At 37.9% G+C, this 288,358-nt stretch overlaps 4 protein-coding genes and 1 long non-coding RNA gene across 7 annotated transcripts; 2 read left to right on the top strand and 3 right to left on the bottom strand.

Annotated features, from left to right (window-relative positions):
* Window positions 1–122,350: 122,350 nt before the first annotated feature.
* On the bottom strand, window positions 122,351–137,045 carry LOC120515793 (heat shock 70 kDa protein 12A-like). The gene is made up of 4 exons (XM_039737104.1): window positions 136,667–137,045; window positions 131,168–131,389; window positions 126,247–126,418; window positions 122,351–124,856 (listed from the first exon to the last, which is right to left on the bottom strand). The coding sequence occupies exons 1-4, from the start codon at window positions 136,943–136,945 to the stop codon at window positions 123,799–123,801; spliced, it is 1,731 nt and encodes a 576-aa protein (XP_039593038.1). The 5' UTR covers window positions 136,946–137,045; the 3' UTR covers window positions 122,351–123,798.
* LOC120515794 lies at window positions 129,996–131,161 on the bottom strand. Its single transcript, XR_005630707.1, has 2 exons — window positions 130,894–131,161; window positions 129,996–130,123 (listed from the first exon to the last, which is right to left on the bottom strand). It is a non-coding gene; the product is annotated as an uncharacterized LOC120515794 (long non-coding RNA).
* A 2,519-nt stretch (window positions 137,046–139,564) lies between the features above and the next one.
* On the top strand, window positions 139,565–183,929 carry si:dkey-61p9.7 (uncharacterized protein LOC559161 homolog). The gene is made up of 12 exons (XM_039736573.1): window positions 139,565–139,698; window positions 159,238–159,471; window positions 162,284–162,346; window positions 163,590–163,664; window positions 166,503–166,586; window positions 168,042–168,125; window positions 170,776–170,901; window positions 175,353–175,457; window positions 179,718–179,913; window positions 181,171–181,278; window positions 181,910–181,984; window positions 182,807–183,929. The coding sequence occupies exons 1-12, from the start codon at window positions 139,565–139,567 to the stop codon at window positions 183,044–183,046; spliced, it is 1,524 nt and encodes a 507-aa protein (XP_039592507.1). The 3' UTR covers window positions 183,047–183,929.
* A 6,551-nt stretch (window positions 183,930–190,480) lies between these two features.
* Window positions 190,481–234,470, top strand: LOC120515631. 3 transcript variants are annotated; one of them, XM_039736775.1, is made up of 9 exons: window positions 190,481–190,680; window positions 194,043–194,099; window positions 195,492–195,504; window positions 204,664–204,762; window positions 205,496–205,579; window positions 206,802–207,000; window positions 216,227–216,334; window positions 216,876–216,950; window positions 232,585–234,470. In XM_039736775.1, the coding sequence occupies exons 1-9, from the start codon at window positions 190,653–190,655 to the stop codon at window positions 232,852–232,854; spliced, it is 933 nt and encodes a 310-aa protein (XP_039592709.1). In that variant the 5' UTR covers window positions 190,481–190,652; the 3' UTR covers window positions 232,855–234,470. The 3 variants fall into 3 exon arrangements, with proteins under 3 accessions (XP_039592709.1, XP_039592708.1, XP_039592710.1); XM_039736774.1 differs by having other exon boundaries at window positions 190,619–190,680; window positions 195,487–195,504; XM_039736776.1 differs by lacking the exons at window positions 190,481–190,680; window positions 194,043–194,099; window positions 195,492–195,504 and adding an exon at window positions 202,032–203,089.
* Window positions 234,471–236,685: 2,215 nt separating this feature from the next.
* Window positions 236,686–256,349, bottom strand: LOC120516046 (heat shock 70 kDa protein 12A-like). Its single transcript, XM_039737481.1, has 4 exons — window positions 255,946–256,349; window positions 248,175–248,399; window positions 245,266–245,452; window positions 236,686–237,949 (listed from the first exon to the last, which is right to left on the bottom strand). Exons 1-4 carry the CDS (start codon window positions 256,222–256,224, stop codon window positions 236,910–236,912), a joined length of 1,731 nt encoding a protein of 576 aa, XP_039593415.1. The 5' UTR covers window positions 256,225–256,349; the 3' UTR covers window positions 236,686–236,909.
* Between the last annotated feature and the right edge of the window lie 32,009 nt (window positions 256,350–288,358).

Here is a 288,358-nt window from a genome sequence, read left to right as displayed (position 1 = left end):
TTTCTACAGGTTAACTGTGATAAAGCTGAGGCTGTTATAGCTTATGGCACCTAGTTACACAAGCTGAGAGACGGTGGTCAACATATGACTGGGAATTGTTTGCCACTGTGTGGTCAATCTGCCATTTCCATCAATATCTGTCAGGCCATCCTTTTAAAATTATAACAGATCATAAACTTGACCTCACAGGCTTGAGAAAGATGGCCTGTGATGGTGACCCAACAGGATGACGAGCAAGATGGGCTCTGGATATTGAACATTATAGCAGGTCTGTTGAATTACAGAGAAGGAAACATCCACAGCAATCCTAACTCTCTTTTATGTTTCTTTTCAGAGGCTCCAGGGACAGTCAAATATGTCAGTCAGTCAGTCATATTCCAACCTGCTATATCCTAACACAGGGTCACGGGGTTCTGCTGGAGCCAGTCCCAGCCAACACAAGGCGCAAGGCAGGAGCAAACCCTGGGCAGGGCGCCAGCCCACCACAGGGCGCACACACACACACCCACAAACCAAGCATGGAGCACTCAGAGGAAACCCACATCAGACACGGGGAGAACATGCAAACTCCACGCAGGGAGGACTCGGGAAGCAAACCCAGGTCTCCTTACTGCAAGACAGCAGTGCTAGCACTGCACCGCCGTGCCGCCCCAGTTAAATATGTTATATGTCTAAATCTGTCCAGATGGACATCGAAGAACTCCCCAAACAAAACCAAATGCATTTAATACATCATCAGTCAGACAAAGGCAACTACAACTAGGTACTGTACATTCTAAATTTAGCACTTTGGCAGACCAGGCTCTTCTGGCTCTTGGTAGAGAAACTCGTCTCCCCACTGATGCTTTCCTTGGAGATGTTCCTGTATTGTCAAATGCCACACCTGGAAGCCCTGCTGATTATGTCAATTCACTTGGTGTAGTGTCTTAAAATACTTCTGCCGCTGGAGCCCAGGCAAAAGTTTTATTATAACCACCAGACCCAGCACACTCCATATGAATCTTGTGATCTTAAGTGGATAGATCTTCCAGTACAATCACAAAATAAACTTTCTTCTAGATGGAAGGGCCCATTTAACATTCTGAAGCACCTGGATGGCACCAAAGGAGAACCTGGAGTAAATTACCAAATAGTAAATCAGATAGGTCCCCTGGGCAAAGCCTGAAATTATTCACTACAATTGGCTAATGTGGTATATTTCAGTGTGGACAACTACTCTCAACCCTACTTCAGATGTGACCCCTTCTTTACTTGGAACTAAAGTGGACCCTCCACAGCTCATTTCCCTATCTACTTCAAGGCCTTATTGTCTTCAGGAAACTTAATCTACAGAGCCATATGAAACTCTTTCACTACAAGCTTCTGCTTCTGCAACAGAAAAAAGCAATTTGAAGCTTGGCGGGTGAAAGCTACAGAGGTGCCTACTGCAGAGCTGAGAACAAGCTACAACTCCTGGGACTGTGTTACTGAATTTAGCAGAGTACATTCAGCTCATCAACATGAATTTACAATCCATCCATCCATTATCCAACCGGCTATATCCTAACTATAGGGTCACAGGGGTCTGCTGGAGCCAATTCCAGCCAAAACAGAGCGCAAGTCAGGAAACAAAGCCTGGGCAGGGGGCCAGCCCATCGCAGGACACACACACACACATTCACAACACACTAGGGACAATTTAGGATCAGTGCACCTAACCTGCATGTTTTTGGACTGTGGGAGGAAACCGGAGTACCAATTCCCGGATTTATTCCGATTTTTTCAGCTAGGAGAAGGAATAATGTGATCAAATATTAGCCAATGGAAATGTATTTGGTGGACACTTATACAGTAACTGCATCTGCTTAAATCATATGCCAAGCAAATACACGTGCAGGCTGACAAACTGACAGTTTCCTGGTGTCACGCATGGGCATCAGAGGACTCCTCTAAGGGCCGGGAAAGGTACACAATAGCCCACTGAGACGAGGGGGAGGGGTTACTGCTCACCTTGTCCTGTTCTTCCTCTTCCCCCACAGCTCCGAGAAGCCGCCTAGCAAGGGCACTTAACCCTGCCCGTTCCGGAAATACCGCTATAAAGGAAGGACCAGCAAAGAGAAAGATGGCTTCTGCTGGGATACTGGAACGAGCCACACGCCGGAGCCCGTGACTTTTGAAAGGACTGATTGTTGTGAAAGAAGTCCCTGTACGGGACAGTGTTGAAGTGCTATTTGCATTACTTTTGTTTCTTTTGTCTGTTAGTCTCGCAACGATTAAACGAGACAACCCAGTTGGTGTCCCAACATTTCGAATGTTTCTAGTCTATTCTTCCACCGCCCGATGACATTGGTTATCACTTTACATAGCCACATAATCTGATTATTTGCAGAGAAATCTACTTTTGTTAAATATGTTTTTCAGACGCCAATAACAGAATTTCTCTCATTTGAAATTGACAAAGAAATTCAGATTTATGAAAATTAGATTGGCCATATAAGGGAGAATGATGACTGGAGTATGTGTTCGCCCTGCCATGGCAACCTATTCAAAGTGTATTCCTGTCTTGTGCCCCATCCACCTGGGATAGACTTCAGAAGACCCCATAACCCTGTTCATAAATAAGTGAGTTAGAGAAAGACTGATTAATTGATTATAGCACATATACTGTGTGATAAGTTTCACTTACTGGAGGTAATACTACGGTGTTGTACTGTGTTAGCCATTATGGAGTGATTATATCTTGCCTGAAGAAGGAGCCTGAGTTACCTTGAAAGCTTGCATAATGTAATCTTTTTAGTTAGTTTGCTTGACTTCTCATTATTAACCGGAGGGGATTTTTTTATTTGTTCAGTGTAATTGACTGAAACTTTATTTGCATTTTATCTTTCAACTCTGTACTCTGTTATTGATTCTATAGTTCATTTGCCTCCTGCTACATTCATAGACAGTAGGGTGAACGTCCATTATCTTGAGATCTCACTGATATCTAATAATTATCTAATCAAACTGTGTAATAAATCTACACATGATAAAGACCAGAGTAAATAAAGATTAGCAATATGTACTGACAGCAGTACTGAGTGGTAGAGGAGTTGAACTTTGAGGAACAAGGATCACATTTAAATTATTCCACTGAGTGACTGTGTGATTAAGAACGAGTTGCTTTACTTTTGGGAAATCCAGCTGCCAAACTTGTTGCATTTTTTCAAGCTCTCCACTTATCTGCATAGGATTTCTTCCCTCATCCCAAACACAACTAGTGAATTAGGCCCATTGACTCACACTGGCCTAGTGTGTGTCAATGTGCCTAATGATGCACTGCCCACCATCTTGACAGTACCCCCTCTGGTGTAGGTGGGAGTACAGTATGCCTTCTGCTTCCTGATGTCTATTCCCACTTGTCTGATTTTAATGAGTTTAAACATGAGGTATTGCCCTTTGCCCAGTAAACCTCTTCTCTATCTCATCATTGTTGGAGATCAGGTGTATGAAAGTGGTCTCATTGTCGATTGAATGATAGAGCTGGAGCTGTGGTTGGCTACACAGTCAAAGGTGAACTAGGACTACAGAAGGGGACCCAAGACACTAATGAATGATCACAATGAACAGGCCTAAATGATAACATTTAAATTAAAATGAAAGAAAATAAGGAAAGGGTTAAACAAGAAATAAAATAAAACTGACAAAATATCGCAAAAACTTAAAAAGTAAAGTTAAAATGTACAAGTTGTATCTAATGGAAACTGCTGACTTCTTGAGCATGCAGACAGTAGATTTTCGTGCAAGCAGTACTTACAAATAAAAACAGTATACCTGAATAAAAACACCTTTTCAGTCATTTATTTAACAAAAAATAGCAATATATGTAATGGTCATTGGAGTAAAAGTTAGTACACCCATGGCCTCAGAAGCTGTTATTTGCACCTTTAGCAGAAATGTCTTTTTTTTTGTGTTTTGCCCACCAGTCTCAGATATTGAAATCATCAGTGAAATTTCTGACGACTTCTCCAGGCAACATTTCTTCAAATGCAAGATATCTGTGGGATTCCTTGCAAGTACTTTCTTTTGAAATCCCTCTACAACATTTCAATGGGATTCATAATTGGGGTTTGAGTAAGCCAGTCCATAACCCTCTATTTCATCTTCTTTATCCATTCCTTGTTGGAGTTGCTAGTGTGCTTACTTTTACCATGTGAAAAATCTGGATTTTTGTTCATTTAGATCAGGGGTCCTCAATCACAGTCCTGGAGGTCCGCAGTGGTGCAGGTTTTTGTTCTAACCCGGTTGCTTAATTAGAAAGCAATTCTTGCCAATAATTTAATTTCATGGCTTATTAGTGCTTTAACTCTGCTATATCACGTCATTCTGATATCCTAGATTTTTTCCCTTTTCTAACGATATCATCCAAATGATTTGAAGGCTAAGATGGAGGAGTAATTCTCAATCCTTCACTTTTTTCTCTTCACTTTCCTTCCAAGTATTTAATTAATCCCAATAGTGCATGATAAATACACACAGGTGTAAATGGTAACAAGCTAAATGGAGAAACGCTGGTCTCTTTTGTCATTTGCATGTTATTGCTAATTAGGAGCAATTAAAAACTTAGAATACTGCTGTTTAAGACTAAAATAAGCAATAAGGGTTTAAAATCATAAAGAGCGAGACAACTAAAGTGAAGCAGAAGTGTTACTTGAGCAATAAGTGCTTCTCATTAAGCAATTGGGTTGGAGCAAAAACCTGCAGCCACTGCTGCCCTCCAGGACTGTGATTGAGGACCCCTGATTAAGATTATGAGATTATGATAATGAATCCTCCATATCAATTTTATGCACCATTTGTTCCACTATACTCTCTAATCTTCTGATTATTTAAAAGAAAGACACTCTAGAGATCTAACTAGATGGATTTAAAACCATTCGCTAAAGAAATAATTGCTGAAAGTAATAAAGTTTATATTGTAGATAGACTTGCAGTTTGTACAGGTATTTACAAAATGAGATGTTGGAAAGAGGTTGTGGCAAATAGATTTTTAGAAAAACTCAAAAAATTCCAGGAGGTTCATCTCACAGGTTTAGTGCTATCACTTTTTCTATTATATAATATCGACTAGGGGCTCAAGTAAACTTTCACGGGAGCTTCAAGGTATCTGAAAAGGATGGCAGCAAAATATTAATTCATTTAAAATGAAGCTACGGCAGTACTGCCAAACCTAAGGCCCCCTGGCTTCGTTTTAAAGAGGCTAACGTCATCCCTATTTAAAACATGTAACACATGACTCACAATAACTGTTAATTTTCTCAAAGACCACTATAGAAGTGTGTTTCATATGCAGATTGTAGCAATATATAACTTTCCTGGACAATATGTACCTGTCATTAAAATATATTACCAGTGTCAGAAATGTATAGGATGGACTCCCCACAAACACAGAGCAAATCAGGGATTATTGGTCAGTCATGTTTATCTGCACAGCACAGCAACTATTCTGTAGTTGGAAAGGGAATAGTCTGCTCATAATGACCCAACAAGAAAAAGTGAAAAGAAGGTGACATTCCACACTGGTATAAAGAACTTCAATGTCTTTGCAAGATGTGAAAGATATTACGGTTTCAGGAAGGGAATGGTAGGTTGAGTTCAGACATGTCACTGCACTCACTTTTTAAAGTCATGGCTGGTTACCAGTCTCTGGCTTACGCTAGTGCTCTCATCACCATACCTGATTCTTTTGTTTTTTCTGCTGACTTGATTATTGTTTGTGGAGAGAAATCATTTTTTCACTTCTACTCATATTAAATATTGTTGATGGAAACAATACAATCAAGTCAAGTCTGTCAAGTCACATTATTATCACATCACTTAACATGAATGTACAAGTGGGTAAAAATCCCATGTACATAGTCTCCAGCAGCAATAGTACATACACATAATAAATAATTTAAATATCAATTCACAAATCACATAGTTTGCAAAAATAAATACATTATATAAGTAAACTCAGACATGGCAACATTTGGCCCACAATAATATGCACTCTAATAAAATCAAACAATTGTGGTGAAATGGAATGTAGAGATGAGGGAACAGCGGCATGAAGGTAGAGGGTTGAACAGGGGGGTGATAAGGATTGGCACCTGTCATTATGCAGAATTCTGTATTCTAACTGCTTGAATGAAGAAGCTGTTTTGGCGTCTGCTGGTCCAGGACCTGATGCCATGGTATTGTCTGCCTGACTGTAATGATGTGAACAGTTAGTTCATGATTCAGAAATTCTCTAGAGTTTTGCTAAATGTGATGTTGTTGACACATCCATACATATATCATCATGTCCTTTACGTTGCATTTGAGATTGGGTAATCTTGTGTAAGGGCCAGCCCTGACACAGACAGGCATAGTACCTCCAGGTGGCACTCCTGGATTCCAACAGGGCTGTAACCAACTCCAACTACCATGAAGCCCTGTGGAAGTCCGAGGCACCACTGCAACCCAGTTGGGCAGCCTTCTAGCAGTGTGGGGCAGGTAATATTCTAGATAGGTTGGCTTCCCCAGTCCTCCAAGCGTGGAGGTGTCTCAGCTGAACAAGGGTCTCAGCCATCCATCACACTTGTTAAAAATACTTGTGATTGTTTGTTAGCACTTTTCTGGTTTAAGACTTATTTTTCTGTACTCCCGCCTTTAATTCTTGTTTCATCTTTGGTCTTCTCTGGTTTACAGTTTTTTTCCCAGTCCTTCATAAAAAATCCCCTACCTGCGTGTTAGACAGAGCACCGCCTCTTGGGCTACAACTAGCAAAGCAAAAGGAAAATGAGACAATTGAAATAACAAAAAAATACTAAATACACAAAAAAAAAACTTAAGCCAAGACAATAACCTCTGCTAAACCATAACAGCAGTAAGTTTCTAAGCTTGATCTAACAAATGGCCTAATCATATTCCTGAAGAGCTCCATCTCACTGAAGATGTGCAACTGGAATGTCCACTTATGAGGAAGTTGTCCTGTGTTGCGGTAGACTCATACTGCCTGCTTCTCAGGTGAATAAAGAAATGGGAACAGAGCATGAAACACACCAAGGAGAACTAAGAAGTATTTAAGATGTGCAATTACTGGCTTCCATGACCAACAGCCTGCCCAGGCCCTGCTGGGCATTCATTCGCATATAAATACAATATACCAAAAAAGAGTCAGCCAGTGCAGACGTCTTCAGGAACAGCCCCTCAGTTTTGTTCTTCCTTCAGTTAGCCTCAGAGAAGTGTGTCCAGAGACGTGGTGGCACAGGGCTGCCCCTGGATACCAAGAAGAGAAAACAAACATTGCCTGGGTATCTGCTCTGGTAGTTTTTAATTGTCATTATTAAGATACAATGAAAGGAGCAATCTGCACAGATAAAGGTAAAAATAGAATGAAATCTACAAAAGAGAGTTAAGATTTTAAATCTATAGCAAAAATAGAAATATTTCTAAATGTCTTATCAATATGAAAATTATGCTGCTGTGCTTTTCTGAATGTACTGTAGAATAAGAGAAGAGGAAACACAATACCAGCTAATTAAATAAGAGCAGGGTTATCAGTTATTGTCACTGATTATGAATCTGGCTGGAACAAATACCTGCAGCCAGAGTGGGTCCCCTGGATCGAGTTTGAAAACCCCTTGGATTAAAGCACACATTACAAAACTATCCAAAGCATGTTCTTCCATCTATAAAAATAAATATGTTTTCTAAATATGTAGCATACCGATAAATTAATTTGTGCATTGATTTGTGGTACGATTGACTACTGCAATGTTGTGTTCAATGGCTGCTCATATTGTTCTTTATACAGCTTTAAGTTAATTTGAAATGCGGCTGTAAGAATTATTACAAAGCAAGAAAGTGCAGACACTTAACTCCAGCTCTTAAATCCTTACACTGGTGTCCGGTTAGGTTTAGAACAATTTTCCAAATTCTCTTTTTAACATATAAAGCCTTAAATAGCCAAGGCTGTGCTTACTTAACTGAACTTATCATCACTTACAAAATGAATGTACATTAAGATCTCAAGATGTTGGTCTGCTTATGATTCCAAGGATTAATAAAAAAAAACAGTGAAAGGTCGAGCTTTTAGTTACAGGGCCTCAAAACTATGGAATGGTAGGCCTGCTACTATAAGAGATGACCCTTCACTCTCAGTTTTTAAATCCTGGCTAAAGACTCATAACTTCAGTTAAGCATACCCTGACTACAGTAGAGCTGCTGATAAGCTGTGTATACTGCAACTCTGTCGTTAGTTGTTAGAACCAAAATATAAGTAAAACAATATGTATACATTGTTACTAACCCTCCCCTGTTTTGTTTCTCTTCTCAGTATTCACATGTGGCACTTGGTGCCACTGCTCTCTTCTCTGCCATGGAAAAGTCATGTCATTTAAAGAAGCACTGGAATCATCAGGTAGAAGGGTTCTTTCATCAGATTTTTAAGCTCTGGTGATGCTTAAAGAGACTGAGCATGTGGTGAACTATAGATGAGTGAGAAATACAGTAAGTAAGTGGCATTAATGAGAAAATTCTGCAGGCAAATAAAAACCAGCCTGTTTTCCCAGAGTTATTCTTCACATTTCAGTGATAGACTATATATTTTTATGAGGCTGACAGAATGGTCTGTCTGTGTCATATGGAAAATGAAAGAATAAAACAGCATACATCAAATCAGCTGTGTTTACTGATCTTATCTCAGTTCTTGACACACACTTCTTATGTCACTGATTGCCATGTATTATCCTAATAAACATTTCTACTTAATTTAACCACAGCTGATGTTTAAAGGTTCTCTGTCCTGCTGATTAAGCACATGCTATGCCCTTAGTGTGTGGAGAGGGTGTGGCATTTCTTGACAAGAGTGAGATATCAGAGTATTACGTAGGGATTCCTCCTTTACTCCATTCACACTTCGTAATTAATTTGGGTTTGCTATCTTTTCATACTTCTGAATAGAAAAACAAAAACAGGTTACATGCTTATCAAACTGATGGTCACCATTCACTAAAGGCTTCATCAGCAGTTTTGACTGCAAGGAGGACCACAGCTTGAATGGACCTCAAGTTCAAATTTAAGGAGTCAGTGAAAAATCTCCTGTAATGAGAAGCAAGAATTAGGGCACAGCAGATAGATATACTAGTTTATTTTGTGAATTTAGCAAATTGTTCATCCTGATGGATAAGGAGTTGGGCCTGAACCAAAAAGCCATAGGTTCAATGCTCACTCTTGCTTTACTTGCTGACTTTAAATAAGACACTTGACATGACAATGATTAAAATGTTGGCATTATCGCACAGGTGCACATTGGAGACAGATTAATTGCTCTTTTGGTAGCACTTCCTTGCCGATTGGCATAGTGGCGTGGTTTACGAATGCCTCTTCTCTTCCTCCCTCTGCAGAGTGGATGACTCACAGCTCTAACACCTATGACATCAATTCTGGTGTCCGTCCCCCTAGACCCACCTCCTCATTCCTGGTCTATACCATCTTTGGGCAGTCACTTCAAAATGTGCATCTATGAAGAACTTTTTTCTTTTTCTTGATGTCAAAAGGTCAAATGAAGAATCTTTATTTGTAAAATAAGCTCCAAACAGCACAAAAGGCACAGAAGGAGTAACGTTTGTAGTCCAGTAGCAAGCAAGTCCCAAGATGGATCTCAAAAGAATGGTCAAAAATAGAGCTAAAAGGTTAAAAGATTCAGGAAAACAATACATTAAATTGCACAGTAAGACAGAACTCACCAATACCACAAAGCACATTCAATGAACAGCAAAGGATTGCTTGGTTCCCCAACCTTTTTATGGATAAGGCAGTCCATATAAAGGTGGTCCCACTTCTTAGAGGAACACCCACAAAATATATGGAACATAGCAGGATAAGAAGAGGCACATACACTCACCTAAAGGATTATTAGGAACACCATACTAATACGGTGTTTGACCCCCTTTCGCCTTCAGAACTGCCTTAATTCTACGTGGCATTGATTCAACAAGGTGCTGAAAGCATTCTTTAGAAATGTTGGCCCATATTGATAGGATAGCATCTTGCAGTTGATGGAGATTTGTGGGATGCACATCCAGGGCACGAAGCTCCCGTTCCACCACATCCCAAAGATGCTCTATTGGCTTGAGATCTGGTGACTGTGGGGGCCATTTTAGTACAGTGAACTCATTGTCATGTTCAAGAAACCAATTTGAAATGATTCGAGCTTTGTGACATGGTGCATTATCCTGCTGGAAGTAGCCATCAGAGGATGGGTACATGGTGGTCATGAAGGGATGGACATGGTCAGAAACAATGCTCAGGTAGCCCATGGCATTTAAACGATGCCCAATTGGCACTAAGGGGCCTAAAGTGTGCCAAGAAAACATCCCCCACACCATTACACCACCACCACCACCAGCCTGCACAGTGGTAACAAGGCATGATGGATCCATGTTCTCATTCTGTTTACGCCAAATTCTGGCTCTACCATTTGAATGTCTCAACAGAAATCGAGACTCATCAGACCAGGCAACATTTTTCCAGTCTTCAACTGTCCAATTTTGGTGAGCTTGTGCAAATTGTAGCCTCTTTTTCCTATTTGTAGTGGAGATGAGTGGTACCCGGTGGGGTCTTCTGCTGTTGTAGCCCATCCGCCTCAAGGTTGTGCGTGTTGTGGCTTCACAAATGCTTTGCTGCATACCTCGGTTGTAACGAGTGGTTATTTCAGTCAAAGTTGCTCTTCTATCAGCTTGAATCAGTCGGCCCATTCTCCTCTGACCTCTAGCATCAACAAGGCATTTTCGCCCACAGGACTGCCGCATACTGGATGTTTTTCCCTTTTCACACCATTCTTTGTAAACCCTAGAAATGGTTGTGCGTGAAAATCCCAGTAACTGAGCAGATTGTGAAATACTCAGACCGGACGCTCAAAATTGCTTAAATCACCTTTCTTTCCCATTCTGACATTCAGTTTGGAGTGCAGGAGATTGTCTTGACCAGGACCACACTTCTAAATGCATTGAAGCAACTGCCATGTGATTGGTTGATTAGATAATTGCATTAATGAGAAATTGAACAGGTGTTCCTAATAATCCTTTAGGTGAGTGTAGAAACTAAATAATATGAAACACTGATAAATAAATAATTACATACATAAAAAAACAAGTAAGAAACTGACATATAAATCAAAAATCACATAAGCAAGTGATTTAGACACAAGTTGAGGAAGATACCCTTGCAGTAACAGAAATAGTCCAAATAAAATATACACAATTTAAACTATAAGTTGTACCAAAAAAAAAAAAAAACTAGAGCTTCCATTGATCCAAATGCATAACACCAAAAAGTACTAACTAGTTCATTCATAAAATTAACAAAAAAAAAAAAAAAATTGTGGTCAAGGGGCAAGAAGGATAACAAAATTTAATTATAAAATATAGACTCTGGCAAGTCTAAAATAAAAATTAGATATGGATGTAATTAAGTGGATACTCTCCAGGATGTCTGAAACAAAGTACGATTATCTGCCCAAAACTGCAAAATAAAAGTAAAGGCAATTCTTTAAAAAATACCAAAAAACACAAAATGTGCTTAGTTGACAATACAAACTGACACTGTAGCCAAGTGTGATTCTTTTACTTTCATGACTGTGTCACAATCAGTTAAATTAATTAATGGAATGATATAGATCAGTAATGGTGCCAGAATTCAAACAATTTCCAGAGGATAGAGTGAAAAACTGTCTGGTTAGTGAGGGCACCAAGAAGGAAAGTGACCAAGAGAAACATGCAGTCAGAAACAGTCAGAGATCTAAAACCAGGAAATCATACCAACCAAATCATCAAAATACAGATCACAAGATGGGAATCAAAAATTTACAAATGAAAGTACAAAGTTAAATACTGGGAGATCAAAAATAAGTAAATCGCAGGGAAAAAAAACACAGACAGAGTTTTGGGATTCAAAAGTCAGATGCCATGGCATGATTTTAGGTGACCTTTAAATCTATTACCAATTCAGATGTCAGCAGTGGCACTTCTCCTGCTGAATATACTCATTTTGATTCAAGGTAGCATTGCGGTAAACAAAAAATAATAAATAACTATCATAACAACAAGCAAGAACTGGCCGGTATGCTAGAAGGAGTATTGATCAGTAAGGTAGAAAACATCAAAGCAAAAAGAAACCATCTTAGTGAGCAGAAAAGTTACTATACAAAGGTAGCAGCCAAGGAAACAGTCACACAAAATGGCAGACCCCTTGGATAAACAGACACAAAAAATAGCTACTTGAAGGGGTATGTGAAAAAATGATAAAAAATATAAATAATTAAAAATCAAAAATCAACCAAATAAAAGTAAACGATATTTATCAGACTGAATCAGTCAAAATAACAAACAAATGTGCTGCTGGGTCTCCTGGTTTTATAGATATGCAGAGACAAAGCACAGAGAGTTAAATGAGGTACAGAAAGTCCAGAAATTCCCTTTCACTAACATGAATAAAGGAGTTAATGATAAAGGCAGATTCACAAGGCTTTGCTTCTCTCATCTGTCCTAAAAAAACAAAATTAATGCCTGTCTGTTATTAAGTAGCTGCTAAAAAGGACACAATAATATAGCACAACTGGAAATTTTTCAGACAAAGCAAAAAGTGGAAAACAATTCATTTTCCCACAATTTAAAGCAAAATAATGTGTAAGTAAAACAACATAATGATAAACAACTTGATAAACAATTCCAAGAAAATTGATATAGCTGGCAGTCATTACATGGTTCCAGTCCACTGTTCATTTCTGAAATGCATATCTTGAAATGAAAGAATACCTGTCAAAAACACAAAATGAATAAGAAACAAATAACAAAAATCATAAAATCAGTATTAGTCTTTGAAAGTGGATTAAAGAACTCAAAGGTAAGACACAGCTGATTGAATAAGATGATAAAGACATGATGCTTTCTTCACAGCATAAATAATCAATAAAAAAACAAAATTAGAACATTTTTAATGATGCATTTCTTTAAATTCAATGAATGATCATAATAGAAAATAAAGATGTAAAGCTCAGTCCCCATAGAGTTAAACATAAAATCAACACATCTTTGAATCTATTTTTGGAAAACACACATTCATATTCCATGTTAGAGAGAATGTTATGAGTATTTAGCAGAAACCAAACCAATGCAGAATACCAGCCTGCTACAAGGGGTCATAAATGGATCCCTATGGATGAATTTACCAATGGCACTCACAGACAAGTAAAACTTTGGCACCAGTCATCTTTGTAATAATTAAAAGTGTCCTTTTTGCCTCATCTGACTATGAGCTTCACCATGCACTCCAGCATTTTGCTGTCAAGTGTGAAGAAGCTGAGATTAGAATCAGCACCTTTAAGTCAGATGTCATGGTTTTCTCTTTGAAAAGAATCAATTGCTTTGTCCAGGTGATGGGGGGAACAACTTCCCTTAGTGGAGAAGTTCTTGTCATATCTTGACTGAAAAAGAGAAAATGAGATCGACAAGTGGATTATATAGTCTGTGTTGGTGAAGCAGGACCAGAGTCCAAAGACGAAACTTTCAGTTTAAAACTCAGTCTATGTACTTGTTCTCACTTATGGTCATGAACTGTGGTTAAGGAGATCACAAGTACAATCAGCAGAAACAATATTTCTTAGCAGGGTGGTTGGTCTGAAACTAAATGATAGGGCGAGAGGCTCAGCTATCTGAGTGAGCCTGAGATTGAGTCTACTGCTCTTCCAGATTGAGAGCAGCCAGTTTAGGTTGTTTGTGCATATCACAAGGATGCCCAATGGGTGGCTCCCCTAAGAGCTGCTCCAGGCACCAGGCGGACAATGAGGCAGAATCAGGACACGCTGGGGGGATTATATGTCTTAGCTGGCATGGGAATGCCTTATGCCTGAGAATTCCCCAGGTGGGACTGGAATGTGTAGCCAGGGACATGGAAATCTGGAAGCGGTGGAGAAGATGAGATGAGATGTCATTAGAGAAATTATTCTGATGATAGTGGGCAGAGAACAGACTGATTGTTCTCATTATATCCAGTTTCTTAGAGAATTTTCCCCTGAATCCTATAAAAAAAGGCAGAACCCTAAAACTATTTTAACAGTTTATATTGTGAATGTGGAATATTCACAAATTTTTTGCCAATAATGTGGCAAGTGGAATTTTAAGTTAAAAATGGTTTGAGTAGACTTAAAAACAACATTCTCAGGTATCAGAAATCCCTAAGAGTCATAGAAGTGAACAATAAAATCTGTCAAGAAATTCTAAAACAATGCTTAAAGACAGAATGTCTAAAGGGAGAATATCTGGCAATCCTTTGATCTTGACGGAGAAGAAGTAAAGAAGTATGCTTATTCTCAGCTAAATAGGTTTTGTTAGATGTAATTTTGGCTTGAACATTTTTCAAAGACTAGAGCTTGTTTTTGGTTTAGGGGCATGCTGAACAGCAGATGAATGTAGTGTCACACACGTGCGCATGGGAGGCAGCTAGAGGGCTTGAGTAAGGGCAATTCCAAATCAGACCGGGATGTGGCAGAGTGCACTGACACTTTTTCTCCCTTTCCTGCAGACCATTCATGGGAGATTCCACCTGGCCCTGTTGACGTCACTTCAATGTCCGAGCCTATGGAAGAAGACCTTGCCGGCTCAAGCCCCTGTGATGTCACATCTGGGCTCGAGCCTATGGCTGAAGACCCTTATGAGCCTGACCCCTTTGATCTCACTTCTTGTCTTCCCCTTTAAAAGTCTCCACCTTTTTCCTATTCCCTCAGTTCTGTTTCTGCACATCAGTGCTGTGTAACATTTTTACAATCTTGCAGCCAGGATACCAATTATACGGGTGGCTGCCCCAAACCTTGCTATGACTTGTGGTCAAGTTTGTGACAGTGGTATGTTAGTGATTAATTATTGAATACCTCAATTAACTGTAACAGACTGGGTGTATCTTGCACCCTAAACCCCAGACAAAGCTAAGCAGGACTCAAGTTTAAGCACTCTTTTCATTCTTCCTCCTCTCCAGGTGAGTGTTGTTCTCAACAATGTTTGTGTAGGAGCTTATAAAATTAACCTTGAGGTACAGAGGGCATATTTTTTTAATACCAAGAGTTACTAATAATATTAAAACATGCACATGAGTACTAGAAAGCCATATGAATCATGCATTTATTTTTCAATGATAGCCTTTCCTTTACTTTGACTTTTCATTCATTCTTTTTTTATTTTTTGAACATGATGAAGAAACTCTTTTTCTTCTTGCCCAGGCATTCATGAGTTCTTTATTGATTGAGCCACAGTGATCAAACTATGTAATACGGAATTTGTGTATGTACTGTACATAATAAAATAAATGGACATATGGTATGTTCTGTTAAGCTATGAATCATAATCTGAGTTTTGGTTGTTAAAAATGTTTCACTGTACATCCTGGATGGTGAAGAGGCTTCAGTGAGATGGTGGTTGTGCAAACATGGGTGTGTCAAAATTGGACTTATACAGAACATGTAATGTATTTTCACTTTCTGAACTATGACCTGAAATTGCTGCATTTTCAAGACCTGAACTAAGCAGATAAAAGTAGAGGAAATTAGTCTTTAGTAAGATATGGACTATATTCCTTAGACTAAAGGTTGTGAGCCAACATTCAACTAAGTGAAACTAAAATTGATTGAAGCATTAAGTTTGTTATCAACAATTGCATGTCATAAGGAAAAAGCTGAAATTCCATAGACTGATGGAACATAAATGATTAGACATACAGAGAGGAATTTAACTCTCACAAATGTAGAACTGATTATATGTATTCTTCCTGTCAGTTTTCTTGAATATAGTGGATTCTCAAGCCTGGCTTAACAAAAGAATGACCAAGTCAAAAGGAGAACTTGTTTTTAATAGCTCATTTCTATTCACTTCAGTCTGATTTTCCTGGTGAGAGTCATGGTTGGCAACATGTCCAGCTGGATAAAGAAGGCTACCCTATCCAGAGCAACAGTCTCTATGTTGTTGTAGGAAATTTCCAGATGCTTAAACGCCAGCCAAAAGGTGTACTCCCTTCAGGGTGTCCTAAGTCTTTTCTCAGTGGACCATGTCTGGGCCACAGCTTCAATTCCATATCACATGCCCTTCATAACAGGTAATCCACCTGAAGTTAAGCATGTTTGGGACCAACCAAAACATGGATGAGAGGTCAACCAGGAACCAGCTTGGGATGCTGCTGAAAGAGGTTATGGGGCCAGTAGGGGACACTTACCCTGTGGTCTGTGTGTAGATCCCAATGCCCCATGCAGTGATGGATACACTGTGCGTAAAAAAAGGTGCATTTCTCTGGAGGAGATGTAAAACTGAGCTCCTGACTCTCTGTGGCAATGAAAGGTCTCTGAACATCTTTCAAAAGGAAAAGGATGTTCCCCAGTGTCAGGGCTAAATTGTCCATCATGGCCTCATCCAGTCTGGCTCTTGATCATTCCTTTATTGGCCAACTATGTCTCTCACTCCAGCACCACCTAATAGCTAATGTGTGGTGAGTGTACTGGGGCAACAACAGCTTCCATCACATCATTCAGCTGGATGCTGCACTTTGGTGATGGTTGAAGTTGTTGCCCACTGTCTATGTAAAAGTACTTTGAGTACCAAGACTCTTCATATTTTTGACTATACTTTTCTTTCTTCAGTTTTTCCTGTTTGGATCATTTCCTCCAGTTCTTTGAGAGACTTAAATAAACTTTGCTTTAATGTGTGCATACCTGTGAAATGTTAATACTCTCTTGTTTATGACTTATTTTGAGTTCAGTTTCCTTGGTTTTAATACTGTCTTGGTTATGATATCCAAGTTATGAGTTACAATGTTTAAAGGGTACCTGATGAACAATGATAGTCACAGATTATATTTTTATACAATAAATGTCAGTTTAGAAAGTCAAATTTAGGAAAAGACAGGTGAAAGATGATATATCAATGAGTTTGAATGGAAATTAAACACAATGGAAATGAACTACGCCTGATGGAAAAATGGCAATTGTCTTGAAAAGAATAGTTTAGGGAATGGACTGTAAGACAAAAGTACAAGAGGCTAGACTAAAGAATATTCAAAAAGCAAGCCACGTTCAAGCCCAAAAGTTACTGCGCTAACAAAACCAAGCACAATTTGGAATTTGGCATTTACAAATAGACTAGCCAAACTTGTGAACTTTTACTGAAACTGAGTATTCCTTACTTAAAAATCACTAACCACAATGGCAGAGAATGTGTCTAAGTACACTGCCATTGAGAATAGTAATAATGATTTTATGATTTTCAATCATGCTAATTTCAATTAATACAATATTTATGTGTTTTGAAGTCATTCTGAATTTGTGATGCCATTTTGGATGTTGTTTTATGCATTGCTGTGGTTAACAATGGCTTCTGCAATGTATGTGCTGGTTGAAGCTGTGTTGCTCGATGTCAGAAAGACAATATTATTTAAAATGGTGTTGTGTTTCCTAGTTTATGAATTATGACAAAAAATTGTGCAGCAGCAAGAGATCAAATCATTTCAGACAGCTGGGACTTTGTTGTGTGTTTTTTACTTGATTCTTGATTTACGTATAAATATAATCACCATAATAACAAGTAAGCTTGCTCTAATCTAGATCTAGGAGAAACTAAAAGTCTTGCAAACAGCTCAGAACTGGTGCCACAAGGCCACTTCATATACATTATAATTGTTATAAATATAAAGAATGAGGAAACATTGACTGATACAATTAAATAGTTTTATTTGAATAAGTACATGGACTGATTTGTTTCATGAAAGAAAAATTACAAAATCATACTTTTAATTTTAAGAAGCTTTCAAGAATAGTGTAAAAATATTTTAATTATTTATGTTACTTTAACTATGTCACAGTCAATTTGTACACACAGTAAGGATTTAAACTTTGCAATAATAATCTTACATTTTAATACCGTCCATCATTTATATGTTTCATCAAACTATATTAACTACAAAAGTATACTATCTCTGAAACTACATTTATTTTTCAAAACTTTGTATATACTTTTTCATGCTTTCTTATTTTATGTTGTGTTCTTGTTTGCTTTGTAAGTTGTCTTATTATGCTTGCTGTAAAAGAGGAAATATAAATTACATAAACTTGATAGTTTGCACTGTAAGTAATTTGGGGCTAAATGCTTTTTCTCATCTTTTTTCTACTGTGATTAAACAGAGATTTGCTGGCTCCACAGGAAACAATGTGGCTTACAGTAGGTGAGTCCATTTGAAGAAGATCCTGATACATCATCTGGCATTTTATCTATTTAACATTACTATATGATATAGTGATTTACTTTATTTTCTAACGCTTAAGTTGTATGAAACAATCTCAGGGGGGCACACAATTTGTTTTTTATTTGTAATTGCTGGGAAAATTACCATTTCTTCTTCTAAGCCTGTGATAAAATTGAAGCCATCGACTTCAGTCTCCCAGGATGGCAGCAGCTCTGGACTGTGCAGACACATTAGTGCACTCACTCTGAAGCATTCAGCTGCAAATTCTTGGAAAAGAGAAAATTCCTTCTCACCCAACTTTTGAGACTGGCAAATATCCTGCAAAAAATTATACATATCAAGCTTTATTGGGCAAAATTCTACCTCTACCAATGCACTTGACTATATTGATTATTTAGCAAAATTCATACATACAATTATATACAAGCCTTGATATTAATAGGATCAACTGGTGTTTTTCCTTACAAGGCTTAAAATAGTTAACATTTATTGCTTACTAGAAAAGGCATTAGTGATATACAAAGAATGACAATAAAAACACTTTTAAAATCAGACTATAGAGTTTCATATATTATTCCTCATAGTACTGAATAATTTTACAATGACATGTTTGACAGTCAGAGTCTCAAACGTCAAATATTAAAAAATGGGTTGCCAAATATTATATCTAGAAAACAAATTTATCAGCAAATAATGCTCTCTTTCTAAGTAAATACAACCTCCGCCTACATTACACTGGGTGACCTGACATGAATATCAAATTGCTTGATACACAGATACAAAGAGACAATAAAAACAACCGGCAAATTAAAAAAATGGAACATAAAGTTAACAGGGAAATCCCCATTTAAGTTCCATGTCGAAAACAATTGGACAAAATTAAAGTCAAGGATCTTCAAAAAAAAAAAAATAAATAAATTTCAAAGCCTGTTAATTAGCACCTCAAGCAAACTTTGTGTTCTCTGGTTCACAGCTGCTGTTTCTGACTATCTGACATGGTGGTGTTTGCTCAGATAATAAAGTGAAAGCAAAACAAAGGAACATAATTTAAACACATAGCATTCATTTTTGAATCCTTGTTGCTTTATATTCAACACTGTTTACTTTCACTTTCCCAGTAAAAATAGGTCTCAAATAGGTCTTCATGATTGGAAGTCATACTAAAGTCATAAAAAAAAAAAAGTTTTTTTGATAGTGAAAAATAAGCAATATTGCTAATCTAAAGCCTTTTCTGCAGCTGTGTAAAACATATAATTCGTAGCACACCTGTCAAATCAATTCTATTTCTGTCTTTCATTTACATGACTGTGGAGGCGTGGAGTATGTTTTACAATAATAAGACAGGCTGCATACATTAATACCTCACTCACATCAGTGATTGGCTCCAAAATGGACGACTTAAGTCAAAAAAAGACTTAACATGAAAACCCCCCATAAAATGATTTAGACCCCCTATAAACACTAAATAAGCATTTTCCTTAAATGTATAAACTTTATTAATGCTAAATCTATACTAATAAAAGGCAAAGCCCTCACTGACTGACTTACTCACTCACTCACTCACTGACTCATCACTAATTCTCCAACTTCCTGTGTAGGTAGAAGGCTGAAATTTGGCAGGCTCATTCCTTACAGCTTACTTACAAAAGTTAGGCAGGTTTCATTTCGAAATTCTACGCGTAACGGTCATAACTGGAACCTACTTATATACATATACGTATACGGCCATAGCCTGCAGCTCGGTCGCCATGTGAGGTGGAGTTGCGTTCCTCATCGTCACGTGTCCCACGTAATTGAGTGCCTGCCCATATAAGGCTGACGTCAGCGGCAATCCAATAGAAACACTCTGCTGCTAAATATTCGCGGGTGAAGGACTGTGCTTATGCAAACGAAGATGAGATGGTCAGGGTGGTGACCATCTAACATGCTAACATTAAATAAAGCCGTGGACATCGCACGAGATAGCACAAGCACAGCTGAGAACCTTCGATGCATGTACTCCGAGCGGCTCACGTGAACTGACTGTGAACGTAGTACACAGAGAACAAGGAAGAGCTCCAAAGAGCTCTGAACAAAAAACGCATTACACAATTGAGAAGGTAGCAAAAGAATATGAAGCGAGTGACACATACAAGCATATTCAGAAGTGCAGCTACTGTGGAAACAAATCACGTTGTAAACCGTAAGTTTAAATTAAGTTTATACACACGCTGCCGCTGGCGTTTGTCATGCCTATGATGAATACGATATTTGCAAGATACAAGTTTAATGAGAAGACGCGGGGTATAAACGAGACTTTGGATCACTTTGTAACGAATTTAAAATTGCTGTAACGGAATTAAACTTGCTGGTGAAGGACTGTGCTTATGCAAACGAATTGGAAAGCAAGGTGTAAAGCTTAACTTTAAATAAAATTCATAGACATGCTGCCACTGGCGTTTGTCATGCCTAAGACGAATACGATATTTGCGGGATATAAGTTTAATGAGAGGACGTGTTTGGCACAAACTCAGCAAAAGTGCGACAGAAACTTTTAAGTGCCGGGTCTGAGCTAACATTAAATAATTGCTGGTGGAGGACTGTGCTTATGCAAAAGAATAGAAAGCAAATGTTACGTTATTTTTAAAATGTTTCCTTTTCTTTTTCATAACTTCTTTAACACACTTCTTCTCCGCTGCGAAGCGCGGGTATTTTGCTAGTTAAAGAATAAATAGAAAAAAAAATTCCAAAAAATTCTATGTGAGTGATGTTGCTCACTGGGGATGACATGGAAGTTGGAGAAGGTGGTTACATTGAAGATGCTGACTGCTGATTCTTATCAGTAGCAGACGATTGAGGTTGAGCGCCGACGTGCTGCAAAAACTGGTCCAGAGTGCCCTGAATTCTCTTACTCATCTTTTCAACTAGGATGAGCCTATATGGAGCCAAAACATTGTGACATCCAACAATAATCATTGAAAAGCGCAGAATATTGGGATCCATCTTTTCAAAGAATGCAAGACCTTTCTCAATGTGTACAAAGTCCTGCTGCATTTTCTTGATGGTTAAGCAACGTGGCTCTACCTCTTTTCTTCTTCTTACCGCTGTTGCTCGTGAAGCTCCATCAACTTGTCATTCATCAAGGGATGCTTGTCTGCCTGAAATAATTAAATGAAATCATTCTCCTTCAACTCCATTTGTAGCTGAGTGCTCAATGTCACCAAGTCCTTGTTAATCTCGTCAAACCCTTGAAAATGATAACAAATTGAGGGCACAGCTTCATTCAAATGCTGCTCATACTTGTGCTTGGAAATTCATTCCAAGTGGCGTTTATGTTCATTGTAATGTCGTAAGCCTTCTTAGAAGTCACGGAGTGCAACATTGTCATCTAGTTGTGTTGCAGTTACAACCTGGCGTAGTGTACATCTCACATAGTAACGCTTGAATATGGCAGTTATTCTGTGATCCTTCGTGTTGCAGAAGAGAAGTGGTGTTGGGAGGGAGGTAAATAATGGGGACATTGGGATGAAAGTCTACAATGTTTGTTGGGTGGCCAGGAGCAGTGTCTACAATAAGAAAGATCTTAAATGGGATTCACATCTCCTTACAATATTTCTCCACTACTGGTAAAAAGTGGTTGAAGAATCAATCCTCAAACATTTTACAAGTCACCCAAGCCTGCTGATTTGACTTTCATATTAATGGAAGAGATGCCCTCGGAATGTTCTTTAGCTCTCGGGGATTCTGGGCGTGACACACTAGTAGTGACTAGAAACCTTGAAGCCTGGCATAACCTTCTCATCCTTGGTCTCATCTATGTTGAATATCTGTTCTGGAACAAATCTGTTTTCTTAAATAAGTTTAGTCAGTGTAGCAGGGAATTCAGGTGCTCCTGTTTCATCAGCTTACACACTTTTACCTTGGATCCTGACTTTGTGAAGACCCTATTGCTGCTTAAACATCATAAACTATCCTGCACATGCTTCAAACTCTGTGTCATTCTCATCAGGAAACCTTTTCTTGAGGTCTGGATATAAAGACAATGCTTTCTCCTAAATCAATAACTGTCTTATGGGAATACACTGAGGAGTCTTCTGTTCAATCCACAGGGAGAGAAGTTTTTTCATTTCTTCATAAATCTTGTCTCTCCTGTTGTTGATCATAATGTTCTTTAAAAATTTCATCCTTAACAGGAGCTAAAATAAGTTCCTTGTCATGCACAATTGTCAATACCGTTGCTCAACTGAAACCAAAAGCATGAGCAATGCCATCAACCTTTTCACCCCTTTCATGATGTTTAATCATGCTAATCTTACCTTCTAATGATAGAGCATGAAGCTTCAGGTTAGCACTAGCACTAAGACCGTTCTTCATAGTCATGGGTCAAATACAAAGATCACAATTGCAATACCAACGAGACACTGCAAATGCAACAGAAACGAGACACTACGAATAGCACAAACACAAGTTTGAATTGAACTGGCGTGAATAAACAACACCGATCGACAACATCACCACACAGCGGAACTCAAAGTTATCGGCACCAAACACCAGGTAAATAAGACAATATGAGGTATTACTGTATTTTCCACACAAAATTGCACCTTAATGCACATTAATATTTTCTTCACAGGAAAACTCAATACACATAAAGTTGCTACTGCCAAATACCTCATTCTGTTTATTTAGTAACTGCTTGATCTTAGTTGAGGATATGCACACTTCCGGTGATTCCTTTATATAATAATAATAATAATAATAATAATAATAATAATAATAATAATAATAATAATAATAATAATAAATGTATGTAAGAACTAAACAGAAGCATGCAGAATTTGAAAAGAAGAGTAACGTGCAATTAACGCATTATACATTTCTGCAATTAAATTTCATAAATTTAATCTGGTCAATTTGACCACACTTCCCATTTATTGAAAAAGCATCAAATGAATCCAAGTCTAGTAATGGCACCTGATTGTTTCCTTTGTTGTTCCATGATAATGGTTTTCATCCATGCACACCAGTGTAGTCCACATTCATCCCTTTTAATACAGGAATGTCAGGTACAAAGTACTGTACTGAATCAGTAAGGGACATGATTGACCTATATTTTCATAAATGTCATTTCCTATATACAATAGATCTTTAAAGTCCAGAGAATAACATGAAAACAATTGAAAAAAAACAGTTATATGAGCGGAGTAAATGAGTTTCATTTTTGTGCTGATCTAACGTTTCAGTCTTTACCATTATGCTGCTTTCATATATTGACGGTTAAAAAAAAAGTCACATTGAATAGTATAGTGGGTTATCCAGAATGAGATTGTACATGCAGTGATATCTGCTAATACAAGTTCACCCTTGAAATTTGAGGGGAGTGTGAGACAGAATGTCAGTGGGTTAGCCCTGCCCCTGGTGATGAAAATGTTTGCCATGGTGCTTTTTTGGTTGCCCATGAAGGGATATCTGACCTGAAACAGCATGGCGCAGGTGTTACCCATGTTTGAGCAGCAGATGACACAGAGTAGAATCCTTATGCCTCACTCAAACTTCCCCCAAAGCAGACATGGTTATGCTGTTTTACTTAATTAATTGTACCTAACCTATGGTAGCCTAAATTATAACCTACATTAGTCCATTTTATGCTGAAACCAATATAATCACTGCTAATGAATCATGCTAATATTTCCTTTCATCTGGACTGAAGATTAGGATATTTAGAATTATTTTACAATTCATAAATAATAAATTTTTGGACATTGTGCACTATTATCCCTATCAGATATATATTTAGAATGTTTTTTCAGTCTATTCTTTGCTATTTCAAAGGTTAACCTATACATATTTTCAATCTAATTACTGAGTTCTCCTCTCCAGATAAGAGCTGTGGAGTGCTGATTACAAACAAAAACTGAACCAGGATTTTATTACTTTATTTTTTTAATATGTTGTTGTTTGTGTAATTGACAGTGCTTTTGGTATGTTGTCTTGCAACATAGCAGTCTAAACCATATATGTTCATTTTCCCAAATATTATAGCAACCCCCAGAAGGTGAGTATGTTGCAGTTGTTGGCCGTTATTTATGTTTCAAAAAACTGTTCAGTAAACTTAATGAAATAATTTACTTTGCATGGACAAGTGATCATTAACTGTCTTTTTTCTTAGATATTAATCACTGAGTTATTTCCACTTTAAAGAAATTAAATAGTATGCTGGAAGGAAATATGATAAATTGCAATCAATATGCAATTTTGATTACAAATCTTAATCATTCGATTAATCGTGAGTGTATTTTTTAATTGAACAGCAACCCAAATGAAAACACTTCCAGACAGGAAGAAATTTTTTTTTTTAAAAAAAAACTCACCTTAACTGATTCCATCAAGAAATTCATGTTGCAGTTCAATACTTTCATTTGTAGAAATTTTTGGTTTACAAGGACCTAAATATAAGATAGAATCATTAAATTTTAGTCTGATTTGATACAAATGCAGGTAACACATGAGAAAGCTGCCTTCACTATTCAATTTGTCTAATAAATCTGGATTTTATTTGAAATGTGCAAACAGGATAAATATGTAACTGTTTTAATGCTGAACTGTCAACATTTCTTTTTTCAGCTACTCTTCTTTCTCCAAATATTTAACTGTTTGGTGACTTTAATATTAACATTGACCCTTCAGGGAGTTCTTTTGTTGCTGACTTGATTGTTTTTAGAGTGTGATGATATTACTGCTAATTGTAAAGGACACACACTTGATCTGGTGTGCTCCTCTCTGTCAACTCCCTCTAATTCTATTGCTCTTGATTTTCCTATCTCTGATCATAAAGCTGTTACTTTTAATCTTGACTCAATTATCAAATCATCCATCCAACCATCCATAATCCGACCCACTATATCCTAACTACAGGGTCATGGAGGTCTGCTGGATCCAATCCCAGCCAACAGAGGCATAGCGCCTGCCCACCACAGGGCACACACACACAAAGCACACACTAGGGACAATTTAGAATCGCCAACGCACCTAATCTGCATGTCTTTGGACTGTGGGAGGAAACTGAAGTACCCAGAAGAAAACCACGCAGACACGGGGAGAACATGCAAACGCTTCACCACCGTGCCACCTATCAAATCATACTTGTATTATTTCTTTTCATGATCTAAAAAAATCATCAACCATCTGTTCTTAGTCCTCTGATTTGTAAGAATTCTTTCCCTGACTCTCATTCTTTTACCATTGAATTAAACTTATTATAATCAAAAATGAATACAGAACATATAAAAATAATACATAATACATTAAATACATGCGTTTATATTTAGCCGACTAGATTACTGCAATGCTGTCTTGTCAGGACTACCTAAAAAGGACATAAATTGGCTAAAACTTATTCAGAATACAGCAGCAAGAATTTTAACCAAAAGGAAAAAATATGAACATATATCTCCAATACAAATATCTTTAGATTGTCCTTTATAATCAATTTTAAAATACTTCTACTTGTATATAAGTCTTTAAACAATCTTGCCACTACCCACATCTCAAAATGCTTGTTTCCATTTATACCAAATCACAATCTTAGATCTGCAAATTTTGGCTTGCTTGTTATTCTTAGATTTAAGCATAAAAGAACTAGTGAGGGAGCTGCACCTACAATTTGGAATTATTTACCAAAATAAATATGCCAGACTAAATCTGTGGAATATTTCAAAAAACTTCTAAAAACCCTTTCTTAATCAGGCTATCCAGTAATTATGTCATAATATAGTGACCTGATTATAAGTTTAGCACTTTGATGTGTCAATAAGTACCCAGCACTAATCCATTGCTTGTCTATGTTTTTTCTCTCCCATCCTGTGTGTTGCCGCTATGCGCCACCCACACCTGCTCAAAATGCTCCATTCTGCAGTCACCTGGGGTACTGGAGTAAATGAGGAGGACTTGGAAATCTTATTATCGACTCTAGTAAAACGGTATCAACTGTGCCCAGGGGAGGGTGGGTGACCAGCTGGCCTAGGTCATTCTGACTTTCATGATGCAGAAACCGATTACCATCACATCTAACTTTTTGATTTGCTCGTTTCTGTCTTCTGACCGTGGCCCTCAAGAGGTTCACTTTTCTCCTACGGTCATTGTAGGAATTTTTAGTTTTTCTCTCCTCTGTGTCAGCTGGTCCAAACAATCACATTTAGCAATCAAGAACTTCACATACGTTCTAAATCAACTGAAACCACTATGGACTGTTTTATTGTGTTTTGTATCTTTTTATTAACTTTAATAATATCAAATGGTGGTTGCCATATTTATTTTTATATATAATGATTAGATTTGGTTGTTATCATACTTAAAGTTTAAATATTTTAAGTAGGAAAACATTTTCTGATTAGACTGAAGGTTTGTTTTGCACTTTAGTGGTTAAATGTTGCTTAAATATACCTGGTTGATTTTGTATTTAGTATACTTGTATTTGTTGGAAATTATCAGAATATTCATTACTGATAATAATCCATGTAAATGTGGTATATCTTTGCTTTTGTTGATATATCTGTGGAAAGCACCTTGAGTTGCATGTAAATATATGATAGGGTGCTATCTAAATAATGTTATTCTAATTGATGTTATTATTATTATTATTATTTTTGATCACAGTGTTTAGATAATCTAGCTCCTGTTAAAACATGGAGAGTTTCCTTTAAACATAGTGCACCTTGATATGCCTCTGAGCTGCGTCTTAAGAAAAAATCTGGGTCCAAAAGAACTGGCCTGACTGTACATGCTTAAGCAAATGCAAAAAATTTTATTAAATATAAAGAGGCACAATAAGCTGCTGGTTATGCGTATTATTCTACTATCATTAGTACTTGTCAAGGAAATCACAAGGTTCTTCGTTCAATAGTTAATATGCTTCAAAATTCTTATTGTATTTCTTCCTTTTAGAGTTTCTTCAGAACTTTGTTGTTCTTTTTTATTTTTTTTTCCAATATAAACTTAATTCCATTCTTCATTAACTAAGCACTACATTTGGAAAAAGATGATTCGTTGTGGCATCCCCTAATGGGAGTAGCTGAAAGAAGAAGAAGAAGAAGAAGATCAACTTAGCACTACACTAACTTCATTTCCATCCTGGAAGAGACCTGGCTCACCTGTCATAACTTGTTTTTCAGATTCCTCTCCAGTATATTATTATTATAATATTATGATATTAGTGATGGTCCGTAAATCTAATTCATCAACATGTCAACTGTGCCCTATTCCCATCGTCTTAATCAAACCTTGTTTATTTCCCCTCATTCCTATTTAGACTGTTGTTAATTATTTGTTTTTCTCTGGTGAAGGCTGTCTTAAAATTGCTGCTTTCATCCCAGTTATCAAGCATGCTGGTAGTAATCCCAACAATTTCAGTAATCATCGTCCAATTTCCAAGCTCTCCTCTCTTGCCAAAATTCAGGAACGTATTGCTGTCTCCTAATTACAAGACCATTTGAACATTAGTAAATACTTTAAACCTTTTCATTCTGGTGTCTGTTCTAAACATAACATAGAAACAGCCTTGGTTAGACTAATAAATTATCTGTTTCTCTTCTGATTCCGGATAACTGAGTATTTTTATCCTTCTTGATCTTAGTTGGGCATGTGACACTATGTCTCAGATATTACTATTGGAATGCCTGTCTTCTATGAGTATAACTGGTACTGCTTATTCATTGTTTCAGTCTTACTTAGCTAATAGATTTCAGTTTATTCAACTGAATAACTATTTCTCACATTTCACTTGTTATCCATGGTTTGCCACAGGGCTCAATACTGGGCCTCTTACTTTTTATTGCTTACCTCCACTGGCTTGGCTCAGTTATGCGTCGTCATGGTATTCAGCTTTATATTTCTACTAAACCTCCTCAGGTTTGTTTTATATCCTCTTGGGTAAGTTGCTGCCATTATATTAAAATTTGGATGGTGCATGTCTTGCTAAAGCTTAACAGTACCAAGTCTGAAATCCTTCTTGTGGGCTGTAAAACTGCCCTTTCAAAATGTGGAAATGTTAACAACTGTATCAATGACAGGCCTATTCCAAACCCCCAAAACTCCCCCAAAGTCCAGGCCTCACAATGCCTTTTCCTTCTTCAGGCCGCCTCTGTTCCTCTCTTCCCGAGCTTTGTCCATCTACACTCCCGACTCCAGCCATTATATAAAGAGAGGTGGCCCCTTTTATCTCCACCCAGATGTGCTCCAGGTGCCTCCAAATTAACTTCTGCCGACACTAACCAGTGTGGCAGAAGTACCGGCTGTGCACCCAGAAGCATTCCGGTTGTCCCTGGTCTTCGTCCCCCCAGCACTTGTGGTGGAAGTGCTGAGGGCCAGGGATCCTCAGGCATTTGGGCTCCCCCTGGCGGTGACCATAGGCCCCTATTGGGTTGAGATTCCAAGCTCAGGTTCCGTGGTCTCCAAAACCACCAGGGCGGTTGCCCCCTCGTGATCTGGAGGAGGCACAAGCCCTCCTCCAGTCCTCTTGGGCGTCCTGGCTGGGTAGCAGCCCCAGCCACTTGCCACACATTATATACCATGCTACTTTTTATCACCTTCATAATACATCAAGTCTTTGTTCCCTCACTTTCCTACTCTACAGTCAAGATACTAATTCATGCATTTGTCAAATCAAGTCTGGGTTACTGCAATGTGTTATTGTCTTGAATCCTGAAAAATCTTCAGGATTAATTTTTAGTCAAATTTTTTGTTCAAAATTCTTCTGCATACTTATTGAGTCAAACTAAAGTTAATGACCATTTTACACTTAATTCTATACAAACATCATTGGCTTCACACTTTTTAAAGAGATCTTCTTAAAGATGATTCACTGACCCACTCACTGCACTTTTCTACTTCTGGCCTTTTTCTTATTTTTATATCTTCCATGGAAGGTTGCACTTTCAGTAATATGTCACCTCGGATCTGGAGCTCTTTCCCTCATTATATCCGGACTCTTCATTCTGTTTCTTTATTTAAAAAAAACATCTTCAAACCTGTCTTTATAGAATTGTCTTCTCAGTTCCACAGATTGTATCTTTCTAAATTGTTCTGATTACTTGCTGTTTTAAAGTATTCTTTTATAGATGTTTGTTTTATTCTTTGGTTTATTTATGTAATTGTACTATTTTATGGTTATATCTTGCAATGTGTCCTTGAGTGTTTAGAAAGGTGCAATTAAATAAAGTATATTACTATTATTACTTGTTATTATATGTAAAAAAAAAGTCTGCAATTCTGAGGCGGGAACTGTAGGATTCACTCTATTGAGTGTGGACATTCTTCTACCATTTCCATTTACCTTCTGTCGAGATACAATTGTTATATTGACTGTCACTAACTTACCTTTTCAAGAACACCTCTTGCTTCAGATTCTTCTGATTCCTTACTGTAGTGCAAAACAACGGAAGCCATGATGTTCTCCATTCTTTTCTTCATAACATTTTGTGACTTTTCAAAAGAGTTCTGATGAAAAAGAGAAAATCATTTCGAATGAGACATTGAATTATACTGTGTTATAATCTTGTTTCTTTTTATAAAGTTATATAGTGCAAAACAAGGGAAGCCATGATGTTCTTCATTGTTTCCCTTATAACATTTTATGAATTTTCAAAAGAGTTCTGATGAAAAAGAGAAAATCATTTTGAATGAGACAACAAATTATACTGTATTATAATCTTGTTTCTTTTAACAAAGTTCCATGTAATGGTGCTTTCACTTTACAGAATAAAAACTGATATATTTTATTATTGAGAATGTAAAGTTATGTCAGTACTAATCAAGAAATTCTGGCTATATTTCCCTTTACTGAATATGCTAAAACTTGGGGCCATTTTTTGAACATGGTGTCTTGGACCTGTGAGGCAATACAGTCCCTTACAAATAAAGTGCTAGTTTTAAAAGAGTGATTCTACACAAAGATAAATACCGTCTTTTAATTCAGACAAAAATGTGATATTGGATTTGAGTGTTTTGGATGCCTAGTTAAATCCAAAACATCTCTCATGGTACTTTCTCACTAATAATAATGGCAACAAAACATCCTTGACATGTGTACCCCACTCTACAGAACACCTCAACCACTAGACCATACCTAAGCCAATACAGAACTTTAATGTAAAGGTCACCCACAGAGGGCTCAGTTTTGTGGTAGATCGCATATAATGCATCATAATACCTCAACTCTGGAAATGAACAAGTCCTTTTGAATTTGGTTAAAGTACATGCATAGTGGGAAGCAGCCTGGACAAAGACAGACGGACATCATTTCAAGTCCAACACACGTTTATTTACACCGAAGATAAAGTGCACAACACAGTGCTGCAGCACCAATCACCACAACAGTCCAGGCCAAAACCACAGTAGGCCTATGCCTTTTTTTCAGACCTCTTCCTTCTCACTCCTTCCAGACCTCATCCTCTTCCACCCAACTCCAGCCCTGAATGAAGGGAGGCGGCCCCTTTTATATCCGCTTCGGCAATCTTCCACCGACAAGCCCCAGTGTGGTGGAAGTGCAGGCTGTATCCCCGGAAGCACTCCTGGTGTCCCTGCTCCTCTTCCCCCCAGCACTTCCTGTTGTGGCAGAAGTGCTGAGGTCCAGGGCTCTCCAGGTATTGGGGTTCCCTCTGGCGGTGACCACAGGCCCCTACAGGGTTGAGCTTCAAAGCTCTGCACCCGTGGCCCTCAAAGCAACCAGGGCGGTCACCCCCTCATGGTCTGTAGGAGGCACAAGCCCTCCTCCGGTCCTCCTGGGCATCCCGGCTGGGTACCACCCCCAGCCGCTTGCCACAGCATACATATCTTAGTGTACCTCAGCATTTTACAGAGGAGATACATTGGAAGAAATACTTTAATTGTTCATTGCATATGTCAAGGAGAGGTGGTGTTTCCCTCCATCACTTCTCTGACAAAAGAGTCCTGTATATATGTTAATTGGCCAGTGGATATAATTGTTAACACTAAAACTCTGTGAGACTGTTGACAGGAATTTATGTTAACTGCATTAGTAGACTGGATGTGTGATGATCATTATACTGATGAACCAGAGCTTAAAATTTATATTGATTAACTTTGATAAGATGAATTTGGCATATTGGCAATGTATGTTAAACACTCATATTTACCTGTAAAGCACTTAAAAAGATTGGGTGTATATAGGTGTATAGGGTCATTATTGTTATGTGGGTTGAGTACAATGAAATTCTTACCTGAATGTGCTAATCAACATGGTGCTGAAGGGTTGCTACTCTATAATGCAATGATTAGTGATCGATAACTACATTACCTCAAAATTTACCCACCTGATCAATCTCGGAACATGTTGGTAATCTGTATATTCTAGTAATGTTAATTCTTGGACAAATAATGTTAATTCTTGTAAGATAGAGCCACTATTTAATAGACGCTTATTGTGATCTATGCACTAGAAGTTCTGTGGTTGTTTATTTTTACTAATAAGAAGCACGACTCTTTAAATTGAGTTTTCTGTGTTGATATTGCCTGTGCTCTTAATTTCACATTGTCAGACTCTTAACTCCATTCAGTACCATAGTAACAGATTGCTGTATCTAAACCAGATGTTATTAGTTGAACAAATCAAAACCAGTGCCTAACAGAGATATGATTTTTACACTAGCACAAACTAAGGTTGGCCAAAAATCAAGCAAAAAAGATCCCAAAAATCTTGAATTTAAAAAGTGAAAAATAAGACAGCATAATGAACTGTTCAAGACAAACTTCATTCATATGTCAGACTCACTTGGACACTTCATGATTGCTTACAATAGAAAGCACAAAAACATACATCAGATATATCACTTAAGTCAAAGAACATTACCTGCTGAAAAGCCTAGGGCAGTGCAATCTATCCAAAATTAAGAACAGCAATGTGAATTTAATCTTAAAGTAAAAAGTGATAAATGAAGAAGAATTTCAATAGCCAGATTAATTTTGACTTAATATGAAGTCTTCTAATAAAAAGTGGTAACCTGTGTTTTTATGTATGTACAGAATACATCAGCTCTTTTTTATAATATCTTTTTTTTATATTTTTGAATCAAATACACTCCTCATTTCATGAATATTGATATATTTTTAACTTCACCCTAAAACCCAAATATCTAGTCTCCTGGAGATATCAGCTTTTCCTGCCATTCCTGTATCACCATGCCAGTCTTAGAAAGTCTAAAATTATAAGTAAAATATTTTTATCATTAGTGTACATGCCGAAATTGGTCAAATTATGTTAATAAGTGAAGATTTCCAAAAAATTATATAGATACAAATATTCAGTCTTTTATAATTAACCAATTAAATGCTAAATCTGTTTAGAGAAACTAAAAGCTCCAAACTGACCTTCATAATTGTAGCACCCAGTCTATTGATCTCCACTGATTTCCTTTCCTTAAACTGTAAAACTCCATCTTTCAGGTGGAGCCAGCTCTCCTTCTTCAGCCTTTGGTACATATTTAGGAGCTCTGACTCTTGGTAAGGATCAAAAATGTTTTCTGCAAGATGTCCACCTTGTTTCATGTTTTCAGAAACTGCCTTTTTCAACCTGTAGAAATTGTTATTTTTAAAAAAGTTTGCTCTATTTGTTATTTCCTTATAGGCTATGAATTTTTCAAGCATGTAAGAAACATTATAAAATTACGTTAAGAAGAGACATTCACATATTGAATTATGTAGGTAAAGCAACTCAAACCAAGTCAGATTTATTATAAAAGCACATTTATAAATGACAGAAGTTGTAACAAAGTGCTGTACAAATGATACAAGACTACCATAAAGCAAACAATTGTGTAAAAAAGTTGAATGAATATTTAATTTCCATCCCCCCGCTCTCGATGACTTTACCCACAGTGAAAGGTGGAAGAAAAAATGTGTGCTTTTAACTGAGTCTTAAAAACCGCAATAGAAGGAGAAGATTTGCTGTGGAATGGCAGATCGTTCCAAAGCCTAGGAGCAACAACTGAAAAAGCCCTGACACCCTTAGACTTCAGCTGAGATCTTGGGACTGCAAGAAGTAGCTGAGCAGATGACCTCAAAGCCCTAATTGCTGAGAGGAGATGAAGGAGATTGCAGATGTGTTTTGAGGTGAAGCCATGCAAGACCTTAAAAACAAACAATAAAATTTAAAATTAATCCGAAATCTCTCTGGTAGCCAGTGGAGAGAGGCCAGTACAGGTGATATATGCTCTCTTTTTCTAGTACCTCGAAAGCTTGCATATTGTAATCTTTTTAGTTAGCCAATAAAAGGTGTCATTTTGCTTGGCTTTTCTCTACATTCATAATGGCTAACACGGTACAACAACCTAGTACTACTAGTACTGGTTAGAAATCTAGCTGCTGCATTTTGAACCAGTTGAACACACAATATGGCAGATTTGGGCAATCCCACATATAGAGAATTGCAATAATCTAGCCGAGATGTAATACAAGCATGAATCACTATTTCCAAATTCTTCTGTGAAAGAAATGATTTTAATTTTGAGACTTCCTTCAGTTAGTAAAAGCTGGATCCAATCCTATCTGCAAACCAATAAAGAGGGTGACCGATGTCTACAGAGGAGTGATAAAGGTGGGGCATTTGGTGAACTTGTTGCCTCACTTTTCATGACTGACCAGGAGATATCTCAGGTTGATCTTTGTCCAAAGGAATAGTGACATGGCTAAATAAAAATATTTGTCATCTGAAACTAATGAATCTGTAGTGTTACATATTACATTTACTGTATATTTATAGGTCTGACTTTTGTTAACTTTGTCTTAATGTCTCTTGTGCGGCCACATGTACAGATATGAGGGACTGAGAGGAAGAACAAAATGAAACATTGCCTGCAGTTTTTTCCCTTATAAAAATGGGGAATTTATGTAAAATGTTACAGTGTGGATTTGCATAGTATACAAACACACACATAATCACACATTTGGCTTTTATACTAGATTTGATAAAAACAGCACAAGTTAAACTCCCCTGTTTTTCCATTGTTATGCTCAATTAATGAATAATTTTTACTAAAAGCAACATTTCTTCATGTCTCATGAAGTTTGGTAGTGTATAGCTGCACAGTTAAGAGCTTGGAGTTTTGTCATGTTGCTGTATTACTCAAGACAACACACCACTGTTGAAATTCCTGACTAATTCTTCATTTTCCAAAGACTCATTTTAAGATTTAAGTGATAGGTAAAATGAAAAAACCCAGTTTCAATGGACAACATGCTCAGAGCCTTGGACAAGAAGTCAGGAGAGGAGCTATAAGCAGAAATATGTAATGAAAAATCAATAACCCAAGCATACATTCAAGAAGGCAGTAGGTAAAAAACACACAAGGCAGGCAAATGTATTCAAATGGTAGGTGGGTATGAGAGACATCATAGTCAAAAAAAACAAAATGGCACTTAAGTTAATGCCTGAGCAAAGAAGTAAAACCCAGCAACACCTTTTTTTTTCTCTTGACCCTCTCATCCTTTGACTGCAGACCAATTATCATTACAAAGCAAATGAAAAATGAGGGTGAGGAAAATCTGAATATGAAAATAAGAGACAGGGAAGAGTCCAGTCCCAAACGTTACACCAAACTGCACTCCTTCCACCTTCAATAACACTAAAAATGTCTTCAATAGGAACTTGAAATTACTTTTTTAAACATCAACAGGGCATGTACCACAATAGGTGCTGTAAATGTATAAAATGCTTGAAACTGCATGCCTGTCTGCTAAACTTTGATATCCTGACTTTGTTTGTATCAGAACATTTATAAAAATACATGATCTCATAAAACATTAAGTTTTTATTTTGTTTTCTACTTATACTATGAACCAGATATTTATAAAAACTTTTAATGATTACAAATTTTGGGATCTTTGGATGTTTTTTTATGGCACAGGAATGTTGCATGAATATACCTTTATTTGCATGTAGATTGGTGTAATTGAAATGCTTTCTAGATATGTTAAGTAGTTTTCTTTAGCCTGCCATTTTGTACTGAACAAGAGCACATGAAGACTTCACTACTTTGTGCAAGAAAAAGATGTCCATCTTGAATTTGTCTTTCAGTAGAGACTCACAACTCGTCTTTATGAACTGAGTATTTTCAGCAACTGCACCACTGAACTTTGGTTTGATTCCTGTTTTTCAGTCAAGTCACAGAAAATAATGTAATTTGAGTTTTGTACCCTTTCAGTTTCATTTGCTTTATGTACTCTAATATAATGTTTTTATATTATTTTTTCCAAAATCACAATACATAACATGAAAATGCTGCAAATATAAATATAAAACTAGTAGCATGTAAAAAACTAAAACGCAAAATGCCAAATTCATACAAAAAAAATACTAAAATGTTCTTCTAATTATAAATAAAAAAATTGCTAAAAACATATCCAAAAACTAAAGGAACAAACTTGTGTCAGACTTGAGCACCTAGGGGTTCACAGCAAGGCTTGAAAAAAGATAATAGCACTTCTGAGCGAGAGAGGTATCACCTGCTCCTGTTTTATGTCCAGGACTGATCACCAACAACAGCACTGATGCCAGTTCCTACCCTGAAGTCCCGCCTCTTCCTCCCAAGACAAATAACAAAGAGCCTCATCACCAGAAGTCAGCAATCAATAATGAGACCCACATCTGTGTGTGATACATCAGGCACCAGACCTAATCTGATTAATAACCTGTGTGGGTTATAATTTTGCACACAGCTGTTCACTGCTTGGGCGGCACGGTGGCGCAGTGTTAGCGCTGCTGCCTCGCAATTAGGAGACTCGGGTTCGCTTCCCGGGTCCTCCCTGCGTGGAGTTTGCATGTTCTCCCCGTGTCTGCGTGGGTTTCCTCCGGGCACTCCGGTTTCCTCCCACAATCCAAAGACATGAAGGTTAGGTGGATTGGCGATTCTAAATTGGCCCTAGTGTGTGCTTGGTGTGTGGGTGTGTTTGTGTGTGTCCTGCGGTGGGTTGGCACCCTGCCCAGGATTGGTTCCTGCCTTGTGCCCTGTGTTGGCTGGGATTGGCTCCAGCAGACCCCCGTGACCCTGTATTCGGATTCAGCGGGTTAGACAATGGATGGATGTTCACTGCTTATTATATTTTTCATTATATGTGGCATACCTTCAGTAACCACAACTCTTTTTTGTGTCTCTTCATATTTCATCACACTGGATTTCCTTAAGAATGTCCCAGTCTCAAAACAGAGAATTGTAAAACAAATAAAAAATTGAAGTATAGGAATATTTAATGGGCAGGAAAATCTGCCAAGACACTTGAATAAATGGCAGCTCTTTATAAGGCTGTGCTGATTAATGAAGTTAGAGTCTGCAATAAATTTATGATTGTCTAATGGATCAGTAATGACAAGGGGACTTGCAAGATGTAAACAAGTAGAGCAGCATCATTATGATCCAAGACATAACTCAATGAAGTCCTGTAGAATCGTGTTGGATACTTTCTGCAGAGTGCAGATTTAGATCAACTGTTGATGCTAATTTGTTGCTTTTAACTCTGACTTGCATAGTCAGAGTTAAAAGCTACAAATCGACACCTTGATGCATTTAAACATTTGATGTCACTTTTAGCTGCCTGGAAAGACAATTTTTTATTTTGAATGAATTTTTAGCACAACAAATTACAGAACCATACCTACAAAATTCATTCTGTACTACAAGATCTAGTGAAGTTCCATACATATCAGATTTTACTTTTATATGCAGGATACTCTCTGCTGATACTCAATGTTTCATCTTTGTTGCATATTTTCATTCAGTGAAAACAAGAGTTTTAAGCATCCATTCTTTTATTTTATTTATATAGATTAAAAAAAACAACTACGAGTTGACTTTGAAAATTAACGAAAGGACTTTGTGTCTGAAAGGGACATGAATTATTTTTTTTTTTAGATTTACAATAAAATCATGTTAAAATAATATTAGAATCAGTAAATCTTTTACAATACACATAATTTACCATTTAGCCTCTACAAAAAGGGATTAAATAATCCTGTTAATGGCCTATTAAAATGGATATATGTTGTTAATTAGTGGGCCTGAAGCTTTTAGTTAAGAGTTGGATAAGTCATTTTCATTTCAGACTATATATTTCTTTGCCCTGATGTACAAAGACCTTCTTTTATTTTTTTTAACTTTCATGAAAGGAGCAAAGGCCATGTTACTTTTCATCTCTCATAATTAGGAACTGTAATACTATTTTTTTTTTTTTTTGAGGGAAATGAAGAAAGTTTTCTTGTTTCTTCTTCTCACAATCTAAACATGTGCCACAGGGCTAATGGGGCAAGATTATCACTCAAGATGCACTACATACTGTACATTAGGACATTCTTCTTCTATCTATTCATTTATTTATTTAACATCACCTTATCATCTTAATTAATTTATATATGTTTCTGCATCCAAGTTTTTCAGTGTGCTCTTGCAGTATATGACACAATAAAAATTTAATCTAATCTTATCTAAGGTATTGCAATTTTATCTCTTTATGGTTGTTGAATTAAACTAACCCTATGGCATATTCACTCTTTTAAAAACAGCATTTCAAATTCATCAACATACACATATGGGTAATGTGAGCAATCAGGCAGAATATACTGATTTTATAGATGCAGCTATGCTTTGCGCAAATCTCATATCTCATGGTAACAGAAAGCTTTACTGCTGGGTATTGCCAATAGATGCAGTTCACTCCATGGCTGTCTTTTCTCTCTTACAGACTTGTGCTTGTGGCCACAGACCCTCTGCAGCTCGATAACACTGAGGAAGACGCCTTAGAATTCTTTTAACTTCTGTAAGAGACGACTGCTCTGTGCCTTTAAAAGACTTCAGTATTTTTTCTTTCAAGTTCAAGCAAAGTGTGTTTAAAAGGACTTTTCTTTTTGTGCAGCTCTAATTCCAATACATGACACTAAGATCACTGCCTGATACACAATACCTGGTCACAGTACCGCACTTCCATTTCTGTGCGTGTTTTTTTGAAGGTACTGTATACTTTATATCACTGGCAATGGCTTCTAAATGACTACAGAGCACCCCAAAAAGTGGACTAGGATCTACTGTACATGCTATGAGGTAACAAAATATTTGCTCTTCCAGTCAAGGAACTGCATTAATAAAACAAACCATCCATCCTGCTGAATCTGAACATAGGGTCACAGGGGTCTGCTGGAGCCAATCCCAGCAACCAATCCTGGGCAGGACACACACAAACACCAGGTCCAATTTAGAATCGCCAATCCACCTAACCTGCATGTCTTTGGATTGTGGGAGGAAACCCACACAGACACAGGGAGAACATGCAAACTCCACGCAGGGAGGATCCGGGAAGCGAACCCGTGTCTCCTAACTGCGAGTCAGCAGTGCTACCACTGCACCACCGTGCTGCCCTAATAAAACAAACCTGTGAGAAAATTTAATATTATTAAGAAGGAAATTAAGAGTAATAAAGCAGAGGAGTATTAGAAGTAAGACAGATTATTCCTTAAAATTCATATTTTAAATTTATATTCATATTCATTTTTTTCACGTACAGGGTGCTAATTAGAACATTAAGATGGTCTAATTCTAAGCTCATATTAAAAAGACATAATTTATAAATAAAAAAAAGATCTACTTATATTCTAAAAACATAGATGGTAACAATTAAGGAAAAACAAGTTAATAGCAAATTGAAGGAAAGGGACATGCTTAATCAAGAAAGCTTTAATCTGTCATTTAAGAGACTTTTTACAAATGTATACTTTCATTTAATTTTCATGAAATTACTGTCTTTAAGTGTTGCGTACCTTTTCTCTTGTATTTCAAGTTTTTGCTTCAGTTCATCTCTTTCCAGCATCAATTTTTGTAGCTTATTCTGGTGGTCTTTCTGGAGTTGCTTGTTGAGGTCTTGACTAATTATGAAAGAAAATGTATCCAGTGAACAAAAGTGTATTTACAATTTCATGTCTTGCTTATAGCATTGTAAAGAAAAGCAAGTTTAATTTACACATAAAACACCTTTAATGCAATAACATAGTATATTAATCGTACAGCTCCAATAATAATAGAGGATTAAATAAGCACATCCATCAATTTGTTTACTTCAGCCACTAAATTCAGTCCAAAGATGTGTGATGCTGGGCCTATACAGACAGCATCAAGTTCAAGGCAAGAACTACATGTGGATGAGGCACCATTCCATCACTGGGCAACCACCACCTGAACACTAACTTACATTGTATACATTGAATTTTAATGTTAACTTAACACAGACATCTTGTACATCAAAGTGGAAATGTGGAGTAGAAGAAACATCCATTGTCAATGGGGACAGTGAGAGAACATGGAGACTCCATACAGAACTTGATCCTCCTAACTTCTACTTAAACACTGATTGATTATTTGTACCAAAATAGTTATTATGTTAAACTTATAAAAAGTATGACCATATGTTAGCAATTAAGACCCCATAACATCTTTGTCTCATCAACCCACTGGCACATCAAAAACGCTGATCTGCTAAATCCTGAGGCTATTAAATTGTAGCCTGCTGTAATGAGCAGTTCTCCAAATGTCTGCCATCTCTGATAGCATCAGAAGAATAACTGAAAGCACCTCAGCTAACTGCTGCATCCATTTCGGTTAACATTTATTGGGACCACCTGGCGGACCTGGGTGTGTTGTTGTTTTGCTTACCATTGTGGCTCTGATGTGGCACTGAAAGTGGAAGAACCTTTCCACAGTGCAATTCTGAGTACTGAACATGGTCCATCTGAGGAAATAATGCTTCCTGTTAGACACATATGGTCTTCATTATTGGAAATACAGTTATACTGTTTAATATAATTATACAAATGAATAAATTTAAAAATTGATCAAAAGTGTACTATGTTGGTAAATAAGGGTTGGGTTTATTTGAGGACGATATTCTTGAAGTACTAATACAGTGCTGAACATCTTCTGTCTTCTATACCTGCTTATGCAGAGCAGTATTGCAGGGAGGCTAGAGGGAGCAAGAAAGTGGGTGAAGGAAGGAACATTCTTTGGACAGGTTGTTAGCCAAATGCAGGGTGAACATTCACACACCCATTAGTGGTTAATTTAGAAATGCAAATCCACCTAACCTGAAGGTTTTTGGTCTGCTGTAAGTAAATTCAAACAGATGCAGATAAATCATAGAAACTTCCACATAGGGAGCACCCAGGACATGAATTCTGATCTCCTTGTTGTAAAACAGCAGCGTTATACCACTGTGCCACAATCCTGCCCCATACTGAACTACTATTCTGTAAATAAATAAATACAGTACTTTATTGTATTCCTGATTGAGATTTTTTTTAATTTGTCAAATCAAATCCACAAACTTTACTTAGATACTCAACAGATAATGTTGAGTCACACACGAGAACTTTGGAAACACCTTCAAAGGCCTTGTGAAGTTCAAGAGGGGCGTTGTTTCTAACTTCTCTTTTTCCCACAAACACAGCTCCTGAGTACTCAAGGTGGCCCCGCCTCTTCTGGGGGCGGCCACTATATATTTGATCAAGTCAACAGAGTTGACTTCTCATTTTGGGACCTGTATGTAAGAAACAGAGCGCTTCTGTACTCTAGACAAGCACAACTACCTTATTATTCAGGGCAGTGGCCATTTCTTTACTATTTTCTTCAGCTTCCCAATCAGCATTAAAATGGAGCTCACCAAGGAGGTTCTCTACAGTTTATGACAATTGTTTTTGTTCAAATTGGACATGTGGAGATAACACAATTTATAGAACATAATACATTTATGTAACTTATTCTTAATGACACTCCTAAATAATTAAAAATTCAAATTACTTCTCACTTACCTCTTTTTGAAAATATCTAGATTTCTCACGCATTCATCTCTTTCTTGCCTCATGTTTTGAAGTTCTTTCTTGTATTTCTCACAATCTTCTATTAAATTAAGTTCTCTTTGTTAGAAAAAAAGTTATATTCAATATTAAAAATTGATTATAATCCACAATACAGTAGTAATTGTATTCTGCTGCTTTAAGTACTGGTTTGTATAAGCACTAAAGCAGTTTTTAAATATTTCGCCAAAGAGCCAGATGGTATTAACATTTAAGAATACAGAGAATGAAAAAATAACCTTAATACCAGTAATTAATAATTTAAACTGTATATGTTAAAGTTGGCATCTTTTAGAAAAATATCAGTTTTCAAACTCTCAAGGTGTCTTTTCTCAATTTTGATTTCAAGTTCTATATTTTTTTAAATTTCTGGACACTAGAATCTGACGTTTTCATGAGTACAATTTAACAAATCTGGTAAATATCTTAAATAACATTTGAGAAAGCTTTAAATAATAACTTGAGGCAAAAATCTAGTGGAAAAGTACTACTATATTGGATTTTTTTTCACTGACACAGTGGTGGACCTATAGGATTGCGGCCCTCAAACTTGAACTGTTATGAAGGGTCCTTTACAACCAGCAGCTAGGTCTGAGTGACCATTGTTATCTTTAGTGTGGTTTGAGCTACTGTTTGTATGAAAATGTGCTATATAAATAAATGTTGTTGTTGTTGTTGTTGTTGTTTTCCACGACAGATCACCACACATTTCTTGCAAATTTAACCAGTGCATGTAGAGGATTTAAAATCCCTTTCTCATACAGTAGACACCCAAAGTTTTAAGCAATGTGGACTAAAATCACTGGAAAAATCCCTGAAAGGATGGGTTGTTGTGTTTACATAGTGCAATTCCCAGTAATAAGCATAGTCGATCTGAGGAGCTAATACTCCCTGACGTACACATATGGTCTTCTCTTTATTGGGAAATAATGTTAAGCAGTTTAATATAATTATACAAAAGAATGAATTACTCCATTTAAACTTATTCAAAAGTGTACTACAGTGATAAATGTGTTTGGGCCTATTTGAGGACCTTTTTCTTCTAAAACTAATATACTTCTGAACCTCCTCTTCATCTTCTATAACTGCTTATGCAGAGTAGGGTTGTATCCCAGCAAGCAATTGGGAGAAGGCAGGGACAATCCATTAAGAGGGTTTTTGCCACTTGCAGTGTAATCATACATATGCCCATTTGGGGTGAATATAGAAATACAAATACAACTAAGCTACAGTATATACCTTGGACTGTGGGAATAAAAACTCATATGAACAAGGGAAGAACATTGAAATTTGAAACAGGGAGCACCAAGGACATGAATTCTGGTCTCCTTCTTGTAAAGCTGTAGTGCTACCACTGTGCCACCATGCTGCCCAGTACTGAACTACTATTCTATATATAAATATAAATATATATATAAATTGTATATCTGATTGAGAATAATTTTTTTAATTGTCAAATCATATACACAAAGTTTACTCAAATAGTCAACAGATAATGTTATGTCACACACAAGCATTTAGGAGACTCTTTCAAGTCTTGTGAGTTACAAGAGGGGGTGCTGTTGCTAACTTCTCTTTTTCCTTCATACACAGCTCTGAAGAGCAGCACAAGGGATGTGCCAAACCACACCTCCTGAGTACTCACTATATTCAATCAAGTCACTGGAAGTGACCGTTCATTTTGGGAATTGTATGCAAGAGAGATACCGCTTCTGTACTCCTTGCAAGCACAACTACTGTACCTTTTTATTCAGAACAGTGGACATTTCTTTATTATTTTCTTTAATTTTCCAAACAACAGTAAAATAGGGATTATCAAGGAGGTGCCCTGACCCTTGATCAGTGGTCTTTCCAGTTTGTGACAATTGTTATTGTGCAAATGGCACAAGTGGAGTTATCACAATCTACAGAAAATAATATTTTTGTAAGTTATTCTTAATAAAACTCCAAAATACAATTTAAAATTCAAGCTAGTTCACACTCACCTCATCCTAAGAAAATCTATCCATCCATCCATTATCCAACCTGCTATATCCTAACTACAGGGTTACAGGAATCTGCTGGAGCCAATCCCAGCCATCACAGGATGCAAGGCAAGAAACAAACCCCGGGCAGGGCGCCAACCCACCGCAGGAGAAAATCTATATTTCTCATAATTTCATCTCTTTCTTGCTTTATGTTTTGAAGTTCTTTTTTTGCATTTCTCACAATTTTCTATGACATTAAGTTCTCTTTGTTAGAAAAAAAAAATATATTGGATGTTTAAAATTGACTATCAGCCACAAAAAAGTACTAATTGTATTGCTTTAAGTAAATATTTGTCTAAGCACTAATGCAGTACTGAAATAATTCTCCAAAGAGCCTGAAGATATTGATTCTAAAAATACAGAATGACAAAATAACAGAATTTAAACTTGTCACACATGTGCTCTTGGGGGAAAAACTTAAGGCAGGGGTGTCCAACTCTGTTCCTGGTGGGCCACAGTGGCTACAGGTTTTCATTCTAACCCTTTTCTTAATCAACGAGCAGTTTTTACTGCTAATTAACTCCTTTTCCCTTCATCTTAATAGCCCTGTTTTTATGGAATCAGTCCTCTGAATTGATTTGTTTCTTCATTAAATGGCAGCCAAACAGAAATGAGACGTGAAACAAGCCAACAGATGACCAGCTACAGTAAATTGTGTCATTCCAACCAGTTTCTTAATGAGAAGCCAATTGTTGATATTATTTAAAGCTGTTATTAAATATCATGATTTCTTGCTGCTCTTATTCTGCCACAGCAGACCATTGATTTTCTGTGTTTTCTAAGACCCTGTTGCCTCACTTTTCAAGACTGACCAGCAGATATCACAGGTTGTTTTTTGTCCAAAGGAATAATGATGTGGCTAAATAAAAATATTTGCCATCTGAAAGTAATGAATTTATAGTTTTACATATTACATGTTTATTTATAGATCTGATTTTTTTTTACTTTCTCTTAATGTCTCTTGTGCAGCCACATGTACAGATATGGGAGACTGAGAGGGGGAACAAAATGAAATATTGTCTGCAGTTTTTTCCCTTATACAAATCGGGAATCTATGCCAATTGTATTGGTGTGGATTTGCATACTATACAAACACACACACAAAAACACATTTGGCTTTTAAACTAGTTTTGATACAAAAGGAAATAGCACAAGTTAAACTCCCCAAGGGTCAGTACACACACATATATATAAATTAAAAAACACTCTGTGTCTCTCCTTAAACTGTTTTTCCAATGTTATGCTGACGACATTTCTATTTCTGAATTTGGTTGGAGGTCTCATGAAGTTTGGTAGTGTATAGCTGCACAATTAAGAGCTTGGAGTTTTGTCAGGTTGCTGTATTACTCAAGACAACACACCACTTTGAAGTTGCAGACTAATTCTAAATTTTCTCCAAGACTCATTTTAAGATTTTAGTGATAGGTAAAATGAAAAAATACAGTTTCAAGCTACACCTTTAAATGGACAACATACTCAAGACTTTGGACAAGAAGTCAAGAGAGGAGCTATAAACAGAAATATGTAATGAAAAATCAATAACCCAAGCATACGTTCAAGAGGCAGTAAGGACTTTTTACAATGTGCATCATACATACCAATCTCACTACTGAATAACGATGTTAAGATACTCTCCAAAGTCCTTGCCAGTAGGATTGAGAAAGATTTCCTTCGATAATATCACAAGACCACACTGGATTTATTAAAAGCAGACATTTAGCTTCCAATGTTCGTCACCCACAAAGTCTAACACCCTGTAGATATTATTATCATTGGATGCAGAAAAAGCATTCAATATGGTTGAATGGAGCCACCTTTTCACCATATTGGAGAAATTTGGTTTGGCCCGAACATATGTGAAGGGATTAAACTGTTGTATACAAGTCCAGAAGCTTCAGTTTGTATTAAAAATATTATTTCAGACTACTTCAAACTACAAAGTGGTACTAGACAAGGATGACCCTTATCACCACTGTTTTTTGCAGTCACCATACAGCCACTGGCAGTTCACTGTCAAAATGCTTATGAGATAAAGGGGATCAGAGAAGGACTTGAACAGAAAATTTCACTATAAGCAGATGATATGGTACTATATATATAGTGCCTGCAGTCCTAACAGCACTAACAGAATTTCAAAAGATTTCTGGTCTCAGAATTAATTTGAATAAAAGTGTGCTCTCTACAGTGAACTCTCCAGCACATAATATTAGATTGGACACCTTCCCTTTTATAATCACAGATCAGTTCAAATACCTAGGTGTAAACATCAAAAGTAAACATTAAGCTCTTTTTCAACAAAATTGTTCCGTCTGTTTGGAAAAACTTAAGTAAGACTTGCATAGATGGTCTACCCTTCATCTCACTTTAGCTGGACGAATTAACATTGTCAAGAAAAATGTCCTTCCTAAGCTACTTTTTCTATTTCAAAGCATTCCAATATACATCACCAAATCATTTTAAGAAGTTAGATCAATCATAACCTTATTTATCTAGAATTCAAAACATGCAGGCATCCAAAGGGCGACCCCACAAAGACCTAAGACAAAAGGTGGCATGGCTCTACCTAACTTTCAGTTTTATTACTGGGCAAGAAATATACAAGCTATAAAAACCTGGACATTGACACAAATGGATGAATATACACAGGCCTGGTCCGCAATAGCAATAAAATCCTGCAGCACATCTTTATATTCCTTTCTTTGTACCCCAGTAAATACAAGCTGTCGCCAATTTCCTAATAACCCAATTGTGCTTCATTCACTCAGAATATGGAATGAATACAGGAAGTACTTTAAGATAGAGAAGCTTTTATTTGTGGCACCTTTGCACGATAACCACCTTTTTCCTCCCTCTCAAATGTACACAGCTTTCAATGTCTGGAAAACATTCAGGATTAAATCACTTAGAGATCTGTACATAGACAATGTCTTCACATCCGATGAACAATTACACTCCAAATTTAACCTTCCAGCAACACATTTCTTTCACTACATCCAAATTAGAAACTTTGTTAAACAAAACCAGCCTGACTTTCTTCTCCAACCACCTACTTCTATTCCGGAAAAAATATTGATCAGACTTGAGGACTCAGACAGAATTTCTCTAACATAAAAAACATTTTAAAGTCCCCCTCCCTTTTAAAGATCCCATAGTACATTGGGAAAAGCATCTCTCACTAAACATTTTGGAAAAAGATAGGAAGGCAGCAATGCACAGAATTCACTCTAGATCCATTTGTGCAAAGCCATACAATTATTCAACTTAACATCTTAACATCTGTCTCGTTTAAAATTAATTAATTAATTAATGTTACAATCAAGTTCCAGCCTCATTGGGATATATGTTTTGGGTGTGCACCAAATTAACATAATTTTGGACCAAAATCTTTAAATGCCTTTCAGACAGCCTGGGTGTCACAATCCCTAATAACCCATTAACAGCTGTGTTTGGTTTACCTCCAGATGGGCTTAAAGGGGAGAAGGACAAACAAACTGTAATTGCCTTTACTTCGCTATTGGCACGTAGACTTATCTTACTGAACTGAAAGAATCCTAACTCCCCTCTTTTCAGTCATTAGTTAACTGATGTTATATACTACTTGAAATTGGAAAAAATTAAATACTTACTTAGCAGATCTATGCAAAACTTTTTTTAAACCTGGCAGGATCTAATTAATAATATTTTAGAATAAGCATTTAAATTGAAGAAGCAGATTCTCTTCCCCTTTTTATTCTGTTTATTTACTTACTTATTTTTTCTACTATTAAAAGTTGTCTATGTTGGCCTTGACCTCTTTCTCATGGGTGGGCCTTGATTTCTTGTAAGTTTGACTTGCTTGTATGGAATGTTGTTTGATTTTAATTAATTCAATAAAATATTAGAAAAAAAAAATAATTTTCTTTATCTTCCCAAGACTCATTTTAAAATTTTACTGATAGGTAAAATGTAAAAACCAAGTTTGAAGCTACACCTTTAAATGGACAACATGCTCAGAGTTTTGGACAAAAAGTCAGAAGAGGAGATATAAGCAGAAATATGTAATGAAAATCAACAACCCAAGCATACTTTCAGAAGGCAGTAGGTAAAAACACACAAGGCAGGCAAATGTATTCAAATGGTAGATGAGTATGACAGACATCATAGTCAAAAAAAACCCAAAGTGGCACTAGGGTTAATGCCTGAACAAAAAAATAAAACCCATCTACCCCTTTTACTTTTCCTGACCCTCTCATCATATGACTGCAGACCAATTATTATTGCAAAGCAATAGGTTACCATAGAAAATAGGAAAATCTGAATATGAATATAGGAGATATGGAAAAGTCCAGTCCCAAACCTTACACCAAACTGCACTCCTTCCACCTGCAACAACACTAAAAATGTCTTCGATAGAAACTTGAAATTACTTTTTTTAAACATCAACAGGGCATGTACCACAATAAGTGCTGTAAAGAAAAATATGCTTGAAACTGCAAGCCTGTCTGTTAAACTGAGATATCCTGACTTGTATCAAAACATTTCCAAATATACATGATCTCATAAAACATTTTAACTTTTTATTTTGTTCTCTACTTATAAGAAGTCTTATACTATGAAGCAGATATTTACAAAAACTTTTAATGATTCAAAATTTTGGGATCTTTGGATGGTTCTTTATGGCACAGGAATGCTGCAAGAATATACCTTTATTTGCATGTAGATTGGTGTAATTGAAATGCTTTCTAGATATGTTAAGTATTTTTCTTCAGCCTGCCATTTTGTACTGAACAAGAGCACACAAAGGCTCCACTACTTTGTGCAATAAAAAGATGTCCATCTTGAGTTTGACTTTCAGTAGAGACTCACAACTCGTCTTTATGAACTGAGTATTTTCAGCAACTGCACCACGGAACTTTGGGTTGATTCCTGTGTTTCACTCAAGTTACAGAAAATAATGGAATTTTAGTTTTGTACCCCTTCAGTTTCATTTGATTTACTATAATATAATGTTTTTATATTATTTTTTCCAAAATCACAATACATGACATGAAAATGCTACAAATATAAATATAAAACTAGTAGCATGTAGAAAACTAAAACACAAAATGCCAAATTCATACAAAAAACAATAAAAAGTTCTTCTAATTACAAATAAAGAAATAGCTACAAAAGTATCCAAAAACTAAAGGAATAAACTTGTGTCAGACTTGAGCACCTAGGGGTTCACAGCAAGGCTTGAAAAAAGATAATAGCACATCTGAGCGAAAGAGGTATCACCTGCTCCTGTTTTATGTCCAGGACTGATCACCAACAACATCACTGATACCAGTTCCTTCCCTGGAAACCCTGAAGTCCCACCTCTTCCTCCCAAGACAATATATAAACAGCGTCATCACCAGAAGTCAGCAATCAATAATGGGACCCACATCTGTGTGTTACATCAGGCACCAGCAATGACCTAAGCTGATTAATGACCTGTGTGGGTTATAATTTTGCACACAGCTGTTCACTGTTTATTATATTTTTCATTATATGTGGCATACCTTCAGTAACCACAACTCTTTTCCGTATCTCTTCATATTTCTTCACACTGGATTTCCTTTAGAATGTCCCAGTCTCCAAACAGAGAATTTTTAAACAAATTAAAAATCTGCCAAGACACTTGAATACATGGTAGCTCTTTACAAGGCTATGCTGATTAAAGAAGTCTGCAATAAGTTTATGATTGTCTAATGGATCAGTAATGAAAAGGGGACTTGCAAGATGTAAACAAGTAGAGCAGCATCATTATGATCCAAGACATAATTCAATGAAGCCCTGTAGAATTGTTATTTTAAAACTTTAAGAATCATGTTGGATACTTTCTGCAGAATTCAGATTTAGATCAACTGTTGATACTATGCAAGTCAGAGTTAAAAGCTACAAATTGACAACTTGAAGCATTTAAACATTTGATGTCACTTTCATCTGCCTGTAAAGACAGTTTTTTATTTTTTATTATTTTTTAGGATTAAACAAGTGACACGTTTTCTGTTATGAGCACATACATGTGTTTTTCAACAATTTATCTACTGACTTTGTCAGTTATTGATACATTTAATTGGCTGGCCAACGACAGTAGGAGGGCAGTGGTGACCAATGGCTTTCTCTCTCTCTCCTAGCAATGAATTTTTAGCACAACAGCAAATTACAGAACCATACCTACAAAATCCATTCTGTACTACAAGACCTAGTGAAGTTCCATACATATAAGATTTTACTTTTATATGCAGATAGACATAATTGATAAATAAAAAGAAGATCTACTTATATTCTAAAAACAAAGATGGTAACAATTAAGGAATTGCAGTTAATAGCATATTTAAGCAAAGGGACAAACTTAATCAAGAAAGTTCCAATCTGTCACTTAAGAGACTTTTTACTAATGCATATTTTCATTTATTTTTCATGAAATTACTATCTTTAATTCTTGCGTACCTTTTTTCTTGTATTTCAAGTTTTCGCTTCAGGTCATCTCTTTCCAGCATCAATTTTTGCAGCTTATTCTGGTGGTCTTTCTGGAGTTGCTTGTTGAGGTCTTGACTTATTATGAAAGAAAATGTATCAAATCCTATATAATTTCATATCTTGCTTATAGCATTGTAAAGAAAAGCAATTTTTATTTAGTCATAAAACACCTTTAATCCAATAATATAGTATATTAATAGTACAGCTCCAAGAGTAATAGAGGATTAAATAAACACATCTATCAATTTGTTTACGTCAGCCACTAAATTCAGTTCAAAGTTGTGGGATGCTGGGCCTATACTAGCAGCATCAAGTTCAAGGCAAGAACATGTGTTTGAAGCACCATTCCATCACTGAGCAACCCTCACCTGAACACCATCTTACATTGTATACATTGAATTTTAATGTTAATTTAATACAGACATCTTGTGCATCAAAGTGGAAATGTGGTGTAGCAGAAATATTCCCTGTCAATGGAGATAGTGAGAGAACATGCAGACTCCATACAGAACTTGATCCTCCTGGAGCGGTGTGGCAACTGTACCAATTGTGTAATCTCCCAAAAGAAAAAACAACACATGCTTCTGTATACCATTTAATCATAATTGTTTATTTGCTATGTAAATATTGACTCTAAATAGCACGTCTGTACTTTTATGGCAACAATAAACTTTTAAAGAATAAGTTTGGTATATTTCAGTCAAAGTATGTAGTAGTTTGCCACATAACATTGTGTTCTAAAGTGAAGCAAATGCTATCAATTACAAAAAATAACTAGCTTGTTCTTGTTCTTTCATACTAGAGGCCTGCTCAGCAGACAATATCTGCAACAATAATACATTAGCTTCTGTATAATAAACGGACATAAGTGGATCATAAGTGTGACTTTTTAAGTTATTATTGCCTAATTGTCTACTGAACAGAGGCAGGAATTCATGTTTGAGCATCAGCATTCAATAATGTCAGTAGTGGCTCTTGCTGATGACTTTCTGAGATGAATCAACAGTATATCCTTTGAATTGAAAGAGTGCCACGGATGAAGGAGGAACAGCAGTTGATAAGGTGAAATGCACTTTCAGTCTCCTTTTAAAATGGATGAATCTCACAAAAATTATTATTATTTTTTTTTTGTTTTTTTATTTTCTTAAAACAACATGGATATGCTGTTTTGCAATAGATTTGCAATCTAAAGGCACACTTCAATATTCAATAACATTTCTGGTTTGAAAAATTGAGTTTTAAGGTATTTTTCTAAAGTGGTACCTACAAGCTCTATTATAAAATCCAAAACATTTATTTGTATTTTTTTTTTTATTTATAATATATGCTTCACTTTAGACTGTAATTACATGTGGCAAACTAACACATACCAGACTAATACTTCAAATGTAAAGTCAGCTGAAGAGTAGTGGAGCAGCTTTAAAAACATTTTACATTTGATGCAGCACAGGTTTGTTGCAAAATCTGGAATTAGTAAGGAATTAAAGAACAAAATCTCACAGTGGGTAAATAAGGAGATGATAAAGAAGCTGCAAAAGACAAAACAACTGTAAAAGGTATACAAGACTAATGACTCCAATGCCAAGCAGAGGGCTTAAGAGAACGTGAGAGCAATGGATAAGGTTTGGCTAAAATACAGTTAGAAAGGGAATATTACAGAAGAGGTTTCTTCATTGTTTTAGTAGTAAAAGAACAGTCAAGAAGGAGATGAAATGTATCAGGAATAATAAAGGCAGAATTATAAAACACAAATGATGAAATAGCAAATGCTTGAGATTTGCATTTTTCTGAATGTGAGGAAGTTAATAACTTCTCAGCAGTAAGGAAAACTAAGGAGGTACCAATCGATTTGAAGACTGTAGCAAGAGAAGTGATGCTCTGATTAAATAGGCTAACAATCACCAAGACCAGATAATATTTACCCTATAAAGTCTTGATGTATATTTTTCAAAGGTCATGGTACAATACATGAATACAGTCTTCTTGTGATTGTCTCTTTCCTCTTTTAGCCATTGAAGGTCTTTAACATGTTTGTATATATAACACCATAGGTAGCCAAGTAGTTCACTTAAAATTCAATGTACAACTGAGCCATAAGAGATCAAAAAGCTTTTCATTCATATAAGCGGTTTACAAAATAGTATCCTTTCCTATACGATTTCTGCTTATTATTATTTAGCTATTTTGGTTGCTTTCCTTTTGACTAAACATTCATGCGTTTGCTTTCATATTAAATTGTGGGAAAATATGTCTTGGGCTCTGCCAGAAGAAATGCTGATAATGTCCTTTGTTCCCAAAGTTCTTCTAGCATGGGGGACAAGAGCAACACTTCTACTAAAACACTGATTGGTTTATTGTACCAAAACAGTTATTATATTATACTTATAAAAAGTATTACCATATGCTAGCAATTAAGACCCCATAACATCTTTGACTCATCAGCCCATTGGCACACCAAAAATGCTGATCTGCTAAATCCTGAGGCTATTAAATTGTAGCCTGTTGTAATAAGCAATTCTCCAAATACCTGCAATCTCTGATAGCATCTGGAGAATAACTGAAAGCACATCAGCTAACTGCTGCATCCATTTCTGTTAATGCTTACTTGGACCACCTGGCAGGCCTGAGTGTGGATTTTATGCTGAAAGAATCTAGGCTAGGTATAAAATTATTTTTCGTGTTGTGAATAATTTGTGTTGTTTTGTTTACCATTGTGGCTCAGAAGTGGCACTGAAAGTGGAAGAACCTTTCCACAGTGCAATTATGAGTATTGAACATGGTTCATCTGAGGAATTAATGCTTCCCGCTGGACATATTTTTGAGAAATATAGTTACACTGTTTTATATAATTATACAAAATAATATATTTAAAACTTGATCAAAAGTATACTATGTTGGTAAATAAGGTTTGGGTTTATTTGAGACAATTTTCCTCAAGTACTAATACACCGCTGAATGTTTTCTGTCTTCTATGCCTGGTTATGCAGAGCAGTATTGCAGGGAGGCGGGGCCTATCACAGCAAGCAATTGGGAGAAGGAAGGAGCATTCTTTGGACAGGATGTTAGCCAAATGTTGGGTGAACATTCACACACCTCAATTTAGAAATGCAAATCCACCTAACTTGAAGGTCTTTGGTGTGTGGTAAGAAAACTCAAACTGATGCAAGGAAAACATGGAAACTTCCACAAAGGGAGCACCAAGGACATGAACTCTGGTCTCCTTGTTGTAAAGCAGCAGCGCTACCACTGTGCTACTGCAGTGAGTTCCTGCAAACGGAAGATGATGAGCCCGGCACACACGAGAACCTATTACTCTTAGTAAGAGTCTAATATATCAGGTTCAGAAATAGACAGAACCTTAGCCCTAATTTGATCCCCTTTGATGGAGGTGTCCTTTAAGAACTGCAACAAATAACCACCAAACCAATTAAGTCGATTAAACAAACAAGAGTATACAGTATATTAAGAAAAACGAAACAGAACCATAAACACATTCCCCTTTAGAAAATCCTACACAAAAAAACTGAACAAGTAAACAGATACTGATTAATATGAACATACACCTGAATCACCCCTTTATAATGCACTACACAGAAAAAATATCAAAGCAGAAAAGGAAATGAGACAAATGAAAAAGAAATATGACTACTTACAGACAGCACATACATATACATATATACATATATATATATACACACAAATATAAATCAAACATACACATCATACGCATTCCCCGGCCCCTTTTAGATCATACTTTCTGGCTTTGGATCCAACAGGGCTGGGTATTTCACTGTTAAATTCAGCGTACAGGTAAAATATACCACTGTCATGTTTGGCCTCCACAGTATAAAAGGAGTGTCCTAACCATCTTGGAGACAAGAATTATCCTGGATGCTAAAGTCCGCTTCACCCGGGTGTAATGGTGCTAACTGACCTCAATGGAAGACACAAGTGTCACAAATAAAAGGCCACATCGTGCACACCGATGTCCTCCCCTGGTCAGCCAGAACTTGTTTTTTTGTGTACTCAAACAAATCTAGATACGGAGCATTTAGTGCCTTTCAGATCGCTCCCTATCTAATCCTCTTTCCCAGCTCCATCTCCCTTCTTTTTCAAAATGTACACCTCCTTATCTTTTTAAAGTCGGCCCCTCTTCTTACAACACACACTAGCGCGTTTATGCAAGAACCCACAGGCGTTACACCACCTTGCTGCCCAGTACTGAACTACTATTCTGTAAATTAATAAATACGGTATTGTATTTCTGATTGAGAATTAAAAAAAAAAATTTTCAAATCAAATCCACAAACTCAGATAATGTTGTGTCAAATACGAAAACTTTGGAGACACCTTGAAGACTCTTGTGAGGTACAAGTGGGACGTTGTTGCTAACTTCTCTTTTTCTCTCAAACACAGCACCTAAGAGCTGCAAAAGGGAGCTGCCAGACCACGCCTCCTGAGTACTCAAGGATGCTCCGCCTCTTCTGTGGGCAACCACTATAAATTTGATCAAGTCAACAAAAGTGATTTCTCATTTTGGGACCTGTATTCAAGAAACAGAGTACTTCTGTACTCCGGACAAGCACAACTACCTTATTCAGGGCAGTAGCCATTTCTTTACTATTTTATTCATTTTACCAATCAGCATTAAAATGGGGCTCACCGAGGAGGATCTGTCCAGTTTATGACAATTGTTTTTGTTCAAATTGCACATGTGGAGATAACACAATCTATAGAACATAATATTTTTCTGTAACTTATTCTTAATGACAATTCAAAATAATTTGAAATTCAAATTAGTTCTCACTCACCTCTTTCTGAAAATATATAGATTTCTCATGCTTTCATCTCTCTCTTGCTTTATGTCTTGAAGTTCTTTTTTGTATTTCTCACAATCTTCTATGACATTAAGTTCTCTTTGTTGGAAAAAAATGTATTGGATAGTAAAAATTGACTATCAACCACAAAAAAGTATTTATTGTATTGCTTTAAGTACATGTTTGTCTAAGTACTAATGCAGTACTGAAGTAATTCTCCAAAGAGCCTGAAGATATTGATTCTAAAAATACAGAAGGACAAAATAACAGAATTTACACTTGTTACAAACGTGTGCTTGGGGAAAAACTTAAGGCAGGAGTGTCCAACTCCAGTCCTGGTGGGCCGCGTTAGCTACAGGTTTTCATTCTAACCCTTTTCCTAATCAATGAGCAGCTTTCAGTGCTAATTAACTCTTTTTCCCTTCATTTTAAGAGCCCTGTTTTTAAGGAATTGGCCCTCTGAATGATTTGTTTCTTCATTAAATGTCAGCCTAACAGAAATGAGATGTGAAACAAGCCAACTGATGACCAATTGGAATGTCAAACTCCAACCAATTTCAATCCAACCAGTTTCTTAATAAGAAACTAATTCTTGCTGTTAATTAAAGCCGTTATTGAATATCATGACTTATTGCTGCACTCATTCTGCCAGAGCAGACTGTTGATTTTCTATTTTTTCTAAGACCACCGTCAAGATGTTTTGGTGACCTGAGCAGACCAACATGATCAAGACCTCCACCTTTCTTTATTGTCGTGTTAGCTGGTCATGTGGCAGCTTCTTTTGTCTCTCATTATTGTTTAGCTGCTCATTAAGAAAAAAGAAACAACTAATGGGTCTGAGTCACATAAATTAAAACTAAGGCAAGACAAGTTAATCAGCAGAAAAAACAGCTCACTAATTAAGAAGACAGAATAAAAAACATACAGCCACTGTAGCCCACCATGACCGGAGTTGCACACCCCTGGGCTTATGTGACTGTCATTTTTCACTGAGACATGAGGGGGCGCACTGCAATTCTTAATAAAACTCAAATAATATTTAAAATTCAAGCTAGCTCACATTCACCTCTTCCTGAGAATATCTATGGTTCTCATGGTTTCATCTTGTTCTTTCTTCATGTCTTGAAGTTCCTTTTTGTATTTCTCACAATCTTCTATGACATTAGGCTCTCTTTGTTGGAAAGAAAAATGTATTGGATGTTAAAAATTGACTATAAACCACAAAAAAGTAGTAATTGTATTGTTTTAAGTACTTGTTTGTCTAAGCATTAATGCAGTACTGAAGTAATTCTTCAAAGATCCTGAAGATATTGATTTTAAAAATACAGAATGACAAAATAACAGAATTTAAAGTTGTCACTTGCGTGCACTTAGGGAACAGCTTAAGGGCCTATGTGATTGTAATTTTCTGCTAAGACATGAGGGGGCATGCAGCAAGAACAATCTCTCTTCTTATTTCCCTTCTGCAGTAAAGAAGACTGATGTATTTCCTCTTATGACTTCACTTTTTGAGTGACTAGGAGTAGACATTGTTTTGTCCGTGGAACCCTCCACTAGAGGCCAAAAATATATTTTGATAATTGTGGACCATACCATCTGTTATCCCAAAGCAATCCTCTTGACAGTGGCTAATTCAAAAAATATTGTATGGGAATTTGTCAGGGTCTTTACGTGGACTGGCATCCCTAAAGAAGTCCTGACAGACCCAACATTAAGCATTTAAAAACCTCCGGGTACCACTTGAAAACTGATGCTTTAAGTAGAGCAATTCAACGAGACACTCAAACAAATGCTCTGTAAGGTGGTCAGCAAGGATAGAAGGAACTGGAAACAGTTAATTCCCCTCATACTGTTTGCCTGTTGGGAGGTTCCTCAAACCTCCTTGGGCTCGTCAAATTTTGAATTATATATAATTTAAAATTCAAGTTAGTTCACACTCACCTCTTTGTGAGAATATCTATATTTTTCATATTTTCATCTATTTTTTGCCTCAAGTCTTGAAGTTCTTCCTCGTATTTGTTAAATACACCATTTAAAATAGATACTACTCAAAAAAGTAGCATGTGTATTCTGCTGTTTTAAGTACTTGTTTGTGTAATCACTTAAGCAGTACTGAAATAATTCAACAAAGAGCCAGAAGATATTGCCTTTAAAAATACAGATAATAACAAAATAACAGAATTTAAACTGCATGTATTAAAGTGTATCTTTTACAAAAATATCAATTATCAAACATTCAAGATGCATTTTCTCATTTTCAATTTCAAAGCTGTTTTTTATTTTTTTATTTTCTGGACATAAAAATCTAATATTTTCATGATTGCAATTTAATAAATCTGATTAATAACTTAAAGTAAATTGTTAAAATTAGATAAGAATGTAGAGGGAAACTACTACTGTACTGAAATTTTCTTTTCACATACGCAGTGGCAAACCTGCAGTTTTGGGGCCCTAAAGCTTTAACTGTTATGAAGGCCTCATCTAAACCAGCAATGAGGCCAGACCTAGCCATTGTTATTTTCTTCAGTGGGGTTGTTCCACGACAGATCACCACAAATTTTTTGAAAATGTAACCAGTACATGTAGAATATTTAAAACACCTTTCTCATACAGTAGACACCCATAAGTTTTAAACAATATGGACTAAATGCACTTCTGGACTAGGGGCCTTGAAGCTTCAGTTTTATTAGTTTCATAGTAGAGCCACCCCTGCACAGACATGATAATCTCACCTTGGGATTAATAAAGTATCTATCTATCTATCTATCTATCTATCTATCTATCTATCTATCTATCTATCTATCTATCTATCTATCTATCTATCTATCTATCTAATCTACAGCTGCACAAACTAGAAATGCAACTCATATTTTAATCTGTAAAATGTGACTTTGACATTAATATTAATAACATTATCAGTCTGCAGCTGTTGCCACTTTTCGTGTTCATTCCATTACCCTCCTATGAATTAGGGGTGCCTTTCACACAAATAAGACATGCCCTACACTGGTGGTGTCTGGTTTGCTGCACTGGTATGATAGTTTCCATGGTTACTACCAGTTTGCATCACACACCACACAAAGTCACTTTAGAGTCACCAGTTGAAATAACTGACATTTCTTTGGAGATTTGGAGTTAAAACCTTTGCAGGCATACATATAATGTGCTGACCACAAAGAGGAAATATGTGGACACTGAATTCAATCATTTTATGCTCGATTGATGACACAGTAAGAGTCACCACTATGCCACTATATTGTGTCTGTCAAAATTTATAATAGATACAGTAATTAATTTCCACTTGTGGCATCATCCACCTAGACAACAATTTATTTAAAGTAGAACGAACTTTGAGATTGTCTTTGCTTTTTAATCAAGCATGTATTATTTTTTTTTTTTTCAGGATAAATCACGATGTCCTGAGTTTTTAATCTTAAATTCTGCTCAGGAATATCTGCATGCAAACATCACAAATCATTTGGGATGCAAGTGTGCTTCTTAGAGTTTAAAAATACAAAAAAAAAAGAACATAATCCAATTTTTGGGTGCTGAAAGCTGAAAACCTGGTAAAATCAGGCTTTTAGCATACTTGACCAGTTTATCAGAAGTCCTTTCCACAGGACTGATTTAGAATGTCAAGTTAACCCAACATGCATTTTGTGGACATGTAAGAAAAAAATGAAGTGTAAGTAACATTTCTGACCTGAAGTAACACATCTTACTACATGAAAACTGACCCCCAATATCTTTGAAATGAGAGAGTAATTATTGAAATGAAATGAGCATTCAGACACAACTCTGGACTAACATTCCCCTTATGTCTTTGCACTTTTAATGACATTGTGACAGATGGCCGGGGTCCATGCTTGGCTGGGGTGCCCCATCACCACATCTGCCATGGGGACAAGGATGGGAAGCCCAGTATCTCCCCCTGGATACTAGATGGCAGCCTCCCTGGGTTGCAGTGGTGCCTCGGACTCTCCCAGGGCGTCATGGGGGTTGGAGTTCTGTTCAGCACTGTGGGGTTCTGCAGGCACCACCAGGGGGTGCTGCAGCAAGAGCTGCTGGCCCCTTTTGGGCACTGGTTTCGCCTTACCTGGAAGTGCAGCCGGATGTCGCCAATCAACCACCTGGAGCACTTCCAGGTACCCAATAAAAGGAAGCCAGCAACCACTACTCAGCAACCAGAGTTGGGTGGAGGAGGACAAGGTTGCCTGGGAGGAGTGGTGGTGAAGAAAGAAGAAAGTGCTTGTGTGTATTTGTATGCTGTGCTTGGGACTGTGTTGAGGCTGGAGGGATTACAGGGAAGACGTGCCCTCCACCTGAAGAAAAATAAAAAGTCTTTTATTTTATATGCGCCTCCCGTGTCCAATCTGTGTCAGGTCGGACATTATATAGCTCCCTTCTTACACTGGCGTAGTCAGCAGGATTCCAGTTCATCTTTTGGGCTGGGACCTGTTCAAAAATATGTGTAAGGACCCAGCACAGCAGCGCGAGGCACCTGGAGCACTTCTGGGTGAACTATAAAAGGAGTCCCAAACACAGCACCCCATGGTGGTGCCTGCAGGACCCAACAGGGCTGCACCCAACTCCAATTCCCATGGAGCCCTGTGGGAAACCGAGGCACCGCTTCAACCCAGAGAAGGCAGCCATCTAGCATCCAGGGCGAGGTATATCCAGTGTCCAGGGCTGCTTCCCCTGAATATAGTGTGCAGGGGTGTCCCAGCTGGGCATGGACCCCAGCCGCCTGCTACAACATATAAATAAAATGCAAAATACAAGTTGGCAGTTTCTTATTACCCCGTGTACTTACTGAACATAATATACTAGAGAATGTGATGTCATCGACGAATACCAGTGTAAAAATTCAATACCTGCTTCTGTATTCTTGAATTCTTTTTTCCATTTCTTGTTTTCTGTCAATTTACTCTTTAATATTTTCACGTTTTTAGCAGCTGCTGCAACAACAATTTGACAGAGACCTGTCCAATTAATATGAATTCATAAGGAATAAACAGCATACATAAAAAATAAATCTCCCTCTCTCTCTTCCATTTTTTTATCCTCTGATGATGGCTCTTGGCAGGAGCTGAAAGCTCAGGAATAAAAACTATTTTATGTTACGTGATTCACTCCCTTTGTGGATCTCCAACTACATATATATATATATATATATATATATATATATATATATATATATATATATATATATATATATATATATATATATATATATATATTGTCACAGACGGCTGGGGTTCTTACCCAGCCGGGACGCCTAGAAGGTCCGGAAGGTGGCAGTAAAAGCTTCCGGGTCAGGAGGACACAACCGCCCTGGAGCAGGAGAGGACCACAGGAGAAGAGGAGAGACTTTCTAACTCGTTAGGACCCGTGGCCACCGCCAGGGGGCACCTTAAGCCTCCTAGAACCCGGGAGAACATTACTTCCGCCACACTTGACAAGATGGCGGAGGAACCTGCCAGGGACGCCCAGAGTGCTTCTGGGGCAAAGGGCAGCACTTCCGCCACACCAGGAAGTGCTGCCAGAAGATCGTCATCAGCCACCTGGAGCACATCCGGGCGGGAATAAAAGGTGCCGCCTCCCAGTAATCTGGGAGCTAGAGTCGGGAGCGGGAGCAGGACGAAGCTCCCAGGAGGAGATTGGCAGCTAAAAGACTGACATTAAGAAGGTTTATTGGAGAGATTAATTGCTGTGTGCATTGTGTGGTGTTTGGGACTTTATTCTTGTGTATAATAAACATGTGTCTTTTTATAAAGATGTGGTCTCAGACTGGTGGTGTCCGGGCAAGTCTCACAATGGCGCCCGAACAGGGACTTTCTGTCTGTTCCAAGATGGGGAACCCCTTAAATAAAATTTTTGTGAGCTGCCCGGGACCTCAGTCGACCACACACACGTACCACAGGGAAAAGGTCAACACCTGCACCGCGGACGTTCCGCGAATCACCCTGAGGCCGTCAGAACTTCTCCAAAGTGCCATCTTCCACCCGAGGGGGGTGAGGAATGCCAGCCAAGGCAGTGGAGAGGGGGATTCCCCAGTGTTCGTCGTCGCCGGAGGGAAAACGGGAGGCACAGCCACTGACGCATCCGGAGGAACTTGCTTGGAACCGCGTTACTGGCTGGGATGTGCCAATCCAAACCGCGAAGCCAGGACGGCGTCGCTAGAGGAAGGGGAGGATCCGCCACGTCTCCAGCAGCTGAGGCAGAAGGACGGCAGCGAGTCACGCAGTCCCCTCAGGAGGAGAAGCAAGATGGCCGTGGACCGGAAGCCCCTCCCCGTGACAAGCAAGGGATTGGACGGTGTATGCCGTGTTCCCATCAGTGATTGGTTGACGACGGGGCAAGCGAACGTCCATCTCGAGCAAGGGGAGGGTCCGGGGAATCCTGGAAGAAGACTCCAGAATGCACAGCCAGTGAGTAGGACTGATTTTAAGGTAAGTCCTCTGCTGGCTAATGCTTTATTTCTGCCTGCAGATCAAGACCAATCGGGGAGGATGCTTCGATTAATGCAGATGGTCAAGCAGGTAGAACACGACCTCCGTGCCTGTATAGACGAGCTGGAGAGGAAGGCGGTCGCGCCGCATCAGACCTTACATCATGAGGAAGAGAGGAGCAACGCGGGAATCTTTGGCCGGAGGATTGTGGGGGTACAGGTGAGTGAAACTGGTACTATAAAGAAAAAGGGAGGCGCGAGCAAACCTGTTCCAGGATCGCGTGGTACCGGGGACTTAGTAGCTGCATCTCCAACAGCAGAAACGGAGCGAGGTGCTGATCGCTTGGAAGGGGTGGAGCCAAGACACCGGCTGACAAGTGCCGTGGGTCTTAGTGCCCTACCGCCGGAGCCAGCATCAGTCTCGCGTCATTCTGCAAGGGCGCAGACAGCAAGGGGTCTTTTCCTTTCCCGTAGGAAGACCCAAGTCATCAGATTGCCCCAGAGGAATAGGAAGAATAGAAGAGGGAAAGCCAGTTCTTCCTACAAAGGGAGACGTGAGCCCGTGAGCTCACGTAAAGTGATGAGATGCCCGCTGTGAGTGCAGAGGGAAGCCCAGAAGTCAGCGAAGGTGTTTGAAAAAAGGGCGGGCCCTGCAGTCAACCGAAAGGTGGGGGCACGAGAGAAATGAAGCAGGTGCTGAGGTTTCGGAGACCAGGGTGCTGATCAAAGGGGGGAGCGTTGGCCCTACTCTAATGACAAAGCCAAACAGTGGAGTCAGGGCAACGTCTCTGCCCCTGTGTCTCTTTTCTTTTTTATAGGAACAGGCCCTGGAAGACGACAAGTTACGCCCGCTTCGGGCAAAATATGCCCTCGTGGGGCAGGCCGCTTCGACAAACAAGTCTTCGCTGGCAGAAGGGCAGTGTCACAGACAGCTGGGGTTCTTACCCAGCAAGGACGCCTAGAAGGTCCGGAAGGTGACAGTAAAAGCTTCCGGGTCAGGAGGACACAACCACCCTGGAGCAGGAGAGGACCACAGGAGAGGAGGAGAGACTTTCTAACTCGTTGGGACCCATGGCCACTGCCAGGGGGCGCCTTAAGCCTCCTAGAACCCGGGAGAACATTACTTCAGCCACACTTGACAAGATGGTGGAGGAGCGGGAGCAGGACGAAACTCCCAGGAGGAGATTGGCAGCTAAAAGACTGACATTAAGAAGGTTTATTGGGGAGATTAATTGCTGTGTGCATTGTGTGGTGTTTGGGACTTTATTCTTGTGTACAGTGATCCCTCACTATATCACGCTTCGACTTTCGCGGCTTCACTCTATCGCGATTTTTTTTTCATACACGCTTACGTCACTATGCATGTGCTTTCTGAGAACTTTTATCTAACCCCTACGATGGCTCCTAAACGTGCTGCTTTTTCTAAGCCTTCTGACAATAAAACTAAGCGCCGGAGGAAGGTGAAACTCTTGGATATGATTAAAGATGGCAATACCCTATAAAAGCCTCCTCACACATATGAAAAGACAGCGCCAGCAACTGCCTATCAAGATGTTCTTCAGCCGTGCACCCAGACACCCACTGCACAAAAATTGAGGATAAAAGTCGGTACGAAGCGACGTGATGTGAGCAGAGTTCTAGTGCTCTCATCGTTCCCTTGCTTTTGTGCGCGATGCGCTGGAAAAATAGACAAAATTATGTCTCTGGAAATATTTAATGTTGATGGAGTACAAATGCCTCACCGCGTAGTAAATATCAGGGGAGATGTTGCTTGCTTATTCTCATCTATAGCTTATTTAGTGCATGAAACTCCGTCTTTAGCGGTACAGTTTCGGGCTGACAAATTACGACTTTGGACAGGCACTTGAGGGGATAAAAAAAAACTTTCGGCAGATGTTATGAATGGGCACTTTGATGTTCTCATTCTCTACACATACATGCCTGATGTACACATGGAGCGCACAAAAATTGAGGATAAAAGTCGGTCGCCTTAAAAGGCGAGTGCGCCTAGTAATATGATATTTGTAACGTCTAATCTATCTATATATATAATTTACTAAGGCAAGACAACCATGGAAAGCACGCCGGAAGAGGCGTGGATTCACTAAGCTGCCGACAAGTGAGACACCTATGGCGCATGCAGGAAAGAGCCACGCCCACCAACTCCAAGACCATTGGATACGATGACAACTCGCAGGGCCACGCCCACCATCTCAGACGCGACGACACAGAAAAAATGCCGTCATTTATATTCGTCTGTCGTAGAGGCCACATGCAGTGCAGGTCAGGTTAATGTCATGTGCATTGACTGTTCATAGAGGCATGTTTCTCGCGGAGGTGAATCACCATATGCAGCGTGTGAAACGGTTTGCGAGGGGTATCCCATGGGATCCTTAAAACAATCCTTTACAATTTTGTGATACACCATCTGGACCCGCTGCTTTGCTGGCATGGATTGTGGACTATCTTACAGACAGACCTCAATATGTGCGTCTTGGGAACTGCAGGTCTGACATCGTGTGCAGCAATACAGGGCGCCGAGGGACTGTACTTTCTCCGGTCCTGTTCAGTCTATATACATCAGACTTCCAATATGACTCGGAGTCCTGCCACGTACAAAAGTTCGCTGATGACACTGCTATTGTGGGCTGCATCAGGAGTGGGCAGGAGGAGGATTACAGAAAGTTAATCAAAGACTTTGTTAAATGGTGCGACTCAAACCACTTACACCTTAACACCAGCAAGACCAAGGAGCTGGTGGTGGATTTTAGGAGGCCCAGGCCCCTCATGGACCCTGTGATCATCAGAGGTGACTGTGTGCAGAGGGTGCAGACCTTTAAATATCTGGGAGTGCAGCTGGATGACAAATTGGACTGGACTGCCAATACTGATGCTCTATGTAAGAAAGCTCAGAGCAGAATATACTTTCTGAGAAGGTTGGCATCCTTCAACATCTGCAGTAAGATGCTGCAGATGTTCTACCAGACGGTTGTGGCGAGTGCCCTCTTTTACGCGGTGGTGTGCTGGAGTGGCAGCATAAAGATGAAAGACGCCTCACGCCTGGACAAACTTATTAAGAAGGCAGGCTCCATTGTAGGATTAAAGGTGGACAGTTTAACATCTGTGGCAGAGCGACGGGCACTAAGCAAACTCCTGTCAATCATGAAGAATCCACTGCATCCACTTAACAGTGTCATCTCCAGACAGAGGAGTAGCTTCAGTGACAGACTTTTGTCACTGTCCTGCTCCACTGACAGACTGAGGAGATCGTTCCTCCCCCACACTATGCGACTCTTCAATTCCACCCGGGGGAGTAAATGCGAACATTAAATTTATTTTAATTCTTTTCATTTTTATTTCTATTTAATTTAATATTGTTTCTTTGTATCAGTATACTGCTGCTGGATTATGCGAATTTCCCCTTGGGATTAATAAAGTATCTATCTATCTATCTATCTATCTATCTATCTATCTATCTATCTATCTATCTATCTATCTATCTATCTATCTACAACTGAGGTTGAAGCACAATGAAGTAAGCAGTCTTTAAAAACCAACTTTTCGGTTATGATGCATGACCGCGTGCACCATAGCAAACTGTTTTACACACTACATACAGCTATTCGCTTCCGCAACAAACATGCGTCTTCTTAGATGCTCCTGCAGGAACATGGAAGACATTTTCCTTCCCACCAACGCTCCTTTTTCACCGGCCGGTGTCTACCCTCTCTACCCGCTCTCTAGGCATTCACACTGCCTGCCCATTTGCCCGGACGCAAAAACTCACCGACCACCCAGTTAGTCCCTTTCGTCTGCGGTAAGAGTCCACATGCATGTCTGAGCCATGCACCGTTTGTTATGCCACGGGTTCACTATTGTGTTGTATTTTGGTCTCTCCAGAGTTCCATCTTTTCATTCACTTACTGTTGTATTCTCACACCAACCCGTTTTAGACATCCGTGTCTTTCCAGAAGTGTTTAGCATTCAATAAATAATTATGCATGACATTGACCGTGTGTCTACCCAGTGCAGACAGGCATGGGTAAGCCGTTGAACCCCATTTGGGCTTCAAGACGTGGAATTCCCAGTTAATGTGACTCATACGCTCCCACTCATTACGTCCCTACCCTTTGTGCACACCCCCCTCCTACCGTGGTCGGGTATCTTGGTTGATTATATATAGAAAAGCAGCCAAAACCAGAGGGATATCCCATGGGCTCCTTAAAACATTCCTTTACAACTGAAGTTAAAACACAATGAAGTAGGCAGTCTTTAAAAAAAAGGTTTTGGTTACGACACACGCCTGCGTGCACCATAGCAAACTGTTTTACACGCTACATACAGCAATTCGCATCAGCGACAAACATGCGTCTTTTTAGATGCTTCTGCACTTTGTTCACACCCCCCTCCCACCTCGCTACTACCGTGATCTGGTGTCTTGGTGGATTGTATATAGAAAGGCAGCCAAAACCGCACAGAGCAATGAAAAGTTCCATCTTTTCATTCTCATTCTGTTGTATCCTCAAACCCTCCCTTTTTAGACAACTGTATCTTTCCAGAAGTGTTCAACCATCATTAAATAGTTATGCAGCGTTTGTTATGCCGCGGGTTCACTATTGTGTTGTATTTTGCTATCTCCAGAGTTCCATCTTTTCATTCGCTTACTGTTGTATTCTCACACCATCCCGTTTTAGACAACCGTGTCTTTCCAGAAGTGTTTAGCATTCAATAAATAGTTATGCATGACATTGAGCGTGTGTCGACCCGGTGTGGGTAAGCCGTTGAACCCCATTTGGGCTGCTAACTAAGTCCCACTAAGTGTGACTCCTACGCTCCTACTGGTTGCGTCCCAACCCTTTGTACACACCCCCTCCCACCTTGCTAATACCGTGGTTGGGTGTCTTGGTGGATTATATATAGAAAAGCAGCAAGATCCGCACAGAGCAATGAAAAGTCTACGTCACTCACAGGTACATCTGGACTGTGTAAAGACGGCGACTTGACGAGTTGGAGGTGGGCACATGAGCGGGCAGTGCATACTGAACGAGAAATCAGCAGACTAGCATGACGGACAGAGCTGAATGGACGTCATTCTCCTTTCCTCCCGTTCCACACTCTGCGCCGTGCACCCCCATCCCTTCGTCTGGCAGGAGAAGGTGCGAGGACGGTGCGCCAGTTTTCAGTCACTTCAGACGATTGTGTGTTGGTTCGTTCCATGCATTGTTACAATGTTGCTTTTCTTGCTGATTTATTACATTACCGATTTTTCAAATGTTAATTTTCTCCCTGTGCTTAAAAATCATTAAAAAACCGCCCTGATTATGCGGCGTATGGAACGCCGCGGGTTGTCTAGTATGTCTTATTTTCTCTTATTTTGTCTAATATATTGGGTAATTCGAGTGTAATGGTGACTGAAGGGTGTTATTTCATGTCTAGAGGGCTCTAGTAATGTTAAAAAACTAATTTAGAAGGTCGTAAACAGGTTTTCTATACTCTAACTGCGAAAATATTCGATTTATAAATAAAGAATCCTACTTCGCGAAAATTCATTTATCATGGTAGAGTCTGGAATGGATTAACCGTGATAAACGAGGGTTCAATGTATAATAAACATGTGTCTTTTTATAAAGATGTGGTCTCAGACAAACATATACACACACATATATATATATATAATATATATATATATACGAAATATTCTCCTTTTTTTTGGCTTTACAGCCTTAAATGAAAACACACAAACCAATATTTGTTCCAGCTTTAGTTACTCAATGCAACCTCTAATATCCAAGTGAAAGATATCACAGCTACAGTTCAGAAAAATAAAAAATTAAAAACAAGGCATACTGAGATTAATAAAGGATCACCCCCCAATGTCAATATTTGTTGAAGCATCTTTTGCTGTAATGACAGCCTTGAGTCTGTTGGGATACTTCTCTATCAGCTTTGCACATCTAGATTGAGCAATATTTGCCCATTCTTCTTTACAGAACCTTTCAAGTTTGGTCAAATTGGATGGTGAGCGTTGATGGACTGCTATCTTCAAATCTTTCCACAGATTTTCAATGGGATTTAGGTCTGGGCTCTGACTGTGCCACATGAGGACATTCATTTTTCTTCTTCAGCCACTGTGTGCTCAATTTTGCTGAGTGCTTCAGGTCAATGTCGTGTTGAAAGGTGAACATTCTGCCAATCTTCAACTTTCTGGCAGAGGGTAGCAGGTTTTCCTCAAGAATTTGACAGGATTTTTCACCATCCATTTTTCCTGCTACCCTAACAAGAGCCCCAGGCCTGTACCCCCCCAGGATGCTGCCACCTCCATGCTTTATGTATAGTGTGTTGTGGATGGTGAACTGCATTGGATTTCTGCCAGGTGTACCGTTTGATTTTGGTCACATCTAACCATAAGACTTTTTTCCACTTGACCTCAGAATCCTCAAGGTGCATTCTGGCAAAGCCCAAACTAGCCTTAATGTGGCTTTTTCCTTGCGACCCTCCCGAACAAGCTACAATTGTGAAATGCTTGTGAAATTATTGTCACATGCCCACAATGACCACTCTTTGCCATAAAATCCTGTAACTCCTTTAAGGTGGCCATTGGCCTCTTGATAGCCTCTCTTACCAATTTCCTCCTTGCTCTTCCATCCAGTTTGGAGGGACAGCCGGATCCTAGGAGGGTCCTAGTAGTACCAAACACTTGCCACTTCTTTATTATGGACTTTACTGTGCTTTTTGGGATTGATAAAGGCTTTGAGATTTTTTTGTATCCATCTCCTGCCTTATGTCTGTCTACAACTCTATCCCTGAGATTTTTAGAAAGTGTGCTTGCCACCCATAGTCAGTTGTTTGTTGTCAGTTGCACTACAAAGCAAGAGAACGCCCCAGGAACAGCTGTTTTTTTTGCTTCACTAATCACACTGATTATAATTGATCACAGGTGGAAGCCAGTAACCGTTGTCTGCAATGGAAATGGTGGTTACTTACACCTGATTGAGTTTACAAATATTGTTTAGGAGGCGGGTGATCCTTTATTAATCTCAGTATTTCTTGTTTTTTATTTTTTTAAATTCTTTTGAACTGCAGCTGTGATATTTTTCAATTGGATGTTATAGATTGCATTGAGTAAGTAAAGCTGGAAAAAAATATTGTTTTGTGTGTTTTCATTTAAGGCTGAAAAGCAAAAAAAATTAAAAAAAAAAGGGAATATTTCGAAGGGGGTGATTCTTTTCTATACTCAGTGTATATATATCCATCCATCCATTTTCCAATCCGCTGAATCCGAACACAGGGTCACGGGGGTGAATCACAATCTGATTGTATGGGTGGTTACCTACCGGGTAACGCTTGTGGTTGGTCAGCTTAAGGGACCTTCTCAAGTGAGGAAGCAGGTGTTTTGGATGAGGCAAAACAAAACGATTTCCTCTCATGAGATAGCCTACTGTGCTGGTTAAAGAGCCAAACTGTGCCTGTAAAGTTCATGACTAGGACTGTGAGGATTGTAAAGTCTCTTTGCCCTCTTAAGGACTTTGTTCACTTTTGAAATGGTTGTTGCTCAAGAGGGTTTTGCAAAATTTGTCCCCTAGGGTTTCCCATTTTTATGAGGATCTATCTATCTATCTATCTATCTATCTATCTATCTATCTATCTATCTATCTATCTATCTATCTATCTATCTATCTATCTATACTGTATATATATTATATTCGTATTCTTCCAGCTTGCGGCAAGCGCTCAAAAAGAATGCTGTATTTGGACTAACTTATGATAAAATCAGAATTTTTAATTAGATTGTCGAGCATCGTCCTAGCGAACCCACGGAAGATCGCTTACACACATATATATATATAACAATTCCAGCGCACTTTTCCACCGTTGATGACTCTGACACTTTACAGTGATTATCGCGCCGTACTCTTGATTTGATATCAAGCACCACAAGTTGCAACTGAAAATATTTTTCTCAAGCGTTTTAATGGGAAGACTTACCTCGTATAGCTAAGGTCGTCGTTTTTATCCTTAGTTGTATGTTTCATGCCTCCAGAATAGAAGAAACGGCATAGGAATGCTCCCATATCGGCTTGCTAATAGGTAAGAAGTAAAGTGTGATCAGGTCCCTTCGTTTTTGTGTAATACGTCTGACAGGGCTACACATTTATGTGTGCATGATTTATGATTAACTTTTATGGCTCTTTTCAGAGCGCTCTCAATTCTTTGTATTCACTTGAACATTGCTGCTATCTAATCAGCCGTTTTTTCACCTGCTGGGCGAAACCAATGCGCAGCCAAACACGGGACTTGATCAACAGTGCCGCCAGCAAACATGTCTGCACCATCTCTGCTTATACTGTAGCTGTTGACTTAGGAACTGCATAAAGCGGCTACTGCTTCAGCGTCGATGCGAATCATGAAGCAACACTGACAAACAAGACATATCAAACAGATAGGCTACTGTTGTTCTTTTTAACGAAAACCAAGAATGTGTGGAGTTCGGAGAGAAAGCTCTGGCTGTTTACACTAAGATGCCATCCAGAAGCCTGCCGTTTCTATTTCTTCCAGAATTTTAAAATGGATCTGTACACTGAGCTGAGAGAATACTAACAGTTTCAAATGCATAAAGATTTTATTTTGTTAATTGAGGACATAAAGTCATTGATTGCATTTAATTGTAACTCCGAATTGCCTGTATCACTATATTGGATCAATGCATGCTTTTAGTCTCAGTTTCAATTAAATACTTATTAATCAGTCAGTTATTTCAGTTTTATGAAGTCATTCAGTCATTTTACAACCCTAACACAGGGTCACGGGGGTCTGCTGTTTTATGAAGTATTTCTATTAATTAAAGTGGTCATTCATTCACCTGATACTCAGTGCTCTATAGTTATAACAACTTTTAGGATGAAACATGCTGAATAATATGAACAAATAGGAGAGTTGAGAAAATATGAAAACTGAGTACAGTGCATCAGGATGAGACTGAAAATTAGGAGTGGCAGATTAAGTAGATTGTGTCCATATACACTTACAGGCCATCTTCTTTGGGGGATTGCCAGCAGTTACAGGTAATGAGGTCAGCAAAGGGAATACAAATCATGCAAAAAGTGGATGCCTGGGGGCTAGAGAGGTCACTAATACCCTCTGGAACATTTTAAAGTTATTGTATATGATTTGATCCCAGGTATTCAGTTTCAATGTGAACGTTTATGTTTATTTATATTTCTACAATGTGTTGCTTATAGAACTTTTTATACTGTTACAGTTGTGAATAAATGCACAGGAAAGCTATTAGGTAACAGCTTAACTGAGAACACATTTTCCTCATATTCCGGAGGATTTCTGCCAGGTGCTCATGATTTCCACAACCCCAGAGTTATGCTTGTTTTATTCACTGGTGCCTTGAGTGCCTAGTACAGTTGAGAAAGGTCTAATCGAGAGTTTCATCCTTTTTTGCATCTAGTTCAACAAGTACATGATTGCTTTGGGATTAGTTACTTGCTAAAATAATTGATGACATCCCACAGCAGTTATTTACAGTTGTGTGATGATGGGTTTAAAAATGACTGGGTTTATTAATGTCTGACTTGTGAGATTTACAGCAGCTGGAATTTGTAAATTAATGTAGCAAGAATGACTTCTGTGATTCCCTAGCCAATTATATAAAGCACATATTATTTTGTATCATCAAACTCCAACAGTCGCAGTCCAAGACTTCTCATCAACCAAGCTGTAGAGGCGCATTTTTAGCTCAACAGCTAATATCATTCTTACTTTGATAAGGCAGTCTTCACTACACCTTAAGCCACATCAGATTCAGTTTTTCCCTTTTTAATTTTTCTAATAATCCAGTGTAGGGTGGGTGCTAGTCTTCACTTAGTAATGCTTGCATAAGCTCCATAGCTTATCTTGGTTTCATTTAATTTATCATTGTCTATTCAAATACCTTCTTAGTCAAAGTTATAGAAGTTGTGAAAAAAAAGCGAATCTAAATGAAAGAAGCCCTAACTAAAAGTTTCTTCCAAACTTCAACAACAGAGAAAGAGAAAGCTAAAAGTGGTGTAATCGGGGCTTCTGAGAAAGGTGCAATAAGTGATATCCTTCAAATTCTTATTTTGATTCCCTTTTACCCAGTAGCATATGCTTCCATGTAAGTAAAATTCAGTGTGTAACAATGACAGCTATTCACAAAGTGAGATACATGTTTTCTATACATCTCCCTAAAGCTCATTGGAGCAAAACTCACCACCTCACCAATTACAATACTGTCACATTTTCATCATGTTTGTCTTCACTGAGTGTTATAATGTGGGTCAAGAGTACTGACCCAGCTTCAGCCTCATCTAAAATCATACCCGCACCCTGTACAGTCTGTACCCATTCCCCCCAGCGTTTCACATTTAACTGCCTCACTCTTGTGGCACTGAATTGTATTAAGTGGTTTTGGAAATGTGTTATATAATAAAAAAAAATGTCATTTTTGTAAAGACTGTTTTTCTTGTTATCTATTGTAAATGTGTAACATTTATTTTATTAGCAAATGAAACGTATTATTTGTTTTACAACATGATCTATGCAAAAGATGGCAAGCAGCTTCCAGCCATTAAGGTCTTCTCTGAGAGCTTTCGCTACCTGAAAGAGCATGCCTTGACTACCGTGAAAGCAAATGTTCCTGTTTTCAAGTTTGTTCCTCAAAATATAACCTGGATGCTAATAGTAAAAATTAAACTAGACCACTCATTTGAAATGAGACATAATGAGTTTGTTTATTATTGCCTTTATACTTACCTCCATTTTCTATACTAGCTTAGTCGACCTTCGGGGTCACTGGAGCCTGTTCTGGCAGCATTTTTTACAAAGCATGAGCCAATGCTTATGCAGCGTTAATTCATCACAAAGAACAGTCATGAACAGAGTAAATTGTACTCGGAGTTCCCAAATAATCAAGCATATCTTAGCTTGGAGAAAGTACCAGCAAAGAAATCTATGAAAATGACACGCTCCAGACAGTCTCCTGACCTCTGACCACACCACTTTCAATACTGCTATTCTAATTTTTATTGCTTTCCAGCACCACTTACCCAAGATCACCCCTTAGACCCTTATTTGTAAGTATAGTCTCATACATTCGTATCACAAATTGGACAGTTTTAAAAGTTACCGATTACAAGGTTCTAAAAACAAAAAGGACAAGACAAGAGGACCAATATATTTAGTTTTATATTGTAAATCAAGGTATAACAACATTCATACAAAAAGGGTAGCTCAAAGTGTTTTACAAAAAGTAAAATAAAAAATTTTAAATTACATAGCTAAAATAAACAAAATAGACTGTGGCCAGGAGTTTGGACTCATAAGGATTTTGTAACACTGTTGCCTATCAAAGAGCATATAGAATGACAGCTGGATTGATAAAAATTCTATTTAATGCAGTCATGGTGATTTATGAACATTTATGCAGTCATTTGGACTTATGACCCATATGATGAAATACACTGTTAAAGATATTAAAATAAAAATAATAATGATTGATTAATAATGCAGATGTCTTTAGAGTTTTTATTTTGTTGGCAGGTAGGACTGATAGAAGACATAATTTCATAAAATATGCTCCTTGCACTGGAGTCTGAAGCTGCATCTTTGTGGTGTAAACAGCTGCCCAGCACTAGCTTCATAGAGGAACATCTTGAGGGATCAGATGAGTTGAAGTTTCAACAACAACCAGGAACGTATTATGTTGTTGTGGACTGTGGAGGTGATGTTCTACCCTTGTGGTCTTCTGCTGGTATCTTGTCAGGATAGCTTTAAAAAAATTGTGGTACGGTGAAGAAATGCCATATAGGATTATCTGGGAACATGTTCTCCAATCAATAGAGAAGGAAACTAAGGTTCTGCCTTGGAGGACCTGGTCTTTGAACGCAAATATTGACTAAGGGGTCCAGCATCTTGCTCTGTTACACCCATTACCTGCATGTCTTCTCTCACCACATTTATAAACCTTCTTTAAGGCCTTCCTCTTTTCCTCTTACCTGGCAGCTCTATCCTTAGAATCATTTTCCCAATATACCCAGCATCTGTCCTCTGCACACATCCAAACCAACACAATCTTGCCTCTCTGCCTCACAACTGTCAAACCTGAACTGGCCTTCTATTGTACTTGTTTCTATTCCTGTTTATCCTCGTCACACCCAATGCAAATGTTAACATCTTTAACTCTGCCATGTACAGCTCTGTCCCCTGCTTTCTGGTCAGTGCCACCATCTCCAACCTATATAACATAGCTGGTCTCACTACCGTCCTGTAGACCTTCCCTTTCACTCTTGCTGCTACCCGTCTGTCACAAATTACTCCTGACACTCTTCTCCACCCGTTCCACCATGCCTGCACTCTCTTTTCCACCTCTCTTCCACAATCCCCATTACTCCGTACTGTTGATCCCAAGTATTTAAACTCATCCACCTTTGCCAGCGCTACACATTGCATCCAAGGAAGTCCCTCTCATTTACACACATGTATTCTGTCTTGTTCCAACTGACCTTCATTCCTTTCCTCTCTAGAGCATATCTCCACCTTTCCAGGGTCTCCTCAATCTGCTCCCTACTCTTGCTACAGATCACAATATCATCAGCAAACATCATAGTCCACGGGGACTTCTGTCTAATCTCATCTGTCAACCTATCCATCACCATTGCAAATAAGAAAGGGCTCAGAGCCGATACCTGATGTAATTCCACCTCCACGTTGAATGCATCTGTCACTCCAGCTGCAGACCTTACCACTGTCACACTTCCCTCATACATATCCCGTGCAACTCTTATGTACTTCTCTGCCACTCTCGACTTCCTCATACAATACCACAACTCCGCTCAAGGCAGCCTGTCATATGCTTTCTCCAGGTCCACTAAGACACAATGTAACTCCTTCTGGCCTTCTCTATACTTCTTCATTAACACCCTCAGAGCAAACATCACATCTGTAGTGCTGTTTCTTGGTATGAAACCATACTGCTGCTCACTAATCATCACATCCCTCCTTAACCAAGCTTCCACTACTCTTTCCCATAACTTCATGCTGTGGCTGTTTAATTTGATCCCCTTGTAGTTACTAGAGTTCTGCACATCCCCCTTATTCTTAAAAATCAGTACCAGTACCAGATCTTCTCCACTCCTCTGGTATCCTCTCACTTTTCAAGATTCCATTAAACAATCTGGTTAAAAACTCCACTGCCATCACCCCTAAACACCTCCATGCTTCCACAGGTATGTGATCTGGACCAATGGCCTTTCCATTTTGCATCCTCTTCATAGCTGTCCTTACTTCCTCCTTGCTATGCATTACACTTCCTGAATCACTATCTCCACATCATCCAACCTTCTTTCTCTCATTGTTTTCATTCATCAGCCTCTCTAAGTGCTCTTTCTATCTGTTCAACACACCCTGCTCGCTTGTGAGTATGTTTCCATCTTTTTCCTTTATCACCCTAACCTGTTGCACATCTTTCCCAGCTCAGTCTCTCTGTCTAGCCAATCAGTACAGGTCCTTTTCTTCATCCTTAGTGTCCAGCCTCTCATACAACTCATCATTCGCCTTTTCTTTAACCTTCACCACCTCTCTCTTTACCTTACGCCTTACCTTCTTGTACTCTTGTCTACGTTCTGCATCTCTCTGATATCTTACTTCTTCTTCGCCATCCTCTTCCTCTGTATACTCTCCTGTACTTCCCCATTCTACCACCAGGTTTGCTTTTCCTACTTCCTCTATCCAGATATCATGCCAAAGCACCCTTCTTGCTGTCACACTTACTACTTCTGCTGTAGTTGCCCAGCTGTCCGGTAACTCTTCATTGCCACCCAGTGCCTGTCTTACATCCTCCCTAAACTCAACCTTGTAATCTTCATTTTTCATCTTCCACCATTTGATCCTTGGCTCTGCCCTCACTCTCCTCCTCTTCTTGATCTCCAACATCATCCTACAGACCACCATCCTATGCTGCCTAACTACAATTTCCACTACCACCACTTTGCAGTCTTCAATCGCCTTTAGATTGACTCTTCTGCGTAGAATTTAATCTACCTGTTTGCGTCTTCTTCCACTCTTGTATGTCACCCTATGTTCCTTCCTCTTCTTAAAATACATATTCACCACAGCCATACCCAACCTTTTTGAAAAATCCACTATCACCTGGCCTTCTTTATTCCTCTCCTTGACACCATACCTACCCATCACCTCCTCATCTCCTCTGTTCCCTTCACCAACATGTGCACTAACAACATTCATCATCAAACCTCCAATTTTCAGCTTCATAGTCTTTACTCTGTCTGATACACTTTTCACCTCCAAAACACTCTTGAAATATTATTCCTTCAGAGTAACCCCTACCCCATTTCTCCTCCCATCAACACCATGATAGAACAATTTGAATCTACTTCCCTTCAATTTAGTCTCTTGTACTCACAATATATCAACCTTCCTTCTCTCCATCATATCAGCTAACTCTCTCCTCTTACCAATCATACAGCCAGCATTCAAAGTTCCTACCGTCAGTTCCACTCTCTTTACCGTCCTCTTCTCCTCCTGCCTCTGGACACGCATCCCCCCTCTTTTTCTCCTTCTTTGGCCAACAGTAGCCCAATTTCTGCCACCATCCTGTTGGCTAAGAGTACTGGCGTTGGTCATTTTTAACCCAGGGCTTGACCGATCCGGTATGGAAATTTGTATTGTTGTCCGCAAATTGATCTGACATAGTTTACACCGAATGCCCTTCCTGACGTAACCCTCCCAATTTATCCGGGCTTGGGACCAGCACGAAGAAACACACTGGTTTGTGCATCCCCTGTGGCTGGGGTGAAGACCTGATATTTTCTGGAAATTTCAAAAGTTTTAGGTAGCAGCACCCTTGGTCAGGTGTTTATTAAGGCAAAGTGAGCACACAAGATACTAAACTACATTAATAATCAAGATATAATCCTGAATAGAGAGAAGCTGAGCAGGAGACAAATGCAGTGGCTCAGAGGCATACAAGACAAAGTCTTCTGATACAGAATGCATGAATGACCTAGGGACAGAAAGCCCTGGCTACAATTAAGAAGATCATCAAAGCTAACCTTTTGCAGTAACTATTTACAAAACACAAGGAATAGCAACAACTCCTTATCTTTTATGTGGTTTTATTTTTCCTTTTATTTTAGGGCTGTCAGTCCATGTGTTTCAATAGTTAATCTTGCTATTATAACAATTGTGATGTAACCATTTAAAGGCTTAATTTTGTTTTTCTTTCAAGTGGGACAGTTGACGTCACTGTACATGAAGTGCTGGAGGACAGTTCCCTGAATGAACTTCAAAAGGCACCTGGAGGTGGCTGGGGTGGCTTTTCTGTAGAAGAAAAGTTCTGAAACCTTTTTGGCCCAGTCATGTGTGATATATTTGAATTAGAATATCCAAATTAACTACAAAAGATGATGCACAAATTTAACATTCAGAAATGCACTGAAAACAATTACATATACATCATCTGTCCATTTAATTTAGCAAAACTAGCCTCAGCAGTACAAGAAATATCTAGCTTCCTTAATCAGGTGAAGGGAGTTTATTGGAGTGAAGGAAATATTAAACTAACATACAGCAAACTGGATAGCTTTTTTGCTGAAAGTATTAAAAATATTGTGAGGATGATAAAACAAATTCTGGACACACCAGAGATCAACATTAATTTAATTCTGTTGATGTGAGTCTAGTCCTCCTCGAGCCGCCACCTTATCGTAGTGGAGGGGTTTATGTGTCCCAATGATCCTAGGAGCTCTGTTGTTAGGGGCTTTATGCCCCTGGTAGGGTCACCCAAGGCAAACTTTTCCTAGGTGAGGGATGATACAAAGAGCGGTTCAGAAAACCTACTATGAAGAATAAAAATTATGGACTGTGTTTTCCTTCACCCGAACACGGGTCACTGGGGCCCTCCTCTGGAGCCAGGCCTGGAGGTGGGGCTCGATGGCGAGCGCCTGGTGGCCAGGCCTACACCCATTGGGTTCAACCGGGCACAGCCCGAAGAGGCAACATGAGTCCCTACTCCCATGGGCTCACCACCTGTAGGAGGAGCCAAGAAGATTGGGTGTAGTGTGAGTCGGGTAGTGGCCGAAGGCGGGGATCTTGTCGGTCCAATCCTCGGCTACAGAAGCTGACTCTTTGGATGTGGAATGTCACCTTTCTGAAGAGAAAGGAGCCTGAGCTAGTGCGCAAGGTTGATAAGTTCCGGCTAGATATAGTCGGGCACACCACGATGCACAACGTGGACTCTGGAACCAATCTCCTTAAGAGGAGCTGGACTCTCTACCACTCTGGAGTTGCCACCGGTGAGAGGCGTTGAGCAGGTGTGGGCATACTTATTGGCCTCTGACTTGGAGCCTGTTCATTGGGGTTTACCCTAGTAGTTGAGAGGATAGCCTCCCTCCACCTTTGGGTGGGGGGACGGGTCCTAACTGTTGTTTGCGCGTATGCGCCGAGCAGCAGTTTGGAGTACCCAATCTTTTTGGAGTCCCTGGAGGGGGTGCTAGAGGGCACACCTTCTGGGGACTTCCTCGTTCTGCTGGGAGATTACAATGCTCACGTGGGCAATGACAGTGAGACCTGAAAGGGCGTGATTGGGAGGAATGGCCCACCTGAACTGAACCCTAGCGGTGTTTTGTTATTGGACTTCTGTGCTCGTCATGGATTGTCCATAACAAACACCATGTTCAAGCATAAGGGTGTTCATATGTGCACCTGGCACCAGGACACCCTAGGCGTCAGTTCGATGATCGATTTTGTGGTCGTGTTGTCGGACTTGTGGCCACATGTCTTGGACACTCGGGCGAAGAGAGGAGCAGAGCTGTCAACTGATCACCACCTGGTGGTGCGTTGGCTTCAATGGTGGGGAAAGATGCCGGTCAGGCCTGGTAGGCCCAAACGTATTGTAAGGATCTGCTAGCAACGTCTGGCAGAGCCTCCTGTCAGAAGTAGTTTCAACTCTCACCTCCGGCAGAACTTTCACCATGTCCCAAGGGAGATGGGGGACATTGAGTCTGAATGGGCTATGTTCCATGCCTCTATTGTTGAGGTGGCTAACCGGAGCTGTGGCCATAAGGTGCTCGGTGCCTGTTGTGGCGGCAATCCCTGAACCCGTTGGTGGACACCGGCGGTGAGGGATGCCATCAAGCTGAAGAAGGAGTCCTACAGGACCCTTTTGTCCTGTGGGACTCTGGAGGCAGCTAATAGGTACCGGCAGGCCAAGCGGAATGCGGCTTCGGTGCTTGCTGAGGCACCTCTGCAATATCACATGGACATCGGGGACAGTGCCTCTGGATTGGCAGACTGGGGTGGTGGCCCCCTATTTAAAAAGGAACAGTGTGGTTTTCATTCTAGTTGCGGAACAGTGGACCAGCTCTACACCCTTGGCAGGGTCCTGGAGGGTGCATGGGAGTTTGCCCAACCAGTCTACATGTGTTTTGTGGAGTTGGAAAAGGCATTCGATTATGTCCTGTGGGGGGGTGCTATGAGAGTATGGGTGGAGAGTATGCTGTTCGGTCCCTGTACAACCAATGTCAGAGCTTGGTCCACATTGCTGGCAGTAAATCGAATCCGCTTCCACTGAGATCTGGACTCCACCAGGGCCGCCCTTTGTCACCGATTCTGTTCATAACTTTTATGGACAGAATTTCTAGGCACAGCCATGGCATTGAGGAGATCCGGTTTGGTGGGCTCAGGATTGGGTTACTGCTTTTTGCAGATGATGTTGTCCTGTTTGCTTCATCAGGCCGTGATTTTCAGCTCTCTCTGGATTGGTTTGCAGCCGAGTGTGAAGCGGCTGGGATGGGAATCAGCACCTCCAAATCCGAGACCATGGTCCTCAGCCGGAAAAGGGTGGGGTGCCCTCTCAGGGTTGGGAGCTAGATCATGCCTCGGGTGGAGGAGTTCAAGTATCTCGGTGTCTTGTTCACAAGTGAGGGATAGAATGGAGTGGAAGATTGACAGGCGGATCGGTGCGGCGTCCACAGTGTTGCGGGCTCTGCATTGGTCTGTCGTGGCGTTAAAGGAGCTGAGCCGTAAGGCAAAGCTCTCAATTTACTGGTCAATCTACATTCCTACCCTCACCTATGGTCATGAGCTGTGGGAAGTGGCCAAAAGAACAAGATCACGAATACAAGCGGCTGAAATTAGTTTCCTCCGCAGAGTGTCTTGGCTTTCCTTTAAAGAGAGGGTGAGAAGCTCGGTCATCCGAGAGGAGCTCAGAGTAGAGCCACTGCTCCTCCTCATCAAGAGGAATCAGACGAGGTGGCTCAGGCTTCTGATCAGGATGCCTCCTGGACGCCTCCCTGGTGAGGCGTTCTGGGCACTTCTAACCAGGAGGAGGCCCCGGGGAAGACCAACGACATGCTGGAGGGACTATGTGTTTTGGCTGGCCTGAGAACATCTCAGGATTCTCCCAGAAGAGCTAGTAGAAGTGACCAGGTACAGGAAAGTCTGGGCATCTCTGCTCAAGCTGCTGCCCCTGTAACCCGATCTTAGATAAGCGGAAGAGGATGGATGGATGGTGTGAGTCTATGCCTCCAATGGTCAGTTAAGAGAATGAGTTCAGAAGGAATTTATCAGTCAGTACAAAATCCCGTGTCCCTTTGAATCCCAGCAGGCCACTGCAAAAGGTGTGATTATGTTTGGGACTGACCCAAAGATCATTCGTTCTTGCGTTAGTCCCATGACCTATGGAGTTTCTGTCTGTAAACCATTTGATCCTAGCAACCATAACCCTAACATTATAAAGGTGAACAAAACAGGAGGTGACTTGTACTGTACTGGCTTGTTTCAGAGACTTGTAGAAAAGAGTCAGCCTGTCAACTGTGATGATGTGTCTGAGTTTATATTCTTCCCAATAGACTTTGACCAGACTGGGACCTATTTTGAGTTTTTTGCTACAGACCAGTCAGATGCAATGTATATTAACGATCCAGGAGTGCAGAAAGTGGGTTCCTTTGTTTTGCCCATGCCTGACATTACTTTGGGTAGATATTGAGAAATAAAGATGGAAGTCAGGTTTGGTTTAACAGAAATAAAGGCTAATGCCACTGACTTGTCTTCTGGAGAGTCAGGAAAAAACTAAGTAAAATTCATTTTGAAATAAACCAATGCATCATTGTCCTGAGTTACAGTCAATAAAACAATAACATATTTACACAGAGTATTATCACTGGATCTTAAAAAAATGACAAATATAGTATATCAGTGCTAATGTTGTTCCTCTTAAACAGTAAAGTGCTTATGCAATTATTGTACAGTACAGGTAAACTGAAATTAGGTAGGCATTTAAGGCATCCTTCAAACTGACAATAAGTGGATGCACTCATAATAATGGCAAGAATTTCAAAAGCCGTCCAATCGTGGTTAGAATGGGATAACATGAGATATACAGTACATAGGGTCCTCTCTCAACTGTATGAACTTTAGGTGTTAACTCTGGTGTGCCTACAAAGCTCATATTATCAATATCTAAAAGAGAGTTATACAAAGAATGGTCCACCATGTTGAACTTTCTTATTTATGGTACCATCTTCACGAAATCTGGTAGGCGGCTTCCCTGCGCTAACCGAAACCAATGTACGTACTTATTTCGGTGGTATGATGCCACTGTCGGCCGCCATATTGAACTTTCCAACAGTCTTTTGTTACTTATGGGCCCATCTTCAAGAAATTTGGTACTCGGGTTCCCAACGCTAACTGAATCCTACTTACGTACATATATATGTCCATATATATACTGCAGCTCGGTCACCATGTGAGGCGGCGTTGGGTCCCCCATCCCAACGCCTCCCACATTGCTGGATGCCTGCCTATATAAGGCCATCCGTTGCTCCGGTCTCTACATTCCCTTCCTTGCTTCGCCACGGGATTCACGACTCCCTGTTGATAACTGCAGCCTTTTTATTTAATCCACGGCTTCTCTGCTGTTTTATTGTTCGTTTATTATAGTTATTGTATAGGTATTTTAGACTTACTTTACATTGTTCAGGTACCCTATGGTTCTGCTTGTGAGTTGATGGCTGCTGCTGAATTGTTCGGTTGTCACTTTCAAGTGTACCGAAATGGCCAAATATTTTACACCTTTCGACAACCACCAATGCCTCTTAAACATCTGTGATTCACAGGTGACAATTTGAGTAGTGGACACTTATATGTTTATGATTATTTAAACTCTCAAAAGCTGGATGCGAAGTTATCGATGAAACCGGTTGTGTGCTTACAATGCTTGACAGATGCCGAATGTCACTTCAACACAAGTCCTGCAAATACTGTCGTAATTGAAACAAACCATGAAACTCAAACCGATTATGACAGCAGCAATCCAAGCTGTGAGATTTGAGACAAGATTACTGTTCACATGGCCAACTGTACATTGCTTGCTCAAGAGTAAGCTCAGTGCACACCTTGGTCATTTTACAACCAGAGCTGAAATCACAATGTGGTATACAAAGAGATCCTTAACAAATAATTATTGGTATATTTTCCCTCAGTTTAAAAAGGTTTAATTTTCTTCTTAATAAAAATTTTAAAGCAGTACTTCACCGCTGTGAAGCGCGGGTATTTTGCTAGTATAAGAATATTTTACAAATCAAAGTACATTTCCTGTGATCAGCAAAAAATTATTCTACCACAACATTTAAATAAACTTTGATCTATAAAAACAATTCTTATATATTACAGCTAAATAAATTTTATTGACAATTTTTTATTGTTTTCATTGATTTATCTACAACTAAGGAGGTTCTCTAGCAGTGTACAATAAAAGTCTAAGTGTGTGCAGATATTTCTAACTTAACAGCAAATTTTTTATCCTTGTCTTATGACCAGCCTAGAAGTTGGCACAAGATGTCTGAGCATTTAGGATTGCAGGAGGACCAGCAGATAGTTGAAAAGTAAAATTGTTAACTGAAAATTCAAAATAAACTGTTGCAAAAGCCACAAAGTTAACCTGACAGCCAAAATGGGATCATATGCCAGCAACTAAATCTCTTCATAAAAACTCTTTTAAAATTTTCACAATCTTGGATGTTAACTGACCTGTGGCACCTGTTTATAAACTTCCAGCACTGCACCCCTTAACAACCTGAATTTTCTTCCTGATAACACGACGACCTAAATTAAGGTACTAGTTAACAAAACAAGATGTCACTGCATTAAAACAAAAATATCACAATAATAAAATAAACTTATTCCCAGATGCCAAAAAGGAACAAAAAAATTGTGGCCTGCAGGGGGCACACTAGCTCCCTGCCACAACACAGAAAGACGCAAGGCATAAGTCAAGGAACACACACAGCTTTTATTCAGCTGTGGGAAATTCTTTCCAATTGTTTCCCACCTATGCACAGCACAATAAATAAGCACTCAGCACTTTTTCTTGAGTATTCTGTTTTCCTCTGAACTCTGCCTCTGTCTCTCTTCTTCCGCCTCCACTCCACCTCCAGCAAGCTTTGTCCTCCACCTCCCAACTCTGGCTTTTGGAGCAGTGGCATTTAGCTCCTTTTAAGTAATCTGCAGAAGTACTTCTGGTGTTCCATAGGCTTGGCCCAGGATCGCTTCCTGGCAAGGCTGGAGCCACACGAAATAGGGCTTTACAGTCCCAGCAGCACCCCTTGGTGGCACCCTCAGCAACCAACAGGACTGAGCCACAGAACTCTAATTTCTATAAAGCCCTGTAGGAAACTGTGGGATTGCCGCAACCCAGTGGGGCTGCCATCTAGCACTCTGGGGAAGATAATGTTTGGGTGTCCTGCCAGGGAAGGCTGCTAGGTGTCCCTTACAGTGCCCTTCCCTCAGCTGAACCTTCTAGGGCAAGGCATCCCGTCTTGTGAGGGCTGTTCTTCTTCAAGGGTGGCTCACAGCTTCGACAAATCCATGATTGAATCCTGCAATATAAAAACAAGGAGATGCTCATGGCCATATATGGACAACACCTCCAACCATGTCCTGGCTGACATCATTCATAACACCATTGCATCCCCTTGTGGAGCCCATGACCTGCGAGATTGAAAGCAGGATTCAGCTCTCTGTGTCATCGGAGTGGGGCTGTCCGGCTCACATAAGCATGGGCTCATGTCAGGCAGTGTCAGGAGACCTGACTTTTTTCTTGCAAATCTCCTTTATGCTCTGGGATACGGTTTGTTTTCCCTGTGACCATTGCTGGTTTGGTGGAGGTCTGGACAGCTGAGACGGTAGCACTAATGTCTTTCCATCTCATACAACCCTCGGTCTCATTCCCACACTGCAAGCATCTCCATTAATACAATCTCCACAGGAGGCGCTCAAACTGGATGATTGGTCATTACACTCTTTTCAGTTGTTGGAACCAATGCTATTTGTCTTCTTTCTGAACCATCCAGAGACAATTTGCATTGGTTTCCATTATTTTGTATGATACTGATTACATTTACCTGTTCCGTCGAATATATCAGCATGGAGATTCCAAACCCAGGCCTCTTCAGTCACTCATCTTCCATCTTCATTTGTGCCTCAGCCATCCTTTTCAGCCCTTCAAGTATGCTCTTCAACCCCTCTCCAGCTCCCATAAGTCAAACAGTTGCTTTCGACTAAGCCAGGTGACATGGGCCTCTCTGGCACACACTTAGTTGAGTGCCCCAGAGATTCTTGGGAGATGGAGCTCTGGGACCTGGGTTCCGCTTGCATCGGTTTATCAACAGACCTCCCAGACACCCCCCATGCTTCAAAGGAGGTGATGTATCCATTGCTCACCTCTCACGTTGGCTGATTCCCATCCATCAGATTAGTCGTCAGGCAGTACAAGGGCCATCTTCTATTTCCATACTCCTTTAGGGACAGCCTCATGACCCTCTCTAAGAAGAAATGGGGTGAGGTCCTCATTACTCAACAGCTCCATGTCTGCACCACCATCGTCACTGTCAGGGATGTATATCTGCCATGGACAGGGGCCTGGGACTTACCCATCTATGAGACCTGAGCATGACAAATAAGACAAGCACTCCCAATGCATATCATTCTTGTGTCCAGCGCATACCTCTTCTTGGACCCCACCTTCCATTATTTTCATCTCTTGGTAGGTCATGTTGCTTCCTGTGACACGTCCCTCGCCAACAACAATGCCGTGCTACTGGCTCTTCATTGTCTTCCTGGACTTCCTGTTCTTTTTCCTTCCCATCTCGAGTGGGTGAAGTCTTCAGCAAGCTTCTTTGAGCTGTAGCACTGAGTCTGCTATTGCACTTCTGTGTGTTTGTGCGGTTCACACTGCTGTGTCGGGATTTGCCACACTGTTGCACTGGGATTTGCCACCAGAAATTACCAATGCAGGTATATGCCAGCAGATTGTCAAATGATCCTGCGGACTATTTCAGTTGTGGCGTGCAGGGGGCACCAGCTCTCCAAACCTGACAAAGACAAACACCAGACACAAATCTAACAGCACACATGTCCTGGTAAGGCTGCCGGCCATCCCTTACAACATTTACAGAAATGATTCCTGACAATTGAGAAAGAAAACACATTATTAGCTGAAATGATCATAAGTATTTAACTCACAATACCAATGACTGTATTTTGTATTAAGCATGCTGCAGAGAGCTATATGATTTTTACTTCTATATGATTTGTTCTTCATTTAGGTAGAAAAAAAATTAAGCTTGTGCATATAATTATTAGACTAACTTGCATTTCTTTCTGAGAAAATGCTGACCTCTTGATACTAACAGAACACCCTGTGATATTATAAATCAGTCATGACACTTATGTATTAAATAAGAATGTGCTAAGCTAACTGAACAAATGTAACCATTGATATTTTATGTGCGTGCAAAAAAGTATAAGGAAGTGAATATTGTCTAAAAACCACTGAGTTGCATTCACCCTATAACCGTTAGGACAACCTTGCTGTAACCGGACTTATGTACGTACAAGCTAGCAGAAGTGTATTTCCTAAAACTGTGAAAATGCTGACAACTCTTTATCTGTAAAAAACACTTACAAATTTAGGATGTGAACAGGGGCTATAGCAATCCATGTAATAACCTCAAGATGAACTTCTACATTTCCTCATTTTCTTTTTTTCTTTCTTGTCAACGAACTTGAGTATTTAAAGGAACTCTCTCCTCCCTGCTGGCAGGCTGTCTGATCTGACTGTCAGTGGCAGGTTAACGGTCTGTAGCACACTGGAACGTGACAAGTCCTGTAGCCTCCTCTCACCAAGAATAAAAGAAACTGCTTTTTACTTTTTATTGGTGTCAGCTTTCTGTTGTTCTCGACTTCAGTGTCCACACAATCAAAACTGGAGGGTTCTTGGATACCAGTATTTGTGTGTATGCATAAGTGTGTATGTAAGTGTTTGTGTGCATGTGTGTGAATGTTTTTATCCTGTGATAGACTCGCACCTTGTTGAGGGAATGTTCTTACCTCACACTCTGTGTTTGCTGGGATTAGTTCCAGCTTAACCTGTGAATCCTGTACTAGATAAACACATTAAGAAAATGGATGGATGGATGGTTGAGTAAATGCTGGCGTGACTGGTCACCGCTTCTCGCCTGTAACTTTTTAACTTTTTTATGATTAACTTACAATCTAATGGAATTAAAGCTAGACTGACTTCTAGCTCGGCTGGTGTTTTTACTGTGTATGGACTATTTTTCAGCCTATTCCCACTTTGAAACTTACCTGGCTTTGTTCTCCGGACATCTGAGTTGTCTGCCTCTTCGCTTAACACGTGGACAGGTAGGATATTTATTTGGTTCGTGTTTGTTTGGTCCCTCCTGTCTCTCGCTATCCTACCTGCGACAGGCCTGCTTCAGTACTGTGCTGCCAAGCTCTTTCGACTGCACTTCCACATGTCTGAGCCTCCACTAACTGGGCTGTAACTCCACCCGAACATCGTATTCCTCCCTCATCAGGGAGATACATCCACTGCGGGTCCCGCCAGAGTATCCAAGCTGACAGTTCGAAAATAATAAACTCCATCTGGTCCAGTTCTCGGCGTCCTCCACATAACTTAGGCAGAGTCACTGACCACAGTGTGTTAGTCAGACTAGCCCGGTTGGCTAACACCATTGCTAAATGCGATAACACCATTGTCAACTTCGGTCTGTTGAACATCCGCTCACTTACGAGCAAGGGGGCCTCTCATCCACGATCTCCTCACTGATCGTAAGTTTGACTTTTTCTGTCTAACCGAGACATGGCAACAACCTAATGACTTTTCCCAACTTAACAAATCCAATCCCCCGGGGTTTGTTTACATCTCTCAACCCCGTGGCTCTGGCCGAGAAGGAGGTCTTACGTTAATGTATCATGAGAAGTGGAAAGTCCTGCCATTGTCTGTTCCTTCCTTCAGTTCATTTGAATCTCTTGTGTGTCAATTAACTGGACCTATTCCTACGATTATTGCAATTGCTTACCGGCCCCTAAATAAAATAATGACTTTCTGAACGACTTTGTTGTTTTTCTTAAACACTTATCTACTTTTTCATCAAACTTCAATATACATATGGTTAGGGTTAGGGTTAGGGTTGTCCCTATTACTAGAGACTTTACATCCTGCCTTTAGAGTTTTGGATTCCAGCAGCATACTGATGTTCCCACTCATTCCAAAGGACATATCTTGGACTTGATTTGCTGTTCTGGAGTTACCCCGCTTGATTGTATTGCGGATGAACTCCTCATAACTGATCATTTTCTTATTTCGTTCAATGTTAAACTTGCACTTTTCAATACTAAGCTTTCCCGTCTCATGTCTTTCCGTAATATTAAGAATATTAACTTAGACTCTCTTTCCTCTAGTATTGGTTCCCTTATGGACATTCATAATTTATCCACTCCTGAAGAACTGGTCTCACACTATAACAGTGGACTTAATGGTATTCTTAACTCTCTCACTCCATTAAAAACTAGATCTGTTTCTTTCTCCTTTTCTGTTCCCTGGTTCACGCTTCAACTTAGGCTTTTGATAGCCAAAGGCCGGAAACTTGAACGGTTGTATAGAAAAACTGGACTCTTTCTTCACAAAGAGATGCACCAAAACCATATACTTTATTACAAGGACTGTATTGCCCAAACTAAACCTATTATACTCTCATTATTTCTTCCAATGAAGGAAACACCAAGTCATTGTTTTCACTACTTAACAATATCACACAACCCCCAGATTCATTACCTTCTCACGTTGCAACTGAATTCTGCAATTCCCTTATGTCCTTTTTTAATGTAAAAATCCAGAAGATTCATCAGTCTCTCTGTACAGATTCCTCCAGTACTTCATTTGAATTTCACCCACCAACTCACTCATTTTCCTCTTTTCAGCTTCCTGCTTTCTCAGAAATCTCAGATCTTGTCTGTAAGTCTAAGCCATCCACCTGTCAACTGGACCTCCTCCCTACAGTTCTAGTCAAAGCCTCTGCTATAATCCACTCTTATCTCACTACTAGTACTGTTCCTTCTTCTTTTAAAACTGATGCAATAATCCCAATACTGAAAAAACCTGGTGCTGATCCGACTAATTTCAGTAATTTTCATCCTATTCCTAATCTACCTTACATTTCCAAAATTCTTGAAAAAATAGTGGCTATTAAACTTCATTCTCATTTATCTCAAAATAATCTGTATGAACAGTTCCAGTCTGGTTTTCATCCCCTCCACAGTACAGAAACTGCACTTATAAAATTACTAATGACCTCCTTATGCCAGCTGATTCTGGTTTAATCACTATTCTCATCCTCCTTGATCTGAGTGCAGCCTTGACACTATTTGTCACACTACTCTTCTCAATAGTTTATCTTCAATTGGCATTACCCACACTCCACTAGATTGGTTCAGATCCTACCTCTCAGGCCGCACTCAGTTTGTTCAGCTTAAACCCACCGCTGTTCCTTCAGGTGTGCCCCAGGGCTCTGTCCTGGGGCCCCTCCTTTTCATTTTCTCCTTCCCCTTGGCAATATCTTTTGTAAATATAACATTAGCTTCCACTGTTATGCTGATGACACCCAGCTCTATCTCACTAGCAAACCTACTGCTTCCTTTCCACCCTCCTCACTTGCATAGCAGAAATCAAATCTTAGTTTTCTTCTAATTTTCTTAAAATAAATAGTGACAAAACTGAGGTTCTCCTCATTGGTACAAAATTAACATTATCCAAAACTGATCATTTTTCATTTGTTATTGGTAATTCCTCTGTCTCCCCTTCCCCACAGGTTAACAGTCTGGGTGTCATCCTTGACAGTAATTTATGCTTTCAGTCCCACATCAATAACATCTCTTGGGGCCTCATGTATAAATGGTGCGTACGCACAGAAATGTTGCTTAAGAACATTCAAATCGTGATGTAAAAAACCTACACTTGGCGTAAAGCCACGCACTTTTCCACAGTACCTCATACCCTGTCGTACGCAAGTTCTCCGCTTGGTATTGCAGACTGGCGGCACCCAGTGTCAAAGCAGTGCTGCTGTTCCTGTATGGTTACCCTTTATTTCTTAGAACCACATTCCTGACGTGACTATAAATACACTGAAACTAACCACATATTGTTTATTAGTGTAATGCATCTGATTGTAATTAAACTGTAACAATATAATGGCCCAATGAATAGCCATAGTATTTCAAATACCATAACTGCTTTAGCGTTGTTACTCTCACTGCACCATCTTCTTCTTCTTCTTTTTCTTCTTTCAGCTGCTCCCTTTAAGGGTTGCCACAGTGGATCATCTTTTTCCATATTACTCTCACTGCACCACTCAACCTACGCCACTTTATAAAGTACGTGTTTACATATGATGACAATATCATTTTTAAGATGAAATGCAGCAAAATATGTTGACCATGTTATACAGATAAAACTTTAACTTAATTTAAATAATCTGTATTGTTAATAATGAAACATGCAAGGACATGTTGCCGCATTGCTAGCAAGTTCATGTATTGTTCCTGCCTTGCGGTGTATATTTGCTGAGGCTGACGCAACACTGGAAAGATAGATGGATAGAATAATTAAACACGTACTATGAAGATATTTCAATGTTCCTTAAATGTTTTGAAGAATCGTCGTTGTAAGCTTACAGATGGCTTAACGTCTATTACAGAGCTGATTGTGTGGCGATTGGGTATTTGGGGAAAGAAAAGTAAGGACAGGAATTGGAGGTTGGTACGTTTGAAAGAGACAGTACTGCTACAATAAATTATTCCATCGAAGGTCGCGAATCGCGCAGCAGCATCTTGTGTATGACATGAACAATCACTGCGCCATCGTGTTCCCATGTTTAATAACATGCTTTCATTCCAATCATCATGAAAATGATATCAAGTATACACCTCAGTATTTAATTATTCAGAGAGCTGTAATATCACGAATGGATTCTGTGTCCTTTCGGAGAAAGAGAAAGAACGGAAGCACATAGTGATTCACACACAGAGCACATAGAAGATCAAATACAAAACAAAGCATTTAACATGTTACTTTAGTTACGATGGGATTTGAGAAACTTGTAAATTAATTTATGATGTTCTACTTTAATGACAAAATAAACAACATGATTAAAGTGGAAATTTCGAGATTAAAGTTGACATTTTGTGATTTTTTCCCACTGTGTGCTTATTTTTTTTTTTTCTCTGTACCCTAATAAGCTCAGACGGTGGGCTACAACTCACCTTTTCACGGCGACTTTGATATGTGACTTCTTTTTTATTTTGGCACTGTGCGACTTTGTGAACTTGAGCTTTCGAGTTTCTCCGACATGCTAGGTCACTCGATCAACTTCCTTTTGTTGATTATACCACGGTTTAAATCAACAAAAAGTTTTTTTTCCTTTGCCTCCACTTGGTATTCGCTGAAATTCTTATATTTTCCATCGTGCTTTTCCCATTGTCTTTTCACAGAACACTGCGCTTAAGGGCTATTTAAATTGATTTGCATATTCAAAGAGGCATAATTCTGGGAGGACTTGGGGTGGGACAGCAGGTGTGTGCACGTGCGCTACTTTTCACGTTGACCGGGATTTATGGAGCAGAAGAACATGGAAGTTGGAGTGCGCACAGATTCCTGCTTCTGGATTTTTCTGTGCGTAAGCACATTTCCGCTTTTGTGCTTTTGTCATGTTATAGTGTGAATTCTAAGCACATCATTATGCATGAGGCCCCTGGTCTGCATATTTCCACTTGCGTAACATTAATCGTATTCACCCCTCCTTCACTCCCCACACCACTGCTATACTTGTTCATAGCCTTGTCACTTCTCATCTGGATTACCGCAATTCCCTTTCCTTTGGTCTTTCTTGCAGATCGCTTTATAAACTTCAACTAGTCCAGAATTCAGCTGCCCGCATCATTACTATAACCCCCTCTATTCACCATGTCACTCCCGTTTTGCTGCAGCTTCATTGGCTTCCAGTTCAGTTCAAAATTCTCCTACTAACTTTTAAGGCTTTCCACAACCTTGTCCCTCCATATCTGTCTGACCTCCTTCATTTTGCCATTCCCTCCAGTACCCTTAGATCCTCTTCCTCCATCCACTTGACTCTCCAATTCTTCCGTCTTACCACTATGGGGTACCACTACCACCTGAGCTTAGAAATATTGAATCATTTTCACTTTCCATATCTAAACTTAAAACTCCTTTGTTTACGACTGCTCTTTCTCTTTGATTACAATTTGCTCTGTCTGATTTAAATTTTTGTATTTTAGTTTGTTTATAATCTGTGTTTTATCTTTTGTTCAGTGACCTTGAGTGTTTAGAAAGGTGATTACAAATAAATAAAATGTATTATCATTTATTATTATTAAATTTAAAATATATCAGACTGGTGCTTTATGGATATTCTTACATTCATTATGTGCAGAAAAATAAAAGAATGAATTTTTGGTGTGGTAGTTGCTTCTTGCAATTAAAGTGGTATAGAAAGCATTAGGTTAAACTGGAATATAATTCTGAAGACCCTATATTGTGCTCCCTTTATGTTTAAACATGGAATTGTGCAAAATGACTAAAAGACTCCATTTGTGTCCCAATGTTCCAGAGGACATTATTCCAGGAATCTTGTGGTTTGTTCAAATGTAATTTTGTAAACCTAAGCCACGATTCCATGCACTTTTAGGCAAAGCTTTAGCCTAGCTATCCTGACATGAATTCCATACATGTTCTGAATTCTGAGTTGACATGAATGTTAACAATCCATGGCTTACATATATCTAGCTTAGTTTATGGGTTCATTATTCATACATTCAAATCATTGTATTAATTTATTCTTCTCAAATGGTGAACTGCAGAATGTTCAGAAATAGCCTTATAATACTTTGTAGACCGATTATCAGCAACATTTCTACCTTGGCAGCATTTGACTATAGACTAAAATTTGAGGCCAATCTACCCACGGTATTGATTTATACTGGGTTGGCAGCAAATCCTTTTCATCAACTAATAAAGTGCACCTGATTAGCAGCACCTGTCTGACCTTCTTATTTGACATAAAACATATATGGGTGTATTTATCTTTTTCACATGTCTCATATAAATTGTTTTATTTGTTTTGCAACATAAAACAGTATTGGGGGTAATGTGTTAAAAGTAACCTGCATTACAGAGTATGATTTCCTTTTAAAGTAATAAGTAACGTAACACAATGCATAGTGTTTTAAAGTAAAAAAAATCCCTGTGTTTTTAAAAAAAACAAAATAGATATGTACTAACACGTTAGTATGGAAGATTATTTCCACCACTTAAAAAAAAAATATATATATATTTATTATTCTTGGAAATATTGCCTTTTTTCGTAAAGACATTGTCTGCTGCTGTAGCATTGTGCATGTGTGAGATCCAACTGTCTGGCATCAGCACGTGAGAAAGAACTTAAGCACTTGCATAGCGTGCATCTGAATGAAAACAATCAAATAAATGTAATTAGTATGTATTTAATCCTGTATGTGTAGAGTGGTAATTTTAATCCACTTAGTTTTGGGTCATTACAGCAGCAGCACTGGGTGAAAGGCAAGAAGTTGATCAGCTTGAGCAGTTAGAGGATGCTCTCTAAGTGCTGTGTCTGCACACCCTAGGTGATATAAAGGACTGTTTTTTACAGCCAGCTTCTCCAGGTATTCCCACCCCATTCAACAGACACCACCTAAGGAATGTGTCCATCTCAATTCTGGACCCAGAAGTACTAACAGTATTTATAAAATACAAGAAAACATATTTACTTTTTTGGGTAAGCAATGAATAATGTGAGTAAATTACTTTTAAAAGTAACATTCCCAAACACTGCTTAAAAATGACAAAGTAGATTATGGCATGTGTTGCTTGTCATCTGTGGTGAAATGAGTTTCATTTTGCCCCTCATCAGGTGACCAGATGGTTGTTGTTTGTGTATTGATATATTATGCAAAATTAAAGAATTAAAAGTATGTGCAGTTTATATATGATTGTTTTACCTAAGAGGCTCAGGCTGATAATAGCCGATTCTATTAGTGTATCTAAGTATTTCAGGATAGAATCAATTTTATAAGATGGAAAAATTTTTTTTTATTATTTTTTAAGAGAAGTGGAAAAAGGCATCATCCTAGTTCCCAGAATCAAAAAATCACATGTTTTTCTCTTACATGATAATGAAAACTGATAAATGAGCATTTGGGCTATTAAGTAAGAAACAAACTCCTTTTATTTTTAAATACAGTCATACTCTTAAATAATAAGCTGCAACTTCACAAGACTGAATAACAGAAAAACAAGCCATAAGAAGGTAGAGATAATGACACTGTTTTTTATTCTCAATGCCAAATTTTCATCTGTGTGCCTTTCAAAAATAATGAAATCCAAGCAAAATTAGAGTCAGAATAACTCAGTTACATGCATACTATTAAAGAAAGGAATGAGGACAATATCACCTTTCAATACTGATAACAGAAATATACCAAGATTTGTTTCCTTCCCAGAACCTCTGATGGTTATCTACAGTTTTTAATGAGTACCTAGTGGGAGGGATGTTTGTAGCAGAAACCAAATGAAGTGAAACTGAAACACTTTTACAATATGCAAGAAGAAAAATGCTATTCTCACCATACTGTGATAATTTCGTACGAGCACAACTATTCCTTTCCACAAAGTAAACACAACTGAGTTGTGGGATACGAAGAAATTCACTTCAAAGATAAAGAAAATAAATTTAAGCTTTTTTCAGTTTCTAAGCTTCATTGTAGTGGTGTGAGTGCTGTGGGATTCTTGTTTCATTTCTAGGAATTGAAAGGTGGGCGTGTCATAACATTGAATGTCCAGTCAGAGGTAAGTATCTTGAACATAGGAACCCTTTTATTGAGTGGTGCACATACAAACATACACGCTACACCTTCCTTTACGATAATACAACGTACTGTATATATCACTACATGATAGTGAGTAGAAAGGATGATCTGGGGAGCAAAGGGGACGCAAGCTTCCTGACGAGGATAAGATACAGGGAAGTCCTCATTAGACAGATAATGTTGCATTGTTTAAAGTCATGCATGGTCAGCCAGAAGAAGGTGAAAGGTGCAAATAGGCCGTAATAAACTTTCAAGTTGGTCTTGATTTAAAAACTATATTTGTCCCCAAATTTAAGAAGTGACAATCAAAGGTGTCTTAGGACTAAACAGATCATATTCCCTAAGGATGGAAAATGGGAATACGAGCAGAGGTGGTGGAATTAGACTGCCCCATTAAAAATACAGGATTACCAGAGGGCTTTAGCAAAAGACTGACAAGTACAGGGAATACTATAGAGGGATCTATCTTAAAATCTACTGTATGTTACAAGTAGAGGAACATCCAAGAACCCCTGGACCCCTTTTATCTTGACTTTCAGAAAGCATTTGATAAGGTACCACAAGAGAGGCTGGGTATGAAACTAAAAGATGTAGGGTGTTGTGTGTGGATAACTTTAAGCAGAGAGTTATGGCACAAGGAATCAGGTGATGTTAAGAGTGGTGTCCCACAAAGGTCAATGCTGGGACTGCTGCTATTTTTCATATATATAAATGATTTGGATGTGGAAATAAATAACAAGCTTGTTTGTAAGTTTGTAAGTTTGTAGATGATACAATGGAATGTATTTTAAAGTCACCTTCAAGGGCTCAATGATCATGGAATTTTGAGGTCAGAAGAGACAAGCACCTTATGGGAAGAATGAATGCAGAGAGGGAAGGAGAAAGAAAATGAGAGAGTAAGATGGTAAGTAAAGAAAGTGTTTATATGGACAACCTAGCCCACCCATAGACAGGGACTTGAACCAATAGATGTAGGCTTAGTGGGCTACTGGTGAGTAATTTTAAATCTCCATTTGTCAATCTATCCATTTTTTCTTCTTTAACAAATAGACTTTATTAAGAAAATATGGCTTTCTTGGTATCTGTCTGTGTAAAGAGATGCTCAGAAAGGCACAGGAAAGACTAAAAAGTTAAAAGTGGGATGGGACAGAACCTCTGCATGGACTGCATCCTAAGGCCAGGTATTTCTGGTTTTCTGTTTTTTCTTTCCTTTACTTCCTTATATAAGTTTGCTTATCTGGGGACATACTTTTATTATATTCTCATTTTCTTATCACAAGGAAGTCCTTTAAGCATTTACTGCTGTGAAAAACATATGACAGTGTCACCTACTCATTCCTTCACCGTTCATCCAGGAACATTTTAAAAAATGTTATGTGTTGAAAGTGCCAGAAAGGAAGTACAAGCATTCTGACTGGGGTTGAAGATGATTCCTTACACAGATGTAATAGACAGTTCATAGGATTGGGGACACAGACTGACCGGAATGTTTCTCAATATCCGTTCCATTCAGGAGGAACAAGTAATGGATAGAGGGAGGATGACTGGATGTTATAAACAGTTCATCCCAAAGTTGGTAGTGCTTCTCAGACTGGGCCCCAGTTTGGACACCTGCAAGTCTGCCTGGATCCTGTAGTGGAAAAGAAACATATTACTTCATGTGGCTTCCATGTGACCCGGACATGCTTTCAGCATGCGAATATTGTAGCACTGGTAGTACTCCCTCATAAAAAGAGCCAATATGCTTCATGCAGACATGTCAGAGTCGGGAGGAAGAGGGCAATGGATGTAAGGGAGGTGTGTTTATATTGTGTTTGATGGACTTAAACTTCTAAAGGATTGTTTTGAATAAATATCATTAAATTCTAGCTTTGAATTATGTTTGGCTGTGTTGTGCCTGGAGTTTGGTGCTCTGGGGCACACCCTTGTGGCCAAAGCATATTTTTCTATTTGTGTAGTGGCAAGACATTCTTGCTAACAAGAAGAAAACACTAAATCAGTGCAGAAATTACTTCGGACTGAACTCTCTGTTTGACAGATTACCATCCAGTTTTTATTCATAAAATATTCCTAGCAAACACATAAAAATTATATTGCAATGACAATCACCTTAAAATAATCTTAACACATGTGAAATTAAATATAGCAAATAAATAAATACAAGTGACAATGCAAATTCATTGATTGTACATTACACAGAATATCAGAAAAGAAATGATAGACATTATGTAGATATTGTTTGAAGACATCAAATTCCAATTATATTTTTACATTAAAGTTCTATGGAAGAAAACTGATTTTGAGGCTTTCTGGATTAATTAGGTAAATGCCAACAAGACAGCATTTGACTGATTACATTGAACTACAAGAGGGAGCAAATGATCGGCTGCTGCTGTACTATTTATTTCTAGGGCTGCAAATTCCTCTGTCATTGTGGAGTGTTATAATACTTATTTAATTTTCTTTTGAAATAAGATAAACACTTTTGAGTGTAGTTTTATACAATATCAAAGTGTGTGCATGAGTGTCATTTATTAACCTTTATCACTTCATATTCTTTGCATGCTGTACATCACGAATAGCAGATTGCTATCAATGTCTAATCAGCTGTTTCTCATACCTGCCTAGTCAGATAAAGGCATGACTTCATGCAATTTCACAGAGTCAATAAAAGAAAACGTATAAAAGCGCAAATATCAAAGCACGAGAACACCTTCAAACTAGCAGCATGGAAGCATCTCCTATCCTTATAGCCATAGACTTTGGGACAGCATTCAGCAGTTACTGCATTAGTATTGATTCAGATCATGACAAGTCAAAGAGAACCAAGAGATATGAAACTCAAACTGTTATTCTTTTTAATGAAAACAAGGATTATGAAAAGTTTGGTGAGGAAGCACTCACAGCTTATACAAAGATGACCTCTAGTGAAGCCTCCCGTTATTATTTTTTTCAGAATTTCAAAATGGAGCTGTACAATCAGGTAGGGGAAATAGTAATCTTAGAATTTCTACATTATGAAGATATTTCATTGAATGTTTCCTGTTTCAGGTAAGCAGTAACTCTTTTTTATATATAATGGATCAGTGAGCTGCTTATTGTGTTGTAGTGTATCAAAGGCATACTTTAGCAAATATCCTTATTGTTTCTGCATGGAAGGAAATATTGCACATATATGTCATACAATCATCCATCCATTTCTCAAATTAATTTTTGACTTTATGGTTGTGCAAAATCAGGTAATATTAAGAATAATATTAAGAAGAAAGACAGACACAAATTCTCATCAGCACTGCAGATCCTACTCTATCTACACCAGTGTTTCCCAAACCCAGTCCTGGGGACCCCACACCACTGCAGGTTTTTGTTCCAACCACACTCCTAATAAGTGATAACACCTGATAACACTGAGCTCATTTAATTAGCTAGTTTTTCTTTTCTTTTATTCGACATTTCAAAAAGCAAAGCAGTATGATTTTTACATTTATAAGACATTTTTAAATATTTCTGCTTTTGCTATATATTTAAATGCTTAACTCTCTTTTGTTGATTTCATTATACATTGCCCTTAATCTGTGCCGTTTTTTCCCCTTCGTTGTATCTTAATAATGACAATTTAAAACGAGCAGACCAGACACCCAGGCAAACAACACCAAATAATCAAAAGATGCAACTACTTTAAACTCAGACCTACTAATTAGTATAATTAGTAAATAGTGGATAAATAAAACAATTAGAACACCTTGAAAAGTAGAATGAAATCAAGATGAAAACACTGCTAAAAAGAAAAAAATAGATTATTCCTATATAACTGCTTGGTACATTTTAATATTTTTTTTAGCAAACTTATTTTTCTAATTTTTGTATTGTTCCCTAAACACAGAAGCTGATTGGAACAAAAACCTGCAGCCACAGGGGGTCCCCAGAACTGAGTGTAGGAAACACTGATCTATACCAACACTCACTCACTCATATGGATAAATCTAAATCTGAAAATGACCTTAGCATACACTGTGATGGACTGGCACACTGTCCAGGATTTGTTCCTGCCATGAATCGTGTGCTATCTGGGAACCCTGGTCTGGATTAAGCAGGTTAGAAAATGACATGACATTAAGATACATGTTTTTGGGATATAGGAGAAAAACTGCAGTACATTGAAAATATCCATTTGCATACATTTGAGCCGAATGGGAACAGATGTAACCAGTGTAAGACACTGGTAGTTTGACTAGTTATATACAGTATATTATAGATGTACAATGCCAGACAAAACTAAATCAAGCTTTGCATATTGGGCATGAATGACAGTACCAATGTGTACAGTTGTAGGACACTGGAACATATCTAAAACAAATCTTTAGTACATCTATCATTATTTAAAACTGCAGAAATCAAATCTTTAGTTCCTGAAGCTGTTACTACAAAATAATATCCAATAACAGAAACAAGTACGTAAATTGTTACCTTAGTAAAACCATCTGAAATCATTTTGTGCTGCCTCTGTAAAGCACTGGGACTCTTGTTTGACTGTTGATTTGGATACTGTCTGTGTGGAGTGCACAAGATTTTGCGGTGTTCCCGTGGGATTTATTCAGGACCTTTTCCTACCAAAGTTTAAAACATCCTTGTCAACTGCTATTGGTAATAACGAGTGGTTGTTTGAGCCACATAGTAGACTGTCTTTCATATCTGTATTTCTATGCTTTTTGTAAAGTGAACTATGATGTTGCTCATTAAGATAATAAAACAATCACTAGTGGCCAATCAGAGGTGGATTTGGGACTTGTTTTAAGTTTAGATAAACTTTATTTTCTCATAGGGAAATTTGTTTGCAGCAGGAAATTTCAAGAACATAACGTATTGCTGCAGAGATGCAAAAAAATAAACCAAAACACAACAACTAATCTTACCATAACCACACACACACTCGAAATTAGCACAAAGAGGAATAATATCTTGAACAGTACACAAAATAATAAATCCGAATTTAGCATCAGTAGCATCCCTACAAGTAACGGAATTCAAAATGCTCAAAGCTCTGGGAATAAAAGTGTTCTTAAATCTATTACTCTTGGCTGAAATGTAGGAGACTGAGAATGGCTACTGTCTGACAGAAATAAGTCGAGGTTCTTTTTAACCAGTCTGTAGCACAGCTCAGTGACAGAGGTCGCGTTGTAAATCAATAATTTTACTGCTAATTTTACAAGGTTGTTAAGATTAATTTATATTCTTAATACAGAGGTTGCCAAACAAACATATGCATAATATAAGCAAATATGACAACAGATTCAATAAATGACTTACATTTTGGTTTTATCCACTTTAAAACAACTGAGTTTCCTTAAAAAGACAAGCTGTGTCTGCTCCTTCTTACAGCTTTGCTCTGTGCTAAGATTAAAGTTCAGTCTGTTATCAATGATTGTCCCTAGATTGTTTATAGTGCTCTGCAATCTCCATTTGTTCCTCATTAATTAAAGCTGAGACAGTGGGAGGAGGAGAGCACCTGAGATCTACAACCATATCTTTTGTCTTAGAAATACTTAGCTATAAACAGGAATGATCACAACAGGACCATGACTGTTCTACTTATGATGTAAAAGACTTGCAGGGACAGAGTCTTTTGTAAATGTCAGGATATATCTGTCCTTCTATGAACTACTGTAGTCAATTGTATGTAAGATAAACAAAAGAAGAGACAGTAAGCTTCCCTGCAGCAACTGTTAGTACTGACATTTAATATAATTCATAAACCGAAAATGAAGGCTAGGTTGAATTTGAATGGTATAGCACATTTCCACAGGTAAATGCACATTTTGTAAAAGGAAAAAATATTAAATCTGATTAAGAAAAATCAAGAGCAGATTAATCAGGACCAAAGTTTGTGTATGACAAGCCAGAACACTGAAAAAACATCCCAGTAGAAACTAGAGAGACTTCATAAAGGCCATTGGGATGTGCTCATAAAGAGTTAATATGACTGAATTGCTTTGATGAATTAGGAGTTCACAAGAACTGGAGTCACTGCTGAAGAGCAACCATTAACTGTGAAGTAGATGTAATGACTAGTGAGAGTGATAAGTTGTGTGCAGAGAGTAAAGTATGACTACTTGCAGCATCTAAAGTGGATGACTACTACGGCAGCCATATAGGCAGATCAGAGCCTTGATGATCAACCAAACAGTTCTGTTTGCCATTTATTAAAGGTCAGTATATTTATTAAAAGTTCTAAATGGGTCTCTTATGCATGAGCATGCTGTATCTTGGGATGGTGCCCAGGTGGTTCCTCTCTTGAGCTCAATGGTTCCAAAATGGGATCCAGCTCCTGCCACTCTGCACCAGTTTATACTGGTTCCAAGAATTCATTCTTTTCTGGCTTTCTCAACTTTAGATCTTAGTACAATTAAAACTAAATGTGTGATACAGACAATGAAATGCAAGCTGAATTTGTCCATGTTACTGTACAGGGAGATGCATCATCCTGGCTGACTCAGCAACAGAAATTATTTCACTCTGATAATAGCTTAATGATGAATCATTCTGAATGCTGGTGACTTCAGACAAGGAAATGTAGCATGTTCCATTTCTAGACACTACAAGCTGGGCCTACTCTATTCAAATGTAAACCTCTGATACAATTTGAGCAGATCTGACCTCATCTTTCTCCAACCTACAACCCCATTATTGACAGCAGTGCCTCTCTGTTATCCAAGCCAGAAGTTTTTATGTGTGTCTGGGGGAGCAGAAGAGGTGGAGAGAAGGTTGGGAACATGCACCGATACAGCGCATTGCCACATCCACCATAGGACGAACTGCCTCAGGGTGGTTTATACATATACACGTACAGTATATACAGTATACATGTTAAGGCTATGAATTGATTTAAAAAATAACTAATTAATTGCTTAAGTATATGTAATCGTGATTAATTACATCTAACATTAAAACATGTAAAATATAAAATACATAAATAATGGGGTAAATGCATGCTGAATCACAAAATTAATGTAGAATCAACACAAAGGAATATGAAAAAAAATAATGGAATCTTTTAAACTTAAATAATAACCTTAAACCTGAACGTTTAACAAAATTCTGCTTGAACAAGCACAAACAGAATTTGAATGCCTTCCTAAAAGGCAAGTTGAAAATAAGGAAATAAAAAAAACAAGGCCAATGTATTAATTGTCAAATTGGCATAGCATATGAGACACAAAAGTGGCAAAGTAAAAAATGATTGAAATGACTGTTGGCTTTGTAATGCATTACTAAAGACTTTTAATTGAAATAATAAAAACCCGTTAAATGGGCATATATTGAAACTTGTGTTAAAAATCCACAAATACTATCCACAATTGTTCATCACCATCAATGACTAGATAATTATACTCTACATAAGTGTTTTCAACTGGTATTCCATGGAAGTAACAGTATTATGCCCCTGGATACAGACCTAAGAGACACATGCTCCTCAGGTGGTTGAGACCTGTCCAAGGGAGATGGAACTACCTTGAGAAGCTGGCATAAAAGCATCTCCATGATCTTTGTTTTGCAAATACAGCACTTAGAGATCACTTTATCAGCCAGGAGACATGTTGAGATCCATCTGCCTGGGAAGAAAAAAAAGAAAACAATTGCCGCATGAATGCTATCAGTCTTTCTCATTCATTTATCAGAAATGCATCATGGTCCAGATAGTGCTGTCACTGGGTCTGGGTCCACTATTTAGTGATGCCCGTACTAGAGACTTATTTTGGTTTTAGTGCCACTCTTTTTTAGCACATATGTGATATGACATTTATTTGATCTTTTTACAGAAAGATAAAATGAAAAATAAATAAATCAATAAATAAATTAAAAAAAACCTTTCTCTAGTATTGCATCAGGACTGCCATAACCCCACCCCAGTCCCCATCCCCTTTACTTCCACTCCTCTGCACCTATGTCAGTATATATAAATCAAGAAAACTAACACCAATGCTATGTGTTGACATGTGGCGTATCACGTAATACGAAATTTTAAACCTTTAAATGAAAAATGTATTTCACAAATTTTTTAAAGGTAGTATATAAATAGAGGTTCCAAAGAGTTTCAAAGCTGGGAGTGGTGGTGGGGACAACCTCCCACCATCCACAAATGCCTTCCCATGGCATGTATCTCATATAGTCTCTGACAACTAAGTCCAGGTTCTGGCCTTCACATGTGGCTTAATTTCTAAACCTGGTGGAAATGTTTTTACTAACAGGAGAAGGGGTGACGGTGTGTTACTGGCATCATAACCAGTTGCTTCGGGCAGATGGGGCTCGTCAGTCTGGGAGGACAGCTCATTTAGGAGAAGGAAAACTCTGATTTCAAACCTCTGCTGTCTTCTGGCTATGTCCAGTCATGTGAAAGGGATCGGGAGTTAACCCTGAGGAAATATCCGAAGTCCCATAGGTGGTTGGATGTCAATATTGAACCTTCTTTCAGCAACTCCTGCAGCCCAGCTGGCTCCAAATGTAATGCCAAAATAGTCACTCTGTATGAAAATAAGGGTGATTGCAGTGACTGTAACAGTTACTATAGCATCTACTTGCTGAACATTGTAAGCAAGGTCTTCGCCTGTGTGGTTCTAACTCGATTGTAAGTCCTAGCCTATCACATTTATACGGAATCACAGTGCAGCTTTATGGCTGAAAGATCCACAGTCGACATTATCTTCTCTATACATCAGCTGCAAGAGAAATACCGAGAACAAAGCAAACAAGTAAACATCGCATTTATCGATCTGACCAAGGCTTTTGACCTCATAGTAGGACAGGTATGTTTCAGCTGCTAAAGAAAATCAGTTGCCCTACCCCACCTACCTGATTGCTTACTATTATAACCTCTGATCACAAGGATACACAGGGTGTGGTCAGCTGTGATGGGGACATTTCTGACCCCTTCTTGATCAAGAGTGGTTTCAAAGAGGAATGAGTCCTTGCACCAACTGTGTTTGGCATTTTCTTCTCTATACTACTAAATTTCAAGGACTCAACTTAGCTTGCCTAAGGCCAAAGACCAAGAGAAATAGAGAATTGTTGTTTTCTGTATGCTGCACATACTCAAAAGGCTCTCCAGCAGCTGATCAACCGTTTTGTATATGCCTAAAGGGAGTTTGGGCTGGCTATTAGCATTGTGTTAAACAAAGACGAAACTGAACACTTTTACATCTTCAGTAGCTAGTTCCAAACGGAACAACTAATTTCTAGTTGGCTGTGATATATATATCAGGGTCCTTCAAGGGGCAGGGCTTCAAGGTGTTGGCAGTAGTTGATTACTCTCTGAGTGAGCTTAGAACTGTGGGTGAAAAAGGACAAGTGGTTTGCAACACCACCCTCTCCCTGCTAGGGTTGGTAATGGCTCCTTTATGAGACTCAATGAGGTGTCCCCTAAAGTTACATGTGTGAGTGTATATATACAAATCCACCTTAATAAAAGGATAAGTGTCTGTGTATCTGAGAATCCGTCCAATTGCTCTCATTTTCATATGCCATATGGTGTGCCATATGGTATAGGATTCGTAAAAGCAGTAGTAGTGTTTGTGATGTGCTGTGTGTTGGAATGAAAAATGCAATTTATTTTATTACTACATGCATTAGAAAAGCCATTCCAATAAATGCTATCCTGCAAATGACAATGCAGAATTTGCCCAAGAGAAAGTAAGTGCTGGACAGAAATCAGCTTATTCACCTTAATAAAAAGCCAGGTGTCTATGTGTGTTTCTGTGTATCTGTGTGTCTGTTTAGTTGCTATGGTTAGGAAGACAAATTAGAAATAGGCAAAACCTATAGAAGAAGGGTAAAAAAGGCAAAAGTAATAATCAAAATATCAAATAATAATCAAAAGTAAGACATGAAAAACATGGTAGTAATCTTCTTGCGCCCACTCAGGCCACGTGAATCAGGTTTACAGCCATCATGCTAATGACTAACAACTTTCAGGGTGGGCAATGGATTAGTGAAACTAATGGTAGATCAAGACGCATGCTGGAAAATCAAAGCCACGATATGAGTAGGCTAGAGTCGCCAAACCAGGCTAATGTGGAAGGGAGCTCTGCAGCAGCTTTTCCTAGCCAAACACCTTATCTGCAAGAGTGGTCAGTTCAACAAGCGACAAAGAGAGGAATTGATGAAAACAGTCGGCTCTATATGAAGACAGCAAGGCTGCCACAGGGGAAATGGATTAGGTACATATTATAATATTATACCAGACCAAATGGACAACCCATGGATCATACAGAAAACATGAGGTCTACGTTGATTACAACCTTTCAACTCATCTTAGATGGGCATATATAATTGTTTTTTTTTATTTTAGGGCAAATTAAGTATCATCTAATGTAATCTAATATAAAATGGTAAGAATGTAATTGCTGCAGAATATCATTGAAATAAAACTACACATGTGTATAAGCCATGTCTGGTAAATTTTATTTTTTATTTTCAGAAAATCACAGAAAATTCAATGATCTCCACAATGGACAGTAAACAGCTCCCTGCCCTCAAAGTTTTCTCAGAAAGTTTACGCTATCTGAAGGACCATGCCTTGAAGGCTCTGAGTGAGACAGTGGCTGAATCGCTAGTTCTTCCTCAGGACGTGACTTGGGTGCTGACAGTACCTGCTATCTGGGACAATGCAGCCAAGGACTTCATGAGACAAGCAGCCCAAAAGGTAACTTTTTTTGAAGATAAGCCCATCTATTCATCCATCAATTCATTTACTGAACCTGCTTAATCTTATTTTAGAACAACCAGGACAAGGGACAAGGAAGAAATCAACACAGTAATGGGTGCCAGTTACTAGCAGGCATCAATCTTGCACACATCTACACTCACACAGAGTCAATGAGAAAAACCCAAGAAGTCATCAGGTAAACATGTAATGTCCATAGACAGTGACATGGTCAGGATTGGAAGCCCACCCCTGGAGTTGAAAGGCAGCAAATGTAACCACTTAGCAACTATACTGTATTTTTTGTCATCGATGCATTTTCTTATGTAGCGGGGAACTGTGGACCTACCATAACAAAAATGAGCATTGGGGCGATAATCTTATTATGAACTACACTCAAAGACATTAAGAGTCAAGGTAAAATGGACATGGAGAGAGCATTTAGACAAGTAACCCAAGTATATGTGTTGTATGGCAAACACTCCATTTCCTCTGTCCCATCACATCAATATTATTATATTGTCATAGGGTGTTGTGTGTGTGTGAGACAGTGAGTGACAGCAAGAATAAGAAAGTGGAAGTGAGAGAAGATCAAGCACTAAAAGAAAAAAAACTTAACTGACACCTATTCCTCCATTTATAGCCACTGTCCTGGGTACAGTGCCACTAGTAGCCTTTCAGAAGGATCTTAGCTTGGATTAGCTTAATGAGTTGGGGAAGTGAGTGCAGATGATGCTGCTTCTGACCCCAAATGAACAGAGTAAGGGAGAACTGGCAGAGTGAATTTGTATTCAGGAAATGCTGCAGAAAAAAAGATTACTGGAAACACTTTTAAAGAGCCATGGCAGGAAGGACTGCAGCGTTGAAGGGTGGCTGTAGATGGAGATGGCTATCAGTAAACCTCACATAGCAAGGGAGAGACACTGAGCTTCACAATGTATTAGGCAACCAGTACTAGTGATAATAAAATACAACATAAATATGACACAAAATGTCTACATAATTTTTGCTAAACAACATAACCACCAAATGGTCAAAATCAAATACTCAAACCTGAATTCAGAAATGCAAATGAGTTTTCATAAAGTCTCAATTTTGTTAAATGTAGAAAATGCTAAATATTGTTATACATATGAAATTGACATGATTCATAATGATGCTGACAAGTATTCCAAATGTGTTCACACACCCTTTAAATTGTTTAAAAAATCAATTAGTTTATTACTTAAGGTGTTTTAGCCATCAAACCCAAAGGGGAACTGAAAGTGTCAAATTTAACATGTGCACAAAGTATGCCAAGAACACTGCAATGTCAAACGGCCTGCCCAAGCAACCTGGAAACATTTCAAGCAGCATCAGGCACAAAGATAATTTCACATACTCCAAACAGAAATTATTTTCTACATAAGGAATTACATTGAACATATCTTGAAAAATTGTAAAATTTTATCATGATAACACAGTTAAGTCTGATATAAAGATTTTAATAATGTTTTACATTATATCTAGACAAGTTTATTACATTTCAAATTTTTGAATGACAGCATCATCTGCTAATATTTAGGGGACAGTACCCAACCTGATGTTAATGCATAGATGCCACTTCTAATCAATATGAAAATCACTATAGTAAAACCAAACTATCTATCTATCTATCTATCTATCTATCTATCTATCTATCTATCTATCTATCTATCTATCTATCTATCTATCTATCTATCTATCTATAGGCTGGATTGATGCAAGACATACTCTCAGAAAACCTTGTCCTTGCACTTGAGCCTGAAGCTGCGTCTGTGTGGTGCAAACAGCTGCCCACTTCTGGCTTCATAGAAGAACAAGCCAGTGAACTGGACAAATCAACAGTGCAGCAACAAGCAGGAGTGCAGTATGTAGTTGTTGACTGTGGAGGTAAGTGTGACAGTTTTCTTTTGTGTCATTGACAACAGTTTTGTTCAGATTGCAACATAAAAAAATCCCATTCTATGAAAGAACAGAAGAATAAATAGACCTCAGAGGAACAGAATGGTCACCTAAAGTAGACTCATCTTGAAAGGGATGTGCAAATAATCAAAGCTCACTATTAAACTTGCACTGAGTAACTGCAGACAAGAACTTATAATAAAATCTACTTTATAACAAGCTATTTCTAATGTCTTAATATTTACAAAAATACATGCATTTCTCATTCCAATTGTATGGCTTGGAATACCAGTTATATTACTGTGATTATTGCTCAAGATATGTATTTATTCATTGATGCCAAATAACAGGACATTCTCAAACCACTTAATTCAGTTAAGGGTTGCACAGCACTGAAGCCTTTCCTGGAGGCATTTGGCACAAAGCAAGAATGAATCCTGGCCAAGGCAATGGAATAGCAGAGTGAGAGCGTAAGAGTAAAATGATTAAATGCCTCCTGAACTACAGTCAGACATGGGATGTCTCTCTGTCTCTTTTTATAAATATGCAGTATTTTCAATGTTATCTGCACTGTTTATGCACAGGTACTAATATAATGTACCTACTTCTTCAACAATTCATGAACATGGTGTGCTATTACATGGTTGTTGAGAGTCATATCCTACTCAAGGCACGAGATAGATGGTGAATCAGTCTAAAACAATTTATGTGTACAGAAGCCTCCACCCTCACAATTTAAAATTTTCAATTAACCTTTAGGATATGTATTCCTTCTTTTGTTTCATTTTTGAAATCAATGAAATATACCTAAATGTGAGCTCAGTGGGATACCTAAAGGAATAATGTACACAGTACAGGACAGTAAAAAAAAGTGTAGTGAAAGGCTAAGAATATGCTGGCTGAAAATATTGACTATTTTCAGTCATTTGCAGTGTATAGACTAAGAATCCTGTACAGCAAAACTGTACCAGTAGTTTAATTCTATTACATATTTTTATTTGATGTGAACTTTTAAAAATCCTCCTTAAGGAGGTTGGAGAAAAACACAGTCATTCAATTTAAGGTTATGGAAAAATTGATGCTACCCCAGTAACCAGGCATACACTTAAAAATAAAGGTGGCAAAGTGGTTCATTAGACCATTTTCACAGGGGAACCAACCACATGAAAGTTCCTGAAAGAACTTTTATTTATTTAGATACTTAACAGGTTCAATGAATAGCCATGAACAGATGGTAACAGGTTTGTGAAACACCTAAAACTTCTTGATTTTTTCTGCACAATATCACAACTAAGTTCAAAATTTCTCGATCTCTTGTATCCTGCTAGGTTGCCTACTATACATTAAAAATGTTTGTTGTCCACATATTAGGAACCCTTTTCAAGGACCAAAAAAAACAGAACATGTGCAAAGTAATCTTCCCATAATGAAATGGTTCTTTGTTAGGCAATGGGTCTATGAGGAACCACACAACCCAGTAAAGTGCCACTACAAAGTGTAGACAAGATGTCAGTTCTTTGACTGGCTAAAATAATAATGAAAAAAATAACATTTGTAATTAATTTAAATCACTGTGCAATGATCTGTATTAATTTTGACATTAAATGTTATTTTTCCTTGATCAGGGTCAAAATAATCCTAATTAAATCCACAGTGATTCAATGTTATATAATAATAAACTGTAAAAGGTTCCAGGAGGATGAATACTTTTTATAGGTGCTGTAAATACCAGATAAAGTGTAGATTTCTAATTACCCAAATTACTCCAGTTTATTTGTATTTTATTGTCCTTTTGTAAAACACACTTCCATTCAAGTAATGCTGCCTGATATTTTGGCAGGGTGCTTTGTATTTCTCCATTATTTTCTTTTTCAGGTGGGACAGTCGATATAACTGTGCATGAGGTGCTCGATGATGGATCTCTAAAAGAGCTTCAGAAAGCATCTGGAGGAGGGTGGGGAGGCTTTTCTGTAGACAGCAAGTTCACAGCCTTCCTGAGAGAAATTTTTGGTCCTGTCCTGTGGGAGATATATAAGAATGAACACCCTGCTGAGCTGCAAAAAATGATGCACAATTTTAGCATTCAGAAATGCACGGAAAAAAAAGACATATACATCCAATGCCCATACAACTTAGCGGTATTAGCTGCAAAGAACAAAGATATCTCTAGTTATTTTAGTCAGGTGGAAGGTGCTTGTTGGGATGAAGGGAATATTAAAATTAGTTACAAGAAAATGGCCAGCTTTTTCACTGAGAGTATAAAAAATATTCTGAAGAAGATAAAAGAAATTTTAGACACACCAGAAATTAACATTGATTTCATTCTGCTTATTGGAGGCTATGCCTCTAGCAGTTTATTGAGAGAAGCAGTCAAGAGTGAATTTGGCAGCCAATATAAAATCCTGTGTCCACATAAATCCCAACGGACTATTGCAAAGGGGGTAGTTATTCCAGAGTCTGTGCTCTAACATACGGCATAGATGTGTGTCGAAAATATGATCCTCTATTGCATGACCCTAAAAAAAGAAGAGTTAATGAAACAGGAGATTATACTTATTGCACTGATCTTTATTTTACTCTAGTCAGTAAGGGTCAATCTGTAGAGCATGATGAGGATGCTGAATATACATTTTTCCCAGTAGATGACCAAACTGAGGCAGGTTTCAGGTTTTTTTCTACTGAAAAGCTGAATTCCATTTATGTTGATGAGCCAGGATTGACAGAAATTAGCTCCTTTGTTTTACCCATGCCTGATATCAGACTGGGCAGAAATCGTGAAATCCTTTTGAAGATTAAATTTGGTCTAACAGAAATCAAGGCAAATGCTATTGACATATCTTCAGGAGAGATGCAAAAAATCAAATTAAAATTTATGTCAGAATAGATCAAAATTAGAATGCATTAATTACTCATATATAGTAACTTGAGTTAAACTGTGATTTGTGATGGGCTGCATAATGTATTAATAGAAAAAATGACAGGTATGGAAAAAAGAGAACTGAGATTTTAGACCACTGATATTCACTTTAAACATGAAGTGCATCCTAATGAAGTCTTCTTTTTATTACAGCAAGCAGAGAGAACTGAACTGAAGCAGAGCAAAAATAACAACTTAAAAATGCAAGCTAATATGACTAAACCTAGATTCACCCCACCATTGTAGAAGGGTGTCATACCAAATTAGTTCAGATATTCTAGAAAGATTTAGTTTTGTGTCAGAATTTGTATTTTATAACAATGGGTCACAATTTAACTTCTTCGGAAAGTTGAGACATACAGATCACAGTCCTGACCACTGTGCTAAGACTGAATTAAGCAGCATTCATTTCAATGTTATGTAATGTGTAATTCCTCAGGCTTGTGATAAGATCAGCATACGCAGATTGCCATACTAGTAATTCTTCAGTTTACCAATCTACCAAGCACACTTGGTTTAGAGCTGAAATTAGGTGAACTTAGCCAGTACAAGCAGTTTGTTTCATACTTTGTGAAGTCACTCTCTGTAGAGTACAGTATTGTGCCTGAGGACATCTTTTATCAAAATCTTTGGACAAGTCACTATGTTTTGGAAAGTACAGGATGATCATTATTCCAAGGCTATGTTTTGTTGGGATATGCAAACAATATAGAGACAGAGACAGAGATAGGGATAGAGAAATAATCATAAATTAATTAACATGGCTCCATTTATCCATTCCTGATACAGAGGCAAGAAACTACAATCACACATCAATTCATCACATGCATACCTTGAGTTTTCAATTGACATAAAGGATAAGCTGAGCATTTTGTAAGTCAAATTTATTTTTTCACAATCATGATAATTATTATTTTGCCATATGAAATTGAAATTTAAAGTGAAGCATGTTTTAAAATTCTAAAACAATGACAAACACTGGCTTGAATTATATAAAAGAAATAATAGATTCCAAAGTCCTATTGTACAATAATCTAAAAACATAGCAAATACATCCACTTTGAAGTAGCAAGGGTTTGGTTTAAGGAAACCTGCCTTTGTGTTTCTGAGACAGGCTTGTGATGACAATAGTAAACTTAAAATAGTTCATTTTATCCCAAATTTTTATTATTATTTTCTCAAGGTAAGAATATGTTTCTTGATTTCTTATCAGCCACCCTTCCAGACTCATCCCCCATTTTGTAAACTATATTCTGCTTATAATCCTACTTTTGCTTCTGCAGTTCTGTTTCTTCAGTAGTTATGTTCTGCTATGACATGTAACAATAGACAGATGCATGCCCACATCACATAATTATTTTTTGATAAACAGCAGTGACTTTTCACCCATTTCATTCTACGTTATTTTACATAGCCTATGGAGCTTTTTGCACACCAAGTGGCAGTGTAGTAAAAAGAGCACATACAATTACATATTTTAATGGACTTGTTAAAATAACAATAAATAAGAACTTAACTGATTACAATGCATTGCATTTTTAATGAAAGCCTTATATGTCTGAAAGAGCCAAGCTTCCATATGAGTTGCAGGTTCAATGGTGTATTGTGCACACACACATTAAGAAAATAGTCAGAAAATAAAAAAAGCAAAGTATGTAATAGAGCAGATTAAAACCTTACAAACCAATTCTCAGATTTTTAAATATATGACGGGACACACTTGCTGAGGATATGATTAAAAGAAATTACAATAATGTTTTTAAGTGAATAATTTCACTGACACTCACTGATATCAATTAATTCATAAACACACAGGGAGAACAGATAAGACTCCACGCAGGCACCAGTGCCGTGAGGCAGGAATGACAGCTCTACGCTACCACTCTGCCTTTGGTACACCATCTGTACTAAACTTTGCAGACTTCAGAATGATTAAATGTGGGTGAATTGTCATGGCTAAAGTGGCTCAAGTTTGTGTGTGTGTGTGTGTTTTGGGTTTTTGGGACTGTTGACCCTGTGACTTACCGGCATCTTGTCTAGGGATTATTATTGCTGAGATAGGCTCCAGCTTTCCCGTAATCCTGCCTTTGGTTAGGAAGATGGATGGATGGATGGATGGATGTCCATAATTTTTGTTCAGTTCTTGTCAATTAATTGCATGCTATGCACCTGTTCAATAATTTCTCTCACTGAAACACTTGCGTGTATTAACAATCCAAAGGCAGCAGGAAATATCTTTGTGAAGTAACGAAAGAAGCTTCTGTATAGTAAAAGAATATAAGTAAGTGTGACATTTTCATTTATTATTCTTTAGCTGTCTACAGAACTGAAAAAGCAATTCATGTCTGGGCATCAGGCATCAGCATTCAGTAATGTCAATAACAGCCCTTGGTGATGGCTTTCTGAGCTGAATCTATGCCCCTGAAACTGAAAGGGTGGAGGAAGATGAGAAACAAATTAAAATGCATGGCTGGTCTGAGTGACTGAATATCAAGGTTTTGCTTTTTTCCTTCTTAAAACAACATGGATACACTGTTCTGTAATACGTATGTATATTCAAGACACAGAACAATCTGTAACAATTATAGCTTGAAAAATGGATAGGTAATTGAAGGCTTTTTTCTATAAAGTGGGATGCAGTATACTTTTTTAAATGAAGGAGTGGGCCAGGTTTTTTTTTTAATTTTTTAAAATATACTTTAAAATGCAATTTCATGTGTTAAATTAATATATTCACCTTGTAGATCTTTAGGAAATTATTTTCACCATCATGTGCAAAAAAGAAAGATGCTATAAAATTTTGAACACAGCAGAAGAAACTAGTTTTTTGCTATAGGCAAGACCTAAACTAATAGCTTATGTAACCTGAATCATTCAAACGTCTTTTGATAATTCTTTGTGAGAATGTAATATGAAGCAATTAAAATTCACAAAGCCATCAGAAAGTATATTCATTACATTTATTTCAGCTAAATAATGCACAATCACTCAAGGACACTTGCTAAAATATAAAAATTATGTAAAACGAAGTGAGGGTGGAGATGACATATTGAAAGAAATTACTTACTCAAGAGGTTTTAGGTTTCAATATTAGAATTTTTGTTACCCTAAATAAATGTTAATGTCTTAAAATACTCTTTCAGGTTTTGAAAAAAATAACGATATTTAGTTCAATACTACATAACTCGGGAGAAAATAGTTTTCCAAATTGTTGTGTTATATTGCTTTAAATTGTATTACACATCTTCTAATAATTGTCATTAGATTGCAGGATTAAACCCAAAATAGAACTTAAATTAATAAAAAAAAGCTTAATGTTTTCCAGCACTGTGCAATACTTCGTGCTTGTTTCATTTGGATTAGTATTTTGCTCTGCAGAGGTTTTCTACAACATATTTTTTTGTAAAAGGGCTTAGAGTAAATTTCTTTTCAAGCGTTTTACACTTTCATCTGCACTTCCACCTCCTCTACAGTTCTGTGTTGGTTTTGTTTTTCCTTGAGTAAAATAAAAGCTTATTTGTAAAATGAACAGGAAAGTAGACAATCCTTATTAAGGTACCAAAGACTATTTACAATGAAGGACAATAAGGTTTTGTAAGAACATCATTATAGAGGAGATCTGTCAGAAGCTGAGCCAAAAAGGGAGTTTAGGTTCCAGAGAGGAGAAAGCATGTTCAGATAACTCTAACAGTGTTTAAATAAAACCTGTCAGCCTATGGTTTGATTAGACTGTGGTAGCATAGAAACCACTAAATCAGGGAATAAAACAGAAGGACTCGATTCGGTAAGCTGGGGGCCTCTTCACAATGCTATTCTGTGACCTTGAGGACGTGCACCCTTTTGCCAGAGATAACAATTACTTTTTCTCCTAGTCTATAAAATAGTATTAGGAAAAATCATGGAGTAAAATTAATGAGAGAGAAAGATGATGGCTCATGTATCTCTTAAAAAAGAAATCAGCAATATGTGCAACTTTATTTCATGGAATCTCACAGACCATCACCCATTTACAACATTAGAATAGTCTAGACAAGAACAGGCCATTCAGGCCAACAAAGCTCGCCAGTCCTATCCAAATATTTCTTCTAAGAAAAACATCAAGTCTAGTTTTGAAAGTTCCTAAAGTTTTTAATCTGATTGGTGTTGAGATCTCCCTCCCTGTAATTCCCTTATCCTAGAGATCGATTTTAAGGCACATTTATGCCTCTTCTATAAACCCAGCCTATAAAACATTCAATTTAGGTATGTTCATCAAATTTATCTTAGCCTCTGTGGCGGACGGTGTGGGCCCTTGTCTAGACAGGAAGCCTGTGTGATCGAAGGACCAGGGAGAGAGAGCGGGCTTAGTACATTATCTCCCCAGGACTCTAGAGGGCAGCTACCCTGGGTTGCTGTGGTCCACCGTATTCCTGTAAGGCATGCTAAGAACTGAAGTTTGCTGCAACCATGTTGGGTTCTGTGCATGCTGGCTGAGGGAGCTGTGGGATCCTTCATGGCAGGAATGCCACCACACCTGGAAGTGCTGCTAGAAGGAGATCACCAGACACCTGGAGCTTTTCCAGGTGCTGTTTAAAAGGAGCCAGCTGCCACTACTCCAGAAGTTAGAATCGGGTGGAAGAGAACTGAACAATCCTGGAGGAGTGGAGGCGGAAGGAAGAGAAAGAAAGAAAAGAAGGAAGAAAAGAATTCTTTATGCTGTGTGTGTATTGTGCTGAGAACTGTATTGAGGAGGAAGAAACAGGGGAAAGTGTTTCACACAATAAAAAATAAAAAACATATGTGATGAACTTGTGTCCTGCATCTGTTTGTGTCGGGTTTGGGTGTCTGGAGTGCCACCTGCAGGACACACCTCCCACAGGTGCTTTTCCATGTGTCTGGCTTCCTAAAAATTTCTCTCAAGGAAATGTCTCTGACACATTTGTACAAATGTTCTGGGAATCTCCACTAGTTTCTTTATTTTGGTTCATCAGTTTCTAATTTTCTCTCAGTTGCTCTCTACTAACATTCCTTTTCAAATCTATAAAGAAAAGCCATTGAAAACAATGGATCCTATGAGCAACATTACACACAAACACAAGGTTGCACAGGTTCAGAATTGTTTTACTTAAAATGTAAAATGTTTACGGTAACGTTTTTGTTTCACATTTCTGTCTGGTTATCAGGGTTTTATTTAAAGTGATAAACATGGAGATAACTATATAAAAGAGAAATGGAGATAAATACTGCCATAAATGTCTTGATTTGGTCCAACATTTAGTTGTGAGCTAGACCACTTTCTACCCTCAGTATTTGCCCTTTCCACTGTAGATGCACTTTGATTTCTGCAGAGATTTCTCAGACTGTTTCTTTATGGTATGAATCTTCCATGTTCAATGAACCTACAATCAGCATGTAGTTAACTACTGTCAGGTCGATGTGTCCTACAGATTGATGTTGCATTTTGTCAGATTTCTCCATGGGCAGCAGACAGCTCGGTGTTTGTACATTTTTGAGGAGGAGTTATCTTGGGAGGCAGACATAAATGTTTTTTGGATTTACACCCCACATCATCGTCTTGTGTAAAATATTAAGAAATTATTGACAAAATATACAGTTATTGCTACGATTGTGCAATTATGAGAACAAAAAGGTTTTACCAGTTTAGACACATTTTCATGTATTAGCCTTGTGGTAAGATTTATATTGAATTAAATTACAGTATATAAATAAAATGAGATAAACAGTGATTAAACTTAGTGATTTTCCCTTTAACAAATCAAATATGACACTTTATTAACATAAGCAACAGTGAGATGATGAGGTTACAGTTCAAGCATTTTAGCTATTTTAGGCTTACAATTTCCTTTGATTTGTCCATTTTGGAATTTCAGCAACTGGAAGCGTCAGTCTTGCAGTTCTGTTGTTATTAATATGCATATATTCAGAAATATACCGGGTATTATGCATACAGACCTGTTGTGTACATAGCTTCAACCTTAAATGATTTCCAGGTTTCTTTGGGCTGCTCTTTATTTCTTATAGCTTTATGGATATATCTAGCTTAAAAGGTGGCCAAGTGCACAATCCACTGGATACTCAGTTTGATGGAACCAAGTTTACTTCATTGCATTCCAAGAAATTCACAATGTGATACATAGCCTACAAAAATGACTAAGAAAAAGATGTTATTAAAACATTATGTTTACAAAAGTCTTTGATATTTGCACTTATAACATGCATTGCATGCTTACAATTACCAAACAAATCTAATAAATAACAATAATAATACATGATTAACTTATACAACATATTAATATTTAAACATGATTTTATTTGTTCAGTTGAAATAAACAAACTACCTAGCAACTGAACAGACCACCATAAACCAGTAGAGAATATAAATAATGCAAACAGTGGGGTGATAAGAGTTTAAAAAACAAATTTAAAAAAGCACTTATGTGCTCTGTAACACAATGTGAAAAAATATGCATTGAAACATAGTGTATCAATTAATGTGCATTTGTATGATGCTTGGGGATAACAAGATATTTCAGCATGCCAGAACCAATAGGTAAACACTGAAGATCTGTGGAAAGTATGGACACAACAAAGATCCCTAGGCGTGAAGAATTAATCATATTCAAAAAATAGAGCCTTATGTTTGTATTCCAGACAGACAACATAATTAGTGTCTTCATATACGATTTTATTTTGAACTATGACAATTTTATAGTCAATTTTAATACAGGAATCCTCTGCAGAATCTCTATAAAAACTATTTAGGTGCTCACTTGATGCTGTCTGGTGCACACCAGAAAAAACCCTAGAAAAAAAAATTTAAACAACGTCTCCTCAATGAAAGAAATGATCTTGATGTTTTTTTTGTTTGAGTTCGAGAAAATTCTGCCGGCCATTTAGTGGGCAAAAAGTGCTTATGCACGATTTGGAGAAAGTTTGTAAAATTCACAATATTTCATGCTGGATATTTTTTTTGTTTTGCATGTCGCAAAGAAACAAGACATCTCACACAAAAAAAAGTTTGGGGTGAGTCTGATATTTACACTGTGTTACTCATATTTTGTAGCTGACTCCTGAAAACACCAGCTTCGATTTTAAAATGAAAAGTGGGATAAAATTCATATGCATAAGCACAAGAAACTGACATTAAAAATAGCATCTGCTTAATATCTGCCCAAATATAAACATTTCATTGATTATTAAGATAGCTCTCCATGGGCCAACACTGCCCTATACTATGTCATGCATGTAAACGCAGAACAATGCCAGTGGCCCAATATTGGCCCACATATGCTGTACTGGAACATCATCAATTGTGGGCCAAAGGTGACCCATATGCATCAAGGCACTGCCAGCAGTGAACCAGAGGTGCCAGCTTTAAACCAGATGTGGCCCACGTGCGGCTGCTACCTTGGAATTCATACAAAGAAATTAATTTATTAGAAACATTTTATTAGCTTTTAAAAATATTTCTTTAACACTTTTAATCTTTAAAAGAATCTTTAAAAATATTGCAAAAAATAAAACAAGTCTAATCTATACTAATAAAAGTCAAAGCCCTCACTGACTCACTGACTCACTGATCACTAATTCTCCAACTTCCTGTGTAGGTAGAATGCTGAAATTTGGCGGGCTCATTCCTTACAGGTTACTTACAAAAGTTAGGCAGGTTTCATTTCGAAATTGTACATGTAAGGGTTATAACTGAATCCTACTTATGTACATACACTATATACTTCCATAGCCTGCAGCTCGGTCGCCGTGTGAGGCGGCGTTGCGTCCCCCATCCCCACGCCTCCCACGTAGTTGGCTGCCTGCCCATATAAGGCCGTCCGTCGCTCTGGTCTCTTCATTCCCTTCCTTGTTTTGCCACATTATTCATGTCTCCCTGCCGATTACTGCAGCCTTTTTATTTAATCCACGGCTTCACCACTGTTTTATTGTTCGTTTATTACGATTATAGTTATTGTGTAGGTATTTTAGACTTAGTTTACGGTTCAGGCACCCATTTCCTTTACTGTTCCAACCGTACCCCCATTAACATGTCTATCGAGATGATCACCATCGATCAAAGAACTGTCACTTACCAAGAGGGTTCCATGCCCGGAGATTCATGCCTGCCTTTTCCATTCTCTGTGTTACATATTACACGGCCATATCAGGCTCAATCTTGATATTCAGAGGAACACTGTGTCTTATGTATTGAATGACTGGGGCAGGTTCAAGGTGTGGACTGATGACGGTACAGGAGATAATTATACTACACAGGAGCACTATAAGAGTGAAATGCTTAAGCGCTTCACCTATGGTTCTGCATGTGAGTTGATGGCTGCCGCTGAATTGTTCGGTTGTCACTTTCAAGTGTACCGAAATGGCTAAATATTTTACATCTTTGGAGAACCGCCAATGCCTCTTAAACATCTGTGATTCACAGGTGACAATTTGAGTAGTGGACACTTTGATGTTTATGAATGTTTCAACTCTCAAAAGCTGGATGCGAAGTTATCGATGAAACCAGTTGTATGCTTACAACGCTAGACAGATGCCGAATGTCACTTCAACACATGTCCTGCAAATACTAACGTAATTGAAACAAACCATGAAACTCAAACCAATTATGACAGCAGCAATCCAAGCTGTGAGAAAACAGTAAAAAGGAGGCATGTCAGACGTTGTGGTACATTTTCTGATGCAGCTAGACGAAAACAACTTTGTGACGCTGCCGCCTAATACTTGCAGAAAATTCCAAAAGTAAATAGACACGCTATCGCTAAATACTTGCAGGCAAATCCACAAGTTAATAGAGACGCTACCGCTAAATACACGCAGGCAAATCCACAAGTTTATAAAGACGCTGTCGCTAAATACTCGGAGGCATATCCACAGGTTAATAGAGACGCTGTCGCTAAATAATCTCAAGCAAATCCACAACTTAATACCGGGAATGCCTGTTAAACATCTGAGGTCCATGTATACCGATTTGGGTAGTGAACACTTCGAAGAATGAAACCTGTTATCTTTACAACGGTTGACAAACACGGAACGTACCTTGAACACAACACATCCTCCAAATACAAACCTGATTGAAAGAAATAATGATAATCAAATCCTTGATGACAGCAATACTCATAACAGTGACAAAATAATTACATTGACAATCATGTTACGTTATTTTTAAAATGTTTCCTTTTCTTTTTCATAACTTCTTTAACACACTACTTCTCCGCTGCGAAGCATGGGTATTTTGCTAGTTCTTAATAAATGGTATAATTCTTACTAAATATACCTTAAACATATTTAAAATAAAGTGTGTTTAAAAAAAGTATCTTATGCAAAGTATACAATACGCTTTACTTGTGTACAAGTATGCTTAAGTACAGTAATGCAAATTTACATTTACAATATATTATTTTAAAGTATACAAAAATATGTATATTTTTGCCACGAGGGGGCGACTGCCCTGGTTGCTTTGGGGACCACGGGTAGAGAGCTTGGAAGCTCAACCCTGTAGGAGCCTGTGGTTGCTGACAGGGGGCGCCCCAATGCCTAGAGAGCCTTGGACCTCAGCACTTCTGCCACACCCAGAAGTGCTTGGGTGAAGAGGATCGGGGACACCCGGAGTGCTTCCGGGTACACAGCCGGTGCTTCCGCCACACAGGGGCGTGTCGGCAGAAGGTTACTGGAGGACACCTGGAGCACATCCGGGTGGCTATAAGCCTCCATTCGAGGGCTGGAGTCGGGAGATAAGGAGAGGAGTTCTTGGAGGAGCGGAGTGGAGGCGGCCTAAAGAAGCAAAGAGGCAGTGTGAGGCCTGGACTTTGGGGGTCTTGGGGGTTGTATGGCACTTTAGTGTGCAATTAATAGTTGTGAATAAACGTGTGTTGTTGCTTAATAACATGTCTGCCTGTCTGTGTCTGGGGCTTAGTCCATACTGTACTTGTAAACGCTTATCTTTAGATTCAAGTACATTAAAGCAAATTCACATTTATAATATAGTATTTTAAAGTATATAAAAAATACACCAAAGTGTACTTGTAAACAGATATACTTAGGTTCACGTTTGCTTAGAACATCTGTAAGTTGTAACCTGAGTTGTCCCCGAAGAAGGCCCATTTGTAATATTCTGATATTTCTTTTTTATCAGTTTTTGCTAACCTAAACTTTAAATTTAAACCTCTGGCAGTTTACTGCTTCCTTTTCACAATTTTAGGGCATTCATTGCATTTCAACTGATAACATTTGAAGTGAAACTAAGGTGTTCGAAAACTTTTCACCTGTAGTGTATACATATAGAAACTTGATCAAAAGGTACAGATATATTTTGGTCCATGGTCTGAAATGATACATATTGAGAATTTGTCTAATCTAAAAAAACTCATGAAATGTGCAGTGAGAACTTTCTTTAATAAGATAAAAAGTAGCCATAGAATATCTATCAACAACAATTAAAAATGTTTTCTGTCACAGACAGGAAGGCACATGTGTCTTGACAAGGAACCAGCATCCATCCGGGTTGGGATACCAGTTCAACCTCATCCTTCCATTACAGTACAGTATTCCTTCCTGGTAAGGAACCAGTTCCCATCTTGGTCAGGATGTCAGTCTATCTTTGTCCTTACATTATGGCCTCCCATCCTGGCAAAGAACCACCTTCTGTCACGGTCGGGATGCTAGACCATCCAGCATGCAACTCACACTCCTCAAAATTCGCCCTACTAAAATTAAACTCAACAGTTTCATTTTTGAATATGCTTTCTGCCAAAATACTGTGAAATGTTTTATCTTATGGGTAACAGATCCATCCATCCATCCATTATCCAACCCACTATATCCTAACTACAGGGTCACGGGGGTCTGCTGGAGCCAATCCCAGCCAACACAGGGCGCAAGACAGGAAACAAATCCCGGGCAGGGCGCCAGCCCACCTCAGGGTAGCAGATCTTAATGATTCAATTGGTGCTTTAAAATACTGTGTTAAAAAAACACTAATTATGTTAAAAAAAAACCTTTTTCTTGTTCTGCACGATGTGTTAGGCTAACCCAGATAATACCTGGATAATAAAAGCCTCCAGTACAGTTATATCATCTTCTAAACTTGTTTGTTTAATATTATGGAAAAGTGCATTGGGGTTCTATATCAACTCTATTTCTATCGCTGTCTAGTCAAATTCATCTACAGGTATCCTCCCTAAGATGTAGTTCATCACCAATTGAAGATGACCCATATTCACTTCTTTTATTCTTGATATTCCTAGCATTGAGATAAGAAGGTATTACTTATTTTCACTCAGGCATTTTACTTATTGGCTAGACATTTGCATGTTATTTTGTAGATTTGTCTCTGCACTACTGTCTAGCACGTTGTGTAACATTGTAAATCTGGCCTGTCTTCAACTAACCTACATACACCACACCATTAAATTGGTGTGTCACCAGTTCATATGTAACCTCTTGTGACAGAACAAGTCCCATCAGTCCCAGAAGGAGCTTCAGTGTTCCATACACCTCTGTCTGTTTATGGTGTGTAAAAGGCGCCATATAGCCGCCCAACTCGACTGACAACAGAGGCACATTTAAAAATAAACAAAAAGATTTATTTATCTTCAGCTGGACATGTCTTCCCCATGTCCCTTAGCCACAGCACAGTCCTGCACAAGCACACCAAATAAATGCAAACAAAAACACCATATAGGTACGTCTTCCTCCACTCCACCCAGGCAGCTTCGTCGTCCTCCTCCTCCCGACTCTGGCATCCTGAGTAGTGGCCGAGGCTCCCTTTATAGCCTATCCGGAAGTGCTTCAGGTGGCAATTAACCTAAATTAGGCTACACTTCTGGGTGTGGATGCATTACCGCTCACACGGGCTCAGGAAGCCTTGTAGCGCCCCCTGGCAGTGGCCACGGAACCCAACAGGGATGAGCTCCTAAGTCCCATGCCTGTGGCCACGATGCAACCCAGGGGGACTGCCATGAAGTGTTCCGGGGGAAGTAGCGTGGATCCCATGGCTGCTCCCTGATCTAGTATCCTGGTCGGGCATGGGTCCCAGCTGTCCACCAGAGTTGTAACATCTGAAACTGAATATCTGAATTGATCCCCTTTGCTATGATTTAAAAACTTTGTTTTAAACTATAAAATAAGATGGGAAAGAGAGGAAATGAACAAGTTACACTAAGTGTATAGAAGGATAAACAAGTAATTTGCTCCCTCCAGGAGTAAAAACACCTTTCTTTCAAGTTGTTGCTCATATGATTTGTTTTAGAGGGATTGGCTTGTAAATCTTACATTTTTCAACGTGACTCCAGTCTACCTTTGTCTCTACTTTAGTAAAATGGACATTTTTTTTCTTAATAAAGTAATATACCTGTACAGTAAGCAAATGGCAATGAGTTATTCTTCTCTTTGATTTGGAATCCTTTTAATCACAATGCCTCATGACAAGGTTAGGCTTCTACTCTTTTTAATTTGGTTCAAATTTTAACATTTTCCCAGTTTGTTTGGTTATATCCCGTCTATCAGATCTACAAATTATTATTTTTTTATAACATTTTATTGAATTTATTAAAATCAAACAACATTCCATACAAGCAAGTCAAATTTTACAAGACTAGGTTCAAGTCAAGTCAACCCCCACCCATGAGAAAGAGAGCTAGGCCAACATAGTAAAACTTTACTAGTAGAAAAAAAATAAGTAAGTAAATAAATAGAATAAAAAGGGGAAGATAATGCGCTTACTCAATTTAAATGCTTATTCTAAAATTTTATTAATTAGATCCTGCCAGGTTTTAAAACTGTTTTGCACAGATCCTCTACAAATTATTTGACATGCTAGAGATCGAGTATTGTGGTTGGAGGATCTTTCAGAGTTCATTAACAGAACACATAAGTACACTTAGTACTGAAATATGAAAATATTATAAATATCATGTACAAGGTCAGTGAGAGGAGACGTCCCCTGGCAACTGCAGTCAACCCTTTATTTTGCTTATGTTCCCACCATTAACCCTTGGCATCCACAGGGAGCTGTGAGTTATACACCCTGGGATTCAGTAGAAGCAGCTCTACCCCGTGAGGATCGTCCACTTGCCCAACATGGGATTTTGTTTCTAACTGCTTGCTTGCCTCCTGTCCATAGCAGCACTGGCCGATTCCACCTCTCCTTCTTTTTCTTCCATTTCTTTTAATATAATTTTCTTTCTCTTCCTATATTTCTCCCAAATTCAGTTACCTCAGTCTTCCCTTTATACTCCTGTTGCTGTGGTGTCCTAATTATGATCCACTGTGTGCCAATATGGAACCAGCTGAGCTGATCTCGCCTGCATGTTAACAGTTGATCAGCTTGTCTCCACACCAAATACTGTGCAACCACATATCTCCAAAACTGAGCAAACCCACAGTGCCAGAGGCACATTATTTTTAAAGACTAAAATCTCCACAACGCCACAGACTCCTTGTATGTCTTGTCACTGGACCTTACTTGAGAACAAATTAATTAGATATGTAGTATTGTCAATGTTCCAGCCAGAAGGAGACATCATGTGTTTCTACGCCTGAGTAAAAGAAGTTCATAATTATGTAAAATATGTAGACAAAAATGAATTTCTAGATAATTGAGGTTTATTAAAAATATATATTGAGAACACAAACAGCACTTTGAATATACACAAACAATTTCTAGTGTGAATAAATTAATCTATCAACACTTTAGTAAAAATATTTGGGTTACAAAGATCTAGCACAACCCAATTTGACATACAAAATATGCAGTTAATGAGAATAAATTTCCAAAGACTCAACAGATAAAGATCATAAACTTGAATATCTAATTGGTTTACATTTGGAAGATATCAAAGAAACTCCTTTGTGATGCCCTAGAAACTCACCGGCTAAGGAAAAGAGAGCAGCACTTTAAGAGGAAGATCAGACAAAATTTCTTAGATCCATGTTGTACTTGAGACTTTGGCCATCTAACATTCTGACCTGGTATTTTTAATAAGTATAACCAGAAGGGCATGTGTCGTGAAGCTGAAAGACAGCCTACTGTTGCTCAAGAGGCACTTTTCTGGTTTTCAACCTGATCTGCCAATCGACTGACTGAGTTCTTTATAGCATATCAGACTGCTAAAGAATCTGAAAATCCAAGTTTATTATGACTTCCACTGTTACTGGGAGAGGAAGAGTGGTGTCACCCTGAGGGAATTCCTAAGCAGACACAATGAAAATAATGAACCAATGTGATATTTTTATCTTGTTATAAATTCAGAGAGCTTTTTCTTATGCAATATGAACTCCATATGAGCTGGTAGGTCGATAGTGGGCATAAAAAACAAGCAATGATTCATTCACCTCAAATGGAACTTGTATTTTTATTCTCTATAAAGCTATCTTTTAGTTAGTTTTGAGAACCCTATTGTAAGTGATATTTGGGTTTTTGGGAAAACCATTGATTTAGTAAACTACTTTTTCACATAACAAAAGAACTCCATTAGCATTTTTATTACCTTAACAGTTAAGAACCATACTGGTCTTAGAACTTCTTCATGAATACACTTGTTCTACTATCTTCTACCTACATCTGTTTCATATATACATGTATTTATTCATTTGTATTTATTTACTTTTCAATTCATTTGTATATTTATCAGTTCATTTCTTTATCCATTATTTTTTCGTAAAACTGCTTAAATACAGTTTGTAGTCATAAGTCCCAGAACCAATCTTGGCAATATTGTGTTTGAGTCAGTGGACAGGGAACCAGTTCAGCCTAGTACATACTCACATTTCCTCATAAATGGCAGGTCTATGACTAGGAATAACCCTAACCCTAATGTGCATGTCTTCAAAATCTGGGAAACAGCCACAAGAGGTTACAGCATTTGCTACTAAACTACTGTACACCCTAATTTTACTTTCATTGCATTAAACCGGATATTATCTACAAATTATCATGAATTTTCTTTTGTGATAAAATGGAGACTTTAAAAGTTCTAATATTAATATGACCAAAATTATTTTTGTAACCGTAATGAAGGATCAATATGTTTTAATTTGTTGCTTTTGATTCAGTAAGAAATTCCAATATGATATTCTGAGTCTCATTAGAGGACAGATCAGTTGCTGTTGCTGTTATTTCTGCAGTGCCAAATTTAATATCCAACCGAACGTTACGTTGTCGGCCTAATTTAGTAACTGGCATTGGTACAACAAATGATCCAATTTGCTTCATTCCTGGCTCATCTGTATACATAGGATCTTTTTGCTCTGTACTGAAAAAAGCAAAATGCATTTCTTGTTGGTCATCGTATAATGGTTTTAAGACATAGTCACACACATCATTTATATTTACCGATTGGCCCTTTTCCACTAATTTCATGAAAATGTCATTACAGAAGATAGTGTCACCTGCCTTATCAACTGTTATCTTTTCTTTATCATGTATAGAAGGATCAAATGGGATCAAAATTCTCAGCCCATATGTTAAGCTACTGACTCTTGACATAATTATTTTAGGATTGTTTCCAAAAAGAATAGCTCCCTTGGCAATGGCCAAATGGGAGTCAACAGGGCAGAGGACTTTGCACTGCTCCCTAAATGTACTTCGGACAGCATCTCGCAAAATTTTGCAAGAAGCATAGCCTCCAACGAGCAAAATGGTGTCAATCTGATTCTTTTGCTCTTCCATAATGTCCTTGATTGCATTGATAATGTGAGTTATTTTATCCTCAAAAAAGCTTTCAAACTTACTTTGGGCCATTTTAATATTACCATCACACCAAGAGACTCCATCAATATCTTTAAAAAAATGTGAAATTTCCTGCTTCTGTTCTGCTAATTTTATTAAACTTAATACACATGAAAAGAAAATGTATGCATGATTCTCAGTGCATTTTTGAATAGAAAAATTGTACATCATACTCTGTGCATATAAAGGATGATTCTTCTCAAATACGTCCCACACATCTTCTCCAAACACTTCACGCAGAAATGTTCTGAAATTATTATCCACAAAGGAACCTCCCCATCCTCTACCTGAAGCTTTCTGAAGCTCCTTCAAGAACCCATTTTCCAGAACCTCATGCACTGTGATGTCAATGGTGCCACCTACAGGAGATGAACAAACACCATTTAGACAACAAAAAAAAAAACATTACTAAACAAATGTATTGAACTGCTTCAGTTATTCAGCTAAATGAGTCTATTATCACATTGATATATTGTTGGACTTATTTTTTCACATATTAAACTTTAGATAGTAAAACATATGTCATATTTACCTGTAGTAACAGGGCAGTAAAATGTTTTATTTAAATTAAATATTGGCACCACCAACTATAAGAAGAAAACTTTGTAACTGATATATATATATATATATATATATATATATATATATATATATATATATATATATATATATATATATATATATATATATATATATGTGTGTGTGTGTGTGTGTGAGTAGAAGTGTTTAACATGACAAATAAAAATGCTAAGTACAATATGAATCAAGGGATAATGCACATTTGGACTCAAGAAGTTGTTCTGGTAACTACAGTACAAAAGACATAACAGCTGTTGATGCTGTACAGAGAAATACAATCTGGTGTTTCCCTGAACTATAGGGAATGTCCTGCCTGGAATGGCCAAGGGGCTCCCCTCTATAGTCTTAAACAGGACAAGATAATTAGAAACATGAAAAATTACTTGAATATTTTCAGAAGCATGGGTAAAGCTGATCCATCAAAGTTCTTTCAGCATAATATCGAATTATGTATTTAAGGACACTGGTGGAACTTTAAAGGGATGGAAGCCAAAAGGCACTTCTTCACATAAAAGGTCACAGACACGTGGAACAAATAGAATAAAATAGATAACATGACAAGTTTAATCTTCATTAGATTATGGAACAACTTGACTATTAGTTAAGATGATATAATTGACTGACCACCTGAGGTCTTATGCTACACCGATCCCTCTCCCACTTGGACAGAGGTAGTGGTGCTGTAAGAATTATGTTTTGGACTTCTCTAGCGCCTTCAACACCATACAACCTCTGCTCCTTAGAGACAAGCTGACATCACCAATATGTGCGTCTTGGGAACTGCAGGTCTGACACAGCAGGGGACTGTACTTTCTCGGTCCTGTTCAATCTATATAAATCAGACTTCCAATATGACTGACGTGCAAAATAAATTATTATAAGCTGGTGGTGGATTTTCTTGACTGTGTTCAGATGTAAATTTGAATGGACTGCCAATACTGATGCTTTATGTAAGAAAGGTCAGAGCCGACTATACTTTCTTAGAAGGTTGGCGTCCTTCAACATCTGCAATAAGATGCTGCAGATGTTCTACCAGACGGTTGTGGCGAGTGCCCTCTTCTATAAAAATGGTAAGACTTCTTTACTTATGAACATTAATATTCAGTAAACATTGAAAAGCTGAAAAGATATTTATAATGTTATTCATTGCTATATATTTTATGTTCGCACCTCCACAGTCGACAACAATATACTTTGTTCCTTTCTGAGTTTCAAGAATTTCATGAGCTCCTCTTTCTGCTATAAACCCAGAACTGGGCAACTGTTTGCACCACAAGGAAGCTGCTTCTGGTTCAAGAGCAAGTATCAGACTTTCTGAATTCAGCACTTTAACAAGCCCAGACTGCAACAGAAAATAAAATGTAAATTACCATTATTTAATTTGATCAACTATTATCTCTGCATATCAGAAACATTTTTCTTGGGCTTAGGTCCACCAAAACTAAGTCTCTGAACAATTGCTGAATGCAAGGCAGAGAAGAACCTTAAATTAGATAGATAGATAGATAGATAGATAGATAGATAGATAGATAGATAGATAGATAGATAGATAGATAGATAGATAGATAGATAGATAGATAGATAGATAGAGATGGAGAAAGCTGATCAAGCACATGAACCCCACATAGAAGTGGGAAAAGATGAAAAGGAAGTTGAGTAAGGAAAGGATGGAGAGAAGAACCTCATCTAAACTTGGAACAGGGACTACCATATACAAGTGGGGAAAACAATCTTGTTCCTGAATTGACCTCTTTCTCATATCCAAAATAGAAAGGGCAGTTACAAGCTTTTTATATTTCCGTGTTGCAGTTGCGTTTGTGTGTTTGGCTATAGTCCTATGGAAGTTACCAACTGTATTAAAGCAAAAACAAAGCAGCAGCAGAGTCTGATATAATAAACACTTATCAAAGAAAGGTTCTTGCCCATAGGTTCTTAAAGTATAGATGGCAGTTAATCTTTGGTCCATTCAAATTATGACAAATATCCATCCATCATCCAACCCGCTATATCCTAACTACATGGTCACAGGGGTCTGCTGGAGCCAATCCCAGACAACACAGGGCACAAGGCAGGAAACTAACCTTGAGCAGGGCACGCGCACACACACCTAACCTATGGACAGAAACCGTTGCACCCGGAGGAAACCCACACAGACATGGGGAGAACATGCTAACTCCATGCAGGGAGGACCCGGGAAGCGAACCCAGGTCTCCTAACTGCGAGGTAGCAGTGCTACCCACTGCGCCACCGTGCCATGTGATATCCTGTGTAGTGGGAAATGGCCCCAGCCTACACTCTGGACATCTGATAGTTCATGAACCGAACAGGATCAGTGGAGATATGAGACACAGACAAAAAATTGAAGGGTGAATGGTGCAAGTTTATTGTGCTGTACAACCAAAATGCAGTAGTGTCAGGTGGGCTTTGAGACACAGTCCTTCAGCACTGACACTTCTTCAAAAATAAAAACAAACAAAAAGGGAAAAAAAGTGTATTTACAAAAACAGTGCACTCCTACAAAAACTACACACACACTCCAGTAATGAAGTTTGTCTTCTTTTATCCCAGGCTCAAGACGCTCCTCCAGCAGGAAAGAAAAATGCACAAAAACAAGTGTGTGTATATATACAAAAAAATTGCACTAAACCCAAAATCAAAAACTATCCTAGCACCAAATAAGTAAATATATACCTCCACCACAATGATCACTAGGAGTAATATCTCTCATATATATATATATATATATATATATATGTGTGTGTGTGTGTGTGTGTGTGTGTGTGTGTGTACACACAAAAGAATACATGCAAAAGCCGCCAAAATCATAACTGCTCCTCCAAATAGCTCAGCAGTGCATACTCATACCTACCTCGCCTTTAGGTCCACTGACGACCTCTGTTGGCTGGTGACTCCTTAAATATAACCAGCATGATTGTCCTGCCAATCTGCCAATACGTCTACCTCACGCACCTATTCAGGTAGACGCTAGCACGTTCACGCCACGCCCCGAGCAACTATGTATTTAAAACCGAACCCCTCCGGATGGCGCGCGGGTAGACCCCCTGGGACGGCCAACGGTTATGCTGAGCTCATGCATACCCGTTTCCGACTCACCAGTAAGTAACATCGTTTCGTTAACATTATGAGATCCCCATCTCTGACTCAAACAAATGCCGGCTTTCTCTTTTAGGCGCGCCGCACTTTAAACCGCCTGCACTGGGCAGGCTGCGAGGACACCGGAGTGTTAAGTGGCGAAGCAAGTGGGGGCATCTATCCAGGGGGCGCCAAATTGATGTTAAGAGATTTTAGAATGAAATGTTTTCCATTCTTAAACGCACCAAAAAGTAAATACAAAACATTCGCATACTCAGTCCATCACTCCATCAGTATGAGGATATCTTTTTCCTGTTTTTTGTCTCTTTCTGATTTCGAAGCACGTATTAGTTCTATATACCCAACAGACAATAATTTATCCCCTCCACTATTCTAACATGCTTGACTCCCACCCAGAAACATTTTTGACGTTATTAAACAGGTCGCACGACTGACATGAGACATTAGTGTATCATTGTCTTAAGTTGTTGAAAACACCATTTCTGTGTGCCAAGAGATTTGTGTTTATGTGTTTGATAGAAAATTGATTGTACTGTGGTAGATGTAGATGGCTGCAGAAGTCTAGACGTTTCCCCATCATATTTTCTTAACGAATAAATTGCAAGTAATGCAGTTTTTATAAATATATAATTATTTTGCTTTATAATTTGTTATATACTTTCTTTAAAATCATTTTTAAATGCAGATAACGATTTTTTTCTTACAAAAACTAATGACGGATTTAGATTTTAAAGAATACGAGGCGGCGTTATCATTTTCGGAGACTTGTATGAATTTTTTTTCTTAAAATAGTATTATTTTAAATAAATTTTTTTTAAATTTCCCATTCCCTTCCCCATTGCATTTTGGCAAACAGGAGGGGACGCGAAATCTTCAGTAGTCCCCGGGCGCTTAAAACCCTAGCTACGCCTCTGTATAAATGAACACATGTGGAGGAGCCCGTAATGGCCATTATACTGGCTCCACGTGTGCCAGACACATTGCGCCTCACAGCGCTCACCCGCTAGACAGCCCCCTCAACACACAAACGGTATGCGCACTTCCTTATAACCGTATAAATGCCACTGCTTCAATTTCAAGGCTTCTTCAATTTAAATTTGTTAAAAATGAGCGGGGCCGCGCATTACCACATGCCATCCTATGATAAATGTATTTTTTGAAAATAGAACAACTACAAGCATGCTCTATTGAAATTATTATTTAGTGAATATGCAGTCTGTAGTTTGTATGAAAGGATACATCCAACCCAACATTGCCCACTACTGTCACTTTACCAGATCTGGACAAATTTGTTCTGGTTGTAAGCTGCATGACACTTGAGTTGTAGCCGGTGCATCCATCTTAATATTTCTATGGATTTGTAAACATCAAGTGGCATTTTTCTTAATACAAAATGGTGCGTTAACAGTCAGGACAGACTCTTGCCAAAATGATGACATTTTGCAAAGGTTTTCCAATGGCATGTTACAATCTTGGATGTGTGTAAGGACCTTCATACAACACAAATAAAAAAGACAATAATTAATTTTAATATTTGTATAGATTGTCAGGTCTGCCATGTCTGTGAAAACAGTGAGCAGAACCCCTTTTAGCCCCGTGGTCTTTACTCACAGCTTCCTTAGCCCACAATGTGCCATTTTCTCCTGCTCTCTTTCTCTCATGTGAAATTGATTTCAGCTTTGTATTTTGTAGTCAAAGTTGTGTGAAAGCATTGTGATTTTCAAGTGGGGTTATATTTGTTTATCTGAAGGACGCAGAGCTTAGCATAATTTATATAAAACTTAGCTGTGCTGTTTGTGTGAATGTTTTTTTTTTTTTTGAAGAGCAAGTGGTCATTGGAGAGTTGTTAAAAAATGAAGGTTCCTTGAACACATAATAGGCAGGGGAAACGATTTCCTTTGTTCCTTGACCTGTCCTCTGATGCTGTGCTGTTCTGGAAAGAGGGAAAAAAATCTTGCTAGTGAAACCCATTTAGAGATGCAATTAAAAAGTGAATATACAGTATTAATATTATTTTACATTAATGTACATTTAGCTGTCAGCTTCACCCAACCCAAATTACAAAATCAAGATTTATTCAAATGTTTAGAAATACTTATTTTGCAATTACAGTGTAAGCAAATTAAGTGGCTTAGTCACGGTTACACATTGAAGCAACATTTTAAAACTACACTAAAAGCTTCAGGAATGGGCAAAGGTTGTGCAAATTTATTGGGCAGTTAGTGTTGCTTTATATACTAATAAAAAAATCAGACTTAGTGGTTGTAAGCAGAGATGTGCTGGCCATGTAAATTTTGTTATTTTTGTACACCAGCCTCTTGCCTTATCTACTAATTACAGTATGTGTCTAACAAGCACTGTCAATCTCAAAATCATTACACAGTCAGTTAGGTTTTCCATATTGCCAACGGTGCCAACTCTGACTTGCTTAAAGCACATCAGTATAAGTAAGCGATGGCCAGGATTACAATTTCTTTGAATTTAATTGAAAATCGTATTGCCATAATATACAGCAATACAGTGTAACAGTGGCTAATTATGCTCCCTCAAAGTTCTTGACTCTAATGTTTAAGTTCAAGCTCTGCATATGTTTTCCATGTAGCATCCTGCAGATGCTCTAATATTTTTGCACATCACAAGTACCTCAATATTAAGTAAATATACGACTCTAAATTGGCCCTGTTAAAGTGAGAGTGCCCTTACTCATTAGACTTCATTTCCTGTATAACCAGATCTTATCTTAAATCCAGTGTTGCTGGGATATACACCAGTTCACCATGACCCTCATCTAGAAAAAAGGAGTCGGATAAAGGCTTGGACAGATGGATATCCTGAATGGACTAAAGATTTTCTGTGGTTAAAATCAGCAAGTATAGTTACAGTAAGTACTAAAGCAAAGATTATTAAAAACATGCAAAATTAAACTTCAGAACATGATATGTCAACTAAAACGTATTTAAAATTCAGGGTACCTTACCTTTTTGGCTATCAGTCTCATGAATTGTTTTGCCTCAGGCCCCCATACAGCAGGCACAGTCAAAACCCAAGTTATGTCCTCCTCAGTGAACCTACAGAAAAGATTTTTCTCAATCTCATCCAAGGCATGGTTCTTAAGATAGCGCAGGCTTTCTGAGAACACTGTAAGAGCTGGCAGTAACTTCCCATCCTTAGTGGAGATCATTAAGTCTGGCGTGAGTTCCTAACATGCAAAAATACAAAATTGAATACAATATGACAAAATGAAACACTAAGAGGGTACAGCTAATTGTCAGAAGTGGTGTGAAACAGTCATACTTTAATAACACAGATGGGTTTAATGGGTTCAATTGGAAAGTCAACATTTGTGTAAAATGAAGCAAAGTGAATTCCAAAGTTTGTCATTTTTTCTTCAATGTACATGTATTGATGATTTAATTATCAAATTCAATTTCTATAGTAAATATAGTATACATTTTACAATGACCTCAATATTGTCATGTGGTGGATGTGGCAATGCGCTGTATTAGCACATGCTCCTAACCTTTCTCTCTCTCTCTCAATATTCTGAAAAGCAGGTGCAATCATTTTAGTACTATGAATATTTAATTACTGAATTAATAAAATCTAAAAGACATACAGTTATCTCTTGCAATTAAATGTTTTTAGGGTTGCAGGACACTCACAAGTACCTTTTGGGCCCATGATTACTGTTTATTCTAAGTTTACTGCACTAAACAAGATGCACAAGTAAGTCACATGTCTGAGGCTGGCTGCTGACAAAAATATGTATGACATCTCCCAGACAAAATTCATAGTTAAGATGTTCTTTAGTGAACTGTAATTTTTTAATGCAATGTAACTTATTATAAAAAATGTGTGTGTATATTTATGGTAGTAAATGACAAATATGATTATTATTCCAAATACAAAAAAAAGCTTAGCACAAAATAATAAATGATAAACACTTATGACACTGTTGATATAGATGATGGTGGTGTGGTTATGAAATGAAATCCCCTGTGAATGATTTCCTGAAACTTATGTAAAGTTTTGTTCTACCATGATTCCAAGATAATTGAAGATTTACAGAAGTTGGGAGCACTCCCCAGATGAAGATGTTTTTCCAATCCTGATGAAATCACATGAAAAAAGTAGGCACAGGTCAAGAACTTCCAGAGAAAACTGTAATCCAATGGATGTAATTGTTATCTAAATTGTGCAGTAAAGCAATGAATCAAAAAGTCACCACAGATTGCAATTCTGTCACCTTCTAATGGCTAACATTTATAACTAGCGCTGTCATCTTGTTTCACCCAGCAACTCTCATGAAAAAACATTCGAAGCTGCCCAATTATGCAGTACTCACAGGGTTGCTGGGATTTGCAGTCCATTTAAGTGTCACTGTTACAGTGTCATTGGTGATGTTCCGCAACAGATTACAAAATAAGATCACATTTAACATAACCAAAACTCTGATTTTAATTTATAATCTAATGTATTATTTTAGGGTGGTGTGATGGCTCTGGGGCTAGGCACCCCAGCCATTGTAAAAAACAAACTGCTCAAAAAAATTAAAGGAACAGTTTTAAAACACATATGATCTCAATGGGAAAAAAAATCAATACTGATATGGGTAATGTGTTAGGAACGAAAGGATGCCACATAGTTTGATGGAAATGAAAATTATCAGCCTATAGAGGGCTGAATTCAAAGTCACCACGAAAATCAAAGTGAAAAAATGATGCAGTTGGCTAGTCCATTTTGCTGAAATTTCATTGCGGCAACTCAAAATCATACTCAGTAATTTGTATGGCCCCCACATGCTTGTATGTATGCCTGACAATTTTGGGGCATGCTCCTAATGAAATAACGGATTGTGTCCTTGGGGATTTCCTCCCAGATCTGGACTAGGGCATCACTGAGCTCCTGGACAGTCTGAGGTGCAACATGACGGTGTCTAATGGACCGAAACATAATGTCCCAGAGGTGTTCTATTGGATTTACTTCAGGTGAGTGTGGGGGCCAGTCAATGGTGTCAATTCCTTCATCCTCCTGGAACTACCTGGATACTCTAGCCACATGAGGCCAGGTATTGTCGTGCACCAGGAGAAACCTAGGACCCACTGCACCAGCATAGGGTCTGACAATGGGGTCCAAGGATTTCATCCTGATACTTAATGACAGTCAAGGTGTTGTTGTCTAGCCTGTAGAAATCTGTGCATTCCTCCATGGATATGCTTCCCCAGACCATCACTGACCAACCACCAAACCGGTCATGCTGAACGATGTTACAGGCATCATAACGTTCTCCACGGCTTCCCCAGACCATTTCATGTCAGTCACATGTGCTGTCATGTGTGAAAAGCACAGGGCACCAGTGGTGGACCTGCCAGTTCTGGTATTCTATGGCAAATGGCAATCGAGTTCCAGGGTGCCCGGCAGTGAGCACAAGGCCCACTAGAGGACGTTGGGTCCTCAGGCCACCCTCATGAAGTCTGTTTCTGATTGTTTGGTCAGAGACATTCACACTAGTGGCCTTCTGGAGGTCATTTTGTAGGGCTCTGGCAGTGCTCATCTTGTACCTTCTTGCCCAAAGGAGCAGATATCGGTCCTGTTGATGAGTTAAGGACCATCTATGGCCCTGTCCAGCTCTCCTAGAGTGGCTTCCTGTATCCTGGAATCTCCTCCATGCCCTTGAGACTGTGATGGGAGACACAGCAAACCTTCTGGCAATGACACATACTGTATTGAGGTGCCATCCTGGAGAAGTTAGACTACCTGTGCAATCTCTTTAGTGTCCAGGTATCACCTTATGCTACCAGTAGTGACACTGACCATTGCCAAATGCAAAACTAGTCAGTCAGAAAAGATGAGGAGGGAAAAATGTCAGTGGCCTCCACCTGTTAATCCATTCCTGTTTTGGGGGTCGTCTCATTGTTGTCCATCAAGTGCATCTGTTGTTAATTTCATTAACACCAAAGCAGCTGAAACTGATTAACAACCCCCTCTGCTACTTAACTGAAAGATCAATAGCCCAGAAGTTTCTTTGACTTGATGCTATACTCTGATTAAAAAGTGTTCCTTTAATATTTTGTTGTGTTCCACTGCAAACCAAAGAAATGAATGTATAGATGACAAAAGATATTTTTACTCAAATACTTTTAAGGAATAAAATGCAAGGGTAGTGGCAGTGTCTATACATAGTGCCTTCCACTGTTAGCGTCATTCTAAGGTGTTTTGTAAAACTTAAAACATTGTCCACATTGCATTGTTATACACCCATATTCGACACAGACATGTTGCTAGTTGTGAGTATTCAATGAGGATCTGCTGGATCACAACACATACAGAGTCAACCTGTTTATTTTTTGTTCCAGCCCATAAAAGAGTTCTCCTTAAAATCTTTTTGGTTTGACCTAGACAACAATGAGATCAGAAACAAATAAAATGGAGATATTTTCTTTTGTCTCATGCTTCTCTGATTTTTCTCCTGAGAAAAAATACACCAATATTCTCATAAGTGTCTCCTTTTGAGTTTCACAGGAAATCTCAGCAAAATCACACATTAAACTTAGATTTTCCAACTCGTGTCTTGACATTTTTCTGCAATCTGAAAGTATTTGCATTGTGTGCTCAGTAATATATGCTGAAATGTAACTGATCATATCTTAGAAGTTCTAAGTCACCTTGGATAAAGACATCTGTCTTTAAATTATGAAAAAATTATGAAGTTTTAAAAAAGGTTAAAACAAGATTAGAAAGAGATCTCACAAAACCTAACCTGCTTTTCAAACCAAATTCTCAATGGTGATCTTTTTACCTCAGTTGGATTTCATATCTCCTTTTTGTCTAAAGCTGTTTCTCTTGAAGAATTTTAGAAGAAACATCTATGGAAAAGTTGATTCTTAAATGAAATATAAATTAATATCTCTTTTAAGTCTCATGAGCCATCAAAGATTAATCTTCAAGTAAAAGTTCCCTATGGGAGCTCCAACACCCTGAATTGTCTGTTGGCAAAAGGATATGTGGGCAACTGCAAAAATGGTGTAAACTGGACCCGAAAATGTGTGCATTTGAGAAATGGTAATTAGAGTCATAGTCTAAAATCCAGCTACAAACTGAACAGCTAAACCTTAAGTGGGGTCAAAATAAGAATTTTCAGGAGTCACTAACTAACTAAGTTTCCCCAAAACCAAGACACTAAAGCCATAAATAATGCTGAAAAGAGGAATGATATGAGTTGTAAAATAGAAGATATAATATAGTTAGAGAGCAAAGACTGAAAATGTTCAAGGGATGAATCTGAATAACCAGAGAAGCCATAGCTAAATCTGAAGTGTAGAACTGTGATTAATGCTAAAACAAGAATGATGAGTCGACAACCAAAGGGCTTACACATACTGTAGTATAATGTGAAGGGGAACTGCCATTAAAATCTAGTCTCCAAACTGTGCTATAACATGAAGGTGATCGTCTTTCTAAAATCTTAATTTGAAACCAATACTACAACCTGAAAGGAAGCTGTTTCAAAAATTTGGCACAGGACTATTACAGAAGCCAAAACAAAAGTGGCTGTAAATTAAAATTCAAAAGCCATTTACTGACTAAAGTCGTTTGAATTATGGTTTTGAAATGTTAGGCTGGCATTGTATTCTGCACAGGAATGTAAAGCTAATTATCAATGATGTGATGCATAGTGCTTTCTAGGAGGCAGAGCATGGCAACAGTGAAGAACATTTTTTTAACCCAGTCACAAAATGGAAATATGAAATACTTAAAATAAAATGATAACCAAAGCACTCACATAATAATATTCAATGTGATTAAATCCTTCCAAAGAACAATAAGCAAACAGGAAAAAATGTATCAGAGTTAACGAAAATTAGCAAATTGGCCCAAATCATAATAGAGCAGCCCAAAGCCAGCAGAGCTGATTGGCTGGATTAGATATTGCCCTAAAGAAATGAATCAGAAATTCTAACTCAGAGCCAGTAAACCTGTTTCTTGTTTTACTTTTTGTTTTTGTTAAAGCTACTCCTAAAGATCTAAAAAACACAAATCAGGTTTTCATCCCTTATATACTCAAAGATTTTTGTTTTTCTGAATATGGGATTAAAAACAAATACTGCAAATTTCAAGCTGCTGCAATTTATTCATTCTGTTTATTGGTGTTTACTTAACTCTCAAGAACATACTGCTTTCCTGTCCCCTACTGGAGTGTTTATCTTGCATCTTAGATGGTGGCAAATTTAAAATTTTTGTGGAAAAAATGAACATAAGCAAATTTCACTGTTTTTGTGACCTGTGATATCTTCAGTATTTCTGACTCTAGGCGGTTTAAGCTAAGGTGGTCAATAAGGTTAGAGCCAATTCCAACTAGTATTCCCAAGCTTCTTCTCCTGTGAGAACGATCACTAGAGAGCAGAGAAAAAAATTAGATGTAAGAGTGAAACCTATAGTAGAGTATTTTATAAGGTACAAGTCTTGGTGTGATTACCTTATTGTATAGTTCCATCTTGAAGTTCTCAAAGAAATAGTGGCGTAAAGCTTCTTTGGAAGACATATTTTTGTAAGCCATCACAGCATCAAAACCAAATTTCTCAAACTCTTTGTTTTCATTAAAAAGAACACAAGTTGGAGTTTTGGAAAACCTCAATCCATACTCCTTGCCCCAGAAAGGATTTCTCATGTCACTTGCGTCTGCCTTCACACTGTAGCAGTAGCCGCTATACGCTGTCCCAAAATCTATAGCAATGACAAAAAAAGAGTCTGCCATTTTTTGAACTTTGCTTCACTAATGAAGATACAAAGGACTGGAAAAGGTTGTTCAGTAACTTAGCTTGGCTCTGAGATTTCTCTACTATGAATCTGTCAAGTTTTACCAGTCTCATTTCCGTGTTTGTTGTTCAATATTTCTGAGGGTGGGAACATATTTTAAAATCCTGCCCTGCCATGGAAAACAAAGTATAATCATCCATGCAGTTTAAACTGGTTTTACTGAATAGCTCAATCATCATCTAACACTGTTTTTATTTCTAAAACAAATTCACATAAAGTGCGAAATGGAGACTTCCTTAGAAAAACTAGATATATGATTTAAGTCACCCATTCACCTGTCTTTCAGACCATCATTTATGGTACAAGGCTGAAAAAAGTCTCAATCTGTTTCTGCAGCATTAAATACACGGTAGGAACGAAGCTGGGAGAAGTGCCATTCATTGCAGGGTTAATCCACATCTACTTGTGATGGTGCAGGTTGGCTTCAAGCTCTCTGTTGCTTCTGAGAGCCTCTTGAACTCGGAGCTGCTGACAATGTAACCAAGGGTGAGCCCCACAAATTAGGACTCACACAGTCAGCAAGGATTTGGTTCTCAGTGGTTGAAGTAGTTTTATTTAAAACCAAACATTGTCCAAACCATGCAGTGCAAAAAAGATCTTGAATAAATAAATAAATGCATAATATCAAAGTGGAACATGAAAATTAAAATAAAGTATACAAGTAAAATGAGGTTGAAATCTCAGAAAGGGTTCTTCTAAAAACAGACATGAGCACCAATGCCTCTCTCTTAGATCTTATGTCTCGTTATCATATCCCATCAGGACCTGCATGAGGAGACACCTGCCGACAGGTACAGTCATCCAATTAATCCCAGGTTTGGGTTCCTATTGTCAAATCCTCGGCATCCATAGGATTCCTAATCAAACGACACAGTCAGTCCAACAGTGTACAACAGGGTCACTCCTATTCCTCTGCGTTACTTTAAAGAGCGCTCAATCTCAAGTCTTCAACAACAACAACAACATTTATTTATATAGCACATTTTCATACAAAAAGTAGCTCAAAGTGCTTTACATAATGAAGAAAATAAAAATAAAAGACAAAATAAGAACTTAAAATAAGACAACATTAGTTAACATAGTAAAGGAGTAAGGTCCGATGGCCAGGGTAGACAGAAAAAACAGAAAAAAAACTCCAGACGGTTGGAGAAAAAAAAAGAATCTGCAGGGGTTCCAGGCCACGGGCATTCTACCGAACATAAATGAAATAGTCCTCTTTGTAGTTAGGGTTTTCACGGAGTCACTTGATGTTGATGGTCATACAGACTTCTGGCTTTTAATCCATCCATCATTGTAATGGAAGGATTTTTCTCTGTAAAAAGCAAAGGTGAAATAAAGAGGGGGATCAGGAGAGCAGATGGGCATTGGTCGCTTCAGCGCGAAACCCAGCTGCATTGCTAATGTTTTGGGAGAAACAGTCGGGAATGTTCTAAAGATACAGCCAAGGCTATGTAAGGAGTTGTTTTTCACTTCGAGAGGCTTTTTTCATATGTAAGCATATTACTGTGTCTTCTGGTATTAGGCACAAGTCTCAAGGCCGAGTAGAAGAAAAAACAATCCCGTGTCCCATGGAGGGTGGGCGGTGTATGCTGAAACTGATCACTTCTGTATACACTGCTTCCACGTAAGCCGCTTTTGGGCAAGGACACCTAATTAGTATATAAGGGAAGGTTCCGCCCTCAATTTTTTTGAAAGCTCAATCGTGGGGAATGTGCACACCTGTTTGGTATTTGGGACCAGGCACGAGTTGATCCTCTGACAAGACTGACATGCGGGCTCCCTCAGTCTACTGGTCTAGGATGATAGCTTTGTTTCTTTTGATATACTATAAGCATAAGTTTGTGTCTTTTGATATACTGTAAGCATGAGTTTGTTTCTTTTGATGTATGTTACTGTAAGTATAAGTTTGTCTCTTTAAATATATTACTGTAAGCATATATATTTATTTCTATAACCTATTGTTACTGCATTATACTATTCATATGTATTTTTATGTTATAATTGAATAAGTAAATTTTATTGAAGTATTGGACCTCTTCTCTCTGATTTTTGCCTACTTATTCTAAAGAACCCCTTGAACCATTTTCCCAAATCAAAACATTTTGGCGTAGTCGGCAGGATTTTGGGGAATCTGGTAAAATATTGAACTATTGAGTGAGGCAAAAAGAAATCAGAGATGTCTAAGAAAAAGGATAAAAACCCTGGCACGGCTCCTTTACCTCTTCTCGGCTGAGAGGAAACGGTATGGGAAGACTGCACTAGAGAATTGAGACGTGGGGGATTAGCACAATATTGGCAAAGTTTAGGCCCCCCAACACCAGTGAATATACTAGCCGCACTTAAGAAATGTCAGGTGTCTGTAAAAGAACCCATAACGGGCTTTCAGACGCGGGGGTGGGTTTTACTAACGGCAGTTAGATGTCTGGACAGCTTGGTAGACGAAAAGGAAAGGGAGATTAAGAAAATGCACATGGACTTGGCGGGTGCGTCAGGGCGGGCCTCAATGGCTGAATCCCAGGTAGCTGTACTATTGCCGCAGGTACAGCGGGCCGAGGGGATGGCGGAGAAGGCAGCCTTATGCATAGCCAAGATGAATGCGAAAAAGATGATTATAGAGAAGTTAGATGAGGAGGCAAGAGAGATAAATACCTGGCTAAAAATTTGCGAGCAGTTAGCAGTACACGCAGCAATGTATAAAGAGAATGCCATACAGATTAAGCAATGATCGCTCAGTGTTAAAGTGTGTGCTTTGATTTCGGGGTGTTTTGACCCTGAGAAACAGGAGATAAATGCAGGAGAACTTAGTTTGTCGCAGATTGCTGCACTCTCATATCTGCTTGCTGATAAGAGAGACGCTTTTGTTGAAAGGCAAGGACACGCAGCTCTTATGCTGCACACCGGAGCGCAGTTTATAGCAGAGCAGATTGCAGCTGAGACAGGAGCCAGTCACTCAAGTATGCTGGTTGTTGTGCAGAGTGAATGCGAAAAAGAATAACAAGCGTTGAGAAGAATATCATGCGCGAAAAAGGAAAAGTGCACTGTATTTAACTTCAAAGGTACCTGGCGCTCGCTAATGTCTGTGTATGTGAATATGTCTGTGCTGAACTTATTCAATGTGTGTGCATGTATATTATGTGTATGCGTGAGCATTAATTGTTCTCTGTGTGTGTGTAAATATGTTTGTGCTAAAAATGTGTGAGCGTACCTGTTATTTGTTCTGTGGGTGCGTGCGTGTGTTTGGGAGTAAGAAAGCAAAAACATGGAGACTTCTGGGTAATGTAGTTCAATTATGATTTGCTGAAGCTGCCGTGTGCATATAAACTTCCAGAGCTCTGAGTAAATATGGGTTAAAACAAAATGTGAGTATGAGTAACATTTGATAAAATGAAAAATGCATTCACTTTTAATAATAAGTGATAATAAGTGACAAAACTGAGGTAAAGTTGAATGTGTTAAAACAATGGTTTGTGTGATTTTGTGTATGTTATATAGTGTATTAGAGGGATCCCTATGTGTGTATGTTAAATAAGTTTCAGTGTGCTTAAAAGTATGTGTAAAAATATGTGGTGTTGTTTGCAAGAATGAAATAATTGATATTATTATGCGTAGGAATGTGAATGTTAATGTTGAAATTAAAAGAGCTCTTAATTCTAAATTAGAAAAGATATGAACAGATGGTGTAAAAAGGTCTCCAGATTAAGCATATTATATGAGCACCCCTTTTATTTGAGTACTGGCCAGACTCTGATAAAAGGGAGGATTTTAATTAAAATGAGTAAATTTCGATTGAAGGAGACATTCTTTTAGCAAAATGAAGCTGAAGAAAAAAACAGGGAATAAGGAGGGGTAACTAAGAGAAAAACAGACTGTGCTCTTTGGAGTCAACATTCTGAAAAACGTGTAATAAAACATCTGGAAGATAAAAATGAAAGAATGTGCAAGATCAACTGTCTCTGACAGAAGGTTATGGGGAAAAGAAAATCAGTGTATATAACTGAAGTAGATTTAAAGTATTTTCTTAGTTTGAGATTCTGGGAAAAATTTACCTGATAAAGAAGTGGATTCTTCATTCTAAATATGGGTAGGAATGTGCACATTTCTTAGAGGGCCTTATAGTAAATAAATAAAGGCTCATTTTGCATTATAGGGCATTCTAATATATTGATTTCTTTCCTCATTTCCTTTGTGTGTAATATTGACATGTTTGTGTGAATTTACAGTGGAATACTGGTATCGCAACAAAACTAATGGAAGGTTCACTTTTATATTTTTGATGCATTAATGAAATATTGAATGAGACATTTTATTAAGACCCAAATGTAATGTGGTATTTTAATAATTAGTAATAAAAAGAAAGAAAGAAATATTACTTAGGATACATGTATAGAAACTTTAAAAATGAACACCTTGTGTAAAAAGAAAAATGTTTTAAGGACTTTGCATAACTGAACAATGGTTTGTGATTAGATACATGGGGGAAGAAATGTGGAGCCTAGATCAGTTTTAGTTACCCTCTTGCTCCGCATCTCTTCTACTTGTAAGAATGAAAGCAACAATATTGACACAAGTGTCAATAAGGGGGGAAGGGTTGGTATAATAAGTATTGGTATAACTAATAAATACTCAACCTTCTCTATCCCTGGACGTACTTGTCTTCCCTGTAAGGGAGCTATAAAATTTGGCTTTTATTATTACATTTTGAAACCAGTTTAAATCTTGGAACTATTTTTTTATTATTATGGAACAAATGCAGATAATTTGAATATTATGTCAATATTATTGGGACCAATTTTTGTAATGATTTATTATTGAGTACTTTTCCTTTTGTAATACATTGATTTACTTTATTTTAATAATGACTTGGGACATGTTTTTTAACTGAGTGGAGATTGCAACCGCAGCCAAACTGGAAACAGCTATAAAGGAGGACTTGGACATTGTGCTTATCAATTTAAGCTTTTACTCTGACTGTTTAAAGACAAATTGACTTAGACAAGCACAGACTGGATTGAACTGACCGTTTGTTTCACTGCTAGCAATATTTTTAATAGGGGTACCCCCAACGAAACAGATCTGACATCTTGTGACATATTGTTTTTCGGATCCATAAGTAGCTACTAATGAAGAATTAATAGGCTGACTATTTAAATGAGCGTTTTTAAGTCTTTACGTCTGCAGGTGAAAGCTGTTTTTTCCTAGTGCATCGTAGATGACAGCATTTGAAGTTGAACCAGAGATTGGGCTGTGATAAAGGTCTGCAGATAAACTAATTATCTGACTCCAAGGAGAATCCAGCCATACCAAAGAGGGAATCAAGTCATGAATCAGGCCATCGATCAGCTGACTACTGGACAACGCACCTTGATTCCAGTTCCAGGCATCATGGATACCTGCTGCCAAGAGCTCAATTATGCTAGTGATGTTTGAGCCCAAAAGATCATCGTGGATTCCGAATCATAGATGACATCTGCCTACTTGGGTCCTTTTTGCTTGGGATGTTGGACCCCAACACCTGCTTTGGTCCTTATTAGAGAAGAAAGTCTGTCACACTTTTACTCTGCAGGGCTCAATGTTCTTGCTGGAGCCTGCTTTGACTGTCCACTTGTTTGACAAATGGCAACATCTTTGAAATTAAAAGTATTTGAACTGTGAAGTATGAAAGGTATAGAAGGGAAAGATAATTATTTGTAAACAAAGCAGAATATAGGGATTCCTAAATAATATGTATTTAATGAATGTTTGTATTAATGGTAATACTATATAATTTTGTATGAATTCATAGAGTTAAGAATAGATATTTTTAGATAAATGTTTTGATATGCCTTCTGATATTTTGTATGAGATAATAAGTCACCTTTAAGGACCAATGATTTGGTTATTTGTAAAGTTAATCAGAATTGAGTCTAATCTAACATAAGGGATCTATTAGAGATTGTTAAGTGATTGTCATTGAAGGGAGAATACACTATTACTAGTTAGGGTCAGTCCAGTTTAGATATTCTAGGTTATTGATTGTAGTGTTATAGCAAATAATATAGAGCTTTACATTTAGGTACATTTATTTAATTGAAAAGAATAATAGTAAGCATATGGGATGACACACATAACTAGTATTTTGGGGATAAGGGACACATACTATAGGTCAGGACATCCATAGCTTTTAGAAGAGGATAAAACAGTTTAGGCTAGCATGTTGATGGTGATACAGGTCAAATGATTAACATCACGGCTTGATGAGTATAAATGTTATGGAAATCAGTGAAATGAAGTAATAATTTGGCCCATAGGAGATGGAGTGTCTTATACATACAGTGGTGAGTGTGTGGTCTGTGAATTAAAAAGCCCAAATGAAGTCTGAAGATCTCTGAAGATATGAATCCTTAATAAGAAGCTTGGGTATAACCCTTGAAATTGAAATTGAAATGAATGTGACCTCAAAAATGACCCAGTGATTTGCATTTTGGAAGGTAGTGCTGACGTCTTCCGAAGGGAGGATTGACACCTACTGTCCACAAGATGACTGAATTAATGTGATAAAGGTGGCTCAAGGTTGAGACCACAGCTGGGTGTATATTTGGGCAATTTTATGAATGAGTGTGTTAAGATGTGAGCATGGTGAGGGGTGTAAGGACTTTATCTCTGATTATCATTGTGCACAGCGGTGGCAACCTAAAACTGAAAACTTTTGAGTTATTTAAGATAAATATTTATGCCATCTGTATCATCACCAACAATATTAATTAGTATTAGCTTTATTTGAACCTGGGAATCATGGGGATTCATGTTAGTGAAGCAGAAATTACTCTCTTAATGGTATTGTTACATATATATTTGAATGGTATGTTGTTGCTTATTACCAGTTTCCTAATTAGTTATTACTAGAGTTGCTGTCAAACAGGTGTGCATCCAATTTCTTTAACCATGGACATCTTCGGTTAAAGATTTTTATTCTTTTCTTGATGACAATGTGGATGATGAAATACCAAATCAGAAGAAACTCCTTGGGTGAAGTGCTAGTAACCGCTCCCCAGGGAGGTGACCCTCTACAGTGCGCAAAGTACCTGGGTTGAAGAAAAATGTAAGTTCACTGGAAAAATATTTCTCCAAGCGAAGAAAAAGCACTTATTATGGACAATTGTTTTATTATTATTATTGCTTTAATGACTATATTCAACTGTTATGTATTTTGTGCTTTATGAAAAATTGCAGTCAGAACAAGAAGGGCAAGAGCGCTGGTTTTGCGCTGAGGGAGGGGCCGAATGTAATGGAAGGATTTTTCTCTGTAAAAAGCAAAGGTGAAATAAAGAGGGGGAATCAGGAGAGCAGATGGGCGTTGGTCGCTTCAGCGCGAAACCCAGCTGCATTACTAATGTTTTGGGAGAAACAGTCGGGAATGTTCTAAAGATAAAGCCAAGGCTATGTAAGGAGTTATTTTTCACTTCGAGAGGCTTTTTTCACATGTAAGCATATTACTGTGTCTTCTGGTATTAGGCACTAGTCTCAAGGCCGAGTAGAAGAAAAAACAACGCCGTGTCCCATGGAAGGGGTGGGGGGGGTTTGTGTATGCTGAAACTGATCACTTCTGCATACACTGCTTCCACGTAAGCCGCTTTTGGGCAAGGACACCTAATTAGTATATAAGGGAAGGTTCCGCCCTCAGTTTTTTTGAAAGCTCAATCGTGGGGAATGTGCACACCTGTTTGGTATTTGGGACCAGGCACGAGTTGATCCTCTGACAAGACTGACATGCGGGCTCCCTCAGTCTACTGGTCTAGGATGATAGCTTTGTTTCTTTTGATATACTGTAAGCATAAGTTTGTGTCTTTTGATATACTGTAAGTATGAGTTTGTTTCTTTTGATGTATGTTACTGTAAGTATAAGTTTGTCTCTTTAAATATATTACTGTAAGCATATATATTTATTTCTATAACCTATTGTTACTGCATTATACTATTCATATGTATTTTTATGTTATAATTGAATAAGTAAATTTTATTGAAGTATCGGACCTCTTCTCTCTGATTTTTACCCACTTATTCTAAAGAACCCCTTGAACCATTTTCCCAAATCAAAACAATCATGGTGCTTTGAGTAGATGGTGGTGGCGCAAGAAAAGGAACCGGAAAAGGAAACAGAAGAGAGAGTAGGGGTTAGTACAGATTTTAGAGCCACCATGAATAGTTATTATAATGAGTTGGATATACAGAGCATCAGGATTTATTTAATTACAGTGAAGTTATGAGAAGGCCATGTTAAAGTAATGTGTTTTCAGCAGTTTTTTTAAAGTGCTCCACTGTATTAGCCTGGCAAATTCCTATTGGCAGGCTATTCCAGATTTTAGGTGCATAACAGCAGAAGGCCGCCTCACCACTTTTAAGTTTTGTTCTTGGAATTCTAAGGAGATACTCATTTGAGGATCTGAGGTTACGATTTGGAATATAAGATGTCAGACATTCCGATATATAAGATGGGGCGAGATTATTTAAGGCTTTATAAACCATAAGCAGAATTTTAAAGTCAATCCTGAATGACACAGGTAACCAGTGTAATGACATTAAAACTGGAGAGATGTGCTCGGATTTTCTTTTCCTGGTTAGGATTCTAGCTGCTGCATTCTGCACTAGTTGCAAATGATTGATGTCTTTTTTGGGTATTCCTGAGAGGATTGCATTACAGTAATCTAGTCAACTGAAAACAAACATGTGAACTAATTTCTCAGCATCTTTCAATGATATAAGAGGTCTAACTTCAGCTATGTTTCTTAAGTGAAAAAATGCTGTCCTAGTGATCTGATTAATATGCAATTTAAAATTCAGATTACAGTCAACAATTACCCCTAAGCTTTTTACCTCATTCTTAACTTTTAATCCTAATGTATCCAGTTTATTTCTAATAGCCTCATTGTATCCATTATTGCCAATCACTTTTAGTTTTCTCTTTATTTAACTTGAGAAAGTTACTATTCATCCATTCAGTACTTCACACTCGAGTACAGTCATGACGCTCACTTCCCGGGGTATACTCCTGACTGCCTGCCTCCTTTCCTCACAAAATGGGCTCCTCACCATCCTGCCTCTTTCTCCTTTCTTAACCTCTGTTCATTTGTTATTTCCTATCTCTTCTTCTTATCTCATTTTTTTGATTCCTCAATCCTTTCTTTTTTTGATCTCCCCTTTCTGCCATGCATGATCCTTGTATAGTACTGATTGAGTTTAGGTGCTATCCTCTTCAAGGTGTGAATAAGGCACTAGAATGCATGGTCAGCCAAGCACCCCAATCAACCTCAGAGTGGTGTATGCATGCTCACACGTGCACCTTCACCCACTCACCTATTCCTGGGGACTCTTATTATTTATTTAAAACCACGCTCCACCATGGACCACACTACTATCTTATAAGAATTATTAGAAAAAATATCCATTTGATAGCATTTTGTGCATCACAGCAACATGTACCTTTGAAAGAAAGGGTAGAATGTAATCAATGGAGCTACTTCAAGGCAATGGTCCAAACAAATATATGTGCACCTTCACCTTTAAGAAGATGACTTCTTAAAGGGCCAGGAATGACCTGTGACTTTTTTATATAAATCGCTGTCTCTCTGTCTCCCTGAAAAAAATTCTTTCATAAATTCCTTGTCGAGAGGATTACTTACCTTGGCAGTGACATCCATGTCTCTGGTGACTCTTCCTATGAAGTCAGTAGACGGACTGGGAGAGTATGGGGGGTCATGAGGTCACTGGAAAGGGGTGTGTGGTGCTCCCGATATCTATGCAAAAGGACGAAGGTCCAAGTCTTTAGAGTCCTAGTGCCCCTATCTTGCTATATGATCCACTACACTATCCAGTGACCTGAGACGAAGCTTGATTGTAAGTAAACTGATGGCAAGCAATATTAAAATTGCTTAATCAACAGTGTGAGTGTCTCATCTTCTGTTCCTCCTTCTTTTAGCATAAACAAATACTCCTGAGTGTACATTTTTTTTTATCCTTGTCCAGTTGTTTGCATGTTATGCTTATATGGTTTTCTGAGGGACCCACTTCCCTACTCTTAACTCCTTTCCTTTGATGTCAACATCACATTTTTTCATTTGTTAACTAAGCACTTTTTAAAATTTGTTTAGTTTGAATAATAACTTTTGCTGTTTCTAATTTATTTTATGAATCAATATTTGGTTCATATGCATGCTTGACATGGTTCCCAAGTGTGTAGAATTTACACAATGTGTGCTGGAGACTTCCTCCAGTAGTTGAAAGATATACAGGTTATATCAATTGGCAGCTGTTATGGTTATCCTCATGTGAGTGAGTATGAGAGTGTGTATGAGAGAGTGGGGCAAAGGTCTGGTGTCACATCAAGGCAGGTTCTTGTCTTGTACCTCAAGCTGCTAGAATAGGGCTATTCTACCTATGACCATACATTGGAAAACATGGTTCCATAAAATGGATAGGCAAATGACATGCTGATGCAGTGGGTGCAAGTCTGAACTCAAATTGTATGTCCTACTCCAACAGGCTAGGAGGACTCAGACTTCTGAGAGATATAAAATGCTTTAGAAAAATGTAATGAAGCAAGACAATGTAAATAATGAATTCCAAAATATTAATGTAAATTTTAAAAAGCACTAGAGGGGGGAAACACCAACAAAATACCATGACTAGGAATCCAAAGAGCAAAGACGATTGTTGATAAAATAAAAGGAACAGCACAAAGGAGATGCATGAAAAGGCAAGATGATACACAATGAAATTCCAGAATCCAAAAATTGTTGTCGAAAACTGAGCAGAGGTTCAAAAAATAACAATATACACAGTCTCAATCCGAAATCCAGAGATGAGGTCAAAAACAGAGCATAGGTTCAAAAAATCAATAATCACAGTCCCAAAATGAAATCCAAAGACAAAGTTGAAAAACAAAGTACAGGGTTAAAAATCCAGAAAGCACAAGCAATAGTAATGACACAGAAACTCACCAAAACTGTCCACTCCCTAGCGCATTCAGTGAACCACCAGAGACTATTGGATGCCCTCCTTTAAAAATGGTGGAGGGCAGTTCCTGGCAGTGATGGTCAGGTGGTTCTGCCCCTGTGGGACCATAAAACACAAGGGACATGACTAATGCCCTTCCCCTTTTCCAACATACAAACAGAAAAATGTGTATAATAAATAAAATAAAAATAAATACAAATAACTGACATAAAAGTAAACAAAATAAACTCAAAATATGAATTAAAGAAGCTAGCCAGGGAGAAAGTGCTGGCTGAAACACGACAGTGACATGATCTGGTGTTATATTTATAGTCTGAGGTGTACAGAATGAAGAGAAAAGGAAACAGGACTGTTCCTTGTGGTGCTCCAGTGTTCCTCACATCCTTATCAAAAATATAATAGGAGTCAGTTTTGCTGGGGAGCCCTGTTGAGGTTCTCAAATGCTGCTAAGGTGAGCTGCTGGGAGTAGGCCCTCGTATTATGGTCCTGCCTAAGCTGGAAGTGCTTCCAGTTGGCAATCTTGTTGCCATGGAAGTAATTCAGGGTTCGAGTTAAAAGGTTTTCTGCTTCACCTCATACAAGGAGTCAGAGTCAGGAGGAGGTGAAGAAGGCTTGCTTGGAGGAGAGTGGAAGTAGAAAAGGAAAGAAAATGAATTGTGACTGTTAACATATGTAAAAGGTACATTGTTTAACATGTTTTAATGCTACTCAGGTCTAATAACAGTCTTTTCAGACTAGGTGTGAAAACACAGCTGTGATCTCCTGTTTAAAAATATATCAAGAAGTAGAAAAATGCCCACTTGACAGTAAATTTAAAGTTCTGAGATTTAAAAATTTAAAAGCCACTTTTTCCTGAGGATGGAATGCTGTATTTAGCCCAGTAGGTGTCCTTCATGTCATTGTCTGTAAACCTCATTAAAAAAGTGGAAATTTTATTTCTCATCTTCTAAGTGGAAATTAAAAGTGAAACTGTAGTGGCTTGTCAGTTTGAAGATGGAAAGATTATAATTCTTTGTGACAGAAAAATGTGCAAATGACCAACATTCTGATTTTACAAACAGATTAGATAATCTGATAATGAGAAAGATTAATCTTTATTACTATGCAGCTCACACTTCATGGCATCCATTTGCAGTTAGGTCCATAAATATTTGGACAGAGACAACTTTTTTCTAATTTTGGTTCTGTACATTACTACAATAAATTTTAAATGAAACAACTGAGATGCAGTTGAAGTGCAGACTTTCAGCTTTAATTCAGTGGGTTGAACAAAAAGATTGCATAAAAATGTGAGGCAACTAAAGCCTTTTTTAACAAAATCTCTTCATTTCAGGGGCTCAATAGTAATTGGACAATTGACTGAAAGGCTATTTCTTGGGCAGATGTGGGCAAGTCCATCGTTATGACATTATCAATTAAGCAGATGAAAGGCCTGGAGTTGATTTGAGGTGTGGTGCTTGCATGTGGAAGATTTTGCTGTGAACAGACAACATGCGGTCAAAGGAGCAGGTGAAAGAAGGCATCCTTAAGCTGCGAAAACAGAAAAAACCCACCTGAGAAACTGCTACAATATTACTAGTGGCAAAATCTACAGTTTGGTACATCCTGAGAAAGAAAGCAAGCACTGGTGAACTCAGCAACGCAAAAAGACCTGGATGTCCACGGAAGACAACAGTGGTGGATGATCGCAGAAGCCTTACTTTTGAGCCCCTGAAATAAAGGGATTGTGTTAAAAAAATGCTTTAGTGGCCTCACATTTTTATGCAATTTTTTTCTTCATCCCACTGAATTAAAGCTGAAAGTCTGCACTTCAACTGCATGAGTTGTTTCATTTAACATTCATTGTGGTAATGTACAGAACCAAAATTAGAAAAAAGTTGTCCAAATATTTATGGACCTCAGTGTATAAGAAATCACATTTCAACCTTAATATGAGCATGAACTGAGCCTCTCATAACTTTCACTGAAGTATTTTTACAATTGGCTCAGAAGGTTGTGACCGCATTATCTGGTATCTGTAACAGAGTTCAAATTCATACTTAGGTAAGTCTCCTTTTTGGAGACGCTTACTTTAATTCTGTGTGGTACTGAGCCTAGAATTAGAAGAACAAAAGCTATTTAGATGCTTGTTTGTTTTAATGGATGTCTATTTATTGTTGGTAAGTGTACAACGCTTAACAAGCAATGCTAGAACTCTAGCTCTCATTAATGATGAAACAAAGAGCTTTCTGTAACATGTTGTTAACCAAACCTGGTTGTTGATGCAGTACAGTGACTGATTACAGTAAAAGGTTTACTCCAGAAAACAAAAATCAGCTACCTGTGTAATATCTTAACCATCAAGGAGGACATTTAGCATAGCATATCCTTCAGGAAGTGATGTTTTGGGTATACAAGAACTGTTTCTTCAAGAAGGAAACAAAGCTAATGTTCTAAAATGCTATTTGAAGCACTACTCAACTTTACAGTAGCAAAGACCTGATAGCCTATTGTTGTATTTTTTCAAGACAGTCTATCAGCACTGCTTCTGTTACAACTGGGAGGTTCACTAAACTAATTCTAGTCTTCTGACCAAAGCAGAGGTGAACATAATTGAAGGTTTGATCCTAGGAAGCAAACTCCACCACACAGGTAACAGCAACATAATGCCCAGATTCTGTCTCCAAACAAGTACCCTACTTTCAACTCAGGTAAAGCCTGAAAGCCCAGAGTAGCCAAAAGAGATGGTTGAAAAAGACAGCAGAGACTCTCCTTAAAAACTGATTAGCATTAGCAGATGGGAGACCCTAGACCACTATACTGGCTTCATAGAGAACACAGAACTTACATGCTTTATCACAAAGAAGGGTGAATGTTTATTCTAATATTAAAAGAGCCTTAGCTTGCCATATTAATAAGTCAGTAGAGAGAATTTGAGGGATCTTCTTCACATTTTTAGCAGCTGCTGGCATGATCATAAAGTGTGATTATAGGCATGTGTCCTTTGTGGTTTTCTTTTTCTTTTTTGCTTAAAAAACTGTAGGGCGTCTATACAGGTCCACACCACACACACACACACACACACACACACACACACACACACAAAGATCACACTCATGGTTTCAGGCATTGGATTAAATATAGTGCACCCTGACCTGGTGAGAATATGGAACTTCTCAGATACTGTAGCACTAAGTCCAAGATTTGGAACTGGCTTTTGGAGTTGTGAGGTAGCAAAACTAACCACAACAGCAAACTGATCAGTCTCTAATTATAAATCATATTTAACACAATGAAGAAACACTCTACAAATGACACTTAAGTTCAATATAGCAATCATCAGTAACTAATTGCTTGTAAGGCACTTTGTTCTCTTGAAGTGTCCTTATAAGGCCTTTTCACAAGTCAACAACAGAAAAGGAATAGTCTTAAATGATGCACTTCAGTAAATGAATAATTACATTAAAAACAAGTACAGACAGAGTTGGTCCCACTAATGTTGCTCAATATGTTGGCTATTGTGGCTTGAAGGACAGATCTTGATGATTTTGACCAAGGGCTAAATGTTGAGGCATATTTGACAAGAGGTTCAGTAGTAATGGTTGCTTAGGCTGCAGACGTTTCACAAGGAAACATGCTAAAGATGATAGTCTGCAATTTTGAAGAAAGGACATCATTAGCTAAGTGCATAACTTTGAAATGCAATGATCAATATAAAAGCAACTCTTGATGATTTGACTGCAAACTAAGAGGGGACCAGAAACTTTATGAATGTGGGTTACTATTTTTAGCTTAACATCCCAAGCATGGACTTGGCCTATTTTGCCATACTCTTGAATTTCTTTCTTTGTGGAGATGGCTGATTGTTGGGGCTCTGCTCATATGCGTAATGTTTTTTAATGAAGAATGAAATGAATAAAATAAAATTGAACACAAACGGACTTCTAAAAATAGAACACTGGGATTAAAACTAAAATGAACAAATTATGATATTTAATTACTTGACGTAACTTGTCAGGAAAGATGAAAGCCAAATAAGATGAGCACCTTAAACTGTAACAGAATTGTGAGAAATATGTCACAGAAAGATATTAAATGCATCACTTAAAGCTTTGACTCTATCATTTTTCTTATTGATACTTGTTGATATAAATTTTAAGTTTAATTTGTGTGCTATCTTTAACATGGTTGATGAAATGATGGAAAATACCACATTTTTCCAAGTTGAACATACAGTTATGAAATTTAAGCAAACTTCTGGCTAAATTTGTAAAATAATAATATTAATTTGGTCAAATATAAAGTTTTCAATTTAAAAACTATGGCAGTACAATGACATGGTGATTAACACTGCTGGCTCACAGCTCTGGTGTTATGGGTTCAAATCCTGGTACAGTTATTATGTGTGTACTGCCTCTGTGTATCCTTTTGTTTGTATGGATCTTACTTTGGGCATTGTTTTCCTACTACATTCCAAAGACATGTGTTTTACGTTAACTGCTGTCTCTGAACTGGCAACACAATGATGAGCAGAATAGTGCCCTGCAATATGACAGTTAATCTGTTGTGTTGTGCTGTGCAGGACACTCCAACAATATGCTTCCAACCCTTGAGTGGATGAAGCAAATTCTAAAACTGATAGGTTGGCATGTAAATAAAATATATATTTCTCTCTAATTATAAAATAAAAATCCTGGAAAGGAAAAGCAGGGCAACGATAGTTTTCGGAAGTCATTTAAAAGACCCGCAAGGCAAAAAAGACTGGCCATGGAGTGTCTCGCGGGGACCGTAAACATGAGACTTGGTGCCAAGAGATTGTCCCAGGGCCATCTCGCAGGGAAGTGGAACATGAGATTCTTGCAAGACACGCCCTTCTTATCAAATAAGAGCATGGACAGCCAGCAAAACATTCAGTCGTGTAAAGGTACGTAGCACACACAGATCCTGTGCTCTCAACAAAGAAGAAAGAGCAGCGTGGAGAAAAGAGACTTAAAAGCGTTGGGAGAGAAAAAAGGCAGATAAGAGATTATGAAAGCAGTGTAATTCGAAAATGTAATTCTCAAAAAAGGGAAAATAATCACCACAGACCAGGTGTCACTGGAAAAAAAAGCAGGAAAAAGCGAGGTCAGAAATAAAAGAGTAGAAAACAATGTAAAACATCATAAAGAAGTTATAAAACAAGGGGGCCAAACACCTGCATAGCAGGTTAGAGATAATGAAAACTGGAATTCAAAAGACAAATAAAACGTAGACACGAAACACATGCAGAGCAAGATACAGAATATGAAAGCAGAAAAAAAGAAAGTGTCAAAAAAAGAAAGTAAACATCGTATTAGCGCAAACAAAGAGAAATTATTACTCGGAGAAATAACGAAAAGGCGAATAGAGATCGAATATATGGACATATGATATGTCAGAATGTAAATATTTTAAAGTTTTAGTCAGAGAATTTCAAAAATGGGGTTTAACTCGCATGCATTTATTGGTTACTTTGCAAAAAAATGTATTAACTGCTGATGATGTACATCGCTTTGTCTGTGCTGAAATTCCAAACAGAGAAACCTATCCTGAATTATGGTACAAAGTCATTAAACACTTGTCTCAATGACCTCATTTAAAAGATTCAGCATATTGGGGCACAAAAGATTCCAAATATTGTTTTTACAGAAGTTCTGAAATAAAAGTAAAACTAATGAAATAGCAACAATTCAAAGAAAAAAATCTTAAAAGTGTGTATCTGGAAAACCAAATATGGGGGTTGGCGAGCAAAGCCCCCTATGTTGAACATTAAATTAATTGACGGTGGAAAGATGGTCCATGTACTTTTTGGTATTTTAAATTTTATTTCAGAAAATATTAATTAAAAAAAGAAAAAGAGACACTTATTTGAACTTAAAAGGGAAAAATGAAAAACGCAAAAAATTACTTTTTTCCTTTTGTTCTTTTGCACTTCAGAAAACAAAAATGCAAGGAACAAAAACGAGAAAAAGCCCTTTATTTATTTTGTCTGAACCAGAAGTTTTTGTAGGTCAACAACCCAGTCAGGTAATGCGCCACTTGCAGCAAACACTGGTCACTGGTGTGTAGACTGGACCATCATCATGGCGTTGGAACAGTACTCAGACATGATTTTAGAGATGGCAAAACAAGGCCTGTCATCAAAAATTACTACATCAATGATGCAAAGTTTGCAAAGCTAGTATTTTTACCTGAAAGATGTGACTCAGTTTTTCTGCAGTCATGTCCTCGCCCAGGAGTGTCACTCTTTTAATGTTCCAAAAAACAACGTAATGGTCCATCCTCTGCTGATGCCAGTGTAACTTCAAGGCTATCAATCGATGTGTTGCGAGGAGGACTGTTCGCAGGTGTTGTCAAAAATCATGCAAAAGAAGAAGTACTTCTGGTTTCAGACAATGAAAATGCATCTGCTTTGTTGTGTCAGAAGGGGACCTTGTTTTTCGATTTCCTGGATAATCCAGTTACTGATTGTGTCAGGGTTGTCTGCAGGATGTAGGTATTGCTGTCTGGCAAAGCAGTCACCACTCTGAAGTCTGGCTGGTTGAGTATACAAACAATACCAAGTTGTGATACCAGACCTGCTCCTTCCTTGGAGGATGTGTGTATTTACCTGACTTGGAGATTACATGTCTGACACTATTGGTTTCTAATCAGCATATCTGTACTTATTCATGATTGGTAACAATACATTTTGTTAACTTGTATTTTTATTAATTGTTAAACCCAGGAAATTTAGATGTGCCATTGTTTAATCCGTTTGTCCAGAACTGATAATGGCAGGGACTGAAGGAGATTTAAGCTTCTGGGCAGGAGAAGGGAAGGGAGGGACAGTCCACTGAGAATGCTGCCAAGACTCGCAGAGAGCACAGGGGCTCACTGGTAGACTGGGGTACGTGGCTGGTGCGACGTGAGGGACGCGAACAGCAACACTTTCCCCGAGGGAGGAAGAGACAGTTCCACAAGAAGACGGTTGTGGGTCCAGCGGGAGAGGGAAGCCGCATGAAAGGTGGCAGACGAGAAGTGAGGCGTGCCTAGGTCACAGCAATACAAGGAGCCCAGAATGGAGAAAAAGAATGACGAGGAAACACTGACAGGGATTCCACGATTGGACAAAACCTCTGTTGGGAAACGAGTGTCCAGTGCAGCAGTGGACAGTTGGACGATTGATTGTTGGGGTAACAGTGCACAAACTGGACTCTGCATCATTAAAGGTTGTATCCTCCAATTCTGTTGTTGATGGACTTTTAGAGTGTGGACTGTGTGTTTTCCTTTTAAAAAAAGAAATTAATTCTTGATATTGTTAGGTTTTGTTTATGTTCATTTATCTTTTTAATGTACTTATTATTGTCTAGTGTAATAAAAGTTACTGTTGCTTTTCCTGAAATTACTGTTGTGTCTTTCATTGTGTGTTTACTCACTGCCCAATTTAACGAAACCTGTGTGCTATTATTGGTAAATTTCAGGAGTTCCCAGTCTCTTAATAAAACTGGGTGGCGTAGTCAAATAATTAAATGGTGTCTAAGTTAGATTACCTGTAAGTGTGACCAGACACCTGTCACAGTTATTTTTGAGCTATTACACTTTCACTATTTGAATCACAAATAAATCCAGAAAAGTATGTGTAATTCTTAAGTTTATGACTGCTATTTGTTACCATAGAATAAAAAAATACCTTATTTTCCCTGATTTTATTCTTTCCTTTCATTTTAATTTTTTGCTTCTAAAATGAAATTTCAAATACCAAAAAGTACACGGACCAAAGACCCATGGTGTATACCTATTTACAAAAAGTGGAACATTTGGTGTAATTCAGTCACTGACCTCCTGAATAGAGTAAATGTTCTTGAAGTTGATTTTAAGCTTGTTAAGTGTTTTGGTATGAGGATATAAATATTTCTTTGTTACTGTGTATCAAAAATAGAAATGGGATGCTAAAGAAAAACATGTCATGCATGTTATTCTCAATTGAAGGACAGAGATTATCGTTCATCATCACTACCACAGGGATGGGCTGGTACAACCTGCTTTTATGAGTAACAGAAAATTCCTTACAGATCGACAGCTTTGATTGCTGTATGATGAAGATGTTGTTTGTTCTACAAAGAAATATGAGTAACACACCTTTTGTAAATAGCATTTATTATCAGTTAATTAAGCAACATATACCTTTCAACATCTGCATTAGGTAATGCAATCCAAATAAATATTCAAAGCATTCATTGTTTCTTTAAGTTGTACCTCATAAAAACACTAATTGGGAAAGTTAAATAAAAAACAGACTTTTTGACCATTGTCCTATGTCTCTTATGCGGTAGACTAACCTGGAAGCTGCAGGTAGCTATGCACATCTCAAACATCTGATCTTAACTAATCCACACATATAAGTAAAGGCAATATGTTTTTGTTTTACTGTATATATATATATAATTATATAATAATTGCATTTATTAAAAGCATGTAACATTCCATACAATCAAGTCAAACTTAACAAAACTGAATTCAAGTCAATCCCCACCCATGAGAAAGAGAGGAAGGCCAACAGCTGGAGTAAAACTTTGAAAGTAATAAAAAGAGAAAGGAGTCTTACTCCCCAAAATAAGTGCTTATTTTAAAATGTTATTGATTAGATCCAGGCAGGTTTTAAAAACTTTTGAACAGATCCTCTAAGTGAGAATTAGATTTTTTCCAATTTCAGAAAGTATACTGTAAAACATCAGTTAGCCACTGACTTAAAAGAGGTGGGTTAAGATTCTTCCAGATGAGCAAGATAAGTCTATGTGAAGTAAAGGCAATTATTATTATTATTATTATTAAGTCCATCTGCAAGTACACCAAACACAACTATTAATGGATCAGTTGTGATTGCAACACCAAGGGTGTCTGATATGCATTAAAAATGTTTTGTCCAGAATGATGTTAATTTGGTACACACCCAAAACATTTGGCCCAGTAAAGCTGGAACTCGATTACTCGCAGGTTGGATCTTGCCCTGGAAACATTTTGGAAATTATAAGTACTATAAGTTATTAAATAGGCATTTCTCTGTCATTTGTAAAATTTAATTTTTACAGCGCTAGAAATAACTCTTATTGATGCTGTTCATAAGATGGAAACTAAAACTGAAAGCAGTGCAAGTGTTTATTGCAAGAGAGCTAAAGGGTGGAGCAAACCAGCTTCTCTAAGCATGCAGAAGAATCTGAGCCCAGTCACACAAGGGCAGCAAACTGAAGGGTACAGGCCACCTGGAATTGGAAACAGAAAAATGCAGCGCTTTCATAGTCTAAATCGTTGGCTGCATTCTTTTTTCTTTTGTGGCAGATGCAGAGAAAATGACAGGGTTCCTGAAAGGTAAAATATCTTGAATTTAGTAGTCCTGGCAAAGTGTTATGTCTGTGTTATCTATCGGGCAACTGGAAAAGTTTTCATCCTCTAGGGGTCAGGCTGACTGGGCTTGATGCAGCAACATACAGTAATACAGGTGCAAAGGTGCAAAGGGGCGGGTCAACATCATGCTTACTTGAAGCCACTCATCAATTAGGAAAGTAGAGCAGTGTGTGGCCAACTTGTCAATACGAAATATTTACAAAGGCTTGTAATGTCATCCTAGTTTCAGCAGGGTAGACTTTGTTTATGGATAAGGTTTTTTAAATTTGCATTTTCCTTTTTAGAAAAACAAATAATGTCTAATTTAAATGCCTAACCATCTTGGTTTTACCTTGAGAGTTTTAGAATGGCCTGAGCTTGATGCCTTTTTCTTTGGCATTTTTATGGTGAAATGGTAGATTAGAGGATTACAGGAGTCTGTCCATATGTGCATGAAACATCTTGACTTTCCAGTGGACTGTTTTGGGACTTCTGTTTTTGTTGAAATATCCTGAATAGAGCATACTGTACATAGTTCTGAAATGTCAAAACTTCCCATTGAAAAGCACGATATAATTTTTAAACTCGTCTGTCTTAAAAAACAGAAACATTCTGTGTAACTTCAATTATGGATTTGTTTGCCATTTCAAATTTACCTAGAGAGACATCACTTTAACTTGTGTATTTTGGATATTTTTCTCTCTTACTTACTAGAATTGAATTAAGAGGGCAGGAAATATGTAAACATTGATATTGAATAAAGTGAACAAATATGTACTCAGTGTTTATTTTAAACAACCTCATGGCTGAATTATCTACAGATTATAATGACTTAAATATTTCTCTGACACTATAGTTTATTAACAAAGGTCTAGACTTGGTTTCTATCGCTGTCCAAAGCAGTCAATAATTTTCCTTTGACACTTTAACAGACATTTAACTCACCATTCAGTATATCTTTCAAAAATGTTATGATTAGGAATTGAACTATAATCAATCATAGATGTTCCACAACAAACAACTAACAACTGGACATCAATCAATGTTTTCTTTACACTACCTGAATTGGACTCTACTGTCTATGAAGCCTAGTAAGACCCACAAGCCTATTTGGTCTATGTTTCTAACTGCATGTAATTGTAACTTGGTGTTTAAATACATGTGCATAACGCATGTAATTGCATTCTATTACTACTGTTATTTTTTTTTATATAAAACTACTATACATAATCAAAGAAGAGCATATGATATTATTTATCTTGACTTTCAGAAAGCATTGATAAGGTGCCACATGATAGGTTGGGCAACAAACTAAAAGAAGCTGGAATTCAGGGTATTGTTTGTAGATGGGTGCAGAATTGGCACAGACACAGGAACCTTACGAGAATGTTGAGAGTGGTGTTCTAGGTGTGCTAGGGGGGCTGCTATTTTTAATATATATACATGGATAGGAATATAAGTAACTAGCTATTAAGTTTGCAGATGATACCAAGATAGGTGGATTGACAGATAATTTGGAATCTGTTAAATCATTACAGAATGACTTGGACAGCATACAGGCTTGGGCAGATTTGTGGTAGATGAAATTTAATGTCCTTAAATGTAAAGTATTACACATAGGAAGTAAAATTTTAGGTTCAAATACACAATGAGAGGTCTGAAAATTGAGAGTACACCTATGAAAAGGATTTAATAGTCATAGTGGACTCTATGCTATCAACTTTCCAACAGTGTTCAGAAGCCATTAAGAAGTCAAACAGTATATTAGGTTATATAGCACAATGTATTGAGTACACATCCAAGGAGGCGTGGAAGGAGGCTGGGGGCCAGACCCAGCCGGGATGCCTAGACACAAGGGGACAACCGTCCTGGATGAGGAAGGGACCACGGGGATGGAGCAAGGAGGCTCAAGCCTATTGGGGACCATGGCCACCACCAGGGGGCGCCCCAAGCATCATTGAGCCCAGGAGATCAACGCTTCCGCCACACCGGGAAAGGTGGAGGAAGAACCTTCCAGGGATGCCTGGAATGCTTCAGGGTGCTCATTCGGCACTTCCGCCACACCAGGACGTGCCACCATCCGAAGGACGTCGGAAGCACCAAGAGCACAATCAGGTGATTATAAAAGGGGCCGCCTTCCTACAGTCGAGAAGCGAGAGTCAGGTGCTGGAGGTGGATGACGGACATTTAAAGGCCCATATGTGAGGGTGTTTGGTGCTGGAGCACTGTGTGTGGTGCAGAACTGTTTAAGTGCGCTAAATAGCTTAATAAACTTGAGTGGCATTGACATCCAGTGTCTGTTTGTACTTGGTCTGTCTATCACAGAGGTTATGCTCAAGTTTTATAATTCCCTGGTGAGGCCTCATCTGGAGTACTGTGTGCAGTTTTGGTCTCCAGGCTACAAACAGGACATAGCGGTTCTAGAAAAGGTCCAGAGAAGAGTGACTAGGCTTATTCCAGGGCTACAGGGGTTGAATTACGTGGAAAGATTAAAAGAGCTGAGCCTTTATAGTTTAATCAAAAGAAGATTAAGAGGTGACATGATTAAAGTGTTTAAAATTATGAAGGGAGTTAGTACAATGGATCAAGACTGTTATTGTAAAATGAGTTCATCAAGAACATGGGGACTCAGTTGGAAACCTGTTAAGGGTAAATTTCACACAAACGTTAAAATGTTTTTCTTTACACAGAGAAACATAGACACTTGGAATAAGCTACCGAGTGGTCGTGGTAGACAGTAAGAGTTTAGGGACTTTCAAAACTTGACTTCATGTTTTTTTAAGAAGAATTAAGTGGATAGAACTGGCGAGCTTTGTGGGGCTGAATGGCCTGTTTTCGTCTAGATTGTTCTAATGTTCCATTGTTTTAATGTTTTACAAAAATATTTAATAAACAAAGACATGATGACTGACTCCCTGATGAAGTAACTTGAATCAGCTAAAAATGCTCCAGCAATTTTAATTTGGTTAAGTACTGTCAATCTCTGAATTCACCTAAATATTAATGCCATGTGTACATTTTCTAACTTTATCATTATTGTCATGGAAACAGTGCTGCTGTTTACCTGGAGTCGATTAGTTTTATTTATTTTTTATTTTTATTGTTATTATTTAATTATCTTAACATTATTACAGTGACATTGTCATGGTGCCATTTTGTGTTCTGTTTTCATTTTTTTGGATAGCTGCCACAATTTTGTGAATATCTTTGTATTTCAGCAGCCATTTTGTTTATAGTTGATTTGCCTTTTGCTGGCCATGTGTCATGAAGGCCACATCAAACACTGAGTTATCATTCTTCACCTATTTAAGATGGTAGTATGCGTCTGTTGTCACCATAGAGCTGAATCAATTCTTAAAAAGACAAATTACATGTTATTGTAAGTTACAGCGAAAAAAAGTAAAGGTAGTGGTTGTTTTATTGCACACTGCTACTATGCAAGAGGTGAGCCCACTTGGTGCTTTGAACATTGTGTTCATTAATGTAACATTTACACTCAGCAGTTACTGAGACCCTAGCTGTTGTGGAGCAAGGAAGACAGAAATGTTTAACACACGCTCATCATTACACCAAAGAGTATGATATGTTGCATGTTAATAAACACAAGCAGAAAGAATTTAAAGGTACTCTGCACATGTAAAAACAGTGACTCTGTAAAGCTGCAAACATTTACTATTTATTTTTCATTTTTGGTTTTAGGTTTCATTTTTGCTATTAAATTAGACCATTGCAATTTACCTTTGCCAGTTATATTATCATTTCCTATTCATATTTTAAATGTAATATGTAGGTTTACAGATGACATCATGTTTTACGCTGTTGCTGCCTCAAAGCTCTAGGGCCTTGGGATCAAATCATGGCTCAGTCACTGCATGGATTGGCCATTCCTTTCACCACGCTAATAATAATAATAATAATAATAATTATAATAATAATTCTTTGCATTTATATAGCGCTTTTCTCACTACTCAAAGAGCTCAGCAATTGCAGGTTAAGGGCCTTGCTCAAGGGCGCAACAGAGCAGAGTCCCTTTTGGCATTCATGGGATTCAAACCTTCCGATTGCCAGTGCAGATCCCAAGCCTCAGAGTTGCAACTCCGCCCCTGCACCTATCCTTCATTCATTTCTGACATGTAACTAACACTAGTCTGAGTCTGATGACTTCCAGAGTCACCAGCCACCATGATCTTGGTAGTACCACCTCTGCATCTGGTTCAAGGATACTATTATCCAATGCAGGTTTCTTAGTTTTAATGTGAAGTATTATAAGATTCAATTTTCTAATCCCTGGCCTTCCCATTAGATTGAGTATATAAAATATTCAGTTTGGCTTGACAAATAAAACATTGTAGAAGAGAGCAGCTTAAAGATCACTTTACAATCAGCACAATATGCCATTCAGGGTAACATAGCAGTCAGTATAAAACATACCCCTTTCTTCATTATTGGCTTTTTATCAATATTTGAAATAATCAATATTTGAAAGTCATCATACTGCAGGTGCTATAAAGACTGCATTTTGTCTAAGTAATGTCAAAGGGCATTAAAATAAGGTGAAATAGCACATTATTTTGTTACGAAAGAGTCTAATGTTAAAAGAAAAACATGAATCTCTGTCTCTGGTAACTTACTAGGGAAGCAAATATCAACAGCATAAATGTAAAGATCCATAAGTCATTAACAGTTTCTTCTTCTTACAGGGATTTCCACAGGGATCACCTTCTTCCATATCTTTCTGTCATTCGGAATCTTGTTCTGTTACACCAACCAACTGTATGTCTTCTCTCACCACATCCATAAACCTTCTCTTAGGACTTCCTCTTTTCCTCTTTCATAAGTTACTAATAGCACTGGTAATAAGATACATTTCACAGTATTTACCCATAAGACATATATTAAATTAATAGTTTCCTTTACCCCCATTCAGACAGCGTCTCAGAAAAGTGGATACTAGTGAGCAACTTAAAGAAAAAGATGACATTATAAAAAGGTAAGTATAATGCCCAAAGCTATCCTGTAATGTCACTTGGAAATTTTACATTTGGTAAATATGAGTATACATGTGTTATGTAATCATTTGGGTTATCCTATAAGATCAATTTCTGCTTTGCACCACTAACTTTTAGGATAAGCTCATAATTACTGTGACCCTGGCAAGGATCAAGCAGTCCTAGAAAATTGACTTAAATATGTATGGATGAATCGATAGTAGGAAAGAATGAATCTCCCTCAGCTTTATGTACCATTTCTTTCTAAATTCTCATATTTCCTTAAAGTTAAAGCTTGTTCTTTATTTTGTACTTGATGGGTGCTGATATCTTGAATGTTACCTTTTTTCCCTTTTATTAAATTCATTAATCATTATGTTCGCTTCATTCACCATTTTTCTTTTTTGTCCATTTGCTTAATTCAATGTAGGCTTATATAGTCATTAAAACAAGACTTTTTGTTACAGTGTAATTCTCTTTGAACATACTGGTAGCTTAATTGAAAGTCTGAAATGTTTTGAACTTCAAGGCAAAAAAATAAGCTTATAATAGAAGAAAGCAGGTTATGGCTTTACAAATGAATACAGTGCACATTCATTGTTCAATTTACAGTTTGTAAATATGAATTTACTTTCAATTTAATTTGTTTCTTTTTTATTCAAGCTTTTGGTTTAAAATAATGCCATGTTCCAGTGAGTTAAGAAATTCAGTTTTAAGATAACAGTGATATTAATAGCTAGTGCTTGAATTATTTTCTTTGGCAAAACCTCCCTTTGACTGATGGAGGGTTTGTTTAATTAAAGGTCATCACCCCTAAAACGCACCATGTCAGACATACTACTGGGCAGATGGTAATGGAGCTTATGCACAAATTAGAGAACGTAAATAAATGCAATGTTAATCAGTATTATTTTTCTTTTGAATCTTTACATTCATTCAGTATTGCAGTACTGAACTAGCTTCTTCCTGTACAAAGTAATAGAGAGTTAAAGGCTACTACAGTACAGACTCACAATCACATACACTCATACTGCACTTCATCATTCTACAGTAATTTCTTCCATGCTGTTTATTTTAGTATTATCAACATTTTTTTCTTCTTTCTTTCATTTAAAAGAACAGAATTACTAATACTAAAGTTTTACCTTTTACAAAACCTGAGGCAGATTGTGTTCTCAGTTTGTTCATTTTTACTCTATGCAATCAAATTCTTAAATGAGATTTCTCCTGTGTTGTTTTATATAGCTGCGAAAAGCAAAAATTGCAGCTTCAGAAAGAAAAACAGGAATTGCAGAAAGAGTACAATGAACTTAAAGAAAGGTAAGACCGAACTATTACTTCTTAATTTATCTAGCTGTAAAATTATAATATTTAATAGAAGCTTACTCAAAGCTGGCAAGCTGCCACAGCAGAATTATAGAACCACACTTTGAAGTGTAGGGTGCCATGTTTTCAGTTGTTGTTGTTGCCACCAGCTTGGTCGACAAAAGTTATTTTTCCTTCGTGTGATATTTTTGATGTGTCTCCATTCCTGGAAGAGTGTAGGACCTCCAAATGCATCAAAAGGGTGTGAAGCTTCAAAAAAGGCCACAAAAGTAGGCCAGACTGCTACCTGCAGAGTTCAGTCTACACAGGCTTACTGTTGGAGAGCCTCTTTTAAAAGTTCAAAAATGCAGTCAAGTCTCAGAAGTCACAAATAATGAATTACAAGGGAGAGAAACTGTAAAAACTCTGGCTTGTAAGAAAAAGGCATTGTGGAATTATTTAAAAAAAAGAGAGTTTATTAACAAAAAGCATAAAAGCAAAATGAAGCTCTTATCAAAAAGGATAGGCATAAAAAATTAATGCAGGTTAACCAGCCTAAAAACACAATTCAATGAGCAAAATCCAAAGACAAAAGCAAGTACATTAAATAACCAGGAAAATTCAGATAAAAATGAATTACTTGCAGTACTCTCCAATCCTAACTCAATGTTCCACTGTTGGGTTCTCTTCCTGGCCAGCTTCCTGGATATCCCAAACCCGCAGCCATTTACTGTACAAAATCATCTGTTCAGGGAAATCATGACTGAGATGGGTCAGGGAAAATAAGCAGACAAGTGATTTTTTTGCAAAGAAAATTCTGCTATTCTTTTCAACATAAAGAGAAGTTACATTTTCAAAAAGTGCAAACAGAGCAGTCAGTAAATACATAATCCAATAAATACATGAATCTATAAAATTGTGCCTTAAAACCAAACCTTGTCCTTGAGACCAAATAAATAAAGTCAATAAACACATTTAAATGTGTAATCTTTTTGCTTTTTTCCCCATGTAAATCAGAATGTTACATCAGGATCTTACAAGCATGCAGCACCCGGTCTGCCACACAAACCCCAAACTGACACATCCATTAGTAAGCCACCTCAACAGCTCCTCAGGGCACCTTGCCCTTTTCACAAATGCTGCCATGTCTTTCTCCTCTCACAACCCACAATCTCCTGTATTCTCTCTCCTTCAGGTCTAATTCACATCTCAGCTGACTTGATTTCTGCCACAACAAAGAACCTCCACACAGCCCTCAGTCCTACTCTCTGTTAATGCTGCCCATCCTTTTCTGTTTCTCTCTCTGTCTCTGATACGTTTCTGACCTGCAATCACACTCTCTGTTTGTTTCAAAAACACCTTCTTCCTTTCCTCTCTGCTCTAATTCACCACTTTTATCTTGCTGAACTCCCAGCTGGTACTTGCTGACTAGCACATGCACTCACGTGAGCCTACTTCACCAGTGTGAGCTACTGCTAATGGGTTGTGCTAAAATCAATTAAAAACAACTAATACATTAACACACTAAACTCCCCCAGACTAGTCTCACCACAGGATGACACAACAGCAGTGAAGAAATTCTAAAATGGTGGTGTGATGTACCTTAAAATTAAAAGGAAAATATTAGTAATGCTTTTCAGACTAAGAAACAAAATTATAACTAATCCGTAACTAGTGTTTAGAAATTCATTTCAATATTAAAATCCTCATAAACTAAAAAAAAGCTAAAGCAATAAAAAATTTCTAGAGGATCAATGTGGATTTTTGGATTTTAAAAATGCCCCTCTCTCAGTGATGCTGAAGAGTTTGATAGTGGAGATCACAAAATGACGACTATAGCTGAAAATTGTGCCTTAAAACCAAATCTTGTCCTTGAGAGCAAACACATAAAGTCAATAAACACATTTAAATGCTGATACAATGATACCAACAGTGTTCTTGTTCCAGGGGAACACTGCCTTAACCCCAAAATAAGACATTTCTGTCTTCTGTGCTCTTAACTATTTCTTAACTATCTAGATGTGTAGTGGTTGTCGGTCAAATTGGTTAATAGAACGCAATCACCTTTATCGCCTTGGTGAAATAACCATACACAGTGTCTAAGTGTGTATGCATCATGAAATGTTGCTGTTGCAAGATTCTGTCAGAAGTACAAGGTGGTGTGACTTTTTTTCTGGATTGTGCATCCATTTAAGATGCAGTTCAAGTACCTAAGATATGCATAACCTAACTTAAACATCTCTGCATTGAATTAATTTATTGAATATCAAACAATACCTGAGTAATGCATCAGTGTTCAGCCAGCACAGGAGCACTAACATGTCTCTCTGATTACTATGGGATATTTTGGTCAATAATCCAAAGGTTTTTTTTTGGTATATGATACACTATATTAACCACAGAGGGGAAATTGTCTTTTCACATGAACTTTGGGGGTCAGAGCGCAGAGTTAGTCATTGCACAGTGCCACTGGAGCAATTTTCAAGGGCCTTGCTCAAGTGCCCAATAGAGAATGATCCCTTCTAGCAGTAACGGGATTTGAACTGGCAACCTTCCAGATACGACTGCAGATCTTTGCCTCAGAGGCACCACTCTACCTTTTTTATCATTTTATATTATTATTATGTTATATGCTGGTAATTTTGATAATCAGATATAATGTTATATGCAAAATTTAATATTGACACCCACAGTGACAAGCTTGAGGCTCCATTAGCTTAGAATGGTGGTTAATCATTCTCTTTGATGAGAGCTATGCCATGTGCATTCTTTACAGCCTGGCTTAACTGAACTAAATCAAACAAAAGAACATTTCAAATAGCTTATTTTTCACTTGTGCATAATTTTCTTTAGGTCTTTCAATTCTGAAAAAGCCTATAACCAAGTTCATCAAGAAAAGGAGAAAATACAGAAAAAATGTCAAAGTTTGGAGAAAAGGTAATCTTGTTCAGTATCACATTGTAAGTTTCCCTATTTGGAAGCCCCTTAGAAATCCTTGTTTGACTACTGCAGTTCAGTAAAACAAAAAAAGTACTTTTGTTATTTGAGGCACAGGTAATGCAGCACAGGGGGCGCAGTCCTGTCCTGGAGGACCACTGTGGCCTGTAGGTTTTCATTCTAACCCTTTTTTTCGAATGAGTGACCTGTTTGTGCTGCTAATTAACTTCTTGTGAATTCTTTTTAATTGAATTACTTTTTTAAGATTTGTTCCCCTGAATTTCTTCATCGCTCCTCTGAATTGTTTCATTTCTTTCCTTAAATGGCACCCAAACAGAAATGAAATGTGACATGAGTAAGCCAACAGAAGACAAACTAAGTGAGGGCCTCAAACTCCAACCAATTTCACTCCAACCAGCTGCTTATTAAGGAGCGGATTCTTGTCTTTAATGAAATCCATTCTTTAATTTCATGGCTTGTTGCTGCTCTCATGGTGCATTAGCAAACATTTCCGAAATGAGCCCATGTTTTGGGGACTTGAGCAGATTGACATTCCTGAGGTCTTCATCTTTCTTTATTTTCAGATATTATACTTTGGACACCAGTTGTTTGGGCTCATTTTGTATCTCAATATTGTTTGGCTACTAATTAAAGGAAAAAGAAACAATTAAGGTGTCTGAGTCTTCAAGAACAAGTCAATTAAAATTAGTTCAAAAGAAGTTAATTATCAGCAAAAACAGGTCACTCATGAAGAAAAGGGTTAGAATGAAAACCTGCAGCCACGGTGGTCATTCGGGACTGGAGTTTACATCCCCTGACGCAGCAGGTAGCACTGCTGCCTCACAGCTCAGATCACATTTTTGGCTACAATAATCAGCCCTCCACAGTTGGCACATGCTTCGCTAGCCTGGAACAATTAAAAGACCATTGCATTGTTATAAACAACTCAATGAGTTGACTCCAACGTGTTTAGCGGAATTCTGTGAATTTCTCAAACATTTCCATGATTCGGCAAAATGTTTCTCAGCATTCACCACAAACTATATAGGATAAGTAACATTAAAAATTATTTTTGGATGTAGTATTCCTTTAACTGTTAAACTGTTTAACATGGCACAAGAGCACTAATATGCAATAATAAAGAAACAGCCCTTGGTCGTGTCTTGTTTAAGAAGGTCTGAATAAATGTGTGCCCATTTTCAGTCTTTCACAAAGGTCCAAAGAGCAAAGAAAATCATGAAAAGTTTTAAATTCTATAAATTCCACATTTTTGAGAAGTGAAAATTAAGAAAGTTCCAATGGAGTGAATTTGCCTAATTCTTTCAGTCTTTCTATTTAGTTAACTTGGCTTAAAGGCAAGGGGAAAGTAAAGGGTCTAAGGAAAACTCTCCATTTTGTGCTTAAACCTGATTCTTCAGAAAAACTTGTTTTAAAAATGTCTCTTATTATCCCTAGGTATGCAGGTTATGAGGAAAGGTGTAGACAAGTTCAGAAGGAAAAGGATAACATCCAGAAACAGTATGATGAAGTGGAAGGAAGGTAATCATATTTACTTGCAACAGCTAATTTGCTGGCTAACTTGTCCGAGTCATCTATAAGAAATGTGTGTCTAAGTTCTTAGTGACAGATCTTTTACTAAAGAAATATCTATGGCAAGTCACTTTTTTAAAAATTAATTATCTAAAATTTTATATTAAAGGTGATGCTCAGAAGAAAACAAGAACACATTGCAGCAAATACTGTGCTATTTGTAATGAAATCAAAAATTATTCTATTTACAATTATTATTATTATTTATTATTTACAAGTTCTAAAAATAATAAAATTACATAATTTAATTTAGTATGCATAAGAAAAAAAGGAAAAATGTCTTTTAAAATTGTAAGAATACTTCTTTTAAATTTTACCATATTATAACAAAGCCTTCCTTTTAAAACAAAACTCCACCTAAAAATAATATATTTTACTTATCCCATGTACCTTGCAGTGATGGTTGAGCAAAAGTTTTAATTTTTTTTTTTTGCAAAATGAAGAGAAGTTTAAGATGTAATAGAAGTGCATAGTGACTAATACAGTACAGCGGCAAATAATGTACAAATGTCCACGGCGAAAAGAAAAAAATGTCACATAAGTCATATTGCATTAATGCACCTTGACAAATCGAGGTTGAATTTATGAAAAAACAATCCACCTTTCCATTTTTATTTTCAGGACAATACAAGATGACAAAACTAAACTGTTTAATTTTCATTCAGTCTTTAAAGGAATAGCCCACCCATAAATTATTATTTTTTTCTTATATGTTACTTACCCCATGTACTTTAGAGTGGTGGCCAAGAAAAAATTTAAATCTCACATTTTCTTGGAGAAAGTTCTTTCGAGAAGTACTCTTAAGTGTGATTGATAGGTGACCAGTGTTGGACAGTGGAAAACATTGTGAAAAATATCCATGCAAAATTCACAGGTCTTTTATACTGCTGTTAGCTAAAAATGTGTAAAAATAATTCATTTTTGCTCAAATGTTGTTAAATAGTTACTTCCAAGGTTATCTAATCTATCTTTCTGGAACAGACACTGGATACAAAATAAACCCAGAACATGTTAGACATTAAATACTATGGCATCTGTTTACAAAAAAACATCCCCGCTGTCTTCATATTATGACAGTAATAACTGCACTAAATAATATTGAAGAATGAGGGCGATAAATGAACATAAACATTGAGACTTACAGTATAACCTACATTTCATAATTTATTATGCTTACTAATCAATCAGGAATTAAATTAAATTTAACCAAGATGACCTTATTATAATATATGGCTGAAGTTTGTGACTCTAATAAATGAAGCTAGGAAAAGAGAGTTTAAAAATTGGTTAATGAAAATATAAATAATTGTTTTAATATATGGGTTAGGTTTTAGGATTCCAGGAGGGCTGTTACAAAATGGTACCATTTGTTAGGTATAACAACATTAACTATTTTTTTTCGAATACTGTATTCTATTTTCAAAAAGTAGAAACATACAAGAGTGTTCTACAAATCAAACACGTAACAACATACAGATACAACACAATTACTTTAAATAAATATAATAAAAGCAAGAAAAAAAACATAGAGACATGATAATGATACAGCAATTACTAACATTAGAAACTAAATCACATGCCCAACATTGTTATTCTAAAGTAGCATTAATAAATTCTTACCATATTTTAAGATAGTTTTAGACATCCTGCAAGAGAGAATTTGATTTGCCATTTACCCACTGAGTTATAGAAGGGAGTTGGAGTTCTTCTGGTTTAGCAAGATATTTCTTCATGCTAGTAATGTGACATGGGCTATTATAATTCATTAATCCTTATACATTTTGATGCCATCTGGGAGTACACCAAATATTGCTGTTAATGGATTAGGAGTGACTATGAGACCAAGGCTTTTTGAGAAGTATGTGAAAAATTTAATCCAAAATGATGTTAATTTCAGTCATTCACAAAATTCAAGGCTGCAAAGTTGGAGCTATAGGCAAACACTCACAGGTTGAGTCTTGCCCTGAGTACTTTTGGACAATTTTAGATGATAAATGTGATAGATGAAAGACTTTCAGTTGAATTATGGAATGCTTGGCACATATAGAACTAGAGTTTATTCTATGTATGGCTGAGGTCCGCTCCTTTTCTGAAATGCCAATTCTTTAGGATCTTTGAAGGACACATTCTTTAAAATATGTTTATATACTTTTCAAATGCTATCTGAGTCTTCATCAAGACTAACCAGTATGGGCTCTGAGACTGTGAGATGTGGAAAGTTTGGTAGTTGAGAAGTTAAATTTGGAGCGCAATGTTCATAAGATGCAAATACATTGTCTATGTAAAGGTCTCTAAGTGTCTTAACCCTAGCGGTTTCCATGGGTTAAATACTGAGTAGGTCAAAGAAGGTTGTAAAAGATGACTATCTTATAGGAGAAACAGATAAGAGATGCTCTACCCTTAAAATATGTCCTGCATTGATTCGATATTTTAAGTAATTGATGGATGACTGCGTTACTGACGAAATGATGATAATATTGAGTAGAGCACAAAGCAGGGCATATAAGGAAAATTTACAACAGGAATTAATTCCCATTGCAAGCCTGGCTGGTGTGGATTGACATTAATTATTTTAATACTGTAACTTGTTTTTCTCAAGGTTAAATTCATTGCTTCAAAGTCAAAATCTTAACTGTGAGAAGTGTGACACCTATGACAAAGAGCTGAAAGCAGTAAAACAAGAAAAAGAAGAAATCAGTAAAATGTGTCACGATTTGAAGAGAAGGTATAGTATTTCCATGAAATTATTGCTTTCTTTGGTCTGACAATGATACCAACAAGATTCAGTTCTTAAAGCTTTAAAGTGTGTCTAATTTGAAAGTTTTTAATGTGTATCTTAGATGTGCATTCATTTGCTTGCATATGTGTTAATCATACGTCATACAGAGAAGGCTGGCAGTCCATTCACAATTGTGGCAGGAACATATTTTGCTCATTTATTCATTTTTATCTCATTGCATAACTCGTGTTCATTTCTCAAGGTTTCTTGCTGGGACATCATTCCCTCTCATAGCTTCACTTACCACACTTACACAGATCATGTTTTATTCTTAGCTTTCAATCACCAGGTTTTAGTGTAGATCTTGTATTATATTTCAGCTGTTTCCTCTTGGCTAACAGACCATCATTTTAAACTCAATCTACCCAAATCTGATACACCTGCTTTCTGATACTTTGACTACCAACTTTTATGTAAATACTTCTTTAGATAAATTTACCTGTCATCAAAAACCACCTCATGGCTGGATGGGTGAGTATCCCTCCTATGCAGTAATGCAGATCCTGTTGCAGCCTTTTAATTCTTTCTTCATAACATCATGAAGATTTGTTCTTTCTTCTTTTTCAATAACCAACTTCTTTAAACGTTTCTTTTTACATACAACAGTACTGTTACATGAGCTTACTTTAATTTCAATCTGTTTTTCATATTTGACTTTATGTTTTATTGTGGATAGCACATTCACTGGTTTACATAATCTTTCTTATCCATTTAAGGTTTGCTTACAATTGTCCCTTATATTGTTAAATTCCCTTTTTATCTGTTTATAATGCATTTTTCATTTTCCCACTTAACTTATTAGGCCCCAATGTATTTTTTCATTTTTTTAAATTTATACATCTCTCTATTATAATAAAAAAAAATCCTGCAATGAGACGAGACTTTTTGGAAGATATGACTTTTTGGAAGATTTTTTCAAGTCCCGCTAGTCAAGTCTTTGGCTATGAGATGTTTTCAAGTCACGCCCTCCTCTCAACCATAAAATACCATGCACACGGTCCTCTCACCTCTCATTTGTGTGAATGCTTTTGACAGAACCAGTTTTTGCACTCTCAGCTCATATAAATTTTAACTTTTAACATTTTTCTCATGTTAATTTCCCAATTAAAGAAGATGTATTCTGTCCAAATCTTATTAAAGAATTTCATCACGAAGGGTTATCAACAGTAAAAATGAATAGAAGGGCAATCCTAGCTCTGAGAAATGATGAAGTCAAACGAATTAATGGCAAAAATGATGATCGGTTACACAGCAAATTGGCTGTGTATCAATAGGGTATGCAGTTGGTGGTGATCATGTGGAACATGAAAACATCAACTTACAATATCCCGAAGTATATCTACAACTGTTAACACTGTCTGACCTTCCTCTGCATTAGTTACTGTAGAAAAAAGAATGTATCCAAGAAAGGCAATGTAAAACATCTTCAGAGGATAACACTAGACAGCAAAGGAGATCTTGAAATGCTATTTTTATTAAAACATTAACAGTTTCCCATAAGAATAGCTTTTGCAAAGACAATTTACAAATCTTAGAGTCTTTTTATTAGAGAGAAAGAAACAAAATTCAATCACATGCAATTATACGTGGTGTTGTCATGCTGAAAGTCTAAACACAGAATCACAATTCAATGCAACATTGATGACAATTTACTTAAAAAAAAATTGTTTTTACTTAAGTTTTATAGTAAAAGTGTAAGTTTAAAACGTTTTTGTGTGTTAATTTCAAAGCCAAACAAAACAAAATCGTATTACGCCATGAATAACTCAATATGAAACAAATTTACATTCAAATTATTACTTTTTAACATTTTCTAATATCATTAATTACTGGCTGTAATGTAAAATAGTTAGTAAATTGTACATTCGCATCCCCTTACGCGAGCGGCAAGACCACAACGAGGCTAGCGCGTAGCAAGCACAGGGGTTTGGTGAGCTAAGCGAGCAGGGGGCGAAGCCCCCTACTTTTCTTATATTTTACTAGCTGGCTAACACAAAGTTCACATAGATTCATTATTTCATAAGATATTTAACATGTATTGCCACTGCACAGCTTAGATTTAAAACACATAGAAACAAAGCTGGTTGATAACATAGGCAAAATAGATTGTTGTTTAGGACTGTTTTCCTCCTACATGGGCACACTAATGGCATACGTTATCTAGAAACTCACTCATCTTTGCCCTTCTCTTGGACCAGGGCTATGAAACCAAGGATCAGACTGAGAAGGTTCCCAGTCCTGTATGGTTCACTGTCTTGGGGAAACTGACATGACTGTTAACATTTCCAATCCTATAAAAACACTGCAAATTACTCAAGTTGGGCCAGCATCCATATATACATAACTATAAAGATCACACAGTTGAATTTTAAAACACACTTATGCTAATTAAAGTTGAAAATGTCTCATTGTCTGATAAATAGAACATTTTTGGAATGTAAAATCAATACAGGTATGAAGCAACATCAAAATGGATAGGGACTGTATAGAAAAGAGTAAGGCCGGAGTTATACTTCACGCGACGCGACGCATGCTGCAGCGGACGCTCCTACTATGCAAGCGTTGTAGTGTTCATACTTGCGCGCTACTTTACGTAAATCTTTAGAAATCCACCAGGTGGCAGTGTGAGATATTATCACGGTGAGAACATGTTCGGCTTCTCTGTGTTGTGAATTGCCTAGAACACCTGTTAAATTCTGATAACACCTTACCGCAATATCACTGAAAATGAAGTTTATTGATTAAATCCATCAATCCAGGGATGTGTCCATTCCAGGAAGCATTGGGCATGAGTGAGAAACAGTCCCTTGACGAGGCCGCAGCTCATCGCAAGGTGAATACAAGCACACACATACGCTACCGTCATTTTAGCGGCACAAAATCCCCAAATCTGCAAATCTTTGGAAGGAAACCGGAGCACAGTGCGGAATACAAGCTGGAAATACCAGTAACATAACTCCCTGCGAGACAGCAGTGCTATCGTTCCACCACCGTGACACCCCCATGTGTGTAATTAACAGTATTCATTATTTAAACAAAATTATATGTAAAATGTAACATACACACTTTAATGCATTTCATCATGAAAGTGATATCAAGTATAAATCTAAAGATTCTAAATGTTCAGAGAGTTGGAATATCATACATTTAATTTGTTCTGTGTGGCGATCTATTGCTGCTTTCCGCTGCTGTCAGGTCCAAGAAGCTCGTAGCGATTAAAAACTGGGATGACGTTTACGACGGTCTGCTTTAATGATAAAGTAAACTACAAGGTTAAAATGGATATTTCGAGATTAAAGCCGAAATTTCCACTTTAATCACAAACTACAAATTTTCACCGTGTTCTTTATTTTTTTCTCAGTGGTTCAAATATAACGCTATACATTATGTTGCTGCTGTTAGGTTGCAAAAATTAAAAAATTAAAAAGACGGCACAAAAGATGGTATGTGAGACTTTTAAAATGTATTGTGTCATTACGTTCGGGAACTATCTACATGTGACAGAAAGCCTCTATGCAGATCCTACGGGATGAATGCTTCGATGTGGTGAAGCAAAATGCCGACATACAGATGCATTCGTGGTGCTTTTATATTCAAGCGTCACATATTCCCGATCATTTATCAAACAGCAAAGCGCGCACATCGATCCCCGAAGGATCTCAATAGAGGCTTGCTGTCACATGTAAATAGTAAACAGAGACTCTGACGCCACGTTCCGACTTTTAGCGCACTGCGCCCCCCGACTTTTTGCTGGTACTGCAACTCACGCACGTGTTGCGTTAATTTCTGAGGACCTGCTCAGAGGACGCGTGAAATGAACGCTGGGAACGTGTGGCAGCCATGATGCAGTCGCGTACGCGTTCTGAGCGTGAAGTATAAATCAGCCCTAAGAAAAGAAGCAAACAAAATGTCATAGTTGAATATTGTATGTTTACAAACTACAGTATATGAAAAATATTTGAAAATGAATCCCCCTTTTCCATAATGTAATGTTGTCTTTCTTTTTGTTTCACTAAATTATATAGGTTACTATTTTACTTTTTGGTGTTTAATCTGATGCTTTACTGGCCTTTTAATTAAAGCATCACTATGCAATACAGTATTGTATTTATACTTAAATCGTATTAACCTGATAGTTGTCTGCAAAGTGGCAGTTGTTTTATATTGCTCTTGAAAAATATTTTACAGCTGCTCTGAGACTCAGTACAGCATACTGAACCTCTGATTTTGTGATTTTAAACTTGCACCTTATCTACTATCTGCACAATCTTCTAATACAAAAGCTTAAAAAAAAAATTGACCCACTCATTCTAATGATGATTGCAGTTTTCCCAAATGTTACAGCTATTCTTTATGTCTGTGATTTTACCTATTTACTTTTTCATTTAATTTTAAAGTGATCAACAAAGCTGTCAAAATTGTTACCAAAAGAGTGAGCAACTTGAAAAAGTCAAGCAAGAAATGCAAGAACTAAAGAAAGCCCATGGTGATTTACAGAAAAGGTAACCAATCATTCTACAAATTATCCTGATTTTGCATGTTTCAGTCTCAGTGTCAGGATGAGGATGTTGAACTCTTGCTGTGTACCAAGTATTGTGTACTGAGAATTAACATGTCGGAGGGGTTTAGATAGATAGATAGATAGATAGATAGATAGATAGATAGATAGATAGATAGATAGATAGATAGATAGATAGATAGATAGATAGATAGATAGATAGATACTTTATTAATCCCAAGGGGAAATTCACATAATCCAGCAGCAGTATACTGATACAAAGAAACAATATTAAATTAAATAGTAATAAAAATGAAAAAAAATTAAAATAAAATTAATGTTCACATTTACTCTCCCGGGTGGAATTGAAGAGTCGCATAGTGTGGGGGAGGAACGATCTCCTCAGTCTGTCAGTGGAGCAGGACGGGGACAACAGTCTGTCACTGAAGCTACTCCTCTGCCTGTATCTCTCACATGGACTGGAATATCCCAGAAGGAGCTTAAGCTTCAGGCTGATATCACTACAAACCTAACTAAGTGAAAATATGAAAACAGATATATGAAATGAACACATGTATCCCATCAGAAAGCTATGGTACTTACTTTAATACCACTGTTTCAAAGCCTTGCTGAATAGGCTTCTCAGGTAGGCAAAGACGTTATTATTATCAGCATAAAGTTTGTTGTATAAAAATGAGGAAAGTAAAAGCAGAAGGGTAACATAAATCTCTGAATCAGAATTTCAGATTCACTGGTCTAAAACAGAATATGTTAGAAACACATTAAATGGCAGAATAACAGGCAAGGAAACCAGGATGAAACTGTTCATCCAATAAACTGTGCTCATTACTGATAAAAAGTAGTTCTTAGTCTTGGTTTAAGCTCTCTACACTTATTACCTTTAAACATACATGGGTGGAATTATATCAAAAGCCTTCAGCCTTTGCCTAGTGGCGTGGGTCAGATTAAAAAGAATCTTTGGAGAGGGAGTACCTCTAACAATGATTGTAAACAGCAACATATATCAATCAAAAAATAAAGATCAAAAAGAATGTGTTACTAGTTGGAATAACACAAAATGTGTAAGGAAAACTGGTCAGAGCACTGAAAGGAAAATTTTAAATCAGAAAAAGGGTTGAGATAATAGCAGAGCAGAACATCTACATCAGGGGTGCCCACACGTTTTTGGCATGCAAGCTGTTTTTAAAATGACCAGGTCGAAATGATCTACCTACATTAAAAATGATATATACAGAACTTACAAAAATATTAACAAAAGTCTTTGACCATGACACTATGAATGTTACCTTTACTTCTTCGTCCTTTTTATATACATTTTTATTGATTTTAATTAGAAAAATAAAATTCAATACAGTCAAGACAAATTTAAGAAATCAAAGAAAAATTCAACCCTCACCATAAAGGGAGCAAGAAAAGAAGGGCAACCATTTCCCCTTTACTTCTTCACTCATGCTTAAACCTTTGGCTAGGCTTTGTATCTAAATTGTACAGTAGGTCATGCATGTATCTGAAGAACTTTTTCTGTATGAAGAGATACAGTACATCCAGAAAGTATTCACAATGCATCACGTTTTCCACATTTTGTTATGTTACAGCCTTTTTCTAAAATGGATTTAATTCATTTTTTTCCTCAGAATTCTACACACAACATCCCATAATGACAACGTGAAAAAAGTTTACCTGAGGTTTTTGCAAATTTATTACAAATAAAAAAACTGAGAAATCACATGTACATAAGTATTCACAGCCTTTGCTCAATACTTTGTCGATGCGCCTTTGCCAGCAATTACAGCCTCAAGTCTTTTTGAATATGATGGCACAAGCTTGGCACACCTATCCTTGGCCAGTTTTGCCCTCTTTGCAACACCTCTCAAGCTCCATCAGGTTGGATGAGAAGCGGAGTTGCACAGCCATTTTAAGATCTCTCCAGAGATGTTCAATCGGATTCAAGTGTGGGCTCTGCCTGTGCCACTCAAGGACATTCACAGAGTTGTCCTGAAGCCACTCCTTTGATATCTTGGCTGTGTGCTTAGGGTCGTTGTCCTGCTGAAAAATGAACCGTCGCCCCAGTCTGAGGTCAAGAGCTCTCTAGAGCAGGTTTTCATCCATGGTGTATCTGTACATTGCTGCAGTCATCTTTCCCTTTATCCTGACTAGTCTCCTAGTTCCTGCCACTGAAAAACATCCCCACAGCATGATGCTGCCACCACCATGCTTCACTGTAGGGAGGATATTGGCCTGGTGATGAGCGGTGCCTGGTTTTATCCAAACGTGACACCTGGCATTCACACCAAAGAGTTCAATCTTTGTCTCATCAGACCAGAGAATTTTGTTTCTCATTGTCCGAGAGTCCTTCAGGTGCCTTTTGGCAAACTCCAGGTGGGCTGCCATGTGCCTTTTATTAAGGAGTGGCTTCCATCTGTCCAACCAACCATACAGGCCTGATTGGTGGATTACTGCAGAGATGGTTGTCCTTCTGGAACGTTCTCCTCTTTCCACAGAGGACCACTGACTAAGGCCCTTCTCCCCCAATTGCTCAGTTTAGATGGCCGGCCAGTCTAGGAAGAGTCCTGGTGCTGGTGGTTTCAAACTTCTTCCACTTACGGATGATGGAGGCCACTGTGCTCATTGGGACCTTCAAAGCAGCAGAACTTTTTCTGTAACCTTCCCCAGATTTGTGCTTTGAGACAATCCTGTCTCAGAGGTCTACAGACAATTCCTTTGACTTCATGCTTGGTTTGTGCTCTGACATGAACTGTCAACTGTGGGACCTTATATAGACAGGTGTGTGTCTTTCCAAATCCTTTCCAATCAACTGAATTTACCACAGGTGGACTCCAATTAAGTTGCAAAAACATCCCAAGGATGATCAGGGGAAACAGGATACACCTGAGCTCAAATTTAAGCTTCATGGCAAAGGCTGTGAATACTTATATACATGTGCTTTCTCAGTTTTTTTATTTTTAATAAATTTGCAAAAACCTCAAGTAAAGTTTTTTCACGTTGTCATTATGGGGTGTTGTGTGTAGAATTCTGAGGAAAAAAATGAATTTAATCCGTTTTGGAATAAGGCTGTAACATAACAAAATGTGGAAAAAGTGATGCGCTGTGAATACTTTCTGGATGCACTGTACAAGTAATCAATATCTTATCTTGGAAGACATGAAGTATGAGACAAAAGGCAGCTCAATGAAAAGCAACAGAAGAACAAGTTAGTGGTAGAGAATAACTTAAAGGAGTGGGCAGGGAAAACAGATTGCAGAATAAAGAGTTGTAAATCCATTGTGAGACACATTTCAGGTTATGATTGATGGCCAGTTCATAATTAAGTTATTTGTTTCAATTCAATTCAGATTAATTCAATATACTCATATAAAGCACACTTTGAATAAAAGCACAGGGAGTTAATTTATTAAGACAGTATTATAATAACAAACAACAACTTTATGGCTTTTCTACACACTCAGCGCATAAAGAAAGACTCAAACCTGCCACAAATGAAAAGGTCCTTCATGTCTGGACCTGCCTAAATTTGTCTTGAATCAGCATCCATCATATGAAGTAGCCTTGCCTATCTCATTTGTACCACTAAAGCATTTACACTTTTCACCTCTTGTGTCTCTGTCTCTCATGAGTCTTTCTTCAGCCAGAGACTCTTTGTTAAAAAAAAACTCTTCTCCTGATTCCAGACTCAACTTGGCTACTTCAGGTCAAGTGCTGGAATGTTAAGTTTTGTTTTGCTTGTCTGTCTGAAAACCAGGTTAAAAATGTCACAAGTTCTCCCTGGTGTTTTTGGAACTTTGTGCCTTTAGTTGACTTGAAAGTTCCATGGATGAGCATATTGAAGGACAACATGGACTTTTATATCACCACCAGAAAGCGTATGCCTTCCAATTGTCTTGAGGATCATTAACCTTCAACCACAACTCCATAGTGCTTATGTCACTGCCAGTTTTATTGCAATTTCTTCTCAGTCCTCTTTACCCACAGTCCTAAGTATCCTTAGATCCTGCTTAGCGGCCTGCCCTCAGACTTCCTGTAGTGCTGTCAATATGCAAGATCTCTTCCTTTTTACCAGTGTGCACCTTTTGTCTTTTTTGGTCTTATGTCGAACTAAAGTGAGCCATCATTTGCCAGCTGGAAACTTCCTCAGACAACATGATTAATTCTAACAGACTGTACCAATTCAGTGTTCATTCTATTTGTCTCTTCAACTTTCATATAATCCCTTTAATTTTTATAGGATGAAAATCAACATTTCTAAGAAAATTCAGTTCAGTGGAAAAATGTCTGAAAACATCAATGATCCATGCAGAGAATCTGAGCTTGTGAAAATGTACAATCACCTGAAGAAACAGATCTGGCCAAGAGAAAAAGAAAGATACTTGAAGAAAAGAAAATCAGTGGAAATCAATAAGCTCGGCGCTTTGGTCTTGCAGGTTAGAATAACTCATATCAGTGTTTTCTACAGGGCTGCTACAACAGTGTCGTTCAGTAATAATGAATGTAAGCCATTGAATAACGGGAACCAGGCAATATACTCAAGATGAAATGTGCTAAAATATGCTAAAATCAAAGAAGAAACAGTTTTTGTGCTTAATTTAACAGAGAGTATATAAAGTAAAATAACTGCTATCATGTTTGTGCTATTGTATCAACATAAAATGAGGGAAGCAAAAGCAGAAGGGTATATATACTGTAAATATGGTATTCACATTAGAATATGTGAAATAAGAACAAGCCACTCAAACCTAGAAAGCTTGTCAGTCCAATCCACCTTATTTTTCTAAAATAATATCAAGTTGAGTTCTGAAAGACTACTGTACACAATTTTCTATCCATATTCCCATGTTTTTTTTAAAGAACATAATTTAAAGTAACAATTGGAATCCACTAAGTTAAAACACCCTCTAGTGGTCTCTGATGTTACTCCACTCCAAAAACGTGGGGCATCCTTAAATTGTTGTGTACCCTGATTAGCTCATAAGTGGTCTTTCTTGGGCTGCAGACACAACATATTCCAGCTGTGAGCTATCTCCCCCTAACATACTAATGAAAAATAATTAAATAATTTAAAAAAAGGTTAATGTTAAAATGAAATACAAACACAAAAAAGTCAATGTAATAAGCAGAAAAAGAAAATTATTGATGAAAATACACAGAGCAAAACCTAGCATCATAGCCTAAGTGTAATCTTGACACTATTACGACTTTCTTATATTACAGAGCAAAAATAGCTAACAGTAGGCCACATATGTGACTGTTAGTGCATTAAACATTTTAAGAGTATTCTGTATTAATTTGTAATTCACACTTTTACCCAATCCGTTAACCTGTTAATCTTTAAAATTTCTTTGGTAAATTGTATGGGTGATTGGTCTGTAATTTTATGCTTTAGGTAAACTCCAAATGTGTGTTTGAATTTACATTGATTTCTTTTCTGCTTATGTGTTAAACTTTCATTTATTTACAATAATCTTCATAAACCATATATTTGCCCTGATCTTTAAAACTTTTGCTAATACTTCTGGTCTTGTAGTTTATGTTTCTGCATAGCATGTAATTGAGTAATAAGACAATGGTTTGAACTTGTTTATTATTCATCTTAATTTTTACATTTGATGTGAAAATGTAACAATATGTATGTCAGACTTAAAAAAAATACAGCATGTTTCATGGTGTTTCTTTTATGTTAGATGTCCTTTCAGCTTTCTCCAAAAGTTATTGAAGAAAGAATGAGGAACATTGCAATGTGTCTGCTACTCAACCAAGATGATTTAAAAGATGATCAATATCAACAACCGGTATTCATATCTCTAAGAAAATGTTATTTTTATTAACAACAAACTGCACATATAAATACAATTTAATTGTTGTGAGGGTGGCCTGCTATGGGTTTGTTATGGCCAGTAATGGAAAAATGCTTCTAGACAATGCGAGTGAGAGAAAAAGTTATCTGACAAAGTAAAGCGGATCTGGAGTAACTGGGCTGATAGAGCTGCAGCTAGTGAACGTTTACTCTTCTAATTAACGGATGCTCCTTGGTAGTAAATTCTCCAGGTGAACAGTTAGAGAAATGTCCAGATGGACATGGAAGAAACATGCAGTCTTCTTCCCAGACAGCAAATGGCAGCAGGTGAGCCTCAGAAGGCAAAGGAATTGCCCTGTTTATATTGAAGGAGGTTAGGAAATCTAAAAGCTAAGCTGGCTACATACCGTAGCTCTTTAAGGGAATGCCTGGATCGACAGTCACAACTGTTTCAGTTCCTGCAAGTGTATCGGATCGGAGCACTGTGGATCGGAGGTCCTGGAACTTTTTAGGTCTATCTCAGAGTCCAAAGTGCTTTATTCTTTAAAACTTAAACTATATTTATATATTTTCTAAACTGTATTGACATAATAATTCAATCAATTGCATTATTTTTCCTAATGTAGTTTAAAGAAAACAAAAAAATTCTTCAAAGGAGACTGCACAGCTGTGACCTGAGTTTCCACAAGGAAGAAGTTAAGGTGAACACTTCCTTATAATTTTGTAATAACTCAGATTTTCAATTAATCTAATTAAAATATGCTTACATTTTTGTAAAATTAAAGGAAGTACTAAGTAGCACAACTGGTAGCATTGCTATTATACAGAGCGTAGATCCCAGTTTAATTTTCAGCTTGCTTGTCATTGGTGTTCTTCAATATGTTATTGCCATCATTACTTTCATTGTGCACAGATAAGCAGTAATTACAGACTTACTGGCTACTGTAACTTTGTTAGATTTGTGCAGATATCTGACTTGGGTTCTCAGAATAACATCACAGACTTTGACTTTAAAGTTTTTTCCTCCTTTGCATCCTGTGATGGAAGAATATACTCTGGGTCTCTAAGACCCTGAGACTAAGAAAATGGAGCACCTCTGGAGAACTTTCCTGCTTGTGGCCATTAGGCAGTTCAGTGCTTCCTCCCAACATCCATTCCTTCACTCCATCCAAAAGCTATAGCTATAGTTACTTTTTAGCAAATTCTTCATTGTATTAAATGTGTTTGCTCTGTTGTCTTTTATTGTACTTTGAGTCAACACCTGTGTATTGAATGTTTTTATGTTTTTTTTTTTGTTGTTGTCTTTTTGCAATATGCATTTGAATTTCCCCTGGGGATTAATAAAGTATATCTATCTAATCGAATGAATAGGATAACAGGCAGCCTCTATTTTACCTTGCAAACTGCTGACCTGGAAGTACTCATAAATCTAGATCCAGTAATATCCTGCTGCATAAAACCTTTGCTAATCCATAAGATTATGATAGTAGGGCTTTATTAATTCTGGTCATTGTCTTTCATAGAGATTGTGTAAAGATGGTCAACTCCCAGAGATGGAATGGGAAGACTTTGCAGCTCAGTGCTTCAAAGTTGGCAGTTTAATGTTTCTTCATGACCCATCTCTTGTGCCTCAGTGGGAGAGTCAAGCTGATGGCTACACATTTGAAGATGGCAAGAAGGCAGGCATGCTGATATTTCCAGCTATTAGCAATGGCTCAGATCTGATTTGTCCAGCAGAGATTGTCTCATATAATCTGGGTTAAAAGTAATAGACAGGCTATTATATGAATGTAAGGAGTTACACTGCTGGTAAGATGTTTAAAGTGGAAAAGGTACCAACAGAATAACACACAGAGACAAAAGACAATTGCTGTGAGGAAATACCAAAAGAAGGACAGAGCTTACACTGGCAGATGAAGAGTTTCTTTGCTTTCCATATTAGGAAGACAGCAGTCAGCTCTTGTTCCTGTGACATACTGGTGGCATCTGAAACAAAATATTACAAATGATGTACAGTATATGGCTAATCCTGAGCAATAAGGAGAAATGTTAGTTAAAGCAGAATAACAACATAGGTTGAAAAGTAAAAAAAAAAAAAAAAACAACTTTAGTATGTACTATTATGCATTATGTTTGTCCAAATCCACTTGGAAAAGTCTGTGCCTTCTCAAAACCTTCAAATTGGACTAAGGCTCACAAAATGAATAGATGCATGGATATTATTAGACAGTGCTATCAATGCATGAAATATGCTTACATAACATATAACATAAAATATGCTTACAACTCTCCTTACCCTCATACAATTTATGGAAAATGCTGCCTGGGAAAATTTATGTTAATACAATGTAATTCATTTCTAACATGTTACAGGTATACAAACTGCTTTGAACTGCTTTATTTTCTATCCCACAAATAAATCAACTCTAATCAAGAATCTTCTTTGAATATGAAAAAGAATATTCTGTTTAGTAGTAGAGTCATAATTTTATAAATCAACGTAATAAAGTATAATAACGCAAAGTAAAGTTTCATGTATCTGATAACAAAGACAAACTTTTTATATTGTATACTCTTTGCTTCTGTCTGTGCATTATTTTGCTTATAGTAATTATAGTAAATAAAATAAATGGTAAATCAAAAGAATGGTAAAGGGTGTCTAATGTGTTCTCTGTAATGAAGGCAATCTTCCTCTCAATTGATATGTAGGGTGGAAGGTTAGTGCTGATCCAAGAGGCTAAATTTAAATCCAAGTTCGGTCACTGCCTGCGTAGATTTCTTTTGGGTTCTCTCATTCCAACATTCCATTGTAGCAAATACCATATGTGTATAAATGTTATCATTTGTTAGAACCTAAGGGACTGTGAGGTGTGTTGAAAGCCTATGGTAAACAGCTGTTCTTTTTAAACCACACAGCAACTGTTGCCTTGTTGCTGCCTTTTACCTCCACGCACACCTTTACCTATTACACTGGTTATATATGTACTTGTGGGTTGCTAGAGCTTTAGTTAAGGAGTGACATCATCAAGGCATAGCAGAATTTCCCATGAACGTTCTGCAGGAAAGCGAGAAAAAAGGTCAGTGCACTCCAATTACTCTCATTTAGCCCCTTTAGCTGCCTCCCTTGTGCACATATGTGACAATGGACTTTTGAGTGCCTAGCTGAAGCCATGGGTGAACAGCACTGTTCACCTGTGTTTGAGGGAGTGAACTTCTGCTTTTTATTTAAATAACACAGACACCACAGTAATTGGCCCCATCAGCAAACCAGCAACAGTAACTTGGCTGCCTATAAGACCTGACTGAATGATGCCTTGACAATAACAAAGAAGGTCATTGTTGACTTCGGGAAGAACATATGGCGCTTTTCCACTGCATAGTACGGCACGACACGGTTCAGTTCAGCTCACTTTTGGGGGGTTTTCCACTGGGAACAGTACCTGGTACCTGGCCCTTTTTTTAGTACCACCTCAGCCGAGGTTCCAAGCGCCGAACCGTTACCAAAACGTGACGTGTAAACTCTGCTGGTCACTGATTGGCCGGAGAAAATTGTCATTACTGCGTCACTGAACTTGCGACACAAGACACAACAGACCTGCTAGATTTTTAGCACAGCCAGCGAAGGTTCGGACGCACCATTTTGTTTTAACCAAAAATGGCTGTTTCGTGGTCTATTGAGGAAGTAGAGACGTTCCACTCGTTGGTAGCCGAGGAGCGGATCCAGCGAGAGCTGGATGGCGACGCGAATGAAAAGTTTTCAGGAGGTCGGCGCAACTATAACGACACATGAATAATCCCGCCCACTCTAAAGCGGTACTAAACTGCAGTCGAAACGCAAACCGAGCCAAACTGAGCCGAACCCAGGTGAGCTGTACTGAACCGTGCTGTGCCGTACTAAAAAAGGCAGCCACAATCCACTCTACATCAGTGACTCCCCCATTCAGGCAGTTAGCAGCTTCAGATCACTGGATGTTCAGATCAGTGGCTGCCTTTTTTAGCCCATCAATACCACCTACATTCTTAAGTTAGCTCAGCAAAGGATCTTTATTCTGAGGAGGCTACAGAGCATTGGGGTAGGAACCTAAACACTATTTAATGTGCATCTATTCAAAAATTAAAGATGCCTTTAAGTGAAAGCTACTGGCATCTTTAGGCAGCTCTGACCACAACCTAATTCATCTTATTCCTAGCTACAAGCCTGTTATTAAATTGCAATCTATTACCACCAGTGTAGTGAGGAAATGGGGTCTGCAATGGCTCTGAATGACTGCTTTCAAATGACAGACTGTGAAATTATATGCAAGTCACGTGTGGACGATATTGAGGAACTCAATCACTGCATCATAGACTATATTAACTTTTGTTGACACTGTAGCACCCTCAAAGACAGTATGTTGCTTTCCAAACAACAAACCTTGAATTACTAAGAAACTAAAAGATATCCTGAATTAACAAAATCTAGCTACATAGATGGTCTGAAGGATGCACAATGAGAGCTAGAGAAAAAACTGAGTAAAGGAGAAGGAAAAGACACTTAACAAGCTGAAATAGAAAAAAAAAACTCACTCAGAATAATATGAATAGAATGGGCATAATTACTGCCACCTTCTTTCAATGACCAGTCTTCCCACACAAATCTGTACTACATCAACAACTTCTACCACTTCAATGGAACAGCCAGTGATGAGACCACCACTGGCCATCAATATGGGCTCTCCAAACCTAAACACCATGTAACGAGACAATTGAAGAAACTACATCCAAGAAAAGCTGTGGGACCAGATGGAGTCAATCCTCAGAATCTTAAGTCTTGTGCTGACCAACTTTGTGGTGTCCTCTGTCACCTGTTAAGTCTGTTTCTAAAGCCCTAGAAAGTGCTGCTGCTGTGGATAATATTCTGCATTGCTCCTGTTCCAAAGAAGACAGGCAACACTTTAGATAAATACTGTATACCAGTGGCACTTATATCTCACATCACGAAGACCTTTGAGAGATTGGTTCTGGACTATATGAGGCTTCCTGAGGTAGTCCACCTGGACTCACTGCAGTTTGCCTACAGTACACAGAGATATGCAGGTGGGTGACCTACGGTGTCCTGGATAATGGACTATCTCTTGGGAAGACCACAGTTTGTGAGATTCAAATACTGTGTTACTGATAGTACTAGGGTGTTGTACCATGTTAGCCATTATGAATATAGTGAAAAGTCAAGCAACCTTTTATTGGCTAACTAAAAAGATTACAATATGCAAGCTTTTGAGGAAACTCAGACCCCTTCTTCATGCAAAGAGTTGCTGATACAAATTTGAGCAATGAGCATGACAAAGAACAGTTCTGTCTCCTTTTCTTTTCACTCTGTATACCCCTGACTATAAATGTAACACTAGGTTATATCAGGAAGGTCAGGTTAGGGAGCATGCATTGGTATGGTGCATTGCCGCACCTGCCACACGTCGAAACAGCTCGGGATCTTGGTTGGCAACCACCCAGGCAGTTGTGCTGTCCAGTCCCATCCTTCAGAAATGACGATCTATCTGTCGCATCCAGGTGTTACATGGGTGACCCTTTGGCCTGGTCCAGAAGCTTGGGCCCTCAACAAGGCGTATCCTGCAAGCCAGATCACCCTTGGGGAATCACACCACATGGCCTTAGTGCCATAACTGATGCTCCTTCACAATACCAGTAATGTGCCTCATTCAGGACTCTTTGAGCAACTGCTCATTCGACACAAAGTTAACCCAGGGATTCTCTGAAGAGACACTGTACCGAAAGAGTCCAATCTTCATCTCAGGTCACTGGATAGCAACCTCATGACCCCCCATGCTCTCCAAATCCATCAACTGACTTCATAGCTGAGGTAAGTAAACTTCTCGACAAGGTCGACACTCTCTCCAGAGACAGACACACTGCTGATGGCTGTGCCCAAGAAGTCGTTAAAGGCCTGGATTCTTGGTTTTTATCCAGGACACTCACAAGCTCAGACACTCAGACTCCTCGCTCAGTCTCTTGAGAGCTCCAATCAGAGTCTCCATTCACTCCACAAAGATCACATCATCAGCAAAGTTCGCCAATAGATGTCCAACAGCCACTGAACCCCACGACCTTGCCCAACAAACAATCCATACAAGCATTGAACAGAGTAGGAGCAAGAATACCCCCCTGATGAACCCCAGAATCAACTGTGAAAAATATAGAGGTTCTACCCCTACTCTGCCTTGAACTCACAGTACCAGTGTACAGGCCGACCATGATATCCATAAATTTTGAGGGGATCCAGCAAAGTCTCAGGATGTCCCACAGGGCAGAATGCTTTATGAAAATGGACACAGGCTGCAAAGAAACTCTGTCAATATTCATGTTTGCTCTCCATAAGAACCCTCAGTGCCAGGATGTGGTAAAACCAGACTGCTCCAGTCAGTGGTAGGTGAGCAAGTGATCATAAATCCTATTGATGATAACCCTAGCAAGAACCCTTCCTGGCACAGAGAGCAGTGTTATCTTCCTATAGTTGCTGTAATCCACCTTCACCCTTCTCTTTCCAAATAGGGACAGCAAGTCCTGTTTTTGAGTCAGTTGGGATAACGCTTGTCTACCAAATGGAAGCAAAGATTTCTTGCAATGCCAAAAGGACAGCCTTACCACCAGCCTGGAGACAGTCACCCCAGATACAACAGATCCCTGAAGCTGGTTCACCACCTGTACAATCTCATGACATTGGGTGGTTTACAACTAATCATGTCACTTGCAGAAATTGCCAGTTGATTCTGCATTTATGGGGTGTATTTATAAGGGGAGGACACAAAGTATAGGAGTCAGGTGGTGCAGAAAGGATTGTCTCCAACTTAGCATCAGCAAAACTAAGGAATTGGTATTGACCTCAACCACAGCAAATAGCCTTTATGTCCAGTCACTATTCAAGTAGTGGACGTGGCGGTGGTACACTCCTACCAGTACTTGGGGTTACACATCAGTGATAGGTTGGACTGGTCTTGAACACAGACAAACCATATACGAAAGTGCAGGGCAGACTCTTCTTCCTTAGGAGACTGCTTTCCTGTAATGTAAGAAATGGCATCCTTCACATCTTCTACAACTCTGTGATGACCAGTGCAATTTTCTACACTGTGATGTACTAGGTTAGTAACATCACTTTAAGAGAGGCCTACCAAATTAACAAGCTAATTAAAAGGGCAACCTCAGTTATAGGACATACTCTGAACCACCAAAACCAAGTGCCATTATGAACAGTACTGCACATACTTTCTCTGACACAGTAACACTGAGTACTTTCAGCTAACAAATTATTCGTCAGAAGTGTGTCAAGAAACGCTACTGGGGCTCCAGAAATACACCTTCATAATGCCTCACTGTGACTGCCAAGACAGTTTTCTCTTTAGATTTTCTTCTTTTTTAGTGTTTCTTGAGTGTGTTCAGACCATAGTCTGGGTGAATATATACTTTATATTTATATATCTATTTTTGCATTTATTTATTGAAAGAGCTTGTGTTTAAGAAACAAATTTCCCCATGGGGACAAATAAAGTTATATCTAATCTAATCTAAGTTCTGTTGCTGCATTATTGAAAATATCCTGCCCAAATCCATTACGGTATGGTTTGGTAACCTGATTTGCAAAAATACTTCAAAGGACTGTCCATACTACTTAGGAGATCACTGAGGCTAACCTTCCACAGATTCACACCATCTATTTCAAAAGATCCTGGAGGAGAGCTGAATCCTTTGTGTCTTTTGACAGCCATCCAGTTCATCCACATCTTTATTTTTGCTTTCTGGAAAGCTCTACCAGAGCCTCACCACATATTCCACAAGCTTCAGGGACATAAGATCACTGTCCACTCAGTAACTTGAATTTACCTGCCCTGTACTGTACCAACCTGCTGGCGTATTAGAAATTCACTAAATATTATATGTGTACTGCCATTTACATTTTTAATTCAATTTAATACAATATGTTTGTACACTATGTACATTAGGCCATTCTTCTTTTACTCTTACTGATTGCATTTATTTACTTGTACAACATCATCTTATTGTCCTATTGCCTGAAACTGTGGCACAAGAATTTCACTATGATTTCACAGTGAATGTTGTAATAAAGATATCTAATCTAATCTAATCTAATCTAATTGGGCTGTTCAGGTGAGATTTTTCTAAAGTTTTTGTCTAATCTGCCAAATGCTGTTGAGCTTCATTCACATTTACCGCAGGAAAATTACTGATGAAAATTATTGAAGAAAATGTTCTAGGTGAATAGAGTACAGTTAATAGCAAATAGTTCAAAATTGCTGGAGCAGTGCTGCTGCTACAATATTGATACATTAGTTTGTATTGATATGAAAACAGACACCACCGAGTAAGATGAATTTCTAGACAGGTTCATCTAAGCAATGGAAACACCACATTAGTGATACCCAGTAAAGCCATCAGAATGATAGCAATATGATGTGGCTCTCCAATGTCTGTCATAATCATGAAGTTGAAAAGAGTACTCTTAGGCAGAAGATTAAACACAGCTAAGAGGGATGAGATGCAGGGGTGATGTTCAATGTAGATAATGTTTATTAAGGGTTTAAAACGAAGATATCAATTCAGTTGAACCAACAAAGAAGGTTATCTCATGAACCAACAACACTGTCCGTCCATCCATCCATCCTCTTCCGCTTATCCGAGGTCGGGTCGCGGGGGCAGCAGCTTGAGCAGAGATGCCTAGACTTCCCTCTCCCCGGCCACTTCTAGCTCTTCCGGGGGAATCCTGAGGCGTTCCCAGGCCAGCCGAGAGACATAGTCCCTCCAGCGTGTCCTGGGTCTTCCCCGGGGGACTCCTCCCGGTTGGACGTGCCTAGAACATCTCACTAGGGAGGCGTCCAGGAGGCATCCTGATCAGATGCCCGAGCCACCATGACAACACTGTTATATTTTTTATTTCTGATCTGAATACTCTTTCCATATGCATGAAATTGAGGCTCAACTAATCAATAATCTATCTTCTTGTGAGATTGATGCACTCAGGGTTTTTTTGATTTACAGGAGATAAAGAAAAAGACGCATCATTGTGAGACAAGTTTCATTGTATCAGTCAAGCTGTGTTCTTTTGCTTTGAGCTATCTGAGGGAGGGACTAGCTTCTTTATTTATCTTCAGTGTCTTGGCTTATTCTGTTGTTGGACAGGTTATCCAAAGAAACAAAACAACTTCATATTTTAGTTATCATAGCAAACAGTTGAGTGGGCGGGGCCATCATACCAGATGCAAGGCAGATCTCAATATCTATCATTCTTAGCCAGCAACAAAAAGATTACAAGCGAACTGTGTACATGCAACTACCTGAAAATGTCTAAAATTACTTACAATGAGGATGAAATCACAACTAAACGAAGGTAAGCAAATTACTTATATAAATAATAGAATTTTAGGACTATTGTGATCAAGCTTACAAGCATCATTTGGGGAGCTTCTCCATTTAGTAAAGAAGTTGATGGCAATGATTCCTGCCTAAAGTCACAGAGACATTCAGTTTATTTGGAAGAGTTAGCTGGCAACACTAAAACTGTCTCATATACAGAATGTGAGTGTTGTGCCATGAACAGGATGATTCCTGTGTTACACTCAATGCTGCTAGGCTAGGCTGTGGTCACTGCAAACCAGAAGTGAAGTAAAACGTTAGGAGAATGAATGGAGGGATAAATGGATGGATATACAGACTCTACATGATGATGAAATTAAACATTCTTCGAATGAATACTTAACAATAAATATGGATATCACATATTTTTCTTTACATGTTTATCTTCAAACAAATCCTCATATGGGTGACTTGAAAATCCAAAATATGCAAAGACCCTAAGAAATCTTGAGTTATTTTAAAATGTATGGTGAACATACTGTACATTTAAATATATTACGGTAAGGTTTGAATTTTTGTAAGACATGTCATATGAAGGTAACAATTGCCAGGATGGTATCTGAGTGTCACTTTATTTAAAAGCAATATATTTATTTCATGTTGCTAGTGTTTGAATATGTCAGGCACTTTTTACCCTTATTGAATTTACAGCCTGCCTTCTGGATGTGCTTTTTGCATTACTATGTCACAGGAACTTCATCAAGGCAGGGTACATTGATGTTCAGAACCTCACTCGTACCTGATCTTTTTAGAATCTCCTTCTAACCTTACATGCATAAATGTGAGAGGATAAACAAAACTGATAGAAAAAAGTGAAACATGCCAGAGGAGAGCATGTACAATCTTGCAACACAGAATCGAAAAAGCATCATGACATGTGTAAAGTGATGGCATTAAATAAAAATTAACAAGAAAATGAAAAGAATATGAAAAAGAGGATCGGCATTACACATATGCAAATAGTCATGCCTTGAAGTATGTCAGAAGAACTCAGGTGCTTCACCAGTTTATTTGGTATACAGTAGATATGGATTCTATCCATCCATCCATTATCCAACCTGCTATATCCCAACACAGGGTCACAGGGGTCCCCTGGAGCCAATCCCAGCCAACACAAGGCAGGAACAAATCCTGGGCAGGTTGTAAAGTTTTATTTATTATGAACTTGTTCTTCTTAACTTTGCATATGCTGGGTTTATGTCCAAATGTCTGTTATTGGCGTTCTCATTTGATAGCCAAGATTCAGCCAGCTCTCTGGCACTTTTAGTACAACCAATACCCCCAAACACACTGAATTAGACCCCCCACCACCACCCCCCCTAATTTTTGCTATATATTGCCTTTGATTCTTGTAAGTTATCCTCTGATGAAGGCTTCATGATACGTGATTCAATTTCTCCCTTTGTGGATCTCCAGCTGCAAATATGCAAACCATATCACAGACCTATTCTTCCATATATATATATATATATATATATATATATATATATATATATATATATATATATATATATATATATATATATATATATATATACTGTATGTGTGTGTGTGTGTGTGTGTGTGTGTGTGTGTATAGTAAGGGATGACTAGAAACCCAACCTGGCCAGAATGCCCAAAGAATGAAAAGATGGGGGAAGGCAGCTTCTTTGGGGTACTGTCCCCCCTCCAGAATGATAGATGGCAACCCCCCTGGACTCCTCAAAAAACTGTGAATCCATGGGATTTGAAGTTTGGTGCAGCCCTATTAGGTTCTGTGGGCACTGACAGGGTGTGCTGCAGGGATTGCTGAGCTACTTAAACTCTGAGATCAATTTGAGGGAGAATAAAATCTCAGATTGTGAATCTGGTTAGAACAAAAAACTGCAACAACAGTGGGCTCCAAGATTGGACTAGAGGGATTTGGCTGATCTAACTTGGTTTCATTTACAGCTTGTTGCTGAAGTATCTGGTTTAAGCAAATATTTGAAAAGGAAGACAAAAAGTTAATAACTGACATCACTTCTCCAGGTGACAAATCATTTGCATAATATTCTTAGACAACAGAAACCTATAATATACAAATGACATGACATAGCAGAATGAATGCACTTATCTCTCTATATATAAAACCCAACATCTGTCTGTCTGTCTGCATGTCTGTCTGTTGATTCTTGCTGGTTCCTTGTTAGAATTTTGTCACTGGTAGAGAAAAGAAAATCGTACTTGTCAATTAAATTTTTGTTGTTGAAAGAAAGAAAGAATCTAAGGGTATTCCCAACATTTTGTCCAGAGCCAAGATGAATGATTTTTTTCTTTTTCTGTGTAGAAAAGTAAGTAGGAAAATTCTAAAGTTTAGTGAGTAAAGTATATTTGAAGAGACTATAATTTAGCTGGGGCAGTACAGTGGCGCAGTGAATTTGCATGTTCTCCCCATGTCTGCATGGGTTTCCTCTGGGTGCTCCGGTTTCCTCCCACAGTCCAAAGACATGCAGATTCGGTGCATTGGAGATTCTAAATTGTCCCTAGTGTGTGCTTGGTGTGTGTGTGTGTGTCCTGCGGTGGGCTGGTGCCCTGCCAAAGGTATGTTTCCTGCCATGTGCCCTGAGCTGGGACTGGCTCCAGCAGACCTCAGTGACCCTGTGGTTAGGATATATAGCGGGATGGATAATGGATGGATGGATGGATAATTTAGCTGCTGTACTCTAAAACTTAAAGTTTAATTCTTGCCTCAGACTTACTGTGTAACTTTGAGCAAGTCACTTACTGTATTCAAGCTGTGCTCAAATTGTAAAAAAATGTATGTGAACAATTGTACTGTATCTTAATTTTAAGTGGTCTTGGTTAAAGGTGTTAGACAAAATGTAATAATAATAATAATAAAATAATAATAATAATAATTTTTAGAGAATCATTTGAACAAATTAAGATTATCAATTTATTTTGTTTGACCTATTTCCTCTTAATAATTTGGAGATTACCTTGAAAAAAAACAAAAGGAATCATTGGCATTGAATTTACTCCCTCCCCCTCTGACTTAAAAACTTTGGTTGCCCCTTTAAGTGAAAGATGCATTGGCTCAGACCTTGGTACATTTCATCAAGCTAAAGGCTATCCCAGTAGCCGTAGAAGGCCGTGCTACAGAGTGCATCAGCTATTGTACAGTAGGACACACATATATACAATGAACATAGCTGCCTGTCTTTGGTATCTAGGATGAAGCCAAATATGTGTTAATCTGTGAATAACCACAGTAGCATTTTTTTCTTGAATAAAAAATAACAGATAAAAATGTACTTTCCAATTTATTATCTGTACTTAACCTTTTTTTTTTGTTACTTTCTTTACATCCTCAAGTTTTCTGCAATACAGTCGATACCAGGCTGGACAAACAAGATCTTACACACAAAGAGGGTAAATGCTTTTTAAAAGCTGTCTCATGATACTTTACTTTAAATATATAATAAGGTTTACTGAGATTTTATGAAAATTTCAGTAATTACTATTTTACTATGCAGTAGAAACCAACTATGAAATATCAATAATTACAATTTTAAAAGTTTATAGTGTTTCCTATTTTAATATCATAGTGTTCTTTGTTAAGAAATCATTATCGATTCTAATTATTCATACTTTTTCTGATTATGTAATAACAATGGTCCCTTTTTATTGACTGCACATCTCATAATGTACAAATGTATATTTAAAGTACAAGAGTCTGTACTGAAGCCAGTTGCTTTTCTTTAATAACTTCATTCTTTTTTCAATGACTGATTGTTCTTTCTTTCTTTTTTATGTATAATGTAACCAGGAGGTATTTTGTAATTATATTGTGCATTTCTCTTTTGGAAAAAGCCAACCTAAAGCAGCAGTATGAGTATAAAAGGCATACTCACTTTGTGAAATTCAGGGTCATTGTAGCCAGAGTATATTGACAACAACCAAAACTGGACAGAGCATACAGTAAGTCTCCAGTTGGGCATACTGACTCACACTCTTACACTTACTAATACTGAGCCAATTTTCACTCATCAATCAGTTTTCCATATGATTCTTTGGGAGGAAACCTGGCATACTACATAAACATGAGAAGATGTAGCCAAGAATCAAGCTCATTGTCTTGAAGATATGAGGAAGCAGCAAGCAAAGATACACACCAGATACATAGATATGTAATAGTAGCATTACAGAGTTGTTGAAAACCTAATTGTTTTGTTGTGGTAAGGTCCTAGGGTGACCTTGTTTTCTCCCCTTTATACTCTTTATTATATAGACCTTAACAGAACACCTTTAATCCCACTCTCTTACTACACTGTCAGGTAATGAAGTTCAGCACTTCCCCTTCCTTATAAAAATTTACCCACAGGCAATTAGACAAAAAAATGTATGTATTATAGATGAAATAGAGTTATAAAACAAAACAAAAATAAATTATTAACTCCATACAACCTGGTAATGTTAGAAAGAGAAGATAAAGAGAAAGGTAACTGGCATAGGAATTTCTGTGAGATGGCAGTCATAAGGTGTCAGGATTTTACCTTGATGGAAAAAGGAGTCTGGCTCGATAAACATGACTGGTTTTAGTTCTCATGACAGCATGTTCTTCAACAATTTAATTCCAGTCTTATTGTGAAGGGTATGATTTACCCTACACAAAGGCCTTTAGAGTTTGGCCAAAAACTCAGTGTTGGGTTTATTTTACCATAAGACATTTACCCAAATTTAGCTTGTGTATGTTTATGGTTTCTCAACTTAAATGATTTGTTTTAAATGGGTTCTTTCTTTTCCTCTTCCCATACAGCACAGGCTCTGGGTACAAGTAAGTAATGTATATTCTCTCCTATCATTTTACACTGAGTATGTCTTTTAAGGTGATTATTGGCCTTTCACAAGCTTCCCTTATAATCTGTCTACTTGCTCAGATGCTGGGTTCCCAAACAAGGTACATATTCAGTAACCAAAGTAATATGAAATGTTGTTTTACCAACAGTTTTTTTTAGCATAGAAAATAATAAAGCATCTTTGTAAAGGTCCACTTTTTAAGCATTACAAGAAAAATAATTTTCTTTCCAGGAAAGGTCTACTCATTTCTCCAACACTTTCTATGGTTATACATCCATCTAACCCTACACAAATATGTAGAAATACACAACCTCTATATCTACATCCACTCCCTGAATAGTGACCGGGTATAGAGGGTCTTTGGTATGGCAAAAGTTCTGAAAGTACTAGAGGGATAAGTGTCAAATGTCTGTTAGGTTTGCAATACATCCATGCTCAGATGTATCATTTCCAGTGCACATTTCTGCTCAGTGCTTCAAACCGGACTCCATATTTCATTTCCATACTCCATGTTTAATTTCCACTGTGCATGTCTGCTCAGCACTTTGAACTGTGCTTCACACTTCATTTCCACCATGCATTTTTACTCAGTGTTTTGAGCCAAGTTTCATTTTCATTATGCACTTATCATCTTGGCATTTCAAATCCTTGTTCATCAAGCTTCATTTGAACTAAACAGGACATTACCAGATTTTAAAAACTTGACAGAACTGTCAGGCAAAATGAATCTTTGTGTATCATCAATACATTTTAAATGATTGTGGCCAATAATACTTAGTATTGAGAAACAAATGTATAAAGTATGCATCTTACAAATGCCGACTGGTAGAATGCATAATGCTGCAAAGAAGAGCTTTAGTAACACAGTTCACTACACTACACTGCAGTAAATGTCACCATAATACTCTCTTCTTATAAATAACTCCCCTTTGCATCTTATCATTATTATCACTGTTATTATTATAATTAATAAAGATTTATCAAAGCTAAATGTGCATTTTGTTTCATGTGTATAACGAAACAAAACATTTGACTGATGATTTCAGTTGTTGTTATGACTAATGATTGCAGGTTTAATGGTTTGAATTATTAAATATTAAATTAATCAGGTGAAATGTGTTCTTACTTTGATCGGTAATGGTTGGTGGTGGGTACACGGTAAATGTGTTAGTGACTGGGAATGTGCTTATGTAACTGGAAGATTGGTTAGCAATGGTAGACAGGACAACTATAATTTTTACTGAAGGAAATATTTTATTATTATGCCATGCTGTGACTAAGACGACTTTGTACTGATCGTCTATCTGAACATTGAAGAATGTGTTCACAATGGAGGGATATTGCTGTCAATTCAGATGCTTTTTTTGAAAGCAGATCCATTTTTTCTCATCCTTTTGCTATTTGTTGCTGCAGCACACAAGTGGGTCTTTAATGCCAACCTCTGTATGAATCACCAAGTTCTCTTTTCACCACAAAGACATCTTGAGTGGCTGCTGTTGAGGTCCATGGCTGTTTCTGTTTGAATGACAGTTGTAATTAGTTATGCACAACCTATTTTTATTTGCACTACACTTTTTATATACAGTGGATATCAATTACAGAGTGTAGATCACTGAATACTAACAGTGCTTACCTTGGAGTGTCCTGTGTGTGTGACAGTGTGCTGGTGACTGTGTCTATGCTGTGTCCCTTAACCCCTCTAACATGCTCTGGATTGACACCTTTGAATTTAGGGTCTAGCAGAGTGAATTCAGCCTGGCCTGATACAGTGGGTTTGTTATCATCTTTTTCAATGTCAGGATTCATAGACTTCAAGTGGTAATGAATCGAAAATGGATTATTGTAAATACGTGTCTGCCTTTCTGCAAATTAGTCATCGTATTTCTGATAGCGATTGTAAGATCCTTTTTGCAATCCGTCCACATTATCTATCAAAATAGTTTTGTCAATTTAGGATATAATTTAACTAATCTGACTTCAACCTGGGTTTGCACTATGCACAGATAAACAAAAGGCAACCACCATTAATAGTTGAGCCATTTGACTGTCTTTTCTTCATAGCAAACTTGTTAATTTTTATCTCCACAAAATAATATAAAGTGTTAATAATTGAAATATCTCATTACTTGATGGAATAATAATGTTTCATCTTCTTTCTCAAATGCATTCACCTAAATTATGGCAAAGTAGTGGGTTAGGCCTTTATTTTCTGTCTACTCAGTTTTAAATAAGTCAGAACAAAGAAAACATTTGAGGAGAAATGACATAGCTCATTTTCAATGTTTTTTTTTTTATTTTAACCTCCAACATTTAGGCTTTTGAACGACGAATTATAATGGATTAAATGCAATCTCAAGAAAAGATGTGGGCTAATAATAAGAATAACAGGAGTAAAAATAATGATCGGCTAATTTTCTTTTTTCTATAACATTAACAAATTTCAATCAAAGCCCACAAGGCATTTTTAGATTTTGAGATATTTAGTTTTTCTAAATGAGTCAGTCGATTTTGCTAGGTAGCACAAATAAGGCTAAATTTCTGGACAAACAAATTGCTAAGGTATGTGGTGTCTAAGCAGATGAAAACTATATCCTTTAGATATTTATTTTCATAAATGTCTTAAATGAATAAAATTGTAGCTTCACCGATAATCTAGGCCATGTTAACTGGATGCTGTAGGTTGTTGTGGTCAATCACAGTGCTGTTGCCATACCAGACTGTAATTCATCAAGTCAGTGTTTTCTACAGTTTGCATCTGTAGATATCATTTGAGTATCCTTTTTTATAAGAAAGTTGGTTTTGAGGGGGCATTAGAGATTCTCTCTGAGATGGGCTTCTTAAAACTTAGTCATTTATTTTTTCAACCACAACCCCATTATTGTCAAAAGTAAATGAACTCTTGAAGACCACAATCAGGTTCTTCCTTTTGTTGATGTTAATGCTCAGATTCTTACATTTAAACCATTCAGTAGGTTATTTGTAATGACTGGGATTTGGAGCACTACTAATGTTATGTTATTTTCTAAACCAGAGTCACAGAGGTTGCTAGAGCCCATCCCAGCTAGTATACAACACAAGGCAGGAACAGCCCTGGACAGGACATCAGTTAACTTCAGGATGAATGCACACACTTTCCAAAAACATACTGGGGTAAATTTGGAATCACTAATTTACCTAACCTGCATGTCTTTGGAAATTGGAAGCAAAGCAGAGCACCCAGAGGAAACCCACACAGTCACAGGGAAGAACATGTACAGTATATTCTACACAGAGAGGACCTGGGACATGATCTTAAAAGCCTTGAGAGGTCTGTTAAAATTCAATGGAACAAGTCATTCTAACTATAAAAGCATTCATAAGGTGTCCCAGGTATTATATGTGAATTATATTTGATAATCAAGGTGTTATATTAGATAATTAGGTGTTATACTTGATAATCTATGTGGATTATTTGTATCCTTCCCAATAGTGAATAAAATAATGTATTTTATGATATTTGTATAATGTATTTATAATGTATTTTTAGACATTTAATTTGTAAAAGCCAAATATTGCACTCAGGAATGTTTGGAGTCCACAGTTAAACATTAATCTCAGTCAACATAAGTTTATTTATAGTCAGCATAGAATTAAACAGAAAATCTAACAGCCAGTGCTGTGTTCTGGATGCAGCCCTGCCTTTTTTAATAGTACCTTTTGCCAAACAGTTTTAGGCAATATGTAGCCTTTAACAGCTTAAAAACTAAATAATAAAGTACATAGTTCAGTAGATGACAAATATAACCAGTAATGTCTCTGTTTACTTACGGCACTTCTCATAGTGTAAAAATGGATTTTTAAATGACAAGAGCTCATAGTGGAGCCAGTTCATGTTGCTTGTCTCGAATGACTTCATTCTTTTCTGAAAGACTGATTGTTCTTCGTTTATTTATTTTTTTAATTTAAAATGTTACCAAAGGTATTTTTGGAATTATATTATGCATTTCTCCTTTGGAAAAAGTCAACCTAAAGCAGCAATATGAGCATAAAATGCATACCTGCTTTATGAAACTCTTGGTCATGGTAGCCAGATTATCTTGACAACAACCAAAACTGGACAGAACATCAGTAAGGCATACTCATACACACTTACTAATACTGAATCACCTTTAAGTCAACAATTAACTTTCTTTACCAGTGTTAGGGAGAAAACCTGCATAAACCTACATAAACATGAGAATAATGTACTCAAGATTCAAGCTCATTGTCTGGAAGATATGATGAAGCAGCAAGCAAAGCTACAAACCACATATTAATAGCATGACAGAATTGTTGAAAACCTAATTGTTTTGTTGTGGTAGGATCCTAGGGTGACCTGCCTTCTTCCCTTTATGCTCTTCATTATGTAGACCTTAACAGAATACCTCAAATCCCACACTCTTTCTACACTGTCAGGTAATGTAGTTCAGCACTTCCTCTTCCTTTTACATCTTTAGCCACAGGCAATTAGACAGAGCACCAAAACAATTGAAAAAGTCATATATTATAGATGAAATTAATAGACTCATAAAATAAAACCAAATTAAATTATTAACAACATACAATTTGGTAATGCTAGATGTTTTCTTTTCCAGGCAGGGCTGGCTCCACCATTAAGGGGAATTAGGCATTTCCCTAGGGCGCAGATCATAAAGTGGTGGGGGAACCAAGCTTAGCAGTTGGCACATTAGTAACCTAGATCTAACATGGCTTCTAGGCTGCCCGTTGTGTGTCAGCAGTAAATCACATAATTCTTGAGTTTTCCTTCTTCCTTTTGTCAGTCTGATCACCTTTTTTACTGATCTTATAAAGCTAAGCTTGCCTTGATGTGGTCATACTGTTTCTTGATCAACTTTGGCTTAAAAAAATAAACAAAAAAACCCTATTCTCTCCAAAACATGCTTTCAGAGCTCATACACTTCTGTCATTAGAGTCAAGATGCTTATAGTGAGGTATGGTTGTTTGACTTAGAAACATGGGTTATAAGAAAAGCCCTTGAAAGAGAAACTGGTGAGAAGGCAGTAATAAGTCTTCAGTCATTCCCTTGATGAAAAAAGGAACCAGGCCAGTCAGACATGTCTAGTTTATTTCCCATGACAGGATGATTTTATAACAATTCAATGCCAATCAGATTGTGAATGGTAAGATTTACCCTACACAATGGCCTTTGGAATTTGGCCAGAAACTCAGTCTACAATTTATTTTACCACAAGACATTTCCCCAAAATTTAGCTTGTGCATGTTTATGCTTTTTCACCTTTAGATAATTTGTTTTGATTGGTTTCTTTCTTTTCCTCCTCCCATACACTACGGGCTCTGGGTACAGGAAAGTAATGTTTATTCACTCCTATCATTTTACACTGAATATCCCTTTTAAGTTGATTTTTGGACTCTCACAAGCTTCCCTCATAAACCTTCTAATTGTTCAGATGCTGGGTTAACAAACAAGATACATATGCAGTAACCAAGTAACATGACATGCTATTTTACCATACCAGGTTTTTTAGCATAGAAAAGAATCATCTTTGTAAAGGTCCACTTTTTAACCATTATAAGAAAAGGCATTTTCTTCCCAGGAAAGGTGTACTCATTTCTTCAACGCTTTCTATTCTTGTACAACCCTTTTAGTTTTTAGAAAACTCAACTCAGGGTGACTTGGAGTTGACGCTTATCCAGACAGCAATATGTCCAACATATGATTATCATTTTTCTAGAACTAATATGAGAAGTATAAAGGGATCAATAAAATCACCTGGACATGAAAATTTCACTTCACTGTACTGTTAAGGTTGTGCAGTCCTTAGCAAACTATTAAAACAGGAGGAATTTATAATGCATTAAGCAGGTGCATTTGGGTGTTTGAAATATTACAAGTGTGTAAATATTAAATCCAGAAGAATAAGATGGGATGAGGTTGAGTTGTGAAAATGTGGTACTCAAAAAAAAGATAGATAGATAGATAGATAGATAGATAGATAGATAGATAGATAGATAGATAGATAGATAGATAGATAGATAGATAGATAGATAGATAGATAGATAGATAGATAGATAGATAGTGAATTAAAACAAAAGAAAAACTTCTGACATAACAGTCATAGTCCCATTGCTACATGCAGTAATGTATCTTGACACATTTCTGTTGAATAATTCATTGGGTGGAAGTAATCAATGTTAGGGTGTCAGACAGAGAAAGTGCAGAATTGCTCATAATGGCACTCAGTTTTCTTTCTTCCCTTTGCTACTACCTGCAGGGGGTCCGGAGTGTGTTCAATATCTGGGCCTGCTATTTTAATTAGCTTGTTAATTTGGTGGGCTTCTGTTGAAGTCATGTTACCAGGCCAGCACACTACAGCATTGAAAAACACACTGGCCATTACAGAGTTGTAGAAGATGTGAAGTATGCCACTGCCCATATTAAAGAAATGTAGTCTGCCAAAAAAAAAGAGCCTTCCTTATATAGTTCCTCTGTGTTATGAGACTACCAGACATAGAGGGTCTTTGGTGTGGCAAGGGTTCTGTAATTACTTGTAATTAAATGAACCTGAGTGCAGCTGTGTAACAGTTAATATTAATTTTGAAACGCAACTTGGTTAACAGTGATAATGAAAAATGAATTATAATCAAAATAAAATGCTGTAAATAAACCTGGAAAATGTTGTTTATATTATTCTTCTTCTCATTACAAATATTGCTTATTCAGATGATTGGCTGTTCACACTAACCAATGCACCTTTTTTATATCATGTTTAAAATTTCTTTCTCTCATTCACAACCCTTTCATGAAAAAAAATATTTCTGACACACATTTTATCCTGGTTTCTCATTATTACATTGGATCATAGCATCCCCCTATTTGAATAGTCTTGTGTCAATGGCAGTGTCATAATACCAAGTGCACATACTCTTCAGGACATTTTATTATTCAATTCTTGTCTTGCACTACTTCACTTTCCTTGTAATTTCACTATCTGCTGAGTTCTTCTTAACTGAAGCTAAATTTAATAAACAGCATTCTATTTCCAAAACCTCAACAAATCTGAAATGTAAAGGTTCAGAAGGTGGCTACTCATAGGGTTTGTTAGCACTGGAAATATTTTCACAGAAGGAGGTACAGGTAGCTATGTACACAGTGAGTCATGCAGGTGATCCATGTTACTTATCAAGTATTATACAACTCCATCTCCAGAGAGATAAGGCAAAAGAGCAAAATATAATTGTCATGTCAATATGCGCTATATATGCATTACTGGATATGGGCCAGGAGATTAAAGATGACTGACATAAAAATTCGGAAGATGGCAGCCACAAGTAGTCAGGCCAGTCAGACTTGTCTGGTTTATTTCTCATGACAGGATGTTCTTGAATAAATTAATGCCTATCAGATTACGAAGGGGAAGATTTACACTACAAAAACTCAACCTTGGATTTATTTTATCACAATATCTTTCTCAAAAATGTAGCTTGTGCATGTTTGTGCTTTCTTTGTTTTGGCTGGTTACTTTCTTTTCATCCTTCCATACAAGCTAGGCTCTAAATATACAGTAGGTGTGATGTATATTTACTCCTCTTATTGTACACTGAGTAGGTCTTTTATGGTGATTATTGACCTCTCATTAATCTTCTGTTTGTTCAGATGCTGGGTTTTGATGGATATCTTTTTGTGGGCAGTGTAAGGACGTTGGATCCAGCAGCAATTTCTTGACTAAGTCTAGTATCTCATACAGAATTGGCTCCTACCTTGTACTGCCAGGTAGTGCTGCCAGAAAATGCACTACCTCTTTATTATCTTGAACTTGATAAATATATTAGATAACTGTGGTTGTTTTTTGGAACAAGATTTGTATGTATTATTTATAATCTAACAACATTTAAAACTTTTTAAATTTCTGAAAACTTTTGACATTTTTGATAAACAAGGCAGTGTAGTGCTTATCAGTCATGCTTCACATTTCTATAGCTCTGGGTTCAAATCCTGGGGCTAATTGTACACATTCTTCCGATGTCTATGTGGATTTTTCAATGGATTTCTAAGTTTTTCTCTTCAAGTCACGGTTGTTACAATATTTAGTGACTCTGAACTGGCCACATGTAGGCATATGTGTGACCAGCAATAGACTGTCATCCAGTCTAGGAAAGATGCTTGTCTTGTGCCCAATGCTGCTCTAGCCCTAAAGACAATAAAATAAATTATGAGGGTTTGATAACATAGGAATGGATGAAGTAGAAGACCAAGAACCAATTGACCTGCTAAAAGACTGTTACAAGTGGATTAAAAGATTGGACTAATTGGATAGGCTGTCGTTAAAATGCATATACATTCCCTTTGAGCTCAGCACAGGCCTTTAGCACAAAGTGATTTACTGATTTTAAATGCCAGTCCAGTAATTTCATTTCTGCAATGAGAGAACATGAAATGCTGCAAAAGCAAAGATGTTTCTTATAACAGGGCATAAGATAAAGAAATATATAATAGATATCTTCTTATATATGAGCTATCGTGGCTTTTCATTTGTCTGTCCAGGATTTTAAATCACTTGTAGCTCGCAAACTGTTTGACCTATTCACCTGAAATTTGGTACACATATACTAAGTGACCTCTACTGTCCGCTTCCGGGGTGGCGATTTTTATTACTCTTTTTATTTTATTTTATTGTAGAATCAACTCTCAGCTGCGGGCAGCAGGGCGGCCATGCGGTGCATGCGTGTGGGTGCTGTTCTCATCCCTACTACTTTCGCCGCCACTTCCTCTACCTCTTCATAGCTTAAATCTTTCTTGAGGCAGATTGAACACTTAAGTGCCAGCTTAAATGAAAAATGAAAGAAAACGTACTAAGTAATTGCAACACAAAAACTGACTTAAACAGTTTTAATGCGAAAAGATGCAGACGGAAGTAGAGAAGAAGCAGGTCGCTAGAGTGAAGAAAACAAAAGCTGCTCACAAAGCAGCAAGTGCATCAACCTCTGAGCAAACAAATGCTAAATGTACAGAGAAAGAGTATGAAAACTATAAGTCAGGTGTATTCACTACACGTTATTGTGCAGTCCACCGTTACTGGTAGAAAATAATACATGTAAGGCTGGATTTCAGTGTTTGACTGTTTGATTATTCCTCCAGATCAACTTCATATGCTGAAGATGCAAAAAGCAAACAATTTGATAAAGCACAACAAGAAAAACAACAAATGCAGAGAGAAATTCAAGACTTAAGAAGATGGTAATTAAAAGCTGCATGTACTATATATTTTGAGTGTTATTAATGCTACATTAATTTTTCTGTCAGTTTTACTAATGACCAGATCACAAAAGCATTACAATGTGTGACTTTAGTTTTAAAAATGGCATTTCTCACATAGACATAGTAATACTGCTTCTCTTTGCTGCGGATAAACCGAGGGGCCTTTTTTATTATGATTTTCCAACATACTTGTGTCTCGCATACACACACTCATACACAAAGTATTAAAAAGGAGTAAGTTCACATCACTAATCAGTTTCCACTGGCAAGAATAGCCATATTGTATATGCTTGCCCTATGGTTAAACTGTTTAACACTGTATGCATTATGGCTGAACTCATTTTAAAGGCTACTACATTATGTTTAATGTAGTATTACCAGTGTATTACCATTTGTACAGATTTTCACAATTGCCACCATTTCCAGGTTTTCTTGCAAGCATCATGAAGCAGCAGAATAGCATCACTAGCTTTAGTCACGTAACTGCATCAATCACTTGAGATCTTCCATTAGCAGTGTAGTTTATCCTGACTTGTTAACTTGCTTTGTGTCCCTTTCAGTCCTTATTTCTTGACAGAATTTTAATATATTCAGAAATTAAGTAATCCTATATAGGGGTATTTAAATAAAGAGCATTGAAAAGATAAAGTCTAAATCTGTTTTTTTGTGAATTATCGTGTCTATAAACATTTCTTCTCTTATAATTTTTCAGTGTTCAAGCCAATGAGACTAAGACAGAAAAAGTAATGCAAGAAAATAAAGCTTTACAAAAAGAGGTCAATGAATACAAAAAGAGGTGATTATTTCACTGTTGATTTTTTTCAATAATGTGTCAGCGTCTAGTAGTTTGAGTTTATCATCAAAAAGGAGATTCTTACTTGCATGTCTCCCACAGATTATTAATTGAAGTAAAAAAAGAAGACAATGAGTACATCAACATCCAACATCCAAAATAATGGGCTTATTTAGTGTAAAATAAGGGAAAGTGGGTGAATTGCTGCAAACACACACCACAATCCATTCCAGTTTGCACTGTGGTAACTGCTGGTGGTCAACTACAATATGAAATGTGATCTAGCTCAGAAGAACTTCCGTGATTGGTTGGCACTTGGGGCGTATCACACAGACCAGTTCCAGAGTTGGTCAAAAACGATTAGTGATCACATTTCACATAATTGTAAATGGAATGCCTTCTATCTACACACAACAATCAAGTTAGCAGAAAAGAAAAATAATTATGTAGGGCTATGGCGGTACCCAGTTAAGCCATTAAAAGGGTGGCCAGCCCTGACACCTGTGCAGCTTTTTAAAGTGACTGGAGTGCCAGCAGCAGCAATGAGTGCGCCGAGCTTCCATCCCCTTCATGAGACAGCCACATTGTCTCCATCATTCTAAAATGCTAAAGATTTTATGGCAGTGTTGCAAGTCATCTTCTTTTCACTTTTTCTTGTTGGTTTATTACAAGCAGCCAGTAACTACTATGTGCTGCACTGCACTGATAAATGCAAGTGGATACTAGATATTTCAATGTCAGGTGTAAATGCAGTCCTCTTAAGTATATATGGATACACTCTGTATATGAAACATTCATTAAAGAGGATCTTTCATAAAACTAACAGTCATTGTGAATCATATGTAACATATTTGGGGTATTGATGATGTGGGTTACCTTAGAAATGTCTAAGGACCTTGAGTTTGACACCTTTCTTTTACTAACTACTGTTGTTTTTTGTCCTGCTTGTGCAAGAGGATCATACTGTTACATTCTCTGCTGCTGAAAATTCCACTTTCCAACCTTTTTTGTTTTAGCTGCTTTTGCAAATTACATGATTGTTTAGTCATATCAAAAAACAATCAGCAAATTCACTCAGTTAAATAATTGTGAGTTCAGCTTGGTGTTATTTTTAACCTAGGATTTGAAAAGTGGTAACACTGTTGCACCGCTTGCAGGAGGCTCATACAAAGCCGTTTTATATAATTCAAGATAATGTCTCATGGAATAATTTGTATTTATTCAGGTTGAAAATCACGGCTCTAAAACAAATGCGTTTCAGTGGGGTTACATCTGAAAACCTTAATGATCCATACAGAGAGACTGAGCTTATGAAGATGTACAATAATCTGAAACAGTCTTGGTTGATACTAAGGGAACAAGCACTTCAATCAAGGAAAAGGACATCTGAGGAAATCAATATTCTTGGTGCACAAATCCTGCAGGTTAGAGCATTTTTGTATGTAATGGATCAGCATATTAAGTTGATATATTTTTGGGGAAACTCAGTGGTCTCATGCAAATTATAACTATAGTGACATAACTTCCCCACACCTCTTCCGATGTATATTTAAATGGAGCCAGATCTGACAACTTGCTGAGCTGCATAGGCCAGGCAACATTCCACAGTTCCTTCAGAGACATTCAAGACATTCACAAGCAAGAAAAAGATTTCAATCTCCCAGCATGCCATATATGTATACATGCTTAAAAAACCTCAACTGGCTTCTCTCAGTCTTGTGAAGCAGCAGTTCACAGATAGTAAACCCCACTGTCACGCACAACAACCTTATTTTCTAAGCTTGAAGCCACAATCTCATTTCTTAGACCATGTCCGATATTTTAAACCATAAGTGAGAATGGGAATATAGACTAACTAGTAAAAATCTAAAGCTTTATGCTAGAAGTTAACTCTTGATTTACATCCATACTCTGGTTAACTGCCTGCTAAACTGAAAATCATCCAAAACTATTGATTGATCTCCTGAATCCTTCACTAATACTTGTGACCAAGAAACAAAATACTAGCTACTTGCTCCTTATATGCAGGGAGTGAGCCAATATTTATTAGCAGAAGCACATGATCCCAGACTTGAAGGTGCTAATGCTCATCGCATTGCATCAAACTCAAAATGTTCCGTTGTATACCAGAAATTTAAGTTTGATGAGGCCAGGAGGACTACACAGTCCACAAACAGTAGAAAAGTAACCTTAAGGTTCCTAATCATGATACTCTCCACAATTCATTTATGCTGTAATATAAAGTCACTAACCGGAGACACAATGCACACTGCGAAGAGATCCAGGAAACAATCTTTACTTAACAGCAAGTATACGAGGTCTGCTCTCACTCTGCACATAAAGGGACTTAATAGAACATATCAAATGCTCTGGAAAACTATATTCTTGTCCAGAATCTTCCAAACACTATTGAACATATTGCACATGGTCAAAAAAGTCCACAAAGTGTACATAGACACAATTGGCAAACTTTTTATTTATTTTTTTGCAGTCACTTTTTGCATTCAAATGGCCAAACATACAAAGTAAACATAAAAAACTGTTTTTATTAAAATATAAATTAAGAGCAAACAAAAAGCACTCCCAAAAGAACAAACAGACAGATAACGGTTTATGATGACCCCAAGAAGATGCATGGCATAACATTCAGGTGTATTCAGGGATTTAACTGATTTGAAAGTTAGAGCATTTTCACTTTTTAGTTGCTTAATCAGAGTCTGTTATCACAATTGTTTATTATTTTTTTATTCGTTTTGGAACATTGAGTCATATCTTCTTATATAATACGCTATCGTGGCTGTCTGTTTGTCAGTCTAGGATTGTAAATCACCTGTAGCTTGCAAACCATTTGGCTTATTGACCTGAAATTTGGGGCACATATACTACGTGACCTCTACTGTCCGCTTTCGAGGTGATGATTTTTATTATTCTTTTTATTTTATTTTATTTTATTGTAGAATCAACTCTCGGCAGCGGGCAGCAGGGCGTCGTTCTCATCCCTACCACTTTTGCCGTCACTTCTCTTACCTCTTCATATCTTAAATCAATCTTGAGGCAGAATAGCTTAAGTGAAAAATTAAGAAAAATGTACTAAGTAATTGCAACACAAAAACTGACTTAATCAGTTTTGATGGAAAAAGATGCCAATGAAAGAAGAGAAGAAGTGGGCTGCTAGAGTGAAGAAAACAAGAGCTGCTCATGAAGCAGCAAGCGCATCAACCTCTGAGCAAATGAATACTAAATGTACAGTGAAAGAGGATGAAAACTATAAGTCAGGTGTATTCACTGCATGTTATCATACAGTACACCATTACTGGTTCAAAAATAATAGCAATAATAAAATGCAATTACATTAAAAAGATGCATTTTATCAACATTTTATAATGTCACATAGTAAGTTTGCTGTGGCTCACAGATAGCAGATTATGTGTTAGAAAAATGGCATCCATTGATGTTATATTGTTAGTTGTGGAGTGTCTATTACTAAAAGTAGTTCATATTTCTTAAACATAACATTTTTGAAATAAGTACCCAACAGAGAGTCCAAATTATGGTGTTTCATACCATGATGGATGGCAGGTTTTCTTTCCTCTTGGATTCATTAAATTTTATTTATTTATAGCAAGTTGGGTAACGACTGACAGAATATTTATTTATTTATTCATCTATCCATTATCCAACCCGCTATATCCTAACTACAGGGTCACAGGAGTCTGCTGGAGCCAATCCCAGCTCACACAGGGCGCAAGGCAGGAAACAAAGCCCACCGCAGTTTATTTATTTATCTATTATAGTTAACTTGCCTCAAATAGCAGAAGAAGTGAGCTAGTGTATGAGTGGCTTGTGCGGACTCACATTCTTTTCCTGTTTGACCAACTTGTACTGGGGATCAGAAGAGTAAAAAAAGAATATACAAATTGAAATGACCTTTCTCAACGGTAAACTAATCCATAATCCAATTCATACAGTCAGACTTTTATTTCCTGGTTTTGGCCCTAACTTCATTTTTTGCTATATGTTTGCCTACTGATCAATTTCTTCCTTTGATTTTACAAAACTGGTCCTCTGGGAGCTAAATTGTTTCATGTGGAAAGACAGAGAGACATACATGATAACTGTAGTAGGTGTTTTTTGCATCAAATGCAAACATACCTAAAAAAAAAGTAACATCACAGAATAGCTCCAAACCAGTCCCTTACCAAATGCATGACAGATGTCCAATTTTTTTAATTAGTAATGGATGACCTATTTTCCATAATGCAGAAAGTGTCAGAAGTACTAACTTATAAAAGGATGAAGTGTCAGAAGAACTAACTTATAAAAGGATGATTCTGCTGTGAAGGAAAGTGGCTTCTTGTAAAAAATAAGGAGGAGGAGATATAAACTGAGAAACCAAGCCAAATGATGTTCTATATAATCTAGAATAACCATGAAGTGCACAGGCCAATCTTTGCACAACTGTGTTGATGACATCATGTGAAGTTACCCAGGTGTAAATTTACCATGGAAACAAGTACACAAAATATTGTCCTCATTAAAAAATAATAATGTTGTCCCAAAAAAATGAAAAAAAATTTCCAACATTATTAAATGTGTATTGAAAGTGAATATGAACATCATCACAGTTTTTCACATTAGTAAAAGCCTTAAATAGCAGCTCCACTGATTTTGTCTGTCTCTGCACTGACCTCCTGTTTGCTTCTTACTGAAACATTTCTATTTTCATTTGGTACTTTCATATCCTGGTCCTTCACCTAACATCCCAGTGCAAACAGCTGCTCTTACTGCGTTATTGACACTTTTCATCTAACCTGGTAAGAAAAAATAGAATATATAATTAAAAGGAAAAAACTGAGTGAATATAATTTAACATGCATATCTTTGAGTTGTGGGACACAAACAAGAGAATCTAGAGAAACCTCTACATAAATGTGTAGAGAATATGCAGACTCTATACAGTTACTTGTAGCTGTGAGGCATCAGCACTAAGCAATATGCCACAATAGCTAGCAGTAGAATTACCAAAGCCTGCGAAAAAACTTGTGATCCCAGCCCACGTTAAATCCATTCACACCTCTCCGTCAGTGTATTTTGTGTTGTGCAGCGAGCAGGCTGCTATCCCATCCCCCCACCAACACAGAAAGGGCAGAACGTTCTCTCAGCAGAATACCCGCGCTTCGCAGCGGAGAAGTAGTGTGTTAAAGAAGTTATGAAAAAGAAAAGGAAATATTTTAAAAATAACGTACGATGATTGTTAATGTAATTGTTTTGTCATAGATATGAGTGTTGTTGTCATATCTATCTATCTATCTATATATATATATATATATAGCAAAATACCCACGTTTGGCAGCGGAGAAGTAAAAAGAAAAGGAAACATTTTAATAATAACGTAACATGATTGACAATGTAATTGTTTTGTCATTGTCATGAGTGTTGCTGGCATATATATATATACACACAGACACACACACACACATATATAAACATATATATACACATCATACATATATACATTGTGAACTTGGCCCGGACACAGACAGGCGGACATGTTGTTCTTCAACCACCACACGTTTATTTACACTATATACAATTATAATTATGGTCACAAAGACCCCAGTTCATAGGTCACACAGACCCAGTCACGTGCACAAACCCCCAAACACAGTCCTGGCCACAATGCCTTGTCTTCGGGCCGCCTCCACAGCTCCTCTTGCCTCATCCTCCTTCCACCCGACTAGCCTCGAATGAATGGAGACGGCCCCTTTTATAGAGGACCTGGATAAGCCCCAGGTGTTCCCAGCAATCTTCTTCTGGCCACGCCCCAGCGTGGCGGAAGTGCCGGCTGTCCTCCCGGCTGCTCTCTGGGCGCCGTCATAAATCTTCCCCCCAGCACTTCCTGGTAACAGGTCCCCAAGGCACTGGGGCGCCTCCTGGCGGTGACCACGGGCCCCTACAGGGAAAGGCTTCCATGCCCTTGACCCGTGGCCCCCAAAGCAACCCGGAAGGCAAACCCCACGTGATCCAGGCAGGGCTCTGACCCTCTTCCGGTCCCTCCTGGCGTCCCGGCCGGGTCATGGCCCCTGGCATCCCTGACAACATATATATATATACATACACACACATATATATACATATACATATAAATATATATACATATATACACACATATATATATACACACACACACATATATATACATATATATATACACATATACATATCTACATATATACTGTATATACACATACAGTATACCTGTATATCTACATATATATCTACATATATATATTAGGGGTGGGACTCGATTAAAAAAATTAATCCAATTAATTAGAGGCTGTGTAATAATTAATCTTGATTAATCGTATGTAATCAACACGTAAATTTGCCCCAAATCGCAAATTTTTTTTAATTTAAAAGGGTTTTAGTGGGCGACAGAATCAAATAATAGACATGGACATGAATATTTTAAACTCAAGCTCTTTTAATTTCTGAAAAAAATGCTTTTAAACTGCATTTGAATTCAAAACAGAAACAAAAATATCATCCCTGGTTAAAATTTTGCAGACTTAAAAATAAAGTGGTAGTTTAAGTACTTTAAGTACATTTTCAGAATGGTATTGTCTTTAAATAATAATAACCAAAATTTCAACATAAAGTGCAGTTTTTCTTCTTAAAAAATAAGTCAGAAACATAAAAGGTAATTTGACCAACTTAATCTTTAAACTCTGAGTAACCTTAGCCAAAATTATTTTGTACATTAGGCTAAAACAGTGTGATCATTGAACATTTTGTAATTAGATGTAATTAGAATTACTAACGGTCACGGAAGTCCAATGATCCCCAGTAAGAGCCACAAAGTCCGCTTTCTGTAATGCATCTAATTTTGCTTGCTTTTCAGTGTGCACAAAACCATGCTTTTATCAAGGCTTCGCTCGGGTAGTTTTTTGAAATTAAATTTTCCTCCGATCAGTCGTAGGAACGCGCTTCATTTCGACTCTAACATTTTTGTAGCTGTGATGTGTGCATCAGTGTAATCGATGTACCAGGAAATCATGCATTGACAAAAGTTCCCCTTTGCTTGGAATTGAAAGTGTGATTAAATGTGTTATTTTTTGTTATGGAGTACATGCATTGAAGCTTCTCAGCTGTGCTTGTGCTAAGAAAAGGAAAGATTTTTAAAATAACATAACATGATTCTGCATTAACCGCATATTTTTTCATACGTCCCAAACCAAGGAGATGCAAGGTTAAAATGAATCGGGAAGCACACGAACATACTCAGTACATCCCCTCTCGGGAATCGAACCTCGGATGTCAGCGCTAGAGGTGAAGCCTCTACAAATGCACCACGGCGTGTGGCTTGTCTATTTGAGAGTATGTAGATCGGGGTATATATATATATATTCGCAGCGGAGAAGTAGTGTGTTAAAGAAGTTATGAAAAAGAAAAGGGAACATTTTAAAAATAACGTAACATGATTGTCAATATACAGTAATTGTTATGTGAGTGTTATTGAGTGTTGCTGTCATCAAGGATTTAATTATCATTATTTGTTTCAATCAGGTTCGTATTTGTACGATGTGTTGTGTTCAAGTTACATTCCGTGTTTGTCAATTGTTGTAAAGATAAGAGGTTTAATTCATCGATTTGTTTCTTACTGCATCAATAAACAGCTCGTCTTCCTCTTTATCTGAGATGTGACACACTGCATGCACGTTTTTTTTTTACACTGTCTTCCTTTAGCGGGACATTCACTTTTTCCACCTTGTGCTTTGTTTCCGCAGTAGCTGCACTTATGAATATGCTTGTATATATCAGACGCTTCATATTTTTTTGCTGCCTTCTCAATTGTGTAATTCGGTTTTTGTTCAGCACTCTTTGGAACTGTTGCTTTTGTCTGTGCACTGCGTCAGTTCACGTGAGCCGCTTGGTGTTCTTGCATCAAAGGTTCCCAGCTGTGCTGGTTCCATCTCGTGCGATGTCCACGGTTGTATTTAATGTTAGCTAAGACCCGGCATTTAAAAGTTTCTCTCGCAGTTTCGCTGAGTTTGTGCCAAACACCACCCTGACCATCTCATTTTCCTCTGCATAAGCACAGTCCTTCACACGTGAATATTTAGCGGCAGTGTTTCTATTGGATTGCCGCTGACGGACGGCCTTATATGGGCAGGCACTAAATTACAAACACCAGCGGCAGCCTGTCTATGAACTTAATTTAAACTTTTGGTTTACACCGTGATTTGATTCCGAAGTAGCAGCACTCATGAATATGGTTGTATATGTCAGTCGCTCGCTCTTATTGTTTCGCTTCCTTCTCAATATAATGCATGTTTTCTTCAGCGCTTTTTTGAGCTATTCCTGGTTTTCTACGTACTGCGTTGATAGTCAGTTGACGTGATTACGTGGGAGGCGTGATGACGTCACACGAAACTCCGCCCCCCACGGCCATCCAGCTCAACTCCATTACAGTTAATGAAGAAAAATAGCTTCCAGTTATAACCATTACACGTAGAATTTCGAAATGAAACCTGCCCAACTTTTGTAAGTAAGCTGTAAGGAATGAACCTGCCAAATTTCAGCCTTCTACCTACACGGGAACTTGGAGAATTAGTGATGAGTCAGTCAGTGAGTCAGTCAGTCAGTCAGTGAGGGCTTTGCCTTTTATTAGTATAGATAGGGTAAATAATATACCTTTATTTGGAATACATGCATTTCATGTGTGTTCTGTGTCTAAAACAATCATTTAAACACATTGTTAAAGCAGAAACGATTTTCATGTTTTAGTAATAATTGACAAAATGTAGACATGAAGTGTATAATGTGTGAAGCCTGGACTCCAAATATCAAATAAACACTTTCACAAAAGATACATATAACAAAACAAGTACACTTTTATTCAAGAATATAACTGCAGAAAAAGAACTCACAATAGGGTGTGACATTGACACGCCCTTAATACTACCACTTTGGTGGTGCAGCAGTAAGAACTGCTGATTCATAATCAAGATATTTGTGGTTTGATCCCGGATGCCTCCATTTTGAGTAGTGAGCTGCTCTTATTTTTACTATTATACAATAAAAACATACATTTAATTTGAGTCTGTAACAGCCGGTGTAAATTTATGATACTTGTAAAGTTCAGCGTTTTCTTTTTTTTTTCATTCTATTTTATTCTCTCAGTCATGTTCTGGCTCATCCTGATCTGATGGCTGTTTTTAAATAAAGACGTGCTATAGCATTTTTCTGATGAGGACGAGGATTCTACATCAGAGAAATGCTATAGCACATCTTTATTTGAAAACAGCAGCATCAGATCGGGGCACACGTGAACATGACTGAGAGAATTAAACTAAATAAAAAAAAATGCTAACCTTTACAAGTATCATACATTTACACCAGCTGTTACAGACTCAAATCAAACATATGTTTTTATTGTATAATAGTAAGAATAAGAGCAGCTCACTACTCAAAATGGAGATGTCTGGGATCAAACCACGAACATCTTGATTACGAGTCAGCAGTCCTTACCGCTGCACCACCAAAGCGGTCGTATCAAGTTATATTCTTGAATAAAAGCGCACTTGCTTTGTTATACTTATACCTTTTGTGAACGTGTTTATTTGATATTTGGAGTTCAGGCTTCGCACATTATGCACTTCATGTCTACATTTTGTCATTTATTACTAAAATATAAAAATGTTTTGGTTTTAACAATGTGTTTACATAGATTGTTGTAGACACGGAACCCACATGAAATGCATGTATTCCAAATAACGGTAAATTATTTACTCTATACAACTCCAGGCAACTCAAACGCTGGTAAACAGACTTGAGCTGAGATAACTTTCTGCCCTTTCTGCGTTGGTAGGGGGATGGGATAGCAGGCTGCTTACTACTTTTGCTGATCAACACATTTACAACACAAAAAATGCTGATGGAGAGGTGCACAGGGATTTAAGGAAGGCCAGGATTATGTGTTTTTTGTAGGCTTTTGTAATTCTACTGCTAGCAAGATCGGTAAACAATCTTATGCTAAGAAACATCCGTTTGGTAGTTCATAATTGGTACATGTCTCCTGAACTCCATGATTAATGTTGTCTCTCAGTTCCATCTGGGATTATTCCAATCAATAACACAACTGGTAAACTGGTTTAACTACGAAGGCTTATACCCAGAAATGACTGTGTTTGCCAGTGGTGTTGCCAGTAATTCCACTCTTTCACATAAAGGTATTCATTCTCGAAACTCATTAGTTTACATTATCCACATGAGCACCATAAGTTGCCAGTTGTTCAGAGCCTTCCTATAAATTTTCTAATCTCTGTGTCTCCAATTCTGACTCTGCTTCTCTCTTTTCTGTTGTTCTAATTTGTTGCAGCTGTTGTGTACTTAATATTTCATTTCTTTATACCGAGATTTCTGTAACCATACACCCTATACAGGTTTAAATGTTCCATATTCATCTTTCCTGTATTTGTTTTCTACTCCATTATACAAGTTTATGACACATCTATTGCAAATGTCATGCTTTCAGTAAAAACACACAAAATAAATCACTTTAAATTGTACCACATTGACTGTTTAGGAGTGCCCAGTATTTGGCACTAGTATACACAAATGTTAATATCTTTGTTCTGTTTTTTTCAGAAATCTTTCCAGGTTTCCCAGGATTATATAAATAAAACAATGGATAGTATTCAGCAATTGTTGTTACTTGACCCTTGTGATCCCCAAGATGGAATATTTCAACAAGTGGTAATTCTTGAAATCTTTCATGCTACTGTTTAAACTGTACAAACAAGCTTCATTTATTGAAAATATAAGGTACTTTTATATTCAACAGAAGAAATAAATGAGTTAAAGTTCCATCTTTGTAGAAGTTGTATTGACCTTTTAGTTTAGAGCCCTGGAGAATTAAGGAGCTTAAGGGCAATTCATAGGAAAGTCTCTGATTTTCTATGTCAACTGGCCCCTAATAAAATGTAGGGTCTCTTTAACTACTTCTATTTATACTGGTGGTGCACCTATGTGTAACATGAAGGCACAAACTTTCTGTTAATGAACTAATTAACATATGCATATTTTTTGTGCATCTTGTTAAACAGAATACTGTCCAGTGTTATTATTAACAAATATATTTTGATTTGTTTAGATTGTTTTCCAAGAATATCTGCTTTATTTAATTTATTAAATTTTTTAATGTGAGGAGTTTCTTCTGTATGTGTCAAATGCTAAGATTAACATAATTGATCTTATTCAAATGACAGATAATACTTTCTATATTTTTATAACACAGTGTAAGAACAACAAACAAATCCTCCAAAAGCAACTGAGTTTCCGTGATAGGCATTCCTACCAAGATGAATTAAAGGTAGGTTGTCATTCCATTTTAAGTTATGATTTTCAGTTGTTTTTTCAGATAATGATTTATGCAAAATCATCTTTTGCTTTAGCAAAATTTCTGATTAAATGTCCTTAACTACAGATACAAGTGAATAGTAAATAATAAGATATTATTAGTGTAAAACTTCAGAAGAATTTTCTTAAGCTTAAACCAATTTTTTCTATTCAGTAATACACTTGTTCTTGACATGTGATGTTTGATATTTTCCTTCCATTCATTCCCCCTTATAATGTTTCCTTTGGTTTGGAGTGATTTACATTTTTCTGTTTAAAGTGCACTTCTGTATTTATTGAAGCATTATAACTTAAGATTTCATTTTTGCCACTCCTGCATCATTGTTTTTTTATGTTACATTCCTTTACCACCGCCATATTGTTGGTTTCAGTAATGCACCACTGACAGGAATTTATCCTGACGCTGGATAGTGTTTTTCATTAAAGGATTCTTATTAAGGATAGTGACTCAGTAACACACATATCTGTGTATTAGACTGAAGATCTCTAATAAAAAGACCTTATGATTAGGACTGTTACTTTAATGTGTTGATGCTGGCTTTCACCTCATATTCTGGTCTCTATATATATTAAGTCTTTAGAGGTAGCTAAAAGGTCCTACCAAGAAGATTTTAGTGTTGCAACTTTTCCCTTGCTTCCTCGATTTTGATAATTGGTTGAAAGGAAGCTGGAGAACCTGGGAACCATCATCTACAGCTATGGTGCCGAGAGGTTTGGGGTAAAGAGCAAGACACAGAGGCAGCAGAAAGGCCCTTTAAACCAGCTAAAGTCCAGGAGACAGCGGGAAATTGACAGGTTGGTGAAAGAGAGAAGACAACTGAGGAAACAGTGGAGGAGGGCCTATGAGACAGAAAGGGAGAGACTTGCTGCTCTGCAGGAGGAAATAAAGCAGCAGCTTACTAGGTTGCGAAGAGCAGAGTACCTCAGACGACAACGCAAGAGGAAAGAATGAACAAGGACCCTTTTCTACAGCAACCCATACAGCTTTGTTAAGGGCCTTTTCATCCAAGAGAAGAGTGGGAGCCTCAAAGTGCCCATAATAGACCTGGAAGAACATCTGAGGAAAACTTACTCTGAGGGTCGGAGGCATGAGCCAGTTACCATTCTGACTGACATGCCGCCTATTCAGGCACCTGGACACCAAATGGACATAAGGCCACCCTCATGGAATGAGGTGGAGAAGATAGTGAATCAGGCAAGATCAGCATCGGCCCCTGGACCCAATGGCATTCCATATAGGCTCTATAAAAACTCCCCAGGAGTCCTCAAATACCTGTGGAAGCTGATGAAGGTAGCATGGCAGAAAGGAGTGATTTCAAGGGCTTGGCGAAGAGCAGGAGGTATTCTGATCCCTAAAGAGAAGAATTCCTCATCCATCAGCCAGTTTCGCCAGATCAGCCTGCTGAACGTAGAGGGAAAGATCTTCTTCAGTGTCTTGGCCCAAAGGCTATCTACTTTCTTGCAAAGAAATGACTATGTTGACACATCAGTGCAGAAGGCCGGTATCCAGGGCTTCTCAGGATGTCTGGAGCATGCCAGTGTCATCTGGCACCAGATTCAAACTGCCAAGAAAGAACGGAGAGACCTTCACTTGGTCTTTTTAGACCTTGCCAATGCCTTTGGGTCAGTCCCTCATGAGATCTTGTGGATGGTTTTCAACTATTTCAGTGTACCAAACCACATCACAGGGCTGGTCAAGAGCTACTATCAGGATCTACAGTTTTGTGTAACCGCTGAGAAAAACACCACCTCCTGGAAGCACCTGGGAATTGGAGTTACGGCAGGCTATACGATTTCTCCTTTGGCATTTATCATGTCAATGGAGATGGTCATGCGGGCATCTTTGTGGCTAGTGGGAGGTGAGAGACTCAAGAGTGGCCTCCGTCTTCCTCCCATTAGAGCCTATATGGATGACATGACCATCATTACAACAACAAAACCAGGCACTAGGCGATTGCTACAGAAGCTCCAGGAAAACATCCAATGGGCAAGAATGGAGTTTAAGCCAAGCAAATCTCGCAGTATCTCCATCGTAAAAGGAAAACTGACAGCTGAGCAGTTCTATATCAGTGGAGAGCCAATTACAACAGTTTTAGAGAAGCCCATCAAGAGCCTTGGGCGGTGGTATAATGCAGACCTCAATGACACCTGGCAACTTGAACAACTATGGCATGACATGGCTAACGACCTCAGGCAGATTAACAACACCGCACTCCCAGGGAAATTGAAGCTCTGGTGCTTCCAGTTTGGGTTGTTACCCAGACTACTGTGGCCGTTGACCATGTACGAGGTCTCGCTTAATCATGCCAATCGACTGGAGAGGCTAGTGAGCTCTTACGTGAGGAAGTGGCTTGGACTTCCAAAATGCCTCAGCAGCGTTGGACTCTACAGCGACGGGATACTGTCACTGCCCATTCCTAGCCTGGTTGAGGAGTTCAAATGTGCAAAAGTGAGTCTGGAGATGTCACTCATGAACTCCCGGGATCCCATAGTGAGATACACTGCTCCCACCCTAGCAACGGGGAGGAAGTGGACCCCAGCCACAGCTGTGCTACAGGCCAAATCTGCTCTTCTCCATCGTGACATGGTGGGTCACGTCCAACAGGGCAGAGGAGGCTTTGGTCTTGGAGCGGTAACACCTCTCTGGCAACAGGCATCTGCAACCAAACGTCAAAACATGGTGGTGGAGGAGGTGCATTGACAGAAGGAAGCAGCCAGGCGTGTCAGAGCTGTAGCGCTGGCCAAGCAGGGCCTCTGGATGAAATGGGAGTGTGTTGAAAAGAGGAAACTCACATGTGAAAATCTGGTGAATGGAGTCCAACAGGCTGAGTTTCATCATCCGAGCCACACATGATGTGCTGCCTTCCCCCATAAATCTGCTGTGTACAGTACCAGCAACACTCAAGCACATCCTGGTTGGTTGTAGGACTAGCCTTACTCAAGGCAGATACACATGGAGACACAACCAGGTCCTCAGGTGTCTAGCTGAGAAAGTTGAGTGCAAGAGGGAATCCATCAACGCCCAACCTTTCACGAACCAGGAGGAGCACCAGTATGCATTAGCATTTGTCCGGGAGGGGGAAAAGCCGAGCACTAGCCCTTCAACCCCGGATCTGGGACCGCTGAAGGTTGCCAGGGATTGGCAGATGCAAGTTGACAGAGATCGTAACAACTACTCTGCGACCAGACCTCGTCCAGACCTTGGAAGGATGCAATTGAGGAAGCATTTGAACGTAAAAAGCTACAGTATGCCAATATGGCAGCTGAGGCGGAGGACAGAGGCTGGAAGATCAAGGTGCACCCGGTGGAGGTGGGGTGTAGGGGCTTTGTTGCCAGTACAACAGCGAAACTACTTGGAGAGGTTGGAGTCTGGGGACAGGCCCAACGACAGGCTATCAGAGAACTGGCTAACACTGCTGAGAGGACCAGTCACTGGCTATGGCTGAAGAGGGCTGACATCACTTGGGCAGCAAAGGCGATCAGCTAACCGCAAGACACACGCCCAGGCTTGATCAACCTGTGGTGGGCCTGCCTCAACAGAGGGTGTCTTGTGATAAAAGGCCGAAACACCCTGTGAAGTTGAGGCAACACAACTGATGATGTGTCCTGCTGGTAAAGCTTCCTGGCTGCCTTTCCTCATAGCTGCCATCCCTCAAGACTTTCTCCATTAGAAGCGATGCAAATATCAGGAATTGTAACATCTAGTCCTTTCATTGAATCTGTAGGTTATCTCTATAATACTGTGCTCCGTGGTTACTTTCTCAAGTGGGCGTTAGCATTTTATAATCCCTTGTACCAACAAAATTAAGTCCCGACTTATCTGCAGGAGAACTTATCCGTGAGTATATATGTTAGTTTTCCATCTTGGGGTACCACTGATCTTAGATATTTAAATGTATACACTCTTCAATAATTCTCCCTGCAGGATAACTTCTGAATCATGATTTTCATTAAGCTTCATATATTCTGTCTTCTTCCTATTTATCTTAAACCCTCTATCTTCCAAATTCCTTCTCCATTTTTACCTTCCTCTTCACTTCCTCTTTTCTGGTGCTACACAGCACAGTTTCCTCAGTAAAAAAGCATGTACCAGGGGGATTGGTCTTTTATCCTATAACTCAACACATCCATAACCAGGTAAAAGAGGTAAAGACTTAAAGAAGATCCCTGGTGCAGACCAACTCTAACTGGGATCTTGTCTGTTACCCCAACACTGCTTTTAACCCTCATCCTCACTCCTTTATATATATCCTGGACAATCCTCACATACTTCTCTGGTACTCCTTTTTCTCTCGTACACCTCCAGACCTCCTGACGTGACATTCTATCATAATTCTTCTCCAAATTAATAAGCACCATATGCAAACCTTTCTGTTTTTCTTGAAGCTTCTCTATGAGCTGTCTCAATGCAAACACTGCATCAGTTGTTCTTCTCCCTGGCATATTGTAAAACCAGACTGTTCCTGCACTATGGTGGTCTCTTCCCTAAGCCTTCTCTTCTCTCTTTCCCAAATTTTCATTGTGTGTGACTTTAGCTTTATCCCTCTATAGTTTCCGCAACCCTGATTATCACCCTTCTCCTTATAAATGAGTACAATCTCACTGTTCCTCCACTCCTCTGATATTCTCTCCTGTTTTTTGACCTGCATTAGATCCCACAACATGTTTACTCCATCTTCTGCTTAAGTCTTTCACAATTCTGCTGGAATTTCATCCATTCCTGTTGCTTTTCCATTTTTCATTATTTTCAGTGCCTTATTTACTTCCTTCCTCCTTATTCTTGGTACTAGCTCTTCATGTGGAACTCCATCCCAAAATACTACCCTTGGATTTTCTTCATTCAATGGCTTTTCAAAGTACAGTATATCTTCCATCTATTCTTAATAATATCATTTTCATTTAACACCATACCTTGCTTGTCTATCATCTGCTTTATCTGACTAAAATCCTTGTCAGCCTTCACTTTTCTAAAAATCCTTTTCTCTCCCTCTTTTGTCTCCAATTTTTTGTACACCTCCTCCAAGGTTTGTGCTTTGGCTCTTGCCACTGCACTCTTTGCCTCCTTGTTTGTCTGTCTTCTTTGCCTCATTCTTAGCCTTTGTCACATCCTTCCCCCTCTCTGCTCTACCACCATGTCTCTTTGTTCCCATGTGGGCTCCTTCCTGTCATCATACTCAATACCTCTTCATCTCCTCTTAATACAACTTTACTATTCTTCTTCTACCATTCCTTGACACTCTCAAATGACTACATTTAATTAAAATTTTCCTCCCTAAACATGTTTTAAGCCCTTTCTCCTTTAATTTCCAGCACTTTATCCTTGGTCCTGCTCGCTCTGGTTTTATTCTTCTGATTCTGATCTCCCAGTCCATCACCACCACTTTATGTTCACGGTTACACTTACCCTATTTATGAGCTTACAATTCTTTATTTCTTTCAAATGAGATCTTCTACATATTAGAAAGTCCATTTGGCTTTCCTTTTCTCCAATACTGTAAGTCACACGCTGATTTACTTTCCTTTCAAAAAATGTGTTATTAACAAATCAGATGTTATGGCAAAATCTACTATCTTCTCCCCTTCCCCATTTCTTTCTCCACCCTCCACATACCTTCTCTATCATCTCTTTACTCATTCCCATTTGTGTATTTAGAACACTAGCAAAAATCATGTTTTCTCTTTCTTGTACTCCCCTAACTTCTTCATCCATTTGTGCCCTGAAAACGTCCTTCTCCTCTTCATCACAGCCCACTTGAGTAGCATACACACAAATGACATTGACTACAGTCTCACCAAGGCCCAGCTTGACATTCATCATCCTATCACTCTTCCTTTTCACTCTGACAAGTCCTTCTTTTATTTCTTTGGATACTACTATGTCTACAGCATTTCTCTCTTGCTTGTTTGCTATGCTTACAACAATTTAAAGATTCCTCTCAGTTCTCTAGCCTTATTCCTCTTCCATCTAGCTTTTTGTACACACAACACTCCAGCTTTACTCCTTTCCATCAAATGTGCCAAAGCTCTTCATTTCCCAGTCATTGTGTCAACATTCAGTGCCCCCACTCTTACCTTTAATTTGCCCTTTTCTTTCCCCTTCTTCTGCTTCTTCTGAGCTAACTTCTTTATCTGAGCCTGCCCTTGGCCCAATAGCTATCACTGACTGCTGCATGCCACCTATGGGGTGCTCCCTAGCATTTTCCGAAGTTTTACATCTGGATGACTTTCCCGACACTAACCCTGTCTACTTATCAGGGTGATTGGGGTGATTTGCCCCCCGGTGGCTAGATTAGGCCAAGCAGTCCAACAAACTCAAAAATTTATTGGCCTACTTTCTCAAAAACAATGACAAGTCAAGTTTTGAAGGCTGCTGAATTCATACTGTCTACCACAATGCTTGATAACTTATTGCATATTTTGATGGTTCTCTAAGTGAAGAGAAACAATGAAACATTTGTATGAATTCTACCTTTGTCTAGTTTCCATCTTTATCCCCATATTCTTGAAGAACTAGTTTTAAAGTAACAGCTGAGATTCACCATAAACATTCCTTTAATAACTTTAAACAATGCAATCATGTTACCTCTTAATCAACAATTTGTTTATTTAAAATGGTTCAGTTACTTCAGTATTTCCTCATAGCTCATACCTCACAGTCTTGAAATCAGTCTAAGTTGCTCTTTTTTCTAATAAGGAGGCAAAAACTTCACATAGTACACCAAAAGAGGCCTCACTAGTTCATTATTTATTTTAAGCATAAAATGCCTTGACTTGTACCCCATACATCAAGGTACAGTATATGACCAAACATACTGTTATCCATCTTTATCATGTATGTACACTGTATAGATATAGATGGTGAACAGTCTGCTGTGTCTCCTGTATCAGAGTGAGCATTCAAATATAACATTTTTACTTTCTTTATGTTTATTTACATTACATTTTATATGTCACAAGTTTGTGTGCGCTTGTTTTATGTCCAGAGCCCCTTGTACATTATCTGCCATTCCACCTAGTTTAATACATATACATAAATATATACACACAAACACACAGAGTAGTGTATTGTGACCAAAATGGGGTGACCCAGAGCCCTGGACTCCAAAAACAAGTGCACGTACCCAATCAAGTGGAATTTTATTATATAGGTTCTTCCTTCAAATACATGACTAACCAAAATGTAATAATAAATCTCCTTCACTTTCCCCGAAGTCAGCCTTGTTACCTATTTTCTGACACAGACTCCATGGGGGAGATGGAATGGCCCCCTTTATACCAGACCTGGGAGTACTTTGGGTACTGCCACATTGCACATTGGACGCACTTCCAGGTCAAACAGAAGCCTAAAAAAATGCAGACAGCCATTCCCTGCAGCATGCCCTGTTGGCATCCATGGAGCCCCATGGGACTACAACTACAGACTAAAAGTGTTAAGTTTAATTTTGGTAGGGAAATTTTGAGAAGATGTGACAAAGTCTAAGGAGGATAGACTGGGATAAGCTATTAAGTATGGAGACAGGAAAGGAACAGTAGAACAGTTTAAAAACCCATCCGATCCCATACATTTGGAATTTATAGGAAATTTTAAAAACTCCACAGTGGGTTAATAAAGAGTTTCAAAAGAAGGTGCAAAGGAAAAAAACAGCTGTATAATGTGTATAAGACTCATAACTCCAATGTGAATCATAGGATATATGAGAGCAAGGTCAGACAACCATTATGAAGGATATTAGAGAGAATTAAAGAGAGAAGCTGATAGAGAGAAGCTAATAAGCCAAAAGACTACCCAAAGAGATTCTTTCAGTATTTTAGCAGTAAAAGCACAGTCAAGGAGAAGGTGAAGTGCATCAAGAATAGTAAAGTGGATTTAAAAATATAGACAATGAAATAGCAGATGCTCTAAACTTGGATTTTCAGAGGTCTTCAAATGTGAGCAAGATGATAAGCTCCCAGTTGTAAAAGAGACTACTAAGAAGGTACTGAGGAATTTAGAAATTGTAGAGGGAGAAGTGCTGCTTAGATTAAACATACAAATTCCAGAACCAGATAATATTTGTCCTTAAATTCTAATGGAGGTTACCGAGCACAAATATAAACCCTTCACATATATTTTTAGAAAGTCACTGCACACTGGGGAAATTCCTAAGGACTGGAAAAAGGCAAATATTATCCTGCTGTATAAAATGGGTGACTGGGCAGATTCAAGCAACTATAGGCCCAGTAAGCTTAATGTGCATCACAGGAAAATTATTGGAAGGATTTATTAAGGGAAAGATTGAGCAACAAGAACAGGAGTTTTACTGAACACTCAGCATTGGTTCAGAAGAGGGAGGTCATGTTTTACCAACATGCTGGAATTCTGTGCAGAAGCAAAAAAGGATATGATAAGTGGAGCATATGATATTATTTATCTTGACATTCAGAAAGCATTTGATAATGTCCCACATGAGATGTTGGACAAACTAAAAGAAGTGGGAGTTCAGGGTAATGTTTGTAGATGAGTGTAAAATTGACCCACATACTGGAAGCAGAAGGTTATGGTGGACTAAACAGTGCTAGGGCTGTTGATATTTTTAATATATATAATATATATTATTTGGATAAGAATATAAATAACAAGCTGGTTATGTTTGTACATGATACCAAGCTAGGTTGATTGGCAGATAATCTGGAATTTGTTAAAACATTATAGAGGGTTTTGAAATTTAATGTAATGTAAAGTATTTCATGTAGGAAGTAAAAATGTCAGTTTTAAATATGCAATGAGAGGTATGGAAATTGGAAATACACCTTATGAGAAGGATTTAGTATTTATAGAGGACTCAACACTACTGCCAAACAGAGTTCAGAAGCCATTGGGAAGGCTAACAGTTGTTAGGGGGGCTAAGATATATAACACGACGTGTGGAGTACAAGTCCATGAAGTTTATGTAGAAGCTTTATAAGACACTGGTGAGGCCTCATCTGGAATACTCCAGCTTACAAAAAAGACATAGCAGTGCTGGAAAAAGTCCAGAGAAGAATGACTGGGCTGATTTCAGGGATACAGGAGATGAGTTATAAGAAAAGATTAAAAAGAGCTGACCCTTTTCAGTTTAAGCAAAAGAAGATTAAGAGGAGACATGACTGAAGTGTTTAAAATTATGAAGGGAATTAGAATGGTGGATCAAGACTTTTATTTGAAAATAAGTTCATCAAAAACATGGGGACACAGTTGGAAACTAGTTAAGGGGAGATTTCACACAAACAATAGGAAGTTTTTCTTCACTAAGACAATCATAAACACTTAGAATAAGCTACCAAGTACAAAGTAGGACTAGGAACTAGACTTGATGTTTTTTTAGAAGAATTAAGGGGACTGGTGAACTTTTTTAGGTTGAATGAACTGTTCTCATTTAGATTATTCTTATGTTCTAATGTTTCAGTATACCCTGCAGCTGAGGATCTGGGTACACCAGCACAGGAATACGGCCACCCAGCACAATGGAGGTGCATGCATTCTTGATATGCTACCTCCTCAAGTCCATTCACTGTATAGGCCATGGTCTTTCTGTTCAGTCCCACTGGGCTGCCAGTCTGTCCATGTTGGCATGGTATGTCCACTTTTGGCTGAGATAGGGTACTCACCTTCCTCTGAGTATTCACTTCTCTGGCCTTCTGGCCAGACAAACAAACAGGGCAATCCCTGCCACCCACTATTATATACAGTACATGCAGTGTCCCTCACAATATTTAAGACAATGACTTATTTTTCCTCTACCATCAAATGAGTTTGGAGGCATTTACTGGAACCTGAGCAGATGTTTCAATACACCTCAGAATTCCGTCAGCAGTTACATTTTTTTGAAAACAAGTGTGCCAGTACCAGTGGCAGCCATACATGCCCAAGCAATAACACCTCCACCACCATGTTTAACAGGTGAGGTGCTATGCTTTGGATTTTGAGTAGTTCCTTGTTGTCTCTACACTTTGCTCTTGCATGAAATCTGAATAGATTGGAATTTTGCATTTTACTTTTCAACTGCTGGCTATCAGTAGCTTTGAACAAAATAAGATGGCTAAATAAAATAAATTGATGAAAACATTCTAGACAAATTGTGAATAATGTAGAGTTTGTTAAAAAAATTAAATACTGTTCTTTATTTAACTCATGAGAACTTATATAAAAATAATTTCAAAATTATTGTTAAATTCAAGACCAAAGCAGACAAGTCAGGTTTTAATTAGCTGGGGAGATGGTAGAGAATACCGTTCAGCAACCTCAACAATCATGGTCAGCAATAAGCAACAATTCTTGAGACTTAAATCACTTCTGCTGTGCCAGTATCTTTCTCCTCACACATCTCAACTGAAATAGATGCTGGTGGATATCTAAGAAAATACACAAACTCCAGAAAGAGAGAGTATCTGAGCCAGCATTACAGTCCATTCTTCTGTATCTGTGAGGCAGCAGTGCGGATCATTGCATAACCACATACACCATAAATGTAAAAAGGTGGCAGAAAAATACAAAATCTCAGACAAATGTTTTAACATATCTGTTCAATACATACAGGATAGTGTTTAGATTTAGGGATTAGTTACTGATAGTGTGCATGTGTTACAGTTTCGCTGTATGTATATGTATGTATGTATGTATGTATATATGTATATTGTGGTATATTCGAACCCGGACACAGACAAGCAGACACCAAATGTTCCCAAACACACATGTTTATTCTTCTGCTCTGTACACATCACAATCACAGTGCACTAATCACCAATAATACAGCCCTTTAGAATTCCTTCTGCTGCCTCCGCTCCTCCCTTTGCAAGCTTCGTCCTCCTCCCCCCGACTCTGGCTCTCCAAATGGAGCAAGGTGGCTTCTCTTATAGCACACCCAGAACTACTCCAGGTACACCATAATTAACATTCAGCAGCACTTCCGGGTGTGGCGGAAGTGCTGCAGACAACAGTTCCAGAGCTGTCCCATCAAGCAAGAGGTGCAAGACAGAAATAATTCCCTGGACAGGGTGCCACTCCATTTCATTTAAAGAAAGAATACAGTTTTTATTAAGAAACTGCTTAGAGTGAAAACCTTCTGCCACAGTTTCCCATGAGGAATTGAGTGTGACACTTCTGCTCTGTTGTATTATCTTATTATTATAGCTATGTTGTCATTACATTAACAAATTAAGTCTTTTCAAGTGTCATAATAATTAAGCCTTGAAATGTAAAAAGGTTTTGGGTCAGCCTCCCGTATAATTGGAAAATGGCTGAAAATCTGAAGATTTGTTGAGAAATGGTCTTTAAAGACAAAAGTCCAAAACAGAACTGAGGTTATGTTACAGACAAGGTGGTTTTAAAGTCAAAAGGGGGTTTGGGGGGATTATGTCATCTGGGGTTGGAACTGGAAGTGACATCTTCAGGGGTGGAACCGAAAGTTACGTCATCTGTGGTGGAACCGGAAGTGATGTCATCTAGGGTGGAACCGAAGATGACATCATAGGGCCTAGGCGGAATTTCCTGCATTTGTTCTGCAGGGAAAAAAGAGAAAGGATCAGTGCACTATGCCACCCCCTGGTCCAACTGGGAATTATTTTCTTTTGAGCCCTTTAGCTTTCTTCACATGCACATGTGTGTGACATAGCACCCCCCTCAGGCCAGGCCCATCAGGTCAGGTGTTTCTGACCAAGAAGTTGTGAGCCCAAGAAGGAGTATCGGCATTGGCTTAAAGAAAGTGCCAACAATAAATAACCGGAAACTTGTATGACTGTAGGTCTAGAAACCACCTCGTGACCTGCGGTTTTGTTTCCTTGTGCAGGGCCATCCACTGTAAAGGGGCATGATCCATAACCTGGGTGAATTCATGGCCCAAGAGGTACTACCGCAGCTGAGAAATCCCTTTTTAATCGCCAAAGCCTCCCATTCCACTGCCATATACCTGGTTTCCCGGTCCAACACTTTCCAGCTCAGGAACATAATGAGGTGTTTGACACTGTCAACGCTTTGACTCAGCATGGCACTTAGACCTGTGTCTGAAGCGTCTGTCTGGAGGATAAAAGGCAAAAAAAAGTTAGGAGCCATTTAGATCGGTGCCAAAGTAAGGGCTCATTTTTGTCACAAAATGCTTTTTCTGCGTTATCATCCCATACCACATTGTTTGGGGCCCTCTTATTTGTCAGATTAGTCTAGGGTATCGCAATTTCAGAAAACCGGGGAACAAACTGGTGGTAGTAGCCCACTAAGCTGAGAAAGGCTTGGACTTGCCTCTTGGTTTTTGGACAGGGCCAATTTAATATTGCATCATTTTTGGAATCTGTGGCTGCTGTAGGTGGTCCTCCCTGGTGCTGGAATAGATGACCACGTCATCCAGGTAGGCAGCACTATATGAGTTATGTTACTGGAGCACTTTATCCACCAGATGCTAGAAGGTTGTAGGTACCCCATGCTTCCCAAATGGAAGGACCCAATACTGCCAGTGACCACTAGGGGTGCTAAATACAGACTTAGCCTTTGCAGGGTCTGTTAAAGGAACCTGCCAGTACTCCATCTTGTCAAGTGTGGTCAAGAATTTGACCTGTCCTAGCTTTTCCAGGTCGTCCACACATGGCATCAGATAGTCATTGAATTGGGAGACTTAATTAAGCTGACGGAAATAATTTCAGAACCTCCAACTACCATCAGGCTTAGCAACCAAGGCAATAGGGCTGGACCAGGGACTATGACTCTCTTCTATCACTCATAGTTCCAACATATACTTGATCTCCAGCTCTAAGTCTGCTCTTTTGGCCTCAATACGGGCATTCTCGGATGATCACCCTGGGTTCTGTCACAATGTCATGCACAATCAATGAGGTCTGACTGGGTTTTTCACTCACTACCTCCAGGACCGATAGAAGGAATGTTTCCAGTTCCTGTTGCAAGGGGGCGATCAGATTAGGCCCAAAGTTCAGTTTTGCTTGGAGAGCAAAGAGTGAACGGGTCTGACTGGAGGAGGGTTCAGGTTCCCTATCCTTCCGCTGTTTCACTAGATTCATGTGATAAACCCATTCACTTTTTGCCAATTGGGTTGTTTCACCAAATAATTGACAAACCTTAACTTTGTGCGGGCCTTGCTAATGAGCCAATAATTTGGAGTAGGAGGTAGGACCTGATCTCCTGTGGAGACTTGCCACAGTCATAACAACAGACCAGAGCTGCTTTCACCTTCTCAAAGTGACTCATTAGAAGGGGTAGAATCTTATTAAATCTATCGCGTAACTGCGCAATGTATTCTAATATATTTGTGGAAGAGAGGGTCTCCTCCTCCCCACCTTCCTTTAGAATATTCACCCCTACGGTAATTCAAAAAGAGAAAACCCTGTAGAAGCTTGAGGGACTTTCCCGATATGCAAAAAGGAGGAGGGGGAGCAGCTGGTCGCAGTTCCTCCCATACTCGTTGACCACCTTACAGAGCATCTGTTTGAGGATTTGGTTAAACTGCTCTACTAGACCATTGGTTTGAGGATGATAAACGAGGTCCTTTAATGTTTTATTTTGATTAACTTGCCCATTTCCCTGAATGTCTCTGAGGTGAAAGGCATCCCTTGGTCTATCAGGACTTCTTTAGGGATGCCGAATCATGCAAAGACCCCTTCCAATACCCGTGCGATAGCTTTAAATGTAGCTGACCACAATAGAACAGCCTTGGGGTATCAGGTGGTGTAATCCACTAAGACTAATATATACTTGTGTCCTCTAGCCAAAGGTTCTAGGGGTCCCACAAGGTCGACCCTGATACATTCAAATGGGACATCAATATCTTGCATTTTAATGATATGAATTAAAGCAAAGGTTTAGGTTTTTGCAAAGTTAAGACCTATAGCAGTTTAGAGTTAAATCTGGGCTACAATGACAAGCATACAGGGACAACATTTGAAATTCAGACTGAAGATATTCACATCACAGTTTGAGATGGAGCAAGGCAAAAAAAAAGGTCACTGTGTATTGATAAGCTCAGTCACTGATGTCACGTTGGCAGTGTCAAAAGGATTATAGAGTGTACTATCTTTTTTATTCCACACCTTAATGTAGATGTTCCTGAAATGAAGGGCTATAAATAGTAATGGCATAAGAAAAATAAAAAATACTTTGAAATCAGTCTTTTCATCTAATAGTCTAACAGAGTTTGCAGAGTGCTATATTTGAGGGTAGATGGTTATTGGATAGAGGAAGAGGAAAAAAGCAATTAAGAAAAAGATTCATAATTGTTAGTAGTAGTTAAATATATTTGGCCAATTGAGGAGATATTTACTGAGTTCAAGGAAAAAATAGTATGAGTGTACCCTAACACTTGGGTGAACTTTTTACCTATTAATTCAACTAACATATATGACATGCAACATAGTTTATCGGTTCCAAAATAATTTTGACTTGCATGCTGCGAAGCCAACATGTGGAACCAATAGACAACCATGGAAGAAATCTGAAAACCAGTAGTTTTCCCTCTCTGGGAAGGCTTTCCTTCTCATACTTACAAAATACTGAACTTGGGAAAGAAAACACACTCTCAATCTGTTGAATGCTTCTATCACAACAAGCTGATTATCAGAGAGTCAATGAAATTACAATATGCAACCTCAAGCAGATGGATCAATTAGATATGTAGATAAGTTGCAACTTATCAATCATGATCTCGAGAAAAAATTGGAAGCCTAACAGTCCAAACAAATCATTACCCTCTGCTGATTAGTGCTTGTTTACAACTGTATTCTTGTTAGTGTAGTGAGCTTCTTCACAATAGTGGGTTGCTCAAACGATTGTGTTAAAATATAGCCACAAATCATAACACATTAAAATGTGTTAGATTTCATAAATTACTATGTTTGTGTGAGATATGTAGTCTTACTGTAGATCTGAGAACCAGGAACATTTTTTGAACAGTGAAACGAGGAATGACTTTTTCTTTTTGTATTATTCCTCTCTAATAAAAGCAATGAAAAGTATTGCCAGGGTATGAATCTGATTTTACAAAATGGTCTGGAATGATTTCATTACAAGTATGGTGTGAACAACATGTTATATCCTGAAATCATGTGAGTGAGTTTTAAGCTTGTAGTTCAATCTGTCTTCAGTAGACTAACATTTTATAATGGCAGAACCAGAAAACAAAATAAGAAGATAATTTCAAAAGTGTTAATAGTCATTATTTCTCCTATTCTACATTATCCCCAAGTGTGGAATATTACACGATCAAACAAAAAGATACAAGATTTCAACATCTATTCAGAAGATCTTTCTCAAAGCGATCACTGCATTTGCAATTAGAGTCTATTGCTAGTTCTGCTTATTCCTGTTGGAATCTGTCACATTCATGTGGTCATTGCACAAGTACTGAAATACTGAAATGTAATAATTTGCAATTAGAAGATTTAACTGATGGCTAAGCTTTATCATGTTTGCCTCATTTGCATCACTAGCTTCCAAGTTCTACTTGTCATTTTTCATGTATGGCAGGACTGTACCCATTTCAATGATTAGAGACTTATTGCTGCAAGTCAGCTAAATATACTAATCATACTGCACCTTCCACTGCATTACTAATGCTTTCTATTATCTTTGGCAGAAAATCTACACGGATTATAATTTACAGAACCCTGGAGACAGCTGTTTTCAAGGCTTTGTGGCAGAGTGTTTCAAAGTTGCAAGTTTAATGTTCCTTCATGAACCACCACTCTCACCAAACTGGAACATTCCACTACAAAAGGACAAAATGATATTCCCTGCAATCACCAATGGCTTCAGTGAACTTTACCCTGCAGAGATTGTTTCATATAGTCTGGACAAAAATGAGGAGCCAATATATGAAAGGTTTATAGTCGGACGTCTTGAGTGAAGACAGACAGCCTTAAGTTTATAAATTGTCTTTCAATAGGTAGCACCCTCTGAAATATGGAGGTGTACCACAGATTATTTTTATTCCTTACCACAGAAGCACTGACAGATTACAAGACTTGCGCAAGGCCAGAAAATCATTGAAACAGCAACCTTTTGCTTTGACCTTCTCTAACTACTGTAGATCACACAAAATGCATATATTCTAAATCTGGTCTGATTGGTCTATCATGAAGCCAAGGACATGTACAGGGAAATTCTACTGTAATTGATCAAATAAATAGGCAGTGATTATTATATAGCTCAAATGATAATTATGTTTTGACAGCTTCTGTCTCACATTGCTCTGGTAATTCTACATTGTTACCAAGAGATTTCTTCAGGTCAGGAACTAATGTTACATTTTCGTTTATGTTTGTAATTATTATTTGTGGCCTGACTAATAACTGAATAGACTGCAATAACAAAAGGAATATTTCTAAACTAAAGATTTGCAAAAGTGCATCTTTTAAGCTCAGTAAGTGTCCATATAGAAAGGTGAAAACAGCATGAATTATAGTTTTTGAGTTTGAATAAAAATGAATAGAGCACACGCAGAGAAGTTTGGGAAGAGTCTTTCATTGCAGAAATAGGTCAGTTAGTTGTTTTTCTGTTTAATTATGCTTTTGTAAGGATTCAAATTTATTTAATGTGATCAAATCCAAGTTTAATGTGAAAGCAAAAATTCTGCTTTGTTAATGTGTCAGGGACACCATTTTAAGTCTCAAAGTTCCCCACTCTCAGATGTCACTATATTTTATAACATGGATAGTGTAAGAGGAGAATAGGGATCCTAGCAGAGAAGGAGGATGATTTCTTACCCGAATTGAAAGCGAGAGCAGAAAGACAAATGGATTGGCTGGTGGGGCAAAAAAATAACTTTGTGTCTGACAGGTATCAAATAACAGATGGACCAACGATACTTAGGAATCAGGAGCAATTCCATCCCAGATATGTTAGGTGGCAGTGGTCCTCACATGGGAACCCACTCAGGACACTCACAGGGGTGCTTGGGATATGGAGTTCAGAAGTGAAGCCCTGTCAGAGTCCCTGGGGATTGATAGAGGGAGGACCTCTGTAGTTTTTCAATGGCCAGGAAGTGCTTCCAGGAAGACATGGCATTGCACTAGAAGCCTTTGTTTTGAAAGTGACCAGTTTTTAACACAAGTATAATGGATTAAAGTGAAGACCACACAAAACATGCTGCAAGATTTTTAGGGAGGGTTACTAAAGTGTGTGCAGTAATGGATTGGTGTGAATGCCGTCTCATTAAAATTGATCAAATATGCTAATGCATATGCTAAGTCGACATGTCTCAGATTAAAATGTGTATACACATTCCACTACTATAAAAAGCAATAAAATAAACAACTTTTGAATAAAACACTCATTGTAAATTAATCATATTGCTTAGGTTTTTTGTAAGGGAGTCATTTTGACTCTCAATAAAATGTATTAGAAGAATTTACTTCATTAATAGTATACTTCTTTTAGGCAACTTGTTAGGCAGACATCTGAAAATATCATATTGAATAGCTTTGTAAATAACTCTTAAATAAAGAGAAAACATTTGAAACATTTGTGTGTGCACTACTGTTTTCAAAACCTCAAACATCCTTATGGGTGTTAATTAGAGTGAATATCTTGGGAGGAGATGACTGTTGTCAATGTCATCACCTAAGACTTTGCTTAGGTTCCAAGGCAAAGTGTAGAAGTGATTAAAAAAGCACTTAAAATGTTAGGTTATGTGGTAAAAACTGTCGAATATAAATCAAGGGATGCTATCCTAACTGCGTCTGGAGTATTGTGTACAGTTCATGGTCAACAGTCTGCAAGAAATACATAGCAGCTCACAAAGCTACACAGATAATAGCAACCAGACTCAGTGTTAGAAGGGTCCTCTGTAAGCCTCTAACACACAGGACAAGTATATAGTATAGCACCCGGGAAATCTCCTACATGTCCAGAAGCAATTTGGTCCACTGGCCCTGGACCAAGGCCACACACACCATGCCTGTTGTTTTCAATATCCATGACAATGCATCTGGAACTACCTGCCAGATCTCTTACACCTTAAAGCAAATTCCTAAAGGCACAAACCCACATAGTTAGCTGGGCAGCTGTCTTTGTTGATTGATTATACAGATACCACACATTTTGAGATTATATACTGTTTTGGCATCATTAGCAGTATTATTATTATTGTTAGTATTATTTTTGTCATTATTGTTTATTTAATATTATTTTTATTCATCATTACTATTATTGTTTGTTTCATTATTGTAGTTTTGAGATGTAATATTATACAAAGATATTGTCTGTTATACCTGCATTTTTATCACTCTTTAGCTTAATATTGTTTTTTATCAGTATGCTGCTGCTGCAGTATGTGAATTTCCCCTTGTGATTAATAAAGTATCAATCTATCTATCTAATAAAAATGTAATTTTTTTTGGAATAAGATGCAACACTAAGGAGGTTAAGCAAGGCATTAGAAGCTTTTAAATTATTTTTCACAAATATGACCTTTTTGTTTCATTTAAATATTAAATATGAAAAGGGTCTAATAATATTTGTCTTCAGTACTGCCTTTATAATCCATCTATCCATTATCCAACCCGCTGAATCCGAACACAGGGGTCTGCTGGAGCCAATCCCAGGGCATAAGGCAGGAATAAATCCCAGGCAGGGTGCCAACCCACCGCAGGACACACACAAACACACCCAGCACACACAAGGGCCAATTTAGAATCACCAATCCACCTAACCTGCAAGTCTTTGGACTGTGGGATGAAACCCACGCAGACACGGGGAGAACATGCAAACTCCATGCAGGGAGGACCCAGGAAGCAAACCCAGGTCTCCTAACTGCAAAGCAGTAGCGCTACCACTGCACCACCATGCCACCTGCCTTTATAACAACATAAAAAATGTTTTAAATAGGTAACGTAAGTAACTTTAGATCCCAAAACTCCAAGTTCATTTTACATTCCAAAGACATTCCAGATTTATTGGTGATGTAAAATCTAAAGCAAAAACTGGTGCACATCCTGACATGTGTCTTTTGCTTTCTGGCATTACCCTGGCCTATATACTTTAAGAGTCAAAGTTATTTCTTTTAAAATTTTTAAAATTGTTTCCTAAATTGAAGCTTTTTATAAATTACAAAAACACCAAACCTAATATGAAAATAAAAATCACAAAACCTACCAAATATATCCATTTTTCAAGCCAAGAGTGTAATCGAGTTTCGATGCACATTTTTAGACACAGTAGTTCAAAACAGCATATTCAGGAAGAAAGAAAAGCAAAAAGCAAAGCATTGTTGTGAGATTCAGCCATTTAAAGAGGAGACCAACTGTGTGCTTCACCTTGCTGATTGCCTACCTCCATGGCAGTCCATGTTCATTTGAGCTTGACTTCAACTACAGTAGGCTACTGGCAGAGTGCTGTGCTGCTCGCTGCTGAGCTGTCTGAGCTACACATAAGCCACTGTGAATGTGATGTATTGCGTCAACATCTATCTATTGCAGCTACTGCATAATCTTCAAATTTTCTTTACTTTATGATTTACCCTCATATTAAATTGAGCTCTATAAATACCTTAAATTCCTTTTAGTTACATCTGACATTTTATTTATTATAAAAAAATATATAAAAATGTTCTATTTGGATCACTCTGCATGCTTTCAGTACTCAAATATACACATTTTATTATGATTGTACAGATTGTTTTTGACAATTTACATTAATTTATTACATATTGCATGAATTAAACATAATAAACACCAAGTCTTGTAATGTTATATTTAATGTTAGGCTTGTTTCAGATACATTACTGGTACTTTTTTATAATGATATATTTAGCAAGCATCTTAACTCATGATGACACAAAAAAAATACAAAACAACTAGTTATACTAATTACGTTGCAAGCTGGTAACACAGTTTGCTCCAGAAACCTTGTGGTTTAATGTCCAATGTTCTGGTTACTTTGCCACATTGCCCATCTGCATGCCTAGTCTGTCATAAAGTTTAGGGTGATATTCTGAGTTTTGTTTGTGTGAAGGTCAGTCACTGTCGCTTTTATTTCTGTCAAACCAAATTTGAAATCCATCTTGAGTCTGCGTTCAACACCTACAACATTACTGGGGATAGGAACAATAAGAGAGCCTACTTCATTCACCCCTGGCTCATCTGTATATTGGGCTTTTTCCTTTTCTGTAGCAAAGAAGGAAAACAAAACCTGTACCTGATGTCCATCTATCGGTTTGAAGAAATGCTCCACTGACTCATTTTGTCCTACAGACTGGCCCCTTTCAACTAATTTCATGAAAATGTCAGTGCAATAGACAACATTACCTGCAGAGACTCTGCGTTTTTTCCAATCATGTTTGTGAAAAACAAATGTTTCAGATATCTTAAGGCCATAAGTCAGCATGCATACACGAGATGTGATTATTTTTGGGTCAACTCCAAATAGAATTGCTCCCTTTGCAATAGCCAACTGAGAGTCAATGGGACAGAGAACTCTGCATTTTCCACTAAATTTTGATGTCACTTTGTCTCGTAAAATCTTACTGGAGGCATATCCTCCTACTAGCAAAATGTAATCAATGTGGATTTCTGGCTTTTGCATAATGTCTTCAATAGCTTCAATAATGTTTGTTACACTGTCTTTAAAAAAGCTTTCTAACTTTTTGTAGGAAATTTTTATGTTTCCATCAAACCAAGAGACTCCGTCAATACCTTGAAAATACAGTGATATATCCTTCTTCTTCTCTGCCAGTTTGCCTAAACTAAAGACACATGGCAAGAAAATGTCTTCCTTCTTGTCAGTGCATTTCTGTACAGAGATACTGTACATCATCTTCTGTAGTTCAGAAGGGTGCTCCTTCTCAAATGTCTCCCACACATCTCCTTCAAATAACTCTCGAAGAAAGGCTGTGAAGTGTTGGTCTACACTCAGCCCTCCCCAGCCCCCACCAGATGCTTTCTGAAGTTCCTTTAGGAATCCATTTTCCAACACTTCATGGACTGTGATGTCAATGGTACCACCTGCAATTGTAAAAATGAAATGCTTGGCATTAAACATGGCTGGATGCTGAGTTAACTTATTTTTCGAGAAAGGCTAACCACCTGTGAAAAAATTGGGAAGGAGAAGAATTTATAGCAGCAAAGCTGTGTTAAGGTCTTTCTTGCCTCTTTCATTCTGATGTTTGTATTGTGATGTGACATCCATGCCTGGATATTGTGGTGGACAGCTGGGCTGGGCTGACATACTGGCGAGGGAGGCCAATGTAGCAGATGGATGTTCCCCTAACACACTGAGTAGCAGTATTCCTGGGTTAGTATGCCTATTCATGTATCCGCATAGCATGCTGGGAGTTGCAGTCCTGTGGGGTAGCTCTGCTGTGCTCCATGGGCTGCTGTTGAGGGCTGTCCCTACATTCAGGGGCTTCTGCCTGACCAGAGAATGCTTTCTCTTTGACACTGGAAGTATTCCTGGGTCTGTCATAAAAGGGACCACCTCCATACACTTGGGTCAGAGTCAGGATTTGTTCACCTGGGAGAAGTGAAGGGTAATTGATATGTGTTATATTGTTGTACTGGAAAGAAACAGAACTGTGTAAGGTATTGTAAAATAAAATTATTTGTTTGCACCAAGACAATGTTTGTAAGGTTGTGTCAAGGGTTTGGAGGTTGTGAGATGCCTCCTACAGGCCAACATATACAATACGGCTCTATGCAGTTGTGTGACAACAGTTTTCACTTACCTTTACAAGTAAACATAAAACCTTGGCATATAAATAAGACACTATAATTTTACCTGCCTATGAAATGAACTGGTTGTTCACAAACCATTCTAGTGAAGAAAAAATGTTCATTTACTGCACCATATTAAATTTATAATTTTAACCATTCTTGATTTTCATAGGAAATGATTCAGGATCTTTACTTAATGTACTGTCATTGAGGAGCAACCTTGTGGTTTTGTCACACTGATTTTAATCCTGTTGCACATTTTTTTGTTACTTCAAAATAAATCAAACATTTTCTACTGAGCCACCAAACTGACAAAGGTTGTTTGCCTAACTTCATCTACCAAATTAACATTTTAGGTGATTGCTAAAAGGCACTTGACATGTAGTAGACCTAATAGTAGACTAGTAGTAGTCCTAAGTGAAAATGATGGTTTGGCATTGGGTATTTGGTGCTATGTGTAAAATATCAGCTGTTGTGGCTACTAGTTGAGCAAAGCAGTTGTTTAGAAAAAATGGAGACACCTCAGCTCAGCAGTTCTGTGAAGCACTAAATCAGAACAGAAAACTAACATACAAACCAAGGGAGGTGGAAATCACAGGGAATCAGTCAAGCATGCTATGCCAACACCAACTGTGAACTCAAACAAAGGAAAAGCATTTCCAAAGTGGTACTTTTAACAATAAATAGCCACTGTAAGCCAAAAGGATCTTTAGCTTGTTCGATAATTAACAGTGGAAAAAACTCTTAATCAAAACTGCTCAACAAGTACCTTTGGTAATCCTGCTTTTTAAAGGCAACTACAAAAAGCCAAAATGTACAAAAACGTTTCAGTCTTACAAATGGGACTGCTAAGTACCCAGCCGCTACATAAGTAACAGTACAGGTGGGAGTAAGACAAAGTAATTATGGAATGATAATGCTACACTCGTTTTTAGTAAACCTTTTTCCCAAAGCTTGATGATATTCTCTGTTTCCATGATCTGCTATGCTTACAAAGTCTTATCATCTCATAGATCACATGTGCGTGTTGATGTCAGATTTAGTAAAAGGAAGAAAAAGATAGGGTTACTTATTGTGAAAAAAAGGAGCATTGCAAGTGTATATGCACCTTATTGTACAGATCAAATCATTTAGGCTGGAGAACGTTCCCTTAGGCAACTGTTGAAATTATTGTGACACTGCAGTTATTATATATTCAATTTTAAAGAGAAGATAAGCATCAAGTATTATCAGATAATAGATATGGCTATCCTACAATCTACTATTTAATCAAAATTCCTTTTCTTAATTCACTTTCTTTATCACTCTTAAAACCCCAGCGTAACGAGACTGGCTCCTTTAATAGGGCACCTGGAAGCACTCCAGGTGTCCAACGACCTTCTTCGGCAGCACTTCCGAGTGTGGAAATAGTGCTGCCACACAGAGCTCAACAGTTCCTGCAGTGCCCCATGACAGCATCCACGGAACACAGCAGAGTTGCTCCAAACTCCAATTCCCAAGGTGCCCTGTGGGAGTCCAAGGCACCACTGAAACCCAGAGGGGCTGCCATCTAGTGCTCAGGGGGAGGTAATGCCCTGAATAAGCTCTCTCCCCCAGGCCTTCCATTGTCGAGCTGTCCGCTGCACCTGCTGACCATACATTAAAGATTTCAGGGGTTTTTTTTCTACATATTAGGACGTTTTCCAAAGCACGAAGACCAAACTTCATATGCAAAGAACTTCTCCCAGAATTAAATGGTTCTTAGTTAAGCAATTATTCTGCAAGGAACCATACAACCCAGTAAACAACCATAAAATGCAATTAAAGAACCAGTATTTTGAAAATAATGGATGAGAATCTAAAGCATTTCTCTTTTGTTTCGTTAGGGAGAAAAGCAGAGCAATTGAAGAATCTGTTGGGTTTGAGCAGATTCAGAGCTGTACTGAACAAGGCTCACTGAATATGTAATAACAATGATCACTGATGGGGGTGAGACTTGTTATGACAATTCACTCATTGGTAATATTACAAAATATGCTGCATGTTGAGGAGATATTGTGCTTTAAATACCATACCTCAAAATACAAAACCAAAGAAAAAAGACAGAAAATAAACCAGACAGTCCTTGAACTCTGTAAGTAATAACAGCATTTAAAGTAGCTGTCAAGATGTATTTTTTTAATTTCTTATAGTCATTGGGTACTTTTTACTAAGGCAGATTAGTTTTTTACACATCTGCTATTATAGAGCTTGCATACGTGTATGACTGTGAACTTCAATTGACATACCCACCTTAGCTGATGCTGCCAGAGTGCAATGGTCATGCACAGACTACAGAATCTTTAATCATAACCCTGTTAAGGGTTTGCATGGCCACATAACCGGGTTACTCACAGAGAAATCGTCGACGTGTGTTAATACCAGTGAAGGCTGGTGAAAAAAATCTGAGTGGGAGCTTTTTTTTGGGGGTGGGCACTTATCTATTATATACTGTTTTCACATCTATTTATCTATCTATTATAGAGTGCCTTTCTCATCTATTTGTTATATAGTGCCTTTCATATCTATCTATCTATCTATCTATCTATCTATCTATCTATCTATCTATCTATCTATCTATCTAACAATGTCTCAGTTACTTTCTGATTAAACTGAGTAATTTCACTAAGCTTCCCAAAAAACTTTAGCCCCATACAACTGTCTAGATCAGTGTTTCCCAACCTTTTTTCTGTAGTGGCACGCATTTTATAACCAAAATTTTACTTACCACAAACAATTATACAATGTATTTCATTCACATGCTCAACTGTCTGAAGGGGAAGAACTATTGAAGAAAGGAGCTCTGAGATCAGCGTTCGCAGACAGGGCATCTAGTTAGCACATTGCTTCTGCTTCAGTGGCAACTTGTATGCCCACTATCCATCACCGCTGTGAGGCTCGCTCGCAACCACACACCCAAGGCAGATGGACTCTAGCAGCAAGGAGACACGTATGAAGTGCTCTAACCTGGCAATCGTGGAGCTGCTTTTATGCCAGCTTCTTCAGGTAGTCCTATCCTCATCAAACAGGTCTCAACCACCTGCATAGCTTGTGCGACAAAAAAGTCTGTGTCTAAGCTCATCCTTGATCACTTGCCTGCTAGTGAATTCTTAAGTCAGGTCGGTCTGGTTCGATCTCCTTTATCTTCTTTTTATTCTTTAAATGAATGATTTATGAAGGGGTGCTTCATTAAAGAAATAGCTACATTTTCTTTGATTTCTGAAGTTCCACTTGAAGTATGCCATCTCCTTAAAGTTTTGCTGACTTGTCTGTAGTTACGTTAATGCTGGGTATGATCTGCGAACCATTGACATGAACATAATATAGTGCTTTGACAAATATCCAATCACATTAGATTTAAAAAAAAAAAACTAAAAAAAATACTAATTCCTTGCCAATAAATGTGGGCGTGTCCAAGGCCCAGAGAGCTAAATCCCCAGGTACCTTTGGTCACCTGCTTTCTAAATCATTAAGGACTCACATAAGGCTCTCATTTGGCTGTCGCCCTTGACTCAGGAAATATAGGTATTCACACAAAAATTAAACAAATAGTCGGGAAAAAAGTCAGAACTAATTTTTAATGGATATTGGCATGTGTTGAAACCAGCACATTGTCCAAATGAACAAATTTATTTCATGATTACTTCATATTACCTAATTAAATTAATAAGAATTTTGAAAATATTGGTGGGAGCCCCAGTGGCCTGCACTACAAACTGCCACTGGTTAATACAGATTCTCAGAGACTAATATCCTTTTTTCTCTAACCAGAATAAGTGTTTAAATGTTATTTTTGAAACTGGGTGACTGTGAATAATTGGATTATTATTGCACATGTAAAAGCACTCATTGAGGTTGGGTGTTTCAGCTGCACCCGTTGTTAAAAGCTGCAAGAAATCAAGCACTTAGCCAGGCAATCTCCATTGACAAACATTGGCAGTGGAATTTGTTGTACTGAACTGATCAGTCACTTTTAAACAGGGCATAGAATGACAACTTTATTACAAGTAAGTACATAACATTTTTGCTCTTATAGCCTAGTCAAGTGTAAGTGCTGTTATTGTGAGGTGTAAGTGTCTAGGAGCTCAGCCATGAAGTGGTAGATCTTGCAAATTCACAGAATGGGGTCACTAGGTAGTGAAGCACATAGTGCCTAACCTCTGTTATGACCCTTACACCAGAGTTGCAAACTGCCTCTGAAAGCAACATCAGCACAGGAACTGTATATCAGTGACTTCAAGAAATGTTCCATGGTCATGCAGCTGCATAGAAGCCTATGATCACTATGTGCAATTCCAAGCATTGCACAGAGTGTTGTAAAGCATGTCAGTATTGGATTCTGGAGCAGTGCAAAATGACCTTTTCTGTTCCAGCACGACAGTACTTCTGTGCACAAAGCCAGGGCCATAAAGACATGGTTTAACAACTTTGGTGTAGAGGAACTTGGGTGGCCCCCACAGAGCCCTGACGTCAACCTACTCAACACCTTTGGAATGAATTGGAATGCTGACTGTGAGGCAGGGCTTCTTGTCCAACATGTGTACCTGATCTGACAAAAGCTGCTTTGGATGAAAAGGCACAAATTCCCAATGACACAATGCTAAATTTTGTGGAAACCCTTCCGAAATAGTGAAGGGTAATGTTTTGGAAGGGACAGAATGAGAACTGATACAATCCTTGCTGCAACAAAAGTGGGAGAAATATCAAAAGTAGAAAGAAAGTAGGTTGAATTTGTATGGACATATGATGAAGAGATACAAGAATAGAAGTAAAGGGGAAGAAAAATCAAGGTAGATCAAAGCAGAGCTGGATGGATGAAGTAAAATAAGATACGAAGGAAAACAGTTTGACTAGGGAGGATGCGTAGGACAGAGGTGCATGGAGAAGGTTTATCAAGCACATTGACCCCATATAGAAGTGAAAAAGATGTAGAGAAATAATAAGAAGAAAAAGTTTTGCAGTGACAATCCAACAAGCTCATATAGGTCTTATGGTCAGGTGTCCACAAACATTTGGCTATATAGTGTAGTATAGACTGATCAGATATTAGAGTCCTTCTTGTGTGGAAGATTGCGACTACTTCTCTGTTGCAGTAAGTCACTCCCGTAATCACTTCCTACCTCACTGGGGATCTCCTACCCATGGTCTTTTGCTTTGCCAATGAGAATGTACTGTGCCTTAACTGACCTGTTCAGTGTAGACTATATACTGTTTGGTTTTACACTCCATTTTCAGGTCACTTCAGGCAAATTTCCACAAACTTTCCAAGGCTGGAATGGCTTTTCTTTGGTGGCATGTTCTCATGAAGGACACCCTAGTGTTCAGGTACTCCTAAGCCTTACATACTGTAGTTCATAAAAAGCTGGATGTTCACTGAAGCTAACAGAAAACCTCAATGTGTTAAATGAAAATCATGGTTTCATGTCAGGAACAATATATTGCCCCTGGCAGCCAGATGGGAGAATACTTCCTTTCCAGGCCTCCTCCTAAAGTTTGACCCCGTGGTGCTGTGGCAACCAAATAAAATCTGTGGGTAACTGGAAGTTTTGTGTGGGTGGAAAGGAAATGGCTAGAGCCAACAACAAACATTGTAATGTAATGTCTTGTCTTTGGAGTATTACTGACTCTTCCTATCTTGATATAAGATACTGTATGCATAATAATAGCCTAATGTTGATCTTGTATACTTGCCTAGTGGTCTGGATGTTTCATATCCATAAAATGGGTGTAATCGCTAAAATTAGTGAAAGAAACATGAGACTTAGTGGGCAAATATTTTGGTATGTTTTCCATATTAAAATATAGCATCTACCGTAGAGGTAGTATAAAAGGGTTAATAAATGTCAGCACCTGTTCAAGCATATCAGGAAACCAGATAAAGGGCAAGTAAAGAACAAACAACAAGAATGTACTAGGAGAAGGTTGATGTCATACACAGGATGTTTTAGTAGGATTAAGAAATCAGCAAGGGTAAGAGCTGAACTTCAGAGATATGAGAAGTACAAGAGTGTAGTAGAATGAGACTTTTATTGGGATAAGTTATTTGGGTGTGTAAGCCAATGAACCAATCAGAGTAAATGTAAGGTAATGATTATGCATTTATTCAGCACTGTTATGTAAATTCAATTGTTTATAAATATATTGTTTATATTATATATTATCAATTGTTTATAAATATATACCTCTGTTCTTATTATTTGACTATTTTATAACATACTACAGCGATGCTTGCTCACTCTAGAGCATTTGTTTGGGAGATTATTAAAGATCCAATGGATAAGCTTTCTTCTGCCAGATTCGTGACTCAAAGAGGTTTTATTAGTCTTGTCTAAGTAGAACATAAGTTTCTTTCTTTAATTAATACTGTATGTTGACTTCTTCTACAGTTTTTAATTTCTACCACAACTTCAATAGATCATATTGATGGGATATTAAATGTGTGAAATGTTATCACTGCAGCAAATTTTGCCATATTTGTTTAAATGTTTCAGTTGTTTTTATTATGCCTAGGTAATTTTACATGAGCTTTCTATCTAGATTCATCACTTTGCTCTAGTGTGTTTTATTCTTAGACATTCAGATACACTTACCTCCACAGTCCACCACAATATATTGTATTCCTGGATTATTCTGCAGAATTGAGTGTGTACCCCCTGCACGTGTACCTCCTTCCACCATAAAACCTGAGCTTGAAAGCTGTTTGCACCACAGTGAAGCTGCTTCAGGTTCAAGCGCAAGGACAAGATTTTCTGAATTAATATCATTAATTAATCCACCCTGTAAGGTAAAACAAAAATTTTCTTTAACACTCCATCCTAGTAAATGTATCATCCCCATTTCCAGATTATTTGGGCTTTCTTCACGACTAGAATCCTAGCCCCTGTTTTACTACATGTATTTGATGGTCTTAGATATTTAAAAAATTATAACATATTGTTGTGATGTGAGATTTTGCATATAAGTTGATAAATATTTTGTATGTCTTTATTTGTAAATTAGGCAAAGCAATGTAATATTAGTGTTACATTAGTGACAAGCATTTATGTTTACCCCTGCCTTTTAGGAATGGGTCTCTTTGAATCTTACAACAGAGTTGGGGAGGAAGTGCCTTAAACAAGTTTGGCTAAGTTTCTCTGAAGTCTCTCAACCCCCATAGGAAAGCCAAGCTACCTCACTGTCAAGATTTAACTTAACATATGGTTTGGGGGGTAGGTGTGTAGGTGTTCTTATCCCCCCATTTGTCTGAAGTATGGCTGTTTGGAACTGGCTTGTATCAGAAGCCTTTAAGTATCATGATGTCCTATTCGCTCTAGCGGTTGGAAGGAGAATCTATAAATTTGCTTGCTTAACCTCACTCTCCCTCTTACCAAACTGATGCATGAACTGAAGAGAACAACACAATGAAGAGCACAGCTCGGCAGCCATATTGAGACAGGCATGCGGCCTGTTCTGAAGCAAGCTGACCACAAATGATGCCTCAACTAGAGACATTTTTAAGTAACTAATAAATCTGTGTGCTGCCTGAACCTACACATCACCATTTATCAGGTTGTATGGTTTTTAATATTCAAATGTACTTTGCATATTGTTATTATTTATGATTATTACCAATAATACATTGTTTAAATTGTAACTTAACTCCTGCTTGTCTTTTACTACAACTATTTGCCTGAGGTTCTAGATGTAGAAGGGAAGGTGGGGAGAAGTAATAGAGTACAATAGCTTATAAACAGTGGTAAGTCTGTGAGATTTGAGGCATTATGACAAAGGCTACATATTAATAATACAAAAGGGGAAAGTAGAATAATACAATACTCTACCATGACAAAACACATATATAAAACTGCTCAAAAAAATTAAAGGAACACTTTGAAAACATCAGATTTCAATGGGAAAAAAAATCATGCTGGATATCTATACTGATATGGACTGGGTAATGTGTTAGGAACGAAAGGATGCCACATCGTTTGATGGAAATGAAAATTATCAACCTACAGAGGACTAAATTCAAAGACACCCCAAAAATCAAAGTGAAAAAATGATGTGGTAGGCTAATCCATTCTGCTGAAATTTCATTGCAGCAACTCAAAATCGTACTCAGTAGTTTGTATGGCCCCCACATGATTGTATGCATGACTGACAACATTGGGGCATGCTCCTAATTAGGCGACAGATCCTGGGGGTCTCCTCCCAGATCTGGACCAGGGCATCACTGAGCTCCTGGACAGTCCGAGGTGCAACCTGGCGACGTCGGATGGATCGAAACATAATGTCCCAGAGGTATTCTATTGGATTTAGGCTAAGCGAGCGTGGGGGTCAGTCAATGGTATCAATTCCTTCATCCTCCAGGTATTGTCATGCACCAGGAGGAACCCAGGACCCACTGCACCAGCATAGGGTCTAACAATGGGTCCAAGGATTTCATCCGATACCTAATCGCAGTCAAGATGCCTTTTTCTAGCCTGTAGAGGTCTGTGTGTCCCTCCATGGATATGTCTTCCCAGACCATCACTGACCCACCATCAAACCGGTCGTGCTGAACGATGTTACAGGCAGCATAACGTTCTCCACGGCTTCTCCAGACCCTTTCACGTCTGTCACATGTGCTCAGGGTGAACCTGCTGTCATCTGTGAAAAGCATAGGGCGGCAGTAGTGTATCTGCCAGTTCTGGTATTCTATGGCAAATGCCACTCGAGCTCCACGGTGCCGGGCAGTGAGCACAGGACCCACTAGAGGACGTTGGGCCCTCATGGCCACCCTCATGAAGTCTGCTTCTGATTGTTTGGTCAGGGGCATTCACCAGTGGCCTGTTGGAGGTTACTTTGTAGGGCTCTGGCAGTGCTCATCCTGTTTCTTCTTGCACAAAGGAGCAGATACCGGTCCTGTTGATGGGTTAATCACCTTCTACGGCCCTGTGCAGCTCTCCTAGAGTAACTGCCTGTCTCCTGGAATTTCCTCCATGCCCTTGAAACTGTGCTGGGAGAATAACAAACCTTCTGGCAAAGGTATGTATTGATGTGTCATCCTGGTGAAGTTGGACTACCTGTGCAACCTCTGTAGGGGTCCAGGTATCGACTCATGCTACCAGTAATGACATTGACCGTAGCCAAATGCAAAACTAGTGAAAAAACAGTCAGAAAAGATGAGGAGGGAAAAACTGTTAAACCATTCCTGTTTTGGGGGTCATCTCATTGTTGCCCCTCTAGTGCACCTGTTGTTAACTTCATTAACACCAAAGCAGCTGAAACTGATTAAAAACACCCTCTGCTACTTAACTGACCAGATCAATATCCCAGATGTTTTACTGACTTGATGCTATACTCTGATTAAAATTGTTCCTTTAATTTTTTGAGCAGTATATTAATAATTTAAAAGATAACATGACACTTGTTTGCTGTTCACAATATAACTTATGTAAATATCCAGTAATTATTGAAACCAATTCAGTTTTAGCATTTCTGATTAAACCAGTACCTACACAATGATCTTGTGTCTTACCTTTTTAGCAGCCTGCCTCATAAACTGCTTGGCATCAGGTCTCCAGATGGCTGGCACTGTCAGCACCCACGTAATATCCTCTTCTGAGAATACAGCATTTGAACTTGAAGTATTGATCGTTTTCAGAACATGTTCTTTCATATAGTGCAGACTTTCTGAGAACACAGTCATAGCTGGAAGGTACTTGCCATTTTTTGCCTTGAGCTGAAGATTTTTTAAACAGCTCTGGAAACAAACAAACAAATAAATAAATAAGGGAATGGTGTACAGGATCTATAAGTGTATAATGACAGCTGGTCAATGGCTAAAATAAACCTTATACTGTATATGCTATTGCAAAACTGCCTGTATGCAGCTGCACAGTTTACAAATGGTAGGAATCGGTGTAATTAGTTGACTAGTGAGATGATTTTCAAAGTGACTTAAGTGCTTACAGTAATTAAATTACCCTCTGAAAACTGATCAAAACATCTTAATATCTGTCATTACGGTGATTTCAAACTTAATAAAGCATATAAAAAAATAGCTGTGACATGAATAATGGAGACTGAAGGTTTTATTATTCAGAATCAAAAATCAAAAAATAAATCTCCTTAATATCTTTTTCATTTCTCCTCAACAACAGTGAGATCAGAATGAAATGAAATGGAGACATTGTCTTTATTTCATGCTTCTCATATTTTTCTCTTGAGATAAAAAATACTCCAGTAGTCTCACAAAGGTTGCCTCTTGGGCTTCAGCGGAGATCTATCTCAGCAAATTCACACAATGGGTTCAGATGTTCCAAGTAGTGTCTTGACATTTATTTTTTTTTTTACAATTTGAAAGTATGCATTGTGTGTTTATTAATATATGGTGAAATGTATGGAAGGTAGTAATAAAGCACTTTACAAAATTATAGTCCTTGCTTCTGAATAATACTATTAGTTTCTCTCATTTATATTGCTATGCTCCATTTAGATACAACAACAAGAACATTTATTTCTATAACACATTTTCATACAAATGGTGTAGCTCAAAGTGCTTTACAAGATGAAGAAAGAAAAGTTTATAAAAAATCAAAATAACATTAGACAACACTAAATAACAAAGAATAAAATAAGGTCCGATGGCTGGGAGTTCAGAAGAAACAAACAAAAAAAACTCCAGAGGGCTGGAGAAAAAAAAAATCTGCAGGGTTTTCAAGGCCACAAGACCACCCAGCCCACACTGGGCATTCTACCCAACAGAAATAATCTCAATCAGTCCTCATGGCTTTCAGGTTTCATATGAAAGAATTAGATAATGATGGTCATGTTGACATTTGGGGTATTGCCTTCAATCCATCAATGTAGGGACTGCATGGTGCCTTGATCAGGTGGTGGTGGTGCAGATCGCCACCACAGAAAAAAATGGAAAAAGAACAACAGTGAAAAGTAGGGATTAATATGGATTTAGGAGCCATGATAAAAACAATAATTCAATGCATATACAGTATAGTTTATCAGGGTTACACTAAAATGTAGCTATGAGAAGCCATGTTAAAATAATGGGTTTTAAGCAGTTTTTTAAAATGCTCCACCATATTAGCCTGTCGAATTTCTGTCGGTAAGCTGTTCCAGATTTTAGATGCATAACAGCAGAAGTCTGCCTCACCACTTCTTTTAAGTGTATCTCTTGGAATCATAAGCAGACATTAATTCTAAAATCTAAGGTTACGATTTGGAGTGTAAGGTGACAGGCATTCCAAAATATAGAATGAAGCGAGATTATTTAAGGCTTTATAAACCATAAGCAGCATTTTAAAGTCAATTCTAAATGTCACAGGTAACCAATGTAGTGACATAAAAACTGAAGAGATGTGCTTGGATTTTCTTTTCTTAGTTAAGATTCTGACAGCTGCATTCTTCACTAGATTGATGTCTTTTTTGGGTAGTCTTGGAAGGAGTGCGTTACAGTAATCTAGTCGATTAAAAACAAAGTGTGAACTATATTGCAAGGTTATAAAAGATCAAGCTTTTTCTATATTCCTTAAGTGAAAAAATGCTGTCTCTATAATCTGATTAATATGCAATTTAAAATTTAGGTCACAGTCAATAATTACCCCTAAATTTTTTACCTCCATCTTGACTTTTAAGCCTAATGAATCAAGTTTATTTCTAATACCCTCACTATATACATTTTTCCAATAACTAAGATTTCTGTTTTCTCCTTATTTACTTAAAGTAAATTACTCCTCATCTACTCAGAAACACAAATAAGATATTGGGTCAGTGAACCAAGAGAGTTGGGGTCATCAGGCACTATTGATAAATACAGTTCTATTCTGGAATAGATTCTGGAAAAAGAGGCGGAATGGTTAAGACTTTAGGCTTCCATCCTTAAAGTTGTGGGTTCAAATTCCACTACTAACACTGTGTGACCCTGAGCATATCACTTCACCTGCCTGTACTTCAATTAGCAAAAGAAATGTAACCCATCATATCTCAAATATTGTAAGTCACTTGGATAAAGGCATTAGTCCAATAAAAACTTTGAAGTCTTGAAAGAGGTCTCACAAAATAAAATATCTTTATCAAACTAAATTCTCAATTTTGACTCCTTTAACCTCAGTTACATCTCATGTCTCCTTTATGTCTAAAACTTTTTTTAACTAAGGAATTTTGGGAGAAACATAGGTAACAAAGTTGATTCCTAAATGAACTATAAATGAGAACCTCTTTAAAGTTCTTTGAGCCATCAAAGATCAACCTTTGAGAAGTAAGATTTTCCTGTGTATCTCCAGCTTCCCTTTAGTTCTCAGTCTGACAGATATGAAAAGGGGGTAGTAAAAATGTTCAAAACATTTTGGTCAAGTTAGTATGGGACAGTTAACAGACCTAGTCATTACTTTAAAGAACTGTTATGAAATATATTTAATTCATTAGAACCTTGAATATCTATAGCTATTGTGGAACTGGACCCGGACACAGACAGGCGGACATCGTTTAGTACCCAACATACACGTTTATTTACATGAAATATTTACAGTTCAGTGCACAACCCAGTGCCTCCAGCACCGATCCCCAAAGTCCAGGCCTCACAGTCACCAAATGCCTTTCTGGCCGCCTCCAGTCCTCTCTCCAGCTCCGTCCTTCTTCCACCTGACTTCCGCTCTCGAATGCAGAGAGGCGGCCCCTTTTATACCACCCCGGATGGGCTTCAGCTGCTTCCCGGCACTCCTCCTTGGACACGCCCTCGTGTGGCGGAAGTGCCGGCTGCGCACCTGGAAGCTCTCCGGGTGTCCCCATTCTTCTTCCCCCCAGCACTTCCTGGTGTGGTGGAAGTGCTGGGCTCCAGGGTTCTTCAGGCACTGGCCACGGGCCCCTACAGGGTTGGGCTTCCAAGTAACCCTACCCGAGGCCACCAACAAAACCAGGACGGTCACCCCCTCGTGGTCGGGAGGAGACATCCCGGCTGAACTCCAACCCCAGCCGCCTGTGACACTATGTATATCTTCTTTCTATAGCTATATATTCCATGTCAGTATCAAAGATAACAAAAGTCTTGCACAAGTCTACATCTTTAAAATAAGCCATTTAAAAAATTTTCATAGCAATATGAAAGTTAACTGTCTTTTCTTTATAATAAGACATTTTCTTGTTTGCTCATAAATTTTCAAAGGTAATCTGACTCCCACCAACCCTGAATGTTATATTAAAATGTAGCTTATTCTGGCACTCGAAAATGTGATGTCAGCAGTCTCTTGATTATCACAGTCATCCATTCATGATAAAAATATCTACACAGCTAAATGTCCAGTGTTATATATACACTTTAAGTGTTCATTTATGAAAACTCTCTTCATATATGCGGTTTGAAATGTTCCCTTAATGCTCTAAGATTTAACATTAACATCACTATAAAATTTAACACTGGCAATTTTGTTGTGTATATAATTGGTTAACTATGCATCCAGATAAAGCATATAAACTTAAAAGAAAAAGGGTGTGTCAAAATAAACAGTTTCATAAGACTGTGAACAGCATGCCAGAGTGGCAGTGAAGCGAGGGCAGTGCCTTTTGTAAACACTCAAATACCACCTAAAATACCAGTGATGCCAAAGCCAGTTGAACCTGCACAAAGCAACTCTTTCATGGAAAAGGTCATCATACTCTACAAGGCTTTTATTGTGTTTGAAAATAAAATAAACAAACTACTTTCTTAAGATAGTACAGCACAACAGAGTACAATACCACATCCCCTTGAAGATCAGTATTGCAAAAATATATGTCATAAGCCTTACATTTCTACAACTTTAGCTGTATAACCATGGGCATCATATTAATAAAAGGTGTTTTTTTTCTTTCACACCTTTTCTTGATCACCCAAAGTAACAAATAATTATTTAATTAGTCAAAACTAAATTAAAACGATTGTCCCCAAGGAGTTAGTTCATTCACAGCCAATCTGTAATGTGTCACATGCATGCATTTAAACTTAAGGTCTGGTGATGGTAAAAACTTGCCAAAGCAGGGGCTGGCGGTATATTCTAATGCCTTCTGTCTTCCTCCCTCTGTAGAACAGAATATTGATGGCCATTCCACCACTGACGTCACTTTCATTGCCCACCCTCCTTGCCCACCACTTCCTTTCTGGAATCCATATGACCCAAAGTTCATCCATTTTCAGTCAGTTCTGTATTGGATGTCATTCTCATCTTTGTAAAAAGAAAATTTTTGTTTCAGTTTATATTTCGTTATACAGGGTCATGGACATGCCCCAAATCTTTCTCTGTGTTTGCTTCTTTTCATGGAAATGAAATAACATTACCTAATATAACATTCGCAAACAGGCTCTATCTATTTCAGAGGGCCTACAGAAGACTCTCACAACATCAGTTACAAGGAAGGAACCAACTCTGAACAGAGGGCACACACTCACATTCATTTCAGACATTCCAGTTAACTTAACACACATTTATTTTCGATATGGGAAGAACTGTTGTGTCTGGGGGGGATAAACACACAGGAGGTAAAAGGTGAAGACAATTCGAACCTAGGATGTTAGATTTATGAATAATAAATATTTGGCTGCCATGTAATATATATTTTAACCTACATTTTTTCCCTGGATCTGAAACTAAATATACAATAGATAAATATACCTTTATCCATAAACAATATTTCTAATGTCTTTGCTTTCATCAAGCCTCAAACAACATAGACAACAAAATGTATCACATAAAACTTCATCCAGTTAAATTTACTAATACATTAATTTGCATTGGATGCCTTAAAATTTGAGGACTTGTTTTTAATTGTGGGATATATTAGTGTAGTGAGTTTCTGTAATTAGTTGTTTTCATGTGTACTATTAACATAATTTTATGACAGCTTGATTATTTTTTTCACATTATATTTATAGTGTGGGTGGTTTTCAGTTGGGTTAGAGAATAGCAAATAAAACATTAGTTGAAATGATCATGAGCAGCTCATCATACTGTTTTGTGAATAAGGGAAAGCCATTTGACACCTCCACTGTCACCCAAAAACAAGAAGATGAAGTCGCAGTGGCCTAAGAAGCACAAGCAACAATCCTTGAAACCATCCTGTTTGATGATGAAAATGCAACCTGTGGGTGTGTTTTCATTTCACACTTTCCTTTATGTACATAAAGCAATACCTGAATGTCACAAAATATCTAAACATTGTTTATGATCTTTCCATCTGTGCATATTTTTTAATAAGAGACATGTATGAAATGCCAGGTATATAACAGGGAATTTAAATTAATCCTGTGGCCTTTCCAATCAGCAAATCTTAAGCCAGTCAAGCATCTTGCAGATGAGGCCTTCATACTTTCAAAATTGAACGAACACCTTAAGGTTATAAGGTAAGAGGATGAGCAAACCCATTGTTATGCCAACGTCAAATTACACAACTAGTCAAGAGGGGAAATTAAATTTGATGACGACAGTTACTGATCTTGTTGCCTGAGTATGTCAATTTGTATAACTAGAAATTGCTAGGAATGGCAAATTCCCAACTACATGATGACTTTCTAACACAGTTTTGTTCATTCAATCAATCAAGTGCTTGTCCCTTTTTTGACAACTACTAATATGGTGCCTAATGGGCTCATTGCCTCAACGGGTTTACAGGCACAGTTAGTTCTGCTGTAATCTATGTCCTTTTTTTTTTTTTTTTGTGATGTGGTCCGCTTCAGTGATTTAAGACAATATCAAGCTTTTTTGATTTTGTTGGACTGAGTCACTGTGTATGTCACACTACAAGACTAGAGAACGCATCACTACTGCCCCAAACACAATAAGATTATTTACATGAAGTCCGCAACTGAAAATCGCTGGAAAAGTCACGTAATGGGAAATTGCCTTTAGGCAGATGTAATTAATATAGTCACTACTTACTGTAAATTAGTTGTGTTGTCTTGCGGGTTTATGTCTAGGGTAATGGATGAGTCAATGAAGAGACACAGACTATTTTGTAAATTTTCAATACCATTAATCACATTGATGACAATTTATTTATAACTTAGTCACTCATTTATTTTATAAACCAGCATGGAAGAAGTAGGATTAGGACAAGTCACTTGACAGTTTTTATTCTGAACTCTGCCCCTTTTCCCCGACTCCCATATGCTGATGGGAAACTAAAAGAAGAGAATCCCTGTCTTCAGGTAGTCTAGCATTGTGCCATTCTGTTGTCCCTAGTGTTTTGAGATTTTGGCCAGTGTTTTTGGATGTATGCTTGATAAAGTCCTTTTGCCCTGTTTATTCCACCCTTCCTGTGTTCCTGATTCCACTTGTTCTTAGTTTTTACCTTACAGACAATAATGCACTAATTGTTCTTTTTCACCTTTATGTATATCTGCTACTGCCTATGAATGACCCTAAACTGTGCATAACATATAGCTTTACCCTTAGTGTTACTAGTGCTTCTTGTACCATAAAACACCACATATGGAATTGTCTGCACTAAAATATAGAGCTGGAGTTTCCAAAAAGCCGTTGGCATTCTTTTGGCGGGACTAAAAGACATGTTATGGAAGTAAAAAGGAGTTATAATTTTAACAAAGCTAGTTTTGGACATTTTGAAAAATTTTCATCTAATATGGTGATTGTTAATTTATTGTTATAGTTTTTTTCTCACAACTATTTTTCTCATAAATGAACCTTAAAAGGGGGCTAACATAACATTTGTTCCTTTTAAATTAGAACCAACAGCTAATCATTTCTTTGGAGATTTTTCATATTCTGCCATTCCTCATGTCTGTATGGGTTCCTGTATGAGTGATCTGGTTTTCTCCTACATCTTGAAAGATGTGCATGCTGATTGGTGATTCTACTGTATATTGTAGGATAGTAATGTGAGGGATAAGTTTCTGCCTTATACCCAGTGCTGTTGGGTTAGGTTCTATCCCTCCACAGTTCCCGAATTGTGGGCTTGAGAATGTCATGTTGTATCCAAAGTGTTGCAAAATATCGAACCAAAGCTAAGCATGTAAATGCTGAATTATCTTCAACTTCAGCTTTTTACAAAACAAACCTTTTGTATACTGCAATTGCATTAGACTATTTAAATTGTTTAAATTTGTTTTGTAAGTAAGAATCTAAGGAAAATAAGTAAAAATGAAAGAAACTACACCAGAACACATTCACTTCTAGCCCAGAAATTTTGTAGCCTCTTAATCAATCAGTGGGAAGCTGCTGCCAACAGGGGGAGACATGCAAGAGATACCAAACTGAGGCAAGGATGTTGTCTGTTACAGACAGGAAAAATAAAAATCTTACCTTGTTGTAGAGCTCCATCTTGAAGTTCTCAAAGAAGTAAAAGAGTGAAGCGTCTGTAGGAGACATTTTCTTGTATGCCATAACAGCATCAAAACCAAACTTCACCAACTCTTCATGTTCATTAAACAGAGCACAAGTGGGGATTTTATAGAACTTGAGTCCATACTCTGTAACCCAGTGAGGATTTCGAATGTTTGATGTGTCCTCTTTTACAATGAAGCAGTACCCACTGTATGCTGTCCCAAAGTCAATGGCCACAACAAAAAAGGTGCCTTCCATTTCAGGAAGTGGGCAGTAAACAAGTGCAAAATCAGAATATCTGCAGGGACTTCAGTTCATATCTGCAGAGTTGCTGTCACTTACTCATATTTACTCTCTATGTATCTTCAGTTCCTACCCTAAGGATTGGCTGTGATGTAATGTGCTCTTTAATTAAAAATGAAACCATACTTACCTGTATGCTTTCAGCTTCTCAGCATTGTTTCCTTTAACTCTGTCATGCAAGGTTAAAACAATTTTAAAGTGTCTGTTTATCTAATGATTAAAGAATCAAATAATGTTTGTTTGTATTCTCTCTGGGTGGCACCGTGGCGCAGTGGTAGCACTGCTGCCTCGCAGTTAGGGGACCTGGGTTCGCTTCCTGGGTCTTCCCTGCGTGGAGTTTGCATGTTCTCCCCATGTCTGCGTGGGTATCCTCCGGGCACTCCGGTTTCCTCCCACAGTCCAAAGACATGCAGGTTAGGTGCATTGGCGATTCTAAATTGGCCCTAGTGTGTGCTTGGTGTTTGTGTGTTTCCTGCGGTGGGTTGGCACCCTACCCAGGATTGGTTCCTGCCTAGTGCCCTGTGTTGGCTGGGATTGGCTCCAGCAGACCCCCGTGACCCTGTGTTCGGATTCAGCGGGTTGGAAAATGGATGGATGAATGTATTCTCTCTTAAATATATGAGTTTGATTTCTTTAAATAGATGGAAATTTGAGAAACAAGGTTTTTGATGATAAAACCCATTCATACCATATTATATTAAAAAAAAACAATTCTTTGTTTTTTCCTTGTTCATTTCTTAGCATAAGCATAAGCATTGGTCAAGAGAATATCACATGTGAGCTAGCCATCCCCAGCAATCCTAAAGAGACAGCAACCAGAAGCTGGAAACAGAACAGATTGTTTTTTTGAACAATCAACATTTTTTTCCAGATTCCTACTTTGAAAGCATCCAAACATCAGTCATCTACAGCACAAGAATTTACTCTAGCAGTTAGTACAGTGGCCCCCTGAAATATCATTTTGGAGAGTGCTTTTAAGGCTACCTCATTACGAAATGCTCAATAAAACCACTCTGTTTGGTTTTTTTTTTGGAGGGGGGGGATTGCCCCATCTGCTATTTAAGTTTTCATCCGGTTACAACTGCTATGTTAGCAAACAGGTTCCTCTTGGCATTACAAGCTAATCAAAACATCTTTGTTCATTAAGACCTAAACTATCATTTTTGCACATTGGCTGTGGACTTTGTCTTTGTGTTTTATTCATTTAAATAGCTACATGACCAGTCAATGAATGGCCCTCTCTTGCTAAACATGCACTCATGGTTTTCCTCCTATTCCTTTTTTGACATCCTTGTGTGTCTCAACCTTACTTGACAAGTGCTTCCTGTCTTGATTGTGTTCCCATAAAGCCTGCTTCTCAGACTTTGTCATCTCAAGGTGTAGTCACCAATGTAAGGCAAGGTCAAGCACGGGTAAAACATGTGCCGAAAGAAATCTCTCAGTCCAAAAGTTTGTTTTAAAAATATTTAGTGAAAGTTAAAAGCAAATAATCTACACAAGAATAAAAGGAAAAATAGTTACACATGTAGAACAAAAGGCAAAAAAATTAAAAAAGTATCTTCTAGAAACTTAGCTTTTCTTGAGAAACTTTAGTTATTTCTATACTTAAAAGTTCTTTACTTCTTCTTTCTATACTTAAAGGTTCTTAATTTCTTCTTCTGTATGCCTTAACACTAAAATTACCAGAGTCTACGAAAAAGCTCGTAGATCCGTCCCACCTTAATTCGCTTCTAAATGTGCTGATAAAGACAAGTCGCAAGCAGCCGGCTATTCCATCACCCCACCGATTTAGAACGTGCACAAACTTCTCCCAGCTCATGCCTTGATTGATTATCTGGGAGTGAAGTGGAATTTTAGAGTGGAATATAATAGATCGTTATTTGGAATACACGCATTTCATGTGTGTTCCATTTCTACAGTAATCTGTGTAAACACATTTTTAAAACAGAAACTTTTTCATATTCTAGTAGTAAATGACAAAATGTAGGCATAAACTATATAATGTATGAAGCCAGAACACTTAAATAAGTGCTGTTTTACGAGTTACTTCACACTCAAAAGGCCCGTAGGCCGGTTGGCACGGTTTAAAACCTTATGCCTTCCATACCTTACTCAAGGCAAGGCTGTCACTAACGGGAGAACATTGTTCACTCAAAGCTGTTAGAAATGGCAAGACTATACCAATACAATTCTATTTACGGGGGTTATAGGAACCTTTCATAGATTATGCATTGTTATCTAGTAAAATATTCATGAATCTTATACAACTAGGAAAATGGCTCTTATACAAGGCGTGTTGCTCAACTCCAGTCTGGTTTTTGAGTTCGACCATTGGTAAACTGTCTGCCATTACCCACTGTAAAAACATCATTCACATTCTTGTGAATACTTGACATTTTTGAAGGCAACACTCAGTGTTAGTCCTACACCTTGCCTCAGTACCCTTCTGTGTCTCAGCCTGTCTTGCCTGGCGCTTTCTCTGCTTGATCGTGTTTGACTGACCAATCAGACTAAAGCACACCTAACCGACCAATCAGATATCAACTTATACGGACTGGACACACACACACACAGACTGTAGCATTTTATCCTGAGGACCCACTGTAGCTGCTGGTTTTTATTTCAGCCAAATTCACTAATAGTGATAATAATTTATCTCATTTATTTAGATGGTCTTTTTTCCCTTCTCTTATTCTGCCTTAAGAAAAGCACAGCAGTATGATTTTTACATTTAAAAAGACATTTAAAAATATTTCTACTTTTGCTTTAAATGGTTATCTTTCTTTTGTTGTTGTCCTATTGTTTTGTCATTTTTTTTGTGCAGTTTGCACCTTTTATTGTATCCTAATAATGATCATTAAAACAAACAGAACTGACAGCCAGGTAAACAACACTGAATGATTAAAGGCTGCAATAACTTTAGCGTAACACCCACTAATTAGTAGATAGTAAATTAAACAATCAGAACACCTGGAAAACAGAATGAAAATTGATTTTAAAATTGTTAAAAAGTTAAAAAAAAACACTATCCCCTTATAAATGCCTGGTACATTTGAATAAAAATTTACCAAAGTTATTTTTATTATTTCTCCATTGCCTCCAAAACATAGAATCTGGTCACAGCTCACTTAATTGGGCTAGGCATCCATTTAAAAACAGAAGTTGATTGGAACAAAAAAAAACTGCAGCCACAGTGGGTCCCCAGGACTGAGTTTAGGAAGCACTGATATAGTAGATATGTGTATGAGTGATGGGTTTTGCTGGGAATATAGTTTGATTTGTATATTACTTATGGTTCCTTAAGGTCTGTATATACAGTGGCTTCAGAAAGTATTCAGACTCATTCACTTTCTGCACAATTCATTGTGCTGTAGATTTAATGTTTATACATTTGACATTTTTGCCCATCGATCCACACTCATTAAACTGTAATGACCAGAAAAAAACATGTTTTCAAAAAAGTTGGTAAATTTCTTAAAAATCAAAAACTGAAATCTCTAGTTTATAAATATATTCAGACTATTTTCTGTAACACTACAGACTGTGGTCAGGTACTGTATATCCTATTTCCTTTAAATATCCTTAATATGTATCAAGATCTTGATAGGAGTCAATCTGTGGCAAAGTGAATTAATTGGATATCATTTAGAAAGGCACGCAACTGTGTATATAGGGTCCCAAAATTTACACTGCATAATAGGTAAAAAAAAAAACAAGCCACAAGGTTCAAGGTGCTCTATGTAGACCTCTACGATAAAACTGTGGTAAGACATAGATCAAGGCAATGGTATAAAAACATTTCTAGAGCTTGTAGTGTTCCCAGGAGCGCAGTGACTTCAATAATTCTAAAATGGAAGCAGTTTTGAAACTACCTAGACTCTTCCTAGAGTTGGCCATCCTGCCAAACTGAGTAACGATTCAAGAAGGGCCATGGTCGGGGAGATGACCAAGAACCCAGTGGTCACTCTAATAGTGCTTCAGAAGTCTTCTGCTGAGATGGGAGCAGAGACGTGCGGTCAGTGGAGGCAGGTGAGGAGCCTCACCTCTCATCTTGAGAAGTTAAAAAAAAACTAATAATGATAATATAAAATAAATGCATCCACTGGTCTGTGCTATACATTTGTTTTCTGTATGATTCCAATAATATTGATCATTTTTATAATCAAAATCACAGAATTGGTTCATTTCCTGTTCAAATACAGGGGAGAAACGCGTGGTGTGGCAGCAACAAGCCGAGCCTCACCTCGGACTGCGGTATCTCTCACACACTGGATTGATGCATGTCATTCGTGCTTGCCTGTTGCCTGGGAGAACCTATTGGAAAGGCAACCCTCTCAACAGCACTCCGTCAATCAATCTTGCATAAATGGCACATAACAGCCTGCTTGGAGTTTGCTAAACAGCATTTAAAGGGATCTGAAATTATGAGAGAAAAGAATTCTCTGGGTTGTTGAGACAAAAATTGAATTTTTTGAGAAGAACTCCAAGCACTTTGTCTGGCGAAGACCAGGAACTGCTGATCACCAGCCGAAAAGCATCAATACAGTGAAGCACAGTGGTGGAAGCATCATAGTTATAATATGTCAGTGTCAGGTACAAGGAGACTGGTCAGAATTGTGGGAAGGACAAGTGCAGCTAACTATAGAGGTTGTTTAAAAAAACTACTTGTGACCTCTAATGGAACTTTACAGGATCTACTCAATGAGGAATGGGATAAACTGCTGAAATCCAGGTATACAAAGGTTGTAGAGACATATCAAAGAAGACTTGAAGCTGTAATTACTGCCAAAGGGATTTGTACAAAGTATTGAATTAAGGGTTTGAATACAGCACTTATATCAGTGAAAGGCAACCTTTTTCGAGTTGCGGCGCAGTAAGTCCAAAAATTTTCTTTTGCGGCGCACCTGAGGGACTGCCCATAAATAAAGTCATGACAACACAATCTATGGACAATCGCCAATAAAACAGTTCATTTTACAAGTTTGAAAGACATTTTATTAATAAAGGAATCAAAGGATAAATCTTAAATTTAATTAATGTGAATGTTGAGATTGTTTTTCAGCACATATGAGATTGATGCGAGGATCAATTTTCGAAAGACAGACGCACATTTCCTTGTCGATCATTTGAAGTCTGTCGCGTTTCTTAGACTTTATTTCCGTAAGTGTTCCATTATCTGTTTTTCCAACATATTTTTTTTTTAAACATTATCTTTTTTTTTTTTTTAAACAATGATTTATTGATTTTTTGGAACAACACAAACAGCAACAAACATTATCTTTTTAATCAACCAAAAGTTCAAAAACATTAGCAATTTAAAATATTTTACAAAAGTTTTTGCAGCGCCCCAAGAAAATTACACAGTACACCTTTGCACTGCAGCGCACCGGTTGCCCGACAATGACTTGTATGAATTTAGAGATTTCAGTTTTTGATTTTTAATAAATTTACAAATGTTACTGAAAACCTTTCTTCACTATGTTATTATGGGTAAGTGAGTGTATGTTGAAAGGCAAATCTACTAGAAATATATTGCAATAAAGTGTGCAGAAAGCAAAAGTGTCTAAATATTTTCTGAATCCATTACACAAATATTTGTGCTTTTAATATACTGTAAGCACATATATGTGTGTGTGTGTTTTGTTTAGTAATCTTTACTTCATTTACTTTACTTTACTTTCATTTTATTACTAGTTGTATTTCTTGTTGGCTGGGATGATGCTTTGGATACAGTTTGTTGTTGGCTATGTTCAAACAAAGAAGCTCAGCACACTATTTAGACTGAACAATGTGGTATCTCGTTCAAGTTGTTCCTTTTTATTTTTTTCTAAGTAAGCTGTTACATCTTCTCAATCACAGAATACTGTAGTTACTCTTACAGAGGACTATATGCCACTCTAACCCAGACCAATCAGCATAAAATTCCAAGTTTCTATACAAAACACATGATTTTGTTATACAAAATGTTTGGGTTATATTAAAAGAGAATATGTTAAGTATAAATTAAACACTACCTTCCCCCCTGGTTCTTACTACACAAGTTCAGGTCCCTATCCGCGAGGTAGGGAGCCTTTTTGTCCACCTTCCAAACCTACAGTACTTCAAGCATCTCATAGCTTTTCAATTTACCTCCCCCACTTTCTCTTCTCTAATTTCTCCTAACTCTGGTCACACTTTCTTCCTGCCAGTTGTGTCTTTGCCCCCATCTCAACTCTCATCTGGATCACATATTTAAACTTTAATTGTAATGTGCTCACTTTTTTAGTATATCATGATTACATAAGTCCCCAGACCGTGTCCTGCTTGTCATCATGAGCTAAAACAATTTGCAGACATTCTGAACTGTATTCAATTTGAAGTCAGCATGTAGTTGGCAGTCATAGTTGTCTATTAATTTGCATCCATCTGTTGAATTAAGTTGTATTAATTATTCACAGTCAAGATAGATATACAGTATTGAACATTCAGAAATAAAACAAAAATCTGTACTTCATCACTTTAAGTATTAATCTAAATGTAGTCTTAGTAGCCTGTAGGAACACAAAAACTTAAATGCACCTAGTATGGTCTTTTCAACTTATTTTTTGCCATTGCAACTTTTCTGTAGCAGTTCTCTTGCAATTACCCCCTTGACCTAAGGAATGGGATTGGGAAGGCAGATGCTCCTATGCGTCCACTAAACAAATCAAACTTTTAAAACTTTAAACTTTAAAACTGCCAAAAAGGAATTTTAAGTCTTTACATGGATGCCTGGGCCATTGTCTCAGGCAAGGTGCTTTCTTTTTTTGGAGTGGACTTTGTCTTTTGTCACCCTATTAAACCCCATCAACTGATCTGTGTGGAGAGAGAGGTTTCAGATTTCTTGGCTGTTCTGTATCTGGAGAGCAGGTTCATTAGGCATATTATGGATTATGTACTTCTTGTTCATTACAGCAAAGTCAGCAGAACAGGATTTGAAGCATCCGAGTCCTCATTCCCTGATTAAATTTACCTTTGCACTTCCAGAGCATTAAATTAAGAGAGGCAGCACAGTCTGTGACACTGAGCTCTTACAAAGATACTAATTTATTTATGGAAATTACACTTCTAAATAAACTTTTGACATGTTAAACTGACTTCTAGAGAACAAAGGAAATCAAAATACAGTGTAAATGCTATAGTGGTAATTGCATACAGTTTAGGAAATGGTTGTATAGCCCTTATGATTCATAAAAGAGGTTATTATTATTATTTAACATTCCACAGTATGTATGAAGGTACAAATTGGTTGTTATGTTTAAAGAAAAAAGCCAAAATAAACACATTTTTCCTTTTTGAAATTTAGGATCTTATTTATGTCAGATATACTTTAGATTTTGTTGTCTAATTTCAGTTTCACTGTGAAAAAAGTATACCACAAAATCCATGCTTGTTTGTTACATATTATAATTGAACTTTATTCTTGTTTAAAGCTTATTTAAATGACTGTTCACTACTTCACATAAATTTTTCATTTTTATATAATGTTTTGAGTTCGAACTTAACAAATAAGTACTTTTTATAAGTTATTGAGAAGAAATATAGTTTTTTTAATTTTTACCAACCCATATAATTATTATTTGTTAAGCTGGAAAGAAGTAATTTAAGTAATGTAAAAAACTGCATTACTTTGGCAAAAGATGAGGGGAAGGATAAGGGAAGAACACATGAAAAAGAAGAGAGGGAAGAACAAACAAAACTAAACATGTCACTATATCTGTTGCTTAACCCTTTCTACATTTTAAACCTCTGTGGTGCAGTAACTTACACTAAAAGATGCCAAAACGCATTTTGGATCAGTCCAGTCTTCTTTAATTGTGGAGCCAGTATGATGAAGCTCTCTCTAATGCTACTTGGTGCACTTGTATAACTGAATCAATTGCGGCAAAAGTTTCCAAGTTACATGCATCTTAGAACGTCCATTGTCTCTCTCTGGTTTAGAAGGACAACAGCCCATGATTCAGAGCAACATGTCCCATAGTGTCCAAAGCATTGTAGTCCATCTTGAGTTTGTAACTGCATCTCTGCCTGACAGTATTCTAACAAATTCTCCATTAGGACATTGACACTGATCCTTAGTATTAACCATTGGTGCAGAATGCTATCATATGTTTTTTTATAGTCTTAGTAAGTGAGATCTTAAGCTTTGCTTTTGTCTACCACTGCATCTACTAGTTGTGCAACAAACTCATTTAGACTGAGACCCTCATCTAAATTCATGCTCAGTATTATTTGGTATATTTCATTCCAATACCTTCCAACTGTGTATAATATTTTAATTTACATTATTTTGTCTAAAATAAAAATTAAACATGTTGTTAGATTCTCCTCCTTATTGACATTCGAGTTGAGAACACGGGGAAAGTTCCAGGAGGAAAAAAGGCAATGATCTCTAGATATCTCAAATCATGTTCTTCTTTCTCATTTCAGGGAAGATAGCCCCCATCACCAAATACCTTTGTCCAATTTGAGTTATGCGAGTGAACATGTTGTTGTGTTGATGTGTGATATTGTAAGAACAAAATACCCAGTGTAATATAGGAACACAAGGTAGTAAAAAATTGAAATGTCATAATATAAATCAATGGATGTAATTACTTGATTTACATATGAAAATTACTGTACTACCTCGCAGTGCTTGAAGTTTTTGCCACACTGTACTCATCTACTTAAGCAGAATAAAGCTGGTATATCACTTCAGACCCTGCTACTGCATTATTTTTATTTTCTCAGGTTGCAAGATGCCATACTGTATAATAGTGTACAGAATCATTTCACTAAACATTGTCATTTAGAGCAGCACAAGATAATGTTAAAGTGGGGATCCCAGATATATAGTATGATAGTTTATTTTGCAGTTTAACATCACTTAGGGGCTCATGTATAAAATCTTCTAACTCTTGGAAACATGAATGGAAAAGTCACAATTTATAAAACACAAATTTGGCATGAAAATTGGCTTAATATAAGGGGAAAATTCGACCATCTGTAAGTCCTACAGAATCCTTTTCAGTGCTGGCATTTTAGCGACTTCAGATGGAAGCACAATGAAGTGAGCAGAAAAGCCAATTTCATTGACTCATCAGTCACATTCTGATGTTCTTGAACTAATTTTATGACAGTTAACTGACATGTTCTCTCAATACCACTGTTTTCAACATTGGTAATACTGCCTATTCCATACACTTAAAGTTAACGGCCTTAGCGTGTAGTCCATCTATTTTGTCTATAAAAATCTTGTGCACTGTGCTGTATTATATAATTGGCAATGGCAGCATTACCTATATTGGAGGATATTACCAATAGCTGGCTACATGAGAAGCAAATTGTCAGGAATTATGATGATTTTTGGGCTTATGATGATGGCTTGTAAGCTAATTTTTGTGCTGTGACCGATAAGGGGGCACCACTGAACCTCCAACCCTGAAACAACTAACACACAGACAATCACAGGTTCAAAAACATACAGATTTTTTATTAAATACCTCACAATGGGTTTCTTCTTGGTCACAAAAAACCTCAAAAGTAGGGATTGTGAATCCCTGCAAAAAACCCCTACCAGGTCACATGAGATCCAACAGGGCTGACTCCAAGTACAACAACAACAAAAACAACAATATTTATTTTTATATCATATTTTCATATAAATGGTGTAGCTCAAAGTGCTTTACAAGATGAAGAAAGAAAAATTTATGAAAATAAGATTAGACAATACTAAATAAAAAAGAATATAGTAAGGTCTGACGGCTGGAAGGACAGAAAAAACAAAATAGCAATTCCAGAGGGCTGGAGAAAAAAAATAAAATCTGCAGGAGTTCAGAGGCTATGAGAACGCCCAATCCCCACTGGGCATTCTACCTAACATAAATGATCTAAATCAGTCCTCATGGTTTTCAGGCTTCATGTGAAAGAATTTGATTATGATAGTCATATGGACATCTTGGGTACTGCCTTCAATCCATCAATGTAGAGACAGCATAGTGCCTTGATCAGGTGGTGGTGGTGGTGCAAATCGCCACCACAGAGAAACCAGAAAAAAGAGAAAAGCAGAGATTAGTATGGATTGCAGAACCATGATAAAAATGATAATTCAATGCATATATAGTTTATCAGGGTTACACTAAAATGTAGTTATGAGAAAGCCATGTTAAAATAATGTTTTTAAGCAGTTTTTTAAAGTGTTCCGCCGTATTAGTCTGGTGAATTTTGATTGGTAAGCTGTTCCAGATTTTAGGTGCATAACAGCAGAAGGCTGCCTCACCACTTACTTTAAGTTTAGTGCTAGGAATTATAAGCAGACAGTTATTCGAAAATTTAAGGTTACGATTTGAAGTGTAAGGTGACTGGCATTCCAAAATATAGGTTGGAACGAGATTATTTAAGGGTTTGTAAACCAGAAGCAGTACTTTAAAGTCAATTCTAAATGACTTGGGTAACCAATGCAGTGACATCAAAACTGGACAGATGTGCTTAGATTTTATTTTCCTAGTTAAGATTGTAGCAGCTGCATTCTGCACTAGTTGCAACCAATTGATGTCTTTTTTGGGTAGTTCTGAAAGGACTGCATTACAGCAATCTATTCAACTAAAAACAAAATCGTGAAGTCATTTTTCAGTAGGTTGTAAGGTTATAAAGGATCCAGCTTTTGCTATATTATTAAAGTGAAAAAATGCTGTCCTGGTAATCTTATTAATATGTGATTTAAAATTTAGGTCAGCATCAATAATTATCCCTAAATTATTTACTTCTGTCTTGACTTTTAAGCCTAATGGATCAAGTTTATTTCTGATACACTCGCTATATCAATTTTTGACAATGACTAAGATTTGTATTTTCTTGTTATTTAGTTTAAGAAAATTATTACTCATCCACACAAGTAAGACATTAAGTCAGAGAGTTGGGCTCATCAGGCGCTATTGGTAAATACAGTTGTGTGTTATCAGCATAGCTGTGGTAGCTCACATTATGCCTTGAGATAATCTGACCTAATGGAAGCATATAGATTGAAAAGAGCAGTGGACCAGGATAGATCCTTGTGGAACACCATATAGAATATCATGTGTCTTCAAAGTAAAATTAGCACAACTATGAAAGAAATTTCTACCTGTAAAGTAAGATTCAAACAAATTTAATACATTGCCAGAGAGGCTGACCCACTGATTAAGGCGATTTATAAGAATATTGGGATAAATGGTATCAAATGCTGCACTCAGATTAAAGAGGATGAGAACAGATAAACAGCCTTCTGTCTGCATTTCTCCGCAAGTCATTTACCACTTTAATGAGTGCAGTTTCTGTACTGTGATTTGTTCTAAAACCTGACTGAAACTTGTCAAGAATAGCATGTTTATTTGAGTATTCATTTAGCTGCATAAACACAATCAATAAACACAATAATACATATAATAAATCCTCTCCTCCTAGCATTTCCGTCACACTCTCTCCCAACTCTGGCTCAGCTTGCTGGGTCTCCCATAGTCCTTTATATAGTCCTTGACCTGGAAGTGCTTCTCCTCTTCTGTTCAGGTGACTTGTCAGCACTTCTGGGTCGATGGAGAATTACATTTTTCTTCAGCCCATAAGTGCTTCTGTTCTTCCATTCCCGTGACTTGGGAGTACTTCTGGGCTATATGGGAAATAAAAATCCCCGCGTCTCCCTGCAGCGTCACACGGTGGCACTCACGGCACCCAGCAGGGCTGTGAAGCCGTACTCCATCTTCCATGATGCCCTGTGGGAATCCGGGGCACCTCTAGGCTGCAGGGAAGAAACCATCTAGCGTCCTGGATGTGTCAGCCGGGTTGAGTTGCCGGCCGTCCATCACAAAGCAAAGAAAATGAAATCATTAAATTTACATATTGCTGTCAATTCTCATTCCTCCCATCTGACTTTGACGATAGATAGATAGATAGATAGATAGATAGATAGATAGATAGATAGATAGATAGATAGATAGATAGATAGATAGATAGATAGATAGATAGATAGATAGATAGATAGATAGATAGATAGATAGATAGGAATATTTAATATACTCCAGTTTACGCTCCTCAGAGTCTGTTGCATTCTCAGATGTTTCATACACAGGATAGACTTCATATCCCCTTCTCTCCAAAGTGTGCAGTTAGTCCAAAAGACAGCTGAATATCATCATTTAAAAAATCCATTAATAAATTCTTAATGACAAGCCAGATGGCAGATCACATTTTATCTTAACATTAATAATTGTTAAAAAAAGTTTATCAAATCTAATCACTATAAAGAAAAAGCAGAGAGAGAACACAAAGAACTGCAGTACTTCTTTGTATTCCCTGCTCTGCGCTCCAATAAACACACGTTATCGGCAATACACTAATAACCCAATTGTGCTCCACTCACTTAGAATCTGGAACCAATGTAGAAAGCATTTTAAGACAGAGAAGCTTCTATCTGTGGCACCCATGCAAGAGAACCACCTCTTTCAACCTTCACAAACATATGCAGTTTTTAATATCTGGAAAAAATTAGGAATTAACTTGCTTAGAGATCTTTATATAGACAACGTCTTTGCATCCTATGAACAATTACATTCCAAATTTAACATTCCAGCTACACATTTGTTTCACTATCTTCAAATCAGGAACTTTGTTAAACAGAACCTTCCAGATTTTCCTCATCTTGCACCCTCATCCACGCTGGAAAAAATATTGCTCAATTTTAAGGAATTAGACTCCATCTCTACAATATATAAAATCATTTTACAATCCCTTCCTTTCAAAGATCCAAGAGGACACTGGGAAAAAGATCTCTCAATTAATATATCAGAAAAGGAGTGGAAAGTAGCAATGCAGAGAATTCACTCGAGCTCCATATGCGTAAAGCATACAATTATACAACTCAAAATTATATATCGAGCACATCTGTCTCGACTAAAACTCTCCAAAATGTTTCCAGGACATGATCCAACCTGTGAACGTTGCAACCAAGTCCCAGCCTCACTGGGTCACATGTTCTGGGCCTGCACCAAATTAACATTATTCTGGACAAAAATTTTAATTACCTCTCAGACAGCCTTGGACTCACAATCCCTCCTAACCCATTAACAGCTGTGTTTGGGGTTCTTCCAGAGGGCTTAAAGTGGAGAAGGACAAACAAGTTGTGATTGCATTCACTACACTGTTGGCACGCAGACTTATTCTGATAAACTGGAAGAACCCAAACTCTCCTCTTTTAAGTCAGTGGGAAACTGATGTGTTATACTATTTGAAATTGGAAAAATCAAATACTCAGTTAGAGGATCCGTACAGACTTTTTTCAAAACATGGCAGGATCTAATCAGTAATATTTTAAAATAAGTTTATAAAGCACAGAGAATTTATTAATTTAGGTATTTTTACAAGCCTTAAATTTTACACCGTTTGGCTTGCTCTCTCTCTCAGGGGTGGGGATTGATCTGTTCTTAACATAATTCTTTTTTTTTGTAAAAACTTGATTGCTATGTATTGATTGTAATAAAATAAAAAAAAAATAAATAAATAAATAAAAAAACAAATAAGATTAGGGAGTAATATTAAATAATAAGAAACAAAGAAAAACAAATAAATCTATTTAATCTTAAAAAACAGATAAATATCAAGTAGAAGAGTAGCATTTTTATAGTGTCATGATGTAAGTCTCTAAAGATGAGTCCTGTGATAAGGTCAGATGGGTGGGAGGACAAACTAAACAAACAAAAAGTAGACTCCAATTAAGCTGGTGGAATAAAAAATCTGCAAGGGTTCCAAGACTAAAAATCCTGCCCAGCCCTCACTGGACATTCTGCCTAATTTAAATTGTTCTTAAATCAGTCCTCTTGGTTTCCAGGCTTTATATGAGGGGTCTTGTGGACAGCTGAGGCAACCACCTCCATTCCATCATCACAGGTGGCTACATGGTGCCTTGATCAGGCGGTGGGGGTGTAAATCGCCACCACAGAAGAACAGGAAAAGACAGCAGAGAAAAGTAGACATTAGTAAAGATTGCAAATCCCTGAAGAATATAATAATTCTATGCCTATACAGTCTATTAGGAGTACAACTAAAATGTAGTTAAGAATCAGAAAAATTTAAATAATGGGTTTTCACCAGTTGTTTTAAATGTTCCAAAAGATTAGCCTGGTGGATTTCTTTTGGTAAAGTATTCCAGATTTTAGGTGAATAACATCAGAAGGTCACCTCACCACTTCTTTCAAGCTTGGCTGTTGGAATTATAAGGAGACCACCATTAGAAGATCTAAGGTTATGACTTGAAGTGTAGGGGGAAAGGCATTCCAAAACAAAGGAAGGGGCAAGGTTTTATACACCATTAGTAGTATAAAATCAGGTCTAAAGGACACAGGTAACCAATGTAATGACACTGAAACTGGTGAGATGTACTCTGATTTTGTTTTTCTAGTTAAGATTCTGGCTGCTGCATTCTACACTAATCGTAACCACTTCATGTCTTTCTTAGGTAGTCCTTTTAGGAGTGCATTACAGTAATCTAGTCAACTAAAAAACAACAGCGTGAATTAAATTGTAAAGTTATAATAAGAGGTCTAACTTTTGCTATTCCTTAAGTGAAAAATGCTGTCCTAGGTGGCTATCACACCATAGTAATGTTTTTTTACAATATGCTTTAATTTTTGTTGTCTCAACACTTAAATGAATTCTAAATCTGCAATCTTTAGCACAAGGTGGACTGAGCATAGACATTGTAACAAGGCGCTATATAAGCGGCCAACTCGACACAGATTCACACCGGAGGCACGTATAAAATTAAAAGACTTTTATTTTTCTTCACCTGTGGGGCACGTCTTCCCCGTAATCCCCACAGGCACAACACAGTCCCAAGTGTGAAATAAGCACACCAAAAACACACCACACACTTTCCTTTCCTCTTTCTCTTTCACCACCACCACTCCTCCAAGCTTTGTCCTCCCCCCACAGCTCTGGCCAATGAGTGGTGGTTGCTGGCTCCTTTTATTAGGCACCCAGAAGTGCTCCAGGTGCTTGATTGCCGATATCCAGCTGCACTTCCAGGTGTGGCGAAACTAGTGCCCAAAAGGGGCTAGCCACTCCTGCTGCAGCACTCCCTGGCGGTGCCTGTGGAACCCAACAGGGCTGCACAACACTCCAACTCCCATGAAGCCCTGCATGACTCTAAGGCACCACTGCAGCCCAGGGAGGCTGCCATCTAGCGTCCAGGGGGAGATATTGGGTTTCCCATGCTTGCTCCCCTGGAATAAATGCTGCAGGGGTGTCCCAGCCGGGCATGGGCCCAGGCCATCCGTCACAACATACACATGTAGATTCCAAATTCGCTTCAACCACGGACATCACTAGAGCTGCCATCTTGGAGTAGTTATCTTCTTATTTTAAAGATATTGGTGTTTAAACATTTTTACCTGTGACTTTGATAGAATGCCCGAAAACTATGCAGCCTGTAAATGCAAGGAGAAGAGAAACCTGCAGAAAAGTCAGGAAAGGATCACTTCTCACAACTGAGAGCTCTTTTATGTGTGTTTTAACTTTATTACTAGTTTGTACTTTTTGTATTTCCTAGTGAGCTCAGACAGAATTTGGGCAAAAACAGCAATATACTTATATTTTAATTTGAGTAAATATATTCATGCCAAAATATTTGTTAAAGACTAGTTGTTTATTATGTGGACATAAGTAATAATATTTTATTTCAAGTCCTGAGTTGTGGTTACCATTTTATAGCTGTCTTGTATATTTACATAATATCATTAACATGTGAAAACTGATATCGGTTCAAAGATATTAATACTTATGAGATTGGATGTTTTTTTTTTAAGCTATGCCAAAAACGTGCCATTGACAGTTATAATGGCAGCTGTTAACTATCACGACAATAATTATGTTATTTAATAATAGCTGGATATTTAAATTAATCAGATCAGACAACAAAAAGTGCTTAAATTATCTTTTATGATTCAAGTATACTGAATACAACAATTAGTCACAATTTTGAGCATTCTGAATATAACTGTATTCAGATATCATTGTTATTGTTTTTCCAAGCAATCTGTTGTATTTGTGTCCCTCCAAGCGAATTTCAAGGTGACACACGTAATGATTGATATTACAATGGATAGCACAGACCATTGGAAACCAACAAGCCATCCACCACACACAGCACCATTATGTTTGTCAACGATACTTTGCCTCAAAATAAATGAATCATGGGTTGATCCAGGCCAGTGAGACATGAGGTTTGCCAGTCACATTTTGGATGATTTGTAGATTAATGGAATGTCACTGCTTACGGTTAAAAAAAGCAGCTTCCTTCTCACAACATGAGTGAAGTAAAGTAATCTGATTACATTTAAAAAAAATAGACACTTCTACAAATTGTATTTTTATGTTGGTGAAAACATGTTATATTTTATGTATGTTCACCTACATCATACGAAGATTCGATGTAGTGCCTCTGCCTTCCAGCACAGCATTCATAATTGAGTGAACCTTAGCTGAGATCCTGTTGACTTGTCGACTAGTTCCGTGAGAATGGACAACAGGTAGCCAAGATAAACTAATGAAAAACGAACATAAGCTCTTCTGTGAAAATATGTAGCATTGGCCCTCCTAAAAGGGAACTAAAATACAGTTTTGTACAACCCCAATTCCAATGAAGTTGGGACATTGTGTAAAACGTAAATAAAAACAGAACACAATGATTTGCAAATCCTTTTCAACCTATATTCAATTGAATACACTACAAAGACAAGATATCGAATGTTCAAACTGATAAACTTTATTGTTGTTTTGCAAATCTTCACTCATTTTGAATTTGATGCCTGAAACATGTTCCAAAAAAGCTGGGACAGGGGCATGTTTACCACCGTGTTATATCACCTTTCCTTTTAACAACACTCAATAAGCGTTTGGGAACTGAGGACACCAATTGTTGAAGCTGTGTAGGTGGAATTCTTTCCCATTCTTGCTTGATGTACAACTTCATTTGCTCAACAGTCCGGGGTCTCCGTTGTCATATTTTGCGCTTCATAATGCCCCACACATTTTCAATGGGAGACAGGTCTGGACTGCAGGCAGGCCAATCTCGTACCCGCACTCTTTTACTATGAAGCCACGCTGTTGTAACACATGCAGAATGTGGCTTCGCATTGTCCTGCTGAAATAGGCAGGGATGTCCCTGAAAAGACATCAATTGGATGGCAGCATATACTGCTCCAAAACCTGTATGTACCTTTCAGCATTAATGGTGCCTTCACAGATGTGCAAGTTACCCATGCCATGGGCACTAACACACCCCCATACCATCACAGATGCTGGCTTTTGAACTTTGTGCTGATAACAATCCAGATGGTCCTTTTCCTCTTTGGCCCAGAGGACACGATGTCCATGATTTCCAAAAACAATCTGAAATGTGGACACGTCAGACCACAGCACACTTTTCCACTTTGCGTCAGTCCATCTCAGAGGGGCTCGGGCCCAGAGAAGCCGGCGGCGTTTCTGGGTGTTGTTGATATATGGCTTTCACTTTGCATGGTAGAGTTTTAACTTGCACTTGTAGATGTAGCGACGAACTGTGTTAACAGACAATGGTTTTCTGAAGTATTCCTGAGCCCACGTGGTAATATCCTTTACAGAATGATGTCAGTTTTTAATGCAGTGCCGCCTGAGGAATTGAAGGTCACGGGCATCCAGTGTTGGTATTCGTCCTTGCCGCTTACGTGCATAGATTTCTCCAGATTCTCTGAATCTTTTGATGATATTATGGACAGTAGATGATGAAATCCCTAGATTCCTTGCAATTGTACATTGAGAAAAATTGTTCTTAAACTGCTGGACTATTTGCCCACACAGTTGTTCACAAAGTGGTGAACCTCGCCCCATCCTGAGCCTTTTGGGGATGCTCCTTTTATACCCAATCATTACAAACACCTGTTTACAATTAACCTGTTCAACTGTGGAATGTTCAAAACAGGTGTTTTTGAACATTCATCAACTTTCCCAGTCTTTTGCTGCTCCTGTCCCAGCTTTTTTGGAATGCGTTGCAGCCATCAAATTCAAAATGAGTAAAGATTTGTAAAACAACAATAAAGTTTATCAGTTTGAACATTAGATATCTTGTCTTTGTAGTGTATTCAATTGAATATAGGGTGAAAAGGATTTGCAAATCATTGTATTCTGTTTTTATTACGTTTTACACAACGTCCCAACATCATTGGAATTGGGGTTGTATATCATATTCATCATTTCTGGAGTGAAATATGTTTCTCACATCCACATACATAATAACAGCTCAGTAGTATGAATTATTATGACTGTGAGTCTTCATTTAGCTGGTTTGGCAGCATTTCCTTACATGATCAAGAATGTCATCATTTCCCAGTTGATGTCAATATTCGTGTGAGTCTCCAGATTTTCTTATATAAATCCTGACGTTTGTGTTTGCAGTTTCATGTGCACATTTTGAGACTGTAAATAAGGCCTTGGGTCTTTTATGATATTGTGATTTTTAATGCATAGGCTCAGAGTGTATTTTTATTAATTTATTGGAAATATACAGTAGAATGAACGAGCTGTGTTTCCTAGTTAGTTGACACTGTTCCATTCAGAACTATTGTACATCTGTAAACCAATTAATTTTCTTTGCCCTGCACAGCAAGTAGTTTTGATTGAAATAAGATTATTTTCCACATAGGGGAATCAAATTCTACATTTTTTGATCAGTTTCTAACTTATTGTTTGTTAAAAGGCTGGCCCTCTCACTCATTCTGGAAAGCACAATAGTATCCGCCTCTTCTGGAAATCACTGCTGTGATATTGTTATTGTTCCATCCTATAAGGCAACAAGGATAGGGAGCTAATGTGTATAATGTGCGTGTCTTTCAAAGAGTGCATGAATATAAAATAAGAGGTTTCTCTTCAATTTTATATGTCCCAAGGGGAAAACTTTACTTTTTGCAAGTTCTTTAAATAAAATAAATACATAAGTAGTCAGTCATTTTCTAACCCACATAGTCCCAAAATACACACACATTATGTTTTGAACATATACCAGAGTGATTAAAAGGGAAGAAAATTTAAAAAGATAGAAAACTGCTGACTTGGCAGTCCCAATCACAGTAAGGCTTATGCAGGCATATTGCTGTTGGTATAAAGGAGCCCCAGTAGTGTTTCATTATGATGTTCATGTTGTAGTGAAGATCTTTTTTAGTGGCTGCTTGTGTGTTGATGGTGGCACACTGGCTACTGTTTATGTTTAATACCAGCAAGTAAAGGTTTTTTCTATGTATGCTATACACTCACCTAAAGGATTATTAGGAACACCATACTAATACGGTGTTTGACCCCCTTTCACCTTCAGAACTGCCTTAATTCTACGTGCCATTGATTCAACAAGGTGCTGAAAGCATTCTTTAGAAATGTTGGCCCATATTGATAGGATAACATCTTGCAGTTGATGGAGATTTGAGGGATGCACATCCAGGGCATGAAGCTCCCGTTCCACCACATCCCAAAGATGCTCAATTGGCTTGAGATCTGGTGACTGTGGGGGCCATTTTAGTACAGTGAACTCATTGTCATGTTCAAGAAACCAATTTGAAATGATTTGAGCTTTGTGACATGGTGCATTACCCTGCTGGAAGTAGCCATCAGAGAATGGGTACATGGTGGTCATGAAGGGATGGACATGGTCAGAAACAATGCTCAGGTAGCCCGTGGCATTTAAACGATGCCCAATTGGCACTAAGGGGCCTAAAGTGTGCCAAGGAAACATCCCCCACACCATTACACCACCACCACCACCAGCCTGCACAGTGGTAACAAGGCATGATGGATCCATGTTCTCATTCTGTTTACGCCAAATTCTGGCTCTACCATTTGAATGTCTCAACAGAAATCGAGACTCATCAGACCAGGCAACATTTTTCCAGTCTTCAACTGTCCAATTTTGGTGAGCTCGTGCAAATTGTAGCCTCTTTTTCCTATTTGTAGTAGAGATGAGTGGTACCCGGTGGGGTCTTCTGCTGTTGTAGCCCATCCGCTTCAAGGTTGTGCGTGTTGTGGCTTCACAAATGCTTTGCTGCATACCTCGGTTGTAACGAGTGGTTATTTCAGTCAAAGTTGCTCTTCTATCAGCTTGAATCAGTTGGCCCATTCTCCTCTGACCTTTAGCATCAACAAGGCATTTTCGCCCACAGGACTGCCGCATACTGGATGTTTTTCCCTTTTCAAACCATTCTTTGTAAACCCTAGAAATGGTCGTGCGTGAAAATCCCAGTAACTGAGCAGATTGTGAAATACTCAGACCGGCCCGTCTGGCACCAACAAACATGCCACGCTCAAAATTGCTTAAATCACCTTTCTTTCCCATTCTGACATTCAGTTTGGAGTTCAGGAGATTGTCTTGACCAGGACCACACCCCTAAATGCATTGAAGCAACTGCCATGTGATTGGTTGATTAGATAATTGCATTAATGAGAAATTGAACCTTTAGGTGAGTGTATATGATCTTTGTTAATATTAATACTTCATTTGAGCTCAATCTGTTTTATTATATTTGATTATGTTAATGTGAAAAACAAGTTGTTAAGGTTTAGTTTAACGTTAAAATTCTAAATAAACAAATGACATTCTTTCCAGGCATTTTCAATAAGGCATATTATTAACCTGTTGTTGCCATATGTCTTTTAGAAACCATACATTTACTGTATGTTTACATACATATAAAAGAGAAAAAGGTATTTTTTATTGCTCTATCCAAATGAGTGTTAAAATTAAAGGGTTGTAAATAAAACGTAAGAAATGTGTTAATCTGAAAGATTTCTCATTTGTCCTTGTCTCTGACTGGACACCTGCAGTGGGTTGAAATTTTCTGACTCAGCAGTACATGAATGTGAACACTGCCCACAGAGCAATGCTTTCTTTGTGTTATTATTCAAAGCATTTTCTGGGATTGTCCTGTTGCTCCCACCTACTGTATACCAGACCTGGGCCGTCACATACGGCAGCTGTATGTGGTGTGTATATTTATGATTGTTTAAGGGGATTATGATATGTATTTAAAATGGATGCTTTCTGTAGTTTTTTTTTTGTAATTTTAATTTTAATTTTAATTTTTGTAGTTTCAGCCGTCTGGAGTTTTTTTTTTTGTTTTTTTCTGTCCACCCTGGCCATCGGACCTTACTTATTCTATGTTAATTAAAGTTGACTTATTTTATTTTCTTACTGTGTCTTTTATTTTTCTATTCTTCATTTTGTAAAGCACTTTGAGCTACATTTTTTTGTATGAAAATGTGCTATATAAATAAATGTTGTTGTTGTTGTTGTTGTTGTAGATTTATGTATGTGTAAAGGTTTATTTGTGATGTCTGTAGGCTTTCATGTAGTGTATTTGTGATGACACCAGTGGTGGATACAACAATGGGCACAATGACACCTTGTCCATTCTCCTCAAGCACTGTATTTCTTCTGTCAGCACTGTGTACATCTGCATTTTATTTGTATGTATTTTGTATGTTGTGTGTGTCTGGTATGGGAATATCAGAAACATATGTAGTATTATTTTCATGTCTACCATTGTTATGTCTACTCTGTTATAATTAATAGTTTTGTCTGTCAGTATGGTTCTGTCCTATTATAATTTATGGCTGGCGTATGTACTGTATAATATGGTTTGTATATGCCTCCTACTTTCTGTTGGCTTATCCAGCAGTTTGACATAATCTTATCCACAAAAGGCCAATCAAGTTCTTGAGGATGTCTGCCATGTAATATTTTCTTGGTCCATGCTTGTGTTTTAACTTTTGTGGTTGTTACATCCCCTGTGATTTTGCCAGTAGTATAGAGCTTAAGTGGTGTGTAGTTTGTGTCTATGTGAACTATTGGAAATTCACATAATCCAGCAGCAGTATACTGATACAAAGAAACAATATTAAATTAAATAGTAATAAAAATGAAAAAAATTTAAAAAATTAAAATAAAATTAATGTTAGCATTTACTCCCCCGGGTGGAATTGAAGAGTCGCATAGTGTGGGGCAGGAACGATCTCCTCAGTCTGTCAGGGAAGTAGGACAGTGACAAAAGTCTGTCACTGAAGCTACTCCTCTGTCTGGAGATGACGCTGTTAAGTGGATGCAGTGGATTATTCATAATTGACAGGAGTTTGCATAGTGCCCGTCTATTCCTTTTTGTAGGATTGCCATATGGTGTTTAATGTGGAATAACTTTCTTAAATTGTCAATCTGTGTATTTGTAAATTAATTGTATCTATTAGACCCCTTCCTCCCACAGCATGTGGAAGAGTGAGTAGTTCTATGGCTGTTTCGGGGTGGTGTTGTCTGTGTTTTGTAAATAGTGTTTGTGTTTTCCTTTGGAGATATTGTAGGTCAGGGCGGCACAGTGGCGTAGTGGTAGCATTGCTGCCTCACAGTAATGGGACCCGTGTTCACTTCCCAGGTCCTCCTTGCATGGAGTTTGCATGTTCTCCCAGTGTGTGCATGGGTTTCCTCTGGGTGCTCTGGTTTCCTACCACAGTCCAAAGACATGCAGGTTAGGTGCATTGGCAATCCTAAATTATCCGTGGGTGTGTGTGCCCTGTGATGGGTTTGCGCCCTACCTGAGATTGATTCCTGCCTTGCACCCTGTGTTGGCTGGGATTGGCTCCAGCAGACCCCCGTGACCCTATGTTTGGATTCAGCAGGTTGGAAAATGGATGGATATTTTAGGTCTGTTTGTGACCAATGTATACCTCTGTGGAGTGCATTAGTATTGGTATGGTGTATGTATTGCTGATTTTATTTGTGATGTATGCATGTAGGTGTTTTGTGAGTATTTGTGAATGCCATGACATATATTTTTGTGTAACAGTGTACAGTCATATGCTGATATATGGCCAACCAAGTTAAAACAATTTGTACTTACATCTGAGGGCCATAGGAAAACAATAGGGCAGTAATTTCTATAGTTTCAATTTCCGGCACCGCATGCGAGTGGCAGCCATTCCAGCAGCTCCGTGTATGACTTTATCTTTTTACCTTTTTTACCTTTTTTTTCTATTTTTTTCTCTATTTCACTGATCACTTCTACCACTTTCTTTTTATGTGGAATCGCTCCCTGGACACTTTTTACTACTATACTACTTGACATGAATTTTTACATGCCGAGACTCGCCTATTCAAGTAGTCAACTTAAAGCACTGAGAAGAAATGCTCACGCCCGTGTGGTTCCCTATTTATCTGACGAGGTAAGAAGACGATATAGGGACAGCCGAGCCGGCGCAAAGATAAAAGATAAGATAAAAGCCAAGCAGCTTGAGAGAAAATGGCATTATAAACCGTCGGTGCCTTCTGTGATCCTGTGAAATGTGAACTCACTACCAAATAAGATCGACAAACTGGCTGTGCTGGTGAAAAATGTCAGAACCTACAGAGAATGCAGCTTGCTGTGTTTTAGTGAAACGTGCCTAACAACTACCATCCCAGATGGTAACGTGGAGCTACCCAGGTTTAGCACAGTTAGAGCGAACAGAGACGCAAATACCAGCAGGAAGAAGAAAGGAGGAGGACTCACACTCTATGTCAATACAAAGTGGTGCAACTCAGGACATGTAAACGTTAAAATCTCCAATTGCTGCAGGGACATCGAACTGTTGGCCGTAAGTCTGCATCCCTATTACTTGCCCAGAGAGTTTGGACACGTGATTGTTGTTATTGTTTACATCCCCCCTCAAGCGAACGCGGAGATATCGAGTGACATCATCTATTCCACAGTTGCTAAGTTACAAACGCAGCACCCTGAGGCACTTGTGCTAATCTTTGGAGACTTTAACCATGTAACACTGGATAAAACATTACCTGCCTTCTTCCAGTACATGGACTGTAACACCCGGGGAAATAGGACTATCGACCTACTGTATGCAAACGTTAAAGACGTATACAGCACCACCCCGCTGCCTGCTTCTGCCTGGTTCTGCTTCAGCCTCACTACAAACCAAGAGTGAGGGCGCTACCTACAACCACACACTCATTCAGGAAGTGGTCCCCTGAGGCAGAGCAGGCTCTGAGAGACTGCTTTGGAACTACAGACTGGGATATACTGCTGGGGTCACATAGTGAGAACATTGAAGAGGCTGTTGAATGCACAACTGATTACATCAACTTCTGTATGGACATTGTAGTTCCAGTAAGAACAGTATGCTGCTATGCTAACAACAAGCCATGGATTACAAGTGACATCAAAGGCCTTTTGAACCAGAAGAAAAGGGCTTTTAAAGGTGGTGATCAGCATGAGCTCAAGTGCGTGCAGAAGGAACTCTGAGTACAGCTCAGGGCGGCGAAAGAGCAGTACAGGAGAAAGCTGGAGCAGAAGTTGCAGAACAGCATGAAAGAAGTGTGGGATGGGATGAAGATTATTACTGGATGCAGCTCGAAGCAGGGTGTCACCATCAAGACAGACGTGGAGAGAGCAAAACAAATGAACAACTTCTTTAATTGGTTTGATCACCCTAACCCACTCTCACCTCGGAGTACTGCATCCTCCAACCATCCTTCTGCTGATACCAGCATAGGTGAGACATCCCCACCCACAATTACAGCAGCCCAGGTGAGCAGAGAGCTGAGAAGACTTTGTGCCAGCAAAGCAGCGGGTCCAGATGGTGTATCGCCACGACTGCTGAAGGCCTGTGCGTTGGAACCTGGGAGTCATCTACAGCGCATCTTCAACCTGAGCCTGGAACAGGGGAGAGTCCCAAGGCTTTGGAAAACATCTTGTATCACCCCAGTCCCAAAGGTATCACGTCCTAGTGAGCTGAATGACTTCCGGCCTGTTGCTCTGACATCACATGTGATGAAGACCATGGAGCGGCTGCTGCTTCACCACCTGAGGCCACAGGTCCGGCACACCCTCGACCCTCTGCAGTTAGCATATCAGGAGAAGGTGGGAGCGGAGGACGCCATTATCTATATGCTTCACCGATCCCTCTCCCACTTGGACAGAGGCAGTGGTGCTGTAAGAATTATGTTTTTGGACTTCTCTAGCGCCTTCAACACCATCCAACCTCTGCTCCTTAGGGACAAGCTGACTGAGATGGGAGTAGACTCACACCTGGTGGCATGGATTGTGGACTATCTTACAGACAGACCTCAATATGTGCGTCTTGGGAACTGCAGGTCTGACATTGTGGTCAGCAACACAGGAGCGCCGCAGAGGGCTGTACTTTCTCCGGTCCTGTTCAGTCTATATACATCAGACTTCCAATATGACTCGGAGTCCTGCCACATGCAAAAGTTCGCTGATGACACTGCTATTGTGGGCTGCAACAGGAGTGGGCAGGAGGAGGAGTACAGAAGCTAATCAAAGACTTTGTTAAATGGTGTGACTCAAACCACTTACACCTTAACACCAGCAAGACCAAGGAGCTGGTGGTGGATTTTAGGAGGCCCAGGCCCCTCATGGACCCGTGATCATCAGAGGTGACTGTGTGCAGAGGGTGCAGACCTATAAATATCTGGGAGTGCAGCTGGATGACAAATTGGACTGGACTGCCAATACTGATGCTCTGTGTAAGAAAGGTCAGAGCAACTATACTTTCCTAGAAGGTTGGCGTCCTTCAACATCTGCAATAAGATGCTGGAGATGTTCAACCAGAGGGTTGTGGCGCGTGCCCTCTTCTACGTGGTGGTGTGCTGGGGAGGCAGCATAAAGAAGAAGGATGCCTCACACCTGGACAAACTTGTGAAGAAGGCAGGCTCTATTGTAGGATAAAGTTGGACAGTTTAACATCTGTGGCAGAGCACTAAGCAAACTCCTGTCAATCATGAAGAATCCACTGCATCCACTGAACAGTGTCATCTCCAGGCAGAGGAGCAGCTTCAGTGACAGACTTTTGTCACTGTCCTGCTCCACTGACAGACTGAGGAGATCGTTCCTCCCCCACACTATGCGACTCTTCAATTCCACCCGGGGGAGTAAATGCTAACATTACTCAAAGTTATTGTCTGCTTTTACATGCATTTTTATTACTATTTAATTTAATATTGTTTTTTGTATCAGTATACTGCTGCTGGATTATGTGAATTTCCCCTTGGGATTAATAAAGTATCTATCTATCTATCTATCTATCTATCTATCTATCTATCTATCTATCTATCTATCTATCTATCTATCTATCTATCTATCTATCTATCTATCTATCTAATGTTCTAGAAATTGCCAAAACCAGTCATAGTAATAAATCTTTTGTTATTATCATTATTATTTCACAGGGTCTCTTATGTTGGAGAACCCATTAAGGTTTGTTTTGATTGGGGCCACTCCACATGGATAATGCATTCAGCCCACACCTCCTTCCCTACAGCAGTATTTCTCAAACATTATAGACCCAGTTTTGCCTTTTGAAGTTCACTGACAACATACTAGCAGCAATTGCAAAATGCCTTCATGGCAAGCATGATGAGGGGTCCGCCCTGGTAAAACAAGTCCTCTTAGAAATGGGCAAATATATCCCACAGTGCTACAGATTGCTTAGGTAACCTACAGCAATCCACTTATGAACCTACAATGGCAATTTGTAACAAACCAGTGGCATGGCAATCATTGAGAAATCTGTTTGTGTTGTATGAATTGTGCTGTTGGATCCCCAGATATATTTGTAAAGTTGACCATCTGCCATGAACTTGATTTGGTTGCCATTTTTGAGGGAATACCCACCTTCTCTAAGGATTTCCTTTTCTACTTTAATTGTTTCACATTTGTCCTCTACTTATGATGGGGTTACGTTCGGAAACTCAGATCGCAAGTCGAATCGATAGTAGGTCGCATAACCTAGCCTAAGGTACTGTACTCATAGCCTACTTAACTTTAGGAAAGACAGCAATTAATGCTTGGCGAAAACTTTGAGGCAGAATTTTATTGTCTCTATCTTCTGTAAATGTTTCTAATAAAAGGGGAGCGAGCTTAATTGAGAATGTTTTTTAAAATTCAACTGGGTAGCCATCTGGGCCTGCTGCTTTCCCACTCTGAAGTGAGTTTATAGTAATAATTATAGTATATTATGAGTTTATAGTAATAATTCTGATAGTGACAGAGGTTTATCCAATTCCTCTGCACTGAGAATATCTAGTTGTTGTATCTGTAATGCATCCAGAAATGCATTAGATTGTGTCTTGTCTTCTTTAAACTCAGTAGAATGAAAGGAATTATAGTAGTCTCTAAATGTGTACATTATATTTTTGTGTTGGTGATTTCTGGGATTGCATTGTGAACTTCCTGCTTGTGGATTTGTTGAGCTAAGATCTTATTAGCTTTCTCTCCATGTTCATAGTAATGATGTCTTGATTTAAAATTGAGTTGTTCTGTTTCTTTACTTGTCAAGAGGTTGCGTTCTGAATGCAGAGCCTATCTTTTCCTATGAAATGTCACATTTGGGCACCTGGCATTCTGGTAATTTCACTGATTATCTCTGATACCTTATTGGTTTCCAGTTTACTTCGGTGGGAAAGATATGAAATAATCTGTTCTCTTAAGAAAGCATTCAGAGTTTCCCAGAGGATTCCTGCAGCAACGTCTGAAGATGTACTTGTCTCTAAAAAAAATCAATTTACTTGGAAATAAATTTTGTACAGTTCTTGTCTTCTAATAACAGTGGGTTAAGATGCCATCTGTGAAATGAGTTTGTGGGGCTGTGACAGATAGGGGGCGCTATCGCTCCCTTGAACCCTTGTCCAAGACTCCAGACACCAGGAAAAAGTCTAAATGTTGACTTTATTTTAATGCCACAGTGCACAAAGCACCCTCTCCTCCACTATACTCATTAAATACACAATAACAATAAACAATCCTCCACTCCCAGACGCGTTGCCACCCTTCCACCCAGCTCAGCTCGCCGTCTGGGAGCTCCCACAGTCCTTTTATACTTCCTGACCCGGAAGTGTTCTCAATCCCCAGTCCATGTGATTCTTTATCACTTCCGGGTCAGGTACAAGTCCTTTTCTTTACCCCAGAAGTACGTCACTTTTGTCGTCGCTCCTCCTATGACACACTTCCGGGTTATAGGGCACATATGACTCTTCGGTCCTCCCTGCAGCTCCCTTTTGAGGCCCCTGTGGTATCCAGCAGGGCTGTGTATAAAAACTACATTGTCCATGATTCCTTGCTGGTCTTCGGGGCACCTCCATACTGCAGGGAGGGCTCCATCTGGCGGCCTGGGGGTATTGGCCGGGATGACAAGCCAGCCATATACCACAGGCATAATGATTTTAGCTTCATGATCAAAGGGGCGTGGTTGGAGATAACAAAAACACTGTACTTACAAGATTTATTTGTAGACAAGAAATTGTTTTCTATAAAGAAATAATCAATTCTTGAGTAGCAGTGATCGTCCTGGGAAAACTGTGCTTTTGCATATCTGTTCCAGGCCAGTCTCTGAAATGCCGTACCTTGAGCTTGCACTTAATGCCTGTCTAGGCTTGGATGAAGCTTTAGCTGTTTTTTTCATTTCTTTCTGAGCCCTTTTCCTGCCGCTCATGTTTATATATCCTTGCATGTATTGTAAGTGAATCCCCTCTGGTTGAGTAAATGCAGGATACATTGGAATGATAAAAAATAAGAGAAAAAATAACACAGCTGCTAACGGAGTTCCGCTTCAGATATCCATCTCCCGTAACAGAGGAGACCAACCCTGTTCTTCAGCTCTTTATTCAATCAAAGCTGCATCACGTTTCGGTTCTGTCTTTCTGTAACTTTCATGAGATTTTGAAGGTTGGGGTTCAGAGGCATCGGTTGACATTTTCTTTAAGATGATATCAATTGTAGCTTGAACTGTCTGTTTCTTCCTTTCTTCATATATAAATTTATAGCAAACTAATGTATCATGAATCTGTCTCTCAACTTTTGCAAATCTGTCATAGCTAATACCCATCTCTTCAAAAAGTTTAAGTCTTTGCTCAATGAAGGAAAATGCCTTCCTCTGCCATTTTCTTTGTTGTGAACTTTTTTCTGGATCTACCTCAATTTCTTCTTACACTTCAAATTTCTCTCTTTCTTCCTCATGTTTAATTATCAAATCTTCAGTTGTTAAGTCTTCCTCCTTAAAATCTAGAAGTTCTTTAATATCTTCTTCTTCTAATCCAATGTCAGTGTTTTGCCTAGCGGTAAAATCTTTTTATTGATTTCTTCAACAGCATCACCTTTCTGAAAGCCTTTAAATATGTTCACATACACTTTCAAACAATTTTTCCATATCCCATTCATGCATTCCTTCGTCACTTCCTTCCATGCTCTAGCTATGTTCTTAATTGCATTTAGAATGTTGAATTCCTTCCAAAAAAGTTCCTTTTCTTCAGTTCCACAGCCTGAACAAAAGTATTGTGCAAATAATACGCCTTGAATGTAGCCACAGCACTTTGATCCATTGGCTGGAAAGGGAAGTTGTGTTGGGGGCTAAAACACAACTCTGGCATTAGGATCTGCATCTCTATTTGCTGTGAATGTCCTCGAGCATTATCTAAAATAAGGAGGATTTTAAAGGGTATGTTATTTTCACTGTAGTATTCTTTCACTACAGGAATAAAACAATTTATAAACCAACCTTCGAATAAAGCTGCTCTTCTCCAGGTTCTGTTGTTGTGCCGAGATAACTTCTCAAAATTCCTTGGGAACATGCATCATGTGATGTCTTTGGTTAAACAAAAGACTTTATGTGTGTTTATTTAAACATTTTGTTTTGGTTTTCTGAGTTTCTTTTCATTCTACAGTTCCATTCTTGTCTATGTTTCTGGTTTGATGAAAGGTAGGATAGATCTTGATGAGGCGGAATAGTAGTGGTTTTAATGCCAACACCATCTTATTTTCCTTATGAATGTCACCATGTAGCTGTTCCTGAATGTTGGACTTAATGATGTCACTAGAACAACATTTTAAAAAGCTGACACCACACATACCTAATCATATCACCTGAGAGAGGTTTGTTCAAGACGAAACTTTAACTGCATGTGATTGATAGAGTTATGCAAGTTTGTCAGTTTTAAATAGCTTATAGTTTGTAAAATTATTATTATTATTTATTTATAAATAATTTAGCATTAGTCTTTAAAAAATTTTTCTTAAATGTTGTAATAGGATAATTTGAAAAATGACAAAATGAAAGAAAAAAAAATCTCATTGGAACATCAACCTCACCAGAAAAGTAAATACACAAGCTCTTGACATTGACGTATCAAAGCCAGTGATGTCCTCTAACTCATTTTCTGTCAACTAGCACAACTATCTTGAATCAAATGTGAGTCACTATAAATTATGCCATCTATAAAGCAATTTCTCACTCTCCCTAACACTCCTAGTAAGTCTACCTTGGTCGAGCAGCTATGAACCAAGAGCACAGGGACAAGCACTTTTCTTTCTCAGCTAGCAGTGCTTTTGTAACTGTTAATATCAGATCAAGAAAACAGACCAAGAAAAAAAAGTTTACAAAACCTTCATTATCATTGTAGGAGTGAAAAACATAGGAAGAATAGGAGACAAATTCAAGAAACAATGGCAGCAACTGACTTTGCTTGTACCAAAATCAACAACCTTAAAACTAAAGTCAACCACATTGAATCTCAGTTTTAAACACTTGTAACAAATGCAATGATTTACTGATCTGAACTTTCATAGGTTTGGCCTTATATATCCAGAGAGAGAGGACTCGGTAGGAGTGATGTCAAGGTGGTTCTGCCTCCTAGTGTTCCACACACAAGCACAAGGAACTGAGTTAAAGGGACAGTACACAATTGTGAGCATAACAAATAACACATAAAAACATGAAGAATAGTTATTTGAAAACAACAATAAAACATAAAATACACTGACAAGGACCCCCACCCCCACAGCCCAGACCCGTTGGGTTGGGCGACCCTGACCGAGATGTCATGAACACGAGAAAGAGCATCAGCGTTGGCGTGAAGAGTGCCCCGATGATGAATGAGCGAAAACTTGTATGGCTGGAGTTCAAAAAACACCTGGTGACCCGCGGATTCGACTCTTTGTGCAGGGCCATCCACTGTAAAGGTGCATGGTCCGTGACAAGGGTGAACTTCTGGCCCAACAGGCAGTACCTCAGCTGAGTAATTGCCCATTTAATCGCCAAAGCCTCTCTTTCCACCACTGCATACCTGGTCTCCCGGTCGAACAGTTTCCGGCTCAGGAACATGATGAGGTGTTCCACACCATCGACACTTTGGCTCAACAGAGCCAGAGGTGTGACCAGAACATCATGTGTGGGTGGGCATTTGGCTTATCTGGGGGGGGGGCAAAAAATACCCATCCATCCATCCCCATTTTTGTAGGAGGGGTCAAATAATAATAATAACATAGTTTTATATAACATATAAAAGCAAAAATTGTGGCATAAATCATAACCTATTGTACAATAAAATTAACAGAGGCAATGGAACTTGTATTATTATTCTTTGTGAACAAATATAGAACTACATCTACAAGGTAAATATCAATAAAGTCAAATGTATACAACATATGAGAGCAAGAACAGAAACGTAGCTCATTGTAGTCATTAGGGAGGCTATAGGATATCAGTTTCCCGTGTTTAACCTGGATATTATCTACGGGACCAGTCTGCGGTTACTCATGGCAAATTCTGAAATAAATTCATTCATGTCTAGATTTTCTGTGATGTTTTTCTCATGTGCCAGAATGACTAAATTTCTCTTCCTTGCATGCAGCATTGTTCGGCGGAATGGAGTAATAATGCGGTTCAAAGTAGAGAAAGAGCTTTTGCATGCACCTTTAGACACTCCAATGATGAGTGCTGTGACATATAGTGAATGCAACATAGGGAAAGGCCTCTTTTTACTGCTGAATGCATTTGCATGCTTCAGAGAGATTAGCATCAGCTGGCAGTTTATTGATCAACATTGATTTTACTACAGCAGTTTCATTTTGCAAGCTCATGCTGTTTTGCTCTGTGCCTGCAAGTGCCTGATGTGGTTTCAGGAGCTAATGATCAAAAAATAATTCTGATTTTGGCAGGAGAAGCGATGTGGCCCTCAATAATTCAACACTTCTCTGACAGAATCTTGTCT

The sequence above is a fragment of the Polypterus senegalus genome, chromosome 15 (genome assembly GCF_016835505.1).
Source record: "Polypterus senegalus isolate Bchr_013 chromosome 15, ASM1683550v1, whole genome shotgun sequence".
In the NCBI taxonomy this organism is placed as follows: domain Eukaryota; kingdom Metazoa; phylum Chordata; class Cladistia; order Polypteriformes; family Polypteridae; genus Polypterus; species Polypterus senegalus.
Note: the sequence above shows the minus strand (reverse complement) of the source record. Positions and strands in the feature narration are given on the sequence as shown.

Excerpts from the sequence above, each read along its gene's own strand:
- LOC120515631 (XM_039736774.1), top strand. The coding sequence starts at position 190,634 with ATGTCTAAAATTACTTACAATGAGGATGAAATCACAACTAAACGAAG. Across the intron at positions 216,335-216,875 it reads ATGGAATATTTCAACAAGTG|TGTAAGAACAACAAACAAAT; the intron begins GTAATTCTTGAA and ends TTTATAACACAG. Across the intron at positions 216,951-232,584 it reads CCTACCAAGATGAATTAAAG|AAAATCTACACGGATTATAA; the intron begins GTAGGTTGTCAT and ends TATCTTTGGCAG.
- LOC120516046 (XM_039737481.1), bottom strand. The coding sequence starts at position 256,224 with ATGGAAGGCACCTTTTTTGTTGTGGCCATTGACTTTGGGACAGCATAC. Across the intron at positions 245,453-248,174 it reads TGAGGCAGGCTGCTAAAAAG|GGTGGATTAATTAATGATAT; the intron begins GTAAGACACAAG and ends TTTACCTTACAG. Across the intron at positions 237,950-245,265 it reads TATTGTGGTGGACTGTGGAG|GTGGTACCATTGACATCACA; the intron begins GTAAGTGTATCT and ends TTACAATTGCAG.
- LOC120515793 (XM_039737104.1), bottom strand. The coding sequence starts at position 136,945 with ATGGCAGACTCTTTTTTTGTCATTGCTATAGATTTTGGGACAGCGTAT. Across the intron at positions 126,419-131,167 it reads TGAGACTGATAGCCAAAAAG|TCTGGGCTTGTTAAAGTGCT; the intron begins GTAAGGTACCCT and ends TTTCTGTTGCAG. Across the intron at positions 124,857-126,246 it reads TATTGTTGTCGACTGTGGAG|GTGGCACCATTGACATCACA; the intron begins GTGCGAACATAA and ends CATCTCCTGTAG.
- si:dkey-61p9.7 (XM_039736573.1), top strand. The coding sequence starts at position 139,565 with ATGGCGGAGAAGGCAGCCTTATGCATAGCCAAGATGAATGCGAAAAAG. Across the intron at positions 168,126-170,775 it reads TATGATGAAGTGGAAGGAAG|GTTAAATTCATTGCTTCAAA; the intron begins GTAATCATATTT and ends GTTTTTCTCAAG. Across the intron at positions 179,914-181,170 it reads TCGGCGCTTTGGTCTTGCAG|ATGTCCTTTCAGCTTTCTCC; the intron begins GTTAGAATAACT and ends CTTTTATGTTAG.